At 44.2% G+C, this 251,874-nt stretch overlaps 7 protein-coding genes and 133 non-coding genes across 149 annotated transcripts in view; 47 read left to right on the forward strand and 93 right to left on the reverse strand.

The window, feature by feature from the left end:
- Positions 1 to 19,266: 19,266 nt before the first annotated feature.
- trnam-cau (transfer RNA methionine (anticodon CAU)) lies at positions 19,267 to 19,339 on the reverse strand. The gene has a single exon. It is a non-coding gene; the product is annotated as a tRNA-Met (tRNA).
- A 2,522-nt stretch (positions 19,340 to 21,861) lies between these two features.
- On the reverse strand, positions 21,862 to 21,932 carry trnag-gcc (transfer RNA glycine (anticodon GCC)). Its single transcript has one exon. It is a non-coding gene; the product is annotated as a tRNA-Gly (tRNA).
- Positions 21,933 to 22,054: 122 nt separating this feature from the next.
- Positions 22,055 to 22,126, forward strand: trnae-cuc (transfer RNA glutamic acid (anticodon CUC)). Its single transcript has one exon. It is a non-coding gene; the product is annotated as a tRNA-Glu (tRNA).
- Positions 22,127 to 23,311: 1,185 nt separating this feature from the next.
- Positions 23,312 to 23,384, reverse strand: trnam-cau (transfer RNA methionine (anticodon CAU)). Its single transcript has one exon. It is a non-coding gene; the product is annotated as a tRNA-Met (tRNA).
- Positions 23,385 to 25,906: 2,522 nt separating this feature from the next.
- trnag-gcc (transfer RNA glycine (anticodon GCC)) lies at positions 25,907 to 25,977 on the reverse strand. Its single transcript has one exon. It is a non-coding gene; the product is annotated as a tRNA-Gly (tRNA).
- A 122-nt stretch (positions 25,978 to 26,099) lies between these two features.
- trnae-cuc (transfer RNA glutamic acid (anticodon CUC)) lies at positions 26,100 to 26,171 on the forward strand. Its single transcript has one exon. It is a non-coding gene; the product is annotated as a tRNA-Glu (tRNA).
- Positions 26,172 to 27,356: 1,185 nt separating this feature from the next.
- On the reverse strand, positions 27,357 to 27,429 carry trnam-cau (transfer RNA methionine (anticodon CAU)). The gene has a single exon. It is a non-coding gene; the product is annotated as a tRNA-Met (tRNA).
- A 601-nt stretch (positions 27,430 to 28,030) lies between these two features.
- trnag-gcc (transfer RNA glycine (anticodon GCC)) lies at positions 28,031 to 28,101 on the reverse strand. Its single transcript has one exon. It is a non-coding gene; the product is annotated as a tRNA-Gly (tRNA).
- A 122-nt stretch (positions 28,102 to 28,223) lies between these two features.
- trnae-cuc (transfer RNA glutamic acid (anticodon CUC)) lies at positions 28,224 to 28,295 on the forward strand. Its single transcript has one exon. It is a non-coding gene; the product is annotated as a tRNA-Glu (tRNA).
- Positions 28,296 to 29,480: 1,185 nt separating this feature from the next.
- trnam-cau (transfer RNA methionine (anticodon CAU)) lies at positions 29,481 to 29,553 on the reverse strand. Its single transcript has one exon. It is a non-coding gene; the product is annotated as a tRNA-Met (tRNA).
- Positions 29,554 to 30,154: 601 nt separating this feature from the next.
- Positions 30,155 to 30,225, reverse strand: trnag-gcc (transfer RNA glycine (anticodon GCC)). The gene has a single exon. It is a non-coding gene; the product is annotated as a tRNA-Gly (tRNA).
- A 122-nt stretch (positions 30,226 to 30,347) lies between these two features.
- trnae-cuc (transfer RNA glutamic acid (anticodon CUC)) lies at positions 30,348 to 30,419 on the forward strand. The gene has a single exon. It is a non-coding gene; the product is annotated as a tRNA-Glu (tRNA).
- Positions 30,420 to 31,604: 1,185 nt separating this feature from the next.
- Positions 31,605 to 31,677, reverse strand: trnam-cau (transfer RNA methionine (anticodon CAU)). The gene has a single exon. It is a non-coding gene; the product is annotated as a tRNA-Met (tRNA).
- Positions 31,678 to 32,272: 595 nt separating this feature from the next.
- trnag-gcc (transfer RNA glycine (anticodon GCC)) lies at positions 32,273 to 32,343 on the reverse strand. Its single transcript has one exon. It is a non-coding gene; the product is annotated as a tRNA-Gly (tRNA).
- A 122-nt stretch (positions 32,344 to 32,465) lies between these two features.
- trnae-cuc (transfer RNA glutamic acid (anticodon CUC)) lies at positions 32,466 to 32,537 on the forward strand. Its single transcript has one exon. It is a non-coding gene; the product is annotated as a tRNA-Glu (tRNA).
- A 1,185-nt stretch (positions 32,538 to 33,722) lies between these two features.
- trnam-cau (transfer RNA methionine (anticodon CAU)) lies at positions 33,723 to 33,795 on the reverse strand. The gene has a single exon. It is a non-coding gene; the product is annotated as a tRNA-Met (tRNA).
- A 601-nt stretch (positions 33,796 to 34,396) lies between these two features.
- Positions 34,397 to 34,467, reverse strand: trnag-gcc (transfer RNA glycine (anticodon GCC)). The gene has a single exon. It is a non-coding gene; the product is annotated as a tRNA-Gly (tRNA).
- Positions 34,468 to 34,589: 122 nt separating this feature from the next.
- On the forward strand, positions 34,590 to 34,661 carry trnae-cuc (transfer RNA glutamic acid (anticodon CUC)). Its single transcript has one exon. It is a non-coding gene; the product is annotated as a tRNA-Glu (tRNA).
- Positions 34,662 to 35,846: 1,185 nt separating this feature from the next.
- Positions 35,847 to 35,919, reverse strand: trnam-cau (transfer RNA methionine (anticodon CAU)). The gene has a single exon. It is a non-coding gene; the product is annotated as a tRNA-Met (tRNA).
- A 595-nt stretch (positions 35,920 to 36,514) lies between these two features.
- Positions 36,515 to 36,585, reverse strand: trnag-gcc (transfer RNA glycine (anticodon GCC)). Its single transcript has one exon. It is a non-coding gene; the product is annotated as a tRNA-Gly (tRNA).
- Positions 36,586 to 36,707: 122 nt separating this feature from the next.
- trnae-cuc (transfer RNA glutamic acid (anticodon CUC)) lies at positions 36,708 to 36,779 on the forward strand. The gene has a single exon. It is a non-coding gene; the product is annotated as a tRNA-Glu (tRNA).
- Positions 36,780 to 37,964: 1,185 nt separating this feature from the next.
- On the reverse strand, positions 37,965 to 38,037 carry trnam-cau (transfer RNA methionine (anticodon CAU)). The gene has a single exon. It is a non-coding gene; the product is annotated as a tRNA-Met (tRNA).
- Positions 38,038 to 38,638: 601 nt separating this feature from the next.
- On the reverse strand, positions 38,639 to 38,709 carry trnag-gcc (transfer RNA glycine (anticodon GCC)). The gene has a single exon. It is a non-coding gene; the product is annotated as a tRNA-Gly (tRNA).
- Positions 38,710 to 38,831: 122 nt separating this feature from the next.
- Positions 38,832 to 38,903, forward strand: trnae-cuc (transfer RNA glutamic acid (anticodon CUC)). The gene has a single exon. It is a non-coding gene; the product is annotated as a tRNA-Glu (tRNA).
- A 1,185-nt stretch (positions 38,904 to 40,088) lies between these two features.
- Positions 40,089 to 40,161, reverse strand: trnam-cau (transfer RNA methionine (anticodon CAU)). The gene has a single exon. It is a non-coding gene; the product is annotated as a tRNA-Met (tRNA).
- Positions 40,162 to 40,762: 601 nt separating this feature from the next.
- On the reverse strand, positions 40,763 to 40,833 carry trnag-gcc (transfer RNA glycine (anticodon GCC)). The gene has a single exon. It is a non-coding gene; the product is annotated as a tRNA-Gly (tRNA).
- A 122-nt stretch (positions 40,834 to 40,955) lies between these two features.
- trnae-cuc (transfer RNA glutamic acid (anticodon CUC)) lies at positions 40,956 to 41,027 on the forward strand. The gene has a single exon. It is a non-coding gene; the product is annotated as a tRNA-Glu (tRNA).
- Positions 41,028 to 42,212: 1,185 nt separating this feature from the next.
- trnam-cau (transfer RNA methionine (anticodon CAU)) lies at positions 42,213 to 42,285 on the reverse strand. Its single transcript has one exon. It is a non-coding gene; the product is annotated as a tRNA-Met (tRNA).
- A 601-nt stretch (positions 42,286 to 42,886) lies between these two features.
- trnag-gcc (transfer RNA glycine (anticodon GCC)) lies at positions 42,887 to 42,957 on the reverse strand. The gene has a single exon. It is a non-coding gene; the product is annotated as a tRNA-Gly (tRNA).
- Positions 42,958 to 43,079: 122 nt separating this feature from the next.
- trnae-cuc (transfer RNA glutamic acid (anticodon CUC)) lies at positions 43,080 to 43,151 on the forward strand. The gene has a single exon. It is a non-coding gene; the product is annotated as a tRNA-Glu (tRNA).
- Positions 43,152 to 44,336: 1,185 nt separating this feature from the next.
- On the reverse strand, positions 44,337 to 44,409 carry trnam-cau (transfer RNA methionine (anticodon CAU)). The gene has a single exon. It is a non-coding gene; the product is annotated as a tRNA-Met (tRNA).
- Positions 44,410 to 45,010: 601 nt separating this feature from the next.
- On the reverse strand, positions 45,011 to 45,081 carry trnag-gcc (transfer RNA glycine (anticodon GCC)). Its single transcript has one exon. It is a non-coding gene; the product is annotated as a tRNA-Gly (tRNA).
- Positions 45,082 to 45,203: 122 nt separating this feature from the next.
- Positions 45,204 to 45,275, forward strand: trnae-cuc (transfer RNA glutamic acid (anticodon CUC)). Its single transcript has one exon. It is a non-coding gene; the product is annotated as a tRNA-Glu (tRNA).
- Positions 45,276 to 46,460: 1,185 nt separating this feature from the next.
- trnam-cau (transfer RNA methionine (anticodon CAU)) lies at positions 46,461 to 46,533 on the reverse strand. The gene has a single exon. It is a non-coding gene; the product is annotated as a tRNA-Met (tRNA).
- Positions 46,534 to 47,134: 601 nt separating this feature from the next.
- Positions 47,135 to 47,205, reverse strand: trnag-gcc (transfer RNA glycine (anticodon GCC)). The gene has a single exon. It is a non-coding gene; the product is annotated as a tRNA-Gly (tRNA).
- Positions 47,206 to 47,327: 122 nt separating this feature from the next.
- trnae-cuc (transfer RNA glutamic acid (anticodon CUC)) lies at positions 47,328 to 47,399 on the forward strand. Its single transcript has one exon. It is a non-coding gene; the product is annotated as a tRNA-Glu (tRNA).
- A 1,185-nt stretch (positions 47,400 to 48,584) lies between these two features.
- On the reverse strand, positions 48,585 to 48,657 carry trnam-cau (transfer RNA methionine (anticodon CAU)). The gene has a single exon. It is a non-coding gene; the product is annotated as a tRNA-Met (tRNA).
- A 601-nt stretch (positions 48,658 to 49,258) lies between these two features.
- On the reverse strand, positions 49,259 to 49,329 carry trnag-gcc (transfer RNA glycine (anticodon GCC)). Its single transcript has one exon. It is a non-coding gene; the product is annotated as a tRNA-Gly (tRNA).
- A 122-nt stretch (positions 49,330 to 49,451) lies between these two features.
- trnae-cuc (transfer RNA glutamic acid (anticodon CUC)) lies at positions 49,452 to 49,523 on the forward strand. Its single transcript has one exon. It is a non-coding gene; the product is annotated as a tRNA-Glu (tRNA).
- Positions 49,524 to 50,708: 1,185 nt separating this feature from the next.
- trnam-cau (transfer RNA methionine (anticodon CAU)) lies at positions 50,709 to 50,781 on the reverse strand. Its single transcript has one exon. It is a non-coding gene; the product is annotated as a tRNA-Met (tRNA).
- Positions 50,782 to 51,382: 601 nt separating this feature from the next.
- trnag-gcc (transfer RNA glycine (anticodon GCC)) lies at positions 51,383 to 51,453 on the reverse strand. The gene has a single exon. It is a non-coding gene; the product is annotated as a tRNA-Gly (tRNA).
- Positions 51,454 to 51,575: 122 nt separating this feature from the next.
- Positions 51,576 to 51,647, forward strand: trnae-cuc (transfer RNA glutamic acid (anticodon CUC)). The gene has a single exon. It is a non-coding gene; the product is annotated as a tRNA-Glu (tRNA).
- Positions 51,648 to 52,832: 1,185 nt separating this feature from the next.
- Positions 52,833 to 52,905, reverse strand: trnam-cau (transfer RNA methionine (anticodon CAU)). Its single transcript has one exon. It is a non-coding gene; the product is annotated as a tRNA-Met (tRNA).
- A 601-nt stretch (positions 52,906 to 53,506) lies between these two features.
- trnag-gcc (transfer RNA glycine (anticodon GCC)) lies at positions 53,507 to 53,577 on the reverse strand. The gene has a single exon. It is a non-coding gene; the product is annotated as a tRNA-Gly (tRNA).
- Positions 53,578 to 53,699: 122 nt separating this feature from the next.
- Positions 53,700 to 53,771, forward strand: trnae-cuc (transfer RNA glutamic acid (anticodon CUC)). The gene has a single exon. It is a non-coding gene; the product is annotated as a tRNA-Glu (tRNA).
- Positions 53,772 to 54,956: 1,185 nt separating this feature from the next.
- On the reverse strand, positions 54,957 to 55,029 carry trnam-cau (transfer RNA methionine (anticodon CAU)). Its single transcript has one exon. It is a non-coding gene; the product is annotated as a tRNA-Met (tRNA).
- A 601-nt stretch (positions 55,030 to 55,630) lies between these two features.
- On the reverse strand, positions 55,631 to 55,701 carry trnag-gcc (transfer RNA glycine (anticodon GCC)). The gene has a single exon. It is a non-coding gene; the product is annotated as a tRNA-Gly (tRNA).
- A 122-nt stretch (positions 55,702 to 55,823) lies between these two features.
- Positions 55,824 to 55,895, forward strand: trnae-cuc (transfer RNA glutamic acid (anticodon CUC)). Its single transcript has one exon. It is a non-coding gene; the product is annotated as a tRNA-Glu (tRNA).
- Positions 55,896 to 57,080: 1,185 nt separating this feature from the next.
- On the reverse strand, positions 57,081 to 57,153 carry trnam-cau (transfer RNA methionine (anticodon CAU)). Its single transcript has one exon. It is a non-coding gene; the product is annotated as a tRNA-Met (tRNA).
- A 601-nt stretch (positions 57,154 to 57,754) lies between these two features.
- Positions 57,755 to 57,825, reverse strand: trnag-gcc (transfer RNA glycine (anticodon GCC)). The gene has a single exon. It is a non-coding gene; the product is annotated as a tRNA-Gly (tRNA).
- Positions 57,826 to 57,947: 122 nt separating this feature from the next.
- Positions 57,948 to 58,019, forward strand: trnae-cuc (transfer RNA glutamic acid (anticodon CUC)). The gene has a single exon. It is a non-coding gene; the product is annotated as a tRNA-Glu (tRNA).
- A 1,185-nt stretch (positions 58,020 to 59,204) lies between these two features.
- trnam-cau (transfer RNA methionine (anticodon CAU)) lies at positions 59,205 to 59,277 on the reverse strand. Its single transcript has one exon. It is a non-coding gene; the product is annotated as a tRNA-Met (tRNA).
- A 601-nt stretch (positions 59,278 to 59,878) lies between these two features.
- trnag-gcc (transfer RNA glycine (anticodon GCC)) lies at positions 59,879 to 59,949 on the reverse strand. The gene has a single exon. It is a non-coding gene; the product is annotated as a tRNA-Gly (tRNA).
- A 122-nt stretch (positions 59,950 to 60,071) lies between these two features.
- On the forward strand, positions 60,072 to 60,143 carry trnae-cuc (transfer RNA glutamic acid (anticodon CUC)). The gene has a single exon. It is a non-coding gene; the product is annotated as a tRNA-Glu (tRNA).
- Positions 60,144 to 61,328: 1,185 nt separating this feature from the next.
- Positions 61,329 to 61,401, reverse strand: trnam-cau (transfer RNA methionine (anticodon CAU)). Its single transcript has one exon. It is a non-coding gene; the product is annotated as a tRNA-Met (tRNA).
- Positions 61,402 to 62,002: 601 nt separating this feature from the next.
- Positions 62,003 to 62,073, reverse strand: trnag-gcc (transfer RNA glycine (anticodon GCC)). Its single transcript has one exon. It is a non-coding gene; the product is annotated as a tRNA-Gly (tRNA).
- Positions 62,074 to 62,195: 122 nt separating this feature from the next.
- trnae-cuc (transfer RNA glutamic acid (anticodon CUC)) lies at positions 62,196 to 62,267 on the forward strand. The gene has a single exon. It is a non-coding gene; the product is annotated as a tRNA-Glu (tRNA).
- A 1,185-nt stretch (positions 62,268 to 63,452) lies between these two features.
- Positions 63,453 to 63,525, reverse strand: trnam-cau (transfer RNA methionine (anticodon CAU)). Its single transcript has one exon. It is a non-coding gene; the product is annotated as a tRNA-Met (tRNA).
- A 601-nt stretch (positions 63,526 to 64,126) lies between these two features.
- Positions 64,127 to 64,197, reverse strand: trnag-gcc (transfer RNA glycine (anticodon GCC)). The gene has a single exon. It is a non-coding gene; the product is annotated as a tRNA-Gly (tRNA).
- Positions 64,198 to 64,319: 122 nt separating this feature from the next.
- Positions 64,320 to 64,391, forward strand: trnae-cuc (transfer RNA glutamic acid (anticodon CUC)). The gene has a single exon. It is a non-coding gene; the product is annotated as a tRNA-Glu (tRNA).
- A 1,185-nt stretch (positions 64,392 to 65,576) lies between these two features.
- Positions 65,577 to 65,649, reverse strand: trnam-cau (transfer RNA methionine (anticodon CAU)). The gene has a single exon. It is a non-coding gene; the product is annotated as a tRNA-Met (tRNA).
- Positions 65,650 to 66,250: 601 nt separating this feature from the next.
- On the reverse strand, positions 66,251 to 66,321 carry trnag-gcc (transfer RNA glycine (anticodon GCC)). Its single transcript has one exon. It is a non-coding gene; the product is annotated as a tRNA-Gly (tRNA).
- Positions 66,322 to 66,443: 122 nt separating this feature from the next.
- Positions 66,444 to 66,515, forward strand: trnae-cuc (transfer RNA glutamic acid (anticodon CUC)). The gene has a single exon. It is a non-coding gene; the product is annotated as a tRNA-Glu (tRNA).
- A 1,185-nt stretch (positions 66,516 to 67,700) lies between these two features.
- On the reverse strand, positions 67,701 to 67,773 carry trnam-cau (transfer RNA methionine (anticodon CAU)). The gene has a single exon. It is a non-coding gene; the product is annotated as a tRNA-Met (tRNA).
- Positions 67,774 to 68,374: 601 nt separating this feature from the next.
- On the reverse strand, positions 68,375 to 68,445 carry trnag-gcc (transfer RNA glycine (anticodon GCC)). The gene has a single exon. It is a non-coding gene; the product is annotated as a tRNA-Gly (tRNA).
- Positions 68,446 to 68,567: 122 nt separating this feature from the next.
- Positions 68,568 to 68,639, forward strand: trnae-cuc (transfer RNA glutamic acid (anticodon CUC)). The gene has a single exon. It is a non-coding gene; the product is annotated as a tRNA-Glu (tRNA).
- Positions 68,640 to 69,824: 1,185 nt separating this feature from the next.
- Positions 69,825 to 69,897, reverse strand: trnam-cau (transfer RNA methionine (anticodon CAU)). The gene has a single exon. It is a non-coding gene; the product is annotated as a tRNA-Met (tRNA).
- A 601-nt stretch (positions 69,898 to 70,498) lies between these two features.
- Positions 70,499 to 70,569, reverse strand: trnag-gcc (transfer RNA glycine (anticodon GCC)). Its single transcript has one exon. It is a non-coding gene; the product is annotated as a tRNA-Gly (tRNA).
- Positions 70,570 to 70,691: 122 nt separating this feature from the next.
- trnae-cuc (transfer RNA glutamic acid (anticodon CUC)) lies at positions 70,692 to 70,764 on the forward strand. Its single transcript has one exon. It is a non-coding gene; the product is annotated as a tRNA-Glu (tRNA).
- A 1,184-nt stretch (positions 70,765 to 71,948) lies between these two features.
- Positions 71,949 to 72,021, reverse strand: trnam-cau (transfer RNA methionine (anticodon CAU)). The gene has a single exon. It is a non-coding gene; the product is annotated as a tRNA-Met (tRNA).
- Positions 72,022 to 72,622: 601 nt separating this feature from the next.
- Positions 72,623 to 72,693, reverse strand: trnag-gcc (transfer RNA glycine (anticodon GCC)). The gene has a single exon. It is a non-coding gene; the product is annotated as a tRNA-Gly (tRNA).
- Positions 72,694 to 72,815: 122 nt separating this feature from the next.
- On the forward strand, positions 72,816 to 72,887 carry trnae-cuc (transfer RNA glutamic acid (anticodon CUC)). The gene has a single exon. It is a non-coding gene; the product is annotated as a tRNA-Glu (tRNA).
- A 1,185-nt stretch (positions 72,888 to 74,072) lies between these two features.
- trnam-cau (transfer RNA methionine (anticodon CAU)) lies at positions 74,073 to 74,145 on the reverse strand. The gene has a single exon. It is a non-coding gene; the product is annotated as a tRNA-Met (tRNA).
- Positions 74,146 to 74,746: 601 nt separating this feature from the next.
- trnag-gcc (transfer RNA glycine (anticodon GCC)) lies at positions 74,747 to 74,817 on the reverse strand. Its single transcript has one exon. It is a non-coding gene; the product is annotated as a tRNA-Gly (tRNA).
- A 122-nt stretch (positions 74,818 to 74,939) lies between these two features.
- Positions 74,940 to 75,011, forward strand: trnae-cuc (transfer RNA glutamic acid (anticodon CUC)). The gene has a single exon. It is a non-coding gene; the product is annotated as a tRNA-Glu (tRNA).
- Positions 75,012 to 76,196: 1,185 nt separating this feature from the next.
- On the reverse strand, positions 76,197 to 76,269 carry trnam-cau (transfer RNA methionine (anticodon CAU)). The gene has a single exon. It is a non-coding gene; the product is annotated as a tRNA-Met (tRNA).
- Positions 76,270 to 76,870: 601 nt separating this feature from the next.
- Positions 76,871 to 76,941, reverse strand: trnag-gcc (transfer RNA glycine (anticodon GCC)). The gene has a single exon. It is a non-coding gene; the product is annotated as a tRNA-Gly (tRNA).
- A 122-nt stretch (positions 76,942 to 77,063) lies between these two features.
- trnae-cuc (transfer RNA glutamic acid (anticodon CUC)) lies at positions 77,064 to 77,135 on the forward strand. The gene has a single exon. It is a non-coding gene; the product is annotated as a tRNA-Glu (tRNA).
- A 1,185-nt stretch (positions 77,136 to 78,320) lies between these two features.
- trnam-cau (transfer RNA methionine (anticodon CAU)) lies at positions 78,321 to 78,393 on the reverse strand. The gene has a single exon. It is a non-coding gene; the product is annotated as a tRNA-Met (tRNA).
- A 601-nt stretch (positions 78,394 to 78,994) lies between these two features.
- On the reverse strand, positions 78,995 to 79,065 carry trnag-gcc (transfer RNA glycine (anticodon GCC)). The gene has a single exon. It is a non-coding gene; the product is annotated as a tRNA-Gly (tRNA).
- Positions 79,066 to 79,187: 122 nt separating this feature from the next.
- On the forward strand, positions 79,188 to 79,259 carry trnae-cuc (transfer RNA glutamic acid (anticodon CUC)). Its single transcript has one exon. It is a non-coding gene; the product is annotated as a tRNA-Glu (tRNA).
- Positions 79,260 to 80,444: 1,185 nt separating this feature from the next.
- Positions 80,445 to 80,517, reverse strand: trnam-cau (transfer RNA methionine (anticodon CAU)). Its single transcript has one exon. It is a non-coding gene; the product is annotated as a tRNA-Met (tRNA).
- A 601-nt stretch (positions 80,518 to 81,118) lies between these two features.
- Positions 81,119 to 81,189, reverse strand: trnag-gcc (transfer RNA glycine (anticodon GCC)). Its single transcript has one exon. It is a non-coding gene; the product is annotated as a tRNA-Gly (tRNA).
- Positions 81,190 to 81,311: 122 nt separating this feature from the next.
- On the forward strand, positions 81,312 to 81,383 carry trnae-cuc (transfer RNA glutamic acid (anticodon CUC)). Its single transcript has one exon. It is a non-coding gene; the product is annotated as a tRNA-Glu (tRNA).
- A 1,185-nt stretch (positions 81,384 to 82,568) lies between these two features.
- trnam-cau (transfer RNA methionine (anticodon CAU)) lies at positions 82,569 to 82,641 on the reverse strand. Its single transcript has one exon. It is a non-coding gene; the product is annotated as a tRNA-Met (tRNA).
- A 601-nt stretch (positions 82,642 to 83,242) lies between these two features.
- Positions 83,243 to 83,313, reverse strand: trnag-gcc (transfer RNA glycine (anticodon GCC)). Its single transcript has one exon. It is a non-coding gene; the product is annotated as a tRNA-Gly (tRNA).
- A 122-nt stretch (positions 83,314 to 83,435) lies between these two features.
- Positions 83,436 to 83,507, forward strand: trnae-cuc (transfer RNA glutamic acid (anticodon CUC)). Its single transcript has one exon. It is a non-coding gene; the product is annotated as a tRNA-Glu (tRNA).
- Positions 83,508 to 84,692: 1,185 nt separating this feature from the next.
- On the reverse strand, positions 84,693 to 84,765 carry trnam-cau (transfer RNA methionine (anticodon CAU)). Its single transcript has one exon. It is a non-coding gene; the product is annotated as a tRNA-Met (tRNA).
- Positions 84,766 to 85,366: 601 nt separating this feature from the next.
- On the reverse strand, positions 85,367 to 85,437 carry trnag-gcc (transfer RNA glycine (anticodon GCC)). The gene has a single exon. It is a non-coding gene; the product is annotated as a tRNA-Gly (tRNA).
- A 122-nt stretch (positions 85,438 to 85,559) lies between these two features.
- Positions 85,560 to 85,631, forward strand: trnae-cuc (transfer RNA glutamic acid (anticodon CUC)). The gene has a single exon. It is a non-coding gene; the product is annotated as a tRNA-Glu (tRNA).
- A 1,185-nt stretch (positions 85,632 to 86,816) lies between these two features.
- On the reverse strand, positions 86,817 to 86,889 carry trnam-cau (transfer RNA methionine (anticodon CAU)). The gene has a single exon. It is a non-coding gene; the product is annotated as a tRNA-Met (tRNA).
- A 601-nt stretch (positions 86,890 to 87,490) lies between these two features.
- On the reverse strand, positions 87,491 to 87,561 carry trnag-gcc (transfer RNA glycine (anticodon GCC)). Its single transcript has one exon. It is a non-coding gene; the product is annotated as a tRNA-Gly (tRNA).
- Positions 87,562 to 87,683: 122 nt separating this feature from the next.
- On the forward strand, positions 87,684 to 87,755 carry trnae-cuc (transfer RNA glutamic acid (anticodon CUC)). Its single transcript has one exon. It is a non-coding gene; the product is annotated as a tRNA-Glu (tRNA).
- A 1,185-nt stretch (positions 87,756 to 88,940) lies between these two features.
- On the reverse strand, positions 88,941 to 89,013 carry trnam-cau (transfer RNA methionine (anticodon CAU)). The gene has a single exon. It is a non-coding gene; the product is annotated as a tRNA-Met (tRNA).
- A 601-nt stretch (positions 89,014 to 89,614) lies between these two features.
- trnag-gcc (transfer RNA glycine (anticodon GCC)) lies at positions 89,615 to 89,685 on the reverse strand. The gene has a single exon. It is a non-coding gene; the product is annotated as a tRNA-Gly (tRNA).
- Positions 89,686 to 89,807: 122 nt separating this feature from the next.
- On the forward strand, positions 89,808 to 89,879 carry trnae-cuc (transfer RNA glutamic acid (anticodon CUC)). Its single transcript has one exon. It is a non-coding gene; the product is annotated as a tRNA-Glu (tRNA).
- Positions 89,880 to 91,064: 1,185 nt separating this feature from the next.
- trnam-cau (transfer RNA methionine (anticodon CAU)) lies at positions 91,065 to 91,137 on the reverse strand. The gene has a single exon. It is a non-coding gene; the product is annotated as a tRNA-Met (tRNA).
- Positions 91,138 to 91,738: 601 nt separating this feature from the next.
- Positions 91,739 to 91,809, reverse strand: trnag-gcc (transfer RNA glycine (anticodon GCC)). The gene has a single exon. It is a non-coding gene; the product is annotated as a tRNA-Gly (tRNA).
- Positions 91,810 to 91,931: 122 nt separating this feature from the next.
- On the forward strand, positions 91,932 to 92,003 carry trnae-cuc (transfer RNA glutamic acid (anticodon CUC)). The gene has a single exon. It is a non-coding gene; the product is annotated as a tRNA-Glu (tRNA).
- A 1,185-nt stretch (positions 92,004 to 93,188) lies between these two features.
- trnam-cau (transfer RNA methionine (anticodon CAU)) lies at positions 93,189 to 93,261 on the reverse strand. The gene has a single exon. It is a non-coding gene; the product is annotated as a tRNA-Met (tRNA).
- A 601-nt stretch (positions 93,262 to 93,862) lies between these two features.
- trnag-gcc (transfer RNA glycine (anticodon GCC)) lies at positions 93,863 to 93,933 on the reverse strand. The gene has a single exon. It is a non-coding gene; the product is annotated as a tRNA-Gly (tRNA).
- A 122-nt stretch (positions 93,934 to 94,055) lies between these two features.
- On the forward strand, positions 94,056 to 94,127 carry trnae-cuc (transfer RNA glutamic acid (anticodon CUC)). The gene has a single exon. It is a non-coding gene; the product is annotated as a tRNA-Glu (tRNA).
- A 1,185-nt stretch (positions 94,128 to 95,312) lies between these two features.
- trnam-cau (transfer RNA methionine (anticodon CAU)) lies at positions 95,313 to 95,385 on the reverse strand. The gene has a single exon. It is a non-coding gene; the product is annotated as a tRNA-Met (tRNA).
- Positions 95,386 to 95,986: 601 nt separating this feature from the next.
- Positions 95,987 to 96,057, reverse strand: trnag-gcc (transfer RNA glycine (anticodon GCC)). Its single transcript has one exon. It is a non-coding gene; the product is annotated as a tRNA-Gly (tRNA).
- A 122-nt stretch (positions 96,058 to 96,179) lies between these two features.
- On the forward strand, positions 96,180 to 96,251 carry trnae-cuc (transfer RNA glutamic acid (anticodon CUC)). The gene has a single exon. It is a non-coding gene; the product is annotated as a tRNA-Glu (tRNA).
- A 1,185-nt stretch (positions 96,252 to 97,436) lies between these two features.
- Positions 97,437 to 97,509, reverse strand: trnam-cau (transfer RNA methionine (anticodon CAU)). The gene has a single exon. It is a non-coding gene; the product is annotated as a tRNA-Met (tRNA).
- A 601-nt stretch (positions 97,510 to 98,110) lies between these two features.
- trnag-gcc (transfer RNA glycine (anticodon GCC)) lies at positions 98,111 to 98,181 on the reverse strand. The gene has a single exon. It is a non-coding gene; the product is annotated as a tRNA-Gly (tRNA).
- Positions 98,182 to 98,303: 122 nt separating this feature from the next.
- On the forward strand, positions 98,304 to 98,375 carry trnae-cuc (transfer RNA glutamic acid (anticodon CUC)). Its single transcript has one exon. It is a non-coding gene; the product is annotated as a tRNA-Glu (tRNA).
- Positions 98,376 to 99,560: 1,185 nt separating this feature from the next.
- On the reverse strand, positions 99,561 to 99,633 carry trnam-cau (transfer RNA methionine (anticodon CAU)). The gene has a single exon. It is a non-coding gene; the product is annotated as a tRNA-Met (tRNA).
- Positions 99,634 to 100,234: 601 nt separating this feature from the next.
- On the reverse strand, positions 100,235 to 100,305 carry trnag-gcc (transfer RNA glycine (anticodon GCC)). Its single transcript has one exon. It is a non-coding gene; the product is annotated as a tRNA-Gly (tRNA).
- A 122-nt stretch (positions 100,306 to 100,427) lies between these two features.
- trnae-cuc (transfer RNA glutamic acid (anticodon CUC)) lies at positions 100,428 to 100,499 on the forward strand. The gene has a single exon. It is a non-coding gene; the product is annotated as a tRNA-Glu (tRNA).
- A 1,185-nt stretch (positions 100,500 to 101,684) lies between these two features.
- On the reverse strand, positions 101,685 to 101,757 carry trnam-cau (transfer RNA methionine (anticodon CAU)). Its single transcript has one exon. It is a non-coding gene; the product is annotated as a tRNA-Met (tRNA).
- A 601-nt stretch (positions 101,758 to 102,358) lies between these two features.
- Positions 102,359 to 102,429, reverse strand: trnag-gcc (transfer RNA glycine (anticodon GCC)). Its single transcript has one exon. It is a non-coding gene; the product is annotated as a tRNA-Gly (tRNA).
- Positions 102,430 to 102,551: 122 nt separating this feature from the next.
- Positions 102,552 to 102,623, forward strand: trnae-cuc (transfer RNA glutamic acid (anticodon CUC)). Its single transcript has one exon. It is a non-coding gene; the product is annotated as a tRNA-Glu (tRNA).
- Positions 102,624 to 103,808: 1,185 nt separating this feature from the next.
- Positions 103,809 to 103,881, reverse strand: trnam-cau (transfer RNA methionine (anticodon CAU)). The gene has a single exon. It is a non-coding gene; the product is annotated as a tRNA-Met (tRNA).
- Positions 103,882 to 104,482: 601 nt separating this feature from the next.
- On the reverse strand, positions 104,483 to 104,553 carry trnag-gcc (transfer RNA glycine (anticodon GCC)). Its single transcript has one exon. It is a non-coding gene; the product is annotated as a tRNA-Gly (tRNA).
- A 122-nt stretch (positions 104,554 to 104,675) lies between these two features.
- On the forward strand, positions 104,676 to 104,747 carry trnae-cuc (transfer RNA glutamic acid (anticodon CUC)). The gene has a single exon. It is a non-coding gene; the product is annotated as a tRNA-Glu (tRNA).
- A 1,185-nt stretch (positions 104,748 to 105,932) lies between these two features.
- Positions 105,933 to 106,005, reverse strand: trnam-cau (transfer RNA methionine (anticodon CAU)). The gene has a single exon. It is a non-coding gene; the product is annotated as a tRNA-Met (tRNA).
- A 601-nt stretch (positions 106,006 to 106,606) lies between these two features.
- On the reverse strand, positions 106,607 to 106,677 carry trnag-gcc (transfer RNA glycine (anticodon GCC)). Its single transcript has one exon. It is a non-coding gene; the product is annotated as a tRNA-Gly (tRNA).
- Positions 106,678 to 106,799: 122 nt separating this feature from the next.
- trnae-cuc (transfer RNA glutamic acid (anticodon CUC)) lies at positions 106,800 to 106,871 on the forward strand. Its single transcript has one exon. It is a non-coding gene; the product is annotated as a tRNA-Glu (tRNA).
- A 1,185-nt stretch (positions 106,872 to 108,056) lies between these two features.
- Positions 108,057 to 108,129, reverse strand: trnam-cau (transfer RNA methionine (anticodon CAU)). Its single transcript has one exon. It is a non-coding gene; the product is annotated as a tRNA-Met (tRNA).
- Positions 108,130 to 108,730: 601 nt separating this feature from the next.
- On the reverse strand, positions 108,731 to 108,801 carry trnag-gcc (transfer RNA glycine (anticodon GCC)). Its single transcript has one exon. It is a non-coding gene; the product is annotated as a tRNA-Gly (tRNA).
- Positions 108,802 to 108,923: 122 nt separating this feature from the next.
- Positions 108,924 to 108,995, forward strand: trnae-cuc (transfer RNA glutamic acid (anticodon CUC)). The gene has a single exon. It is a non-coding gene; the product is annotated as a tRNA-Glu (tRNA).
- Positions 108,996 to 110,180: 1,185 nt separating this feature from the next.
- Positions 110,181 to 110,253, reverse strand: trnam-cau (transfer RNA methionine (anticodon CAU)). The gene has a single exon. It is a non-coding gene; the product is annotated as a tRNA-Met (tRNA).
- Positions 110,254 to 110,853: 600 nt separating this feature from the next.
- On the reverse strand, positions 110,854 to 110,924 carry trnag-gcc (transfer RNA glycine (anticodon GCC)). The gene has a single exon. It is a non-coding gene; the product is annotated as a tRNA-Gly (tRNA).
- Positions 110,925 to 111,046: 122 nt separating this feature from the next.
- Positions 111,047 to 111,118, forward strand: trnae-cuc (transfer RNA glutamic acid (anticodon CUC)). The gene has a single exon. It is a non-coding gene; the product is annotated as a tRNA-Glu (tRNA).
- Positions 111,119 to 111,853: 735 nt separating this feature from the next.
- Positions 111,854 to 111,924, reverse strand: trnag-gcc (transfer RNA glycine (anticodon GCC)). Its single transcript has one exon. It is a non-coding gene; the product is annotated as a tRNA-Gly (tRNA).
- A 2,380-nt stretch (positions 111,925 to 114,304) lies between these two features.
- Positions 114,305 to 114,376, forward strand: trnad-guc (transfer RNA aspartic acid (anticodon GUC)). Its single transcript has one exon. It is a non-coding gene; the product is annotated as a tRNA-Asp (tRNA).
- Positions 114,377 to 114,701: 325 nt separating this feature from the next.
- trnam-cau (transfer RNA methionine (anticodon CAU)) lies at positions 114,702 to 114,774 on the reverse strand. The gene has a single exon. It is a non-coding gene; the product is annotated as a tRNA-Met (tRNA).
- A 300-nt stretch (positions 114,775 to 115,074) lies between these two features.
- On the reverse strand, positions 115,075 to 115,145 carry trnag-gcc (transfer RNA glycine (anticodon GCC)). Its single transcript has one exon. It is a non-coding gene; the product is annotated as a tRNA-Gly (tRNA).
- Positions 115,146 to 115,321: 176 nt separating this feature from the next.
- On the reverse strand, positions 115,322 to 115,394 carry trnak-cuu (transfer RNA lysine (anticodon CUU)). Its single transcript has one exon. It is a non-coding gene; the product is annotated as a tRNA-Lys (tRNA).
- Positions 115,395 to 115,616: 222 nt separating this feature from the next.
- Positions 115,617 to 115,689, reverse strand: trnam-cau (transfer RNA methionine (anticodon CAU)). The gene has a single exon. It is a non-coding gene; the product is annotated as a tRNA-Met (tRNA).
- Positions 115,690 to 117,819: 2,130 nt separating this feature from the next.
- On the reverse strand, positions 117,820 to 146,900 carry LOC146547577 (N-chimaerin). 2 transcript variants are annotated; one of them, XM_085264755.1, is made up of 15 exons: positions 146,825 to 146,900; positions 146,396 to 146,487; positions 140,583 to 140,621; positions 140,401 to 140,456; positions 133,594 to 133,625; positions 133,324 to 133,437; positions 129,655 to 129,781; positions 128,105 to 128,266; positions 123,716 to 123,793; positions 122,964 to 123,048; positions 122,368 to 122,541; positions 121,667 to 121,744; positions 121,446 to 121,583; positions 120,372 to 120,477; positions 117,820 to 120,252 (listed from the first exon to the last, which is right to left on the reverse strand). In XM_085264755.1, the coding sequence occupies exons 2-15, from the start codon at positions 146,412 to 146,414 to the stop codon at positions 120,081 to 120,083; spliced, it is 1,380 nt and encodes a 459-aa protein (XP_085120881.1). In that variant the 5' UTR covers positions 146,415 to 146,487; positions 146,825 to 146,900; the 3' UTR covers positions 117,820 to 120,080. The 2 variants fall into 2 exon arrangements, with proteins under 2 accessions (XP_085120881.1, XP_085120882.1); XM_085264756.1 differs by lacking the exon at positions 146,825 to 146,900 and adding an exon at positions 146,637 to 146,792.
- A 285-nt stretch (positions 146,901 to 147,185) lies between these two features.
- On the forward strand, positions 147,186 to 147,259 carry trnai-aau (transfer RNA isoleucine (anticodon AAU)). Its single transcript has one exon. It is a non-coding gene; the product is annotated as a tRNA-Ile (tRNA).
- A 519-nt stretch (positions 147,260 to 147,778) lies between these two features.
- Positions 147,779 to 217,702, forward strand: LOC146547579 (FERM, ARHGEF and pleckstrin domain-containing protein 1-like). Of its 3 annotated transcripts, none has more exons than XM_085266148.1 (28): positions 147,779 to 148,025; positions 157,449 to 157,676; positions 182,992 to 183,096; positions 185,213 to 185,255; positions 185,461 to 185,539; positions 187,999 to 188,096; positions 190,011 to 190,125; positions 192,555 to 192,702; positions 193,349 to 193,444; positions 193,534 to 193,700; positions 193,802 to 193,870; positions 194,002 to 194,077; positions 195,595 to 195,805; positions 202,271 to 202,479; positions 204,047 to 204,136; positions 205,827 to 205,960; positions 207,826 to 207,907; positions 208,022 to 208,083; positions 208,172 to 208,347; positions 208,429 to 208,559; positions 208,678 to 208,746; positions 208,834 to 208,923; positions 211,175 to 211,257; positions 211,672 to 211,784; positions 212,721 to 212,878; positions 213,545 to 213,652; positions 215,625 to 215,776; positions 216,799 to 217,702. In XM_085266148.1, the coding sequence occupies exons 2-28, from the start codon at positions 157,503 to 157,505 to the stop codon at positions 216,872 to 216,874; spliced, it is 3,114 nt and encodes a 1,037-aa protein (XP_085122274.1). In that variant the 5' UTR covers positions 147,779 to 148,025; positions 157,449 to 157,502; the 3' UTR covers positions 216,875 to 217,702. The 3 variants fall into 3 exon arrangements, with proteins under 3 accessions (XP_085122274.1, XP_085122277.1, XP_085122275.1); XM_085266151.1 differs by having other exon boundaries at positions 204,050 to 204,136; XM_085266149.1 differs by having other exon boundaries at positions 193,537 to 193,700.
- Positions 217,703 to 220,406, reverse strand: LOC146547580 (gamma-glutamylaminecyclotransferase B-like). Of its 2 annotated transcripts, XM_085266152.1 has the most exons (3): positions 220,281 to 220,361; positions 219,279 to 219,384; positions 217,703 to 219,065 (listed from the first exon to the last, which is right to left on the reverse strand). In XM_085266152.1, the coding sequence occupies exons 2-3, from the start codon at positions 219,282 to 219,284 to the stop codon at positions 218,571 to 218,573; spliced, it is 501 nt and encodes a 166-aa protein (XP_085122278.1). In that variant the 5' UTR covers positions 219,285 to 219,384; positions 220,281 to 220,361; the 3' UTR covers positions 217,703 to 218,570. The 2 variants fall into 2 exon arrangements, with proteins under 2 accessions (XP_085122278.1, XP_085122279.1); XM_085266153.1 differs by lacking the exon at positions 219,279 to 219,384 and having other exon boundaries at positions 220,281 to 220,406.
- Positions 220,407 to 223,684: 3,278 nt separating this feature from the next.
- On the forward strand, positions 223,685 to 225,630 carry LOC146547581 (FERM, ARHGEF and pleckstrin domain-containing protein 1-like). Its single transcript, XM_085264996.1, has 3 exons — positions 223,685 to 223,717; positions 224,471 to 224,578; positions 225,421 to 225,630. The coding sequence occupies exons 1-3, from the start codon at positions 223,685 to 223,687 to the stop codon at positions 225,628 to 225,630; spliced, it is 351 nt and encodes a 116-aa protein (XP_085121122.1).
- A 4,586-nt stretch (positions 225,631 to 230,216) lies between these two features.
- On the reverse strand, positions 230,217 to 232,945 carry LOC146547582 (gamma-glutamylaminecyclotransferase B-like). 2 transcript variants are annotated; one of them, XM_085265692.1, is made up of 2 exons: positions 232,782 to 232,945; positions 230,217 to 232,163 (listed from the first exon to the last, which is right to left on the reverse strand). In XM_085265692.1, exon 2 carries the CDS (start codon positions 232,137 to 232,139, stop codon positions 231,672 to 231,674), a length of 468 nt encoding a protein of 155 aa, XP_085121818.1. In that variant the 5' UTR covers positions 232,140 to 232,163; positions 232,782 to 232,945; the 3' UTR covers positions 230,217 to 231,671. The 2 variants fall into 2 exon arrangements, with proteins under 2 accessions (XP_085121818.1, XP_085121817.1); XM_085265691.1 differs by having other exon boundaries at positions 232,639 to 232,945.
- Positions 232,946 to 238,484: 5,539 nt separating this feature from the next.
- On the reverse strand, positions 238,485 to 240,452 carry LOC146547583 (gamma-glutamylaminecyclotransferase B-like). Of its 2 annotated transcripts, none has more exons than XM_085264763.1 (2): positions 240,374 to 240,452; positions 238,485 to 239,774 (listed from the first exon to the last, which is right to left on the reverse strand). In XM_085264763.1, the coding sequence occupies exon 2, from the start codon at positions 239,748 to 239,750 to the stop codon at positions 239,337 to 239,339; it is 414 nt and encodes a 137-aa protein (XP_085120889.1). In that variant the 5' UTR covers positions 239,751 to 239,774; positions 240,374 to 240,452; the 3' UTR covers positions 238,485 to 239,336. The 2 variants fall into 2 exon arrangements, with proteins under 2 accessions (XP_085120889.1, XP_085120888.1); XM_085264762.1 differs by having other exon boundaries at positions 238,485 to 239,831.
- Positions 240,453 to 244,811: 4,359 nt separating this feature from the next.
- The window catches only part of arl13b (ADP-ribosylation factor-like 13b), a 19,015-nt gene continuing 11,952 nt past the window's right edge, over positions 244,812 to 251,874 (forward strand). For 2 of the 4 annotated variants that reach the window (XM_085264938.1, XM_085264939.1), the window contains exon 1: positions 244,812 to 245,368. In XM_085264938.1, coding sequence (XP_085121064.1) covers positions 245,310 to 245,368 — 59 coding nt within the window. In that variant the 5' untranslated portion in view covers positions 244,812 to 245,309. The remainder of the gene's footprint in view (positions 245,369 to 251,874) is intronic. The other 2 variants (XM_085264940.1, XM_085264944.1) reach the window with 2 other exon arrangements.

Consider the following 251,874-nt stretch of genomic DNA (forward strand, 5'->3'; position numbering starts at 1 on the left):
ACCTGCCTGCTGTGCCTGCCTTCTAGCAATAGATTCTCATGTTTAACATATTGAATCAGGACTGCAGGTAGAATTGGTGCCATTTAATTAAAAGGAGATAAAAAGAGAAATTAAAGATCTGAGCAGGGCCTGTCAAATCTTTTCCAGGATGTCAGTACTACAGAAATCAAACACGTCATGTACACCTGGAGGGGAGGGTGTGCTCTGGGAAAGTTCCACTGTGAAGTCCGTTTCCAAAGATTGCATAATATTGATGCCGCAGAAAGTAAACAGTGAGATGCAAGTCATGCTTTCTGTAAACGATCAACTGGATCATGAACACCGTTCCTGGACAGCCTCAGGAATTTACACTGTGTTTACATCGGACTGACACAGGCAATTTCAAATAACTAATTGAACTACACAAAACAATCAAGCTCATAAATACAGGGTGCTGTGATTTAACTCTTCAAATCATATTGTAACATAATATGACAAATAACAATCATCTAATGAGCTAACGTTAAAAAAGGTCAAAAGCACCATCCAAACCACAGGTGGTTAGATGAACATTTATATGCTAATTTGTTTTTAAGGTTTATTCGAAATCTTCGCCCGTGCAGAAATTATGTGATTGTGAAGCCAGAGTGTCTTCTTATTAACTACTACAGGCTAATGTTTCTTATATTTTTTTTGACAAACACGTTTAATAAAATAGCTCTAAAGTAAGTGCCACTGCAGCTTTCTAAACTTAAAGAGCATGAAGCAATGAAAGCATGTTATGACAGAAGTATTAGAGCACACCCTAGGAGAAAAAAATACTCAAGGTGGAATGATTTCAGTATAAAACCACCAACATTTATTTTTTGCACTTTATAAATACCTTTCGTTTTTAGTGCTATTTATAAAGCTGCAATAAAATATCATATAATTCTAATTCTAAGGAAAAGTAAAAAATTTACACTACCGGTCAACAGTTTTAGAACACCCCAATTTTTCCATTTATATTTTTTGCAGTTCAAGTCCAATAAATAGCTTGAAATGGTACAAAGGTAAGTGGTGAACTGCTTGACGTTAAAAAAAAAAGATAAGGTTACCCAAAACTGAAAAATAATGTAAACTTCAGAATTATGCAAAAAGGCCTTTTCCAGGAAACACAAAATGGGTTAACAGTTTAAAGCTGTTCTGCAGCAATGGAGGTTGATCAAGCCTTGAAAGCTGGTGCTACTAATTCATACAGGTGTTCCAATAAAAGCTGTCCATGCTGAAAGGAACATAAAATAAATACCCTTGGATTAATTGTAAACAAATCCAGTTTTTCCTCATTTTCATCACTTTTACAATATGTCTAGAACCTCCATCAACTTTGGCGTCTTCTCTCCTAATTGGGTTTCAGTAAAAGTACTGTTCAAGATTTATTAGGTTGCATGAGCTTCTCAAGTTCAGTCTTAATAGCAGAGCAGTGCACACACATCAGCACACGGGTATGAGGAGATTCAGCATAGTACTAAATGGTAAATGGCCTGTATTTGTATAGCGCTTTTACTAGTCCCCCCTAGGGACCCCAAAGCGCTTTACACACCCAGTCATCCACCCATTCACACACACATTCACACACTAAATGCTACTGTTCACTGTTCCTTTGGCTACCTGAACATGTCATTGCATCAGGGCAGAAAAACTGATTTTAAACCTGAAAAATAGGGAAGCAACCTGTTGTGGGGAACTTCTACACTGTTGTTTAGCTCTTCTGGACTCACACTGAAAGCAAAATATTAGTCTTAGTCTTCGTTCACAGGATCCCCTAGAACAGTGTTTCTCAAACTTTTCACAATAAGTACCACCTCATAAAATATATGGCTCTTGAAGTCCCACCCTTATGACTGACATTAAAGTACAGTAGTATAGGCCTATTTAACACCACATACAGTTTACACAAGACAATTTTATTTCTTATATGAATGTTCTTTATTGTAACTGTCATAAACAGGATGTGACAAGTGATAATAATAACAACTGTACTGCATTAAAACATTCACAGCAGGTGGGATATCCAATCTTTAGGTGATAACATGATGAACCCTGCTTCCAGGTCCAAACTACTCTGCATTTATTAAGGCTGTTGTGTTTTTACATGTTTTAATGTTTTTGTTCTATTTAATCTGAACAAGCCCCTAAAAAAGGCGGTGATCACTGTAGGCCTCTCTCGGTTTTCCTCATCACTATTCATTTGAAAGCTCAGTTTTTAAAACTTTTAAAATACAGCCAGCCCATGCAGCAGTATACTGACTACATTATATTGCAGTTGTTCTCCTCACTGAAGTTTGATCCGTTTACATCATCCCGACATGCGATTGCCTTTGTCCCTAACCTTCAGGAACCCTCACATTAACTTTGATTTTTATTTCCAGCTTGAGTGAACGCTGGCGCGTCTGGCTGCCGCTACTCACCGGTACATTTTTTGATTATTTGGATTTATTTGGATTAATTGGATTATTTGGATTCAGATTTGAATGAACAGGAACATTTTCACTCAGGACCAGATCGATCTCTGCCAGGGATTGATTTGCAACGCTTGTCCTCAACTTCTGTTATTTCAGCTGAATGTGTTCTCACGTCTTCTTCTCAGTGAGCTGCACTAGCTTAACTGTTTGAGCTATTTTTGCCTACCTGTTCGTTGCTCCGGCCGGCTCGGCTCCTTTTCCTCCACATAATCGAAGATGTGGACCAAGATGTTCCTGAGCTGGTCGACACTATTTTGGATTCTCCTAACGCTCGTCTACCATCCTACGGCTGGACTGCTCCGCTATACAGCCACTGAGCTCCTGCGCCTTCGCAGGCAGCTATCGCTCCCGTCGCTGGCGGAGCTCCACTACCACCCGCGCATCACTTTCCAGCCTCGCCGGAGATACATCCATCGCGGGTCCCGCAGGATTTTCCATAACTCCAATGGAACTAAATCGTTCTGGTCTGCTACTCGCCGCCCTCGCAGGAACCCTGATCGGGCTGTCAACCATCGATCTCTAGCCCACCTGCCCAGGGCGCCCACCGCGATTAGCAAAAAAGAAGATACTCCACTCAACTTCAGTCTTCTAAACATTCGTTCATTGACAAGTAAGGGACCTCTCATCCAAGACCTCCTATCTGACCGTAAGTTTGACTTTTTCTGCTTAACTGAAACCTGGCAACAACCTGATGACTTTTCTCAGCTAAACGAATCTGATCCTCTGGGGTTTGTTTACTTTTCTAAACCCCGCTGCTCAGGTCGTGGGGGTGGTCTCGCGATCCTTTTTCGCCAGCACTTGAAAGTCCTGCCAGTTAACGTTGATACCTTTAGTTCTCTAGAGGTCCTTGCATGTGAGCTGACTGGACCCATTCCCACCATCATAGCTACTGTATACCGTCCCCCCAAACCTAACCCTGTCTTCCTCAGTGACTTTGCTAATCTACTAACCCATCTTTCATCTCTCTCCCCAAATGTGATCTTGGTGGGAGATTTCAACATTCACATGGACAATAATGACCTTCTGCTCACCAGAGACTTTTCCTCCTGTCTCGAAGGCTCTGAATTTAAACAATTTATCGACTTTCCCACTCACTCTAAAGGACACACCCTGGACTTTGTCTGCTGTTCTGGTCGTACTCCCTCGAATCTTTCTGCTACTGAAATCCCCATAACTGACCACTTCCTCCTTTCATTTAACCTCACTCTCTGCTGCTCTTCTACCAAGCCAACCCGTCTCATCTCGTTCCGCAACATCAAGAACATCGATATGGACATTCTCACTACCAGTTTGGACAATGTTCAGATTCCGGACTTCTATTCTACTCCTGATGATTTGTTGTTATATTATAATAATTGTCTACACACTGTCCTTGATTCTCTGGCTCCTGTAAAAACCCACTCTGTTTCCTTTGCTCGCTCTGCTCCCTGGTTTACCTCTGACCTCCGAGCTCTGAAGGCCAAAGCTCGGCAGCTAGAGCGTAAATATAAGAAATCTGGTTTAACTGTTGATTCAGAAATCTATAAATACCACGTACTTCAGTATAAAGACTCCATCAACAAGGCCAAACAAAGCTTCTACTCTGGTATTATCAGTTCTTATGAGGGTAATGCAAGGACTCTGTTTTCAGTTCTCAACAAACTAATTCAACCCCCCGACGCTTTACCACCGCACTTCTATTCCTCTGAAACCTGCAACTCCTTGATCCTGTTCTGGACTACGAAAATCAATAACATCCACCAGCAACTCAGATCAAATGTTGTGTCTACGCCCTCTCCAGAACCTTTTCTCCTTTTTGAGCCGTTTTCCACTTTTCATCTTCCTGATTTATCTGATATTTCCGAGTTAATATGTAAATCAAAGCCTGCCACATGTCATCTTGACCCCATGCCCACGGGACTTGTGAAATCCTGCCTCTCTTCTTTACTCCCACTCATTTCTGCTATCATTCACTCTTCTCTCACCACCGGTATTGTTCCCTCCTTATTGAAGACTGCTCTAGTCACTCCTATACTGAAAAAACCTTTTTTAGATCCTAACAACTTTAACAACCTCCGTCCGATTTCCAATCTACCCTTCATTTCTAAGATACTCGAAGAAGTGGTTGCAGCTCAACTTCATTTACACCTGGTTAATAATAACATCTATGAGAGATTTCAATCTGGTTTTCGCTCATGTCACAGTACCGAAACTGCTCTACTTAAAGTCACTAACGATCTTCTAATCGGAGCTGACTCTGGTCTTCTCACCATTCTCGTCCTTTTAGATCTGAGCTCAGCCTTTGACACCATTTCTCACTCTGTCCTTCTAAGCAGACTTTCCTCTCTCGGCATCTCTGACACACCCCTCGCCTGGTTTCAATCATATCTCCTCGACCGTTCCCAGTTTATTCAACTAAGATCATTCCGCTCTCGTCTATTCCCCGTCACCTCTGGTGTTCCCCCAGGCTCAGTTTTAGGCCCTCTTCTCTTTATAATATACATCCTCCCTCTAGGTACCATCTTCCGCAAATTTGATCTTCAGTTTCACTGTTTTGCTGATGACACCTAGTTATATCTCTCTTGCAAACCTGATTCCTCCCTCCCACCTTCTTCCCTTACAGAATGTCTATCCGAGTTAAAATCCTGGTTTACCTCTAATTTTCTAAAGCTCAATAAGGATAAAACTGAGATCCTCCTTATTGGCACCAAATCCAACCTTTTGAAGGCAAACCATTTCTCACTCACCATCGATAACTCCACAGTTTTCCCCTCTCCTCAGGTTAAGAGCCTTGGTGTCATCCTAGACAGTTCACTTTCCTATAAATCTCACATCAATAATCTCACCCGTTCTGCCTACTTCCATCTACGTAACATTAACAGATTGCTTCCTTCTCTTTCCACCCAGTCTACGTCCATTCTTGTACATAGTCTTGTTACCTTCCGTATTGACTACTGCAATTCTCTTTTGCATGGTCTCCCCCAAAAATCCCTCCATAAGCTTCAACTGGTTCAGAACTCTGCTGCTCGCATTCTCACCAGAATCCCCTCTTACCAGCACATCACCCCTGTTCTTCAGGAACTTCACTGGCTCCCTGTGAAATTCCGGATAATTTTCAAACTTCTTCTGCTCACCTTCAAGGCCATTCATAACCTCGCTCCTTCTTACCTTTCTGACCTGTTAACCACCACTTGTTCTGCCCATTCACTTCGTTCTTCTTCTTCTATCCAGCTTACTGTACCTTCCTTTCGCCTCACCACCATGGGAAGCAGAGCTTTCAGCTGCTCTGCTCCCAGGCTGTGGAACTCTCTGCCCCCAGAAATAAGAAATATTGGTTCTCTCCCCCAGTTTAAATCCCAACTCAAAACGCATCTGTTCAAATCTGCATATTCACTGTGAATCCACTGTTTGTTCATTTTATCTTGTGCTTTTATTTTATTGTTCTTATTCTGCCATTGTTTTACTAAGTGTTTTATCTTATTGTAAAGTGTCCTTGGGTGACTTGAAAGGCGCTCATAAATAAAATTTATTATTATTATTATTATTATTATTATTATTATTTTATTGAGAGAAAAAGGTTAGCGTTCACTCTCCAGCTTCACTGTGTTTATGTTATGCTAACCATAGCTGTGTAGCTAGCCACCACACAGAACATCATTAAATATACCAGCTAGCCCAACTTCAGACAGTAACCCTACAAAAGCTACTGCTGAGCTTTAGTTTTCTGTCTTCATTTATATCAGAAGTGATAGCAGAGCTGTACATTTTAATCTTTGCTGTGGTGGTTAAGCTGCCGGATTTTTGGCTTCACTACCCTCCTTTATAGCTCATGTATGTCGAAGCTCGGTTTGCTCTTCGTGGCGTTTCAGCACACGAGCCGAAATGTGGTGGCCTTGCTGGATCTGCTGTCCACCCGCCATGTGATGACCCGCCTCCAGGATCCCCCCAGCCAAGGGAAATACACCGCTCTCAAAACACCGCTGCTGCAGCGGTACTCCCTCTCTCACATAAAGTGGGCCATGAAACTCCTCTCTCTCTCAGGCATGGGTGATGGTACCGCTCTCGAGCCCATGGAGAGCATGCTGTCCTTCCTAGGAATGGATGACAGTCGATTCCTCTTCACTCATGTCTTCCTCCAACAGTTGCCAGTGCGAGGTCGCCTCACCAACTCAATGCTGCTGGCCGCAAAGGATTACCGCCCTCTTGCAGAACAGCTGCTTGTTTCACTTAAACAAGCAGCTGTTTTTTATGTGCATTAAAGTTATATAAAAATTCAACAGTGCAAATGCAAGGACATATCCTCAGCATAACCATGTATAATATCCACAAAACGTAAAAAGAGGTTATACACACACAATATGGTAATATTATGTTGAAGCACAGTACATATCACTCCGCAAGGCTCCTGCCTACGATAGCCGTAATGCTCCGACAAATTATATTCACATAGAGTTCAACTTCTTTCTTAAAAAGTGAGGTTTCTTGCTCGAGAACTTACATTTATGGATATGATATTTGGCAAGGAGTAAAATCAGATTAATGAGGTAAAGAGCATTTGAGTCTTTCCAACTAAAGTCAGTATAACCAAATAACACATTTTGGTAAAAAAGCACAAAATTTGATAATATGTTCTTAGAGATAAAACTAGCGATGTCTTTCCACAAAATCTGTGTAAAGGCACAAGACCAGAATAGGTGCGAGCAGGTCTCCAAGATGATCTTACAGAAGGACCAAAAAGTATCTATATCCCTCTTACATTTTTGAAGTAATCATTTAACAGGGTAGAATCTATGAATTAGTTTAAATGAAATTTCCTTCACTTTGTTAGTAAGGAGGAATTTTTGTGGCAAAGACCAAACGTTTTTCCAGTCAGTGTCCTTGACAAAATTAGACCAGAAAGAAATGGAAGGAGGAATAGAGATATGTGACTCTTGGAAAAGAGACTTAATCTTTGCATTCACACCTTTACAAGAGGAGAAACAAATCTGACCTAAAGGAGTGTCTCTCAAGATAGGGCGGGACATGAACAGGTGTGGGGAGGCAGTGGTATTTCTAAACGACATGGACAGACCAGGTGGTATGGCATCAAAAACAATACAAAACTCCTTTGGGGATACTGGGATGTTATATCTGGATAGGAACTCTGAGTAATTGTATAATAAGCCTGCGTTATTGAATAGTTGACCTACCAGAAGTATACCATTATTAAACCAGTTTTCAAAGAACAGCGACTTGTTCTTGTAAAGAATGTTACAGTTGTTCCAAATATAATATCTTTGTGGAGAAAAGTTATGTTTATAGATCAAGGACCATGCCAAAAAAGCTTGTTGATGAAAGTTTGAGAGTTTAATTGGGATTTTCTGAATATTGTAGTTGCAGAGAAGAATAAAGTCCAAGCCACCCAAATGTGAAAAGATATGATGAGAGAGTTAAGGGTTTTTGAGATATTTTTTAATCCAATTTATTTTGAAAGTATAATTTAGGGAGCTGAAATCTATAAAATTTAAGCCACCATTGTTGTAATTGTTCATAACTACGGATTTGCAAATGTAGTGAATTTTGTTTTTCCATAGAAAATTACATAACAATTTATCAACAGATTTGCATGTAGAGTTATCGACATGTAAAGATTGAGCAGCATAGGTCAGGCGAGACAAACCCTCAGCCTTGGTGAGCAGCGTTCTACCCTTTAGGGACAAATCTTTTTGCAACCAATTGTTGAGGACATTTGAGTTTTATTGATGATAGGGTTAAAGTTTAGAGCGTTCCTAGAATTCTTATCCTTGGTAATAAGGATTCCCGAATATGTTACACAACTTTTCACTGGAATACCGTAACCACAGGACACAGTACACTTGTTCACTGGTAGCAGTTCACACTTATTGAGGTTAAGGGAGAGGCCAGATGCTCTGGAGAAAGTCTGTGAGTCTGTGTGAGGTTTTTAAGATAAAATTTGATATTAATTTTGTAAATTTGTATTTGGACCTGGTTGCTGGCTCGGTCTGGGGAGGGGACACAAAGCTCTTACAAGCGCTATTAGCGGCCAGCAAAAAATCAATAACCAGAAAGTGGCTAAATCCAACTCCGCCAACACTTGAGGATTGGTTTAATGTGGTTTTTGAAATATTTAAAATGGAAAAATTTACATTCTCCTGAAAAATTTGAAAAGACAAATTCTACAAAATATGGAATAAATGGATTAGCTTTGTGTGTCGTCCCCCCCCCCCCCCTGAATTTGGGTAAGAGCAGCCCTGACTTGGTGTATCTCCAATGTATTGTACAATGTCAGGTCGACCCTCTACTTATAATATGTATTGAATGTACTTTATGTAAATAAGTTGAACATGCTGCATTATGTATACACTGTCAAGCCACCGAGTTCACTTTTGTTATTTGAATGTAAAACGAAAGGACTAAGAAAAAGTCTTTTTTTTTTTGACTAAATAATATCTATGCACTTTATTGTAACAAGTCCTTTTTCAATAAAAATATAATATATAAAAACAAAACAAAACATCAGGACCTGGGGATTTATTACATTTTAGCTGACTTGCTGCATCTGAAACTTCTTTCAAAGAGACTGGTCTGTTACAGAAATCACTGTCCTCTTTGGACAGCTGGTTCACATTAGGGATGGAGTCAAAGAACTGAGAAGCCGACTTCTGACAAATGTGTAGAGATTACTGTAAAACTTTGAGCAGAAGTTGGCTATTTTCTTTGGCTCATCGGTGATTGAGCCATCAAATTTTAAATACTGAAGTGAACTGTTTTGACTGCTGCCTTCTTCAAGCCATCGCTTAGAGGCTTAGAGGCCTTGGTACCCTGTGAACCATGGGAGGGGGGACTGCAAACCTAACTTCACTTAACTTTAGGAACTTTAACATGGGATGGAACAAAGTACAGTTCTGAGAACAGATGGGCACAGAACAGTGCATTAAAATGAAAATAATTCTCTCTAAATTTTACCAGTAAGAGATAAAAAGGGTCAAAAAGAGAGTCAGAGTAAAATAGTTCTGAAGGTGATACGCATATTAAGGTGCATCTGGAGTGCATAAGAGGAACATAACTAGTGTCTACAGCCACAGTATCTTTCTTCTCTCTCTCAGCATAAATTCATTCATGAGGGGGAAATTACAGTGAGAACATGTGGAGGCTGTTAGAGGGATAACATAGTGAGTTCAGTGTATTGATGTGACATTGTCCTGAAGGATTTAGTTATTCTTTATGGTTAAAGAAATTGCAATAATTTATTCATATTTATTATAAATAATCCTAATTATACATCTTGCTTCCATGTTTGTATCCTGTGTCACTAAAAATACATTTTATTTTAGTTTTATACATTGATTAATGACCTGCAGAATCTCCTTATCATATTAAGTGATTCATAATTGTCACTTTATGCTTTCTCCATCTCTAAAGTGATGACATCCTTGCATTACATACTTTAGGTTCATTTTCTGCAGGCAGGTTTCTGAGAGATAACAGGCAGATGTAGAATATAATATGCAGCATTCTATAGATGGATGCATAAAAAATGAAAAATTATATGTATGTGCTAACTTTCTAAACACTTTGTTACATTTATGATAAAGTAGATAAAACACATTTATGTCTGCCTTGGCTCATAGTTCTTGTCTTTAAATGAACTTTGTGTGTGTTTCAGGTCCTGCACTCTTAAAGACTGACTGAACCAGCATTGCAGTCATGGGTCACTGCGCATCACAGGGAAGGTTGAAGCCGCCCACTGCACCTGTAAGGCTGGAGTCGTGGAGACCTGTCCCTGCTCTTCTGTTTAAAGTAGAAGCAGCAGTGCGGATCCGTGGCACAAGGACTGTTACAGATAAACCTGCATACTGGGTTTTGCTGGGTAATATGACCAAGATACAGCCAGAGGTTGGCCATAAGATAGACTTCTCCTCTTCAGCTGCCCAAAAAAAGGCTCTCAATCAAAACATAAACAGACCATCTGTATTGAAAGGTCAAAGTAGCCGTCCTCAAAAAAGAAAAATCCCACCTGCTACTGTGGAGGAGTTGTCACTGCTATTGGATACTTTGCTGGCACACAGTAAAGCTGTGGGTTGTGGGAATGACCCATAATGTTTTATCTAGGGGTCTAGATTTATGCCTGAAGTGCACTGCCATGTAAATAATTTGCATTTACTGAATATGTACTGAGTGAGTCCCACTCTGTTCAAAAATTGAATAAAGAAACAAACTAATTTTTGCCTCTTTTTTTAAAAAATTAAAACCACTTTATAGAACATCACATCAGTTACAATGTAGGATCCATGTCATTTATAGTTTACAAATGACAAAATGTTTACACAAAATCATGACAGTGTTTACATGATATCACCGACTACTAACATTACTTTATTTACTGTATCTTTTGAAAAAAATACCGCTATTTATACAGCACAAGACTAAAGAATATTTAACAGGAGCAAGTTTCATTTTCCCCTGGTTTTACTACCACACTGTTCACCAAACCTTCGCCATCTTATCCAGAAGGGTCACCTCTTCACCCTCACATGGAAGAAGTAATCTGATTGGCATGGTGGTATGTTTGAAGCAGGTCCCTTGTGTAGCGCTGGAACCCAGTCACGATGTGTTTCATCCATTTCATAGGCTGGTTTGCTGCAATAATGCCAAATAATTAGCAAGTCTATAAATAGAAGGTAGTTCTGCAAAATCACTCAGTAGGATGTTTGTTCTAATTTGCTATGACCTCAGAGCGCATCGAAAATAAAACTAACAGGCTATAAAGAGTGATATAAACATATTTAGCAGTTACCGGAATGAAAATGTCTGGAGCACCAACAGATATTTGGAGATGGAAGGGAACTGGATATCAGCTCGTCTCACAGCTGTTATCCAGGCTAGACACCTTCGTATGGTAACATCCGATACACGAGCTCCCTCATGTTGCTTCTAGGTGGGGAAAGAATGAAAAGATAAACCATTTTCAAGCTTATTCTCTTGCCGGTCGTGCAATCAAACATTGCAGCTGACCACACAGCAAATACGAACCATGGCTGTTGTGTGTGCCTTCGCTCCCTTTTCGCTTGCACTTTGTTTTGACCCCGAAAATGGCGGATCAGGCCAAAATCCTTTCTACGCCCACCCCCGTGATATCACGCTCCAAAGCCCTATAACATCTCTAATTTGATATATTTTGTCATATTTTCACAGAATGTTATTCCACGGTTTTCTAATGGGTATTTATGAAGACAGTTTTGTGTGACTGGTAAACTTACCTTTGTATGGACAACGGTCTTATGTTCTACTCTGAACATCTCAAGGTCCTGTACCCATGCGTCAGTAAACTGGACCTGGGCTTGTCGCAGGGATCTGAAGTTACTAAACCCTTCATGAGTGTATGTACTCAAACTTAGGACCATATAATTATAAATATGAGCATGATTTAAGTTGGGCAGCGCGCTAACGTCTTTAGTCCACTCTGTATGCTCGTATGGGTCTAACCCTTTCACTCCTTTGATTTTTTTTCCTCATACCTTTTCTTTTTGCCTTTTCGTCAAGTCTGTCTTTATACGGACCTGCCGTGTTCTCCCTCATTTTGTACATAACTGTTTTTGGGGCAAATAAAATGCAAGTAGGTATTAAAACCTCAGAATGACTGGTTACCGGTGCTGGAAATGACCGCGGTAAAGTGAGCCGTCATTTGTGAGCCGCGGTCAAGCCAGCCGCCTCTTATCCGCCGAATAAATTTCCTTGCGCTTTTACACCAGTCTTTACCGTAGCGCCTTTTCGCTTTATATCCTGATTGAAAGCCTATACTCGCGCACACGTGCGCGCGCGCGAACAGTCAAACGCACACGCGCGCACACAAATTACAATGGAACAGCCCAATACAGTCAATACAATTATGTCTATTTCAAAAATTCATTAAAAATCATCCTGAGTAGTTGAGGTACAACTTTCAACACATCCCTCTTCTAGGACACCTACTCTACCTGTGTGCCAAGTTTCATCCAGATTTACTGTAAAATTCCTCAAACATTAAAGGACATTTATATGCAATTCAATACAGCCAATACACTACAATTATGGAAATTTCAGAAATTCATTAAAAATCATCCTGAGTAGTTGAGGTCCAACTTTCAACACATCCCTCCTCCGGGACACCTACTCTACCTGTGTGCCAAGTTTCATCCAGATTTACTGTAAAATTCCTCAGAAATTAAAGGACATTTTTATTCCACGCAATACAGCCAATACAATAGAATTATGTCAATTTTCAAAAATTCATTAAAAATCATCCTGAGTAGTTGAGGTCCAACTTTCAACACATCCCTCCTCTGGGACACCTACTCTACCTGTGTGCCAAGTTTCAGCCAGATTCACTGTACAATTTCTCAGAAATTAATGGAAACTCCTATTCAATCCAATACAGTCAATACACTACAATTATGTCAATTTTCAAAAATTCATTAAAAATCAACCATAGTAGTTGAGGTCCAACTTTCAGCACATTCCTTCTCTGGGACACCTACTGTACCTGTGTGCCAAGTTTCATCCAGATTTACTGTAAAATTCCTCAGAAATTGATGGAAACTTCTATTCAATCCAATACAGTCAATACACTACAATTATGTCAATTTTCAAAAATTCATTAAAAATCAACCATAGTAGTTGAGGTCCAACTTTCAGCACATTCCGTCTCTGGGACACCTACTGTACCTGTGTGCCAAGTTTCATCCAGATTTACTGTAAAATTCCTCAGAAATTGATGGAAACTTCTATTCAATCCAATACAGTCAATACACTACAATTATGTCAATTTTCAAAAATTCATTAAAAATCATCCTAAGTAGTTGAGGTACAACTTTCAACACATTCCTCCTCAGGGACACCTACTGTACCTGTGTGCCAAGTTTCAGCCAGATTTACTGTAAAATTCCTCAGAAATTAAAGGACATTTTTATTCCACGCAATACAGCCAATACAATAGAATTATGTCAATTTTCAGAAATTCATTAAAAATCATCCTGAGTAGTTGAGGCCCAACTTTCAACACATTCCTCCTCTGGGACACCTACTCTACCTGTGTGCCAAGTTTCAGCCAGATTTAATTGGAAAATTCCAAAAAAAATTAAAGGACATTTAAATGAAATTCAATACAGCCAATACACTACAATTATGGAAATTACAAAAATTCATTAAAAATCATCCATAATAGTTGATGTCCAACTTTCAACACTTTCTTACTCTGGGCGTCCTACCGTACCTCTGGGCCAAGTTACATCTCAATTCACTGTAATCTTTATCAAAAATTGAAAGAACAATTATATGTCAATGCTGGATGTGTGTCCTTTCAAAGTGACACTAAATAACAGAACTCAGGCACATCAGGGAATAATCCAAAAGGCGGATTTATTAAACAAAAACAACATACAAAATATCTCTAACCCATACTACATAACCTAAAAAGAAACAAAGGGACACTTAGAAGCACAAGCAAACAATACTGAAAGGGCAAGAGACACAGTCCAAACATAATCCACAACTAAAACGCCAAAAGAACAAGTCATCCCACATAGCAGACGGGTCTTGCCTGGATCTGGTGTCAAGCCGGCACTGCTGGCTGACTTCTGGCATGGTAAGATGGCACTGTTTATGTGATGGCATGCCACATTTGGCCTGATTGGGTGAATGTGACATGTTGTATAGAGCACTTTGAGTAATATGGGTAAGTAAAAAAGCGCTGTATAAGAATCAGTCCATTCACTGTCTGAACAGTTTCGTCATGTTACTTTTGCACTATTATGTTCAAGCACATGTTGTTATTACATGGCTTACATGGCTAAGGTACACATTAGGCTGACATCTGGGGCCAGAGCTGAAACTGTTCTGGGCCAGCACAGGGCCAGCAGTGTGTCTGCAACTGGCCTTGTGCTGGCTCATGTGTGGGCCACCTCTGGTAAACCAGATCTGGGCCACCATAGGGCCGTCATTCTTTGCGGTACGCAGGCCATGTGTAAGCACATTGTGTGGGACAGATCCAGGCCATACCAATTTTGCTATGTGGGAGGAATTATGTAAAAATAGAAACATCATAAAAATGAAAATGAACATAAAGTAAAATGTACTGAAAAGAACATCAGTATAGCCATCATTATTTGCTTGGAAAGTCTAAAGTTCCATGGCTTTGAACAACCAGAGAACGCAATGCCCAGCTTAGAGTGACTAAAAGTAACTTCTTTTAACATTCTGTCATTCTGCTTCTATATCAAAAATCCACTAAAAATAGTCATTTGAAAAAAAATATTCACCACTTTTCATCAGTTTGGGTTCCTCTGTTTATAGCAATTTTTAGAAAAGAACCCAATACCTTTGTCACTATACAGTTGTACAGTGAGATACAGAGCATCTCCTACTCATTGCAAACATGCTGGGAGGGTGGCTCTATCCGCCTTAGTGCAGCTGCTGTACCATACTGTGATGCAGTAAGTTAGTAGGCTCTCAATGGGCGAGTGGTGGAAGGGTGAGCTGTAGTCCACAAAGAGCATTCTGGCGTTGCTCTGCCGCTGTTCTAGGTGACTCAGCACCGAGTGGAGGGTGATGGCATCTTCTGTGAATCTGTTTGCACGGTATGCAAACTGGTGGGGGTCGAATTCTGGGGGGGAGGTAATCCTTGGTGTGCTGAAGGACTAGTCTCTCAAAGCATTTCATGATTACCGGTGTGAGGGCCACAGGGCAATAATAGTTCAGGCTGGTGATGGGAGACTTCTTTGGCACTGGGATGATTGTGGCTGATTTTAGACAGGATGGGATGGCTGCTTCATCCAGTGAGAGGTTGAAGATTCTGGTGGAGATGAGGGTGAGCTGGTGGGCACATGGTCTTAGCACTTTACCACGTATTCCGTCTGGACCGGCCGCCTTCCTGGGGTTCACTGCTAGGAAAACACATCTGACATCGTGCTCCGTTACAGTGAATGGAGCGGTGCAGGAACCAGGTGAGGATGAGGATGGGAGCAGGGCTGAGGCAGATGAAGGGCGAAGAAGCTGTTTATTTCCTCTGCTAGCTGCACACTCAGGTTTTCTGTTTTCACAGTTCTGCCTCTGTGGTTTATGATGTCTATTATTCCATGCCACACCTCTCGTGTGTTGTTGCTGGACAGGTGGGACCCCTTTTCAGGTCAGCTCGAGCAGACCTGTACAGAGCTCTGTCAACAGACCTACAGGGAGTGCAGAATTATTAGGCAAGTTGTATTTTTGAGGAATAATTTTATTATTGAACAACAACCATGTTCTCAATGAACCCAAACAACTCATTAATATCAAAGCTGAATGTTTTTGGAAGTAGTTTTTAGTTTTAGCTATTTTAGGGGGATATCTGTGTGTGCAGGTGACTATTACTGTGCATAATTATTAGGCAACTTAACAAAAAACAAATATATACCCATTTCAATTATTTATTTTTACCAGTGAAACCAATATAACATCTCCACATTCACAAATATACATTTCTGACATTCAAAAACAAAAACAAATCAGCGACCAATATAGCCACCTTTCTTTGCAAGGACACTCAAAAGCCTGCCATCCATGGATTCTGTCAGTGTTTTGATCTGTTCACCATCAACATTGCGTGCAGCAGCAACCACAGCCTCCCAGACACTGTTCAGAGAGGTGTACTGTTTTCCCTCCTTGTAAATCTCACATTTGATGATGGACCACAGGTTCTCAATGGGGTTCAGATCAGGTGAACAAGGAGGCCATGTCATTAGTTTTTCTTCTTTTATACCCTTTCTTGCCAGCCACGCTGTGGAGTACTTGGACGCGTGTGATGGAGCATTGTCCTGCATGAAAATCATGTTTTTCTTGAAGGATGCAGACTTCTTCCTGTACCACTGCTTGAAGAAGGTGTCTTCCAGGAACTGGCAGTAGGACTGGGAGTTGAGCTTGACTCCATCCTCAACCCGAAAAGGCCCCACAAGCTCATCTTTGATGATACCAGCCCAAACCAGTACTCCACCTCCACCTTGCTGGCGTCTGAGTCGGACTGGAGCTCTCTGCCCTTTACCAATCCAGCCACGGGCCAATCCATCTGGCCCATCAAGACTCACTCTCATTTCATCAGTCCATAAAACCTTAGAAAAACCAGTCTTGAGATATTTCTTGGCCCAGTTTTGACGTTTCAGCTTGTGTGTCTTGTTCAGTGGTGGTCGTCTTTCAGCCTTTCTTACCTTGGCCATGTCTCTGAGTATTGCACACCTTGTGCTCTTGGGCACTCCAGTGATGTTGCAGCTCTGAAATATGGCCAAACTGGTGGCAAGTGGCATCTTGGCAGCTGCACGCTTGACTTTTCTCAGTTCATGGGCAGTTATTTTGCGCCTTGGTTTTTCCACACGCTTCTTGCGACCCTGTTGACTATTTTGAATGAAACGCTTGATTGTTCGATGATCATGCTTCAGAAGCTTTGCAATTTTGAGAAAGCTGCATCCCTCTGCAAGATATCTCACTATTTTTGACTTTTCTGAGCCTGTCAAGTCCTTCTTTTGACCCATTTTGCCAAAGGAAAGGAAGTTGCCTAATAATTATGCACACCTGATATAGGGTGTTGATGTCATTAGACCACACCCCTTCTCATTACAGAGATGCACATCACCTAATATGCTTAATTGGTAGTAGGCTTTCGAGCCTTTACAGCTTGGAGTAAGACAACATGCATGAAGAGGATGATGTGGACAAAATACTCATTTGCCTAATAATTCTGCACTCCCTGTAAAGTCAGCATTGTGGGGTTTGAGGAGTGTGCAGATGTCGCTGGTCATCCAGGGTTTTTGGTTTGGGAAAACCCGAATGCTTTTGTCCACAGTCACATTTGCAATACAGAACTTGATATAGTCCAGTACTGATCCTGTGAAAGTTTCTAATGCAATATATTATACTTTACCAATGTAACGCTGCATGCCAAATCAATTTTGAAAATATCTGTGAATTTTGTATTGAAAAATGCAGGTATCTTTCAGATTTATTTTTATGTTATCAAAAATGTATTAAAAGTATAAGCATGAAAAATTACAAGAGTGCAATAAAAAATATAACCAAACAAGCTTAATTTACAGTTTGAAATACAGAAGATAATGAAAATATATAAATAACTACCTATTAATCCCCATATCCAAGTATCAAGATGTGTAAAAACAAATTACATTCTTTCCTCAGTTTCTATTAATAAGACTTAAATTTACATGAAATTATTCAAAATTATATACATTATTCATATATACAACACTAGTAGGTTTTAGATGAAGTGTCTTGCCCAAGGACACAACGACCGAGACTGTGGGAGCCGGGGCTCAAACCGGCAACCTTCCAATTACAAGACGAACTGCCAACTCTCACTATGCAATGTACTGTTTAAAAGAACAAACCTTTTTTTGCCTTGACAACATACATTCATCTTCATTTCAAAAAAGTAGTTATTTTTCACACAGAGAGCAATACCATTCTCCAGCCTCTGCTGTCCAAAACTACTCTGTATTCATCTGGAGGCACTGTGTGTGAAACCACTTTAAATAGCTCTCATGCAGGAACAAAGCAATTGTATAAAATGAAGTCAGGGATTGGAGCTATAAATAGATTAATATAGATATATGAAAATAAACTTATATATAGACATAGGAGCACAAGTTTTAACATTAATGTTTCTGGGATATAATAAACAATATAAGCATACAGGTGTCTAAGCAAACATTGTGGCATACAAAGTGAGAGTGCAGTGAGTCATGTTTATTCCTGTTCAATATGTGTCTGACACAAGTGGATGAATTAAAAAGTCTGACAGCAGCAGCAACAACAGGCAATGCCTTCCTAATGACTTTCTATCTGTTTACATCTTTTTCTTTAATGCCTGTATCCCAGCTTGAAGAGTCTTGGACCCTTTTTCTAGTCAGTGGGTGTGTGGACAAAGAACTCTGGCTTGTCACCCAGTTGGATTTCCTGGTATTTGTAAGATGGCACTATCTACAAATCAGGACACATTAACTATGATATTAAAAAATGACATGATGACATAGTTCTTGGTCAGTTTACCAAGCATTTCTCAGTTTTGTTCTTTATAGTTATGTTCATCATATCATTGCTTGTGAGTCCTGGATTATTTGATGATATGTTTACATTATGTATTCTTTTGTTTTCAGTTCCATATTTATTTTAAGTGTAGTTCTTCTTCAGCGTTCCACAAGTGGATGGAACACTTGTGAAAACACTCTAGTGTTAAAGCCAGTCTTGTCTTCATGTCTGTTTATGCTTTTGTCTGTGTCAAGCTCGTGTGTCTTAGTCTGTGTTTTAGTTTGGTGGCCTCTTGTCTCTTTCTTGTGTTGAGTCTTACTTCCACTGTTTTCTTATTCCCTAACCCTAACCCATCCATAGGGGAGGATCGCCTGCCACGTGTGAGTCCAATGCAAAGACATTCCTAACCCTACCTGGACAAAGTGTCCTAGAAGAAATAACAGGTAGGAGTCATTTGGGAGCCAACGTGTGGTGCCCCGCAATTCTGACCTGAGAAAAGAAAGAGGAATTGTGGTGAAAGTTGGATGAAGTGGCACACATCCATAGGGGAGGATCGCCTGCCACGTGTGAGTCTTGAAATCAAACAGATGGGAAGGCTTTCCATGGTCAATGGCAGAATGATTTGGATTGATCCCTGTTCTAGATCTCGCATCGGAGGAGGCTGAAAATCCACTACAAAGGAGTGGTTCTAAGGCTCCAGCGTCCTCGAAATGGGTAGAAGAGGTACAAAATGGATGGACCAACTCTGTACCAAAACACCTGCCTCGTGTGAGGCTCGAACTCACGACCTTCAGATTATGAGACTGACGCGCTGCCTACTGCGCCAACGAGGCTGACAGGGAACCTGAAAATGGACGATTTCTCGAAGCTGCACAGAAATGAAATTCAGCTTGGACAAACAAAGGTGAGTCCCCAGGTATTTAAGCCCTGAACGGGTTTTGGAGGTGAAGAGTGCCACAGGAGATCCTAAAAACGGTGTTTTGACCCAGCTCCGGCTTACCTGAAAGGGACAAGCGGTAGACAATGGATGGGTTGCCTTTGCCACGTACTGTGTATCAAGCGAGGCTCAAGACACCATCTTCCCCCAAAACGGACCATTCTTCTTTTGTCTCGTAGTGCCGTCTTAAGTTAAATTCCTTAATTACAGCCACATTAGCTCCACTAATAAGACACACGGGTTTACCAGCAATGTCTGTAAACATATATTCAGTCACCCACTGGCGCTGGCAGGCGACAATTCTAAGTCTGCCAATTGTCCCGCCGAATTCGCGCCACTGTCCAAAGTCTCCTCTCAACAACATCTTGACTTAATGCAGATACGATGTCCAACCCAAGTTTGGTTTGCACAGGCTTCTTGTTCCAAATCTTGATGCCATCTGGCCGTGACCGAGAACAAACTTAATGCCCCCCAAGACCCTACCCTATTTGCTTACCCCTTACCCTGACCCTGAACCGGGCCCACAGCAGCGATATAATCTGGCTAATTGCAGGACAAGAGCCAGAATTGAAATGACTATCGGAATGCTTAAGGCCCGGTTCCAGTGCCTGCAAAGACTCAGGGTCACCCCAGAAAGGGCATGTGACATTATTGTGGCATGTGTGATTCTTCACAACATTGCCACAATTAGAGGAGAACACTGTCCTTCTGAACCAAACATCAGCAGTGATCCAAACCATGAACATCCTGACCCTCCCACGGACATACAAGATGGAAGCGCAGTCAGAGACACCATATGTCACAATCATTTCCTTTGACCCATCACCTCAACATGTTGAAAGAAGAATAAACAGATTTTTTGTTCAACTGGCTTTATTGGTCGCCTGTATTTCCTGTACACAAAGTATTAAAAGATGTAAACCTCATAAAGTGTCTCTGTTGCTTCCTCCTCTGCAACAGCTGTCAATGTTTCTTCATTATTTTCCTGTAGTAAAGAAATAGACAACATTGCTGTTCTACTGTAAACTCATATAATCTGTGGAGTATTACTCACAACTGCATGTTGGTCTGGCTCAACAGGAGGCTGCACCAGATGCAGTACACCACCACCATCAACTGATAGAATATGAGGTTTATACAGGTCACTTATAACTTACAAGGGACCAAATGGCAATTAACAAACATACCAAGCACCTTACACTTCATTGTCATTATGCTCTCAAAGACAACCAAGGCTGAGGGAAGGCAAAATCAGTCGGAAAATAACTTCACTACAAAATAATTCATTATGGTAAAGAGTTTATCAAATGAATGTGTCGCACTGCAAAGGTGACTGTGAAGAAAGGATGTATGCACATCATGTATTATTTTGAATTTACCCCTTATGTAGGCACTTGTGTCTTGCGGGGTTATTGACTCAGAGGATGTCCCCGCAGAGATGCCTTCAGCCACAGGGCGCCCACTGTTTTGGCTGAGGGCCAACTGCTCAGCCTCTGTGAGTGGTGGTGGTGGAGGACCCCCACCTGTTTTTCGGGCCTCTGCTTTTTTTCTGTTGGCTATAACGGGCCACATTTCAGCATACAGAGTAAGCAAATATGTACTTGTAATGTGCTCAGATAATTTCAATAAGTGCTTACAGAAAGAAAATTAATGTAGCCTCTAACTGCAATTAATTTACATGGGACAAACAGACCAAGCACTATGGCTCATAATACAATTACACCTTACCTGTTTGGACTATATTTTTATATTTCATTTTTACTTGCTGCCAGGCACGTTTGGGGCCTGTTGGGTTGCACCTGCGCTCACATCACATCACAAAATAAAATGTATAAAATAACAAATAAAATAACATATGATAAAATAACGTGTTAAATGGGTGGAAATCCCTAGATCAATGTTTATATTAACACTCATGCATTGACTCTGTCGGCTATGTTTTGCCATGCATGCTCCCTTTCTTTTGCAGCTGTGGCTGTGTTACTTTTTTCCGCGGAATTTGCATGTTATCGGCATATGCTGCCATCAGAATTTCGGCCTCAAGCGCAGTGAAATACATTGACCGCGCCTTCTTTCCCTCCGTCTCCATGGTGACTCGCTTAATCTGTGCTCCGCTTATCAGGGCTTTATGTATCCTCGTCCGTGCGCTTCACTTGGGGTTAAAGCAACTCCGCGTTGACTGAACTAATTGTTATCAGCCTTTCTGAAACGGAATATTCCGAGTTGGACAGTTCGGGGTTACTCAACCGTGAGTGTCGTTTTTCACTCTGAGTTTTCCAAACCGGCTTCCTGAAACAGGGCCACGATGTCCAACCCAAGTTTGGTTTGCACAGGCTTCTTGTTCCAAATCTTGATGCCGTCTGGCCGTGACCGAGAACAAACTTAATGCCCCCCAAGACCCCACGCATAAAGGAACCGTGCATTGGCCGGGAATCGAACCCGGGTCTCCCGCGTGGCAGGCGAGAATTCTACCACTGAACCACCAATGCTCACACACGTGGCAGTTTTCTCAACGAATTCGCGCCATTGCCCAAGCGCTCCTCTCGAGGCGCAGCGGAAAATGTAGCCCGATACACCCACGCGTCACTCATCAAGACACCACTGTGGCAGCTCCCTGATGGTCTAGTGGTCAGGATTCGGCGCTCTCACCGCCGCGGCCCGGGTTCGATTCCCGGTCAGGGAAACTGTGTTTTGCCCCACCTCCGCCTTACCCGAAAGGGACAAGCAGTAGACAATGGATGGGTTGCCTTTGCCACGTACTGTGTATCAAGAGAGCCTCAAGGCACCATCTCCCCCCAAAACGGACCATTCCTTGAAGCCGTCAACAAATGAAGCAGAGTTGCCAGTTCTTCAAGCCCAGGATGAGCTGCCGTCTTGGAGGTGAAGGGTGTGACAGGACATCCAAAAAATGTGTGGCCGAACTGCGCATCAAAACATGCCTCCCGTGAGGATAGAGCTCAACACCGCCAGTTTTCGAGACTTGCGCATGGCAGGCGACAATTCTACCGCTGAGCTAACAACCCTTGCATGTCCGCCAATTGTCCCGCTGAATTCGCGCTACTGTCCAAACTCTCCTCTCCAGACGCTTAAAATGGATGCACAAACTCTGCCACGTACTGCGCATCAAAGCACATCGCTTGCGTGAGGCTACAAGTCACTACCTTCTGATTTCGTGATTCACATGTGGCAGGCGACAGTTCTAACGCTCAGCCACCAGCCCTTACAAGTCTGCCAATTGTCTCGTCGAATTCGCGCCACTCTCCAAAGTCTACTCTCAACAACATCTTGACTTAATGCAGATACGATGTCCAACCCAAGTTTGGTTTGCATAGACTTCTTGTTCCAACTTAACAGTCAGGCAAGAATGACTTCAAATTATCCCTCTCCATGGACCCTGTTGGCAAAGGAACTCCAGGCAACCTCCAGAGACTCAGCTCGGGAGCTGCTGATAACCAATTATCAGCCCTTGTTCATCCGCTTCCAATGCAAAGACATTCCTAACCCTACCTGGACAAAGTGTCCTAGAAGAAATAACAGGTAGGAGTCATTTGGGCGCCAACGTGTGGTGCCCCGCAATTCTGACCTGAGAAAAGAAAGAGGAATTGTGGTGAAAGTTGGATGAAGTGGTTTCAGAGGGCCGGCACACATCCATAGGGGAGGATCGCCTGCCACGTGTGAGTCTTGAAATCAAACAGATGGGAAGGCTTTCCACGGTCAATGGCAGAATGATTTGGATTGATCCCTGTTCTAGATCTCGCATCGGAGGAGGCTGAAAATCCACTACAAAGGAGTGGTTCTAAGGCTCCAGCGTCCTCGAAATGGGTAGAAGAGGTACAAAATGGATGGACCAACTCTGTACCAAAACACCTGCCTCGTGTGAGGCTCGAACTCACGACCTTCAGATTATGAGACTGACGCGCTGCCTACTGCGCCAACGAGGCTGACAGGGAACCTGAAAATGGACGATTTCTCGAAGCTGCACAGAAATGAAATTCAGCTTGGACAAACAAAGGTGAGTCCCCAGGTATTTAAGCCCTGAACGGGTTTTGGAGGTGAAGAGTGCCACAGGAGATCCTAAAAACGGTGTTTTGACCCAGCTCCGGCTTACCTGAAAGGGACAAGCGGTAGACAATGGATGGGTTGCCTTTGCCACGTACTGTGTATCAAGCGAGGCTCAAGACACCATCTTCCCCCAAAACGGACCATTCTTCTTTTGTCTCGTAGTGCCGTCTTAAGTTAAATTCCTTAATTACAGCCACATTAGCTCCACTAATAAGACACACGGGTTTACCAGCAATGTCTGTAAACATATATTCAGTCACCCACTGGCGCTGGCAGGCGACAATTCTAAGTCTGCCAATTGTCCCGCCGAATTCGCGCCACTGTCCAAAGTCTCCTCTCAACAACATCTTGACTTAATGCAGATACGATGTCCAACCCAAGTTTGGTTTGCACAGGCTTCTTGTTCCAAATCTTGATGCCATCTGGCCGTGACCGAGAACAAACTTAATGCCCCCCAAGACCCTACCCTATTTGCTTACCCCTTACCCTGACCCTGAACCGGGCCCACAGCAGCGATATAATCTGGCTAATTGCAGGACAAGAGCCAGAATTGAAATGACTATCGGAATGCTTAAGGCCCGGTTCCAGTGCCTGCAAAGACTCAGGGTCACCCCAGAAAGGGCATGTGACATTATTGTGGCATGTGTGATTCTTCACAACATTGCCACAATTAGAGGAGAACACTGTCCTTCTGAACCAAACATCAGCAGTGATCCAAACCATGAACATCCTGACCCTCCCACGGACATACAAGATGGAAGCGCAGTCAGAGACACCATATGTCACAATCATTTCCTTTGACCCATCACCTCAACATGTTGAAAGAAGAATAAACAGATTTTTTGTTCAACTGGCTTTATTGGTCGCCTGTATTTCCTGTACACAAAGTATTAAAAGATGTAAACCTCATAAAGTGTCTCTGTTGCTTCCTCCTCTGCAACAGCTGTCAATGTTTCTTCATTATTTTCCTGTAGTAAAGAAATAGACAACATTGCTGTTCTACTGTAAACTCATATAATCTGTGGAGTATTACTCACAACTGCATGTTGGTCTGGCTCAACAGGAGGCTGCACCAGATGCAGTACACCACCACCATCAACTGATAGAATATGAGGTTTATACAGGTCACTTATAACTTACAAGGGACCAAATGGCAATTAACAAACATACCAAGCACCTTACACTTCATTGTCATTATGCTCTCAAAGACAACCAAGGCTGAGGGAAGGCAAAATCAGTCGGAAAATAACTTCACTACAAAATAATTCATTATGGTAAAGAGTTTATCAAATGAATGTGTCGCACTGCAAAGGTGACTGTGAAGAAAGGATGTATGCACATCATGTATTATTTTGAATTTACCCCTTATGTAGGCACTTGTGTCTTGCGGGGTTATTGACTCAGAGGATGTCCCCGCAGAGATGCCTTCAGCCACAGGGCGCCCACTGTTTTGGCTGAGGGCCAACTGCTCAGCCTCTGTGAGTGGTGGTGGTGGAGGACCCCCACCTGTTTTTCGGGCCTCTGCTTTTTTTCTGTTGGCTATAACGGGCCACATTTCAGCATACAGAGTAAGCAAATATGTACTTGTAATGTGCTCAGATAATTTCAATAAGTGCTTACAGAAAGAAAATTAATGTAGCCTCTAACTGCAATTAATTTACATGGGACAAACAGACCAAGCACTATGGCTCATAATACAATTACACCTTACCTGTTTGGACTATATTTTTATATTTCATTTTTACTTGCTGCCAGGCACGTTTGGGGCCTGTTGGGTTGCACCTGCGCTCACATCACATCACAAAATAAAATGTATAAAATAACAAATAAAATAACATATGATAAAATAACGTGTTAAATGGGTGGAAATCCCTAGATCAATGTTTATATTAACACTCATGCATTGACTCTGTCGGCTATGTTTTGCCATGCATGCTCCCTTTCTTTTGCAGCTGTGGCTGTGTTACTTTTTTCCGCGGAATTTGCATGTTATCGGCATATGCTGCCATCAGAATTTCGGCCTCAAGCGCAGTGAAATACATTGACCGCGCCTTCTTTCCCTCCGTCTCCATGGTGACTCGCTTAATCTGTGCTCCGCTTATCAGGGCTTTATGTATCCTCGTCCGTGCGCTTCACTTGGGGTTAAAGCAACTCCGCGTTGACTGAACTAATTGTTATCAGCCTTTCTGAAACGGAATATTCCGAGTTGGACAGTTCGGGGTTACTCAACCGTGAGTGTCGTTTTTCACTCTGAGTTTTCCAAACCGGCTTCCTGAAACAGGGCCACGATGTCCAACCCAAGTTTGGTTTGCACAGGCTTCTTGTTCCAAATCTTGATGCCATCTGGCCGTGACCGAGAACAAACTTAATGCCCCCCAAGACCCCACGCATAAAGGAACCGTGCATTGGCCGGGAATCGAACCCGGGTCTCCCGCGTGGCAGGCGAGAATTCTACCACTGAACCACCAATGCTCACACACGTGGCAGTTTTCGCAACGAATTCGCGCCATTGCCCAAGCGCTCCTCTCGAGGCGCAGCGGAAAATGTAGCCCGATACACCCACGCGTCACTCATCAAGACACCTCTGTGGCAGCTCCCTGATGGTCTAGTGGTCAGGATTCGGCGCTCTCACCGCCGCGGCCCGGGTTCGATTCCCGGTCAGGGAAACTGTGTTTTGCCCCACCTCCGCCTTACCCGAAAGGGACAAGCGGTAGACAATGGATGGGTTGCCTTTGCCACGTACTGTGTATCAAGAGAGCCTCAAGGCACCATCTCCCCCCAAAACGGACCATTCCTTGAAGCCGTCAACAAATGAAGCAGAGTTGCCAGTTCTTCAAGCCCAGGATGAGCTGCCGTCTTGGAGGTGAAGGGTGTGACAGGACATCCAAAAAATGTGTGGCCGAACTGCGCATCAAAACATGCCTCCCGTGAGGATAGAGCTCAACACCGCCAGTTTTCGAGACTTGCGCATGGCAGGCGACAATTCTACCGCTGAGCTAACAACCCTTGCATGTCCGCCAATTGTCCCGCTGAATTCGCGCTACTGTCCAAACTCTCCTCTCCAGACGCTTAAAATGGATGCACAAACTCTGCCACGTACTGCGCATCAAAGCACATCGCTTGCGTGAGGCTACAAGTCACTACCTTCTGATTTCGTGATTCACATGTGGCAGGCGACAGTTCTAACGCTCAGCCACCAGCCCTTACAAGTCTGCCAATTGTCTCGTCGAATTCGCGCCACTCTCCAAAGTCTACTCTCAACAACATCTTGACTTAATGCAGATACGATGTCCAACCCAAGTTTGGTTTGCATAGACTTCTTGTTCCAACTTAACAGTCAGGCAAGAATGACTTCAAATTATCCCTCTCCATGGACCCTGTTGGCAAAGGAACTCCAGGCAACCTCCAGAGACTCAGCTCGGGAGCTGCTGATAACCAATTATCAGCCCTTGTTCATCCGCTTCCAATGCAAAGACATTCCTAACCCTACCTGGACAAAGTGTCCTAGAAGAAATAACAGGTAGGAGTCATTTGGGAGCCAACGTGTGGTGCCCCGCAATTCTGACCTGAGAAAAGAAAGAGGAATTGTGGTGAAAGTTGGATGAAGTGGTTTCAGAGGGCCGGCACACATCCATAGGGGAGGATCGCCTGCCACGTGTGAGTCTTGAAATCAAACAGATGGGAAGGCTTTCCACGGTCAATGGCAGAATGATTTGGATTGATCCCTGTTCTAGATCTCGCATCGGAGGAGGCTGAAAATCCACTACAAAGGAGTGGTTCTAAGGCTCCAGCGTCCTCGAAATGGGTAGAAGAGGTACAAAATGGATGGACCAACTCTGTACCAAAACACCTGCCTCGTGTGAGGCTCGAACTCACGACCTTCAGATTATGAGACTGACGCGCTGCCTACTGCGCCAACGAGGCTGACAGGGAACCTGAAAATGGACGATTTCTCGAAGCTGCACAGAAATGAAATTCAGCTTGGACAAACAAAGGTGAGTCCCCAGGTATTTAAGCCCTGAACGGGTTTTGGAGGTGAAGAGTGCCACAGGAGATCCTAAAAACGGTGTTTTGACCCAGCTCCGGCTTACCTGAAAGGGACAAGCGGTAGACAATGGATGGGTTGCCTTTGCCACGTACTGTGTATCAAGCGAGGCTCAAGACACCATCTTCCCCCAAAACGGACCATTCTTCTTTTGTCTCGTAGTGCCGTCTTAAGTTAAATTCCTTAATTACAGCCACATTAGCTCCACTAATAAGACACACGGGTTTACCAGCAATGTCTGTAAACATATATTCAGTCACCCACTGGCGCTGGCAGGTGACAATTCTAAGTCTGCCAATTGTCCCGCCGAATTCGCGCCACTGTCCAAAGTCTCCTCTCAACAACATCTTGACTTAATGCAGATACGATGTCCAACCCAAGTTTGGTTTGCACAGGCTTCTTGTTCCAAATCTTGATGCCATCTGGCCGTGACCGAGAACAAACTTAATGCCCCCCAAGACCCCACGCATAAAGGAACCGTGCAATGGCCGGGAATCGAACCCGGGTCTCCCGCGTGGCAGGCGAGAATTCTACCACTGAACCACCAATGCTCACACACGTGGCAGTTTTCGCAACGAATTCGCGCCATTGCCCAAGCGCTCCTCTCGAGGCGCAGCGGAAAATGTAGCCCGATACACCCACGCGTCACTCATCAAGACACCTCTGTGGCAGCTCCCTGATGGTCTAGCGGTCAGGATTCGGCGCTCTCACCGCCGCGGCCCGGGTTCGATTCCCGGTCAGGGAAACTGTGTTTTGCCCCACCTCCGCCTTACCCGAAAGGGACAAGCGGTAGACAATGGATGGGTTGCCTTTGCCACGTACTGTGTATCAAGAGAGCCTCAAGGCACCATCTCCCCCCAAAACGGACCATTCCTTGAAGCCGTCAACAAATGAAGCAGAGTTGCCAGTTCTTCTAGCCCAGGATGAGCTGCCGTCTTGGAGGTGAAGGGTGTGACAGGACATCCAAAAAATGTGTGGCCGAACTGCGCATCAAAACATGCCTCCCGTGAGGATAGAGCTCAACACTGCCAGTTTTCGAGACTTGCGCATGGCAGGCGACAATTCTACCGCTGAGCTAACAACCCTTGCATGTCCGCCAATTGTCCCGCTGAATTCGCGCTACTGTCCAAACTCTCCTCTCCAGACGCTTAAAATGGATGCACAAACTCTGCCACGTACTGCGCATCAAAGCACATCGCTTGCGTGAGGCTACAAGTCACTACCTTCTGATTTCGTGATTCACATGTGGCAGGCGACAGTTCTAACGCTCAGCCACCAGCCCTTACAAGTCTGCCAATTGTCTCGTCGAATTCGCGCCACTCTCCAAAGTCTACTCTCAACAACATCTTGACTTAATGCAGATACGATGTCCAACCCAAGTTTGGTTTGCATAGACTTCTTGTTCCAACTTAACAGTCAGGCAAGAATGACTTCAAATTATCCCTCTCCATGGACCCTGTTGGCAAAGGAACTCCAGGCAACCTCCAGAGACTCAGCTCGGGAGCTGCTGATAACCAATTATCAGCCCTTGTTCATCCGCTTCCAATGCAAAGACATTCCTAACCCTACCTGGACAAAGTGTCCTAGAAGAAATAACAGGTAGGGGTCATTTGGGAGCCAACGTGTGGTTCCCCGCAATTCTGACCTGAGAAAAGAAAGAGGAATTGTGGTGAAAGTTGGATGAAGTGGTTTCAGAGGGCCGGCACACATCCATAGGGGAGGATCGCCTGCCACGTGTGAGTCTTGAAATCAAACAGATGGGAAGGCTTTCCACGGTCAATGGCAGAATGATTTGGATTGATCCCTGTTCTAGATCTCGCATCGGAGGAGGCTGAAAATCCACTACAAAGGAGTGGTTCTAAGGCTCCAGCGTCCTCGAAATGGGTAGAAGAGGTACAAAATGGATGGACCAACTCTGTACCAAAACACCTGCCTCGTGTGAGGCTCAAACTCACAACCTTCAGATTATGAGACTGACGCGCTGCCTACTGCGCCAACGAGGCTGACAGGGAACCTGAAAATGGACGATTTCTCGAAGCTGCACAGAAATGAAATTCAGCTTGGACAAACAAAGGTGAGTCCCCAGGTATTTAAGCCCTGAACGGGTTTTGGAGGTGAAGAGTGCCACAGGAGATCCTAAAAACGGTGTTTTGACCCAGCTCCGGCTTACCTGAAAGGGACAAGCGGTAGACAATGGATGGGTTGCCTTTGCCACGTACTGTGTATCAAGCGAGGCTCAAGACACCATCTTCCCCCAAAACGGACCATTCTTCTTTTGTCTCGTAGTGCCGTCTTAAGTTAAATTCCTTAATAACAGCCACATTAGCTCCACTAATAAGACACACGGGTTTACCAGCAATGTCTGTAAACATATATTCAGTCACCCACTGGCGCTGGCAGGTGACAATTCTAAGTCTGCCAATTGTCCCGCCGAATTCGCGCCACTGTCCAAAGTCTCCTCTCAACAACATCTTGACTTAATGCAGATACGATGTCCAACCCAAGTTTGGTTTGCACAGGCTTCTTGTTCCAAATCTTGATGCCGTCTGGCCGTGACCGAGAACAAACTTAATGCCCCCCAAGACCCCACGCATAAAGGAACCGTGCATTGGCCGGGAATCGAACCCGGTTCTCCCGCGTGGCAGGCGAGAATTCTACCACTGAACCACCAATGCTCACACACGTGGCAGTTTTCGCAACGAATTCGCGCCATTGCCCAAGCGCTCCTCTCGAGGCGCAGCGGAAAATGTAGCCCGATACACCCACGCGTCACTCATCAAGACACCTCTGTGGCAGCTCCCTGATGGTCTAGCGGTCAGGATTCGGCGCTCTCACCGCCGCGGCCCGGGTTCGATTCCCGGTCAGGGAAACTGTGTTTTGCCCCACCTCCGCCTTACCCGAAAGGGACAAGCGGTAGACAATGGATGGGTTGCCTTTGCCACGTACTGTGTATCAAGAGAGCCTCAAGGCACCATCTCCCCCCAAAACGGACCATTCCTTGAAGCCGTCAACAAATGAAGCAGAGTTGCCAGTTCTTCAAGCCCAGGATGAGCTGCCGTCTTGGAGGTGAAGGGTGTGACAGGACATCCAAAAAATGTGTGGCCGAACTGCGCATCAAAACATGCCTCCCGTGAGGATAGAGCTCAACACCGCCAGTTTTCGAGACTTGCGCATGGCAGGCGACAATTCTACCGCTGAGCTAACAACCCTTGCATGTCCGCCAATTGTCCCGCTGAATTCGCGCTACTGTCCAAACTCTCCTCTCCAGACGCTTAAAATGGATGCACAAACTCTGCCACGTACTGCGCATCAAAGCACATCGCTTGCGTGAGGCTACAAGTCACTACCTTCTGATTTCGTGATTCACATGTGGCAGGCGACAGTTCTAACGCTCAGCCACCAGCCCTTACAAGTCTGCCAATTGTCTCGTCGAATTCGCGCCACTCTCCAAAGTCTACTCTCAACAACATCTTGACTTAATGCAGATACGATGTCCAACCCAAGTTTGGTTTGCATAGACTTCTTGTTCCAACTTAACAGTCAGGCAAGAATGACTTCAAATTATCCCTCTCCATGGACCCTGTTGGCAAAGGAACTCCAGGCAACCTCCAGAGACTCAGCTCGGGAGCTGCTGATAACCAATTATCAGCCCTTGTTCATCCGCTTCCAATGCAAAGACATTCCTAACCCTACCTGGACAAAGTGTCCTAGAAGAAATAACAGGTAGGGGTCATTTGGGAGCCAACGTGTGGTTCCCCGCAATTCTGACCTGAGAAAAGAAAGAGGAATTGTGGTGAAAGTTGGATGAAGTGGTTTCAGAGGGCCGGCACACATCCATAGGGGAGGATCGCCTGCCACGTGTGAGTCTTGAAATCAAACAGATGGGAAGGCTTTCCACGGTCAATGGCAGAATGATTTGGATTGATCCCTGTTCTAGATCTCGCATCGGAGGAGGCTGAAAATCCACTACAAAGGAGTGGTTCTAAGGCTCCAGCGTCCTCGAAATGGGTAGAAGAGGTACAAAATGGATGGACCAACTCTGTACCAAAACACCTGCCTCGTGTGAGGCTCGAACTCACAACCTTCAGATTATGAGACTGACGCGCTGCCTACTGCGCCAACGAGGCTGACAGGGAACCTGAAAATGGACGATTTCTCGAAGCTGCACAGAAATCAAATTCAGCTTGGACAAACAAAGGTGAGTCCCCAGGTATTTAAGCCCTGAACGGGTTTTGGAGGTGAAGAGTGCCACAGGAGATCCTAAAAACGGTGTTTTGACCCAGCTCCGGCTTACCTGAAAGGGACAAGCGGTAGACAATGGATGGGTTGCCTTTGCCACGTACTGTGTATCAAGCGAGGCTCAAGACACCATCTTCCCCCAAAACGGACCATTCTTCTTTTGTCTCGTAGTGCCGTCTTAAGTTAAATTCCTTAATTACAGCCACATTAGCTCCACTAATAAGACACACGGGTTTACCAGCAATGTCTGTAAACATATATTCAGTCACCCACTGGCGCTGGCAGGTGACAATTCTAAGTCTGCCAATTGTCCCGCCGAATTCGCGCCACTGTCCAAAGTCTCCTCTCAACAACATCTTGACTTAATGCAGATACGATGTCCAACCCAAGTTTGGTTTGCACAGGCTTCTTGTTCCAAATCTTGATGCCGTCTGGCCGTGACCAAACTTAATGCCCCCCAAGACCCCACGCATAAAGGAACCGTGCATTGGCCGGGAATCGAACCCGGTTCTCCCGCGTGGCAGGCGAGAATTCTACCACTGAACCACCAATGCTCACACACGTGGCAGTTTTCGCAACGAATTCGCGCCATTGCCCAAGCGCTCCTCTCGAGGCGCAGCGGAAAATGTAGCCCGATACACCCACGCGTCACTCATCAAGACACCTCTGTGGCAGCTCCCTGATGGTCTAGTGGTCAGGATTCGGCGCTCTCACCGCCGCGGCCCGGGTTCGATTCCCGGTCAGGGAAACTGTGTTTTGCCCCACCTCCGCCTTACCCGAAAGGGACAAGCGGTAGACAATGGATGGGTTGCCTTTGCCACGTACTGTGTATCAAGAGAGCCTCAAGGCACCATCTCCCCCCAAAACGGACCATTCCTTGAAGCCGTCAACAAATGAAGCAGAGTTGCCAGTTCTTCAAGCCCAGGATGAGCTGCCGTCTTGGAGGTGAAGGGTGTGACAGGACATCCAAAAAATGTGTGGCCGAACTGCGCATCAAAACATGCCTCCCGTGAGGATAGAGCTCAACACCGCCAGTTTTCGAGACTTGCGCATGGCAGGCGACAATTCTACCGCTGAGCTAACAACCCTTGCATGTCCGCCAATTGTCCCGCTGAATTCGCGCTACTGTCCAAACTCTCCTCTCCAGACGCTTAAAATGGATGCACAAACTCTGCCACGTACTGCGCATCAAAGCACATCGCTTGCGTGAGGCTACAAGTCACTACCTTCTGATTTCGTGATTCACATGTGGCAGGCGACAGTTCTAACGCTCAGCCACCAGCCCTTACAAGTCTGCCAATTGTCTCGTCGAATTCGCGCCACTCTCCAAAGTCTACTCTCAACAACATCTTGACTTAATGCAGATACGATGTCCAACCCAAGTTTGGTTTGCATAGACTTCTTGTTCCAACTTAACAGTCAGGCAAGAATGACTTCAAATTATCCCTCTCCATGGACCCTGTTGGCAAAGGAACTCCAGGCAACCTCCAGAGACTCAGCTCGGGAGCTGCTGATAACCAATTATCAGCCCTTGTTCATCCGCTTCCAATGCAAAGACATTCCTAACCCTACCTGGACAAAGTGTCCTAGAAGAAATAACAGGTAGGAGTCATTTGGGAGCCAACGTGTGGTGCCCCGCAATTCTGACCTGAGAAAAGAAAGAGGAATTGTGGTGAAAGTTGGATGAAGTGGTTTCAGAGGGCCGGCACACATCCATAGGGGAGGATCGCCTGCCACGTGTGAGTCTTGAAATCAAACAGATGGGAAGGCTTTCCACGGTCAATGGCAGAATGATTTGGATTGATCCCTGTTCTAGATCTCGCATCGGAGGAGGCTGAAAATCCACTACAAAGGAGTGGTTCTAAGGCTCCAGCGTCCTCGAAATGGGTAGAAGAGGTACAAAATGGATGGACCAACTCTGTACCAAAACACCTGCCTCGTGTGAGGCTCGAACTCACGACCTTCAGATTATGAGACTGACGCGCTGCCTACTGCGCCAACGAGGCTGACAGGGAACCTGAAAATGGACGATTTCTCGAAGCTGCACAGAAATGAAATTCAGCTTGGACAAACAAAGGTGAGTCCCCAGGTATTTAAGCCCTGAACGGGTTTTGGAGGTGAAGAGTGCCACAGGAGATCCTAAAAACGGTGTTTTGACCCAGCTCCGGCTTACCTGAAAGGGACAAGCGGTAGACAATGGATGGGTTGCCTTTGCCACGTACTGTGTATCAAGCGAGGCTCAAGACACCATCTTCCCCCAAAACGGACCATTCTTCTTTTGTCTCGTAGTGCCGTCTTAAGTTAAATTCCTTAATTACAGCCACATTAGCTCCACTAATAAGACACACGGGTTTACCAGCAATGTCTGTAAACATATATTCAGTCACCCACTGGCGCTGGCAGGCGACAATTCTAAGTCTGCCAATTGTCCCGCCGAATTCGCGCCACTGTCCAAAGTCTCCTCTCAACAACATCTTGACTTAATGCAGATACGATGTCCAACCCAAGTTTGGTTTGCACAGGCTTCTTGTTCCAAATCTTGATGCCATCTGGCCGTGACCGAGAACAAACTTAATGCCCCCCAAGACCCCACGCATAAAGGAACCGTGCAATGGCCGGGAATCGAACCCGGGTCTCCCGCGTGGCAGGCGAGAATTCTACCACTGAACCACCAATGCTCACACACGTGGCAGTTTTCGCAACGAATTCGCGCCATTGCCCAAGCGCTCCTCTCGAGGCGCAGCGGAAAATGTAGCCCGATACACCCACGCGTCACTCATCAAGACACCTCTGTGGCAGCTCCCTGATGGTCTAGCGGTCAGGATTCGGCGCTCTCACCGCCGCGGCCCGGGTTCGATTCCCGGTCAGGGAAACTGTGTTTTGCCCCACCTCCGCCTTACCCGAAAGGGACAAGCGGTAGACAATGGATGGGTTGCCTTTGCCACGTACTGTGTATCAAGAGAGCCTCAAGGCACCATCTCCCCCCAAAACGGACCATTCCTTGAAGCCGTCAACAAATGAAGCAGAGTTGCCAGTTCTTCAAGCCCAGGATGAGCTGCCGTCTTGGAGGTGAAGGGTGTGACAGGACATCCAAAAAATGTGTGGCCGAACTGCGCATCAAAACATGCCTCCCGTGAGGATAGAGCTCAACACCGCCAGTTTTCGAGACTTGCGCATGGCAGGCGACAATTCTACCGCTGAGCTAACAACCCTTGCATGTCCGCCAATTGTCCCGCTGAATTCGCGCTACTGTCCAAACTCTCCTCTCCAGACGCTTAAAATGGATGCACAAACTCTGCCACGTACTGCGCATCAAAGCACATCGCTTGCGTGAGGCTACAAGTCACTACCTTCTGATTTCGTGATTCACATGTGGCAGGCGACAGTTCTAACGCTCAGCCACCAGCCCTTACAAGTCTGCCAATTGTCTCGTCGAATTCGCGCCACTCTCCAAAGTCTACTCTCAACAACATCTTGACTTAATGCAGATACGATGTCCAACCCAAGTTTGGTTTGCATAGACTTCTTGTTCCAACTTAACAGTCAGGCAAGAATGACTTCAAATTATCCCTCTCCATGGACCCTGTTGGCAAAGGAACTCCAGGCAACCTCCAGAGACTCAGCTCGGGAGCTGCTGATAACCAATTATCAGCCCTTGTTCATCCGCTTCCAATGCAAAGACATTCCTAACCCTACCTGGACAAAGTGTCCTAGAAGAAATAACAGGTAGGGGTCATTTGGGAGCCAACGTGTGGTTCCCCGCAATTCTGACCTGAGAAAAGAAAGAGGAATTGTGGTGAAAGTTGGATGAAGTGGTTTCAGAGGGCCGGCACACATCCATAGGGGAGGATCGCCTGCCACGTGTGAGTCTTGAAATCAAACAGATGGGAAGGCTTTCCACGGTCAATGGCAGAATGATTTGGATTGATCCCTGTTCTAGATCTCGCATCGGAGGAGGCTGAAAATCCACTACAAAGGAGTGGTTCTAAGGCTCCAGCGTCCTCGAAATGGGTAGAAGAGGTACAAAATGGATGGACCAACTCTGTACCAAAACACCTGCCTCGTGTGAGGCTCGAACTCACAACCTTCAGATTATGAGACTGACGCGCTGCCTACTGCGCCAACGAGGCTGACAGGGAACCTGAAAATGGACGATTTCTCGAAGCTGCACAGAAATCAAATTCAGCTTGGACAAACAAAGGTGAGTCCCCAGGTATTTAAGCCCTGAACGGGTTTTGGAGGTGAAGAGTGCCACAGGAGATCCTAAAAACGGTGTTTTGACCCAGCTCCGGCTTACCTGAAAGGGACAAGCGGTAGACAATGGATGGGTTGCCTTTGCCACGTACTGTGTATCAAGCGAGGCTCAAGACACCATCTTCCCCCAAAACGGACCATTCTTCTTTTGTCTCGTAGTGCCGTCTTAAGTTAAATTCCTTAATTACAGCCACATTAGCTCCACTAATAAGACACACGGGTTTACCAGCAATGTCTGTAAACATATATTCAGTCACCCACTGGCGCTGGCAGGTGACAATTCTAAGTCTGCCAATTGTCCCGCCGAATTCGCGCCACTGTCCAAAGTCTCCTCTCAACAACATCTTGACTTAATGCAGATACGATGTCCAACCCAAGTTTGGTTTGCACAGGCTTCTTGTTCCAAATCTTGATGCCGTCTGGCCGTGACCAAACTTAATGCCCCCCAAGACCCCACGCATAAAGGAACCGTGCATTGGCCGGGAATCGAACCCGGGTCTCCCGCGTGGCAGGCGAGAATTCTACCACTGAACCACCAATGCTCACACACGTGGCAGTTTTCGCAACGAATTCGCGCCATTGCCCAAGCGCTCCTCTCGAGGCGCAGCGGAAAATGTAGCCCGATACACCCACGCGTCACTCATCAAGACACCTCTGTGGCAGCTCCCTGATGGTCTAGTGGTCAGGATTCGGCGCTCTCACCGCCGCGGCCCGGGTTCGATTCCCGGTCAGGGAAACTGTGTTTTGCCCCACCTCCGCCTTACCCGAAAGGGACAAGCGGTAGACAATGGATGGGTTGCCTTTGCCACGTACTGTGTATCAAGAGAGCCTCAAGGCACCATCTCCCCCCAAAACGGACCATTCCTTGAAGCCGTCAACAAATGAAGCAGAGTTGCCAGTTCTTCAAGCCCAGGATGAGCTGCCGTCTTGGAGGTGAAGGGTGTGACAGGACATCCAAAAAATGTGTGGCCGAACTGCGCATCAAAACATGCCTCCCGTGAGGATAGAGCTCAACACCGCCAGTTTTCGAGACTTGCGCATGGCAGGCGACAATTCTACCGCTGAGCTAACAACCCTTGCATGTCCGCCAATTGTCCCGCTGAATTCGCGCTACTGTCCAAACTCTCCTCTCCAGACGCTTAAAATGGATGCACAAACTCTGCCACGTACTGCGCATCAAAGCACATCGCTTGCGTGAGGCTACAAGTCACTACCTTCTGATTTCGTGATTCACATGTGGCAGGCGACAGTTCTAACGCTCAGCCACCAGCCCTTACAAGTCTGCCAATTGTCTCGTCGAATTCGCGCCACTCTCCAAAGTCTACTCTCAACAACATCTTGACTTAATGCAGATACGATGTCCAACCCAAGTTTGGTTTGCATAGACTTCTTGTTCCAACTTAACAGTCAGGCAAGAATGACTTCAAATTATCCCTCTCCATGGACCCTGTTGGCAAAGGAACTCCAGGCAACCTCCAGAGACTCAGCTCGGGAGCTGCTGATAACCAATTATCAGCCCTTGTTCATCCGCTTCCAATGCAAAGACATTCCTAACCCTACCTGGACAAAGTGTCCTAGAAGAAATAAGAGGTAGGGGTCATTTGGGAGCCAACGTGTGGTGCCCCGCAATTCTGACCTGAGAAAAGAAAGAGGAATTGTGGTGAAAGTTGGATGAAGTGGTTTCAGAGGGCCGGCACACATCCATAGGGGAGGATCGCCTGCCACGTGTGAGTCTTGAAATCAAACAGATGGGAAGGCTTTCCACGGTCAATGGCAGAATGATTTGGATTGATCCCTGTTCTAGATCTCGCATCGGAGGAGGCTGAAAATCCACTACAAAGGAGTGGTTCTAAGGCTCCAGCGTCCTCGAAATGGGTAGAAGAGGTACAAAATGGATGGACCAACTCTGTACCAAAACACCTGCCTCGTGTGAGGCTCGAACTCACGACCTTCAGATTATGAGACTGACGCGCTGCCTACTGCGCCAACGAGGCTGACAGGGAACCTGAAAATGGACGATTTCTCGAAGCTGCACAGAAATGAAATTCAGCTTGGACAAACAAAGGTGAGTCCCCAGGTATTTAAGCCCTGAACGGGTTTTGGAGGTGAAGAGTGCCACAGGAGATCCTAAAAACGGTGTTTTGACCCAGCTCCGGCTTACCTGAAAGGGACAAGCGGTAGACAATGGATGGGTTGCCTTTGCCACGTACTGTGTATCAAGCGAGGCTCAAGACACCATCTTCCCCCAAAACGGACCATTCTTCTTTTGTCTCGTAGTGCCGTCTTAAGTTAAATTCCTTAATTACAGCCACATTAGCTCCACTAATAAGACACACGGGTTTACCAGCAATGTCTGTAAACATATATTCAGTCACCCACTGGCGCTGGCAGGCGACAATTCTAAGTCTGCCAATTGTCCCGCCGAATTCGCGCCACTGTCCAAAGTCTCCTCTCAACAACATCTTGACTTAATGCAGATACGATGTCCAACCCAAGTTTGGTTTGCACAGGCTTCTTGTTCCAAATCTTGATGCCGTCTGGCCGTGACCGAGAACAAACTTAATGCCCCCCAAGACCCCACGCATAAAGGAACCGTGCATTGGCCGGGAATCGAACCCGGGTCTCCCGCGTGGCAGGCGAGAATTCTACCACTGAACCACCAATGCTCACACACGTGGCAGTTTTCTCAACGAATTCGCGCCATTGCCCAAGCGCTCCTCTCGAGGCGCAGCGGAAAATGTAGCCCGATACACCCACGCGTCACTCATCAAGACACCTCTGTGGCAGCTCCCTGATGGTCTAGTGGTCAGGATTCGGCGCTCTCACCGCCGCTGCCCGGGTTCGATTCCCGGTCAGGGAAACTGTGTTTTGCCCCACCTCCGCCTTACCCGAAAGGGACAAGCGGTAGACAATGGATGGGTTGCCTTTGCCACATACTGTGTATCAAGAGAGCCTCAAGGCACCATCTCCCCCCAAAACGGACCATTCCTTGAAGCCGTCAACAAATGAAGCAGAGTTGCCAGTTCTTCAAGCCCAGGATGAGCTGCCATCTTGGAGGTGAAGGGTGTGACAGGACATCCAAAAAATGTGTGGCCGAACTGCGCATCAAAACATGCCTCCCGTGAGGATAGAGCTCAACACCGCCAGTTTTCGAGACTTGCGCATGGCAGGCGACAATTCTACCGCTGAGCTAACAACCCTTGCATGTCCGCCAATTGTCCCGCTGAATTCGCGCTACTGTCCAAACTCTCCTCTCCAGACGCTTAAAATGGATGCACAAACTCTGCCACGTACTGCGCATCAAAGCACATCGCTTGCGTGAGGCTACAAGTCACTACCTTCTGATTTCGTGATTCACATGTGGCAGGCGACAGTTCTAACGCTCAGCCACCAGCCCTTACAAGTCTGCCAATTGTCTCGTCGAATTCGCGCCACTCTCCAAAGTCTACTCTCAACAACATCTTGACTTAATGCAGATACGATGTCCAACCCAAGTTTGGTTTGCATAGACTTCTTGTTCCAACTTAACAGTCAGGCAAGAATGACTTCAAATTATCCCTCTCCATGGACCCTGTTGGCAAAGGAACTCCAGGCAACCTCCAGAGACTCAGCTCGGGAGCTGCTGATAACCAATTATCAGCCCTTGTTCATCCGCTTCCAATGCAAAGACATTCCTAACCCTACCTGGACAAAGTGTCCTAGAAGAAATAACAGGTAGGGGTCATTTGGGAGCCAACGTGTGGTGCCCCGCAATTCTGACCTGAGAAAAGAAAGAGGAATTGTGGTGAAAGTTGGATGAAGTGGTTTCAGAGGGCCGGCACACATCCATAGGGGAGGATCGCCTGCCACGTGTGAGTCTTGAAATCAAACAGATGGGAAGGCTTTCCACGGTCAATGGCAGAATGATTTGGATTGATCCCTGTTCTAGATCTCGCATCGGAGGAGGCTGAAAATCCACTACAAAGGAGTGGTTCTAAGGCTCCAGCGTCCTCGAAATGGGTAGAAGAGGTACAAAATGGATGGACCAACTCTGTACCAAAACACCTGCCTCGTGTGAGGCTCGAACTCACGACCTTCAGATTATGAGACTGACGCGCTGCCTACTGCGCCAACGAGGCTGACAGGGAACCTGAAAATGGACGATTTCTCGAAGCTGCACAGAAATGAAATTCAGCTTGGACAAACAAAGGTGAGTCCCCAGGTATTTAAGCCCTGAACGGGTTTTGGAGGTGAAGAGTGCCACAGGAGATCCTAAAAACGGTGTTTTGACCCAGCTCCGGCTTACCTGAAAGGGACAAGCGGTAGACAATGGATGGGTTGCCTTTGCCACGTACTGTGTATCAAGCGAGGCTCAAGACACCATCTTCCCCCAAAACGGACCATTCTTCTTTTGTCTCGTAGTGCCGTCTTAAGTTAAATTCCTTAATTACAGCCACATTAGCTCCACTAATAAGACACACGGGTTTACCAGCAATGTCTGTAAACATATATTCAGTCACCCACTGGCGCTGGCAGGCGACAATTCTAAGTCTGCCAATTGTCCCGCCGAATTCGCGCCACTGTCCAAAGTCTCCTCTCAACAACATCTTGACTTAATGCAGATACGATGTCCAACCCAAGTTTGGTTTGCACAGGCTTCTTGTTCCAAATCTTGATGCCGTCTGGCCGTGACCGAGAACAAACTTAATGCCCCCCAAGACCCCACGCATAAAGGAACCGTGCATTGGCCGGGAATCGAACCCGGGTCTCCGGCGTGGCAGGCGAGAATTCTACCACTGAACCACCAATGCTCACACACGTGGCAGTTTTCGCAACGAATTCGCGCCATTGCCCAAGCGCTCCTCTCGAGGCGCAGCGGAAAATGTAGCCCGATACACCCACGCGTCACTCATCAAGACACCTCTGTGGCAGCTCCCTGATGGTCTAGTGGTCAGGATTCGGCGCTCTCACCGCCACGGCCCGGGTTCGATTCCCGGTCAGGGAAACTGTGTTTTGCCCCACCTCCGCCTTACCCGAAAGGGACAAGCGGTAGACAATGGATGGGTTGCCTTTGCCACGTACTGTGTATCAAGAGAGCCTCAAGGCACCATCTCCCCCCAAAACGGACCATTCCTTGAAGCCGTCAACAAATGAAGCAGAGTTGCCAGTTCTTCAAGCCCAGGATGAGCTGCCGTCTTGGAGGTGAAGGGTGTGACAGGACATCCAAAAAATGTGTGGCCGAACTGCCCATCAAAACATGCCTCCCGTGAGGATACAGCTCAACACCGCCAGTTTTCGAGACTTGCGCATGGCAGGCGACAATTCTACCGCTGAGCTAACAACCCTTGCATGTCCGCCAATTGTCCCGCTGAATTCGCGCTACTGTCCAAACTCTCCTCTCCAGACGCTTAAAATGGATGCACAAACTCTGCCACGTACTGCGCATCAAAGCACATCGCTTGCGTGAGGCTACAAGTCACTACCTTCTGATTTCGTGATTCACATGTGGCAGGCGACAGTTCTAACGCTCAGCCACCAGCCCTTACAAGTCTGCCAATTGTCTCGTCGAATTCGCGCCACTCTCCAAAGTCTACTCTCAACAACATCTTGACTTAATGCAGATACGATGTCCAACCCAAGTTTGGTTTGCATAGACTTCTTGTTCCAACTTAACAGTCAGGCAAGAATGACTTCAAATTATCCCTCTCCATGGACCCTGTTGGCAAAGGAACTCCAGGCAACCTCCAGAGACTCAGCTCGGGAGCTGCTGATAAGCAATTATCAGCCCTTGTTCATCCGCTTCCAATGCAAAGACATTCCTAACCCTACCTGGACAAAGTGTCCTAGAAGAAATAACAGGTAGGGGTCATTTGGGAGCCAACGTGTGGTGCCCCGCAATTCTGACCTGAGAAAAGAAAGAGGAATTGTGGTGAAAGTTGGATGAAGTGGTTTCAGAGGGCCGGCACACATCCATAGGGGAGGATCGCCTGCCACGTGTGAGTCTTGAAATCAAACAGATGGGAAGGCTTTCCACGGTCAATGGCAGAATGATTTGGATTGATCCCTGTTCTAGATCTCGCATCGGAGGAGGCTGAAAATCCACTACAAAGGAGTGGTTCTAAGGCTCCAGCGTCCTCGAAATGGGTAGAAGAGGTACAAAATGGATGGACCAACTCTGTACCAAAACACCTGCCTCGTGTGAGGCTCGAACTCACGACCTTCAGATTATGAGACTGACGCGCTGCCTACTGCGCCAACGAGGCTGACAGGGAACCTGAAAATGGACGATTTCTCGAAGCTGCACAGAAATGAAATTCAGCTTGGACAAACAAAGGTGAGTCCCCAGGTATTTAAGCCCTGAACGGGTTTTGGAGGTGAAGAGTGCCACAGGAGATCCTAAAAACGGTGTTTTGACCCAGCTCCGGCTTACCTGAAAGGGACAAGCGGTAGACAATGGATGGGTTGCCTTTGCCACGTACTGTGTATCAAGCGAGGCTCAAGACACCATCTTCCCCCAAAACGGACCATTCTTCTTTTGTCTCGTAGTGCCGTCTTAAGTTAAATTCCTTAATTACAGCCACATTAGCTCCACTAATAAGACACACGGGTTTACCAGCAATGTCTGTAAACATATATTCAGTCACCCACTGGCGCTGGCAGGCGACAATTCTAAGTCTGCCAATTGTCCCGCCGAATTCGCGCCACTGTCCAAAGTCTCCTCTCAACAACATCTTGACTTAATGCAGATACGATGTCCAACCCAAGTTTGGTTTGCACAGGCTTCTTGTTCCAAATCTTGATGCCGTCTGGCCGTGACCGAGAACAAACTTAATGCCCCCCAAGACCCCACGCATAAAGGAACCGTGCATTGGCCGGGAATCGAACCCGGGTCTCCGGCGTGGCAGGCGAGAATTCTACCACTGAACCACCAATGCTCACACACGTGGCAGTTTTCGCAACGAATTCGCGCCATTGCCCAAGCGCTCCTCTCGAGGCGCAGCGGAAAATGTAGCCCGATACACCCACGCGTCACTCATCAAGACACCTCTGTGGCAGCTCCCTGATGGTCTAGTGGTCAGGATTCGGCGCTCTCACCGCCACGGCCCGGGTTCGATTCCCGGTCAGGGAAACTGTGTTTTGCCCCACCTCCGCCTTACCCGAAAGGGACAAGCGGTAGACAATGGATGGGTTGCCTTTGCCACGTACTGTGTATCAAGAGAGCCTCAAGGCACCATCTCCCCCCAAAACGGACCATTCCTTGAAGCCGTCAACAAATGAAGCAGAGTTGCCAGTTCTTCAAGCCCAGGATGAGCTGCCGTCTTGGAGGTGAAGGGTGTGACAGGACATCCAAAAAATGTGTGGCCGAACTGCCCATCAAAACATGCCTCCCGTGAGGATACAGCTCAACACCGCCAGTTTTCGAGACTTGCGCATGGCAGGCGACAATTCTACCGCTGAGCTAACAACCCTTGCATGTCCGCCAATTGTCCCGCTGAATTCGCGCTACTGTCCAAACTCTCCTCTCCAGACGCTTAAAATGGATGCACAAACTCTGCCACGTACTGCGCATCAAAGCACATCGCTTGCGTGAGGCTACAAGTCACTACCTTCTGATTTCGTGATTCACATGTGGCAGGCGACAGTTCTAACGCTCAGCCACCAGCCCTTACAAGTCTGCCAATTGTCTCGTCGAATTCGCGCCACTCTCCAAAGTCTACTCTCAACAACATCTTGACTTAATGCAGATACGATGTCCAACCCAAGTTTGGTTTGCATAGACTTCTTGTTCCAACTTAACAGTCAGGCAAGAATGACTTCAAATTATCCCTCTCCATGGACCCTGTTGGCAAAGGAACTCCAGGCAACCTCCAGAGACTCAGCTCGGGAGCTGCTGATAAGCAATTATCAGCCCTTGTTCATCCGCTTCCAATGCAAAGACATTCCTAACCCTACCTGGACAAAGTGTCCTAGAAGAAATAACAGGTAGGGGTCATTTGGGAGCCAACGTGTGGTGCCCCGCAATTCTGACCTGAGAAAAGAAAGAGGAATTGTGGTGAAAGTTGGATGAAGTGGTTTCAGAGGGCCGGCACACATCCATAGGGGAGGATCGCCTGCCACGTGTGAGTCTTGAAATCAAACAGATGGGAAGGCTTTCCACGGTCAATGGCAGAATGATTTGGATTGATCCCTGTTCTAGATCTCGCATCGGAGGAGGCTGAAAATCCACTACAAAGGAGTGGTTCTAAGGCTCCAGCGTCCTCGAAATGGGTAGAAGAGGTACAAAATGGATGGACCAACTCTGTACCAAAACACCTGCCTCGTGTGAGGCTCGAACTCACGACCTTCAGATTATGAGACTGACGCGCTGCCTACTGCGCCAACGAGGCTGACAGGGAACCTGAAAATGGACGATTTCTCGAAGCTGCACAGAAATGAAATTCAGCTTGGACAAACAAAGGTGAGTCCCCAGGTATTTAAGCCCTGAACGGGTTTTGGAGGTGAAGAGTGCCACAGGAGATCCTAAAAACGGTGTTTTGACCCAGCTCCGGCTTACCTGAAAGGGACAAGCGGTAGACAATGGATGGGTTGCCTTTGCCACGTACTGTGTATCAAGCGAGGCTCAAGACACCATCTTCCCCCAAAACGGACCATTCTTCTTTTGTCTCGTAGTGCCGTCTTAAGTTAAATTCCTTAATTACAGCCACATTAGCTCCACTAATAAGACACACGGGTTTACCAGCAATGTCTGTAAACATATATTCAGTCACCCACTGGCGCTGGCAGGCGACAATTCTAAGTCTGCCAATTGTCCCGCCGAATTCGCGCCACTGTCCAAAGTCTCCTCTCAACAACATCTTGACTTAATGCAGATACGATGTCCAACCCAAGTTTGGTTTGCACAGGCTTCTTGTTCCAAATCTTGATGCCGTCTGGCCGTGACCGAGAACAAACTTAATGCCCCCCAAGACCCCACGCATAAAGGAACCGTGCATTGGCCGGGAATCGAACCCGGGTCTCCGGCGTGGCAGGCGAGAATTCTACCACTGAACCACCAATGCTCACACACGTGGCAGTTTTCGCAACGAATTCGCGCCATTGCCCAAGCGCTCCTCTCGAGGCGCAGCGGAAAATGTAGCCCGATACACCCACGCGTCACTCATCAAGACACCTCTGTGGCAGCTCCCTGATGGTCTAGTGGTCAGGATTCGGCGCTCTCACCGCCACGGCCCGGGTTCGATTCCCGGTCAGGGAAACTGTGTTTTGCCCCACCTCCGCCTTACCCGAAAGGGACAAGCGGTAGACAATGGATGGGTTGCCTTTGCCACGTACTGTGTATCAAGAGAGCCTCAAGGCACCATCTCCCCCCAAAACGGACCATTCCTTGAAGCCGTCAACAAATGAAGCAGAGTTGCCAGTTCTTCAAGCCCAGGATGAGCTGCCGTCTTGGAGGTGAAGGGTGTGACAGGACATCCAAAAAATGTGTGGCCGAACTGCCCATCAAAACATGCCTCCCGTGAGGATAGAGCTCAACACCGCCAGTTTTCGAGACTTGCGCATGGCAGGCGACAATTCTACCGCTGAGCTAACAACCCTTGCATGTCCGCCAATTGTCCCGCTGAATTCGCGCTACTGTCCAAACTCTCCTCTCCAGACGCTTAAAATGGATGCACAAACTCTGCCACGTACTGCGCATCAAAGCACATCGCTTGCGTGAGGCTACAAGTCACTACCTTCTGATTTCGTGATTCACATGTGGCAGGCGACAGTTCTAACGCTCAGCCACCAGCCCTTACAAGTCTGCCAATTGTCTCGTCGAATTCGCGCCACTCTCCAAAGTCTACTCTCAACAACATCTTGACTTAATGCAGATACGATGTCCAACCCAAGTTTGGTTTGCATAGACTTCTTGTTCCAACTTAACAGTCAGGCAAGAATGACTTCAAATTATCCCTCTCCATGGACCCTGTTGGCAAAGGAACTCCAGGCAACCTCCAGAGACTCAGCTCGGGAGCTGCTGATAACCAATTATCAGCCCTTGTTCATCCGCTTCCAATGCAAAGACATTCCTAACCCTACCTGGACAAAGTGTCCTAGAAGAAATAACAGGTAGGAGTCATTTGGGAGCCAACGTGTGGTGCCCCGCAATTCTGACCTGAGAAAAGAAAGAGGAATTGTGGTGAAAGTTGGATGAAGTGGTTTCAGAGGGCCGGCACACATCCATAGGGGAGGATCGCCTGCCACGTGTGAGTCTTGAAATCAAACAGATGGGAAGGCTTTCCACGGTCAATGGCAGAATGATTTGGATTGATCCCTGTTCTAGATCTCGCATCGGAGGAGGCTGAAAATCCACTACAAAGGAGTGGTTCTAAGGCTCCAGCGTCCTCGAAATGGGTAGAAGAGGTACAAAATGGATGGACCAACTCTGTACCAAAACTCCTGCCTCGTGTGAGGCTCGAACTCACGACCTTCAGATTATGAGACTGACGCGCTGCCTACTGCGCCAACGAGGCTGACAGGGAACCTGAAAATGGACGATTTCTCGAAGCTGCACAGAAATGAAATTCAGCTTGGACAAACAAAGGTGAGTCCCCAGGTATTTAAGCCCTGAACGGGTTTTGGAGGTGAAGAGTGCCACAGGAGATCCTAAAAACGGTGTTTTGACCCAGCTCCGGCTTACCTGAAAGGGACAAGCGGTAGACAATGGATGGGTTGCCTTTGCCACGTACTGTGTATCAAGCGAGGCTCAAGACACCATCTTCCCCCAAAACGGACCATTCTTCTTTTGTCTCGTAGTGCCGTCTTAAGTTAAATTCCTTAATTACAGCCACATTAGCTCCACTAATAAGACACACGGGTTTACCAGCAATGTCTGTAAACATATATTCAGTCACCCACTGGCGCTGGCAGGCGACAATTCTAAGTCTGCCAATTGTCCCGCCGAATTCGCGCCACTGTCCAAAGTCTCCTCTCAACAACATCTTGACTTAATGCAGATACGATGTCCAACCCAAGTTTGGTTTGCACAGGCTTCTTGTTCCAAATCTTGATGCCGTCTGGCCGTGACCGAGAACAAACTTAATGCCCCCCAAGACCCCACGCATAAAGGAACCGTGCATTGGCCGGGAATCGAACCCGGGTCTCCCGCGTGGCAGGCGAGAATTCTACCACTGAACCACCAATGCTCACACACGTGGGAGTTTTCTCAACGAATTCGCGCCATTGCCCAAGCGCTCCTCTCGAGGCGCAGCGGAAAATGTAGCCCGATACACCCACGCGTCACTCATCAAGACACCTCTGTGGCAGCTCCCTGATGGTCTAGTGGTCAGGATTCGGCGCTCTCACCGCCGCGGCCCGGGTTCGATTCCCGGTCAGGGAAACTGTGTTTTGCCCCACCTCCGCCTTACCCGAAAGGGACAAGCGGTAGACAATGGATGGGTTGCCTTTGCCACGTACTGTGTATCAAGAGAGCCTCAAGGCACCATCTCCCCCCAAAACGGACCATTCCTTGAAGCCGTCAACAAATGAAGCAGAGTTGCCAGTTCTTCTAGCCCAGGATGAGCTGCCGTCTTGGAGGTGAAGGGTGTGACAGGACATCCAAAAAATGTGTGGCCGAACTGCCCATCAAAACATGCCTCCCGTGAGGATAGAGCTCAACACCGCCAGTTTTCGAGACTTGCGCATGGCAGGCGACAATTCTACCGCTGAGCTAACAACCCTTGCATGTCCGCCAATTGTCCCGCTGAATTCGCGCTACTGTCCAAACTCTCCTCTCCAGACGCTTAAAATGGATGCACAAACTCTGCCACGTACTGCGCATCAAAGCACATCGCTTGCATGAGGCTACAAGTCACTACCTTCTGATTTCGTGATTCACATGTGGCAGGCGACAGTTCTAACGCTCAGCCACCAGCCCTTACAAGTCTGCCAATTGTCTCGTCGAATTCGCGCCACTCTCCAAAGTCTACTCTCAACAACATCTTGACTTAATGCAGATACGATGTCCAACCCAAGTTTGGTTTGCATAGACTTCTTGTTCCAACTTAACAGTCAGGCAAGAATGACTTCAAATTATCCCTCTCCATGGACCCTGTTGGCAAAGGAACTCCAGGCAACCTCCAGAGACTCAGCTCGGGAGCTGCTGATAAGCAATTATCAGCCCTTGTTCATCCGCTTCCAATGCAAAGACATTCCTAACCCTACCTGGACAAAGTGTCCTAGAAGAAATAACAGGTAGGGGTCATTTGGGAGCCAACGTGTGGTGCCCCGCAATTCTGACCTGAGAAAAGAAAGAGGAATTGTGGTGAAAGTTGGATGAAGTGGTTTCAGAGGGCCGGCACACATCCATAGGGGAGGATCGCCTGCCACGTGTGAGTCTTGAAATCAAACAGATGGGAAGGCTTTCCACGGTCAATGGCAGAATGATTTGGATTGATCCCTGTTCTAGATCTCGCATCGGAGGAGGCTGAAAATCCACTACAAAGGAGTGGTTCTAAGGCTCCAGCGTCCTCGAAATGGGTAGAAGAGGTACAAAATGGATGGACCAACTCTGTACCAAAACACCTGCCTCGTGTGAGGCTCGAACTCACGACCTTCAGATTATGAGACTGACGTGCTGCCTACTGCGCCAACGAGGCTGACAGGGAACCTGAAAATGGACGATTTCTCGAAGCTGCACAGAAATGAAATTCAGCTTGGACAAACAAAGGTGAGTCCCCAGGTATTTAAGCCCTGAACGGGTTTTGGAGGTGAAGAGTGCCACAGGAGATCCTAAAAACGGTGTTTTGACCCAGCTCCGGCTTACCTGAAAGGGACAAGCGGTAGACAATGGATGGGTTGCCTTTGCCACGTACTGTGTATCAAGCGAGGCTCAAGACACCATCTTCCCCCAAAACGGACCATTCTTCTTTTGTCTCGTAGTGCCGTCTTAAGTTAAATTCCTTAATTACAGCCACATTAGCTCCACTAATAAGACACACGGGTTTACCAGCAATGTCTGTAAACATATATTCAGTCACCCACTGGCGCTGGCAGGCGACAATTCTAAGTCTGCCAATTGTCCCGCCGAATTCGCGCCACTGTCCAAAGTCTCCTCTCAACAACATCTTGACTTAATGCAGATACGATGTCCAACCCAAGTTTGGTTTGCACAGGCTTCTTGTTCCAAATCTTGATGCCGTCTGGCCGTGACCGAGAACAAACTTAATGCCCCCCAAGACCCCACGCATAAAGGAACCGTGCATTGGCCGGGAATCGAACCCGGGTCTCCGGCGTGGCAGGCGAGAATTCTACCACTGAACCACCAATGCTCACACACGTGGCAGTTTTCGCAACGAATTCGCGCCATTGCCCAAGCGCTCCTCTCGAGGCGCAGCGGAAAATGTAGCCCGATACACCCACGCGTCACTCATCAAGACACCTCTGTGGCAGCTCCCTGATGGTCTAGTGGTCAGGATTCGGCGCTCTCACCGCCACGGCCCGGGTTCGATTCCCGGTCAGGGAAACTGTGTTTTGCCCCACCTCCGCCTTACCCGAAAGGGACAAGCGGTAGACAATGGATGGGTTGCCTTTGCCACGTACTGTGTATCAAGAGAGCCTCAAGGCACCATCTCCCCCCAAAACGGACCATTCCTTGAAGCCGTCAACAAATGAAGCAGAGTTGCCAGTTCTTCAAGCCCAGGATGAGCTGCCGTCTTGGAGGTGAAGGGTGTGACAGGACATCCAAAAAATGTGTGGCCGAACTGCCCATCAAAACATGCCTCCCGTGAGGATAGAGCTCAACACCGCCAGTTTTCGAGACTTGCGCATGGCAGGCGACAATTCTACCGCTGAGCTAACAACCCTTGCATGTCCGCCAATTGTCCCGCTGAATTCGCGCTACTGTCCAAACTCTCCTCTCCAGACGCTTAAAATGGATGCACAAACTCTGCCACGTACTGCGCATCAAAGCACATCGCTTGCGTGAGGCTACAAGTCACTACCTTCTGATTTCGTGATTCACATGTGGCAGGCGACAGTTCTAACGCTCAGCCACCAGCCCTTACAAGTCTGCCAATTGTCTCGTCGAATTCGCGCCACTCTCCAAAGTCTACTCTCAACAACATCTTGACTTAATGCAGATACGATGTCCAACCCAAGTTTGGTTTGCATAGACTTCTTGTTCCAACTTAACAGTCAGGCAAGAATGACTTCAAATTATCCCTCTCCATGGACCCTGTTGGCAAAGGAACTCCAGGCAACCTCCAGAGACTCAGCTCGGGAGCTGCTGATAACCAATTATCAGCCCTTGTTCATCCGCTTCCAATGCAAAGACATTCCTAACCCTACCTGGACAAAGTGTCCTAGAAGAAATAACAGGTAGGAGTCATTTGGGAGCCAACGTGTGGTGCCCCGCAATTCTGACCTGAGAAAAGAAAGAGGAATTGTGGTGAAAGTTGGATGAAGTGGTTTCAGAGGGCCGGCACACATCCATAGGGGAGGATCGCCTGCCACGTGTGAGTCTTGAAATCAAACAGATGGGAAGGCTTTCCACGGTCAATGGCAGAATGATTTGGATTGATCCCTGTTCTAGATCTCGCATCGGAGGAGGCTGAAAATCCACTACAAAGGAGTGGTTCTAAGGCTCCAGCGTCCTCGAAATGGGTAGAAGAGGTACAAAATGGATGGACCAACTCTGTACCAAAACTCCTGCCTCGTGTGAGGCTCGAACTCACGACCTTCAGATTATGAGACTGACGCGCTGCCTACTGCGCCAACGAGGCTGACAGGGAACCTGAAAATGGACGATTTCTCGAAGCTGCACAGAAATGAAATTCAGCTTGGACAAACAAAGGTGAGTCCCCAGGTATTTAAGCCCTGAACGGGTTTTGGAGGTGAAGAGTGCCACAGGAGATCCTAAAAACGGTGTTTTGACCCAGCTCCGGCTTACCTGAAAGGGACAAGCGGTAGACAATGGATGGGTTGCCTTTGCCACGTACTGTGTATCAAGCGAGGCTCAAGACACCATCTTCCCCCAAAACGGACCATTCTTCTTTTGTCTCGTAGTGCCGTCTTAAGTTAAATTCCTTAATTACAGCCACATTAGCTCCACTAATAAGACACACGGGTTTACCAGCAATGTCTGTAAACATATATTCAGTCACCCACTGGCGCTGGCAGGCGACAATTCTAAGTCTGCCAATTGTCCCGCCGAATTCGCGCCACTGTCCAAAGTCTCCTCTCAACAACATCTTGACTTAATGCAGATACGATGTCCAACCCAAGTTTGGTTTGCACAGGCTTCTTGTTCCAAATCTTGATGCCGTCTGGCCGTGACCGAGAACAAACTTAATGCCCCCCAAGACCCCACGCATAAAGGAACCGTGCATTGGCCGGGAATCGAACCCGGGTCTCCCGCGTGGCAGGCGAGAATTCTACCACTGAACCACCAATGCTCACACACGTGGGAGTTTTCTCAACGAATTCGCGCCATTGCCCAAGCGCTCCTCTCGAGGCGCAGCGGAAAATGTAGCCCGATACACCCACGCGTCACTCATCAAGACACCTCTGTGGCAGCTCCCTGATGGTCTAGTGGTCAGGATTCGGCGCTCTCACCGCCGCGGCCCGGGTTCGATTCCCGGTCAGGGAAACTGTGTTTTGCCCCACCTCCGCCTTACCCGAAAGGGACAAGCGGTAGACAATGGATGGGTTGCCTTTGCCACGTACTGTGTATCAAGAGAGCCTCAAGGCACCATCTCCCCCCAAAACGGACCATTCCTTGAAGCCGTCAACAAATGAAGCAGAGTTGCCAGTTCTTCTAGCCCAGGATGAGCTGCCGTCTTGGAGGTGAAGGGTGTGACAGGACATCCAAAAAATGTGTGGCCGAACTGCCCATCAAAACATGCCTCCCGTGAGGATAGAGCTCAACACCGCCAGTTTTCGAGACTTGCGCATGGCAGGCGACAATTCTACCGCTGAGCTAACAACCCTTGCATGTCCGCCAATTGTCCCGCTGAATTCGCGCTACTGTCCAAACTCTCCTCTCCAGACGCTTAAAATGGATGCACAAACTCTGCCACGTACTGCGCATCAAAGCACATCGCTTGCATGAGGCTACAAGTCACTACCTTCTGATTTCGTGATTCACATGTGGCAGGCGACAGTTCTAACGCTCAGCCACCAGCCCTTACAAGTCTGCCAATTGTCTCGTCGAATTCGCGCCACTCTCCAAAGTCTACTCTCAACAACATCTTGACTTAATGCAGATACGATGTCCAACCCAAGTTTGGTTTGCATAGACTTCTTGTTCCAACTTAACAGTCAGGCAAGAATGACTTCAAATTATCCCTCTCCATGGACCCTGTTGGCAAAGGAACTCCAGGCAACCTCCAGAGACTCAGCTCGGGAGCTGCTGATAAGCAATTATCAGCCCTTGTTCATCCGCTTCCAATGCAAAGACATTCCTAACCCTACCTGGACAAAGTGTCCTAGAAGAAATAACAGGTAGGGGTCATTTGGGAGCCAACGTGTGGTGCCCCGCAATTCTGACCTGAGAAAAGAAAGAGGAATTGTGGTGAAAGTTGGATGAAGTGGTTTCAGAGGGCCGGCACACATCCATAGGGGAGGATCGCCTGCCACGTGTGAGTCTTGAAATCAAACAGATGGGAAGGCTTTCCACGGTCAATGGCAGAATGATTTGGATTGATCCCTGTTCTAGATCTCGCATCGGAGGAGGCTGAAAATCCACTACAAAGGAGTGGTTCTAAGGCTCCAGCGTCCTCGAAATGGGTAGAAGAGGTACAAAATGGATGGACCAACTCTGTACCAAAACACCTGCCTCGTGTGAGGCTCGAACTCACGACCTTCAGATTATGAGACTGACGTGCTGCCTACTGCGCCAACGAGGCTGACAGGGAACCTGAAAATGGACGATTTCTCGAAGCTGCACAGAAATGAAATTCAGCTTGGACAAACAAAGGTGAGTCCCCAGGTATTTAAGCCCTGAACGGGTTTTGGAGGTGAAGAGTGCCACAGGAGATCCTAAAAACGGTGTTTTGACCCAGCTCCGGCTTACCTGAAAGGGACAAGCGGTAGACAATGGATGGGTTGCCTTTGCCACGTACTGTGTATCAAGCGAGGCTCAAGACACCATCTTCCCCCAAAACGGACCATTCTTCTTTTGTCTCGTAGTGCCGTCTTAAGTTAAATTCCTTAATTACAGCCACATTAGCTCCACTAATAAGACACACGGGTTTACCAGCAATGTCTGTAAACATATATTCAGTCACCCACTGGCGCTGGCAGGCGACAATTCTAAGTCTGCCAATTGTCCCGCCGAATTCGCGCCACTGTCCAAAGTCTCCTCTCAACAACATCTTGACTTAATGCAGATACGATGTCCAACCCAAGTTTGGTTTGCACAGGCTTCTTGTTCCAAATCTTGATGCCGTCTGGCCGTGACCGAGAACAAACTTAATGCTCCCCAAGACCCCACGCATAAAGGAACCGTGTATTGGCCGGGAATCGAACCCGGGTCTCCGGCGTGGCAGGCGAGAATTCTACCACTGAACCACCAATGCTCACACACGTGGCAGTTTTCGCAACGAATTCGCGCCATTGCCCAAGCGCTCCTCTCGAGGCGCAGCGGAAAATGTAGCCCGATACACCCACGCGTCACTCATCAAGACACCTCTGTGGCAGCTCCCTGATGGTCTAGTGGTCAGGATTCGGCGCTCTCACCGCCGCGGCCCGGGTTCGATTCCCGGTCAGGGAAACTGTGTTTTGCCCCACCTCCGCCTTACCCGAAAGGGACAAGCGGTAGACAATGGATGGGTTGCCTTTGCCACGTACTGTGTATCAAGAGAGCCTCAAGGCACCATCTCCCCCCAAAACGGACCATTCCTTGAAGCCGTCAACAAATGAAGCAGAGTTGCCAGTTCTTCAAGCCCAGGATGAGCTGCCGTCTTGGAGGTGAAGGGTGTGACAGGACATCCAAAAAATGTGTGGCCGAACTGCCCATCAAAACATGCCTCCCGTGAGGATACAGCTCAACACCGCCAGTTTTCGAGACTTGCGCATGGCAGGCGACAATTCTACCGCTGAGCTAACAACCCTTGCATGTCCGCCAATTGTCCCGCTGAATTCGCGCTACTGTCCAAACTCTCCTCTCCAGACGCTTAAAATGGATGCACAAACTCTGCCACGTACTGCGCATCAAAGCACATCGCTTGCGTGAGGCTACAAGTCACTACCTTCTGATTTCGTGATTCACATGTGGCAGGCGACAGTTCTAACGCTCAGCCACCAGCCCTTACAAGTCTGCCAATTGTCTCGTCGAATTCGCGCCACTCTCCAAAGTCTACTCTCAACAACATCTTGACTTAATGCAGATACGATGTCCAACCCAAGTTTGGTTTGCATAGACTTCTTGTTCCAACTTAACAGTCAGGCAAGAATGACTTCAAATTATCCCTCTCCATGGACCCTGTTGGCAAAGGAACTCCAGGCAACCTCCAGAGACTCAGCTCGGGAGCTGCTGATAAGCAATTATCAGCCCTTGTTCATCCGCTTCCAATGCAAAGACATTCCTAACCCTACCTGGACAAAGTGTCCTAGAAGAAATAACAGGTAGGGGTCATTTGGGAGCCAACGTGTGGTGCCCCGCAATTCTGACCTGAGAAAAGAAAGAGGAATTGTGGTGAAAGTTGGATGAAGTGGTTTCAGAGGGCCGGCACACATCCATAGGGGAGGATCGCCTGCCACGTGTGAGTCTTGAAATCAAACAGATGGGAAGGCTTTCCACGGTCAATGGCAGAATGATTTGGATTGATCCCTGTTCTAGATCTCGCATCGGAGGAGGCTGAAAATCCACTACAAAGGAGTGGTTCTAAGGCTCCAGCGTCCTCGAAATGGGTAGAAGAGGTACAAAATGGATGGACCAACTCTGTACCAAAACACCTGCCTCGTGTGAGGCTCGAACTCACGACCTTCAGATTATGAGACTGACGCGCTGCCTACTGCGCCAACGAGGCTGACAGGGAACCTGAAAATGGACGATTTCTCGAAGCTGCACAGAAATGAAATTCAGCTTGGACAAACAAAGGTGAGTCCCCAGGTATTTAAGCCCTGAACGGGTTTTGGAGGTGAAGAGTGCCACAGGAGATCCTAAAAACGGTGTTTTGACCCAGCTCCGGCTTACCTGAAAGGGACAAGCGGTAGACAATGGATGGGTTGCCTTTGCCACGTACTGTGTATCAAGCGAGGCTCAAGACACCATCTTCCCCCAAAACGGACCATTCTTCTTTTGTCTCGTAGTGCCGTCTTAAGTTAAATTCCTTAATTACAGCCACATTAGCTCCACTAATAAGACACACGGGTTTACCAGCAATGTCTGTAAACATATATTCAGTCACCCACTGGCGCTGGCAGGCGACAATTCTAAGTCTGCCAATTGTCCCGCCGAATTCGCGCCACTGTCCAAAGTCTCCTCTCAACAACATCTTGACTTAATGCAGATACGATGTCCAACCCAAGTTTGGTTTGCACAGGCTTCTTGTTCCAAATCTTGATGCCGTCTGGCCGTGACCGAGAACAAACTTAATGCCCCCCAAGACCCCACGCATAAAGGAACCGTGCATTGGCCGGGAATCGAACCCGGGTCTCCCGCGTGGCAGGCGAGAATTCTACCACTGAACCACCAATGCTCACACACGTGGCAGTTTTCTCAACGAATTCGCGCCATTGCCCAAGCGCTCCTCTCGAGGCGCAGTGGAAAATGTAGCCCGATACACCCACGCGTCACTCATCAAGACACCTCTGTGGCAGCTCCCTGATGGTCTAGTGGTCAGGATTCGGCGCTCTCACCGCCGCGGCCCGGGTTCGATTCCCGGTCAGGGAAACTGTGTTTTGCCCCACCTCCGCCTTACCCGAAAGGGACAAGCGGTAGACAATGGATGGGTTGCCTTTGCCACGTACTGTGTATCAAGAGAGCCTCAAGGCACCATCTCCCCCCAAAACGGACCATTCCTTGAAGCCGTCAACAAATGAAGCAGAGTTGCCAGTTCTTCAAGCCCAGGATGAGCTGCCGTCTTGGAGGTGAAGGGTGTGACAGGACATCCAAAAAATGTGTGGCCGAACTGCCCATCAAAACATGCCTCCCGTGAGGATAGAGCTCAACACCGCCAGTTTTCGAGACTTGCGCATGGCAGGCGACAATTCTACCGCTGAGCTAACAACCCTTGCATGTCCGCCAATTGTCCCGCTGAATTCGCGCTACTGTCCAAACTCTCCTCTCCAGACGCTTAAAATGGATGCACAAACTCTGCCACGTACTGCGCATCAAAGCACATCGCTTGCGTGAGGCTACAAGTCACTACCTTCTGATTTCGTGATTCACATGTGGCAGGCGACAGTTCTAACGCTCAGCCACCAGCCCTTACAAGTCTGCCAATTGTCTCGTCGAATTCGCGCCACTCTCCAAAGTCTACTCTCAACAACATCTTGACTTAATGCAGATACGATGTCCAACCCAAGTTTGGTTTGCATAGACTTCTTGTTCCAACTTAACAGTCAGGCAAGAATGACTTCAAATTATCCCTCTCCATGGACCCTGTTGGCAAAGGAACTCCAGGCAACCTCCAGAGACTCAGCTCGGGAGCTGCTGATAACCAATTATCAGCCCTTGTTCATCCGCTTCCAATGCAAAGACATTCCTAACCCTACCTGGACAAAGTGTCCTAGAAGAAATAACAGGTAGGGGTCATTTGGGAGCCAACGTGTGGTGCCCCGCAATTCTGACCTGAGAAAAGAAAGAGGAATTGTGGTGAAAGTTGGATGAAGTGGTTTCAGAGGGCCGGCACACATCCATAGGGGAGGATCGCCTGCCACGTGTGAGTCTTGAAATCAAACAGATGGGAAGGCTTTCCACGGTCAATGGCAGAATGATTTGGATTGATCCCTGTTCTAGATCTCGCATCGGAGGAGGCTGAAAATCCACTACAAAGGAGTGGTTCTAAGGCTCCAGCGTCCTCGAAATGGGTAGAAGAGGTACAAAATGGATGGACCAACTCTGTACCAAAACACCTGCCTCGTGTGAGGCTCGAACTCACGACCTTCAGATTATGAGACTGACGCGCTGCCTACTGCGCCAACGAGGCTGACAGGGAACCTGAAAATGGACGATTTCTCGAAGCTGCACAGAAATGAAATTCAGCTTGGACAAACAAAGGTGAGTCCCCAGGTATTTAAGCCCTGAACGGGTTTTGGAGGTGAAGAGTGCCACAGGAGATCCTAAAAACGGTGTTTTGACCCAGCTCCGGCTTACCTGAAAGGGACAAGCGGTAGACAATGGATGGGTTGCCTTTGCCACGTACTGTGTATCAAGCGAGGCTCAAGACACCATCTTCCCCCAAAACGGACCATTCTTCTTTTGTCTCGTAGTGCCGTCTTAAGTTAAATTCCTTAATTACAGCCACATTAGCTCCACTAATAAGACACACGGGTTTACCAGCAATGTCTGTAAACATATATTCAGTCACCCACTGGCGCTGGCAGGCGACAATTCTAAGTCTGCCAATTGTCCCGCCGAATTCGCGCCACTGTCCAAAGTCTCCTCTCAACAACATCTTGACTTAATGCAGATACGATGTCCAACCCAAGTTTGGTTTGCACAGGCTTCTTGTTCCAAATCTTGATGCCGTCTGGCCGTGACCGAGAACAAACTTAATGCCCCCCAAGACCCCACGCATAAAGGAACCGTGCATTGGCCGGGAATCGAACCCGGGTCTCCCGCGTGGCAGGCGAGAATTCTACCACTGAACCACCAATGCTCACACACGTGGCAGTTTTCTCAACGAATTCGCGCCATTGCCCAAGCGCTCCTCTCGAGGCGCAGCGGAAAATGTAGCCCGATACACCCACGCGTCACTCATCAAGACACCTCTGTGGCAGCTCCCTGATGGTCTAGTGGTCAGGATTCGGCGCTCTCACCGCCGCGGCCCGGGTTCGATTCCCGGTCAGGGAAACTGTGTTTTGCCCCACCTCCGCCTTACCCGAAAGGGACAAGCGGTAGACAATGGATGGGTTGCCTTTGCCACGTACTGTGTATCAAGAGAGCCTCAAGGCACCATCTCCCCCCAAAACGGACCATTCCTTGAAGCCGTCAACAAATGAAGCAGAGTTGCCAGTTCTTCTAGCCCAGGATGAGCTGCCGTCTTGGAGGTGAAGGGTGTGACAGGACATCCAAAAAATGTGTGGCCGAACTGCCCATCAAAACATGCCTCCCGTGAGGATAGAGCTCAACACCGCCAGTTTTCGAGACTTGCGCATGGCAGGCGACAATTCTACCGCTGAGCTAACAACCCTTGCATGTCCGCCAATTGTCCCGCTGAATTCGCGCTACTGTCCAAACTCTCCTCTCCAGACGCTTAAAATGGATGCACAAACTCTGCCACGTACTGCGCATCAAAGCACATCGCTTGCGTGAGGCTACAAGTCACTACCTTCTGATTTCGTGATTCACATGTGGCAGGCGACAGTTCTAACGCTCAGCCACCAGCCCTTACAAGTCTGCCAATTGTCTCGTCGAATTCGCGCCACTCTCCAAAGTCTACTCTCAACAACATCTTGACTTAATGCAGATACGATGTCCAACCCAAGTTTGGTTTGCATAGACTTCTTGTTCCAACTTAACAGTCAGGCAAGAATGACTTCAAATTATCCCTCTCCATGGACCCTGTTGGCAAAGGAACTCCAGGCAACCTCCAGAGACTCAGCTCGGGAGCTGCTGATAACCAATTATCAGCCCTTGTTCATCCGCTTCCAATGCAAAGACATTCCTAACCCTACCTGGACAAAGTGTCCTAGAAGAAATAACAGGTAGGGGTCATTTGGGAGCCAACGTGTGGTGCCCCGCAATTCTGACCTGAGAAAAGAAAGAGGAATTGTGGTGAAAGTTGGATGAAGTGGTTTCAGAGGGCCGGCACACATCCATAGGGGAGGATCGCCTGCCACGTGTGAGTCTTGAAATCAAACAGATGGGAAGGCTTTCCACGGTCAATGGCAGAATGATTTGGATTGATCCCTGTTCTAGATCTCGCATCGGAGGAGGCTGAAAATCCACTACAAAGGAGTGGTTCTAAGGCTCCAGCGTCCTCGAAATGGGTAGAAGAGGTACAAAATGGATGGACCAACTCTGTACCAAAACACCTGCCTCGTGTGAGGCTCGAACTCACGACCTTCAGATTATGAGACTGACGCGCTGCCTACTGCGCCAACGAGGCTGACAGGGAACCTGAAAATGGACGATTTCTCGAAGCTGCACAGAAATGAAATTCAGCTTGGACAAACAAAGGTGAGTCCCCAGGTATTTAAGCCCTGAACGGGTTTTGGAGGTGAAGAGTGCCACAGGAGATCCTAAAAACGGTGTTTTGACCCAGCTCCGGCTTACCTGAAAGGGACAAGCGGTAGACAATGGATGGGTTGCCTTTGCCACGTACTGTGTATCAAGCGAGGCTCAAGACACCATCTTCCCCCAAAACGGACCATTCTTCTTTTGTCTCGTAGTGCCGTCTTAAGTTAAATTCCTTAATTACAGCCACATTAGCTCCACTAATAAGACACACGGGTTTACCAGCAATGTCTGTAAACATATATTCAGTCACCCACTGGCGCTGGCAGGCGACAATTCTAAGTCTGCCAATTGTCCCGCCGAATTCGCGCCACTGTCCAAAGTCTCCTCTCAACAACATCTTGACTTAATGCAGATACGATGTCCAACCCAAGTTTGGTTTGCACAGGCTTCTTGTTCCAAATCTTGATGCCGTCTGGCCGTGACCGAGAACAAACTTAATGCCCCCCAAGACCCCACGCATAAAGGAACCGTGCATTGGCCGGGAATCGAACCCGGGTCTCCCGCGTGGCAGGCGAGAATTCTACCACTGAACCACCAATGCTCACACACGTGGCAGTTTTCTCAACGAATTCGCGCCATTGCCCAAGCGCTCCTCTCGAGGCGCAGTGGAAAATGTAGCCCGATACACCCACGCGTCACTCATCAAGACACCTCTGTGGCAGCTCCCTGATGGTCTAGTGGTCAGGATTCGGCGCTCTCACCGCCGCGGCCCGGGTTCGATTCCCGGTCAGGGAAACTGTGTTTTGCCCCACCTCCGCCTTACCCGAAAGGGACAAGCGGTAGACAATGGATGGGTTGCCTTTGCCACGTACTGTGTATCAAGAGAGCCTCAAGGCACCATCTCCCCCCAAAACGGACCATTCCTTGAAGCCGTCAACAAATGAAGCAGAGTTGCCAGTTCTTCTAGCCCAGGATGAGCTGCCGTCTTGGAGGTGAAGGGTGTGACAGGACATCCAAAAAATGTGTGGCCGAACTGCCCATCAAAACATGCCTCCCGTGAGGATAGAGCTCAACACCGCCAGTTTTCGAGACTTGCGCATGGCAGGCGACAATTCTACCGCTGAGCTAACAACCCTTGCATGTCCGCCAATTGTCCCGCTGAATTCGCGCTACTGTCCAAACTCTCCTCTCCAGACGCTTAAAATGGATGCACAAACTCTGCCACGTACTGCGCATCAAAGCACATCGCTTGCGTGAGGCTACAAGTCACTACCTTCTGATTTCGTGATTCACATGTGGCAGGCGACAGTTCTAACGCTCAGCCACCAGCCCTTACAAGTCTGCCAATTGTCTCGTCGAATTCGCGCCACTCTCCAAAGTCTACTCTCAACAACATCTTGACTTAATGCAGATACGATGTCCAACCCAAGTTTGGTTTGCATAGACTTCTTGTTCCAACTTAACAGTCAGGCAAGAATGACTTCAAATTATCCCTCTCCATGGACCCTGTTGGCAAAGGAACTCCAGGCAACCTCCAGAGACTCAGCTCGGGAGCTGCTGATAAGCAATTATCAGCCCTTGTTCATCCGCTTCCAATGCAAAGACATTCCTAACCCTACCTGGACAAAGTGTCCTAGAAGAAATAACAGGTAGGGGTCATTTGGGAGCCAACGTGTGGTGCCCCGCAATTCTGACCTGAGAAAAGAAAGAGGAATTGTGGTGAAAGTTGGATGAAGTGGTTTCAGAGGGCCGGCACACATCCATAGGGGAGGATCGCCTGCCACGTGTGAGTCTTGAAATCAAACAGATGGGAAGGCTTTCCACGGTCAATGGCAGAATGATTTGGATTGATCCCTGTTCTAGATCTCGCATCGGAGGAGGCTGAAAATCCACTACAAAGGAGTGGTTCTAAGGCTCCAGCGTCCTCGAAATGGGTAGAAGAGGTACAAAATGGATGGACCAACTCTGTACCAAAACACCTGCCTCGTGTGAGGCTCGAACTCACGACCTTCAGATTATGAGACTGACGCGCTGCCTACTGCGCCAACGAGGCTGACAGGGAACCTGAAAATGGACGATTTCTCGAAGCTGCACAGAAATGAAATTCAGCTTGGACAAACAAAGGTGAGTCCCCAGGTATTTAAGCCCTGAACGGGTTTTGGAGGTGAAGAGTGCCACAGGAGATCCTAAAAACGGTGTTTTGACCCAGCTCCGGCTTACCTGAAAGGGACAAGCGGTAGACAATGGATGGGTTGCCTTTGCCACGTACTGTGTATCAAGCGAGGCTCAAGACACCATCTTCCCCCAAAACGGACCATTCTTCTTTTGTCTCGTAGTGCCGTCTTAAGTTAAATTCCTTAATTACAGCCACATTAGCTCCACTAATAAGACACACGGGTTTACCAGCAATGTCTGTAAACATATATTCAGTCACCCACTGGCGCTGGCAGGCGACAATTCTAAGTCTGCCAATTGTCCCGCCGAATTCGCGCCACTGTCCAAAGTCTCCTCTCAACAACATCTTGACTTAATGCAGATACGATGTCCAACCCAAGTTTGGTTTGCACAAGCTTCTTGTTCCAAATCTTGATGCCGTCTGGCCGTGACCGAGAACAAACTTAATGCCCCCCAAGACCCCACGCATAAAGGAACCGTGCATTGGCCGGGAATCGAACCCGGGTCTCCCGCGTGGCAGGCGAGAATTCTACCACTGAACCACCAATGCTCACACACGTGGCAGTTTTCTCAACGAATTCGCGCCATTGCCCAAGCGCTCCTCTCGAGGCGCAGCGGAAAATGTAGCCCGATACACCCACGCGTCACTCATCAAGACACCTCTGTGGCAGCTCCCTGATGGTCTAGTGGTCAGGATTCGGCGCTCTCACCGCCGCGGCCCGGGTTCGATTCCCGGTCAGGGAAACTGTGTTTTGCCCCACCTCCGCCTTACCCGAAAGGGACAAGCGGTAGACAATGGATGGGTTGCCTTTGCCACGTACTGTGTATCAAGAGAGCCTCAAGGCACCATCTCCCCCCAAAACGGACCATTCCTTGAAGCCGTCAACAAATGAAGCAGAGTTGCCAGTTCTTCTAGCCCAGGATGAGCTGCCGTCTTGGAGGTGAAGGGTGTGACAGGACATCCAAAAAATGTGTGGCCGAACTGCCCATCAAAACATGCCTCCCGTGAGGATAGAGCTCAACACCGCCAGTTTTCGAGACTTGCGCATGGCAGGCGACAATTCTACCGCTGAGCTAACAACCCTTGCATGTCCGCCAATTGTCCCGCTGAATTCGCGCTACTGTCCAAACTCTCCTCTCCAGACGCTTAAAATGGATGCACAAACTCTGCCACGTACTGCGCATCAAAGCACATCGCTTGCGTGAGGCTACAAGTCACTACCTTCTGATTTCGTGATTCACATGTGGCAGGCGACAGTTCTAACGCTCAGCCACCAGCCCTTACAAGTCTGCCAATTGTCTCGTCGAATTCGCGCCACTCTCCAAAGTCTACTCTCAACAACATCTTGACTTAATGCAGATACGATGTCCAACCCAAGTTTGGTTTGCATAGACTTCTTGTTCCAACTTAACAGTCAGGCAAGAATGACTTCAAATTATCCCTCTCCATGGACCCTGTTGGCAAAGGAACTCCAGGCAACCTCCAGAGACTCAGCTCGGGAGCTGCTGATAAGCAATTATCAGCCCTTGTTCATCCGCTTCCAATGCAAAGACATTCCTAACCCTACCTGGACAAAGTGTCCTAGAAGAAATAACAGGTAGGGGTCATTTGGGAGCCAACGTGTGGTGCCCCGCAATTCTGACCTGAGAAAAGAAAGAGGAATTGTGGTGAAAGTTGGATGAAGTGGTTTCAGAGGGCCGGCACACATCCATAGGGGAGGATCGCCTGCCACGTGTGAGTCTTGAAATCAAACAGATGGGAAGGCTTTCCACGGTCAATGGCAGAATGATTTGGATTGATCCCTGTTCTAGATCTCGCATCGGAGGAGGCTGAAAATCCACTACAAAGGAGTGGTTCTAAGGCTCCAGCGTCCTCGAAATGGGTAGAAGAGGTACAAAATGGATGGACCAACTCTGTACCAAAACACCTGCCTCGTGTGAGGCTCGAACTCACGACCTTCAGATTATGAGACTGACGCGCTGCCTACTGCGCCAACGAGGCTGACAGGGAACCTGAAAATGGACGATTTCTCGAAGCTGCACAGAAATGAAATTCAGCTTGGACAAACAAAGGTGAGTCCCCAGGTATTTAAGCCCTGAACGGGTTTTGGAGGTGAAGAGTGCCACAGGAGATCCTAAAAACGGTGTTTTGACCCAGCTCCGGCTTACCTGAAAGGGACAAGCGGTAGACAATGGATGGGTTGCCTTTGCCACGTACTGTGTATCAAGCGAGGCTCAAGACACCATCTTCCCCCAAAACGGACCATTCTTCTTTTGTCTCGTAGTGCCGTCTTAAGTTAAATTCCTTAATTACAGCCACATTAGCTCCACTAATAAGACACACGGGTTTACCAGCAATGTCTGTAAACATATATTCAGTCACCCACTGGCGCTGGCAGGCGACAATTCTAAGTCTGCCAATTGTCCCGCCGAATTCGCGCCACTGTCCAAAGTCTCCTCTCAACAACATCTTGACTTAATGCAGATACGATGTCCAACCCAAGTTTGGTTTGCACAGGCTTCTTGTTCCAAATCTTGATGCCGTCTGGCCGTGACCGAGAACAAACTTAATGCTCCCCAAGACCCCACGCATAAAGGAACCGTGCATTGGCCGGGAATCGAACCCGGGTCTCCCGCGTGGCAGGCGAGAATTCTACCACTGAACCACCAATGCTCACACACGTGGCAGTTTTCTCAACGAATTCGCGCCATTGCCCAAGCGCTCCTCTCGAGGCGCAGCGGAAAATGTAGCCCGATACACCCACGCGTCACTCATCAAGACACCTCTGTGGCAGCTCCCTGATGGTCTAGTGGTCAGGATTCGGCGCTCTCACCGCCGCGGCCCGGGTTCGATTCCCGGTCAGGGAAACTGTGTTTTGCCCCACCTCCGCCTTACCCGAAAGGGACAAGCGGTAGACAATGGATGGGTTGCCTTTGCCACGTACTGTGTATCAAGAGAGCCTCAAGGCACCATCTCCCCCCAAAACGGACCATTCCTTGAAGCCGTCAACAAATGAAGCAGAGTTGCCAGTTCTTCTAGCCCAGGATGAGCTGCCGTCTTGGAGGTGAAGGGTGTGACAGGACATCCAAAAAATGTGTGGCCGAACTGCCCATCAAAACATGCCTCCCGTGAGGATACAGCTCAACACCGCCAGTTTTCGAGACTTGCGCATGGCAGGCGACAATTCTACCGCTGAGCTAACAACCCTTGCATGTCCGCCAATTGTCCCGCTGAATTCGCGCTACTGTCCAAACTCTCCTCTCCAGACGCTTAAAATGGATGCACAAACTCTGCCACGTACTGCGCATCAAAGCACATCGCTTGCGTGAGGCTACAAGTCACTACCTTCTGATTTCGTGATTCACATGTGGCAGGCGACAGTTCTAACGCTCAGCCACCAGCCCTTACAAGTCTGCCAATTGTCTCGTCGAATTCGCGCCACTCTCCAAAGTCTACTCTCAACAACATCTTGACTTAATGCAGATACGATGTCCAACCCAAGTTTGGTTTGCATAGACTTCTTGTTCCAACTTAACAGTCAGGCAAGAATGACTTCAAATTATCCCTCTCCATGGACCCTGTTGGCAAAGGAACTCCAGGCAACCTCCAGAGACTCAGCTCGGGAGCTGCTGATAAGCAATTATCAGCCCTTGTTCATCCGCTTCCAATGCAAAGACATTCCTAACCCTACCTGGACAAAGTGTCCTAGAAGAAATAACAGGTAGGGGTCATTTGGGAGCCAACGTGTGGTGCCCCGCAATTCTGACCTGAGAAAAGAAAGAGGAATTGTGGTGAAAGTTGGATGAAGTGGTTTCAGAGGGCCGGCACACATCCATAGGGGAGGATCGCCTGCCACGTGTGAGTCTTGAAATCAAACAGATGGGAAGGCTTTCCACGGTCAATGGCAGAATGATTTGGATTGATCCCTGTTCTAGATCTCGCATCGGAGGAGGCTGAAAATCCACTACAAAGGAGTGGTTCTAAGGCTCCAGCGTCCTCGAAATGGGTAGAAGAGGTACAAAATGGATGGACCAACTCTGTACCAAAACACCTGCCTCGTGTGAGGCTCGAACTCACGACCTTCAGATTATGAGACTGACGCGCTGCCTACTGCGCCAACGAGGCTGACAGGGAACCTGAAAATGGACGATTTCTCGAAGCTGCACAGAAATGAAATTCAGCTTGGACAAACAAAGGTGAGTCCCCAGGTATTTAAGCCCTGAACGGGTTTTGGAGGTGAAGAGTGCCACAGGAGATCCTAAAAACGGTGTTTTGACCCAGCTCCGGCTTACCTGAAAGGGACAAGCGGTAGACAATGGATGGGTTGCCTTTGCCACGTACTGTGTATCAAGCGAGGCTCAAGACACCATCTTCCCCCAAAACGGACCATTCTTCTTTTGTCTCGTAGTGCCGTCTTAAGTTAAATTCCTTAATTACAGCCACATTAGCTCCACTAATAAGACACACGGGTTTACCAGCAATGTCTGTAAACATATATTCAGTCACCCACTGGCGCTGGCAGGCGACAATTCTAAGTCTGCCAATTGTCCCGCCGAATTCGCGCCACTGTCCAAAGTCTCCTCTCAACAACATCTTGACTTAATGCAGATACGATGTCCAACCCAAGTTTGGTTTGCACAGGCTTCTTGTTCCAAATCTTGATGCCGTCTGGCCGTGACCGAGAACAAACTTAATGCCCCCCAAGACCCCACGCATAAAGGAACCGTGCATTGGCCGGGAATCGAACCCGGGTCTCCCGCGTGGCAGGCGAGAATTCTACCACTGAACCACCAATGCTCACACACGTGGCAGTTTTCTCAACGAATTCGCGCCATTGCCCAAGCGCTCCTCTCGAGGCGCAGCGGAAAATGTAGCCCGATACACCCACGCGTCACTCATCAAGACACCTCTGTGGCAGCTCCCTGATGGTCTAGTGGTCAGGATTCGGCGCTCTCACCGCCGCGGCCCGGGTTCGATTCCCGGTCAGGGAAACTGTGTTTTGCCCCACCTCCGCCTTACCCGAAAGGGACAAGCGGTAGACAATGGATGGGTTGCCTTTGCCACGTACTGTGTATCAAGAGAGCCTCAAGGCACCATCTCCCCCCAAAACGGACCATTCCTTGAAGCCGTCAACAAATGAAGCAGAGTTGCCAGTTCTTCTAGCCCAGGATGAGCTGCCGTCTTGGAGGTGAAGGGTGTGACAGGACATCCAAAAAATGTGTGGCCGAACTGCCCATCAAAACATGCCTCCCGTGAGGATAGAGCTCAACACCGCCAGTTTTCGAGACTTGCGCATGGCAGGCGACAATTCTACCGCTGAGCTAACAACCCTTGCATGTCCGCCAATTGTCCCGCTGAATTCGCGCTACTGTCCAAACTCTCCTCTCCAGACGCTTAAAATGGATGCACAAACTCTGCCACGTACTGCGCATCAAAGCACATCGCTTGCGTGAGGCTACAAGTCACTACCTTCTGATTTCGTGATTCACATGTGGCAGGCGACAGTTCTAACGCTCAGCCACCAGCCCTTACAAGTCTGCCAATTGTCTCGTCGAATTCGCGCCACTCTCCAAAGTCTACTCTCAACAACATCTTGACTTAATGCAGATACGATGTCCAACCCAAGTTTGGTTTGCATAGACTTCTTGTTCCAACTTAACAGTCAGGCAAGAATGACTTCAAATTATCCCTCTCCATGGACCCTGTTGGCAAAGGAACTCCAGGCAACCTCCAGAGACTCAGCTCGGGAGCTGCTGATAAGCAATTTTCAGCCCTTGTTCATCCGCTTCCAATGCAAAGACATTCCTAACCCTACCTGGACAAAGTGTCCTAGAAGAAATAACAGGTAGGGGTCATTTGGGAGCCAACGTGTGGTGCCCCGCAATTCTGACCTGAGAAAAGAAAGAGGAATTGTGGTGAAAGTTGGATGAAGTGGTTTCAGAGGGCCGGCACACATCCATAGGGGAGGATCGCCTGCCACGTGTGAGTCTTGAAATCAAACAGATGGGAAGGCTTTCCACGGTCAATGGCAGAATGATTTGGATTGATCCCTGTTCTAGATCTCGCATCGGAGGAGGCTGAAAATCCACTACAAAGGAGTGGTTCTAAGGCTCCAGCGTCCTCGAAATGGGTAGAAGAGGTACAAAATGGATGGACCAACTCTGTACCAAAACACCTGCCTCGTGTGAGGCTCGAACTCACGACCTTCAGATTATGAGACTGACGCGCTGCCTACTGCGCCAACGAGGCTGACAGGGAACCTGAAAATGGACGATTTCTCGAAGCTGCACAGAAATGAAATTCAGCTTGGACAAACAAAGGTGAGTCCCCAGGTATTTAAGCCCTGAACGGGTTTTGGAGGTGAAGAGTGCCACAGGAGATCCTAAAAACGGTGTTTTGACCCAGCTCCGGCTTACCTGAAAGGGACAAGCGGTAGACAATGGATGGGTTGCCTTTGCCACGTACTGTGTATCAAGCGAGGCTCAAGACACCATCTTCCCCCAAAACGGACCATTCTTCTTTTGTCTCGTAGTGCCGTCTTAAGTTAAATTCCTTAATTACAGCCACATTAGCTCCACTAATAAGACACACGGGTTTACCAGCAATGTCTGTAAACATATATTCAGTCACCCACTGGCGCTGGCAGGCGACAATTCTAAGTCTGCCAATTGTCCCGCCGAATTCGCGCCACTGTCCAAAGTCTCCTCTCAACAACATCTTGACTTAATGCAGATACGATGTCCAACCCAAGTTTGGTTTGCACAGGCTTCTTGTTCCAAATCTTGATGCCGTCTGGCCGTGACCGAGAACAAACTTAATGCCCCCCAAGACCCCACGCATAAAGGAACCGTGCATTGGCCGGGAATCGAACCCGGGTCTCCCGCGTGGCAGGCGAGAATTCTACCACTGAACCACCAATGCTCACACACGTGGCAGTTTTCTCAACGAATTCGCGCCATTGCCCAAGCGCTCCTCTCGAGGCGCAGCGGAAAATGTAGCCCGATACACCCACGCGTCACTCATCAAGACACCTCTGTGGCAGCTCCCTGATGGTCTAGTGGTCAGGATTCGGCGCTCTCACCGCCGCGGCCCGGGTTCGATTCCCGGTCAGGGAAACTGTGTTTTGCCCCACCTCCGCCTTACCCGAAAGGGACAAGCAGTAGACAATGGATGGGTTGCCTTTGCCACGTACTGTGTATCAAGAGAGCCTCAAGGCACCATCTCCCCCCAAAACGGACCATTCCTTGAAGCCGTCAACAAATGAAGCAGAGTTGCCAGTTCTTCTAGCCCAGGATGAGCTGCCGTCTTGGAGGTGAAGGGTGTGACAGGACATCCAAAAAATGTGTGGCCGAACTGCCCATCAAAACATGCCTCCCGTGAGGATACAGCTCAACACCGCCAGTTTTCGAGACTTGCGCATGGCAGGCGACAATTCTACCGCTGAGCTAACAACCCTTGCATGTCCGCCAATTGTCCCGCTGAATTCGCGCTACTGTCCAAACTCTCCTCTCCAGACGCTTAAAATGGATGCACAAACTCTGCCACGTACTGCGCATCAAAGCACATCGCTTGCGTGAGGCTACAAGTCACTACCTTCTGATTTCGTGATTCACATGTGGCAGGCGACAGTTCTAACGCTCAGCCACCAGCCCTTACAAGTCTGCCAATTGTCTCGTCGAATTCGCGCCACTCTCCAAAGTCTACTCTCAACAACATCTTGACTTAATGCAGATACGATGTCCAACCCAAGTTTGGTTTGCATAGACTTCTTGTTCCAACTTAACAGTCAGGCAAGAATGACTTCAAATTATCCCTCTCCATGGACCCTGTTGGCAAAGGAACTCCAGGCAACCTCCAGAGACTCAGCTCGGGAGCTGCTGATAAGCAATTATCAGCCCTTGTTCATCCGCTTCCAATGCAAAGACATTCCTAACCCTACCTGGACAAAGTGTCCTAGAAGAAATAACAGGTAGGGGTCATTTGGGAGCCAACGTGTGGTGCCCCGCAATTCTGACCTGAGAAAAGAAAGAGGAATTGTGGTGAAAGTTGGATGAAGTGGTTTCAGAGGGCCGGCACACATCCATAGGGGAGGATCGCCTGCCACGTGTGAGTCTTGAAATCAAACAGATGGGAAGGCTTTCCACGGTCAATGGCAGAATGATTTGGATTGATCCCTGTTCTAGATCTCGCATCGGAGGAGGCTGAAAATCCACTACAAAGGAGTGGTTCTAAGGCTCCAGCGTCCTCGAAATGGGTAGAAGAGGTACAAAATGGATGGACCAACTCTGTACCAAAACACCTGCCTCGTGTGAGGCTCGAACTCACGACCTTCAGATTATGAGACTGACGCGCTGCCTACTGCGCCAACGAGGCTGACAGGGAACCTGAAAATGGACGATTTCTCGAAGCTGCACAGAAATGAAATTCAGCTTGGACAAACAAAGGTGAGTCCCCAGGTATTTAAGCCCTGAACGGGTTTTGGAGGTGAAGAGTGCCACAGGAGATCCTAAAAACGGTGTTTTGACCCAGCTCCGGCTTACCTGAAAGGGACAAGCGGTAGACAATGGATGGGTTGCCTTTGCCACGTACTGTGTATCAAGCGAGGCTCAAGACACCATCTTCCCCCAAAACGGACCATTCTTCTTTTGTCTCGTAGTGCCGTCTTAAGTTAAATTCCTTAATTACAGCCACATTAGCTCCACTAATAAGACACACGGGTTTACCAGCAATGTCTGTAAACATATATTCAGTCACCCACTGGCGCTGGCAGGCGACAATTCTAAGTCTGCCAATTGTCCCGCCGAATTCGCGCCACTGTCCAAAGTCTCCTCTCAACAACATCTTGACTTAATGCAGATACGATGTCCAACCCAAGTTTGGTTTGCACAGGCTTCTTGTTCCAAATCTTGATGCCGTCTGGCCGTGACCGAGAACAAACTTAATGCCCCCCAAGACCCCACGCATAAAGGAACCGTGCATTGGCCGGGAATCGAACCCGGGTCTCCCGCGTGGCAGGCGAGAATTCTACCACTGAACCACCAATGCTCACACACGTGGCAGTTTTCTCAACGAATTCGCGCCATTGCCCAAGCGCTCCTCTCGAGGCGCAGCGGAAAATGTAGCCCGATACACCCACGCGTCACTCATCAAGACACCTCTGTGGCAGCTCCCTGATGGTCTAGTGGTCAGGATTCGGCGCTCTCACCGCCGCGGCCCGGGTTCGATTCCCGGTCAGGGGAACTGTGTTTTGCCCCACCTCCGCCTTACCCGAAAGGGACAAGCGGTAGACAATGGATGGGTTGCCTTTGCCACGTACTGTGTATCAAGAGAGCCTCAAGGCACCATCTCCCCCCAAAACGGACCATTCCTTGAAGCCGTCAACAAATGAAGCAGAGTTGCCAGTTCTTCTAGCCCAGGATGAGCTGCCGTCTTGGAGGTGAAGGGTGTGACAGGACATCCAAAAAATGTGTGGCCGAACTGCCCATCAAAACATGCCTCCCGTGAGGATAGAGCTCAACACCGCCAGTTTTCGAGACTTGCGCATGGCAGGCGACAATTCTACCGCTGAGCTAACAACCCTTGCATGTCCGCCAATTGTCCCGCTGAATTCGCGCTACTGTCCAAACTCTCCTCTCCAGACGCTTAAAATGGATGCACAAACTCTGCCACGTACTGCGCATCAAAGCACATCGCTTGCGTGAGGCTACAAGTCACTACCTTCTGATTTCGTGATTCACATGTGGCAGGCGACAGTTCTAACGCTCAGCCACCAGCCCTTACAAGTCTGCCAATTGTCTCGTCGAATTCGCGCCACTCTCCAAAGTCTACTCTCAACAACATCTTGACTTAATGCAGATACGATGTCCAACCCAAGTTTGGTTTGCATAGACTTCTTGTTCCAACTTAACAGTCAGGCAAGAATGACTTCAAATTATCCCTCTCCATGGACCCTGTTGGCAAAGGAACTCCAGGCAACCTCCAGAGACTCAGCTCGGGAGCTGCTGATAAGCAATTATCAGCCCTTGTTCATCCGCTTCCAATGCAAAGACATTCCTAACCCTACCTGGACAAAGTGTCCTAGAAGAAATAACAGGTAGGGGTCATTTGGGAGCCAACGTGTGGTGCCCCGCAATTCTGACCTGAGAAAAGAAAGAGGAATTGTGGTGAAAGTTGGATGAAGTGGTTTCAGAGGGCCGGCACACATCCATAGGGGAGGATCGCCTGCCACGTGTGAGTCTTGAAATCAAACAGATGGGAAGGCTTTCCACGGTCAATGGCAGAATGATTTGGATTGATCCCTGTTCTAGATCTCGCATCGGAGGAGGCTGAAAATCCACTACAAAGGAGTGGTTCTAAGGCTCCAGCGTCCTCGAAATGGGTAGAAGAGGTACAAAATGGATGGACCAACTCTGTACCAAAACACCTGCCTCGTGTGAGGCTCGAACTCACGACCTTCAGATTATGAGACTGACGCGCTGCCTACTGCGCCAACGAGGCTGACAGGAAACCTGAAAATGGACGATTTCTCGAAGCTGCACAGAAATGAAATTCAGCTTGGACAAACAAAGGTGAGTCCCCAGGTATTTAAGCCCTGAACGGGTTTTGGAGGTGAAGAGTGCCACAGGAGATCCTAAAAACGGTGTTTTGACCCAGCTCCGGCTTACCTGAAAGGGACAAGCGGTAGACAATGGATGGGTTGCCTTTGCCACGTACTGTGTATCAAGCGAGGCTCAAGACACCATCTTCCCCCAAAACGGACCATTCTTCTTTTGTCTCGTAGTGCCGTCTTAAGTTAAATTCCTTAATTACAGCCACATTAGCTCCACTAATAAGACACACGGGTTTACCAGCAATGTCTGTAAACATATATTCAGTCACCCACTGGCGCTGGCAGGCGACAATTCTAAGTCTGCCAATTGTCCCGCCGAATTCGCGCCACTGTCCAAAGTCTCCTCTCAACAACATCTTGACTTAATGCAGATACGATGTCCAACCCAAGTTTGGTTTGCACAGGCTTCTTGTTCCAAATCTTGATGCCGTCTGGCCGTGACCGAGAACAAACTTAATGCCCCCCAAGACCCCACGCATAAAGGAACCGTGCATTGGCCGGGAATCGAACCCGGGTCTCCCGCGTGGCAGGCGAGAATTCTACCACTGAACCACCAATGCTCACACACGTGGCAGTTTTCTCAACGAATTCGCGCCATTGCCCAAGCGCTCCTCTCGAGGCGCAGCGGAAAATGTAGCCCGATACACCCACGCGTCACTCATCAAGACACCTCTGTGGCAGCTCCCTGATGGTCTAGTGGTCAGGATTCGGCGCTCTCACCGCCGCGGCCCGGGTTCGATTCCCGGTCAGGGAAACTGTGTTTTGCCCCACCTCCGCCTTACCCGAAAGGGACAAGCGGTAGACAATGGATGGGTTGCCTTTGCCACGTACTGTGTATCAAGAGAGCCTCAAGGCACCATCTCCCCCCAAAACGGACCATTCCTTGAAGCCGTCAACAAATGAAGCAGAGTTGCCAGTTCTTCTAGCCCAGGATGAGCTGCCGTCTTGGAGGTGAAGGGTGTGACAGGACATCCAAAAAATGTGTGGCCGAACTGCCCATCAAAACATGCCTCCCGTGAGGATACAGCTCAACACCGCCAGTTTTCGAGACTTGCGCATGGCAGGCGACAATTCTACCGCTGAGCTAACAACCCTTGCATGTCCGCCAATTGTCCCGCTGAATTCGCGCTACTGTCCAAACTCTCCTCTCCAGACGCTTAAAATGGATGCACAAACTCTGCCACGTACTGCGCATCAAAGCACATCGCTTGCGTGAGGCTACAAGTCACTACCTTCTGATTTCGTGATTCACATGTGGCAGGCGACAGTTCTAACGCTCAGCCACCAGCCCTTACAAGTCTGCCAATTGTCTCGTCGAATTCGCGCCACTCTCCAAAGTCTACTCTCAACAACATCTTGACTTAATGCAGATACGATGTCCAACCCAAGTTTGGTTTGCATAGACTTCTTGTTCCAACTTAACAGTCAGGCAAGAATGACTTCAAATTATCCCTCTCCATGGACCCTGTTGGCAAAGGAACTCCAGGCAACCTCCAGAGACTCAGCTCGGGAGCTGCTGATAAGCAATTATCAGCCCTTGTTCATCCGCTTCCAATGCAAAGACATTCCTAACCCTACCTGGACAAAGTGTCCTAGAAGAAATAACAGGTAGGGGTCATTTGGGAGCCAACGTGTGGTGCCCCGCAATTCTGACCTGAGAAAAGAAAGAGGAATTGTGGTGAAAGTTGGATGAAGTGGTTTCAGAGGGCCGGCACACATCCATAGGGGAGGATCGCCTGCCACGTGTGAGTCTTGAAATCAAACAGATGGGAAGGCTTTCCACGGTCAATGGCAGAATGATTTGGATTGATCCCTGTTCTAGATCTCGCATCGGAGGAGGCTGAAAATCCACTACAAAGGAGTGGTTCTAAGGCTCCAGCGTCCTCGAAATGGGTAGAAGAGGTACAAAATGGATGGACCAACTCTGTACCAAAACACCTGCCTCGTGTGAGGCTCGAACTCACGACCTTCAGATTATGAGACTGACGCGCTGCCTACTGCGCCAACGAGGCTGACAGGGAACCTGAAAATGGACGATTTCTCGAAGCTGCACAGAAATGAAATTCAGCTTGGACAAACAAAGGTGAGTCCCCAGGTATTTAAGCCCTGAACGGGTTTTGGAGGTGAAGAGTGCCACAGGAGATCCTAAAAACGGTGTTTTGACCCAGCTCCGGCTTACCTGAAAGGGACAAGCGGTAGACAATGGATGGGTTGCCTTTGCCACGTACTGTGTATCAAGCGAGGCTCAAGACACCATCTTCCCCCAAAACGGACCATTCTTCTTTTGTCTCGTAGTGCCGTCTTAAGTTAAATTCCTTAATTACAGCCACATTAGCTCCACTAATAAGACACACGGGTTTACCAGCAATGTCTGTAAACATATATTCAGTCACCCACTGGCGCTGGCAGGCGACAATTCTAAGTCTGCCAATTGTCCCGCCGAATTCGCGCCACTGTCCAAAGTCTCCTCTCAACAACATCTTGACTTAATGCAGATACGATGTCCAACCCAAGTTTGGTTTGCACAGGCTTCTTGTTCCAAATCTTGATGCCGTCTGGCCGTGACCGAGAACAAACTTAATGCCCCCCAAGACCCCACGCATAAAGGAACCGTGCATTGGCCGGGAATCGAACCCGGGTCTCCCGCGTGGCAGGCGAGAATTCTACCACTGAACCACCAATGCTCACACACGTGGCAGTTTTCTCAACGAATTCGCGCCATTGCCCAAGCGCTCCTCTCGAGGCGCAGCGGAAAATGTAGCCCGATACACCCACGCGTCACTCATCAAGACACCTCTGTGGCAGCTCCCTGATGGTCTAGTGGTCAGGATTCGGCGCTCTCACCGCCGCGGCCCGGGTTCGATTCCCGGTCAGGGAAACTGTGTTTTGCCCCACCTCCGCCTTACCCGAAAGGGACAAGCGGTAGACAATGGATGGGTTGCCTTTGCCACGTACTGTGTATCAAGAGAGCCTCAAGGCACCATCTCCCCCCAAAACGGACCATTCCTTGAAGCCGTCAACAAATGAAGCAGAGTTGCCAGTTCTTCTAGCCCAGGATGAGCTGCCGTCTTGGAGGTGAAGGGTGTGACAGGACATCCAAAAAATGTGTGGCCGAACTGCCCATCAAAACATGCCTCCCGTGAGGATACAGCTCAACACCGCCAGTTTTCGAGACTTGCGCATGGCAGGCGACAATTCTACCGCTGAGCTAACAACCCTTGCATGTCCGCCAATTGTCCCGCTGAATTCGCGCTACTGTCCAAACTCTCCTCTCCAGACGCTTAAAATGGATGCACAAACTCTGCCACGTACTGCGCATCAAAGCACATCGCTTGCGTGAGGCTACAAGTCACTACCTTCTGATTTCGTGATTCACATGTGGCAGGCGACAGTTCTAACGCTCAGCCACCAGCCCTTACAAGTCTGCCAATTGTCTCGTCGAATTCGCGCCACTCTCCAAAGTCTACTCTCAACAACATCTTGACTTAATGCAGATACGATGTCCAACCCAAGTTTGGTTTGCATAGACTTCTTGTTCCAACTTAACAGTCAGGCAAGAATGACTTCAAATTATCCCTCTCCATGGACCCTGTTGGCAAAGGAACTCCAGGCAACCTCCAGAGACTCAGCTCGGGAGCTGCTGATAAGCAATTATCAGCCCTTGTTCATCTGCTTCCAATGCAAAGACATTCCTAACCCTACCTGGACAAAGTGTCCTAGAAGAAATAACAGGTAGGGGTCATTTGGGAGCCAACGTGTGGTTCCCCGCAATTCTGACCTGAGAAAAGAAAGAGGAATTGTGGTGAAAGTTGGATGAAGTGGTTTCAGAGGGCCGGCACACATCCATAGGGGAGGATCGCCTGCCACGTGTGAGTCTTGAAATCAAACAGATGGGAAGGCTTTCCACGGTCAATGGCAGAATGATTTGGATTGATCCCTGTTCTAGATCTCGCATCGGAGGAGGCTGAAAATCCACTACAAAGGAGTGGTTCTAAGGCTCCAGCGTCCTCGAAATGGGTAGAAGAGGTACAAAATGGATGGACCAACTCTGTACCAAAACACCTGCCTCGTGTGAGGCTCGAACTCACGACCTTCAGATTATGAGACTGACGCGCTGCCTACTGCGCCAACGAGGCTGACAGGGAACCTGAAAATGGACGATTTCTCGAAGCTGCACAGAAATGAAATTCAGCTTGGACAAACAAAGGTGAGTCCCCAGGTATTTAAGCCCTGAACGGGTTTTGGAGGTGAAGAGTGCCACAGGAGATCCTAAAAACGGTGTTTTGACCCAGCTCCGGCTTACCTGAAAGGGACAAGCGGTAGACAATGGATGGGTTGCCTTTGCCACGTACTGTGTATCAAGCGAGGCTCAAGACACCATCTTCCCCCAAAACGGACCATTCTTCTTTTGTCTCGTAGTGCCGTCTTAAGTTAAATTCCTTAATTACAGCCACATTAGCTCCACTAATAAGACACACGGGTTTACCAGCAATGTCTGTAAACATATATTCAGTCACCCACTGGCGCTGGCAGGCGACAATTCTAAGTCTGCCAATTGTCCCGCCGAATTCGCGCCACTGTCCAAAGTCTCCTCTCAACAACATCTTGACTTAATGCAGATACGATGTCCAACCCAAGTTTGGTTTGCACAGGCTTCTTGTTCCAAATCTTGATGCCGTCTGGCCGTGACCGAGAACAAACTTAATGCCCCCCAAGACCCCACGCATAAAGGAACCGTGCATTGGCCGGGAATCGAACCCGGGTCTCCCGCGTGGCAGGCGAGAATTCTACCACTGAACCACCAATGCTCACACACGTGGCAGTTTTCTCAACGAATTCGCGCCATTGCCCAAGCGCTCCTCTCGAGGCGCAGCGGAAAATGTAGCCCGATACACCCACGCGTCACTCATCAAGACACCTCTGTGGCAGCTCCCTGATGGTCTAGTGGTCAGGATTCGGCGCTCTCACCGCCGCGGCCCGGGTTCGATTCCCGGTCAGGGAAACTGTGTTTTGCCCCACCTCCGCCTTACCCGAAAGGGACAAGCGGTAGACAATGGATGGGTTGCCTTTGCCACGTACTGTGTATCAAGAGAGCCTCAAGGCACCATCTCCCCCCAAAACGGACCATTCCTTGAAGCCGTCAACAAATGAAGCAGAGTTGCCAGTTCTTCTAGCCCAGGATGAGCTGCCGTCTTGGAGGTGAAGGGTGTGACAGGACATCCAAAAAATGTGTGGCCGAACTGCCCATCAAAACATGCCTCCCGTGAGGATACAGCTCAACACCGCCAGTTTTCGAGACTTGCGCATGGCAGGCGACAATTCTACCGCTGAGCTAACAACCCTTGCATGTCCGCCAATTGTCCCGCTGAATTCGCGCTACTGTCCAAACTCTCCTCTCCAGACGCTTAAAATGGATGCACAAACTCTGCCACGTACTGCGCATCAAAGCACATCGCTTGCGTGAGGCTACAAGTCACTACCTTCTGATTTCGTGATTCACATGTGGCAGGCGACAGTTCTAACGCTCAGCCACCAGCCCTTACAAGTCTGCCAATTGTCTCGTCGAATTCGCGCCACTCTCCAAAGTCTACTCTCAACAACATCTTGACTTAATACAGATACGATGTCCAACCCAAGTTTGGTTTGCATAGACTTCTTGTTCCAACTTAACAGTCAGGCAAGAATGACTTCAAATTATCCCTCTCCATGGACCCTGTTGGCAAAGGAACTCCAGGCAACCTCCAGAGACTCAGCTCGGGAGCTGCTGATAACCAATTATCAGCCCTTGTTCATCCGCTTCCAATGCAAAGACATTCCTAACCCTACCTGGACAAAGTGTCCTAGAAGAAATAACAGGTAGGGGTCATTTGGGAGCCAACGTGTGGTGGCCCGCAATTCTGACCTGAGAAAAGAAAGAGGAATTGTGGTGAAAGTTGGATGAAGTGGTTTCAGAGGGCCGGCACACATCCATAGGGGAGGATCGCCTGCCACGTGTGAGTCTTGAAATCAAACAGATGGGAAGGCTTTCCACGGTCAATGGCAGAATGATTTGGATTGATCCCTGTTCTAGATCTCGCATCGGAGGAGGCTGAAAATCCACTACAAAGGAGTGGTTCTAAGGCTCCAGCGTCCTCGAAATGGGTAGAAGAGGTACAAAATGGATGGACCAACTCTGTACCAAAACACCTGCCTCGTGTGAGGCTCGAACTCACGACCTTCAGATTATGAGACTGACGCGCTGCCTACTGCGCCAACGAGGCTGACAGGAAACCTGAAAATGGACGATTTCTCGAAGCTGCACAGAAATGAAATTCAGCTTGGACAAACAAAGGTGAGTCCCCAGGTATTTAAGCCCTGAACGGGTTTTGGAGGTGAAGAGTGCCACAGGAGATCCTAAAAACGGTGTTTTGACCCAGCTCCGGCTTACCTGAAAGGGACAAGCGGTAGACAATGGATGGGTTGCCTTTGCCACGTACTGTGTATCAAGCGAGGCTCAAGACACCATCTTCCCCCAAAACGGACCATTCTTCTTTTGTCTCGTAGTGCCGTCTTAAGTTAAATTCCTTAATTACAGCCACATTAGCTCCACTAATAAGACACACGGGTTTACCAGCAATGTCTGTAAACATATATTCAGTCACCCACTGGCGCTGGCAGGCGACAATTCTAAGTCTGCCAATTGTCCCGCCGAATTCGCGCCACTGTCCAAAGTCTCCTCTCAACAACATCTTGACTTAATGCAGATACGATGTCCAACCCAAGTTTGGTTTGCACAGGCTTCTTGTTCCAAATCTTGATGCCGTCTGGCCGTGACCGAGAACAAACTTAATGCCCCCCAAGACCCCACGCATAAAGGAACCGTGCATTGGCCGGGAATCGAACCCGGGTCTCCCGCGTGGCAGGCGAGAATTCTACCACTGAACCACCAATGCTCACACACGTGGCAGTTTTCTCAACGAATTCGCGCCATTGCCCAAGCGCTCCTCTCGAGGCGCAGCGGAAAATGTAGCCCGATACACCCACGCGTCACTCATCAAGACACCTCTGTGGCAGCTCCCTGATGGTCTAGTGGTCAGGATTCGGCGCTCTCACCGCCGCGGCCCGGGTTCGATTCCCGGTCAGGGAAACTGTGTTTTGCCCCACCTCCGCCTTACCCGAAAGGGACAAGCGGTAGACAATGGATGGGTTGCCTTTGCCACGTACTGTGTATCAAGAGAGCCTCAAGGCACCATCTCCCCCCAAAACGGACCATTCCTTGAAGCCGTCAACAAATGAAGCAGAGTTGCCAGTTCTTCTAGCCCAGGATGAGCTGCCGTCTTGGAGGTGAAGGGTGTGACAGGACATCCAAAAAATGTGTGGCCGAACTGCCCATCAAAACATGCCTCCCGTGAGGATACAGCTCAACACCGCCAGTTTTCGAGACTTGCGCATGGCAGGCGACAATTCTACCGCTGAGCTAACAACCCTTGCATGTCCGCCAATTGTCCCGCTGAATTCGCGCTACTGTCCAAACTCTCCTCTCCAGACGCTTAAAATGGATGCACAAACTCTGCCACGTACTGCGCATCAAAGCACATCGCTTGCGTGAGGCTACAAGTCACTACCTTCTGATTTCGTGATTCACATGTGGCAGGCGACAGTTCTAACGCTCAGCCACCAGCCCTTACAAGTCTGCCAATTGTCTCGTCGAATTCGCGCCACTCTCCAAAGTCTACTCTCAACAACATCTTGACTTAATGCAGATACGATGTCCAACCCAAGTTTGGTTTGCATAGACTTCTTGTTCCAACTTAACAGTCAGGCAAGAATGACTTCAAATTATCCCTCTCCATGGACCCTGTTGGCAAAGGAACTCCAGGCAACCTCCAGAGACTCAGCTCGGGAGCTGCTGATAAGCAATTATCAGCCCTTGTTCATCTGCTTCCAATGCAAAGACATTCCTAACCCTACCTGGACAAAGTGTCCTAGAAGAAATAACAGGTAGGGGTCATTTGGGAGCCAACGTGTGGTTCCCCGCAATTCTGACCTGAGAAAAGAAAGAGGAATTGTGGTGAAAGTTGGATGAAGTGGTTTCAGAGGGCCGGCACACATCCATAGGGGAGGATCGCCTGCCACGTGTGAGTCTTGAAATCAAACAGATGGGAAGGCTTTCCACGGTCAATGGCAGAATGATTTGGATTGATCCCTGTTCTAGATCTCGCATCGGAGGAGGCTGAAAATCCACTACAAAGGAGTGGTTCTAAGGCTCCAGCGTCCTCGAAATGGGTAGAAGAGGTACAAAATGGATGGACCAACTCTGTACCAAAACACCTGCCTCGTGTGAGGCTCGAACTCACGACCTTCAGATTATGAGACTGACGCGCTGCCTACTGCGCCAACGAGGCTGACAGGGAACCTGAAAATGGACGATTTCTCGAAGCTGCACAGAAATGAAATTCAGCTTGGACAAACAAAGGTGAGTCCCCAGGTATTTAAGCCCTGAACGGGTTTTGGAGGTGAAGAGTGCCACAGGAGATCCTAAAAACGGTGTTTTGACCCAGCTCCGGCTTACCTGAAAGGGACAAGCGGTAGACAATGGATGGGTTGCCTTTGCCACGTACTGTGTATCAAGCGAGGCTCAAGACACCATCTTCCCCCAAAACGGACCATTCTTCTTTTGTCTCGTAGTGCCGTCTTAAGTTAAATTCCTTAATTACAGCCACATTAGCTCCACTAATAAGACACACGGGTTTACCAGCAATGTCTGTAAACATATATTCAGTCACCCACTGGCGCTGGCAGGCGACAATTCTAAGTCTGCCAATTGTCCCGCCGAATTCGCGCCACTGTCCAAAGTCTCCTCTCAACAACATCTTGACTTAATGCAGATACGATGTCCAACCCAAGTTTGGTTTGCACAGGCTTCTTGTTCCAAATCTTGATGCCGTCTGGCCGTGACCGAGAACAAACTTAATGCCCCCCAAGACCCCACGCATAAAGGAACCGTGCATTGGCCGGGAATCGAACCCGGGTCTCCCGCGTGGCAGGCGAGAATTCTACCACTGAACCACCAATGCTCACACACGTGGCAGTTTTCTCAACGAATTCGCGCCATTGCCCAAGCGCTCCTCTCGAGGCGCAGCGGAAAATGTAGCCCGATACACCCACGCGTCACTCATCAAGACACCTCTGTGGCAGCTCCCTGATGGTCTAGTGGTCAGGATTCGGCGCTCTCACCGCCGCGGCCCGGGTTCGATTCCCGGTCAGGGAAACTGTGTTTTGCCCCACCTCCGCCTTACCCGAAAGGGACAAGCGGTAGACAATGGATGGGTTGCCTTTGCCACGTACTGTGTATCAAGAGAGCCTCAAGGCACCATCTCCCCCCAAAACGGACCATTCCTTGAAGCCGTCAACAAATGAAGCAGAGTTGCCAGTTCTTCTAGCCCAGGATGAGCTGCCGTCTTGGAGGTGAAGGGTGTGACAGGACATCCAAAAAATGTGTGGCCGAACTGCCCATCAAAACATGCCTCCCGTGAGGATACAGCTCAACACCGCCAGTTTTCGAGACTTGCGCATGGCAGGCGACAATTCTACCGCTGAGCTAACAACCCTTGCATGTCCGCCAATTGTCCCGCTGAATTCGCGCTACTGTCCAAACTCTCCTCTCCAGACGCTTAAAATGGATGCACAAACTCTGCCACGTACTGCGCATCAAAGCACATCGCTTGCGTGAGGCTACAAGTCACTACCTTCTGATTTCGTGATTCACATGTGGCAGGCGACAGTTCTAACGCTCAGCCACCAGCCCTTACAAGTCTGCCAATTGTCTCGTCGAATTCGCGCCACTCTCCAAAGTCTACTCTCAACAACATCTTGACTTAATGCAGATACGATGTCCAACCCAAGTTTGGTTTGCATAGACTTCTTGTTCCAACTTAACAGTCAGGCAAGAATGACTTCAAATTATCCCTCTCCATGGACCCTGTTGGCAAAGGAACTCCAGGCAACCTCCAGAGACTCAGCTCGGGAGCTGCTGATAAGCAATTATCAGCCCTTGTTCATCTGCTTCCAATGCAAAGACATTCCTAACCCTACCTGGACAAAGTGTCCTAGAAGAAATAACAGGTAGGGGTCATTTGGGAGCCAACGTGTGGTTCCCCGCAATTCTGACCTGAGAAAAGAAAGAGGAATTGTGGTGAAAGTTGGATGAAGTGGTTTCAGAGGGCCGGCACACATCCATAGGGGAGGATCGCCTGCCACGTGTGAGTCTTGAAATCAAACAGATGGGAAGGCTTTCCACGGTCAATGGCAGAATGATTTGGATTGATCCCTGTTCTAGATCTCGCATCGGAGGAGGCTGAAAATCCACTACAAAGGAGTGGTTCTAAGGCTCCAGCGTCCTCGAAATGGGTAGAAGAGGTACAAAATGGATGGACCAACTCTGTACCAAAACACCTGCCTCGTGTGAGGCTCGAACTCACGACCTTCAGATTATGAGACTGACGCGCTGCCTACTGCGCCAACGAGGCTGACAGGGAACCTGAAAATGGACGATTTCTCGAAGCTGCACAGAAATGAAATTCAGCTTGGACAAACAAAGGTGAGTCCCCAGGTATTTAAGCCCTGAACGGGTTTTGGAGGTGAAGAGTGCCACAGGAGATCCTAAAAACGGTGTTTTGACCCAGCTCCGGCTTACCTGAAAGGGACAAGCGGTAGACAATGGATGGGTTGCCTTTGCCACGTACTGTGTATCAAGCGAGGCTCAAGACACCATCTTCCCCCAAAACGGACCATTCTTCTTTTGTCTCGTAGTGCCGTCTTAAGTTAAATTCCTTAATTACAGCCACATTAGCTCCACTAATAAGACACACGGGTTTACCAGCAATGTCTGTAAACATATATTCAGTCACCCACTGGCGCTGGCAGGCGACAATTCTAAGTCTGCCAATTGTCCCGCCGAATTCGCGCCACTGTCCAAAGTCTCCTCTCAACAACATCTTGACTTAATGCAGATACGATGTCCAACCCAAGTTTGGTTTGCACAGGCTTCTTGTTCCAAATCTTGATGCCGTCTGGCCGTGACCGAGAACAAACTTAATGCCCCCCAAGACCCCACGCATAAAGGAACCGTGCATTGGCCGGGAATCGAACCCGGGTCTCCCGCGTGGCAGGCGAGAATTCTACCACTGAACCACCAATGCTCACACACGTGGCAGTTTTCTCAACGAATTCGCGCCATTGCCCAAGCGCTCCTCTCGAGGCGCAGCGGAAAATGTAGCCCGATACACCCACGCGTCACTCATCAAGACACCTCTGTGGCAGCTCCCTGATGGTCTAGTGGTCAGGATTCGGCGCTCTCACCGCCGCGGCCCGGGTTCGATTCCCGGTCAGGGAAACTGTGTTTTGCCCCACCTCCGCCTTACCCGAAAGGGACAAGCGGTAGACAATGGATGGGTTGCCTTTGCCACGTACTGTGTATCAAGAGAGCCTCAAGGCACCATCTCCCCCCAAAACGGACCATTCCTTGAAGCCGTCAACAAATGAAGCAGAGTTGCCAGTTCTTCTAGCCCAGGATGAGCTGCCGTCTTGGAGGTGAAGGGTGTGACAGGACATCCAAAAAATGTGTGGCCGAACTGCCCATCAAAACATGCCTCCCGTGAGGATACAGCTCAACACCGCCAGTTTTCGAGACTTGCGCATGGCAGGCGACAATTCTACCGCTGAGCTAACAACCCTTGCATGTCCGCCAATTGTCCCGCTGAATTCGCGCTACTGTCCAAACTCTCCTCTCCAGACGCTTAAAATGGATGCACAAACTCTGCCACGTACTGCGCATCAAAGCACATCGCTTGCGTGAGGCTACAAGTCACTACCTTCTGATTTCGTGATTCACATGTGGCAGGCGACAGTTCTAACGCTCAGCCACCAGCCCTTACAAGTCTGCCAATTGTCTCGTCGAATTCGCGCCACTCTCCAAAGTCTACTCTCAACAACATCTTGACTTAATACAGATACGATGTCCAACCCAAGTTTGGTTTGCATAGACTTCTTGTTCCAACTTAACAGTCAGGCAAGAATGACTTCAAATTATCCCTCTCCATGGACCCTGTTGGCAAAGGAACTCCAGGCAACCTCCAGAGACTCAGCTCGGGAGCTGCTGATAACCAATTATCAGCCCTTGTTCATCCGCTTCCAATGCAAAGACATTCCTAACCCTACCTGGACAAAGTGTCCTAGAAGAAATAACAGGTAGGGGTCATTTGGGAGCCAACGTGTGGTGGCCCGCAATTCTGACCTGAGAAAAGAAAGAGGAATTGTGGTGAAAGTTGGATGAAGTGGTTTCAGAGGGCCGGCACACATCCATAGGGGAGGATCGCCTGCCACGTGTGAGTCTTGAAATCAAACAGATGGGAAGGCTTTCCACGGTCAATGGCAGAATGATTTGGATTGATCCCTGTTCTAGATCTCGCATCGGAGGAGGCTGAAAATCCACTACAAAGGAGTGGTTCTAAGGCTCCAGCGTCCTCGAAATGGGTAGAAGAGGTACAAAATGGATGGACCAACTCTGTACCAAAACACCTGCCTCGTGTGAGGCTCGAACTCACGACCTTCAGATTATGAGACTGACGCGCTGCCTACTGCGCCAACGAGGCTGACAGGGAACCTGAAAATGGACGATTTCTCGAAGCTGCACAGAAATGAAATTCAGCTTGGACAAACAAAGGTGAGTCCCCAGGTATTTAAGCCCTGAACGGGTTTTGGAGGTGAAGAGTGCCACAGGAGATCCTAAAAACGGTGTTTTGACCCAGCTCCGGCTTACCTGAAAGGGACAAGCGGTAGACAATGGATGGGTTGCCTTTGCCACGTACTGTGTATCAAGCGAGGCTCAAGACACCATCTTCCCCCAAAACGGACCATTCTTCTTTTGTCTCGTAGTGCCGTCTTAAGTTAAATTCCTTAATTACAGCCACATTAGCTCCACTAATAAGACACACGGGTTTACCAGCAATGTCTGTAAACATATATTCAGTCACCCACTGGCGCTGGCAGGCGACAATTCTAAGTCTGCCAATTGTCCCGCCGAATTCGCGCCACTGTCCAAAGTCTCCTCTCAACAACATCTTGACTTAATGCAGATACGATGTCCAACCCAAGTTTGGTTTGCACAGGCTTCTTGTTCCAAATCTTGATGCCGTCTGGCCGTGACCGAGAACAAACTTAATGCCCCCCAAGACCCCACGCATAAAGGAACCGTGCATTGGCCGGGAATCGAACCCGGGTCTCCCGCGTGGCAGGCGAGAATTCTACCACTGAACCACCAATGCTCACACACGTGGCAGTTTTCTCAACGAATTCGCGCCATTGCCCAAGCGCTCCTCTCGAGGCGCAGCGGAAAATGTAGCCCGATACACCCACGCGTCACTCATCAAGACACCGCTGTGGCAGCTCCCTGATGGTCTAGTGGTCAGGATTCGGCGCTCTCACCGCCGCATCCCGGGTTCGATTCCCGGTCAGGGAAACTGTGTTTTGCCCCACCTCCGCCTTACCCGAAAGGGACAAGCGGTAGACAATGGATGGGTTGCCTTTGCCACGTACTGTGTATCAAGAGAGCCTCAAGGCACCATCTCCCCCCAAAACGGACCATTCCTTGAAGCCGTCAACAAATGAAGCAGAGTTGCCAGTTCTTCTAGCCCAGGATGAGCTGCCGTCTTGGAGGTGAAGGGTGTGACAGGACATCCAAAAAATGTGTGGCCGAACTGCCCATCAAAACATGCCTCCCGTGAGGATAGAGCTCAACACCGCCAGTTTTCGAGACTTGCGCATGGCAGGCGACAATTCTACCGCTGAGCTAACAACCCTTGCATGTCCGCCAATTGTCCCGCTGAATTCGCGCTACTGTCCAAACTCTCCTCTCCAGACGCTTAAAATGGATGCACAAACTCTGCCACGTACTGCGCATCAAAGCACATCGCTTGCGTGAGGCTACAAGTCACTACCTTCTGATTTCGTGATTCACATGTGGCAGGCGACAGTTCTAACGCTCAGCCACCAGCCCTTACAAGTCTGCCAATTGTCTCGTCGAATTCGCGCCACTCTCCAAAGTCTACTCTCAACAACATCTTGACTTAATACAGATACGATGTCCAACCCAAGTTTGGTTTGCATAGACTTCTTGTTCCAACTTAACAGTCAGGCAAGAATGACTTCAAATTATCCCTCTCCATGGACCCTGTTGGCAAAGGAACTCCAGGCAACCTCCAGAGACTCAGCTCGGGAGCTGCTGATAACCAATTATCAGCCCTTGTTCATCCGCTTCCAATGCAAAGACATTCCTAACCCTACCTGGACAAAGTGTCCTAGAAGAAATAACAGGTAGGGGTCATTTGGGAGCCAACGTGTGGTTCCCCGCAATTCTGACCTGAGAAAAGAAAGAGGAATTGTGGTGAAAGTTGGATGAAGTGGTTTCAGAGGGCCGGCACACATCCATAGGGGAGGATCGCCTGCCACGTGTGAGTCTTGAAATCAAACAGATGGGAAGGCTTTCCACGGTCAATGGCAGAATGATTTGGATTGATCCCTGTTCTAGATCTCGCATCGGAGGAGGCTGAAAATCCACTACAAAGGAGTGGTTCTAAGGCTCCAGCGTCCTCGAAATGGGTAGAAGAGGTACAAAATGGATGGACCAACTCTGTACCAAAACACCTGCCTCGTGTGAGGCTCGAACTCACGACCTTCAGATTATGAGACTGACGCGCTGCCTACTGCGCCAACGAGGCTGACAGGGAACCTGAAAATGGACGATTTCTCGAAGCTGCACAGAAATGAAATTCAGCTTGGACAAACAAAGGTGAGTCCCCAGGTATTTAAGCCCTGAACGGGTTTTGGAGGTGAAGAGTGCCACAGGAGATCCTAAAAACGGTGTTTTGACCCAGCTCCGGCTTACCTGAAAGGGACAAGCGGTAGACAATGGATGGGTTGCCTTTGCCACGTACTGTGTATCAAGCGAGGCTCAAGACACCATCTTCCCCCAAAACGGACCATTCTTCTTTTGTCTCGTAGTGCCGTCTTAAGTTAAATTCCTTAATTACAGCCACATTAGCTCCACTAATAAGACACACGGGTTTACCAGCAATGTCTGTAAACATATATTCAGTCACCCACTGGCGCTGGCAGGCGACAATTCTAAGTCTGCCAATTGTCCCGCCGAATTCGCGCCACTGTCCAAAGTCTCCTCTCAACAACATCTTGACTTAATGCAGATACGATGTCCAACCCAAGTTTGGTTTGCACAGGCTTCTTGTTCCAAATCTTGATGCCGTCTGGCCGTGACCGAGAACAAACTTAATGCCCCCCAAGACCCCACGCATAAAGGAACCGTGCATTGGCCGGGAATCGAACCCGGGTCTCCCGCGTGGCAGGCGAGAATTCTACCACTGAACCACCAATGCTCACACACGTGGCAGTTTTCTCAACGAATTCGCTCCATTGCCCAAGCGCTCCTCTCGAGGCGCAGCGGAAAATGTAGCCCGATACACCCACGCGTCACTCATCAAGACACCTCTGTGGCAGCTCCCTGGTGGTCTAGTGGTCAGGATTCGGCGCTCTCACCGCCGAGGCCCGGGTTCGATTCCCGGTCAGGGAAACTGTGTTTTGCCCCACCTCCGCCTTACCCGAAAGGGACAAGCGGTAGACAATGGATGGGTTGCCTTTGCCACGTACTGTGTATCAAGAGAGCCTCAAGGCACCATCTCCCCCCAAAACGGACCATTCCTTGAAGCCGTCAACAAATGAAGCAGAGTTGCCAGTTCTTCTAGCCCAGGATGAGCTGCCGTCTTGGAGGTGAAGGGTGTGACAGGACATCCAAAAAATGTGTGGCCGAACTGCCCATCAAAACATGCCTCCCGTGAGGATAGAGCTCAACACCGCCAGTTTTCGAGACTTGCGCATGGCAGGCGACAATTCTACCGCTGAGCTAACAACCCTTGCATGTCCGCCAATTGTCCCGCTGAATTCGCGCTACTGTCCAAACTCTCCTCTCCAGACGCTTAAAATGGATGCACAAACTCTGCCACGTACTGCGCATCAAAGCACATCGCTTGCGTGAGGCTACAAGTCACTACCTTCTGATTTCGTGATTCACATGTGGCAGGCGACAGTTCTAACGCTCAGCCACCAGCCCTTACAAGTCTGCCAATTGTCTCGTCGAATTCGCGCCACTCTCCAAAGTCTACTCTCAACAACATCTTGACTTAATACAGATACGATGTCCAACCCAAGTTTGGTTTGCATAGACTTCTTGTTCCAACTTAACAGTCAGGCAAGAATGACTTCAAATTATCCCTCTCCATGGACCCTGTTGGCAAAGGAACTCCAGGCAACCTCCAGAGACTCAGCTCGGGAGCTGCTGATAACCAATTATCAGCCCTTGTTCATCCGCTTCCAATGCAAAGACATTCCTAACCCTACCTGGACAAAGTGTCCTAGAAGAAATAACAGGTAGGGGTCATTTGGGAGCCAACGTGTGGTTCCCCGCAATTCTGACCTGAGAAAAGAAAGAGGAATTGTGGTGAAAGTTGGATGAAGTGGTTTCAGAGGGCCGGCACACATCCATAGGGGAGGATCGCCTGCCACGTGTGAGTCTTGAAATCAAACAGATGGGAAGGCTTTCCACGGTCAATGGCAGAATGATTTGGATTGATCCCTGTTCTAGATCTCGCATCGGAGGAGGCTGAAAATCCACTACAAAGGAGTGGTTCTAAGGCTCCAGCGTCCTCGAAATGGGTAGAAGAGGTACAAAATGGATGGACCAACTCTGTACCAAAACACCTGCCTCGTGTGAGGCTCGAACTCACGACCTTCAGATTATGAGACTGACGCGCTGCCTACTGCACCAACGAGGCTGACAGGGAACCTGAAAATGGACGATTTCTCGAAGCTGCACAGAAATGAAATTCAGCTTGGACAAACAAAGGTGAGTCCCCAGGTATTTAAGCCCTGAACGGGTTTTGGAGGTGAAGAGTGCCACAGGAGATCCTAAAAACGGTGTTTTGACCCAGCTCCGGCTTACCTGAAAGGGACAAGCGGTAGACAATGGATGGGTTGCCTTTGCCACGTACTGTGTATCAAGCGAGGCTCAAGACACCATCTTCCCCCAAAACGGACCATTCTTCTTTTGTCTCGTAGTGCCGTCTTAAGTTAAATTCCTTAATTACAGCCACATTAGCTCCACTAATAAGACACACGGGTTTACCAGCAATGTCTGTAAACATATATTCAGTCACCCACTGGCGCTGGCAGGCGACAATTCTAAGTCTGCCAATTGTCCCGCCGAATTCGCGCCACTGTCCAAAGTCTCCTCTCAACAACATCTTGACTTAATGCAGATACGATGTCCAACCCAAGTTTGGTTTGCACAGGCTTCTTGTTCCAAATCTTGATGCCGTCTGGCCGTGACCGAGAACAAACTTAATGCCCCCCAAGACCCCACGCATAAAGGAACCGTGCATTGGCCGGGAATCGAACCCGGGTCTCCCGCGTGGCAGGCGAGAATTCTACCACTGAACCACCAATGCTCACACACGTGGCAGTTTTCTCAACGAATTCGCGCCATTGCCCAAGCGCTCCTCTCGAGGCGCAGCGGAAAATGTAGCCCGATACACCCACGCGTCACTCATCAAGACACCTCTGTGGCAGCTCCCTGGTGGTCTAGTGGTCAGGATTCGGCGCTCTCACCGCCGAGGCCCAGGTTCGATTCCCGGTCAGGGAAACTGTGTTTTGCCCCACCTCCGCCTTACCCGAAAGGGACAAGCGGTAGACAATGGATGGGTTGCCTTTGCCACGTACTGTGTATCAAGAGAGCCTCAAGGCACCATCTCCCCCCAAAACGGACCATTCCTTGAAGCCGTCAACAAATGAAGCAGAGTTGCCAGTTCTTCTAGCCCAGGATGAGCTGCCGTCTTGGAGGTGAAGGGTGTGACAGGACATCCAAAAAATGTGTGGCCGAACTGCCCATCAAAACATGCCTCCCGTGAGGATAGAGCTCAACACCGCCAGTTTTCGAGACTTGCGCATGGCAGGCGACAATTCTACCGCTGAGCTAACAACCCTTGCATGTCCGCCAATTGTCCCGCTGAATTCGCGCTACTGTCCAAACTCTCCTCTCCAGACGCTTAAAATGGATGCACAAACTCTGCCACGTACTGCGCATCAAAGCACATCGCTTGCGTGAGGCTACAAGTCACTACCTTCTGATTTCGTGATTCACATGTGGCAGGCGACAGTTCTAACGCTCAGCCACCAGCCCTTACAAGTCTGCCAATTGTCTCGTCGAATTCGCGCCACTCTCCAAAGTCTACTCTCAACAACATCTTGACTTAATGCAGATACGATGTCCAACCCAAGTTTGGTTTGCATAGACTTCTTGTTCCAACTTAACAGTCAGGCAAGAATGACTTCAAATTATCCCTCTCCATGGACCCTGTTGGCAAAGGAACTCCAGGCAACCTCCAGAGACTCAGCTCGGGAGCTGCTGATAAGCAATTATCAGCCCTTGTTCATCCGCTTCCAATGCAAAGACATTCCTAACCCTACCTGGACAAAGTGTCCTAGAAGAAATAACAGGTAGGGGTCATTTGGGAGCCAACGTGTGGTGCCCCGCAATTCTGACCTGAGAAAAGAAAGAGGAATTGTGGTGAAAGTTGGATGAAGTGGTTTCAGAGGGCCGGCACACATCCATAGGGGAGGATCGCCTGCCACGTGTGAGTCTTGAAATCAAACAGATGGGAAGGCTTTCCACGGTCAATGGCAGAATGATTTGGATTGATCCCTGTTCTAGATCTCGCATCGGAGGAGGCTGAAAATCCACTACAAAGGAGTGGTTCTAAGGCTCCAGCGTCCTCGAAATGGGTAGAAGAGGTACAAAATGGATGGACCAACTCTGTACCAAAACACCTGCCTCGTGTGAGGCTCGAACTCACGACCTTCAGATTATGAGACTGACGCGCTGCCTACTGCGCCAACGAGGCTGACAGGAAACCTGAAAATGGACGATTTCTCGAAGCTGCACAGAAATGAAATTCAGCTTGGACAAACAAAGGTGAGTCCCCAGGTATTTAAGCCCTGAACGGGTTTTGGAGGTGAAGAGTGCCACAGGAGATCCTAAAAACGGTGTTTTGACCCAGCTCCGGCTTACCTGAAAGGGACAAGCGGTAGACAATGGATGGGTTGCCTTTGCCACGTACTGTGTATCAAGCGAGGCTCAAGACACCATCTTCCCCCAAAACGGACCATTCTTCTTTTGTCTCGTAGTGCCGTCTTAAGTTAAATTCCTTAATTACAGCCACATTAGCTCCACTAATAAGACACACGGGTTTACCAGCAATGTCTGTAAACATATATTCAGTCACCCACTGGCGCTGGCAGGCGACAATTCTAAGTCTGCCAATTGTCCCGCCGAATTCGCGCCACTGTCCAAAGTCTCCTCTCAACAACATCTTGACTTAATGCAGATACGATGTCCAACCCAAGTTTGGTTTGCACAGGCTTCTTGTTCCAAATCTTGATGCCGTCTGGCCGTGACCGAGAACAAACTTAATGCCCCCCAAGACCCCACGCATAAAGGAACCGTGCATTGGCCGGGAATCGAACCCGGGTCTCCCGCGTGGCAGGCGAGAATTCTACCACTGAACCACCAATGCTCACACACGTGGCAGTTTTCTCAACGAATTCGCGCCATTGCCCAAGCGCTCCTCTCGAGGCGCAGCGGAAAATGTAGCCCGATACACCCACGCGTCACTCATCAAGACACCTCTGTGGCAGCTCCCTGATGGTCTAGTGGTCAGGATTCGGCGCTCTCACCGCCGCGGCCCGGGTTCGATTCCCGGTCAGGGAAACTGTGTTTTGCCCCACCTCCGCCTTACCCGAAAGGGACAAGCGGTAGACAATGGATGGGTTGCCTTTGCCACGTACTGTGTATCAAGAGAGCCTCAAGGCACCATCTCCCCCCAAAACGGACCATTCCTTGAAGCCGTCAACAAATGAAGCAGAGTTGCCAGTTCTTCTAGCCCAGGATGAGCTGCCGTCTTGGAGGTGAAGGGTGTGACAGGACATCCAAAAAATGTGTGGCCGAACTGCCCATCAAAACATGCCTCCCGTGAGGATAGAGCTCAACACCGCCAGTTTTCGAGACTTGCGCATGGCAGGCGACAATTCTACCGCTGAGCTAACAACCCTTGCATGTCCGCCAATTGTCCCGCTGAATTCGCGCTACTGTCCAAACTCTCCTCTCCAGACGCTTAAAATGGATGCACAAACTCTGCCACGTACTGCGCATCAAAGCACATCGCTTGCGTGAGGCTACAAGTCACTACCTTCTGATTTCGTGATTCACATGTGGCAGGCGACAGTTCTAACGCTCAGCCACCAGCCCTTACAAGTCTGCCAATTGTCTCGTCGAATTCGCGCCACTCTCCAAAGTCTACTCTCAACAACATCTTGACTTAATGCAGATACGATGTCCAACCCAAGTTTGGTTTGCATAGACTTCTTGTTCCAACTTAACAGTCAGGCAAGAATGACTTCAAATTATCCCTCTCCATGGACCCTGTTGGCAAAGGAACTCCAGGCAACCTCCAGAGACTCAGCTCGGGAGCTGCTGATAAGCAATTATCAGCCCTTGTTCATCTGCTTCCAATGCAAAGACATTCCTAACCCTACCTGGACAAAGTGTCCTAGAAGAAATAACAGGTAGGGGTCATTTGGGAGCCAACGTGTGGTTCCCCGCAATTCTGACCTGAGAAAAGAAAGAGGAATTGTGGTGAAAGTTGGATGAAGTGGTTTCAGAGGGCCGGCACACATCCATAGGGGAGGATCGCCTGCCACGTGTGAGTCTTGAAATCAAACAGATGGGAAGGCTTTCCACGGTCAATGGCAGAATGATTTGGATTGATCCCTGTTCTAGATCTCGCATCGGAGGAGGCTGAAAATCCACTACAAAGGAGTGGTTCTAAGGCTCCAGCGTCCTCGAAATGGGTAGAAGAGGTACAAAATGGATGGACCAACTCTGTACCAAAACACCTGCCTCGTGTGAGGCTCGAACTCACGACCTTCAGATTATGAGACTGACGCGCTGCCTACTGCGCCAACGAGGCTGACAGGGAACCTGAAAATGGACGATTTCTCGAAGCTGCACAGAAATGAAATTCAGCTTGGACAAACAAAGGTGAGTCCCCAGGTATTTAAGCCCTGAACGGGTTTTGGAGGTGAAGAGTGCCACAGGAGATCCTAAAAACGGTGTTTTGACCCAGCTCCGGCTTACCTGAAAGGGACAAGCGGTAGACAATGGATGGGTTGCCTTTGCCACGTACTGTGTATCAAGCGAGGCTCAAGACACCATCTTCCCCCAAAACGGACCATTCTTCTTTTGTCTCGTAGTGCCGTCTTAAGTTAAATTCCTTAATTACAGCCACATTAGCTCCACTAATAAGACACACGGGTTTACCAGCAATGTCTGTAAACATATATTCAGTCACCCACTGGCGCTGGCAGGCGACAATTCTAAGTCTGCCAATTGTCCCGCCGAATTCGCGCCACTGTCCAAAGTCTCCTCTCAACAACATCTTGACTTAATGCAGATACGATGTCCAACCCAAGTTTGGTTTGCACAGGCTTCTTGTTCCAAATCTTGATGCCGTCTGGCCGTGACCGAGAACAAACTTAATGCCCCCCAAGACCCCACGCATAAAGGAACCGTGCATTGGCCGGGAATCGAACCCGGGTCTCCCGCGTGGCAGGCGAGAATTCTACCACTGAACCACCAATGCTCACACACGTGGCAGTTTTCTCAACGAATTCGCGCCATTGCCCAAGCGCTCCTCTCGAGGCGCAGCGGAAAATGTAGCCCGATACACCCACGCGTCACTCATCAAGACACCTCTGTGGCAGCTCCCTGATGGTCTAGTGGTCAGGATTCGGCGCTCTCACCGCCGCGGCCCGGGTTCGATTCCCGGTCAGGGAAACTGTGTTTTGCCCCACCTCCGCCTTACCCGAAAGGGACAAGCGGTAGACAATGGATGGGTTGCCTTTGCCACGTACTGTGTATCAAGAGAGCCTCAAGGCACCATCTCCCCCCAAAACGGACCATTCCTTGAAGCCGTCAACAAATGAAGCAGAGTTGCCAGTTCTTCTAGCCCAGGATGAGCTGCCGTCTTGGAGGTGAAGGGTGTGACAGGACATCCAAAAAATGTGTGGCCGAACTGCCCATCAAAACATGCCTCCCGTGAGGATAGAGCTCAACACCGCCAGTTTTCGAGACTTGCGCATGGCAGGCGACAATTCTACCGCTGAGCTAACAACCCTTGCATGTCCGCCAATTGTCCCGCTGAATTCGCGCTACTGTCCAAACTCTCCTCTCCAGACGCTTAAAATGGATGCACAAACTCTGCCACGTACTGCGCATCAAAGCACATCGCTTGCGTGAGGCTACAAGTCACTACCTTCTGATTTCGTGATTCACATGTGGCAGGCGACAGTTCTAACGCTCAGCCACCAGCCCTTACAAGTCTGCCAATTGTCTCGTCGAATTCGCGCCACTCTCCAAAGTCTACTCTCAACAACATCTTGACTTAATACAGATACGATGTCCAACCCAAGTTTGGTTTGCATAGACTTCTTGTTCCAACTTAACAGTCAGGCAAGAATGACTTCAAATTATCCCTCTCCATGGACCCTGTTGGCAAAGGAACTCCAGGCAACCTCCAGAGACTCAGCTCGGGAGCTGCTGATAACCAATTATCAGCCCTTGTTCATCCGCTTCCAATGCAAAGACATTCCTAACCCTACCTGGACAAAGTGTCCTAGAAGAAATAACAGGTAGGGGTCATTTGGGAGCCAACGTGTGGTTCCCCGCAATTCTGACCTGAGAAAAGAAAGAGGAATTGTGGTGAAAGTTGGATGAAGTGGTTTCAGAGGGCCGGCACACATCCATAGGGGAGGATCGCCTGCCACGTGTGAGTCTTGAAATCAAACAGATGGGAAGGCTTTCCACGGTCAATGGCAGAATGATTTGGATTGATCCCTGTTCTAGATCTCGCATCGGAGGAGGCTGAAAATCCACTACAAAGGAGTGGTTCTAAGGCTCCAGCGTCCTCGAAATGGGTAGAAGAGGTACAAAATGGATGGACCAACTCTGTACCAAAACACCTGCCTCGTGTGAGGCTCGAACTCACGACCTTCAGATTATGAGACTGACGCGCTGCCTACTGCGCCAACGAGGCTGACAGGGAACCTGAAAATGGACGATTTCTCGAAGCTGCACAGAAATGAAATTCAGCTTGGACAAACAAAGGTGAGTCCCCAGGTATTTAAGCCCTGAACGGGTTTTGGAGGTGAAGAGTGCCACAGGAGATCCTAAAAACGGTGTTTTGACCCAGCTCCGGCTTACCTGAAAGGGACAAGCGGTAGACAATGGATGGGTTGCCTTTGCCACGTACTGTGTATCAAGCGAGGCTCAAGACACCATCTTCCCCCAAAACGGACCATTCTTCTTTTGTCTCGTAGTGCCGTCTTAAGTTAAATTCCTTAATTACAGCCACATTAGCTCCACTAATAAGACACACGGGTTTACCAGCAATGTCTGTAAACATATATTCAGTCACCCACTGGCGCTGGCAGGCGACAATTCTAAGTCTGCCAATTGTCCCGCCGAATTCGCGCCACTGTCCAAAGTCTCCTCTCAACAACATCTTGACTTAATGCAGATACGATGTCCAACCCAAGTTTGGTTTGCACAGGCTTCTTGTTCCAAATCTTGATGCCGTCTGGCCGTGACCGAGAACAAACTTAATGCCCCCCAAGACCCCACGCATAAAGGAACCGTGCATTGGCCGGGAATCGAACCCGGGTCTCCCGCGTGGCAGGCGAGAATTCTACCACTGAACCACCAATGCTCACACACGTGGCAGTTTTCTCAACGAATTCGCGCCATTGCCCAAGCGCTCCTCTCGAGGCGCAGCGGAAAATGTAGCCCGATACACCCACGCGTCACTCATCAAGACACCTCTGTGGCAGCTCCCTGGTGGTCTAGTGGTCAGGATTCGGCGCTCTCACCGCCGAGGCCCGGGTTCGATTCCCGGTCAGGGAAACTGTGTTTTGCCCCACCTCCGCCTTACCCGAAAGGGACAAGCGGTAGACAATGGATGGGTTGCCTTTGCCACGTACTGTGTATCAAGAGAGCCTCAAGGCACCATCTCCCCCCAAAACGGACCATTCCTTGAAGCCGTCAACAAATGAAGCAGAGTTGCCAGTTCTTCTAGCCCAGGATGAGCTGCCGTCTTGGAGGTGAAGGGTGTGACAGGACATCCAAAAAATGTGTGGCCGAACTGCCCATCAAAACATGCCTCCCGTGAGGATAGAGCTCAACACCGCCAGTTTTCGAGACTTGCGCATGGCAGGCGACAATTCTACCGCTGAGCTAACAACCCTTGCATGTCCGCCAATTGTCCCGCTGAATTCGCGCTACTGTCCAAACTCTCCTCTCCAGACGCTTAAAATGGATGCACAAACTCTGCCACGTACTGCGCATCAAAGCACATCGCTTGCGTGAGGCTACAAGTCACTACCTTCTGATTTCGTGATTCACATGTGGCAGGCGACAGTTCTAACGCTCAGCCACCAGCCCTTACAAGTCTGCCAATTGTCTCGTCGAATTCGCGCCACTCTCCAAAGTCTACTCTCAACAACATCTTGACTTAATACAGATACGATGTCCAACCCAAGTTTGGTTTGCATAGACTTCTTGTTCCAACTTAACAGTCAGGCAAGAATGACTTCAAATTATCCCTCTCCATGGACCCTGTTGGCAAAGGAACTCCAGGCAACCTCCAGAGACTCAGCTCGGGAGCTGCTGATAACCAATTATCAGCCCTTGTTCATCCGCTTCCAATGCAAAGACATTCCTAACCCTACCTGGACAAAGTGTCCTAGAAGAAATAACAGGTAGGGGTCATTTGGGAGCCAACGTGTGGTGGCCCGCAATTCTGACCTGAGAAAAGAAAGAGGAATTGTGGTGAAAGTTGGATGAAGTGGTTTCAGAGGGCCGGCACACATCCATAGGGGAGGATCGCCTGCCACGTGTGAGTCTTGAAATCAAACAGATGGGAAGGCTTTCCACGGTCAATGGCAGAATGATTTGGATTGATCCCTGTTCTAGATCTCGCATCGGAGGAGGCTGAAAATCCACTACAAAGGAGTGGTTCTAAGGCTCCAGCGTCCTCGAAATGGGTAGAAGAGGTACAAAATGGATGGACCAACTCTGTACCAAAACACCTGCCTCGTGTGAGGCTCGAACTCACGACCTTCAGATTATGAGACTGACGCGCTGCCTACTGCGCCAACGAGGCTGACAGGGAACCTGAAAATGGACGATTTCTCGAAGCTGCACAGAAATGAAATTCAGCTTGGACAAACAAAGGTGAGTCCCCAGGTATTTAAGCCCTGAACGGGTTTTGGAGGTGAAGAGTGCCACAGGAGATCCTAAAAACGGTGTTTTGACCCAGCTCCGGCTTACCTGAAAGGGACAAGCGGTAGACAATGGATGGGTTGCCTTTGCCACGTACTGTGTATCAAGCGAGGCTCAAGACACCATCTTCCCCCAAAACGGACCATTCTTCTTTTGTCTCGTAGTGCCGTCTTAAGTTAAATTCCTTAATTACAGCCACATTAGCTCCACTAATAAGACACACGGGTTTACCAGCAATGTCTGTAAACATATATTCAGTCACCCACTGGCGCTGGCAGGCGACAATTCTAAGTCTGCCAATTGTCCCGCCGAATTCGCGCCACTGTCCAAAGTCTCCTCTCAACAACATCTTGACTTAATGCAGATACGATGTCCAACCCAAGTTTGGTTTGCACAGGCTTCTTGTTCCAAATCTTGATGCCGTCTGGCCGTGACCGAGAACAAACTTAATGCCCCCCAAGACCCCACGCATAAAGGAACCGTGCATTGGCCGGGAATCGAACCCGGGTCTCCCGCGTGGCAGGCGAGAATTCTACCACTGAACCACCAATGCTCACACACGTGGCAGTTTTCTCAACGAATTCGCGCCATTGCCCAAGCGCTCCTCTCGAGGCGCAGCGGAAAATGTAGCCCGATACACCCACGCGTCACTCATCAAGACACCTCTGTGGCAGCTCCCTGATGGTCTAGTGGTCAGGATTCGGCGCTCTCACCGCCGCGGCCCGGGTTCGATTCCCGGTCAGGGAAACTGTGTTTTGCCCCACCTCCGCCTTACCCGAAAGGGACAAGCGGTAGACAATGGATGGGTTGCCTTTGCCACGTACTGTGTATCAAGAGAGCCTCAAGGCACCATCTCCCCCCAAAACGGACCATTCCTTGAAGCCGTCAACAAATGAAGCAGAGTTGCCAGTTCTTCTAGCCCAGGATGAGCTGCCGTCTTGGAGGTGAAGGGTGTGACAGGACATCCAAAAAATGTGTGGCCGAACTGCCCATCAAAACATGCCTCCCGTGAGGATAGAGCTCAACACCGCCAGTTTTCGAGACTTGCGCATGGCAGGCGACAATTCTACCGCTGAGCTAACAACCCTTGCATGTCCGCCAATTGTCCCGCTGAATTCGCGCTACTGTCCAAACTCTCCTCTCCAGACGCTTAAAATGGATGCACAAACTCTGCCACGTACTGCGCATCAAAGCACATCGCTTGCGTGAGGCTACAAGTCACTACCTTCTGATTTCGTGATTCACATGTGGCAGGCGACAGTTCTAACGCTCAGCCACCAGCCCTTACAAGTCTGCCAATTGTCTCGTCGAATTCGCGCCACTCTCCAAAGTCTACTCTCAACAACATCTTGACTTAATGCAGATACGATGTCCAACCCAAGTTTGGTTTGCATAGACTTCTTGTTCCAACTTAACAGTCAGGCAAGAATGACTTCAAATTATCCCTCTCCATGGACCCTGTTGGCAAAGGAACTCCAGGCAACCTCCAGAGACTCAGCTCGGGAGCTGCTGATAACCAATTATCAGCCCTTGTTCATCTGCTTCCAATGCAAAGACATTCCTAACCCTACCTGGACAAAGTGTCCTAGAAGAAATAACAGGTAGGGGTCATTTGGGAGCCAACGTGTGGTTCCCCGCAATTCTGACCTGAGAAAAGAAAGAGGAATTGTGGTGAAAGTTGGATGAAGTGGTTTCAGAGGGCCGGCACACATCCATAGGGGAGGATCGCCTGCCACGTGTGAGTCTTGAAATCAAACAGATGGGAAGGCTTTCCACGGTCAATGGCAGAATGATTTGGATTGATCCCTGTTCTAGATCTCGCATCGGAGGAGGCTGAAAATCCACTACAAAGGAGTGGTTCTAAGGCTCCAGCGTCCTCGAAATGGGTAGAAGAGGTACAAAATGGATGGACCAACTCTGTACCAAAACACCTGCCTCGTGTGAGGCTCGAACTCACGACCTTCAGATTATGAGACTGACGCGCTGCCTACTGCGCCAACGAGGCTGACAGGGAACCTGAAAATGGACGATTTCTCGAAGCTGCACAGAAATGAAATTCAGCTTGGACAAACAAAGGTGAGTCCCCAGGTATTTAAGCCCTGAACGGGTTTTGGAGGTGAAGAGTGCCACAGGAGATCCTAAAAACGGTGTTTTGACCCAGCTCCGGCTTACCTGAAAGGGACAAGCGGTAGACAATGGATGGGTTGCCTTTGCCACGTACTGTGTATCAAGCGAGGCTCAAGACACCATCTTCCCCCAAAACGGACCATTCTTCTTTTGTCTCGTAGTGCCGTCTTAAGTTAAATTCCTTAATTACAGCCACATTAGCTCCACTAATAAGACACACGGGTTTACCAGCAATGTCTGTAAACATATATTCAGTCACCCACTGGCGCTGGCAGGCGACAATTCTAAGTCTGCCAATTGTCCCGCCGAATTCGCGCCACTGTCCAAAGTCTCCTCTCAACAACATCTTGACTTAATGCAGATACGATGTCCAACCCAAGTTTGGTTTGCGCAGGCTTCTTGTTCCAAATCTTGATGCCGTCTGGCCGTGACCGAGAACAAACTTAATGCCCCCCAAGACCCCACGCATAAAGGAACCGTGCATTGGCCGGGAATCGAACCCGGGTCTCCCGCGTGGCAGGCGAGAATTCTACCACTGAACCACCAATGCTCACACACGTGGCAGTTTTCTCAACGAATTCGCGCCATTGCCCAAGCGCTCCTCTCGAGGCGCAGCGGAAAATGTAGCCCGATACACCCACGCGTCACTCATCAAGACACCTCTGTGGCAGCTCCCTGATGGTCTAGTGGTCAGGATTCGGCGCTCTCACCGCCGCGGCCCGGGTTCGATTCCCGGTCAGGGAAACTGTGTTTTGCCCCACCTCCGCCTTACCCGAAAGGGACAAGCGGTAGACAATGGATGGGTTGCCTTTGCCACGTACTGTGTATCAAGAGAGCCTCAAGGCACCATCTCCCCCCAAAACGGACCATTCCTTGAAGCCGTCAACAAATGAAGCAGAGTTGCCAGTTCTTCTAGCCCAGGATGAGCTGCCGTCTTGGAGGTGAAGGGTGTGACAGGACATCCAAAAAATGTGTGGCCGAACTGCCCATCAAAACATGCCTCCCGTGAGGATAGAGCTCAACACCGCCAGTTTTCGAGACTTGCGCATGGCAGGCGACAATTCTACCGCTGAGCTAACAACCCTTGCATGTCCGCCAATTGTCCCGCTGAATTCGCGCTACTGTCCAAACTCTCCTCTCCAGACGCTTAAAATGGATGCACAAACTCTGCCACGTACTGCGCATCAAAGCACATCGCTTGCGTGAGGCTACAAGTCACTACCTTCTGATTTCGTGATTCACATGTGGCAGGCGACAGTTCTAACGCTCAGCCACCAGCCCTTACAAGTCTGCCAATTGTCTCGTCGAATTCGCGCCACTCTCCAAAGTCTACTCTCAACAACATCTTGACTTAATGCAGATACGATGTCCAACCCAAGTTTGGTTTGCATAGACTTCTTGTTCCAACTTAACAGTCAGGCAAGAATGACTTCAAATTATCCCTCTCCATGGACCCTGTTGGCAAAGGAACTCCAGGCAACCTCCAGAGACTCAGCTCGGGAGCTGCTGATAACCAATTATCAGCCCTTGTTCATCTGCTTCCAATGCAAAGACATTCCTAACCCTACCTGGACAAAGTGTCCTAGAAGAAATAACAGGTAGGAGTCATTTGGGAGCCAACGTGTGGTGCCCCGCAATTCTGACCTGAGAAAAGAAAGAGGAATTGTGGTGAAAGTTGGATGAAGTGGTTTCAGAGGGCCGGCACACATCCATAGGGGAGGATCGCCTGCCACGTGTGAGTCTTGAAATCAAACAGATGGGAAGGCTTTCCACGGTCAATGGCAGAATGATTTGGATTGATCCCTGTTCTAGATCTCGCATCGGAGGAGGCTGAAAATCCACTACAAAGGAGTGGTTCTAAGGCTCCAGCGTCCTCGAAATGGGTAGAAGAGGTACAAAATGGATGGACCAACTCTGTACCAAAACACCTGCCTCGTGTGAGGCTCGAACTCACGACCTTCAGATTATGAGACTGACGCGCTGCCTACTGCGCCAACGAGGCTGACAGGGAACCTGAAAATGGACGATTTCTCGAAGCTGCACAGAAATGAAATTCAGCTTGGACAAACAAAGGTGAGTCCCCAGGTATTTAAGCCCTGAACGGGTTTTGGAGGTGAAGAGTGCCACAGGAGATCCTAAAAACGGTGTTTTGACCCAGCTCCGGCTTACCTGAAAGGGACAAGCGGTAGACAATGGATGGGTTGCCTTTGCCACGTACTGTGTATCAAGCGAGGCTCAAGACACCATCTTCCCCCAAAACGGACCATTCTTCTTTTGTCTCGTAGTGCCGTCTTAAGTTAAATTCCTTAATTACAGCCACATTAGCTCCACTAATAAGACACACGGGTTTACCAGCAATGTCTGTAAACATATATTCAGTCACCCACTGGCGCTGGCAGGCGACAATTCTAAGTCTGCCAATTGTCCCGCCGAATTCGCGCCACTGTCCAAAGTCTCCTCTCAACAACATCTTGACTTAATGCAGATACGATGTCCAACCCAAGTTTGGTTTGCGCAGGCTTCTTGTTCCAAATCTTGATGCCGTCTGGCCGTGACCGAGAACAAACTTAATGCCCCCCAAGACCCCACGCATAAAGGAACCGTGCATTGGCCGGGAATCGAACCCGGGTCTCCCGCGTGGCAGGCGAGAATTCTACCACTGAACCACCAATGCTCACACACGTGGCAGTTTTCTCAACGAATTCGCGCCATTGCCCAAGCGCTCCTCTCGAGGCGCAGCGGAAAATGTAGCCCGATACACCCACGCGTCACTCATCAAGACACCTCTGTGGCAGCTCCCTGATGGTCTAGTGGTCAGGATTCGGCGCTCTCACCGCCGCGGCCCGGGTTCGATTCCCGGTCAGGGAAACTGTGTTTTGCCCCACCTCCGCCTTACCCGAAAGGGACAAGCGGTAGACAATGGATGGGTTGCCTTTGCCACGTACTGTGTATCAAGAGAGCCTCAAGGCACCATCTCCCCCCAAAACGGACCATTCCTTGAAGCCGTCAACAAATGAAGCAGAGTTGCCAGTTCTTCTAGCCCAGGATGAGCTGCCGTCTTGGAGGTGAAGGGTGTGACAGGACATCCAAAAAATGTGTGGCCGAACTGCCCATCAAAACATGCCTCCCGTGAGGATAGAGCTCAACACCGCCAGTTTTCGAGACTTGCGCATGGCAGGCGACAATTCTACCGCTGAGCTAACAACCCTTGCATGTCCGCCAATTGTCCCGCTGAATTCGCGCTACTGTCCAAACTCTCCTCTCCAGACGCTTAAAATGGATGCACAAACTCTGCCACGTACTGCGCATCAAAGCACATCGCTTGCGTGAGGCTACAAGTCACTACCTTCTGATTTCGTGATTCACATGTGGCAGGCGACAGTTCTAACGCTCAGCCACCAGCCCTTACAAGTCTGCCAATTGTCTCGTCGAATTCGCGCCACTCTCCAAAGTCTACTCTCAACAACATCTTGACTTAATGCAGATACGATGTCCAACCCAAGTTTGGTTTGCATAGACTTCTTGTTCCAACTTAACAGTCAGGCAAGAATGACTTCAAATTATCCCTCTCCATGGACCCTGTTGGCAAAGGAACTCCAGGCAACCTCCAGAGACTCAGCTCGGGAGCTGCTGATAACCAATTATCAGCCCTTGTTCATCTGCTTCCAATGCAAAGACATTCCTAACCCTACCTGGACAAAGTGTCCTAGAAGAAATAACAGGTAGGAGTCATTTGGGAGCCAACGTGTGGTGCCCCGCAATTCTGACCTGAGAAAAGAAAGAGGAATTGTGGTGAAAGTTGGATGAAGTGGTTTCAGAGGGCCGGCACACATCCATAGGGGAGGATCGCCTGCCACGTGTGAGTCTTGAAATCAAACAGATGGGAAGGCTTTCCACGGTCAATGGCAGAATGATTTGGATTGATCCCTGTTCTAGATCTCGCATCGGAGGAGGCTGAAAATCCACTACAAAGGAGTGGTTCTAAGGCTCCAGCGTCCTCGAAATGGGTAGAAGAGGTACAAAATGGATGGACCAACTCTGTACCAAAACACCTGCCTCGTGTGAGGCTCGAACTCACGACCTTCAGATTATGAGACTGACGCGCTGCCTACTGCGCCAACGAGGCTGACAGGGAACCTGAAAATGGACGATTTCTCGAAGCTGCACAGAAATGAAATTCAGCTTGGACAAACAAAGGTGAGTCCCCAGGTATTTAAGCCCTGAACGGGTTTTGGAGGTGAAGAGTGCCACAGGAGATCCTAAAAACGGTGTTTTGACCCAGCTCCGGCTTACCTGAAAGGGACAAGCGGTAGACAATGGATGGGTTGCCTTTGCCACGTACTGTGTATCAAGCGAGGCTCAAGACACCATCTTCCCCCAAAACGGACCATTCTTCTTTTGTCTCGTAGTGCCGTCTTAAGTTAAATTCCTTAATTACAGCCACATTAGCTCCACTAATAAGACACACGGGTTTACCAGCAATGTCTGTAAACATATATTCAGTCACCCACTGGCGCTGGCAGGCGACAATTCTAAGTCTGCCAATTGTCCCGCCGAATTCGCGCCACTGTCCAAAGTCTCCTCTCAACAACATCTTGACTTAATGCAGATACGATGTCCAACCCAAGTTTGGTTTGCACAGGCTTCTTGTTCCAAATCTTGATGCCGTCTGGCCGTGACCGAGAACAAACTTAATGCCCCCCAAGACCCCACGCATAAAGGAACCGTGCATTGGCCGGGAATCGAACCCGGGTCTCCCGCGTGGCAGGCGAGAATTCTACCACTGAACCACCAATGCTCACACACGTGGCAGTTTTCTCAACGAATTCGCGCCATTGCCCAAGCGCTCCTCTCGAGGCGCAGCGGAAAATGTAGCCCGATACACCCACGCGTCACTCATCAAGACACCTCTGTGGCAGCTCCCTGATGGTCTAGTGGTCAGGATTCGGCGCTCTCACCGCCGCGGCCCGGGTTCGATTCCCGGTCAGGGAAACTGTGTTTTGCCCCACCTCCGCCTTACCCGAAAGGGACAAGCGGTAGACAATGGATGGGTTGCCTTTGCCACGTACTGTGTATCAAGAGAGCCTCAAGGCACCATCTCCCCCCAAAACGGACCATTCCTTGAAGCCGTCAACAAATGAAGCAGAGTTGCCAGTTCTTCTAGCCCAGGATGAGCTGCCGTCTTGGAGGTGAAGGGTGTGACAGGACATCCAAAAAATGTGTGGCCGAACTGCCCATCAAAACATGCCTCCCGTGAGGATAGAGCTCAACACCGCCAGTTTTCGAGACTTGCGCATGGCAGGCGACAATTCTACCGCTGAGCTAACAACCCTTGCATGTCCGCCAATTGTCCCGCTGAATTCGCGCTACTGTCCAAACTCTCCTCTCCAGACGCTTAAAATGGATGCACAAACTCTGCCACGTACTGCGCATCAAAGCACATCGCTTGCGTGAGGCTACAAGTCACTACCTTCTGATTTCGTGATTCACATGTGGCAGGCGACAGTTCTAACGCTCAGCCACCAGCCCTTACAAGTCTGCCAATTGTCTCGTCGAATTCGCGCCACTCTCCAAAGTCTACTCTCAACAACATCTTGACTTAATGCAGATACGATGTCCAACCCAAGTTTGGTTTGCATAGACTTCTTGTTCCAACTTAACAGTCAGGCAAGAATGACTTCAAATTATCCCTCTCCATGGACCCTGTTGGCAAAGGAACTCCAGGCAACCTCCAGAGACTCAGCTCGGGAGCTGCTGATAACCAATTATCAGCCCTTGTTCATCTGCTTCCAATGCAAAGACATTCCTAACCCTACCTGGACAAAGTGTCCTAGAAGAAATAACAGGTAGGGGTCATTTGGGAGCCAACGTGTGGTTCCCCGCAATTCTGACCTGAGAAAAGAAAGAGGAATTGTGGTGAAAGTTGGATGAAGTGGTTTCAGAGGGCCGGCACACATCCATAGGGGAGGATCGCCTGCCACGTGTGAGTCTTGAAATCAAACAGATGGGAAGGCTTTCCACGGTCAATGGCAGAATGATTTGGATTGATCCCTGTTCTAGATCTCGCATCGGAGGAGGCTGAAAATCCACTACAAAGGAGTGGTTCTAAGGCTCCAGCGTCCTCGAAATGGGTAGAAGAGGTACAAAATGGATGGACCAACTCTGTACCAAAACACCTGCCTCGTGTGAGGCTCGAACTCACGACCTTCAGATTATGAGACTGACGCGCTGCCTACTGCGCCAACGAGGCTGACAGGGAACCTGAAAATGGACGATTTCTCGAAGCTGCACAGAAATGAAATTCAGCTTGGACAAACAAAGGTGAGTCCCCAGGTATTTAAGCCCTGAACGGGTTTTGGAGGTGAAGAGTGCCACAGGAGATCCTAAAAACGGTGTTTTGACCCAGCTCCGGCTTACCTGAAAGGGACAAGCGGTAGACAATGGATGGGTTGCCTTTGCCACGTACTGTGTATCAAGCGAGGCTCAAGACACCATCTTCCCCCAAAACGGACCATTCTTCTTTTGTCTCGTAGTGCCGTCTTAAGTTAAATTCCTTAATTACAGCCACATTAGCTCCACTAATAAGACACACGGGTTTACCAGCAATGTCTGTAAACATATATTCAGTCACCCACTGGCGCTGGCAGGCGACAATTCTAAGTCTGCCAATTGTCCCGCCGAATTCGCGCCACTGTCCAAAGTCTCCTCTCAACAACATCTTGACTTAATGCAGATACGATGTCCAACCCAAGTTTGGTTTGCACAGGCTTCTTGTTCCAAATCTTGATGCCGTCTGGCCGTGACCGAGAACAAACTTAATGCCCCCCAAGACCCCACGCATAAAGGAACCGTGCATTGGCCGGGAATCGAACCCGGGTCTCCCGCGTGGCAGGCGAGAATTCTACCACTGAACCACCAATGCTCACACACGTGGCAGTTTTCTCAACGAATTCGCGCCATTGCCCAAGCGCTCCTCTCGAGGCGCAGCGGAAAATGTAGCCCGATACACCCACGCGTCACTCATCAAGACACCTCTGTGGCAGCTCCCTGATGGTCTAGTGGTCAGGATTCGGCGCTCTCACCGCCGCGGCCCGGGTTCGATTCCCGGTCAGGGAAACTGTGTTTTGCCCCACCTCCGCCTTACCCGAAAGGGACAAGCGGTAGACAATGGATGGGTTGCCTTTGCCACGTACTGTGTATCAAGAGAGCCTCAAGGCACCATCTCCCCCCAAAACGGACCATTCCTTGAAGCCGTCAACAAATGAAGCACAGTTGCCAGTTCTTCTAGCCCAGGATGAGCTGCCGTCTTGGAGGTGAAGGGTGTGACAGGACATCCAAAAAATGTGTGGCCGAACTGCCCATCAAAACATGCCTCCCGTGAGGATAGAGCTCAACACCGCCAGTTTTCGAGACTTGCGCATGGCAGGCGACAATTCTACCGCTGAGCTAACAACCCTTGCATGTCCGCCAATTGTCCCGCTGAATTCGCGCTACTGTCCAAACTCTCCTCTCCAGACGCTTAAAATGGATGCACAAACTCTGCCACGTACTGCGCATCAAAGCACATCGCTTGCGTGAGGCTACAAGTCACTACCTTCTGATTTCGTGATTCACATGTGGCAGGCGACAGTTCTAACGCTCAGCCACCAGCCCTTACAAGTCTGCCAATTGTCTCGTCGAATTCGCGCCACTCTCCAAAGTCTACTCTCAACAACATCTTGACTTAATGCAGATACGATGTCCAACCCAAGTTTGGTTTGCATAGACTTCTTGTTCCAACTTAACAGTCAGGCAAGAATGACTTCAAATTATCCCTCTCCATGGACCCTGTTGGCAAAGGAACTCCAGGCAACCTCCAGAGACTCAGCTCGGGAGCTGCTGATAACCAATTATCAGCCCTTGTTCATCTGCTTCCAATGCAAAGACATTCCTAACCCTACCTGGACAAAGTGTCCTAGAAGAAATAACAGGTAGGAGTCATTTGGGAGCCAACGTGTGGTGCCCCGCAATTCTGACCTGAGAAAAGAAAGAGGAATTGTGGTGAAAGTTGGATGAAGTGGTTTCAGAGGGCCGGCACACATCCATAGGGGAGGATCGCCTGCCACGTGTGAGTCTTGAAATCAAACAGATGGGAAGGCTTTCCACGGTCAATGGCAGAATGATTTGGATTGATCCCTGTTCTAGATCTCGCATCGGAGGAGGCTGAAAATCCACTACAAAGGAGTGGTTCTAAGGCTCCAGCGTCCTCGAAATGGGTAGAAGAGGTACAAAATGGATGGACCAACTCTGTACCAAAACACCTGCCTCGTGTGAGGCTCGAACTCACGACCTTCAGATTATGAGACTGACGCGCTGCCTACTGCGCCAACGAGGCTGACAGGGAACCTGAAAATGGACGATTTCTCGAAGCTGCACAGAAATGAAATTCAGCTTGGACAAACAAAGGTGAGTCCCCAGGTATTTAAGCCCTGAACGGGTTTTGGAGGTGAAGAGTGCCACAGGAGATCCTAAAAACGGTGTTTTGACCCAGCTCCGGCTTACCTGAAAGGGACAAGCGGTAGACAATGGATGGGTTGCCTTTGCCACGTACTGTGTATCAAGCGAGGCTCAAGACACCATCTTCCCCCAAAACGGACCATTCTTCTTTTGTCTCGTAGTGCCGTCTTAAGTTAAATTCCTTAATTACAGCCACATTAGCTCCACTAATAAGACACACGGGTTTACCAGCAATGTCTGTAAACATATATTCAGTCACCCACTGGCGCTGGCAGGCGACAATTCTAAGTCTGCCAATTGTCCCGCCGAATTCGCGCCACTGTCCAAAGTCTCCTCTCAACAACATCTTGACTTAATGCAGATACGATGTCCAACCCAAGTTTGGTTTGCACAGGCTTCTTGTTCCAAATCTTGATGCCGTCTGGCCGTGACCGAGAACAAACTTAATGCCCCCCAAGACCCCACGCATAAAGGAACCGTGCATTGGCCGGGAATCGAACCCGGGTCTCCCGCGTGGCAGGCGAGAATTCTACCACTGAACCACCAATGCTCACACACGTGGCAGTTTTCTCAACGAATTCGCGCCATTGCCCAAGCGCTCCTCTCGAGGCGCAGCGGAAAATGTAGCCCGATACACCCACGCGTCACTCATCAAGACACCTCTGTGGCAGCTCCCTGATGGTCTAGTGGTCAGGATTCGGCGCTCTCACCGCCGCGGCCCGGGTTCGATTCCCGGTCAGGGAAACTGTGTTTTGCCCCACCTCCGCCTTACCCGAAAGGGACAAGCGGTAGACAATGGATGGGTTGCCTTTGCCACGTACTGTGTATCAAGAGAGCCTCAAGGCACCATCTCCCCCCAAAACGGACCATTCCTTGAAGCCGTCAACAAATGAAGCAGAGTTGCCAGTTCTTCTAGCCCAGGATGAGCTGCCGTCTTGGAGGTGAAGGGTGTGACAGGACATCCAAAAAATGTGTGGCCGAACTGCCCATCAAAACATGCCTCCCGTGAGGATAGAGCTCAACACCGCCAGTTTTCGAGACTTGCGCATGGCAGGCGACAATTCTACCGCTGAGCTAACAACCCTTGCATGTCCGCCAATTGTCCCGCTGAATTCGCGCTACTGTCCAAACTCTCCTCTCCAGACGCTTAAAATGGATGCACAAACTCTGCCACGTACTGCGCATCAAAGCACATCGCTTGCGTGAGGCTACAAGTCACTACCTTCTGATTTCGTGATTCACATGTGGCAGGCGACAGTTCTAACGCTCAGCCACCAGCCCTTACAAGTCTGCCAATTGTCTCGTCGAATTCGCGCCACTCTCCAAAGTCTACTCTCAACAACATCTTGACTTAATGCAGATACGATGTCCAACCCAAGTTTGGTTTGCATAGACTTCTTGTTCCAACTTAACAGTCAGGCAAGAATGACTTCAAATTATCCCTCTCCATGGACCCTGTTGGCAAAGGAACTCCAGGCAACCTCCAGAGACTCAGCTCGGGAGCTGCTGATAAGCAATTATCAGCCCTTGTTCATCTGCTTCCAATGCAAAGACATTCCTAACCCTACCTGGACAAAGTGTCCTAGAAGAAATAACAGGTAGGAGTCATTTGGGAGCCAACGTGTGGTGGCCCGCAATTCTGACCTGAGAAAAGAAAGAGGAATTGTGGTGAAAGTTGGATGAAGTGGTTTCAGAGGGCCGGCACACATCCATAGGGGAGGATCGCCTGCCACGTGTGAGTCTTGAAATCAAACAGATGGGAAGGCTTTCCACGGTCAATGGCAGAATGATTTGGATTGATCCCTGTTCTAGATCTCGCATCGGAGGAGGCTGAAAATCCACTACAAAGGAGTGGTTCTAAGGCTCCAGCGTCCTCGAAATGGGTAGAAGAGGTACAAAATGGATGGACCAACTCTGTACCAAAACACCTGCCTCGTGTGAGGCTCGAACTCACGACCTTCAGATTATGAGACTGACGCACTGCCTACTGCGCCAACGAGGCTGACAGGGAACCTGAAAATGGACGATTTCTCGAAGCTGCACAGAAATGAAATTCAGCTTGGACAAACAAAGGTGAGTCCCCAGGTATTTAAGCCCTGAACGGGTTTTGGAGGTGAAGAGTGCCACAGGAGATCCTAAAAACGGTGTTTTGACCCAGCTCCGGCTTACCTGAAAGGGACAAGCGGTAGCGGTAGATGGGTTGCCTTTGCCACGTACTGTGTATCAAGCGAGGCTCAAGACACCATCTTCCCCCAAAACGGACCATTCTTCTTTTGTCTCGTAGTGCCGTCTTAAGTTAAATTCCTTAATTACAGCCACATTAGCTCCACTAATAAGACACACGGGTTTACCAGCAATGTCTGTAAACATATATTCAGTCACCCACTGGCGCTGGCAGGCGACAATTCTAAGTCTGCCAATTGTCCCGCCGAATTCGCGCCACTGTCCAAAGTCTCCTCTCAACAACATCTTGACTTAATGCAGATACGATGTCCAACCCAAGTTTGGTTTGCACAAGCTTCTTGTTCCAAATCTTGATGCCGTCTGGCCGTGACCGAGAACAAACTTAATGCCCCCCAAGACCCCACGCATAAAGGAACCGTGCATTGGCCGGGAATCGAACCCGGGTCTCCCGCGTGGCAGGCGAGAATTCTACCACTGAACCACCAATGCTCACACACGTGGCAGTTTTCTCAACGAATTCGCGCCATTGCCCAAGCGCTCCTCTCGAGGCGCAGCGGAAAATGTAGCCCGATACACCCACGCGTCACTCATCAAGACACCTCTGTGGCAGCTCCCTGATGGTCTAGTGGTCAGGATTCGGCGCTCTCACCGCCGCGGCCCGGGTTCGATTCCCGGTCAGGGAAACTGTGTTTTGCCCCACCTCCGCCTTACCCGAAAGGGACAAGCGGTAGACAATGGATGGGTTGCCTTTGCCACGTACTGTGTATCAAGAGAGCCTCAAGGCACCATCTCCCCCCAAAACGGACCATTCCTTGAAGCCGTCAACAAATGAAGCAGAGTTGCCAGTTCTTCTAGCCCAGGATGAGCTGCCGTCTTGGAGGTGAAGGGTGTGACAGGACATCCAAAAAATGTGTGGCCGAACTGCCCATCAAAACATGCCTCCCGTGAGGATACAGCTCAACACCGCCAGTTTTCGAGACTTGCGCATGGCAGGCGACAATTCTACCGCTGAGCTAACAACCCTTGCATGTCCGCCAATTGTCTCGCTGAATTCGCGCTACTGTCCAAACTCTCCTCTCCAGACGCTTAAAATGGATGCACAAACTCTGCCACGTACTGCGCATCAAAGCACATCGCTTGCGTGAGGCTACAAGTCACTACCTTCTGATTTCGTGATTCACATGTGGCAGGCGACAGTTCTAACGCTCAGCCACCAGCCCTTAAAAGTCTGCCAATTGTCTCGTCAAATTCGCGCCACTCTCCAAAGTCTACTCTCAACAACATTCTTGACTTAATGCAGATACGATGTCCAACCCAAGTTTGGTTTGCGCAGGCTTCTTTTTCCAAATCTTGATGCCGTCTGGCCGTGACCGAGAACAAACTTAATGCCCCCCAAGACCCCACGCATAAAGGAACCGTGCATTGGCCGGGAATCGAACCCAGGTCTCCCGCGTGGCAGGCGAGAATTCTACCACTGAACCACCAATGCTCACACACGTGGCAGTTTTCTCAACGAATTCGCGCCATTGCCCAAGCGCTCCTCTCGAGGCGCAGCGGAAAATGTAGCCCGATACACCCACGCGTCACTCATCAAGACACCTCTGCGGCAGCTCCCTGATGGTCTAGTGGTCAGGATTCGGCGCATCAAAACATGCCTCCCGTGAGGATAGAGCTCAACATCGCCAGTTTTCGAGACTTGCGCATGGCAGGCGACAATTCTACCGCTGAGCTAACAACCCTTGCATGTCCGCCAATTGTCCCGCTGAATTCGCGCTACTGTCCAAACTCTCCTCTCCAGACGCTTAAAATGGATGCACAAACTCTGCCACGTACTGCGCATCAAAGCACATCGCTTGTGTGAGGCAAATTATCCCTCTCCATGGACCCTGTTGGCAAAGGAACTCCAGGCAACCTCCAGAGACTCAGCTCGGGAGCTGCTGATAACCAATTATCAGCCCTTGTTCATCCGCTTCCAATGCAAAGACATTCCTAACCCTACCTGGACAAAGTGTCCTAGAAGAAATAACAGGTAGGAGTCATTTGGGAGCCAACGTGTGGTGCCCCGCAATTCAACAGTGGCTGGGAAGTGCAAATCGCAACAAATTAAAAAACCACAACAAATTAAAACCCTGCAACAAATTTAAAAAACCCACAACAAATTACAAAAACCCGCAACAAATTACAAAACCCCACAATAAATTAAAAAACCCCACAACAAATTACAAAAACCCCCACAACAAATTACAAAACCTCACAACAAATTAAAAAACCCCACAACAAATTACAAAAACCCACAACAAATTTAAAAACCCCACAACAAATTACAAAAACACACAACAAATTTAAAAAAAAAACCCACAACAAATTACAAAAGCACACAACAAATTACAAAACCCCACAACAAATTAAAAATCCTTGACGGGAAGGGATTTTTAATTTGCTTTCTGAAACATCAGATATGTATCGGATTCAGTACCACATACGAAAGTGACCCAGATCGGATTTGAAAATATCGGAATTGTGCTGTTTTTACACTGTCATACCATGATTGGATATGGGTCGCATAGGGTAAAAATAAAAGTCGGATTTGATGCGCTTTCGCGTGCAGTGTGAACTTCGCCAGAGCCTCCACATGTTCTCACTGTAATTTGCCCCTCATGAATGAATTTATGATTGCACTAATTTGAATGTTCAAGAGAAAATCAAATGCATTTTACTCACAGTACCCTACAAACGTCACTGCTGTTTAGTTTTCTGTCTTCATTTATGTTGGAAGCGATAGCAGAGCTGTACGTTTGAATTTGTTTCCAAAATCCCTCATTTAGATGGAAGCTAGCGAGCTAACTTCCTGCTAATTTCTAACTCTGTTAAATGTCATAAATTCCGTTTCGTTTTCATGGTTGCCTGGATGATAAACTCAATTGTTACACATGGTAGAGCAGAACGCTGATCATTATTACAGATGAAAGACTTTAGATAGTTTTTCAACTCTCAGTGATTTATGGACCTGCAGCAGCGTTTGAGCCCAGACATGGCTAGTGACGTCAGACTTAAAGACCGGATAAAGAGTGATATGAACATATCTATAACTTACCGGAATGAAAATGTCTGGAGCACACCAACAGATATTTGGAGATGGAAGAGAACTGCATATCAGCTCGTCTCACAGCTGCTATCCAGACTAGACGCCTTCTTTTGGTAACATACGATACAAGAGCTGCCTCATGTTGCTTCCAGGTGGGGAAAGAATGAAAAGATAAACCATTTTCAACCTTATTGCCTTGCCGGTCGTGCGATCTAAGTTTACAACCAACCGCACAGCAAGTACGAACCATAGCTAGTGTTATCCGTGTACTTTCGCTCCTCTTTCGCTAGCGCTTTGTTTGGGCCAGAAACATGGCGCCTCAACCAAAAATCATGGCCACGCCCCCTCTCGTGACATCACACTCCAAAAGCCCCATTAGGCTAATCGTTGCGTCACTTCCGGTATTTCAGACAATCCCTTCCCGTCAAGGATTTTTAATTTGTTGTGGGGGTTTTTGTAATTTGTTGTGGGGTTTTTTTTAATTTGTTGCGGGTTTTTAATTTGTTGTGGTTTTTTAATTTGTTGCGATTTGCACTTCCCAGCCACCATACAATTCTGACCTGAGAAAAGAAAGAGGAATTGTGGTGAAAGTTGGATGAAGTGGTTCCAGAGGGCCGGCACGCATCCATAGGGGAGGATCACCTGTCACGTGTGAGTCTTGAAATCAAACAGATGGGAAGGCTTTCCATGGGCAATGGCAGAAACAAATGACATATCCCTCACTTTTAGTGCTGTTATTCCGATTGCTGGTATTTAAACAGTAAAGACAGTTGACAAAGATATCTCCTCGTTAGTATAGTGGTTAGTATCCCCGCCTGTCACGCGGGAGACCGGGGTTCGATTCCCCGACGGGGAGTATTCTAGTTTTTGTTTTTTTTGGGGTTTTTTTTCTTAATAAGATAAACCTTTATAACATACTATATGAAGGGTTCATAAACCTTTTTCACGGTCATATCCAAGCTTTTCAAGCACATTGCATTTGAGTGGACACTCTAATGACCATATGAAAATTAAAACAACTCATCCTAGGTTGACTTAAACGCAAAAGCTCAGAAATGAGCAGAGCTGTCTTAGCAGCCTGCCACGCATGGGGGGTGCTGGAAGTAATAGTTGATTATACAACAAAATAAGCATATGCATAACCATTTGCAAAAACAAGAAATGTGTGTGTCAAAAGATCCTGCCCCGTGTGAGGCTCGAACTCACGACCTTCAGATTATGAGACTGACGCGCTGCCTACTGCGCCAACGAGGCCTAGGATGCAACACACCAATGGACCCACAAAAGTCATATTACCAAGAAATTGTCGATATCTAAAACCGGGAAGCAAATTGGAAAGGTTAAGGATTTGAAAATGTAAGGCTGATAAGTATTTTTGTCTCTTTTATTTTATTGATGCCTTCAAACAAACAAGTACAATTAGGGTCAGTTATATTAACAGTTAAGCCAAAATAAAAGCAACATAAAAAATTAAAGAAAATGCTTCTGTGTACCCAAAGAACATAGGGAACATAGAAATTAATTTATCGACTAAAAAAAAATTAAAAAGATTGTTGCATTGGCCGGGAATCGAACCCGGGCCTCCCGCGTGGCAGGCGAGAATTCTACCACTGAACCACCAATGCTCACAGATGCCCCTTATCGAATTGCTGAATTAACATGCATACATCAACAATGTCTCTCATGTCTTTCAGTGGTTTCCCACTGAAAATGACATGTAAACTTTCTAGCGTCCAAACACTGGACATCAAAATTACAAAAGAAGACAAACAGGAAGAGGGGCAAATGAGGAAAAGATTAACGCCCAACGTGGGGCTCGAACCCACGACCCTGAGATTAAGAGTCTCATGCTCTACCGACTGAGCTAGCCGGGCTTACAGCTTTAACCTCAACCCCTAGTGTTTCAAAATTCACACTTACGCTTTAGCATAGTTTTAGATGATAGGAAGACTAATACTAAAACTGATATCCAATCCAAGCAAACTAAAATTTTTAAACTACAAGACACAGTAGCTGTGAAATTCATTTATCTATAAAACATATCTCTAAAGTGCCATAAAGTCGATTCTGTTCATATGGATGTAAACAAAATATTCTGCCCCGTGTGAGGCTCGAACTCACGACCTTCAGATTATGAGACTGACGCGCTGCCTACTGCGCCAACGAGGCTTGCCACTACAGTTAACAAGAAGGTTTTTTACACACAGCGGAGCTAAAGCTACTATGGCACTGTCATAAATAGGTAAAATTGGATACTGGAATTTCGTGAAGATCAATTGGCAACAAGTGTTGCCAATTATAAAACGTTGCCTTATAAAAATAAATAAACAAACAAAAATCCTTTATAAAACATTAACATTTTCAAAATTAGAATAGAGCACACCTGGCATTACTGTGAAGCACTTTCTGGTTTTTAAATGTGCTATATAAATAAAGTTGTACTGTATTGCATTATATTGTATTGCATTGGCACATGTAGTTCTTTTTATTTTCCAAAGGGGTGAAGTAGAACCTTCTTACTTCATAAAAGCATTATGCATAAACTGCATACCAACATTTTAGTGCATTTTTATTATAAAAATATGAACATGCAGTGCATATTTACCCAGCTGACTGTGCACTGTGCTTCTGGCACGCCACAGGGACGGTTAAGAAGTTGGCAACTACCTTCAAACTTAAAAAATGTTAAACCTGCTGACAGCTAGCACACCAAACAAAACCCTTTCACATATGTTTATTAAAACAGTCATATCCAGCAGCTTAAAAAGAAGCAAATTTGCACTGGTGTTAATAACCAAGTAACTGTAATTTAGGCGTCATGCTGATGCTAATGAGCAGGTAGTAGGTAGGCTAGTATTAGTGGCTAGTTGTTCGCTAGTCACCACCTCAAGCTAACAATATCTGCACAAAAACACGTTATTTTAAACTTAACAGAGGAAATTCACAAAAAACAATACAAGCGTCCTCATTCTAGCCCTACAGTGCCTCACCTTGTGTCATGTAGTTAACATCGTCTGCGCTTTTTTTCCTCGACGCACATGTCCGAAGTCCGTGCAGTCACCCGCTAGTAAACTCCTCTCCAGACTCTATTTCCACTGAGGTTTGCTTTAACAATATAAATAGAAATAACTAGTTTTTATGCTTCTCTAGGCAACCTAAATTCATGTGGTTATATAGTGGTAGTCTTGCTATGGTGTGTCCGAGTAAAAACCCGCATCACGACCAGTTCGAGCAGCAAATGGAGGACGCTCGAGCCAAGTCATGAGCACGTGGTGTGAAAAAGTACAAGGCGTGCCCGAACATGAAGTTTTGCTGCATAGCGCTTAAAAACAGAAGTAACTACCGTATCAAAGTCCATTATTTTATCTTACAAACTTAGTTATTTCACTTTTTTACTATTTATTTTTTATTGATTCATTTATCTTTTTTTAAAACACTGATGTCTAAAACTACCATGTATTATTTAATTTAGAAAATTATGGAGCAAAATTTAAAAAGAAAATGCTTTAAAATAGTTTAGGCATTTTGGAAGTCTTAAAAATGTTGTTTAGCCACAGTATACAATATTGTCTCAGTGTTAAAAAATGTTAATAAACATTTATTGGTTTTTGAAAATTAAAATTATACTAAAAGAAATATTGAACTTAAGAGGGAGGTTTTGTTTCCAGGTCTTGTCACTGCTCATAACACAGATACAGCAAACTGGTTACGTTCCAGGGAAATTCAAAAAGTCATCAGAAATACTGTATAAAGGGATCTGTTACATTAATTCAACAGCATTGTTACAGAATGTGGTATAACAATTATTACATTATTACAAACAACCGTTGTTGTCAAAGGTTTGTCAAAAGTAAGTCAGAGCTGCACTTGATTTAATTAATTATACTACAATTAGTAGTTTATTAGCCCAACTATGGATAAGGATTGAAAATGAAAAAAACAACAACTTTAAAATCTCTGTGCAGCAGTTTCATACTCTGTATCATTACCATGTTAAACTGCAATGCCCCCATTAAATCAAATGAATACTTGACTATTTTCTTTCTATCAGCTCAAAACAGTCTAGCTATTCCCCTATGACCGCTACCATCTGTCATCACCCAGAGAACTGCTAATCCCTGGATATTTTCTCTTTTTCAAACCACCGGTTGTGTGGGAAGATCACAGTAGATGAGCAGTTTGTGAAACACTCGGACCAATTTGGCCTTAAATCACCTTTCTTCCCCATTATGGTGCTCAGTTTGAACTTCAGCAGGTCTTCTTGGACACATCCATACTCAAATGAATTAAAACCCAAAATTCAGACGACCAACTTAAAGTCATATTTAATAATTTAACTTCACCATGCATAAACCATATAGAAAATACTTTACAGCAATGACAATAAAAAAAAACCCAAAACAAAACCAAAAAAACCCAACACATTTTAATCATGATGCTAAAAAAGCAGCTGTCACAGATCACTGAAGGGTCACAAGTTTTCATCAGGTTAGTCTGATAAGAGTTAGTCTATGGTTAGACAATGTAAATAAAGAAAACAGATAACATGAAAACATAATCCATTAGAAAAATGCTGATGCTATTTTTATGTTACATCAATTTGATTTACACCCAGCAACTGTCCTTGCTTTACAAAAAAAGAAACCAAACCAAAAAAAAGCCAAAAAGGTCTTCAAGCCGGGTGGGTCTTCACTACTCAGTGAACCCCCCGACAAAAATGGGGGGAGGAATGAGTAAAGGTGAGTAGTAGCAGGTGGGGGTACATGCAGAAAGCCTTCATTTTACACCTCCACCCTTTCAAATGGCACTAGTTTAACAACAAATAAAAAAGCATGGACAGATGATTTCTATCATGGACACTGCTTTTACGGCATCAAAACATTACAGCAAACTCAAAAACCTCTGTAATCTGTCACCTGCTCTAGTCAGGGACAAATCTCATCTTCACTGCAGAAGGCAGACGTTAAGATATGAAATACAGACTGGCCTTTGGGCTTGAAATTATCATCACTTCCTCCAGTTTCACAGTTAGATTAAGTGGCATCAACACAAGTGACAGATACATGACTTCCAAACATGTTTACAGAAGGAGAGGCAAAGCACCGATGCAAAGCAATTGGGATTCGACTTGATATTAAAACTTGCCCAATTATCCCACTCAGGCCAATAACAGAGATGGGCCTTGAAATTATCAGTGTGCTTCATTTTGTTGAATTGCAGTCGGGCGAGTGATGATGAATTTCAATTAGTATTTTCATTGCAAAAATCTCCTTCATAACAAAACACTGCTTAATTACAGCACCGCTTTATACAAATGACAAACCAAAACAAAAAACAGTACTGGCCTCACGTATTTGCGTTTCAAGTCAAACGAGAGTGTCCCTCCCCTCGGCATCTGCCACTACAGCAAAGTATGACGGCTAAAGCTGCCTGACAATTACTGGTAAATACTGTGTGTTCATGTCTGACAGATGGTCTGGCACAATACTTCTTGCTCTATGTTTGTAAGTTGTGTCAGAAGCAAAATTTTCACTTGGAAAGATGCTGTTTCAGGAACTGGAAAAACGCTTCCTTTAAATAGACTCTCACTGAATTTTAAGTGTCATTTCCTATCAGGTTTTCAACACGTGGCAAGTGGAGAAGTGAGAGAATTGAAGGATTGTTAATTTGCAGCTCCGCCCGCTTCATCGCCGGGCGCAATTACACATCATCACACCACAAAAAAAGAAAAAAAAAGAAGAAGAAGAAGAAGAAGGCGGTTTGAGGTTGCTGTGTGGTTATAATTCAGCGACGGGGCAAAAGGGAGAGCTATGAAGCAAAAGCAGAGCAAAAGAAGAGGAAGGAAAAAAGAAAGGCCATAGGTCCAAATCACTTTAGTTCCATTTGGAGGAATGAGTATGCGCCAAACGTGAGCAATACACTTTTTCCAGTCATTCATTCATTCATCCGGCTGTCTACTGTTAGGAAGCCAGTGCTGCTGCTGCTTCTCTTCAAGAGGATCAAACGGGACACACTGACACTAAGAAAACAACGAAAACTTACCAGGACTTTCAATGATAAACACTAACCAAGCTAACATTTTCAATACAGTTATGTTTTTCCACAATCCAAAATGTCAAGGCATCCTTGTAGGAAGAAATGACAAGAACTTAAAGATAGATGGTGCAGTGTTTCTACCACACATTGTTAATTCTCTCGCTGATACAGGGTGTTTCTAATACCAACTCATAGAGACAAAGTAGAGCTCGTTGACTTGATGTTTTGCTCCTATTTTCATTAAACTTTAGGGAAATGCTGGGTCCTTCCATCCACTTCTTCACTCAAAGTTGCTGTGTCTCAAGATAGATTTTGTTAAATTGCTTTCATGAAGACAGACACTTCCTTCATTTCTCGATTTATCCAACCATCACAAAAGCAGGTAGTATATTTTTTGAATCCTCTCTAGCGAGACACAAGTATCTTGCATGTTTCTCCTTCATTTTCTCATTAGAAGCCACCTTTTTATCTTTAAAAGCATTCAAGTGTCATCCCCAGTCTCTCTTTTTATCTCCTCTTGCACCTCAGAACAACACATCTTCATTGGTAATGAGACTTTCCACCACAAGTCTCTGATATCGGATATCGTTGAGTGCCGTCATGGCGTCCAGCTCGGGCGCCCTCATAAGTGTTGGGCCGAAGACGATGCCTAAATTCTCGCTAGTCATGAGATTCTCCTTCTCGTATTGTGTCACTCTGAATGAAGAAAGAGACCAATTTATATAATATGTAAAAACAACAGTCAAATAATAATGGAGATACCAAAGAAATAAGTATGTAACAAAGTAAAACAACTGCTCGTGTGTGTGTCTGACCTCTTGAGGTGACCCATGAGGTATCGCAGCGTCTCGCAGTGAGCTGGTGGCAGCAGCTTCAAGGCCTCATGGAGGGCCTCCAGTCGTTTCTCTGGGTCTGTTATTTCTACAACACACACACACGAAAATATTGAGATAGTGCATCTATACAAATGATAGGTTTAGCCTCCAGATCAATATTTTGAATAGATGTCTTTCAGAAATAAAAAACAAAAAACAAAAGACCTCAAGTCTCATTTGATTTAACAATATTTTCCTAATGAGTTTATGACCTTTGTCACAAGTTTTAAGTATTATTTTAATGAAATTCTATGGTAATTTACCACATTTGATCTAAAATAAAAAAATAAAGCAAGCTATGGCTTTAAGTATGTGTAATTTACAATTTTGTTTTAATTTTGGGGCCCACTATGTAGAGATTTTGGCCTTTAAAATAAAAATATTAAATAATAAATATCAGGTCTGTGATGAGAATATTTTTAGCCAGCATCATACAAGTGTGGTTTAATTTAGGTACCTTTAAAATAATTTCTGTTCAAGAAACAGCCCGAACAGACATAGACTTCTGTTAAGGAGGGTAATAGATACTCTTTGGGTAAAGTATAAGCAAACCAACCATACCACATTATCACTTCCCCAAAAACCAAGATGACATAGTTCCATAAACTTTAACAACCAATGGTGGCTACGTCCATCTTCTATTTAACAGTCTGTTTTCAGGAGTTCTAACTAAGGTTTTATTGAATCTGTTTAAATTTTTACAGTTATTTCAGAAACCTAAATTTCTCCAATAGGAAGCTTAGAAGTCTCATGAGAGTGAATACTGGCGTGTCTAAACCGCCTTCATTTGGCTAACATCGTTTAAAAATGTAACCATACAATTTTAACTGATGTTAACCAGGGGTATTCAATTAAAATTTAAAGAGGATCCAGACTGAGAGTTGCCTCTTGGTGACCTACAAAAGAGAGGGTTGTCTAGGACTCCTTTTGTTGCTTATTGCTTATTTCCCTATAACAAGTCATCTTTGAGTTTTAAGGTAAATTGTGGTTAAAAGCCTGAACGTTAAGACCTACTTGCAGCTTCTATGAAGCGTGGGTAGGCATCATACGTGATGAGGGGTATGGGCAGCTCTCTGAAGTACAGTTTGAGGGCTCCGGTGATGATGTTGATGTCCTCGTAAGCATTTGAGGATATGTCTGCTTTCTCTCCGTCTGTGGAGGAACAATCGTGCGCATGACATTTAATTGATTTGGCAAAAGAACCTGCTTATGGAACATTGGGGGGCGACACTTACCTCTATCAAAGGCCAGTTTAACGTCTTCAATCAGCTCGCTGAAGCCTGATATTCTGTATAAACCTTCTGACTGAAGACCTGGAAGGTTCAAATCATACCAATATTAATTTGATGACTACGATAAGCTTAAATTCTGCATAACCAACTAAAAAAAATTCAGTGTACAGCCTCTCAGATGAGAATGTTTTCTATTTATGTCTTAAAGAAATGATAAAATTTATGTTTCTTTCCTGCTATTAGCAAATACAACTGAAATGGATGCAAAAATGATTATTAAACACACACAAACACAACATATGTGAAGGCAGAAGAAAGAAATAAAGCGTGGGGTGAAGACTTCAACTGTCTCTCTCGCTCCAGTCAAGTTCAATCTTTTCAAGTCTTTATTGATTTCACGTATTAGTTTCACTCAAGTCATCAATAAAATGCTGTCTGCGGCAGCTGTCTTGAAGGGAAAACTGTCACTCTCCACACACGCACACACCTACATTCACAGATGAAGCTGCCTGCATAGATCTTTTTAGCATTGAGTGGGTGGGCTGACACACACAAAGGCAATCGCATCTTGCGTATGAACGCCAGCCTCGTGGGTGTTCTCCTTTCCTCCCCCTACTTCTCTTAACCTTGCTGCAAACAATACTTAAAAGCCTTTTTCTGTTATATAATCTCTGAGTCACACATACACGCTCTCTTTCTCTCACCTCTGGCCTCAATTTCCTGTATACACATGTCAACCACCATGGGCCTCTTGGTGTTGTGGGCCTTGACCAGCGTTGTCAGGTCACAGCTGTACACCTTCTTGACGTGCCGAAGGTCTGGCTGGCAGTCGTTGGGTACGACTTTGGAGCACTGCTTATGGACGTTCAACCCACAATCTGACAAAGAAACCCAGAATTTTGTTTTATGTCACTTTATGTCCATTTTTAGACATCTCTGTTTTTTTATTTTTTATTTTACTTGTGATGATCCTTAAGAGTCATTGTTAGACTGCATGATGAAAGTTGCTTTTAAATGTAGGCGTTGCAGAAGCCCAGTTCAATCACCCACACATGCAGTAGTGATCACACTGACAGCTTGTTCTTTGGCACCCAAGCCAGTCTTTTAACATTTTAAAATCCATGAAACGGCGCAGATGAGTCAACAACAGTGAAAGTGATTAACTTTAGCCTGCTCTCCTACTTTCGAGTCATGCTTTAAGACAGAAAGTACGAGTGAAAGAATTGGAAACTGAATCATGATTGGAAGAGAAAAATTACTTTATGGCGAGAAGGAATGTGCTTGTTTATTTGTGACTTACCTGCACATTTCACTCCCTGAGCAATGAGACCCCACATGAAGTTGGCACAGTACTCACACCAGTGGGGACCCCTGAATGTATGAACCTGGTTAAATAGGCATAAAAAAAGACAAACTCGATGTGTTTAAACGTTATATTTGCCACAATAATTATTAAACAGCAGCAGATTGGGTCAGAGAAAAAATAAAAAGAGTGAAACACATCAGTCAAAATAGCCAATAATTGTATATTTGAGAGAAAAGGGTGGGAAAATTATTCATATGATCCAGATTGGGTCAAGTAATACCTGAATACCAGCAGTAACCTTTATTAGAGACGGACAAAAGACTGATGGAGACACAACAGGAGTGCTGAAAGGGTGCTCAGAGACAATTTATAGTGAGAGCAGAGTTTTAATCTGCTCATTTATTGCACAAATTGGCTCTGTATAATGAAATGCTAATAACCTCCATCACATCGCAGTACTCTTTGTGTGTCTGTGTGTGTGTCTGTCCACATTTCTCTTGAGCTTGGGACACTGTGGCTCTGTTGTGCCTCTCACTAATAATACACAAAATCATTATACGGGAATCTAAAAGTAAACAAAGGCTGAAAACATGAAGATTGTGTGTGTCTGTGTGCGTTTGTGTGTGTTTCTTAACACTCTAAGCCTTCTATGGTGAATTTGAATAAGTCCCCATGAGCTGAATCAGCGATTCTGGCAGCACACTCACACACATAAATAGGATTTGGGGAGCAAAGGAGTGTCTCACCTTGAAGTTGTGGACCTTCTCGTACTTGGGCGCCAAGTCGCTCTCCCTCAGGGTGGCCCGCCGCACCAGTGATGTGAGCTGTGAAAGGGCAAAAGATCGGATTGGATGCCAGAAAGTGGAAGCAGGGGAGGTGGGTTTGGAGGGGGCTGTTGCCCGGTTGGCTGCAGCACTGGGGTCCGAGGAGCCCGCGGAGAGTGGCAAGGAGGGAATTGAACCAGCACTGGCATTCAAGGCGAGCGCGGCAGTAAACAAAGAGCCCTTCTGACTTATTTCCTTCTCGCCTCGCCTGCGTGACTTCTTTTTACCCCTCCTAACAACATACGACTCTTGGCTCGGCATTGTGGGATCAACAGAGAAAAAGAAAAAATAATATAAAAGAAAACAAAGTTCAAATCCCACTGATTAAAACAATAAACCAAACAGCCTGCTGAAAAATTTAATTATTCTTAAAGGCTGCTTTAAAATAAAATAAATAAATAACATAAGAAAAAAAAAATCCCAGAATAATTAATAAAGTAAAAAAAAAAATAGCAAAACAACTATACTAAATCATCTCACAGCTCCATCTGACAACAACAACCCAAACCGAGGAGCCAGCATGGGACCAATCCTGCTGTCTTAGAACCACAAAGATCAACCAATCAGATTAGCGCAGCATACTGATGGGGTTAAATGGTGCAATTCCAGTTCATTAAAAAACAAAAAACAAACAGAAAACAAACAAACAGAAAAAGCCAGGCAGGCAACAAGAAATCTGTCCTGAAAACTTCAGTGAATAAAACTCAATAAATCTCCACTCCTTGGAAGGTGTTTGTGAAATCCTGATGCGACAGAATTCCTGTGTCTCGCTCTCGTGTAGGTGAACGCGTCAACCCACATGGCTCTGTATATATGTGTGTGTGTGTGTGTGTGTTAATCCGCTTTCCCCATCCTCTACACCAGGCAGAAACAGCGCTTGGGAGGGAGGGAGGCGGAGAGAGCCAGAAGAGGAGGAGGAAGGTGGGGGGAGTAAGCTGAGCTATGGTGCAGCAATGGATGAATTTAACAGGTCACAATGAGAGGGGAAGGAGCCAATCAGGATGCTGCATTTTCTTGTTGTTCGTCACCAATTCTGCCACCTCGATGGTCCCAGGAGAGACGGCGAAAAGGAGGGAGAACGAGCTGAGAAACAATATGTTGTTTCATTCATTCCTTCACATTTTTTTCTTCCTCTTTGTTTCCCCCCGTTTTCCTTTGTCATTCCACCTGCAGCAGCTGGATGCTTTTCCACTAAAAGCTTCCAGTATTTATGACAACTAGGAGCTGCTGTATCTGCCTTATACACCCGGCGGTAACAGATAAACACAAACCTTGTGTCCTCGTGTTGCTCTTGGGTTGCATCCATTGTCTCATGCCACATAAGGAACATTATATAAGAGCAGTTTAGTCTGGACTTAAGTGCACTTTAGAAGACGTCCCTTGTCAAGTACTGCCTCTGGGAAGGGGGATGTTTTCTCTTTTTCGACTTGTTTTTGGGCAAAGAATATGTAAGATTTACAAGCTGTGTGTTTTCTATGGTCCCACAGATAGATATAACCAAAGAAACGTGTGGATTTTTTCATCACAAATCCAATTAAAACAAGCTGCCGCACATCCAACTTCATTCATTCTCAGCTTATACACACAACACAGTGAATATGTATGACTGATCATGGATATTTAATGACTGTTGTCACTGTGCTGAATGCAGCGGGGTGCAGGTTGGCGCACAAAAGAGCACTTTGATCACAGTCAGATGCAAAAAGGGCAAAAAAAAAAAAAAAGACAGAAAAGGAAGAACCATAACAGCTGTAGATAAAATCTGCAGAGCTAAAAGTCACCGGATATTACTGAGTTTTTCTATCATTTTCTCAGGTAGACCAAAAAGTGCAATCTTATTTTTCCGCCACATTTCACCTCACCGTCCAGTGATTTCAATCTGATAACAAGGCTTTAACAATTAATGTTTAAAAACGCACGTCTGAATCGCCCTCAAAGGCACAGTAAAACAGAGTTTAACCCCCGTAACTAAAGGTGATTAGCTGCATGAAAAAAAATACGAATTTCCTTCTCGTGTTTGTTGTTCCCACAGTGAGCTGCCTCTGGTCTCAATGTCACTGGCGTACTGCTTTGTCTGCAAATCCACCCAATTATGAAGGCACACACGTACACAGGACTACCCCCATCACACACACACACACACACACACAGTGATGTATGAGGTGCAGTGCAGGTGGTCATGCACTGCAGGTCACATAAGGCCTCATGATGCTGAGCAGTGGTTTAGCAGATAAACATACTGCACTGTGGGTGTTTGTGTGTGTGTGTGTGTGGAAACTGGATTATATTATTGTGTGTATGTGTTTGTGTGTGTATGCAGGGGTCTTGGGGGTTTTGTAGTATAAGCCTGAATGCAGCTGCATGCACTCATCAGCACAAACTCACAGTTGCAGAACTGAAATTTGCATTAGAAGTTGCTCAGTCATTAGCAAGATGACCAAGAAACCTCGCATCTTCCTATTTAAAAAAAAAAAAGAAAGAAAAAAAAAGAAAGAGAAAAAAACCTCGACCGACAGGAAAAAAGTTTCCCCTCAGTTCCTGCTTTAACACTAATTAATTCACATCTGAACGAAAATTAATGAGCCGACAACAAACTTGATTCCTGTATACTTCGTAGCTTTTGGGACATAGCAGGTTTCTGCAGGCAAACCGCTGTTATGTAATTTTACTGCAGAGCCCTTGGCTGGAGGCCATCTCTCCTCTGCATCCATCCTCCGCCTCCTTCTTCTTTTTCTTCACCTTCTTTCTCCATGTTCCTCAACTCTCATCCTTCTATCCTGCTGCTGCATTTACACCAACTTTCCTCTGCTCATTTGAATTCTCTACGTGGTCTCTTAACATTTAAAGACCTAATCTTTTTAGATATATGTGTTTATCATTTATACGTTTTGGTGGTATATACGCTCACATTAGGCATTATGAATGTTATAACCTCTAGTAACACAGGTAAGGTTCAGAGACTTTAAGAAATTACATAATACCTCATACTGCTCACAGTATAAATCCAGTATGAACTAAACTATCACTTGTTAAACTGAAACAGAAATGTAGAACTTTTTATTACCATGTTGTATACACTGTTACCAAAAATGGTTAAATAGCTAGGAAAAACACGCCCTATCAATGGTCTGCTGCACTTTTTCAAAGTCTTGAACAAAATTCTGTTGCAGATACAAATTTTGGCGACCATTATCTTGCGTTCAGGTGACGTACGCTGAACATGCAACTTGAAACGGACACAAATGGAGAACCTAACACTGCACATTGGCCGAACCTGATAAAGAGGTGATGGGATTCATACAGACATCTGAAAAGGTCTTTATCAACAGGAAAAACCTGTACAACTTATTAAAATACATTTACACACCCAAAATTTATGCTTTCCTTCACATTTTCCAAAGCTGTCAGGCAGGTCAGATTGAATTCTTTTGCAGGGCCGAATTTGCCCACTGTGCCCTATGTTTGACATCCATGTACTAGAGGATTGTTGCATTGCTTGGACCAGCCTAAAGTAACAGATTTACATTAATGCAGCGCTTTAGTGTAATTAACAGTAATTAATTAAGTCGTGTTATCTGAAACCAAAGTCTGTGATACTTTTCAAAAGTCTTAATTCAGTATTTAGAGGTGAGTGAAACGAAATTCTGTCACAAATACAAATTTTGGTGAATAAATGATAATCACTGCATGTATGACCATGCTTGTGAAAAGTTTAGTTCAGATTGGACGACCCGTTAACGAGGAGATAGGGTACATACAGTAATGTATACATTATGCTACTAAGCCAGCAAATAACCAAAATATATACATTTCTTTTTTTTCCATTTTTAATTATCCCACATGTCTGGACTTCACAGTGTAGACTCCAATGTCCTCATCCTTTGCCACTCCTCTGATTAAAATGAAAAAAAAAACTAGGACTCATCTCAGTGACTGTAAACTTCAGCCAATATTTCTTATTCAATCCCCCGCCAAGGCCTTCAGGTCAGTTGCCAGGAACATGTTTTTAAGAAGCATCTTCCAGAGTGTCTACACAAGATCCTTCTTAAAAACCCACATTTCGACATTTCTTGTAGGAAGTGATAAGCCCAGAAAATATTGACTTGTATTCATTGTGATTACAGATTAAGGTTTATCATTCTTATTATTCACCCTCTAAAGCTCTAAAGTATAGATCCTCTGAATGATCTATTCAAAGGTTTTGGACAAGTCTGAACAATAATTACGAAGTCAAACTTGGTGCATCTTACAGCAGATAAATGACATCACGCTCATAGGATATACGATATCTAGATCACTGATTGTCCTCACCCTTTCCTCTGTGTTGTGGTCATCTTTGGCTGGAGTCGGTCCGTCAGGTTCCTCCTGGCTGTGAGGGAGGTGTTTTTTCAGGGTGGGCTCCTGGTTCAGAGTGGTGTATCCCACATGCTCGTAGATAGGGTTTATGGTCATCTTAGCGATGTACTCTGCTGCCTGAGAAGAGAATTAAATCCCTGTAAATTCAATCTGGGAAACTGTTGCCTTGTCTTTGTATCTCTGAAGGCAGCAGAGAATTTTTTTGGCTTCCAGGGAATAAAATCTTGCCTCTTACCTATAGATTTGGCCCCGTTTTTAGATTTATAGACTTCTTCCAACTTATGTTTAGGTAGTCTATGGGAAGTTCAGTGTTTCTGTGTCCCCTAAAACCTTACATTTTTACTGTTAATTTTTCTTTAGCTGGCCCACAACTATAACTAATAATGTTCTTCATTATCCATGTTTTGTGTCCTGAGACACTTTTTTTATAGTTGAAATAAGCAAATAATAAATAATGGGACTTCTGTCTTCTGAAAGAGATTTGAATTCTGCTCATCTGGACGTAGAATTTTCTCTCTAAGTGATTCCTTCATGCTGACTGCAGGTTTCCTCAACCCTATAAAAAGTACATTTGCGCAATGACTGAAACTAGCGCTACTAACTAACAATGGCTCATCAGATCAGTTTCATGATCGTTGATATGCAAATTCTCATGATCACTGATCAATGACCATGAGTTCCATTCACAGAGAGTTGGGGAATGGCTGCAATCACAGCATTTTAAAATGATGAAAGATATACTTATAGGCCCCCTCCTTGATTCAGAGTAGGTGTTTCCCTTTTCACGGAAACGGCCTCCTTGACTCCCCACTCAAACTAACGTTTCTCCCTGTCCAGGATGTGTACAACTTCATCACTGAAAGACTGGCCACTGGTCTCTAGTTGGAAACAGACTGGAGACTCGTGGCCGAATGAGACAGCTCTTCTGGACTGTGCCATCTGCTTAGCTAGAGGTTGTTTGATTTAACTGTCAATGTGATCGTCATTACAATCTGCATATCAATGTATCAATGATCATAAAACTGATCTGACGGCCCATTGTTAGTCAGTGTTTACTAGTTGCTAATTTGGGTCATTATGCAAATATACCATTTATAAGGTTGGGTTGGTCAAGGTTGTTCAGTTGAGACTGAATAAGACAGTTGAATGAATAATGACGCGTTTTTCCCACTCACAATACATCCAGATGAACAGAGTCAGCTTTCTGGGATTTCTTTACCAGGATGACTGAGCATGCATCAAGGCATTTCAATTTTCCTTCTGTCTTTGTGACTTTTTAAGGAATTTAAGTGTTCACATGATCATGAAAGTGATTAAATATGTCTCAAACTGATGGATTTACACCTGTCAAAGACAGTAAAACTTTTTTGAGAAATGTTGCCATTCTGACAAATACCCATCCATAATTCATATTGAGGCATCACAGGCTTTTATGTCTCTCTGCTGAACAGGACTGCTATAAATAAGGAAAGCAGGAGGAAGGACAGATCAATGCAAAAACGCACCTTTGTCTCGATATAGAGTGTGATGAGGCCATCTGTGACGAGGTCATGGATGGACTCAAACCTTTTTTCCCCAACAAAGTGTTTCCCGTCATGGTAGAGACGGAAGTTTCTTGTCTGGTTCCCAAACCTGCAGATAAAAGAAATGAGCAAATTTTGTTATTCGGTATTTTGAAAGTCAAAATTTATGTTAAATCTTTTCCTTGAATTTTTTTTCAATTAATGCATCCTCAGGGTCTGACTCAAACCTTGACAAATTTTGATAAGAGAGGGCCTATAAAATAGCAATAACCTTGTATCTGCCAGTCTTTGTAAATAGAGGGTCAAAAACTGAGGTTATCAGCAAAACATGTCGTTACTCTCTCCAATTTAAAATCCTGTAGCTTTGCTTTCCGCTAACACGGAGCCAGAAAAGAGTGGCACAAACTCTAATCGACACACAGACTTTGAACTGGGCCACCACACGTGCGCTGTTATTTCTTCCTCAGCGGATCACAATGAGATTAAAGCAGCACTGTTAAATCATTAACCCAAAATCCAACCTTTCTTTTTTCTACCACTCAGACTGGGACTCAAGTTTATGAAAGGGTATTTATGGAAGGTAATTATAACCACAGGGGTAAGGAGGGACAGTAAATGACTGAGAACAGTTGCGCAGGTGGAAAAAAAAAAATGACACAGCTATGAATAGACCGAACTGACCCAAAACTAAATTCAAATTAAGCCATGCACCCATTTAAAAGTGTGACACCTACTCTGAGAAAATGATAGCTCACAGTCAAGTAAAACTAACAGCGAAGTGTGGGCAGCCAGGTAAACTGACAGAAAACAAGAAACAAGCCTTACTGTTAACAGGCTTACTCTCACTCTTTCACAAGCCTTGCTGTGAGGAAACATGTGCACGTAAAGTTGAGCTCCTCTGAGCTGTTTAAAGGTTGACTGCAGAGATAAATCCTCACACCTTACAGCACCTGAACACAATTAGACAAGCTTTAAAAAGCAGCATGCACTGTCACACAAATGTGTGCTTGTACAGACAGAAAGGTGTAGCCTTGGTAGTTAATATCATATTCTGTGTCTGTATTTCTTCTCACTCTGGCACTGGATACTGTATCAATATAGTTTACACTATGCTTTGAGATGGGAATAGGGCCGATAAGGGGGAAAGGCCTTGAAAACACTGTCACAACATATATCAAAATGTAAATATTTGATCATAATACTCTAGTTCTATCATGGATATCTGATAGCTATAAATATTGTAGAACTGCAGATGGCTAATAGCTAGTAGCTAAACTTTATATAAACACAGAGCTAAGGCAGTCAAATGATGGAAGTTTTGAGGTTACAGCTTTTCCTTTCAGTAAATTTGATCATGTAGAGATTCTGGTTGGTACTAGAGCTATGATTTATGTATCGCACTGCAATTGTGTCCCTTTGCATATCTGCGTACAGAGAGGGGTTTTTTTTCAACCAACAGAACTGTGCTCACATGCAGTCCATAAAATTAAACCATAAACCATAAAATATCTCCTTTATGGTTCAATTTATACTCCATCCATCCATTCTCTTCTATTATCCAATCCTCTCAACAGGAAATTTGAGTATTAAAAAAAATAACAAGACGGAACAGTCGACCGACATAAAGTATTCTGCACATTGTGCAAGAAGGAATTTTCTTTTCACCGAAGCACTTCCAGCTTAAAATATCACATTGACACGAAGCATACGTTAGTCGGGGATTCTGCTAGGACCTTGGCTAACGCGTCACCCAGCTTGCGACAAACCACTCACGGAGCATCGGGGACTCAGTAAGTCTACCTCGGAAATACTGACTGACACAATTGCCAAGTGGATTGCAACAAACTGCAGACCTATTAATATCGTTGAGAACAAGCGCTTTACATAGCTTTGGTTCCTCGTTTCAAGGACTTGAAGTGCCTCTCCAAGAGTGACAGAGAGAGTGGATAAATGTTTACAGAGTTTTTTGTTAACATGAATGTTTAAGATGTTCAATAAACATGTTAAGTGCATATATTTTCCCATTTTTCTGGGGTCTGTTTTTATCATGCAAAATGAAATGTGATTAATATTGAATAAAAATGAATGATATTTAATCATGATTAATCAAAATGAATCCACAGTAACCCTGTGGCGAATTAGATTAAACATTTTACTTGTTTGACAGCACTAATATATATTATATATTAGTGCAGTAGTTCCCAAACTCTTTTTGCTAGGCCCCCCCCTTTGCTTTACAAGAAAAATGTTTTTCACGTCGCGCTGTGCGCCACGTTATTGTTTACATGAGATGAATTGCAGAATGGCAGATAGAAACAAAATACTGTTAATCTGATTATCTTCAGGTTTTACACGCTTACATATACACACACAGTTACTGTCCCTCCATTTAGAAAGGCAGAGGCGTCACGGTGTGATTATTTTACCTGTAGTTTTTTTTTTTTTTTTTTTACTGTGTAATAATATTCAACATTGCTATCAGTACATTTTTCAAAAAATGCCTCTCTGTGCAAAATGGGTTTAAACACATAAACAGCTGTGGGATCCTGTTTGTCTGTGATTTGAACCGGGGGAACAAATCATGGCAGGATCAGCCTGATATTATTTGTATCCCACTGTAACTTTACTGTATAAAGAGCTAACATCTCCAAAATGTCAGGAGTAGTTAGTCATTACAACAAGTGTTTGTGAACTAAAAATCAAGAATGTGGGATACTGTTTGTCCTTGATTTGAAGGTTTTCCCTTCATGCTCCCATTCCATCCAGTATTTAAGTCTGATGTCATTAGCTATGTCTGGGCCCAAACTACGCTGCAGGTCCAAAAGTCAAGCGCTCACTGCACCATCACTGAGAGTTGAAAACTGTCTAAATTCTTTCATCTGTAATAAAATGATCAGTGTGGCTTAACGGAGTTAGAAGTTACCAGGGAGTTAGCTTGCTAGTTTCCATCTAAATATAATATAGCATGTTCTGACTGAGAGAAAAGGTAAAACTTACAGCTCTGCTATCACTTCCAACATAAATGGAGACAGAAAACTAAACAGCAGTGACTTTTGCAGGGTTACTGAAATTGGGATAGCTGGTATGTGTTAGCTAATGATGTGCTACGTAATCGCTACCGACACACCTATGTTAGCATAATATAAACAGTGAAGCTGGAGGACAAACGCTAACTTTTTTCCACTCAATAGAAGTTAATGTGAGGGTTCCCGATGGTTAGGGACAAATGCAATTGCATGGCAGGATGTTGTAAAAGGACCAAACTTCAGTCAGGAGAACAAGTGAGAAAATCCATCCATAATACAAGGTTAGTCATTAATATACTGCTGCATTGCCTGGGCTGTAGTTACATCATAAGGTTTTAAAAACTGAGCTTTAAAATTAGCGGTAATAAAAACCGAAAGAGGCTGACAGTGATCACTGACTGTTTTAGGTGCTTGTAGATTAAATAAAACAAGATGCAAAGCATTAAAACATGTTAAAAACACAACAGCCTTATTAAACGCATAGTAGTTTGGGCCCAGTAGCAGGATCCATCCCGTCATCACTTAAAGACAATGCTCTTACTCCAGAATGCTCTTCTCGGTTTTTTTGAAAAATCTAGTGTTGCCAATAAGCTCATGTTTGTTCTGTCTCCCCAAACTAGCATACCTTAGAGCCAGTGTGTAAGTGCCTGGCTGCCTCTGACTCTCTCTGATGAGGTAGCTGCCCTCTGCCTGACTCAGTAACTGGTCAGCCTCTTCTCTTGAGATCATCCCATGGAACCTGGATGCAAAAATAGCTAAATGTAAGCTTATTTGATAAACTGAAGAATCTAATGAAGAAAAATCCACATACCAATTGAAAATAATCCTCATTGTTTATAATGTAATGACACAACGTGCTTAACACAATCTACTACTACAGAGAAAGCCAACTTACTCTCTGCCATAGTATTTAGGTCGGTTTTCCACCTGTAGGGGAGAGAAATGGTGATTGTTAAATAAACAAAAAATTAAAATAATCTCACAATACAGTGTGTAAAATGCTTTAACACTACACAAGTTGTGTGCTCTTGCTCAAAGAGCATGTAACATTTTCAGCATTTGAATGTAAGCCTCACTTAACACTCAGCTGTGTGTGTGTATGAGTGAGAGTTTGTGAGTGTGTGGGCATCAAGAAAATTGCATGAGTCAGATAAAAAGCAGAGCATCGTGTTATTCTCAACAAAACTGCTGTTGAGCCAATAAATCAGCAAGGGCCTAACAAACAATGGTAAATAATAAGTTAAATGCCCTATGTCTGTGTGTGTGTGTGTGTGTGTGTGTGTGTGTGTGTGTGTGTGAGTGTGTGTGGGGGGGGGGGGGTCCTCAAACACCATAAGATGTAGATAAGGAGCAATCAGGGAATGGAAATCGAGCACTTGTACATGGAGTCACGATGGAAACAAGTTTTTATTTTTAGAAGAAATTGGAGCACAAACTAAATGCCTACTGACTCTAATGCAAAAGTGGTCAAGTTGGTAAAATCCCGAGGGGGGGCAGAATTAGTCTAGCTGTTGAGGAGAGAGGAGACATGCGATCTCTGCTGTCTGCCATGCACGTGCACCTCTGGACAGCGTCCAGATCTGCTCTGAGGCCTGTCAGTAAACCATGCATGCAATGGACATACTGTTGAGTGCAAGCTTGGGGGGGAAAGAAGCAAAAAGAAGCTTATCTTCAGTCTTTTCAAAGTTTTTGAATGAAATGATGAAATAAAAGGGCACAGAGGGAAATGGAAAGATTTTTTTCACAATGTGTCAGACAGGGCGTGGAAGCAAACACATGAAATTAAAAAAATAGTGGATCTGAATATATGTCGGTACCAGCATTTACAGAGGCCAATGAAAAAAGCTAAATAAAGATACTGCATGCTTGCTCACCAGAGGGCACTCTACAACTTACCGACATGTTTGGAACACCACAAACACAAAAACTAGCTGATCTGAACAGAGTCATGCAAAAATAAATAAAAAATAAATAACAAATGTTAGGGAAATATGTTGTGTGTGCCTGAAAGGAAACTTAAAAAAAAAATTCAGCCAAAATATCAGACTTTTCACTAAATATTGGTGTCGGTGTCAGTATCAGTCTTTATTGGTCAGCTCTACTTTGAGCTAGGCTAAGACTCACCTCTGTTAAAACTCTTCATGCAAATCTAACCAGAACATTTTGAGTATTTCTGCTAATAGGCAAACTGAACCAAGGTAGTAATGATGTCACTAAATGCAGCTAAAGGTATGTATTTGCAAGTTGTATGTAGTCCACTCTGTGAGCCAAAGGTTCAGACTTTGCTATACACTTTTCTACTCTTGGATATCTGTGTGGTATCACTAAAAAGGGGATGGGACTAATATGGTCAGCACAGGCACACATATTTGCCTGTGAGCACAGAAGTAACACCCACCAACCTTCTGTTTAAAAGGTGCAACCAATCAGAACAAAGCTGGCCAAAAGGGAGAAGGAAGGGTCTTAACCCTTTAAGACCTACCATAGAACCAAGCCCGCCAGAGCTTATATTATATTTTTACATGCTGTAGGGCCAATTTTGGAAGCATTTCAAGTTGATATACATCAATACAACCATTATATCCCAAATTTTAATAATATGTCTGCATTAAGTGCATAGTAATTATATAAATTGCAAAAAAGTGCAATAAAGTACAAAAAAATGTAAAATCGTTTTTGTTTTTTTAACATATATTTCTATTTAGAGAAATTTAAGAGGCTTATCCCTCAAAACTGTAAATACAAAAAATTTTCACAAAATAGTTTCCCACCACAGGAAATTTATTTTGAGTGTCTTCATAGTTTTATTTTTGAAATACACCAATTTTTATATACTGCAGGAAAAACGAAAATAAATATTATAATGCAAATTTGCAAAAAAAGCAGCATATGCATCAAAATAAACTATTTCCAGCAGTGCAATATGAGTCCTAAGCATCCCAGAAAAGACACAGAAAGTCATAAAGTCAAACATAACTTTTAAAAACACCAGTATAGGCTCATAAGGCCCTGATAGTAAAAAACTACATTTCCGCAAAATGACGTCACTTCCGGTTTTGGGCAGGAAATGGAGGACATGCGATAGTTCGCGCTGATGGACGTAGGAAGTGTTACAAACAGCTGATCGGATCGGCAAAGCGTGTTTCTGGAATATTATGTTTTTGTTGCTGCAAGTGCTTTTTATGGAGTTTTTGCAAAGATATATGTGGAAGGAAACCGTGACCGAGGACAAGCTGATAGCATAAGATGTAAGTACAACTCCTCTGGTTTCATATGCAAAAAAAATTATTGCGCTAGCTTACGTGGTTCCGGTTCTACAGGTATTTAAAAATAGTTACGCAAAACGGAGCGTGCTGCTCTGACCGGCTTTAAAGGGTTAAAACGGCTCATTTCTGAAAAATGTGAATTGAAGGTCACCAAGGCCCAATTTAAGATTCCAACAATAAAAATATGGAGATGGGAATTACCACAATAGATAACCTTTAAGGAAGAAAAGATAAAATATTACAGTAAAATTATACTTTATGGTCCCAATATGACATTTCTCTTCACAATTTATGTGGTCAAATCACCTTATAATATTTTTAATTTATGGCAAAAATAATTACCTTCCTCACACTCAGAATGTGAGGAAGGTAACTGGCAATACAATAATACAAGAGCAAAAAGAACAAGAGTAACTATGCTTCATGGAAAAGAAGTGATAAAAGACCAACAAGACCAAACATCATCGTCATCTGAAACAACTGCTAAATTAACCCTTCAGTTAATATCAACAGGAAAGCAGCTTTAACATGAAATCAATACTGAATGTTTAAAATATCAGTTATTGCACAGATGAGTACATTTTAAACTATTATGTGAACCAACTTGTCTAGAAAGTCTGAATCCGCTAAACCATGCCAGAAATTTTTAAACCATGATCACAGATTTACTGAAAATCTTTGAACTGTTCAGCCTATCCACATATTAAATTTCTGATACTATATTTCAGAAACATGTGGCTAGTAAATGTTTGTGATTATTATATGACCTTTTTCCTTCAGAGAGGTGTTGTTATGTTTTATCCACTCAAAAAACCTGGTCAAGAACAGAGTTTTTCATGGCACTACTCTTGCCTCTGTGCCCTTTAAAGCAAAGTCAAATCAATAAACCTACAAATGTTTTCAACACCAAGTCACTTAAATGCACTGCAGGCTGTGTTTGCTTCTTTAATGTTGTGTAATTGATTGTTTGATTGCACTGCTTTAAAAAATGTTATTGCCATAGCAGTAACACAGCGTAACCTCCGGTCCTCCAGCTAAAGGACACACACACTCTCTTTGTCTCCTTTGCACCACTGTTATGCACCACAAATTGTACCAAAAGTACCAGCAGCAGATAAGTGCTTATTGGTGCATCATTAAATCACATACGGCTGCACACCCAGGAGACAAAGTGGGGCTGCTGGTGGGGGGGGGGGGTTCTGCTTGCTTCAAATAGGTCAGCGGTGACTACCAAACCAAGGCCAGGGCATCAGACACAACAGCTGCTCATTTTGCATACGCACGCACGCACGCACGCACGCGCACGCACGCACGCACACACACACACACAGCCTACTATCCTCCCATCATACCCTAAGATGACTGTCTTTACACGCAAAAACCAGATGTACAACCCCCCCATCCATCTTTATTAATCCCCCTTGGATTTCTCCAACCCATGCTGAGCAGATGTGCTGCTGCGTGGCATTTAGTGGACATCCGCATCATGCCAAACCACCTGCGTGCCCTGGGCTAGGACAAAACCTCTTCTCAATAAACTACTCCACCACTAACTAAGACATAAACACACTTCAGTTTGCTGTAATAATTAAATAAAGCTGTTACAAGTGAATTCATTTGTGGGAATAACTGGATATTTCCTTAGTACTTTAACAAGTGAAGCACCAAGCCTGCATTTTCAGAGGATGAGGATCAGCTGGAACACGACGCTAAGAGGTTTTTTCATGTCCTTTGTGTAGCTCTGGATTAGTGTAGCGTGTGACCTTTAGCACAACATAATTTCTGATCTCTCCCATCTATCCTGTTATGCCTGTTCCTCTGCTAACGAAGCAGAACAGCTTTGAGTACGGCAGGGACAGAGTGTGAAAAATCCTGTTAGATTGCCTTAATAATACCAAAGCTAAACATAATAAGAGCATGATATAGTGCCGGCTGACAACTTTAGATTAAAGACAGCTTGACAAATGTCGCCCCTGAAAAAAACTGAGAGGTGAAGTGCAGCAGAAAAAACAATCAGCCTTGGTACAAGCTGAGTCAGCAGTCTCTTTGAGGAGACAAACATGCTTACTCCAGACTTGATCTACACCAATAAGGTTTCTGTTGTTGGTTATTATCACACTCAACTGTCATTAAAACCAAGAACAGAAACTATGCTGATGCTAGAGATTCAGGGTAAAGGGGTCTCAAACTTACAGCTGAAGTCCTTTGCACGATTTCAGTAGATTTCACTTGAAAAATCCATGATGACACATGCCCATACGCTCTAAAACTTTTAACAGAACAGCGGGTTCTTACCAAAGCATGGAAAGAAGCAGTTTTCTGAAGTAAGAGCAAGTACAACAAGTACACATGTAGACTTCATCACCTGCTTCACATGCTATATCATGCTATATACATGCAGAACCACAAGATGTCACGCTGGAGCTCAGCTGCTTCCAGTGGACTGCAGCCCAGCTCATTGCTAAATTCCCCCCAGGTGTCCTAAGAGCCAAAGCCTGGCCCCATAATTAAGCCCATGTAGTATGTCATTTATCGGAAGCCTGTTTCAGTTAAGTGCTATCGCATCAGCTGCACGAAGAACACCAATACAACTAGAGCAAGCTATATCCAACACTCACACTGTAGCATACACTGAACTTGACTAGATTTGTTGTGATAGCAGGTCAGAGGGCAAGCATGAAATGAAGTATGAGGCATGGACTGTAACTTTACCTGTCTACTGTCGTGGCACTGTTCAGCTTGCAGCAGGTCACTATTGCAAAACAATGATTACAGCAACCAGCTGCAGACCAGCATATTGGGGTCTGAGACAGTACGACTATGTGACAAAAGACTCAGGAGGCGCAGATAAACAATCATCAAGGAGCTCCACAAAAGCGAATCGGTCAAAGCGCTAGCAGAAAAATACAAGACAGGAAGGGATATGGATAGCACAAAGTACTGGGCTTTAATATACATGGATGGCCTGCCCAAGTAAAGTCTATGTGTAGGAAACACTGTCCCAACATCACGATATGGGTCTGTCCGCGCTCTGTTTCACCATGTTTGTGTATCTACTAGAGATGGCACGATACCACTTTTTTATGTCCAATACCGATACCGATATCATAAATTTGGATATCTGCCGATACCGATATGAATCCGATATAGTGTATTTTTTAATCAATAAAACAGTTTTTTTAATATCTTGCTGCTTTTTGTATAAGTTCATACTCAAGTTAAAAAAAAACAAACAAACAAAAAAACACTAAAGCTATTCTGTTATACCTGTATGCAAAAAATACACTGCACCAAAAATATTTCATAGTTCAGCAATACTGATCAATCTAATAAACTTAAACCTACTCCATCCTCCCTATTCTGGTATTTTAAAGAGTACTTAGCAGAAATATTAAGCAACCTAACTAACAACAGCTTATCAAGCTTAAATGTGCTGCTGTTGTTCAGCCGCTGGTTTCCTCTTTCTGGCGCGAAGTGAGCAATAAACAAACAAGAGAGACGGACTTGCAACAGAAAAGCCAATCAGCTGATCATTGATCAGTTTCATGATTGAAGTAGAAGCAGCAGAGGGAGAGATAGAGAAGCAGTCGCTCCATATATCGGTTGTTAAGCTTAACGCAGGAATGCTTTCCAAACATTCAGAGATGAACTTACACACTTGCTTTACTTCTCTCTGGGATAACTTCCTATTCTATTTAATGGATCAGATTACATTTTTTTTTTTCATTTCTCTCCGATATCCGATCCAGTAATTTACGTCAGTATCGGACCGATACCGATACGTAATATCAGATTGGTCCATCTCTAGTATCTACTCTGTGGCACTTAGAATATATGCACAGATATGCAGAAACAGACACACAAACGCAGAAAAGAATAAAGTTTTTTTTTTTCTTTTGGTGAACTGGCTGAACGTTTAGTTTAGAATTTAGTTAGTGCTCCTACCTGACTCACTTTTGTGTTCTTTATAAACTTTGGGGGCGACCAACATGCTAACATGGACACAATGCTGGACCACTTACCAAAACAAGCATAGGGAATAGATTTAAATAGTTAGCAGCAGAAAACTATTTGATAACATTCAAAATCTCACTTGCAGAAACCTTAACTTTTAAAGAAGCAAAGGTTTATCCAGATAAAGGGATTGAGAAACATCACCACAAAATACTGCAAGTGAAAAATGCAATAAAATTGACAACTATGCTCCAAGTGTGACTGTCTTGTTGAGCTGACCGTAGAAAACATGTTAGAGAAGAAAAACTACTTTTGCATTTGAAGACGAGTTCAATGAGGATAAGAATTTGAGCAAAGCCTCGTGTGTATCTAGCAGATCTATTGATGTTTTTTCACTGCAACATCACACAGATAAAAAGCGGATTTCAAAATATGAGACGTGCTAGAATGTGCTGGTTGATAATAAGGACATGTGCTCTCACCTCAGAGGTGCAGGTGACTCTGCGTGGGTGAGGTGCCTCCTGCTGGAGCTGATACACTGTGACGGGAAAGAGGCCATGTTATAAAATCATCAAACAATCATTGAAAACAAAGAAGACAAAATATTTAGGTATGTTTGAAAAAAACAAACAAACAAACAAACAAAAGGTATATTGATACTTACAGTAGGATTTCCACACTGGTGGCCTGTATTCATCATGATCTGAGGACACAGAAAGCTCTCATTTAATTCCTTTGATGCAGCACCCCCATGTGGAGAAAACATGACAGTGACGCAACAGCTCTGTGTCTAAATTTTAATTTTAATTCATTAAACATATAACTGCATCAGAATGCGGCTGTATTGATCAAGTCATTATCTCTTTGACATTAGACCAGCGTAAAGAAAGGGGAAGCTTAATGTACAGACAAAAATCAAATGTTTTACAATCACATCAGGGAAGAGCATTACGATTTTAGGGCACTCACATGAATTTCACAGCTAAGCCTTGAAATTGCTGAAGCAAACAAGCCAAACAAACACAGAAATCTACGCTCCAACACTGACAGCATGACTGCTTTATTTTCTAGTCTGTATGTAATTACCTTGGGACATCAGAGTGATGGATTAAGTTTTTTCCACAGCAGAAACCACACAGAGCATAATTGGCGACTAAGTGGCTTAATGAATAAATCTACTCCGTGAAGCATAAAATGCTGTGAAAGATTCATTTATACCGTGGTTGCTTTTAAATGAGCTGTGCAGTGTTTATCTTTGTTACCCTCACACTAGCTTTTACTGTCAGCTCCCCTCCCTTCCTCAGGCCGTGTGAAATTAATTGTAGATGGATATCAACATCATGGCAGTGTTCCCCTGTAGTTTTATTCGGTTGTAACACACCATAAACAACACTGACAGTAGTATTAGCGAATGTGATTAAAACTAGAGATGGACCGATCCGATATTACGTATCGGTCCGATACTGACGTAAATTACTGGATCGGATATCGGAGGGAAATATAAAATGTAATCTGATCCATTAAATATCAAAAAAGCACCTCACAAAACTTGCGACATGGCGTAACTCGGCTCATAACCGTAGCACGTAGCAGCAGTACGGGTCACGTGATAGAGCGGCTGTGTGTATTTGTAGCCTCGCTACCAAACCAGCATTTCATCTCCGAGGAAGTTATCCCAGAAAGAAGTAAAGCAAGTGTGTAAGTTCATCTCTGAATGTTTGTAAAGCATTCCAGAGTTAAGCTTAACAACCGATATATGGAGCGACTGCTTCTCTATCTCTCCCTCTGCTGCTGCTACTTCAATCATGAAACTGATCAATGATCAGCTGATCGGCTTTTCTGTCGCGAGTCCGTCTCTCTTGTTTGTTTATTGCTCACTTCGCGCCAGAAAGAGGAAACCAGCGGCTGAACAACAGCAGCACGTTTAAGCTTGATAAGCTGTTGTTAGAATTTATTTAATATTACTTTCTACACCAGGATCCTTTTCTACGTAGCTGACGGCTGGTAACTGTGCAGGGGCGGATCTAGCAAAGTTTAGCCAGGGGGGCCGATAGGGCACGAACAGGGAAAAGGGGGCACAAAGACATACTTTTCTTTCTTATTCTCATTTAAAATGTCTGGCTTTTAATAAATAATTATCCGAATCTTACACCGAAAGTTTTAATTTGATGTAAAATGAATAGAAGTCAATTACTGTATATAGTGACTATTAAGTCTAATATACCCTAGTAAGCTATAGTACTTCATCATCCGTGCAGTCTGCAATTTTGTTGAAGAAAGATGTTGAATCTATTTAATTATTCTTGAAAAATAACTGATTTCTGTGCATTTTTTTTTCACACTGCATCAAATTATAGTTTATTACGTCAATTAAGCATCATGAGGTGGAGGGTGGGTGGTCCTCTATTTTTTTTTTGCTGGGAGTTTTAGAATCCTATTAGTTAGGTTGCTTACTCTTTAAAATACCAGAATAGGGAGGATGGAGCAGGTTTAAGTTTATTAGATTGATCAGTTTTGCTGAACTATGAAATATTTTGGGTGCAGTGCATTTTTTGCATACAGGTATAACAGAATAGCTTTAGTGTTTTGTTTTGTTTGTTTTTTTTTAACTTGAGTATGAACTTATACAAAAAGCAGCAAGATATTAAAAAAACAGTTTTATTGATTAAAAAACACACTATATCGGATTCATATCTGTATCGGCAGATATCCAAATTTATGATATCGGTATCGGACATAAAAAAGTGGTATCGTGCCATCTCTAATTAAAACCGAAACACTTTTGGCCCCAGGCGCTGGTGTGGAGTCTGGGTGAACTCTTGCGGAGCTGCTGAGCACTTCTACTCAAAGACACCCATTGTGGCGCCTGTAAAATCCCAAGGTACACATTTAAATTATGCACTTTACATCTATTGCATGTGTTGTTACTGCAATGACCTCAATTCCCAACAGAAATGAGATTTAACACTTCCACTTGTACTGGGACAAAATGAGTCTTGTTACATAAGCATGACAAAGGCATCATCGGTCACTACGACATGCTGTTTACTTTATCCTTTATGTGCAGTAAAGCATAAAACAGGTTGTTAAAGAGGAATCAGTCACGTAGTTGCAATGAATGATGTCTTGCTTCTTTGTACTTCATTATACTGCAGTTTCTATTCGCTTTGTTTATATCTTATTCTGCTCTGAGTTTGGCATTTTGTGTATATTCACAGCACTGAGCAAAGGTTTTGAGTTACTCCTCATCTTTTCATCTGGTGTCCAGGATTTCTGAAGCTTTTTCAAAGTTTTCCTTTGGACACTGGCTGCTTCTTCACTCTTTTTTAGTCCTGTCCTTGTGTCTCACTTGAGTTAGCATATAAAAACATCCTCGCATACACCAAGGCGAAAAGATGCAGGAAGAAGAAAATCTTACGAACCTACACTTTCTACAAATAAATATTTTATAAGGTTATTTACAGTAGCAGAATGCCTATATGCATACATGTAAATGTACCTATACATTTACACATAACCACAAAAACATACAGACAACTCCAAAGCAAAACAAAAAAAAATAAGCATAGCAATTTTGAACTGAGTTACTGGCCATTGTATACAAACCATTAAAGATATAGCTTATCTGACTCATGCTGTGAAAAGTGAGATGTGATTTATAAAGTGTCATGTTCACAGTGCTATGTAAAGCTTGTTTTTGATGATTCCATAGTTAGTAATGCTTAAATTAGCTAGCTTTGTTTCAAAGCACTCTGAGAAAAGTAGTTTTCTCGTTTGCTCAGCAAAACTGTCTTATATCACATAACTTCTGCAGTATAGCAGGTAATATTTCACATATTGCTTTGAACAGTCAATTAGATTGTATGTACAAAAAGAGTGGAAATAAACATATCAAAAATATCGTTTGTGAAAATAATTAAGAAATCCTACACTGAACATCTAACAAAAACTAAATTAAAATACTTAAAGTGGACCCCTATTTTGTGTCACATATATAGGGTTACAGCTTCTACAGAGTTTCAAATTATGAGGTCAGTATGTGTACAGTAATCCCTGTGAGCCAAAGGCTCAGGGTTTGGACTGCTCTGAACACAGTGTTTGAGCTTTTCGGCTGATGTGTGATGTTAGTGAGAGGAGATACCTGCTGTTTTTGAACAACAGCCAATAGCAGAAAGTTAGCTTAAAGTGGAGAGTTTTAGATAGCTGTTCAGGTCCTGTGTGAAGGCAAATCATAAGATGAATTAAGCTTATTTTAAACATTAGGCCATGCAAAGCTACTTTAGCAGAATCCAAGACCAAAAATTTGAAACTGGAAATCAGTACAAAAGGTCCTCTTTAACCCAGGCCTCGAAAATATATTTTTGTCAGCATCTGGCCAATTCAGAAATGTATTCCGTCTTCCATCTTCTTTGCATGGGTAAAACTAACAGTCCGCTTCCTGTCCTTGTGTACAGAGGCCACTCTACAAGCCTTATCTATTCAACACTTGTCGTCTCGGTATCCTGTCTTCAAAATAACTCCAAATCCTCCCCGGGCAATCGTCTCAACCTCCTTTTCTTGAGGTAACACAGGCTCAAAGATACACAAACTAACAAGAACCCAGACAAAACACACGGACTGTTCACACTCCCGGCATCTGCAACAACAAATGGGCACTTTTCCTCCTTCATAACACATGTAAGAAACACTTGGCCCTTTGCTACATTCAGAAAATAAGGGTTACAGTAAATTGCCTCGTATATTTACATTAAAAAAGCAAACTTTAAAATACAACGGGTTGCTAAAGATTAAACGCTTATGACCTCTTAACAAAGTCACATTTCAAATACGAGCTGTTAGCGGATTGTCTGATGTCCTGAAAGGAATGAAAAATAAAATAAAATAAAGTGAAACCACTGATGGCTATGATATTATATATCATATCATTAAAATACTATCAATATGTAGAGCTAGTTGCAACACTGAGAGCTTGGCTGTTTATTACAGCTACCAGGGGCACATCAGCAATATAATATAATATAATATAACCAGCTCGCACTGGAACGGTTCGCAGCCGAGTGTGAAGCAGCGGGAATGAGGATCAGCACCTCCAAATCCGAGGCCATGGTTCTCAGGTGGAAAAGGGTGGAGTGCCCACTCCGGGTCGGGGATGAGTTCCTGCCCCAAGTGGAGGAGTTCAAGTATCTCGGGGTCTTGTTCGCGAGTGATGGGAGAAGGGAGCCGGAGATCGACAGACGGATTGGGGCTGTGGCTGCAGTAATGCGGACGTTGCACCGGTCCGTCGTGGTGAAGAGGGAGCTGAGTGTAAAAGCGAAGCTCTCAATTTACCGGTCGATCTACGTCCCTACCCTCACCTATGGCCTCGAGCTGTGGGTAGTGACCGAAAGAACGAGATCGCGGATACAAGCGGCAGAAATGAGCTTCCTCCGAAGGGTGGCTGGCCTCTCCCTTAGAGATAGGGTGAGAAGTTCGGCCATCCGGGAGGGGCTCAGAGTAGAGCAGCTGCTGCTCCACATCGAAAGGAGCCAGCTGAGGTGGTTCGGGCATCTGACAAGGGCGCCTCCTGGGTGAGGTGTTCCAGGCATGTCCCACCGGGAGGAGGCCCCGGGGCAGACCCAGGACACGCTGGAGAGATTATATCTCTCGGCTGGCCTGGGAACGCCTTGGTATTCCCCTGGACAAGCTGGAGGAGGTGGCTGGGGAGAGGGAGGTCTGGGCCTCTTTGCTTAGGCTGCTGCCCCCGCGACCCGACCCCGGACAAAGCGGATGACGATGGATGGATGGATGGATGGATAATATAATATAATATATATGTATATAAAAACCACTGAACGATGACTTTTACTTTTGAAGGAAATTTTACTTATAATGGGAATACTTATCTACACCGATTCAATTCAATTTTATTTATATAGCGCCAAATCACAACAACAGTCGCCTCAGATTTGACATATTTATATTGCACATATTATGTGAGTCATAATAAAAATGAATAAAGAAAAAGAAAAAAAGAAGATGAGAAAGACGAACATGAGGAGCCTGTAGAGAATTTACAGAGCTTGTCTTGGAAAAGCAAAATATATTTGGCACAACAGTGCATTCAGATCATACTTTTGATTGCAAAAGATGGTAGACAGTACATCTTGTTAAAAAAACAACAACCCAAAAACCAAACCATAATTAAAAACAAAGTGTCCTGGAGTCCATAAGAAATGCTATAAAGAATTATAACTGCAAACTGAACCACTTATGGCTATAATGCAATACTAGTTTTCCTTATTTAAAGGATCTGGATTTTTCTTCATTAAATCAAGTCTACTATTTGAAACTTCTGTGAATACGACCACTGACCACTTTTCATTTTTAAACAACATGTTTAAACAACAGATTGGAAGTTAATCATAAACAAATTAACACACCATTCTTAAATCCATAAGCCATTCCAGGGACAATCGTGTACTGTGAGATGCTGCTTACCAAAGACATTTAGGGCCATCTTGATTCTAAGATAATAATGATGATGAACAATTAGGCAGCAGATCCAAATTTCCACCCTCTCAGTTTAAATCCTGAAAGAGAAGAGGACACAAGCGGAACAAGGTGAGAGTGCAGCCGCAGCTGGAGGTGAGCTACCCGGGTCAGAGTAAAACCAGCTGAGTAATCAGCCACAATAACAGATAACCACGGTATATAAGAAAGCTAACGTTAGCGGATTCACTTTAGTTGGTAGGCTGTCCTGGAGGATAAGGCGGCGCTGGTGGACCCTTTTCTTTTAAAGTTACACTGTGAAGACAAAGCATTTGCTTCGTAGCAAAATAAAAGTGCAACAAACACGGCTCCCAACAATGTGAGAACACACGCTGGTTTTAGTAGCCCAAAGGTTAGCCAATAAGACGTGGTACTCACATCCCCATTCTACATTATAGTCGCCATCTTGCTGGGTCACGTGATCAGTCTCACCCTCTCTCCCTCTCGCTTTCTCTCTCTCTGTCGCTCTCTCGCTCTCTCGTAACTATGGCAACAGACCTGGCTGATGCTGCTTCGTGGCAAAGAAAGACGTCGTCGATGTGGGGCTGAGGTTTTCTTTTCGCCTCGTAGAATTAGTATTTGCTTTTATTGGTTGTCGTGGAATGCGACAAGTGCAATGAAAAAGTGAAAGAGAGAACCAACCACAAGAATATGAGCTTGTTCAACCAATTTATACCGCTTTCGTGAGCAGTACATATGGTACACATATAAAAACAGTTGTTCTGCCGGGAAGCCTCGTGGCCGGTTAGCTCAGTTGGTTAGAGCGTGGTGCTAATAACGCCAAGGTCGCGGGTTCGATCCCCGTACGGGCCATTTCCAGCTTTTGTTTTTTTTTTTTTTTCCCCAAAAAAACCCCCTTTGATTTTAATTATAACAAATCATTTTTTCAACCTAATAAAAAAAAGAATGTAAACCATCGCTGTTAGGTGAAATGATAGAAAAAACTCAAAAAATTCGACATTAAATTGTAAAAATTGTCAAATTAAAGTGAAAAATTTGTATGAAGTCTCCATTGTGTTGTAGTCCTTACTAGTAGTTGTGTAATTCTGTAATTTCCCATTACCCATTGTGTAATTTTGGATTATCTTCAATATTGATATAAAATTCAAATGTTTTAATCTAAGCAATGTTTACTTTACTCCTATTATATTCTGATATAGTCTGTTTTCTGGGGCCTGAATAATTTGAATCTCTATTAAGTTAAATAGGCTGTAAAGTGCTCATTGTGAGAAACAAACCAATGGCCAACACCTTACTCAGGCCGTGCGATGGCGCTGCTGAGCCGCCCAAGTTGCATTTTCTCTCCCTGACACCACCACCACCAGTGCCGGGGCGCACGGAGCGCTGGAGGCGGTGTGTGTTGCTCTTTATTGTTCCAGTAGAAAGCTCAGTGCGCGGCTTCCCACATTTGTCTGAATGGCTGCCGCGGACAAACCACGTCCCACCTGAGAGGGAGCGGTTCAGCTGCAAGCAAGAGGAGCACCGCGTTCAAAACTTACAGCGTGGATTTTACCATCTGCGGTGGACATAAAAAGCTCTCACGGACTCACATTCAGTGGATCCTGGAGGAAGAGGGGGGGTAAGGAAACCGTGCCATCCGGATTGTGAAGCGAGCTTAAACGCAGTGTTTCTGGTATTCCTCGCACAGTAGGTGCAGATTCAGACAGCTTTACTGCATTATGTAGACCAGTTTCTAGGAATAGGAGTCGTTGCTTTTTTAAAATGCAACAGTGGGTTAAGCGCGATGAGTCCGATATCTTAAGTCTAAGCTCGCTTCGATTGCAGCCACCAGTCTGTTCGTTTTCCTAATCGGCTGAGCTTTAGGAGGTCCAGCAGAGCTTCTGTTACTGTAAGCTTAAAGATAGACGAGGATATGCTCCTCCGATTACTGCTACATAAAACTTCAAGATTATTATAGTTTTAACACTTTAATCTTGAATATTTTCCACTTTATTAGTAATTCCAGTATTTTGTATTAATAATGCCACACACACATGCACACACCAGCTCAGTCCCTGGACTGTGAGCAGGTTGCCTTGGCCTACTGACATCTTTGCCCTGGGCTAAAGGATTACTCTGCTAACCCACATTGTAGGGTTCTCTCTGCCAACTGTACTCTGTACTGTATGAGTACGTCTCTAAATGTGGCTCGTCGAAGTGCGCGTGCGCGTGCACCTAACAAAGCTGCTAGTTGATCTTTGGTGTTCTCAGAGACAATCCCCCTTTCACAGTGTGCACCTTTTAGGTGTCACAATCAGCTGGTAAACAAATCCCCTCCCTTTATTGATTTCTGAGAGACACATACTCTTCTTGGACCCCCTCCATCTTTCAGCATGAGGTCACAGGGTCAGCATCCATGATCAACAATGGTTGGGTGCTCAGGTGGAAATGCTGCCTGTTTGGTTTTGCAATCAGTATGACATGGTATTGATTGCCACGTGGTGTTGATGTTGCACTCCATTTCTTGCCCACACATACACACACAATACAATCTCTCCTGAGGGCAGTAGAGCAGCTTAATGGCTCAGCAGGTGGATGGTGTCACCTTGGTGGAGTCAAGCCCAGCCACTGATCTGTCAAGGAGCGCAGGTGTAGCGGGCTCGCTGTGTCATAGCCTTGATCTCACCCTCGCCAATGCTTGTCGGCTTGGGTGTCATTTTTCACTCGACTCATGTAGAATACACAGAGTGAAAATGTACACAACAAACAACACTGTCAGGTAATGGATCCCCTTTAGTGTTCATTGGCTTAGTGCATGTATTAGTTTTATTGTGTGAGTTTCGGGGGTGGGGTTAGGGGTGGGTGTAAATATATGGGACATAATCTGGAAGCAAGATCCACTTGCTTAGCTGTTTCCACACCTTCCCACCATATGTCGCTACTCAGGATGCCCTCACCAGAACACACAGGGATTTTTTTTTTCTGCACAAAACAATGCTCAGTATGCACCTTCCGACTGACCTACTGACTGATAGTTGCGTGCATGTGTAGTCACCAAAAGATGGACATAGCAACATAACATCAGCCACTGTTTTTTAAGCCTTAAAAATGTTCCCAGTGCTAGTTATTTGGAGCTTTTTTTGGAACTGAATTAACAGCTAGCTCTAAATAGCTCTGTTATCAAGATGCATCTGTAGAGTTTAAGGGCATGTCATACAGACACAATATCTGTTAAGCATCAGCTCTAACCAACACTGATGCGCAGACTTCATGAACTAGGGGTAACACACAAAAAGCCATGTCATTTGTCAAATATTTGTCATTCATTAAAAAAAGAGCTTCTGACATGATGGAGAAGTATCAGTGATCAGTGACTCCAGTTCAGTTTCTTGGGCTTATTTTTTAACAATATATTCCTTACAGTTTTTGTGAAAGATTTATGTTGCTTGTAATTCTGTAAATTCAACAATTTTAACATTGAAGTTGGAGGTTCTGATCCAAGAAAATCCTGATACAGTGGTATGCGAACAGCTAAGTAGGGAATAATTCAAACATATTTACCACTAGAGCCTATGTCTCAAGTACTTGGAAAGAAGGCAAATAGAGTTCTTTTGGTATGTGACCATGTTTTCATGTTCACATACCAAAGTAAAGAAGCCTCTTGGAAGAAAGAGGCTTCTTTAGTTCTATAACAACCTATGGAGAGTCCCTGGTATATAACCCTTAGTTTTCACATCCAATGGTTCTTTTACTCTGATTCAAATCAGTTGATGAGTTTGTAAACTTGTAGCTTTTCCCTGTAATTTGACTTCTTTTTACACAGAGTAGAATCCAAGTGAACTAAAATGCATCACAGTCAAAGGAGCTTGCAAAGAAAAGCGTCTGGACTTCTTTAAGTTACTTGAAGACGTTTCACCTCTCATCCGAGAAGCTTCTTCAGTTCTAAGGTCAAATGGTGGAGAGTCCCAGATATAAACCTAGTGGGAGTAACCCCCCACAGAGGGACAAAAGGACCCCCTGATGATCCTCTAATCGCCTTAGCCAAGGTGTGAAACTGGGTGTGGGTCCCAATCAGCCAGAGTTTCGGGTGAGTTCATTGTGAAACCTGGCCCCACCTTATCATGCGAATTCCTGAGATGACCTGGATGACTGAGAACCTTCACAGACATAAAATGCATCACTACAAACCAGATGAGAATGTTATTGGCCATATGTGTCCGGAGAGGGGAGCAACAAAAGTAAATGCAGGGAAAGGGTCCTGTGTTGATCTCCTATTAGAGAACATGTAGAATTTACATTTTCATTTGACTGCGAGTTGCTAGCCTATACATACCTTTCCACTTCTATAGTACCTTGCTGCATCCCAGAATGCAAAGCATACGTGGCTATGGGAAATTTTTCTGTAGCTCAAACTTACAACGTATTAGAGATGGACCGATCCGATATTACGTATCGGTATCGGTCCGATACTGACCTAAATTACTGGATCGGATATCGGAGAAAAATAAAAAATGTAATCCGATCCATTAAATATCACGAAAGCACCTCACAAAGCTTGCAACATGCTGTAACTCACCTCAGAACATTAGCACGTCGGAGCAGTATGCATCACGTGGTCTGGATAGCATGTGGAGCTTCGCTAGCAACCCGGCATTTCATCTCCGACAAAGTTATCCCCGAGAGAAGTAAAGCAAGTGTGTAAGTCCATCTCTGAATGTTTGTAAAGCATTCCTGCGTTAAGCTTAACGAGCGACTGCCTCTTCTTGCTGCTACTTCAATCGTGAAACTGCTTAAATGATCAGCTGATCGGCTTTTCTGTCGCGAGTCCGTGTCTCTTGTTTGCTTTTGGCCCACTTTGCACCAGAAAGAGGAAACCAGCGGCTGAACAACAGCAGCACATTTAAGCTTGATAAGCTGTTGTTAGAATTTATTTATTATTACTTTCTACTCCAGGATCTTTTTCTACGTAGCTGACACTGGTAACTGTGCAGGGGCGGATCTAGCAAAGTTTAGCCAGGGGGGCCGATAGGGCATTAACAGGGAAAAGAGGGCACAAAGACATACTTTTCTTTCTTATTCTCATTTAAAATGTCTAGCTTTTAATTATTTAATATTTATCTGAATCTTACACCCAAAGTTTTAATCTGATGTAAAATGTATAGAAGTCCATTATTGTATATAGTAACTGTTAAGTCTAATATACCCTAGTAAGCTATAGTACTTTTTCCTTTGGGAAGGTACCGTCTGTGCAGTCTGCAATTTTGTGGAAGAAAGATGTTGAATCTATTTAATATTTCTTGAAAAATAATTGATTTCTGTGTATTTTTTTTCACACTGCATCAAATTAAGGTTGATTACGTCGATTAAGCATCATGAGGTGGAGTGTGAGGGGTGGTTCCCTATTTTTTATTTATTTATTTTTGTTGTTGCTGGGAGTTGGAACCCTATTAGTTAGGTTGCTTAATATTTATGCTAAGTACTCTTTAAAATACCAGAATAGGGAGGATGGTGTAGGTTTAAGTTTATTAGATTGATCAGTATTGCTGAACTATGAAATATTTTTTTTTGCATACAGGTATAACAGAATAGCTTTAGTGTAGTTGTTGTTTTAAACTTGAGTATGAACTTATACAAAATGCAGCAAGATATTTAAAAAACAGTTTTGTTGATTAAAAAACACTATATCGGATTCATATCGGTATCGGCAGATATCCAAATTTATGATATCGGTATCGGTATCGGACATAAAAAAGTGGTATCGTGCCATCTCTACAACGTATACCTGGTATTTGATTCTGATTGAGGTGTGATCACATTCACACCATAAATGAACCGCTTTGGAATGGGTTACAGTCTGAATTTGAATTTTGGAGACTTTAGCTATGTTCCAATAACCTTGGAAGTCAGAACTCTAGAATGACTTCACTTCCTAGCTAGTGTGTTCCAACAGTAAAGTCAGAAAAGCAAGAAAATCAGGATTTGTTTTGGTTTTTAGCATTGTAGAGCCATTCATGTATGACTAGCTATACAGCATATTTGTTTGTCGGAACTTAAAAACACGCCTGTGGCACACGCATGGATAGAGCCTAGTCAGTGCTCTGCATATGGCTTGTTTAGCGAGTCATGAATATACAACGGCGGCAGTCCAGATTAAAAATTTTACAGTTTTACTGCTTGTACATTAACTGCTGCCATCTTGTATTATTCATTCTTGATTGTTGGGGTTGCTTTGACTTTCTGAGTAGGAAATTCAAGTTAAGGGGGCATTCCAGATTAAACTGGGAACTCAGAAATTTTGATTTCTGACTTGATCTGGAACTCAGCATTAGTCCCACCCTACCATCATGTCTGCTATTCTGGTCATATGATTCAAGGTTTGAGTGGGGCTAAATCACCTGTGAAAGGGATCCCAGGACTGCACTGTAGCACGCTGATTGCTGGTGAGCTACCACAGAGGTGGTCAAAGTCAAAGTCCTTCTATGAGCAAGTCTGGTATCATGGGCATCTTAGTAACGCCTCTGGGCCATTATTTTGGCGGTTACTTTGAAGCACTATCTAAATGAGCTTTCATTTAAGTTACCACAGGAAATCAAAACTACTTGTGTAGTTTTGATTGCTGACGTTATCCACCAAATAAGGTTTTATAAATCCTTTCTCATGGATCTTTGAGGGCCATATCGCTCTCTTGCTATCTCTGGTATTGGACATATGTGTTATGCCACTAGCAGGATATCTGTAATATCCTGATATAACTGTGATAGGAAAAAGTAACTGAGGCCAGAGATTATGTGCTAGTTAGTCTTTTAAATTTGTGTGGGCAGTACTTCCATGAATATTTTCAGGTTTGGGACTGTTTGTCAAACAAAGACGTTTAAAGATTTCCACAGACATTTCAAGGAATGTGTAACACTTTTTTTCCCCGGCATGCATATTCTAATTTTTTTATAAATTACATTATGATCAAATGATTGTGTTATGACTATGCTGATCCAACCTTATGAGGTGAGGCAAGTGGGTCCTTACTATTTGTAAATGTTTGTATTATTCAGAGTTTTTCTGAGAATATTACCCCAGCTCTACCGTGTTACTTTCTCTCTACAGTGGCCCTGACACAGTGCTGTTTAAATATGACTGCAAAGCTCCCTTCATTAGCCTAGCAGTGCACCTGTGTTAGTTTCATCTTGTGATCAGTGATCCTTTTTCACAGCACAGTTTCTGCTGCTCCTTTTGTCAATAATTTAGCTTTTTTTTTAACCAGCACACTCATCAGTCTGTGTACAGACTTCCAGCTTCTTGCATCTCATTTGGCCTTGACATTTTAACCAAACTGCTGATTGCTAGACCTGTTTCACAGCCGACTGACTCTCCCCATTGTGCAAGCTTACACAGATTATGTAATGTCAGACTTCTCACTTCAAAAATGACAAAGCGTTATCTAATTTTTTAACAGATTGGGGTCAGAGTTGGTAATCCTTTGTATGAAAACGATCTGAATCAAATTGGTAACTTTTCTCCCTGTATGACATAAGGCTGTCTCTCATGCACTTGCAATCACATCCGATTCTCTTAGCTTGGCTTCCCTCTGGCAAACTCTTGGGAAACTTTCAGCTAGTTCAAAGCCTGGTTGAGAGGCCTAGGTCCCCCTGAGTTAAAGCCCCACTGCTGGAAGCTCCCACAGTAGCTTCCTTTGTGCCTGCATGAGCAGCTTGCTCTGTATTCCTCTCTTGCACAACAAAACTCCATGTATAATTCTCCCAGGCTCTAAAGAGGAGATGATGAAATCCCAGCTTCCAAATTCCCTCTTTCTAGATTTAATTGGTGGTGAATTTGATTGTCAGTTTAACATGTAGTGTGTTATTATCAAGGTTCCGATTTCTTTTATGATGGTGAAGTCATTGAAATCATTCATGGAAGAATCTGTATTATTTTTATTTTAGTTCCCAGTAGATTCCTTATGTGAGCTTTTCTTTAAAAGACTGAAGACATGCAGACAACAAATCAGCTCTGCTGCCTGCAGAATATCAGCTGGGCAATTGATACGTCATTGTCAGTGAATTATTAGAGCTATAAAACTGGTTTTTGACTTGGGTAATACAGGGAGCTTTAAGTTTGTAGTTTTAAAATATGTAACATTGTTTTGTCAAGCAGGACAGTGGCATGTAAGTTTTACTATAGCTTAAAGGAAGGTGTTGGTCACTGTCTCAGTGCTTCCAGCCGTTACAGCTACCAGTGAACAACTGCATGGCACTTTCATTTCATTGCAGAAGTGGTTGACAGAAACAAAGGAGTGTTCCCACTGGTGTAATGAGTAACTTGAATGTCAGATCCCTTTTTATTGTCAGGTCACTTCCTTGGTACGTCTCCAGTTTCAGGTTTTGTGACTGAGGTGTAGAGAAGCAGTAACCTGTGTGTTCATGTGAAGGGATTACTAAGGATGGTGCTGTTTTTTTGTTTTTCTTTTCTATTGCAGTGTGGTGTTATTAGCCTGGTTATTTCTGTGGGGAAAAAAAATCACCTCAACTGTTCTGGGGTCAATTTTGAAATAAAGGTTTGATAAGGTTTGAATGATCATGAAAGAAATAAGACAGATGTCGAAGTTTCTTTATTTTGACCAACAGTTCAAAATGTTAAGATGTGGCAGCCAAAGTAGGAAGTGCCACTAACTGTAGTTCCTCTAGTGCCCATTTGAGGCCGTTTCCAAAAGTGGGTCAATCCCCATAGGGTCCCATGTTAAAATACCGGCTTTACAGAATACAGCAACTAATACAGCCCTCTACAACCAACTTATCCCTTTGTTACATCTGTGCGAAGTCTAAGTTTTCTTATAACTCAGCTGTTGAAGCTTAAAGTTTGGGGCCTTTCTGCTTTGACTGACAGGAACCATAATAGCCCTATTCAGAGGACTAGTACTTATTCGAACTGAGTGTACTTGGTTTCAGTCGTTTTCCATTATGATTGAGTACACCCTAATGTGCATGGATGGGGTCATTATCGAACATGGCTGAAAGTCCATTTCAGTCAGTGTATGTGGCACAAACACAACACAACAATGTAGGACATCAATGTTATACCTGCTGCTCAGTGTATGGCTTTTTGTTGACTTGTTGACATCATATTTTTAGAGCATTTCAGATCGCTTGGAACCCCGGCAAAGTAGGTGCTAAAAACGGACCTGGTCCCAGGTACTACCACCTAATAGAAAACCCTAAAAGGCTAATCGAGTCCAGCCAAGTACTTAATAGTGGAAAAGGGTTATAATACCATTACAGACAGCTGCAACAGGTGTTGTTAGACTAACTCGATTCACTTACCTGGATTTCTCAACCACATCTGTGATGCTGGTGCCTTTTTGTAACATTTTTATTGTGGTTTATTGCAAAAACTATGACTGTGCTTTTGTGAATAACATTCAAGGATCTTGTCTGCATACCTTGCTTGCCTAAATATTTTGACATCTGGCTCAAAAAATTCACTCAACCTGTACTTTATCCCCAAACTAGATACTCGTCACAGTGGCTTCACCACAGTGTCCTGTCCTCGTAAAACCACAAATTATACATCAGTTTGATTCTCCAGATTTGGGCAAAGGAAAGCTGTATTTTTCAGGCACATTTATAGGAGTCTTTGGAACAGGACAGCTCCCATCAAGCCTATGACACACTGTATTTGCTCTTGAATTATGGGCCCGGCATTGGAAGTGGTGAATGAAGCTCACATAGTTGGGGTGGATGTTTGCCATGGTGGAGTCTCCCTGCTAACTGCACCACTCAAATATTTACAACAAACTGAGTTGTTGGTGAAAAGGAAACAACAGATTTGATTTGATTTTTTCCACTGCAGCTTAGTGGATGACTCATAGTTTACAGTCACACTACATCTGTTGTGTGATAATAATGATCAATTATGTTGACCTTGAACAAGAAGCTGTGTTTTCTAAATGATGTTTACTACTGGGTTAGAAGTGGACATTGATGTCATGATTTATTGACAAGAAATGCCTCTGTACATGAGCTCTCTCTTTTTTTTTTTAATATTTAATTTTTCTCCAGACACAAACCTCAAAGTCTGCTGAGCATTGCTGGAAACGCTGGATAATTGATCCTGTGTGTTAGTGTGTCAGGGCAGCGCAGCACTGTGTTACCCTCGTCCTTTGCCCCCCACCCTGACTGTCTTCTAAAACATTCCTCAGCTGTGATATCACCAGCAGTCCTGAGGGGTTATTTACTGTCTGAGGTTGAGGTTTATCAAGTGTGGGATGGAGGTGGGGGTGTTGTGTAATTGAATGAAAGCAAAGGGGGTGAGGGGCACAGATTGAGTGTCTTTGTGCGTTCTCAGACCGTATCTCATCTGCCCTACTTGTGACGCTTTATTCAAGTCTGAACTGGCCTTAAACAGAGCTCTGTGACTAGCTCATAGGAAATCCCAACTTCATGCTCTGCAGCTGGGATACATGAGTGTCTAGCTAGGTGTGAGCAAGTCTGTCTGATTCTGTCTGAAGTTTATGCTATGTATGCACTCATTTCATCACTATAGTCAATAAATAAATAAAGCTCATCACTAAAGAACTCAGATTAAATGTCTTTTGGTTTGTACATTGGGTAAGACCAATTTAAAGCAAAGATTGGATAAATATGGGAAGACATTTCACACATTTCTTGAAGTAATTAAACTTTGGAGTTTCTCTCCAAGCAAAGTGCCACAAAAGAACCTCTTACTCCCTTTCTTTTCTTTTCTTTTTAAATAAGGTGCACAGGTCCTTTATTTTCATGTTTCAAGAATAACCTCCAGTTATTCAAGAGATCTCTCAGGTTTGCATTAATGCAGTTTGGCCTGTGTTTCTTTAAATGCTAATGACGTTTTTAGTCCTTCAGACACCCACAAAAGGGATTTAGAATTCCTATAAAAGCAGTATCAGGATGCCTTTTAAGGAAATTGTGCATGCAGATTTACTAACACACAGGATGTGATGCAACTGTACTGTTTATAGTGAGGGCCCAAAGCATACAAAGAGACAAACTCCAATCCCACATTTTCAGAAAATTCTCTTTTCTTTCTCCACTAGACGTGAACAGAGGTCCCTGCAGCTCGATAGCCTCTTACTGTAAGGTCTGTCATCATGGTCGAACCAGCCGACAGGTCGTCCACAGCCGGGCAGAGGCTGGGTGCTCCTGAAAGCTTTGGAGTGTCCACCCTAGAGCCAGGTCTGCGCCCTCCTGCCCAGCCTCCAGGACGCCAAGTCTCCATGAGGGTGCAGATGCTTGATGACACACAGGAAGTCTTCCAAATATCGGTGAGTAACATAATGTTGGATTATTGCAGGCATACTTTAGTGATCCAGAGGGATTTAAAATAAACATGTGGGAAGTGAAGAGTGGATGTGTGAGGTTTGCACACATCTTACTGTCCATGAAAATATCCACAGCAGTGGTTGTGATGGGAGTAAAACAGGTGTTCAGCTTGGTAGAACCTTCTTGTGTGTTGTTATTGCAAATAAGCAGTGCATGAGTTTAGTTTCTTTCCATTAACCCATCAAATTTCCATATTTTTGTTTGTTTGTTTGTTTGTTTTTGTTGTTTTGCTTTTTAAAATATTTACATGCTTTCATTTCATTTGGTAAATGGACTGGCACTTACACTTTTCACTACAAGCAACATTCACTCATGGATGGATGACTTGAGAGCAAGTCTGGGTTCAATATCAAGATGAGGGATACTTCAGTTGTATTGGCCCTGTTGGTTGGCGATCCACTGGCATTTCACTATTGCATTTCACGATAACTGTGTAACTGTCTGTGCTGCTCTGTACTTGGTGGAGGATGTGCTTCCAAAGCGCCCCTTTAGTTTATTTATTACCTAAGAGCCTGTTATAAAACCATCGCTGCTCTTGGGTAGCACAAAAGCCTCAAAGAATAAACCTGTGCTTCTGTTCAGAATGTGCAAAATGACTTTCATAGTCTTTTTTAGATTTTTGGCATCACGAAAAGGAAGCATTTGCAGAGTGACATTATTGCCTTCAATGTTCAGATAAGATATTGGTTTGTTTCCTTAAGCCTCTCTCCATTTTCTCTTCATCTAAGCATGTGTTTGTCATTTATTTATTACCCTCTTGCTAAACTGTCACTTTATTAACTGATACAAGCAGAAAAGGAGGGTAAAATATTAAACTATTTTTCCACAGTCCCCATGGAATTCATCACCAGTTTTTGCTCCATAGAGATGGTTCATTTTGTTCCATCCACCTGGAGTCTTATCTTCAATCTCCACTTCCTTGTGATACACGGGAAGTGGGACAGAAGCCAGCTTCCTGTCCGAGCACACCACACCTACAGACTCCTGTTTTGGCTTTGCAGACAGAGGCAGACTTTATTCTGTTTTTTTTTTACTACTTCCCAGCAGCTTGTGTTTTTCTAAACACTAAGCCTGCTCCCCTTTTTATAAAAAGATTGCTGTTATGGCATGTGTATATGTAGTAAGCAGTCCTGCATTTGTCCTGTGTTCCTAAGTTTTCATTTTCTTCTTCTTTGCTTTTATTTAGCCTTAAGCCTCCCTCTTCTGTCATTTACTCCATCATAAACATACATAACTGTATATTACTGTAGCCAGTATTCACCCTGCTTCATAAATATTTGCATGTGTTTTGAATCTCCTTGTTAGCTTGAGTATGTCATGCGCGTCTACTTGTGCTCCCTGACTTCCTAATGTTTTGTTTTTTTTTCTTTTAAAGGCGTCCTTTGAGAGGCGGCACAGACAGCAGTTTTAATCACATTGCTGCTGCTGTGGTACTGTGGTATGTCATCTCAGGGTGGGCGTATCCTCGAATTTCAGAATTAATGTCTGCTGCAGGCTGACAGAGTTTGGTTTCAAGCCTTCCTTGGTGATTTGCATGTCTTTAAAAAAAAACAGCTGCTGTATTTTCAGCTTCAGATTTAGGGAGTCTTTGTGATGATAATCAAGAGAGAATCCAGAAAGAATCACTGTCTCAGCTGGCTTCTCGAACATTCAGAGCTGCTGGTCTGTGGGGCTGTAATTGGTCCTCATGAAATGGCCAAGAATGCATGCGGTTGTTGGAGTGAAAGTGCCTCAGGATGTGTTTGAGTGGATGATTGGACAGTTTGACAGTGGCCTGGGATCTGGTGTCTGTGAGGGGATGTCATCTGTGTGTGAATACTACTAAATTGATGTCTCCACAAACTGATGTTCTCCACAAAGCAGCAGCCCTCTTCATATCAGGGAGCTCTTTTCTCTATCTATTTCTGTCCTCAACTCCTTTCACAGCCTCTCACACACGTATGAGTTGGTCTGTCTCTCTGGACCCTGTTTCAGCTTCACTCTTTACACCACAGGAGAGCAGAAGTATCGGGTGAAAACAGCAGCATGAAACTAAAATAGTAATATTTTTTATGTATTTATTTATTTATTTTTATTTTTCGTTGCTGTTTTAAAAGCCAAATGTAATAAAAGATGAACTAGAAGGAGAGAAGCGAGAACAGAGCAGAGAAACATGGAACATGGGAAGTGAACCAACCAAATTAATGACAGTTGTTTTCAGTGCTTCTTACAAATTTGGTGAAATAATGGGGACATTGTCTATTGAGCCTGACTCACCTAATCTGTTTTTTCCTGTTACAATAGCCTCCAGTGTATTTGTGCAGTAGGTGCAGTCGAATGTGTGAATCAGGAGATAAGCCTGCAGCTTTCACTAGCATTGGCACTTGACTGGGCATTTTTTCACTGCAGTGGAGGTAAAGTAGAAGGGTAGCTCATTAACCACCTTGTTATCAGCAAACCTCAGGCTGCTGCAGGAGAGGGGCAATAAATATTAAAAATACATTTAATTTTAGTATTTTTTTTTTTTAGCACATGAAGAACAATGCAGACATACCATAGTGTTGTTGTAATGTTGACTAAAGCTTTTTGGGGTTGATTTCTTGAATTTGTTCTTTGTTTTAAACCACTTTTGAGACCAATTACAAGGAAATGAAGATATTTCTCCAAAATCAAGGGATAGTTAGGAGTGCACATTAATTCAGCCTGTTTAAACAAGTCTTCTGCAGGCTGAAATGCCAAACCTGCACTCAAAGCAAATCTGATTTTTGCATACTAAATGAAAATAGATCCTGTGCAGTGTTTTCATATAGATAAGTTTCAGCTAGGTTGTGTTTAGAGGACATAGTGCTTCTGTCTGTTTTCTGGGCTTCAAACGGCAGTTGCTCCAGTACTATGTTTACAATATAAAAATCACTATCTGCAGCACATGTAGCAGAGTAGCATCACAGCTGTGCTGATTGCAGTCACGCTCTATAATCAGTCTTCCTGAAGAAATATGGATTTGGTTAATGTGCAGTCTCAAGATTATCATAAAATGTGCATTTACAAGAACCACAATAATGATTATATTTTTAGCAGGTCTTGGCTAGCTATTAATTGGAAGGCTAACTGTATGGGCCTATCACTTTCTTCAGTTTGAAGCTGCACATATTGAGAAGCTTTGCACATGTTTTGATCAATATTAGCAGTAGCTTTTTGCATCAGTTAAAACAGTAGAGCACAAATTATTCATTTAACAGGGATCTGTCACATGAAGGTGACTCGAGGCATTTGGCTGTGTCGACCCTTTGTTCCCTTCACTTCCACTAAGATAAATGCCTGATTCATCCAGTTACATCAAAGCGGTTTAGTCGTTAACTATCTTGCTATCTACACAAATTGTGTGGCACAGAGAATTATGAGGAAAAACATGACCAGTTGCAGGAATGTTTCACTTTATTGCAATAGTAGACGTTGTAAGCAGTGTAGGAAACTTTCTGTTTGTATGAAATCTCAACAAAGCGCAAATATGTATCAGAGTTTTGATGCTGTTGCTTGTTATTGCGGCCAAGGCAAGCAAGAAAGAATGGCTGATGATGACCTCACTGCTCTATATTTCCTGCAGCATCCAAGGACAACTTCCCCTCTGAGTGGTTTTGCCATAGCAGTGTTGGCAAACCACAAATTCTGAGTTTTCCTTCTTTGTTGATTCTTACCTTAACATCAGTCTTAGGCTTGAGTTAGCCTTTTTGTAAGATGTATAATTCGTTTAGCTTTAATCAGTCTAACCCACATTAGAGTAATATAAGAACAAAATTCAGACTGGTTTAATCCCACAGGCCACATCTTTTTGTGAAGCCGACCCCAGAATTTTGTTCTACAGACCAGGACAAATAAATTGGTTTGTCATGGAAAATAAATTTAGGACTTCAGACATGGGGAAGATTTAGAGTGTATGTACAGCAGGGGTCAACAAAAAAACCCCACTGAAAATGGACTACTGTGACATCTTTATTTTATAAACACACATTTCTAAGATCAGAGCCACGTTCTTAATATGAGCCTCTGTCTTTCATGCTCAACTGTCTGTGATTTCTATGATATTTCTGGTGTTCATGAAGCTGTATCCTCAGGCTTTCAGTCTGGAGTCTGTTCAGGACCATGAACAGACTCTGTCTCTCAGATTTCCCGTGAGAGCTAATGTCGAATCCATTAGATCCAAAGAAGACCTTGCAGAGTTTTTAACTGCACTCTGCTGTTCAGAGGGAAAGAGATGAAATTTCATTAAAAACTTCTCCTGAAATCACGACAGACTGGGCAGATCATCTTGTGCGTTCAGCACTTTGTTTACTGATAGTTAACATTTTATTATTTATATCTATCAGCCTTTTTCTTTGAGCTGATCTTTGGAAATGTATATTATTTGAGTGTACACCACATTAATAAAACATCATGACATGACATGACGTAGGCACACACTGCATTAGTGACCACTGAGGCTACACACACACACGCACATACACAGAGGCACAGACACACTCAGTCTTCATTATTAATGTGTAAAAGAGGCAGAGATGGAGGTAGTGGTAGAGGTCACGCCCAGCTGGTTAATAATTAAAGGTAGACAGGATGTGTGTCTGTGTTTTTGTTTGCATACATGCTGAATGGAGCATAAACTAACAGCATAGCTTTCAACACAGACAATTTCAAGCATGCACAAAGGTTTAAACTTTTGACCTACTCCTCTGATTGTTTTCTTGCATGGCATTAACAGACTTTGCTGTGTGACTCACAAGTAAAACCGTTTCACATTCTCAACAGGCCACAGCATCCGTTATTAAGGGGAAGCAAAATAACCTACATACCAAAATCTGCAATAGCAACGATAATCAATAAGACCAGTGTATTACTCGTTATTTTGTGTTTTTCCTTTTTTCTTTTTTCTTTTAGTAAGGTCAGCTTTGACCTTGGGTGCTAACAACGAAGGTCAAGGTATTTAGCCAACCTAAGTACTCATGTCCCCCGAAGGTTAGTAAGTTGTTTTAAAGTCTGAAGACGATACAAAAAAAATTGTGGGTAATTGAAAGTTTTCACAGATTTTTCACATTTGGTGTGACCTGATTTTTCACCTAATTAAAACAGCTCGAGCTACCATCACACAAAATTTAAAAATGATATGTGGATGCTAGACTGCTAACAAACACATAAACAAACATAGTGGATTACATACTCCCTTCCTTCGGAGGGAGAAAATTTTATGAATTTTAAAGTATACTACCACCTTAAAGGATGCTATAGAAGCATTGCATTTATCTTACTAATGAGCTTTTCTTTTGAACAAAAATTCAGCCCGTCCATTCCTGTGCACCACAGGACTCTATTGTTGTCTGAAAAACACATTATTTTCATTTCTTTTTTTCACATTTCAGTCTCACCTACAACAGCCTGCTGATGGAAATGACCACCGGAACACCGTTATTAATCCATAGCTCAAAATAATCCCCAACAAATGCTCTGTTTGTTCTTCCTCACGTACCAGTTTCCTCCCAGTTTCCAAACCCCACAAAGGCCAGTTTAGCCGCATAGATTGAATTTATATCTCTGTTCATTATAAACAGCCAGGTTCGGGGAAACTCAGGTGTGCACTGTAATGGAAGATTAAGAGGGTGAGGTATGGTGATGATGGAACGGGTACAGCAGGCTTAACCTGAACAGGTTATTTTCAGAGTTAAAGATTAACACCAACTGTTAAAAGGTGCTTTTTTTTTTTTTCTTCCTGAAAATTTCTCCTGAGTTACAGATTATTGGTATTAATCAATAAAATTGTTTAGTAATGCTAAAAGGATTTCCACATATTCTTTTAGTAGGGGACAGTTTGAGTCCAGTTTTCTTAAAATCACATTTAAGGGCTCTAATGTCAGCTGTCACGTTAGACATAAACCATATTCAGAGTGGTAAGTAGGCACATTTACTTATAGATTTAAAAGACTAAATGGCCTGTAATTGTATAGCACTTTATTAGTCCCTAAGGACCCCAAAGCGCTTTGCACAACCAGTCATCCACCCATCCACACACACATTCAGTGTTTGTAGCCCTAACACTTTATGACCAGGTCTTCTAACATAGATGGTCCTTTCTCGGCTTGCCTTAGAGTCTGTGACTTTTATGTGACCGCACTTAGACGTATGAAGAAAACCTGGGTTAAAGAAAACTGCTGACCACTGATTGGTATGTTAGGCCGGTCCATACTATATACACACAGTTGTGTGTATATAGTATGCTTTTCTTTCTTTTTTTTCAGCCTATTGTTTTGTACATTTAGCTACAGTTTGGACATACCTTACTCCCTTGGGGTCCTCGATGATGGCACCTGCAGCTGGTCCCTTTATTTGCCAGACATCTGCAGTGCTTTCACACTTGAGCTCTCTGCATTATGTTGAAAAATATGAGGTCTATCTCTGTTATGCCTGTCCCCTGTGGACCCACCCTCACTAAGAAATATCATTGGCTCATATGATGCCTTTAATGCCTCAGGTGGTTTAGGCCTACACATATGGAGCCACATGTGGCCTCCTGGAGCTTTCACTCCTACATCCCATTTGAGTCCATCTCAGACGATTTAATAGGGAGTTTGCAAAAAATCCCTTTTACCTGTTGATTAGTGGTTTCTGTTTGCTTGTATTGTCTTGTCTAGCATGATGCTTGCTTGAACGTAATCCCTGTAAGTATTTCCAGTATAGCCACATTAAACCAGACTTTAGGTTTCTTTATTAACGATGGCATGAATGAGAGGATGGTGGAGTATTTTGAACGTGCTCTGTCGCAATATGCAGTCTATAAAGGTTTTTGTTGCATGATTGGATTGTGGCTTTATGATCTGTGTCAGCTCCTGACCTTATGTGAGTGTTTGTTTTTTGTCTAAAAAGAGAGCTGGGGAAAGATACAGGACTCTGGGGGGGATGGTTATGAGGATTAGGATGATGGAAGAATAGACCACATAATTTGATAGACTAGCAGTCCCCCAAGGCCTGTGATAAATGAGCTACAAGTCCCCCGCCAAATTATGCAGGAACGCACACAGACTCACTCCTTAGCTCCAGAGTTAAGCTGTTGACATTTCAAATGGATGGCCTTTGTTTTGTCGGTGTCCACTGTCTTGGAATTGAAAGAGTCATGTTAAAGGAACCAGTATAAAAGGACAGATCTTAAAAGGCAGAACGAACAAGAAAATTACTTAAAATGACAGTAACACTGTGGCAAGTTGAATTTTCCCTGTTACTGGTTTGGATGCATGTATCATAATCATTTTAAAGGGGGCCTATTATGCTGATTTCCAGCTCCATTATTTTATTATTGGACTCTAGTGGAGTCATTTTGCATCATTCACAGTTTAAATGATCCTTATTCATCTTGTGCTGGACCTTGGTGCAGCTCCTCAGTTCATCCACTGTCTGAAAGAAAGTTTCTTCTGATTGGCTGCCAGTCAGTAACAGAATTACTGACCAGCATGTGGGTGGGGCTTCTGTGCTTTAGTTGACCATATTAAGGATATCCTCTTTTTTTTTTGACATCATACATGTACAAGAGTAGAAAAAACTGCCTGTTACCAAGTGTTTAGAGCAGTCTGAGGCCTGAGCTTTAGACCCACAGGAATTATTGTTGCATTTCCTGATCTTAAAATGACATTCCACTACTGTAACAGGTCCACTTTAAGGACACTGCTTTGGTATCATGTGGCCAAAAACCTTAAAAATCCTGACCTTGCTACTCAGCTAAGAACATCTTTGTGGATTGATTGTGGTTCTTCCCTCCTCAATAACAGGAATGACTGCCTCATTGTTGCACTTCCAGCACGCAGACCTTGGCTATTTGGCCCTAAGAAGAGGAAATTAGTTTTAATGTAGCCTTCCTTTAGTGCATTACTATTCAGAGAACCAGACAGTTAAAATATTGTGCAGTGCCAGATATTTTTAAACTCTGGGTTGCCCAGCGGCATGGTTTTTTTTATTTTCTTTTTATTTCATTTTTAATTTAATTTTCTTTTATTTGTGTGGGTCTGTATGTCTTCTTCTGCACTGTTTTACCCCAAAGCACATTTTAACCCTGCTAAAATTCATTTAGAGGGAGAGAGTGATAAGAGATGAGAAAATGGGTTTTAGAATTTGGAGCCAAACTCTACTCATGTGTCTTTATGTCTTTTAAAGTTGGCAGATCTTCTGGCAGTAGTTTAAATGTGTAGGCGAAACCAAAGTAAGGTAATGGTTAAAGACGGTTCTTCTCTTCTCTTCTCTTCTCTTCTCTTCTCTTCTCTTCTCTTCTCTTCTCAATAATCTCTTTCTTTCTGGCTTTTTTGGAGCACTTACAGAAATAACTGTACCTTTGGCAGGTCTCATTCGTCATTATAGACAGAAACGTGTGCGTGGGTGTGTGCGCGCATGTGTGTGTGTGTCGCTAGTCCTTGCCTAATCTACCATTGTAACATATTAAATCTATAATGATACTGGTTTCCTGGGCCACCCTAAACCATGTTTTATGAACTTACTATTTGACTTCACGGGCATATGCGCACGTGTGCATGCTACCACCCACCCTGTGGTTCAGTCGCCTAAGATTGACAGTAAAATAATAAAAGTAAATATTTGATTAGATTTGGGGTTGTGATATCCTCCTTTTAATGACTATGGCACAGATGGGAGCAAGAAATGAATTTGATTAAATAATATCATGACCACAGTGGTACATGGATTAGCATTATGTGTGATGTGTAGCCCTGAAATTGACCATCGACTGCACTCTTTCTCTGCATCGTCTAGTTTCCAAAAACTGAAATAAATGCAATCAGATTTTGACGGGGCAATATGAAAGATGTTGTGGTAGTGCCTGTGAAAGCTACTGAAGCAACTTGCATCATGATGTACACATATCTATGTCAATACTGTCTCAAATGGTACTTGCCTGCAATATCATTAGCTATCTAACATGCCTGATAAGGTGTGCCAGCATGGCCTCCATCATCAAAATGTGAAGGTGTGGCAAGAGAGGGAGTCTAAAAAAGAAACCTGTAGCCTGCAGGCTTGTTTCATCTTGTTTGATAAGAAGAAATCAAGCAGAATCAAAGAGTGCACACAAGTAAAATATCCCTGGGCAGTACTTCTTCTCATATTGAGCTGACACTGCCATGACTCACAATCCCATCTCGAGGTACCAAGTGTTGTTTTAAGAGGATAAAGGCAGATGTCAGCTTGACAGCATGGTAACTTCTGAGACTGTGTAAGCCCCGGATAGCATGTTAAATTTCATTACAGCACAGTTAGAAATCAAGTGAAAAAGTATGTCTTGTTTGGAAGTGTTACCAAGAGAAAGCCTTTTCTCTCCACAAAGAACATGACAGGATGTGCGGTGGTGAAGGGGTGATGATTTGGGCTTGTTTGGCAATGACAGACACTGGGCACCTTGCAGCCATTAAGTTGACCATGAACTCCTCTGTATACTAAAGTATTCTAGAAGCAAATGTGAGGCCATTAGTCCAACACCTAAAAATTGGCCCAAACTGGGTCATGTACCAGCACAGTGATTCTAAATTAATCAACCAAATACATAGACATCTACAACAAGAGTTCCTTCACATTCTTTTTGTAATTTAGGTTAATTTGTAATATATTTTTAATTAAATTTTTTTACCAGGTGCTCATTTTTAAGGAGGTAAACTATTGCTGTCTTGAAATATTAGCATGCCATGACTTTTTTTCTACATCCAGTGCTCTGATGGTCTATGGCTAATTGTAGCAGAAAATGGCTCATATGATCTTCACTCAAGTTATTTAGAAAATGGTTTACACTTAATCATAATAAGCACCTGCGGACCACTTATGTGCACCTAAAAAGCTAACCAAAGCAGGGCTTAGCAGAAGGTTAGGATACATATAAAGTGTGAATCTAATACAAATGCATGAGTCTTTTCTGCAATCCACATGAAGTGACCCAAGCTGGGGGAAAATATGGATGCAGCATGCTAGCATGAGTCTCCAACCGAGGAACTGTGCTGTATTATGTAATGGCTGGCATTCACTGTCTCATTCCTGTGGTCAGAGATCTCAAAAAGGGACTTCTGACTGTGGACTGACTTTCCTTTCAGCTTCTTCTTTCTTTCTTTAGCTGTCCCCAGTGTTTAACCAGCTAGGAGAGCAAATGCAGAGAGAGGATCGGTGATGATTCATCTTTTTACAGATGTAAGAAGGTGATAAGATTGTATGTCGACAGTTCTCCCTCTGCTTTCCAGACATTCAGCTTCCGACTTGAGCAAGTAGCTTTGGTAGAACCATGCATTGTGTTATGTTGCTATTAAGGTGGGCTTGTGCACGTGGAGCCACGTGGAAGCATTTAAAACTGCTGAGTTCAAAGAGAGGCCCACAGACGAAGCTGCCCTTGAGCAATGAAGGAGGAAACGAGTGTGTGAGTATACTATTCTACAGTATAGACTCTTTCTGGTGCAGAGACGATCACTGAGAGCTTGTTTCTGAAAGGCAGCGAGATGGGGGTAGAAGGGAATTAAAAAGGGCCCCACTGGGGGACGGAAAGGAGACGTGGTGCTGCACTCACTGTGAGAGACTGCAGCACTGGGAGAGAGAAAGATGAATACAGGCCCACATCCGTCTCCCACAGAAGCCTTTCGCGTTACGCCGACAGCCTCTGAATGAGCAAACACTTTCCTGCACTGCTTGGCTGCAAACGATATCCCCTTTTTTTTTTGGTAATTGGAGTAAATGAAGTCCCCCCGTGATGCACTACTAAAGCCAGTGATGGAAGAGCTGGGCCCCATTTAGGGTAATCACTGCACCCCCCTGCTTCACTGCTGTACAAAACCACCAATTTAGTAGTTTTCCTGGATTGTTTGGAGCAGTGGCCACTGAGGTGGGCTTGTGGTGAAGTTTTCACTGCTGTTTTTACAAGTTCGTCTGGTCATTTTATGTTGCAAAATGGGAGATGAATTATATCCTGTATTTGACGGGGGTTGTGGCATTTTTGATGCTGTAAAAAGTAGCTCCAGTTTGGCATGGTAACACCAGCTGCTAGAAGAAGAAAACACTGGTAGGATTATTGCCAGCAGCTGGCTGACTGGAGGGATGCCAAAACCGATTTGTGGACCTTTTGTTTTATTTCGAAAAATGACTCTGGATGAGATTCTAGAAGGTGTTAAGGGTGACACGTGTTGTTGTTGGACACAGGAGTTTGCTTCAGGGTGAGGGGAGAACGGGTGTGCGGTGCACGGTGTGACGGTGACTGATGATCAACAAGTTTGTTTTTCAGCTCTTATTCAATTCAATTCAATTTTATTTATATAGCGCCAAATCACAACATAAGTCGCCTCAAGGCGCTTCATAGATACAGAGAAAAACCCAACAATCATATGACCCCCTATGAGCAAGCACTTTGGTGACAGTGGGAAGGAAAAACTCCCTTTTAACAGGAAGAAACCTCCGGCAGAACCAGGCTCAGGGAGGGGCGGGGCCATCTGCTGCGACCGGTTGGGGTGAGAGAAGGAAGACAGGATAAAAGACATGCTGTGGAAGAGAGACAGAGGTTAATAACAGATATGATTCAATGCAGAGAGGTCTGTTAATACATAGTGAGTGAGAAAGGTGACTGGAAAGGAAAGACTCAATGCATCATGGGAATCCCTGGCAGCCTACGTCTATTGCAGCATAACTAAGGGAGGATTCAGGGTCACCTGGTCCAGCCCTAACTATATGCTTTAGCAAAAAGGATCAGCCACCAGTCCTGTTTTTCCGAACACAGGAAAAATACAACCTCACATGATGAAGCACAAGTAAAAAAAGTCAGATGTAACTGAACTGAACAAGCTAGACAGGTTTATATGTGTAGACTTATTAGACTATGGGGCTTCTTGTTCTGGCTGTCTATGCTGCTGTAAATCATCACTCAATGATTGAGGGGAATAGTTAACTTGAGTTGAGGTGTCCCCTTGGTGTAGGTCATTAAAAAGTCACCAGTAAAGTAGATTGTGTTGGGGAAGGAGGTTCTGTATTTCAGAGAATAAAACAAGACCCCAGAAAGCAGATCTTGTGGCCAGTTGTCCATAATAAGGGAGCTAAAACCGACTCACAGTGTTTTTTACAGATAACTTCTCTGTTTGCAGAGTGAAATGTGTGCTGGAGCTAAGTGATTCCTCAGTATTACATTCTGGCATGCCGAGAGTTTAGCCTGGAGCTAAAACTCTTCAGTGTCAGCTTCAATATCCTAAATGAGACTTCTCCCCCCTTGCTAAGTGTTAACCATGGCTCCCTCATTATACCTTTCTAAGGCCACAAACCTGCCTCTCTCAATCTCTGTCACAGACCTGGACCAAACCCTGTAACTTCCAGTCCTGAGTCCTTGGACGTTATTGTGTGTGTGTGTGTGTGTGTGTGTGTGTGTGTGTGTGTGTGTGTGTGTGTGTGTGTGTGGGGACTGGGATGTCTTAAAGTGTTGTGAAGGGTTGCTTAATCTCTTTCCTTGCACCCTCCTCGTCTCTGTTGGGACGTTTTCCAGAAGCCTCTGAGGAATTCAATTGCGTCTCCCCTGCTGGGTCCCTGAGCTTCGAGACGTTTGTTTTCTCTGAGAAACTCTGAGAGGAATGCGGCTTGAAATGTGGGGATCGGAGAGTAAAATACGTAGTTGTGGTTTTTACCTCATGCCATCCTTGCTCGCCTTTTCTGTCACTGCTCTCAACCAAGCCATTTTGTCATGTCGAAGTCTCATCATTTGTGCTACGTTTTGTGCAACGTCTGTTATATTTAAACACAAAATTATGAAAGCACTGCTTTTTTCTCTTTTTTTTTTTTTTTTTTTTTTTTTTTTTTTACGCCTGTAGCCAGAGATATCAAACTTTGTATCCCTGGGCGATTCATCTCATTGGCTTTGACTGTGATGGATTTTTTGATTGAAGTGCTTTTTTTCCCTTTGTTTTCAAATGGATTTAGTGAGCTTTTTGGGGATTTTTATTATATTCATTGACTTTTTGTAATATTGCTTTGCTTTAATAGTGTTTGCAGTGTGGATGCTCATACCACTGCACAAATGTATTTACCACAGGCCTCCGTTAATTATTCTGGTGGGTTTCCACACCCTTTTATTCATTGTATATCAAATTTTTTAGCTATATATGCATGCAAGCGTATACACACACACACACACATAGGCACACACACACACTGGATGAAGATTGCAGAGAGCTCAACAACCCCAGTTGTAATGATGCTTTTGCCTTGAGAAAAAAATAATAGGATTGATTTATTTTTGCCATCTTTGCTTTTTGACTTTGTCTTCTGGGGTAATCAAACTTTGAGTTTTGAAGCTACTATTGATGTTAACAAGAAGAAAATGTACCCTTTTGTTTTCAAGCTTTAATTTATGTGCACACTGAAAGATGGCCACCATTACAAGTGTGCAAAAATGTGTATTTTAGTTAGTTCTTTTAGCAGTAGATCCATAGATTGAAAGGTTGGGCAGATTCCTCAGCAATAAGTGTTTTTATCCTGTGAGGTCTACCCCAGATTATGGTCTGGTTTTTTGTTTTTTTTTTTGGTTTTGTTTTCTGTTTCACAACATGGACATATTCACCATCATCTATTGTTGTGAAGTCTTGTGTCTTGATTATTTCCACGTGGGGTTTTCGGAGCTAGAAAGTGACCATATTTAGGACTGGTATGTGGAATGTAAATTTCTCTGGTAATATAAGCTAGCTTGGTTAGCAATGTACACCCACAGACGTCACAGATAAATGGCATGATGACTGGATATGTAAAGCGCTTTGGGGTCCTTAGGGACTAGTAGAGCGCTATATAAATACAGGCCATTTACCATTTACCATAAAATTCCATCCATGCAACTTTTTTTTTTTTTTTTGCCACCTATCTGGGTCCAGATCATAAGAAAAACAACCTAAGAAGAGACGTTCAGACCTGCCTCTACCCATCCACCTCATCCACCACTTCTGGGATGACTGAAGTGTTCCCAAGCCAGGCAAAAGATTTGATCTCTCCAGCTATTCTTCAGTCTACCCCAGGGCCTCCTCCCAGTCTGAAACGCCTCACGTAGGAGGTCAAAAGTGGGGTTTTTTGGGTTGTTTTTTTTTTTTTTTTCTCCACAAAGTTTTCAAACAGTTGCAACATCTCCCCTTTGTATATCTGTATATCTCTGAGTTTCTTTGCTAAAATATCATAAAGCCTCCATTAGCTCCTTTCAGTGTAGCGGACCAGCAGCTTTACTCTGAGCCCCTCCCAAATGACTGAGCTGGTAGCCACAGCAGATGGTAGCAAAGTAGACCAACTAGTAAATCAACATGTTTACTTTTACACTCAACTCAATGTTCTGGTATGTTGTGGGGAAAAATGTCCGCATTACTACAGGTGTTTCACCCTCCCCTCACATGTGAACTAGACAGCAACATACTTAAACTCCTCCACTGGGGGCAGCAAGTCGTTCTCAACCCAGTAGTGGACTCTGCCCATTTCACTCTGAGAACAATACCCTCAGACACAGAAGTGCTAATTTCCATTGACTGATTTACATTTACCAAAAAAATAAGTTTGTGCTTCTTGGGTTGTCTGTTAGAACACTTTGCATAACAACACAAACATGGTCGAGAAGTCTATTCACTTCGCCACAACCACTCATATAACAAGCTAGTTATATCAAATTTCTTGTATGAGGGACACAGGCTGTAAACCTGCTTACTTCCGCTCTACAATTGGAGTGTATGAGGACTGACTAATACACATTTGCAAATAGCATCATTTTCCAGGCCAATATCTGTATCATAACTGCTCTTTCCAGTTAAATTGTGTTATGACTGTGGGACTCTTTGAATAAAAACACAGTAATGTTAGTTAGCTTGTTTCTATGTTATCATTGAGTTTCTTTGTGGTGCTCCGGAGGATTTTAAGAAGCAGCCCCATTGCAAGATTTAAAGACCTCATTATTGCACAAGGCGTAACACAAATGAACCAACTGCCATACTACGCAAGAAACTAATTGCTTTTTCTTAATGGTACAGCATTGTGCATGTTATTTCCCTCTGCTGTTCAATTTAATTGTCTGCCTCAAGTGCCACACACACACACACACACACACACACACACACACACACACACACACACACACACACACACACACACACATATTAATAGTGCATAAAGAGACAAAGCCATGTCTTCCTAGTAGCCCTGTAGGTATTTTCATCAACCCCTCAGCAGGGTTGTTTCCAGTTTGATTTCCTGCAGTGCATTATTGTTACTAGTGACAATGCAGGCAGGTATTCAGCAACATGCTGTTTAATCAGCAGGCCTGCGTGTGTGTGTGTGTGTGTGTGTGTGTGTGTGTGTGTGTGGGTGCGTGCGTGCGTGCGTGCGTGCGTGCGTGCGTGCGTGCGTGCGTGGAACCCTTCTGGCCATGATGAAGAACTGGCTGTGACATCTTTCCAGTAGGTTAAGCTACTGATCGTGTGCTGTGGGCAGAGACTGTGCACAACTGGATGTGAAATATGATATATGGAAACTAAATGCTGATACCTGCCATGCAACTGAAAAATTAAACTGAGTACCTTCCAGGTGTAGCTAAAAGGGAGATTTACTTTAGGCATAGCAGTGTAGCAAGAGCTTTAGTGCATCATGTTAAAAATTGACTACCAAGCCTGTGCACTATATTACACATATGTGTCATTGAAGATAAAATAAGAAATTATGGTTCCAGGAACATTCTGAGGGAAAAAATCTGAGTTTCTAAGCTTAAAAATAAATTGAATGTGCTAAAATTATAAGAGAAAACTCTAAGTAGGAAAAAAAAAACTGTGGTTTTTGTCAAGGAACTACATCATTTCACTTTGCAAGGTTGGATCAACCTTGTCATACCACCTTATCAATTTGTGCTTCAATTTGCAATTTGCAAGAAGGACATGCTCAGGAAGACTAGAAAAACACAGCATATAACACTTTCTTTTACACCTCCACCCTTGCATCTTCAATTGTTATTCCTGCTTAATGGTGAGCACCAAGCCTCAGAGCATCAGGTTCTTGATTCAAGTCTCCCGATGGTCCCAGAACTTCCTATGTGACCAACCTCTCATCATTAAACAAAAATATGTACTGGTATGAGAGTGCTTCCTGGAAGTTGCTGACTGTCGCAGGCAAATGCTGGTTGCTCCCAAAACCTCCCTGCCATTGCCTTATTCACTATCAGACTGCATCAATGACAGTAACTTGTCATAAACGCACACCTTTTACTATCTGAGCTGTAGTAAAGAATACCCAATATGTTGGCATATTGTGCGAAGTAAATAGACACAAAAAGGGCGGTGGGCAGTATGACAACTCGTGTAACTATGTAATTATTGGAACCCTATTCTTTGTCCCTTCCCAAAATGTGCACAGGCCACTAAACATTACATTATCTGGAGCCTTGGGGAACAAACCCAGTCTCATTTGTAATGGTCCCAATAGCTGGTCGGGGAATGGGTTGGACAAAATGCTGGCATGCATACTGGTAGAGAAAGACAGTGTGCAAATAAACACTTTTGGATTCAAACTTCCCTTGAGCATTGGAGTAATTTCTGTGCATGTGCTGTGCTGCATGTTGCTGTAACTCGATCTCTGTTCTCTGTTGTTTCTTTCTTTCTTATTGGTCCACTGATGTGCAGTGAGCAGCATGCTCTGGTACGAAGCCTTTGGAGTTTCATGATAACACCATGAAGAAAAATAAAAAACATACACAGATCATTGCTCAAATATCTGCATGGTATTTGTACTCGGAGCCAGAAAGGAATGTTAGTTGAGGTTCAGGTAATTCTCTCGCACTCTCTATGGGATTTCTCCTTTTTTCCCCCCCTCCCTCTGTCATTTTTTTCTTTTCCCTAAAAAAGCTGCTTTTAGAGTAAATTTCACACGAGTACGAGCACAGTTTTTCTCGTTTACCTTTAAAAGCACATAGCTAGATAGATCCCTGCTGGTAATTCATAGCAGGGGCCTGAAGGAAGAAACTGAATAGCTTTGAGGTGTGTTTTGTTTTGTTTTTTCTTTTTTTCTTCCTGGTCTTTCCCCCTGCAAAGCTCTTATCATCACTCTCACCCATCTGGTTTTCATCCCTGTTAACATTAGTCAGACTGCTTCAGACCAGACTAAGACTACATAGAAGAGGAACTTTCAAACATTCCCGTAATTTATGACAGTTTGCCCTGAGTCTTTTTCATTAGTTTCGTGCATATGTGCAATTATGACCTGGATAATGGGAAATCTTCATTTTTAATTTCCGGAAAGCCTGATGAGTTATAAAATGCTATAAATTCCCTTGGCAAGTGTAAATTTAAACCTTCTAAGTAAAGCAGTTGTTCTGCAGCCATTACAATTTATCACAGCCAAACAAAACCTGTGTCCATACATTGTTTCTTTCTTTTTTTCCCCCCCTAGGTTTCATAGGTCATTTGCATCAATGGCGCTGTGGGATTCTCTGTAAACCCTCAGCACGCCATGGCAGATGGTGAGAATATTTGCCTTGGCCATGTGTTGCAGGGTATTTTGGGGGAAAAAAAGCTGAAAGAGAGAGTGAAGGGAAAACTGGAGGATAAATAATAAAATCAGCTGGTTTAATGTCTCATAGACTTTCTTTATTGTAAATGAAAGGCTAACTTTAGATTTTAGAGGATCGGGCAGAGAGATACGCATTGGACAGTTAGCTAAAGTCATATTTTAAGCCCTTGGTTATTGGTAACTGGCTGGAGTTGTTAAATTGAGTTGTTTGGGGTTTGGTTGTTTGTTTGCTTGGCTAATTTAGTGATCTGCATCCTTTCTTTGTTCTTTGACTTGCTCCAGGGAACAATAATTTATGCTTTCTTATTAACTTTTAACCTCTAACACAAAGAGAGCTTCAGCCAAGGAGAGACAGTAAAAATAAAAGGAGAGTAAAATTGCACAGAAAAAAAATCTGGTGAAATGTATAGAGGTTTTCTCAGCTATTGGCCTCAAGAGGCTAAAGGACGACTGGATAGGAGAAAAGCGAGCAATTACTTTGATATACCACAGCCCAGTTTAGCCAGACTCTGACCTTGTGGCATGAGAGGAGTCTTGGTTTAAATGCAGCGAGGGAGTAGGAGAGGAAGTGCATTTTAGCTGGCTGATGACTTTGCTGGGTTACAGTGAGGGTGTCTTTTTGGCTGGAAGGCGCACAGACAGGCCTGCTTATTGGCAAGTGTTCCTGATAGGCAGAGAGCCTAACTGAAGTCTGGACACTAGAGAAGCGCTGGAGCGACTCCAGAGGAAATCCAAAAGACACAGAAATAAGTTCCAAGTCCAAGCAACTTTTTTAAAGTTCAAACTACCAAGTTGTAAGTGCCTGCCTTTGGGTTTCAGGTACTTCTTGCTGACTCTAGCCTTGTTTATACTCCTTCACTGAATGGGATTCACCACAATCATCCTGCAAGCAGACCATAATGGATATTTTTATGCTCGGGTGTGACACGCAACCCCCTAACACACATCTTTTATTTTTTATATTTTCTAAGGGGCGGCTCTATAATTTGTGTGTAGTTTGCTGCACAAAAAAGAGCCTGAGTCATCTAAAGAAAGGTAAACAGAAAGAGGAAGCAGTCGGCACACAGCTGCAGACAGGCCTCTGTGTTTCATTGACCTTTTCTCGTGACACGCACTTGATGGAAAATCTTTTTCTTTCTTTTTTTTTTTTTTTACTTTCTTTTTTTTTTTGCTTCGCATAATTAAATTTTTTTCCCTCATTAGCTACATTTTAACACAGCAAGAAGGTGCATAGCAAACATTAGAGAGCTATTGTAATGACTTCTTGAGATTTTTTTTTTAAGCATTTTTTTTCTTTTCGCTTGGATGGTTGAATGATACCCGTCAGACTTGAAGCTAGAATCCAGCACCAGTGTACTGGTGGATGGGCACTTAGGTTGGTGGAGCATGCTGCTGGACCTCTAATTATCTTAAATGAGAAAAGCCATGTTGATGTATGGCCCTACAAGAGAGCTGAGTTTAAAAAAAAAAACAAAAACAAAAAAAACCTTAAGCAACATGACACTGGCCTCCACAGGTTGATTTTTGGTGTCTGGAGTTGGAGGATATTTATATTCATTAATACATCACATATTTCTGGGTTTACATCATTGTGTATCTGATTGTCTCATGGATCAGAGCAAAATTATAGCCCAGCATAAAGTATGATAAAAATGTGCTTCTTTGTGTGTTTCTGGCAGACAGAGAACGCCCCATTGATGGGAGAAGCTGAATGAACTGATTGTGATTTGAAGTGAAAGGATCTCAGTCTGAGCTCTGCAGTGGCCAGTCTGCTCTCTTCAGTTGGATGATTTCAACATACTTATTTTTAGACCCCGACCAAAAGAGAAAAAAAAATTATAAAAGAAAAAAGAAACAAACTACGAACTTGATTTGCCTTGAGGTCCTCTGTCGTTATCATCCTCACTATCTCGGTACATTGCTTTGTATGACACAAAGCCTATTTCTCTTCTCTTGCTGTATGTTTGACCTCAGCTGGATGACCATTTCCTCTGCTGAGACTGTTGCCAAGATCAGAGGAGGTCATGAGAACTGGCTGTACTATTCAATTTTTAAGTACCACTTTCTAGAGTTGAAGCCTCTTTAGAGAACTTGGATTATTTTAGTAATTCCAAGAACTAAGAGTAAAATTTTAATACTAAAATGGGATGTAATGCTAGACTTTATCATTTAACACTAGCTGAAGCTTTTATGGTGTTTTGACTGTTTAATCTAGAGTTTCTCCTTTTCCTGTATTTATGGATATTATTTTTAAACAGAAGATTTGCCTTGAAAAAAGCAGCACACTTTAGACCTCTTGGAAAAGTCAAGCCTCACGGACTACAATTTTTAGTCTCAGCTTTAGAGCAGAAATAAACATGTTTACAGCCTGGTGCAAAAGAAATTGGGACTCTCAGGGATTCTGGTTTTTGTGTTTTGTTTTTAACTTGGCTGTTAAAGTTGTATGCAGTAAAACAGTAACCACACTGACTAACATAATTTTTTGTCACGTTCAGTGTTTAGTTGTACTAAAGCCCAATCCAAGTTCGGTTTCTCTGTGGATGCGTTTATATTGTTTTAAGTCTGTTTCGGTTTGCTAGCCAAAATTAACATCCAATTTAATATTGAGGTTTTGTAGACATGTGACCATTAACCACATGTCTATAACCTATACACCATTTTGGACATGTAACAATCATGGGGACAGGGGAGGATTACTTGAATAAGGCTCCAGTAACTGGCAACCACCTAAATGAGGGAAAAATTAATGTTCCAACCTGCTGTGAGTGGTTCCACGAGGCCGATGGCAACTGTAAGGAAAATGATTGCCAAAGCCTCCGTCACACAGGCCTACAGACCTGCTGGGAACCCCCCATCACTTGAGAAAATTCACCAGCCAGTTGGCAAAAACCTCCTTGTGGTCGCTTTGGTTGTTAGAGTATTGCTGTGGTCATAATTTGAATCCTAGTGACGGACTTGTCTCCAAACAGCTTTCTGAGCTGGGGTTGCCTTCAAAGTTATACCTCTGCTCTGTAGCCAATTTTTTTTCAAAAGACATGAAACATGATAAACTGTAGGCAACTGTGACAATCCTCTAGCAACCATAGTGATAATTAAAAGAATTTTGGTGCAGCACCTTCTTTGAAATCTGTTTGACCCAGCGATGGCCAGAAACCACCTCCAAGAGTCACTACCGACAAGTCAGGGAATACACTTTTTATACAATTTTTCCATAGCAACCGGTGGTGGTGCTACGTTCAATGTGGCGAAAAACTCTTGAGTCACATGAGAAACATAAACACAGTGAAGTACAGATGCACCTTGTTATCAAAGTTGGCTAGTTTTGCAAACTTTGAAACTCCCCTTGTGTACAAATATGGTGGTCACATCCAGTTTCAGAAAGGCCAAGATGGCTGCAATCATCAAATCAGTGGCTATATTCGTCTTTTAAAAACCATTTGATCTCATGAAAATGCAGCAGTGCCTTTGTCAGGCTTCACACTGACAGTTGATTCCCTCAGAGTTTTGTTTTGCTTTATCCCACTTTCCACTTTTGCTTCCTACATCTGAAACAAGTGAATGAAAGTGAAACACCATGAAAATCTACAGTAAACAAGACAAGAAATTCTTGATAACCTTGGAACTGGATTTAACAGAGCTCTCAACGTTCCCCCCTTCTGCATACAACTTTGAAGTCTGAAACCGGCTTCTTTCAGTACTCTGTGGACCAGGTTTAGTGAAGTTTGCCTGCTACTGCATGTTGTTTTTAGAGGTTTGCTTCAGTGCCCAAAAAGAGCTGAGTCTGACCGCGCCTATCGGGTTTGGCATCCTGTTTTCCTCGATTCCCAGCGCTTTAGCGATCACCTTTTAATTCCAGCTCCTCTTTTTTTTTTACCGTTTAAGTTACATTGGGGATTTCTTTTGAGTGCCGGCTAACTGCCGGCTAACTGTTTTGACAGAAAACAGAATACAAACTGGTTAATGAAACTCGCTGCTTTGTTGAAACTGAAGATATGTAAGAAGAGACATGTGAGCCCTGTTATTATAACTGGTATTGATATATACGCATTTCACCTCTGCTCGATCACTGACATTCCCATCTGCATTCCAGTGTGTTGTATTACAGTGCATGTACACTGGCTTACAGTAGTTATTGGAGAGGAGTTTGCTGATATTGGAGGAAATTGCTTCTTTCCAAAACATACTTGGAATTTAGTCTTGATTTCACTTGGATAGTTTTGCCCTAAGAGGAGAGGCTGCACCCTGTTTCAAAAGGTTCAAAACCCTTGGTTAAGTCTAAATCTCCAACTCCATACTTACCAGTATGTGGTTCACTGTGCTGAGTGTTTCTTGGATCACATAATAAAACTCCTGCGTCTCCTCCAAACCCAACATTGCTCTGCACTGCAGAAAACTGGACCCCATATTTTTAAAATTTTGTGCAGGAGATTCCATGGATGTTTTTAGTTAATGGAGCGCATTAGAGAAAATAACACAAGAGAAAAAAGAGAAAATGGTCAAATTAAAAGCAAATAGCTGTTTCACAAATGCTGCTGCAGACAAACCAAACAGGCAGCGCTGAGTGGTTAAGATCAATCATAGGAGTGAAGAACAGAAACATATATCTGGCTACATGTTGAGAAGAAAGAAAGAGGAGGGTGGATTTTTCTCTCCAGACTTGTCCACCTCCTACCCCCCCTTTAAAACCAAGATTACCATTGAACATGCCTGAATCCTGTCCAAACTCCAGAAATCCATGAGCTGTGACATCTGTCACTCTCTCTGTGAAAACATACATACATTCACTACGAGTCCTCAATATCTAGCAGCAGACTGTGTCCATGTCTGGAACCGACATGTTCGGTGTAACTACAGTATGTGGGTGTGTCCCCACAGACTGGTCGGACACATGCGGTAGCCAGATGTTGACAGACTTGGCTCTCATATTGACCTTCAGAGCTCTGACTCCTCCTCTATATTTTCCTTTCCACCTACAGCATAATATATGTGTTTATATGTACTTTTAAAGTACAAAGCCTCTGCTGTGTCAGGAAGATTATTACTTCTAATACTCTGTCCTCCTTGTAAGCGCACATTATCTGTACAGAGGTCCAAAGAGTACAACACTAAGAAAAAAAATGCTTGACATAAATAAAAGCATTTAAATGGTTAAAAACACCACCACAACAAACTGATTGTGCCAGAAATGTTAATCCTGATTATTTTGTTTATTATTGAGGTCATGCTCATTTTTAGATGATTAATCATTAGTCAACTTTAGAAACATTCTGTTATTGAAGTGCCTTATACCACCACTAAATTTTAATTTTAGACCAAACTCCAACCAATCAAAAACCAAATATGTAGATGGGTGGTGGAGTGTTTTTGACCTTGAAGCTTACCTTGCAAGTGCACCTGCAGGGCACAGATGGAGGCCCAGGTGGCAGCAGGCTCACTTTCCTCACATGACCTCCACAGGAGCCACAGGGAGCACGACTAGGGTTTCCACTGGTTCACCTACAATGATTAGAGCTTTAGGGCCCTTAAATAAATCTGCTCATCAAAGGCTTTGTTTTTTCCCCAGAATGTCTTGGCTCAGTCTGAACTAAACGGTGAAGAAGTTTCAGCTTTCAAAGAGGGACAAAAGTGCACTGCTGAAACAAAACATTGCATAACCACTGAATGAATGCAGCAGAGTCATCCTTTTAGCTGTATTATCTTGTTTCCGTTATTGCTGGAAGCAAAAATCATAACAAACTAAATTGTATTAATTACTCAGCCCCCACTCGCCCGCAATTCAGTATTTAGAAGGAAGTCATGTGTAAATGCTTAAATGTCCTGGTAGAAGATGAGTTTACAAGTGTTTTGAGTGTCCTACAGAGAGCAGCACATGTGTAATACGAGGTCAAAGCCAAATTGGAATCAGAGTTTAAATTTTATAGGCGTGACTCTTTTGGATACAAGTCTGCAAATTGTAAAATGTGTCTAACGAGTTTCTTATAAGTGACAGTACATCTACCATATTTAGATCAGTCTGATGCATTATGCTATGATAACACTAGAGAACAGTAGTTGGAGGCCAAAATTACTGTGATTGTGTTCAAGATGTGGATCAGGTCTGCGATCGCTCAGGCAGTTGCCTTCCTCAAAGCTACTTTGGTTCATCGAGTTGGTAGAAAAACAGCAAAAAGATGGAGTCAGTTTGAAATCAGTTTGCACTTGAATTGGGTTCAGTTGGAAATATCTTTCAATCTGTTTGCAATAATACAGCAAATAACTGTTTATTTAGTGGTCAAACTGTTGCAACAAATTAACTCACATTAACAAGACAGAATCTCAAAGATTTGAAACAGAAAAATAGAAATTCCTCCACAAACTGTGATGTTGTTGCTGCAGGATGATGTTTTAACTGCAAAATGATGTAGGCGCTCAGCACTTAATAATGGTCGTGGCAGATGGCCCCGCCTCTCCCGGAGCCTGGTTCTGCTGGAGGTTTCTTCCTGTGAAAAGAGAGTTTTTCCTTCCCATTGTGTCCAAGTGCTCATTGACGGTCATTTGATTGTCTGGGTTTTCTTTGTATTATTGAAGGGTCTGTACCTTACATTATAAAGCTCCTTGAGGCGACTGGGGTTTTTTGTAATTTTTTGCTCTATAAATAAGGCTGAATTGAATTGAATTAATGGAAGGAAATTAAGTAAACTTTGAAAGTGTGTTGGGTGTAAATTTTGAGCCCATTTTTCAATTTTGCTCTTTTACTTTGGATTTTTCTTCTCGTCCTTCCCTTTTTTTTTTCTTATCTTTTAATTTGCTTGGGAATATTTGTTGCTGGTGTAGGAAAATGATCAAACCATCATTGCAGAGAGAAATGGACATCACACACACACACACACACACACACACACACACACACACACCACACACGCATACCCACTACCTTCTCCCGATTTTAAGAGCATCCACGCTCTATGTTTTGTCTCCTAGTGAAGCATTAAGTGTTGACTTAAAGTGCAGTTCTCATGATTTAGATGAATATGTGTCATTGGTTGTGTGTGTGCCTGTCAAAGTAAGGAATGTGTGCCTTTCTAACTGCATATTAACCTAACTAGAGCAACTTAAGAATGCATAATAGTACGCTGTAACTTTTCAACAGCTATGCAGAATGGCAGGGTAGTGAACTGCATAGAGAAAATGATTCTGGGCTAATTTTGGGTTTCTGTGCCTGACTATTTTAGCCTCACGTTTGGCTCTCATGTTTTTTGGTGGAATCCAGTGAATCTCAGATTCATGAGGCTTGTACTACTGATGAAGTAAACTAATTGAACAGTGCTTTCCCTCCTCTGCCAGTTCATCATTAAACAGAGCAAAGCTGATGGTGTTGTGTTGCTACTCACTTGCACACTTCTCCTGAGGCATTTTTCTTATTTCTCAATGCTTCCAGCTAATCTCCGACCTCAAACTGTTCATTAGACATCAGCCTGAGGCTTCACATCAGGTTAAAGGTCGGCTGTTTGTTGGTGAGATGAGAAGTTTTAGAAAACTGGAACCACTCACAATCTTTCGAGATATTCTATTGAAAGATAAAAGATAAATGTGGAGACTTCTGATATTAAGGCACTTTAAAGTTGAAAAATCAATTCCATTATCAGCACTCGCCTGATGTATGCACCTGACTTTCCTCCTCTGGCCAGCTGTGTTCTTCAGTTTCCTTTATTTGAATCTTTTTTTTTTTCTCTCTTCTAGCAACGTTCACCAGGCAAAGTGCTGTTTGACCTGGTTTGTGCCCATCTCAACCTGGTTGAGGGAGACTATTTTGGACTGGAGTACCAGGACCAGCGGAAGATGACAGTAAGATGCACACATATTGCACCATGGAGTACCTTTAAGTACTTTTAGCTCATTTCTGTTGTTTAAAACCATTTTTTATCTATGCTAACTAGGAAAATGTCTCAAATTAAAACTTCCTTCTCACTTGCCACAAGCTAACTTTAGCTTTAATCACATGGGTACACAGCGTGTGTGGTTGAGGTTGTGCTCAGTCATATAATAGAGGTGTTTGAGGTGCCTTAGGGAAACTCTGCAACAAACTTCGCATTCTGTGTTTCCCCCTTGGCGCTCTTTGGTTTGTCAAAGACAAATGTGGAAGAAAGTCATGCTCTTCATTTTTATGTTAACAAACACTTGGGAAAGCTTTATCACACTGGCGTGTGTGTGTGTGTGTGTGTGTGTGTGTGTGTGTGTGTGTGTGTGTGTGTGTGGAGGTAGGCTGAGGACAGGGGAGAGAAACTTCACAAATAAATAAAATATTTTTCTTTTTCTGTAACCACTCTTGTGTGAGAAGTGTTTCAGATATAAATGAGCCTGGATTTAGGTTTTCTATGCTCCAAAAAGCAGCAGCTCGCTGTATAGTGTTTTGTAGACTTGCTGTATGTTACTGGGGCTGTCTATAGTTTTAATCCTTTTGTTTACTTCACTTTCTATTAATGCAATTAATAAATTTAAAAAACTTGTAAAGAAGAATTTTGCTGCAAGACAACAGTAAGTCTGTAACTCAGAGATGGACTGATCCATTCTGTCGAAACACATGAACACAAGCTCTTTAATGTATCTAAACACAGGCAGTCGCTGTGCTTACCAGTGCCTCGGGCATGAGAGCTGTTGTTTTGAAGTGGATCAGTGGAACAAATGATGTAATGCTGAAGAAATGATTACAACTTTGTCAAGACAAATACTCAGAAAGCAGACCCACATGCACATAACAAATGAGGCTGTCCGTCAAGCAGATCGCCCGCATTGAAACATCGCTATATATCAAAGACATTCACACTGAATCTGCTTACAACGTAGCCATCATAACACTGCCATCATATTCAACGGTATCGTTTGTGCTAATACAGTTCTGAGCTTCAGCTACTGCTAAACCCCAAATAAGGACTTTTTTGGGTATTTTCACTTTCCTTTCTCTTGGCATTTGTTATAGAAATATAAAAGACTGGTTTCACCCAGTATCTGTGAGCTCCTCCTACACCATCGGGAGTTGAGCAGCCAAAACTGGCACACAGGTACATCTTAGACCCCTGAAAGTTCTTATCTATATCATTACATAATAACGTAATCTTGTTGCCTGGTAACCACCTATGATCAGGTCAAGATGACCCGTTTGTAGCATTTAGGCACCGTAACACCTTGGATAAGCATCACATTATTTTAATTTCACAACAGTGATATGTAAGTTATATCCCCCAAAAAATGCTTTGGTGACAATGTTTTGCTAAGTTTGTGCATTTGTAGCATTTCTGCAGGAGTATGTGCCTTGCAAAAGCATCATATCATTTCAGCAACATCTCAATTATTTCCACAAACCTTGAATTATGTATGATATATGATGACATGTCATGTTGCCTGGCAGCCACCTAACAGTGGACTAAAGTCAGAGACCAAACATTACTGTAGCATGAGCATGGACCAGTCATTTAGTAAATGCACATTAAAAAATGTCCAAAGCAAATGTGCAGTGCTTTTTTTAAACAGGAGAAGAATGAATATATGTTATTTTAATTGATATAATAGTTTTAACGTATTTTCTTTGAAAGAAATTCTGCTTTTCCTTCTATTAACAAATTATAGCTGAAAATAGCTCTCTTTTTAGTAAGTGTCCAGCAGATTTGGGAATTATTATGAACTGTGGACCCATGAACTGAACCATTTGAAGGAAAATAAATGAGATAAAATAAATAGATACAGGAGTTTTAAAGGTTAGTAATTATCAGGTGGTGTCTGCTACACGTAGGACCTCAGGTTTCACTAAAGTCTTTAATATTTCCAGTGAAATGATCTCTTTTCTCACAGCTGGAACAAACATGCACATTAGTTGAAAATGAATCATTTTTGTAGCTAGAGATGAAAATCAGGTATCCGTCTTTAAGGCACTAATGAAAGTAAAGCTGTTCCCTGATGCCCGCAGGTGTGGCTGGATCTTTTGAAGCCGACACTGAAGCAGATCAGACGTAAGTCACTCTCAGATCCCATCCCGTCTTTCATCCTTCAAACGCCTCTGTGCTTCAAACTAAAACACAAATCCAAACTCTTCTTAACTCAGACATTAGACACTCCCACTAATAGTAGTAAACGGATATTTCCTCTGCAGCCTTTCTGCATCTCTCCACTCTGTCTCGTTCTTCCTAACCACATCCCGTTATTTCCCTCCTCCAGGGCCTAAAAACACCATCCTTCGTTTTGTGGTGAAGTTCTTCCCTCCTGACCACACGCAGCTCTTGGAGGAGCTGACTCGGTAGGTCTTCCACGCACAGAAACCACACCTATCTGAAGAAGAAGCTCCCAAATTAAAAGACATGCTGTTCAGCATTTGGTTTCCTGTCTGGTCAGCGTGATTTCAGTCCTTCACCAGGAATTTTTAAGGACAATTTATGATTTACAGCTGCATCCAAACATGAGGCAGAAGTCTTGTATATTTCTTGTTGTCTGCCTGTTGTTGTTTTTGGTCAGACCCTTAGCATTTATAACACATTTATATGCCTGACATCAAATAAGCCGTTTTGTCTTTTCTGGACCCAAACATATTTTTGTCATCTGGGAACAAGGCTCAATAAACCTTCTGGTATTCCAAGCCAGCTGAAAGGAAGTCAAAGAAGATGAATGGTCTGACCACTTCTGGCCTTTTAATCATAGTTTAACCCTGGAAGATCCATTTTATCTGGAAAACCAATCTCTTTTTTTTGGTCCTGATTCCCACCTATTCCCTCTGTCCTTTGCTTAAAAAGTGTAGCGTTATCTGCAGACCATCAAGTCCACCTTCTTGTTTAGTTTAGTGTGACGGAGCCTAGCGGGACCCTTCTGGACTGTTTCTGTTTGTCGGAGCTGATTTAGGACACACGCAGAAATTCTCGGTCACTTGGCTAAAACATAAATAGGACAATTATCTGACCTTCCACATTTTTCCCATGGTGCTGACACTCCTACAGCCACCCAGCTGGGCTCAACCCTCTCGAGGCAGGCGTTGCCGATTTGCAACAGTTAAAAACTAACAACCTGATTACCCCACATACATATTTTATGAGGTTTTTTTACTCAGAAGTACCACTGCAGGACTTGGTTGTGCATTAGCAACAAAAAGTTTAATTTGAGCCTGAGCGGGTTAATTTGAGATGATGGCAAATCAGGAAGCACTAAAGTTACCTGTAGAAATAAAGTTATAGTTATACCCACTGTAGTGAAATCCTACATCTTACTATTGATTCCTGTCTCCAGCTCACTGTAGATAAAAGTAGGAGAGATTATTCCACTGACCTCATATCATCTCTGATTGTGTCAGTGGACGAACATGAAGTAGACACATAGTTGTTTCTTTTCCCCTTTTGTTTGGCTCCCACAGTGTTGCCGCTGTCAGTGTTTCCTTTGATGAGTAATGTAAGCACAGATGGAAGAAAGGCTTCCTTATGTGTATATCAAGCTGTTAACCTCCTATTAGCTGCTGATTACTGAATCTTCACCCCCAACCGGTTGTGTGACATTTATGTTTTTGGTGCTGTATAAACCAGAGCACTCGAGAGAGCATATCAACAACAACAAAAGCTTTGACCTTGGGTGCTAACAAAAAGGTCAAGGTCTAATGCTTAGTCAACCTTGGTCATCATGACCCCTGAAGCCTTGTGTATTCTTGTGAAGTTTGAAGACAATCCATGGAAAGATTGTGGGTAGTATAAAGTTTTTACTTATCCAGTAGTTACTAGTACCTACCATCACAAGTGATCTGCTCGTGATGGTAGGTACTAGTAAAACGTATGACGCCTTTTGTATGGCCTGTTTTAACAACGTGCTAACCTTATTTACAATCAATATTGTATGGATGTAATAATGGTGCTAAAGATACAGAGGGCTGTACCTTATGTACCTTCTCTTTTCAGGGGGTGAGAATAAAATTGAATTGAAATCAGAAATGGGATCTGCTCCCAATAACAGTGCTACTCCAGTATGGTCAAGGCCGCTGGATTGACCTGATGTTTTTCAGTCTAAATAAGTGCAGCTTTCTTGTGTAATAACATTCTGCACTGAAAGCCTCATTAACTTTGCTAGCGAGGTAATCACGCAGCAAAACAGTTGAATTGGATTTTACATTAAAAGGTGCCTCAGATCATTGATCACACTCTCACATGGATTCACTCTGAATGCAGTCAACTGTTTGCCCACATACAGTGAATAGAAAGGCAGCGAATCAGGTTTAAAGGTTGTGGGAGATGAACATGCGGACCTTGAATACTTTTTCCGGTGATGCCGTTTACATTGAATTCTGGCGTGCTCCTACAGGGTGATGTTGCCTACAGGCTTTTTTCCTTTTATTAAGCCTCCCACTGTCGTTGTTGGGCTTTCTTAATTAAAATGTGACATCACAGCCCGGCAGCATGTGCATACACGGGTGCACATGCTTGTGCCTGTGACTCTCATTAAGCCCTCATCATGGCGTAAGTAGCCGCCTGTATAATGATTAACAAAACCCGCAATTAGGGTCAGTTTAAAGGCAGTAGATGCAAAGCAGCGGGCATACACAGGGTTTCTCTCTAAATGCCATCACTTTAATGGTTATGAGATTGGCTCTAACATTGTAAGTTGCTGCGTTTATGGAGTGTGCATTAACCCCTGTAACCTTTCCCCAAACTTCTGTTTTTCATCTTCCTTTTCCTCCATCCCCACAATCTTTCTATTTTTTTGTTTGTTTGTTTATTTTTCCTCCAGGTATCTGTTTGCTCTACAGATTAAACGCGACCTGGCCTGTGGTCGTCTGATCTGCAACGACACGAGCGCCGCTCTCATGGTCTCCCACATTATTCAGTGTGAGTTTTAACACGAAAAGTATTCAAGAATCTGATGTTTGGAAGGCGCTGAAGCACACAAACGAGTCCCTTTTTAGATGATTTTGACATGCTGTGAATGTCATCAAATCATAACAGCAGTCGATGACTGGAAAACAATTAATTAAAATATGCAGAGGTTGTTGAGGTTCCTTTTTGCCTTCACAGTTCAGGGTAATCATTAATAATCACAGCAACTGTATTGATTCGTATAACTTTAATTTTTAATTTGCATCAGTGTAGGGGGGGGGGGGGAAGAAGAAATTAAAATCCATGCTTTGCAAAAAGCATGTATGCAAATTAAACGGGAATAAATTAAACTTGAGCCTGAACGTAATTTGATGTCTGAGAGCTGTCGGACCGAATAAAAAGGCAGAAATCTGCACACTGGTTACTTGGCGGCACGGTGGCACGGTGGTTAGCACTGTTGCTGCACAGCAAGAAGGTCCTGAGTTCAATTCCACCATCAGGCCGGGGTCTTTCTGTGTGGAGTTTGCATGTTCTCCCTGTGTTTGCGTGGGTTCCCTCCGGTTACTCCGGCTTCCTCCCACTGTCCAAAGACATGCAGCTTGTGGGGATAGGTTAATTGGATAATACAAATTGTCACTAGGTATGAATGTGAGTGCGAATGGTTGTCTGTCCCTGTGTGTTGGCCCTGCGACAGACTGGCGACCTGTCCAGGGTGTACCCTGCCTCTCGCCCTATGACAGCTGGGATAGGCTCCAGTGCCCCCCGCGACCCTGAAAAGGATAAGTGGAAGCGAATCGATGGATGGTTACTTGGGTTATTCATTAACGCTTTAGCAGCAAAGTGGGTGGAAGTGATGAAGCCTTTCAAGGCAGGAAAGAGCACTCTTGTTACTCACAGCTTCCTTTCGTTCATCACATGACAGATGCCAGGCTAAAGGCCATTGTGCCACCCAGTAAATGCCTTTCATGTTGAGAGGTGTTGGATTCTTCACCGTCTCTGAAGTCATCAGCTATCCTTTGGTGCCTCCAGGACAACTGCTGATATTTTGGGGCTTTCGCTGTCATCTGTCAATGAGTACACATTGACAGTCTGCTCATCATCAGACAGTAGCTGACTGCATTTCACCAGATATGGCCCCTCTTGCTTGCTTAAATCTGAGGGGTCAGTTGCCTGCAGATACTGCATATTCATATGCAGATAGCTTTTAATAGTTACTAAAATTTCCTTGTCTGAAAAGATCTTTGGCCTCTGTGAAGGTTCTATTATAATGTAAATGCTTTGCTTATGTAGATGACTGACTGTAAATCAACAGATTCATTACAGAGATTCCCTGTGGGGGTAATTTCAGCACCACTTACTGTGTTTTATACCAAGTAAATGACAACGAACATAAATACAAAACAGCCTCCTTCAACACTTACAGTAATACCAACGGGAACCACCATAGCATTACAATCTCAATCACCTCTCATTTATAATTGTAAGCGTTATAGTTGAATGAAGTGTGAGCATGTGGTCGTCTACAGGATGCAGACTTTATGGTCGCGATTCGTCACAACGACCATTGTACCTCAGCTCTGTAAATGGAGGATATAGGATCTTGACTCCGTCTTTCAGATGCTGCTAAGGTACAGCGCTGTATACTGAAGGATATTGCTCAGTTGTCATAGCAACTGTCAGTGCTCAGCCCGTATGTGCACCTGCAGGCAGTACAGTATATGGGGGTGCTGCTGGTATAAAACAGATGGGGACGCATGCATCAGCACACTTCATCTACAACAGAGTTGCCAAGGTTGGTTTGTGGATGAGGAAAAGGCCTTTTAACTCTTTTTTTTTCCTCAACACTCTGCATCTTTATTTTAATCAGCTCCTAACCTTCCTCGTCCTCACTTTAAATAAATATCCATTTTCTTTTCCCTCCACCAGCTGAGATCGGAGACTTCGATGAGACCCAGAGCTGGCAGCACCTCCTTCACAATAAGTATCTGCCCGACCAAGACGCCATTAGAGACGAGATCATAGACTGCCACCGCGAGCATGTGTGAGTTATCTCGTGTGCACGTCCACACATGGATTGCTTATTAGATGTGGGTTCCAGTGAATTCAGGGTTTTCTCTATGCTTTGTGGGAATCAGCATGGGTTTAATCTGCACAGTGTCAAAAAAATGGCAACCAATGTAGGTTTTCAGCCCCTCCCAGTAACTTGAATGGGATTCAAACCCCACTCTCCCATGTGGAAGTCGTGTACACACCCGGCTACTCTACCATGTCTTACTAACTTCATAGCCTTCATGCTCTCTTACTCTATACTTTGCCGGCCTGAGATGTGGGGCAGTAACAATAAAAGTGCCCAAGTTAAATAAGGAGACTAAGAAGAAAAAACAAAACAAAACAGTTATTATCAATAAAATGAAAGCAGGCAGAACACCTGCTGTTACCATCAAAAACAAGGAAATATGGGTTAAAACAACTAAAGAGTAACCCGATTGCTGATTGGAGTAGACTATTAGGAGTAGTATCTAAGTCAGGAGAGAGCGCATGAGGCTCAGACGGGGCCCTGCAAGTTCAGCATCCCCAGGGTATCTTCCTGTAATACATCTTCACTTATCAGCAATCAGGTTAAGCAGTCACACAGAAGTGGTTATCAGATGGATAAGCAGATAACACAGGGGTTCGTCATTTAAGCCGGTCACATTAAAGTGCATTGGCAGCATTTGACAAATTGCAAGCATGCGTCTGAGAGCAACCTAAGTTAAATACAATTTTAAAAAGCAAATTCAACCATATGTGTATAGACTGCACGCTAATTTGATATAGTGTCTATTACTACAAATACATGGCCTGTTTCAGGATCGGATATTAACACACTATTAGTATTAGACCCTAAAATTATTGTAAGTTGAAATTAAATAAAGTTGCATCAGGAAAACACAAACACATGGAAAAACCTTAGACCCTCCTACTGTCCTTTCACAGCTCTGAGAGATTTTCCAGGAAGTGATGCTGTTTTCCAGAGAATTGATTAGTGAGTAGGCAGTGATGTCATGCCTGATGAGCTCTTATCTGGAACATAACCTGTTTCTGAGCCGGTTAATTTTCAGGTTTGCCTTTAGGTCATCTAAAAAACAATCAAGTCTCCTTATGAATCAATTATTTTACTAGAAGATCAAACTACTTGAGTTACAAAATTCTGGCAAATAATGGTTATCATGATCCTTAATGTTTCTTCCTCTCTTCACGTTTCCCTTTCCCACCGGATCATGATTGACTTCCAACATAGCTGCATTTTCTGAAATTAATATAAAGGATTTAAAATCTGATCAGCTTTGGTGGATTAAGTGAACACAGTTCTGTGTATACATGATTCATGGGGGGAGGAAGCCTTTAGTAATCACAAACATAAACTCCACCAGTTTCACAGTATGTTAGCATGAATGTCAAGAGGTTATTAACAATCAGGTCATTCTAACAGTACCAAAGCAGCACTGTTTACCTGCAAACAGCAAGATTATCCTTGCTTAGAAAACAATACTGAGCTGAGGTACAGATCAGTTTCTAGGTGGCAAGCTCAGAGGTGTCAGGAGAGATATGTTTGTCATATATAAACACACACCAAGCTCGCATAATTCCAGTCTGCAATGCAAAGATATTTATCTGTTTATTCAAATATACACCCCCCAAACACACACCCATAAGTCTCCCTCCTGCAGAGAGGTTTATCTTCTAACCACAACAGCCAGCACACACTCACATTCACACACTTCTAAATCTCTCCCCTGCAGAGCTGGCTATCTGCAAACATACCACTTGGCACTCCTACTGTGCCCCTGGGACCACACACACAGACACACACACATCATGTATTTCATTTCCATGCTGCTGGCAGCAAATAAATAAATGAGATTCTTTTCTGGACATGCAAAACCCTCCCTTAACCACCAATAATGTATGAAGCGCCTTGAGGCGACTTTTGTTGTGATTTGGCGCTATATAAATAAAATTGAATTGAATTGAATAAGAGCTGAAAAACAAACTTGTTGATCATCAGTCACCGTCACACCGTGCACCGCACACCCGTTCTCCCCTCACCCTCCTCTCCGCCTTGCCTCCCTTCAATCCTTCACCCTCCCCTTAGCCGACACAGGAAGGAAATGGCCAATTCAGCCGCTTATACAGGAAACAGGAAGCTATTTTCAGATTTTGTGAGGAAACAAACTTTGTGTGGATTTTGTGGCTGATTTCTTCCTCCCCGCTGTGGGTGCCGCAGTGTATTTTAAGGCTGACCCATGTTTTTAAATTCTCAGTATACCCCCTGAGATGCACAGTTTAAGCTGTGACTCATTACCTCTTGGTTAGAGGAATTGATTTTCTTACACACTGAGAGCAAGTCTTGAACACTAACTAAGACGAATGGCTTAAATGAGCTGCTGATTGATCGCTGATAGTTTGATGCATCTCTCTTCTCCACAGCGGGCAGACGCCGGCAGAGTCGGACTATCAGCTGCTTGAAATCGCACGGCGGTTAGAGATGTATGGTGTTCGCTTACACCCGGCGAAGGACCGCGAGGGTACTAAACTCAGCCTGGCTGTAGCAAACAGTGGGGTACTGGTTTTCCAGGTAAAATCTTCAATAAGTAGGGGCCATAAAAGGTTTTTGGGGCTTGGGTGGGGCAGTTGGCTAAAAATTGATATTTTCTAGGTGAACACCAACGGTTTTTCGACACACATTAACAAGGCTGACAAATATGTTTTGTATGAGTTGTAAATGCTTTAGATATTTTATAGAAGAAAGAAGGAAGGGAGTCTTAGTCTTAGTATCATAGTATCCTCAACTCAAGGTGGAAGGTTTTCTCCACTGACAACACCGAGATATTTGGCACAGCAATTAACAGATGGTGGTTGCTGCTGCTCGGCTGCAGTTCAGGCAGTTTTTTTAATGGTGCTCTGACCTGACACTCTCAAACATAACACACAAAACATGCCATAGAACAGTGGATGCACTCTCTTTTGACCAGGCTGACCCCAATTAAGTCCAGTCTGCGCTGTTTCACTGCCCTGATTTTTTTTTTTTTTGCCACATCTTCAAAGAGTGCTGAGATCTTTTAAAATTTGGCTGATATGACAAATTGATTAATTGGTTCCTGACGTTTTGTGGTAAGCCTCCACCCAACTCATCTGGTAAGGAATGTACCGCCTGGTAGTTTTGGGTTTGTTTTCAATTTTGCTTGTGCTGTCTTAACTGATTCTGATTTTTCTGTATTCAGGGGAACACAAAAATTAACTCTTTCAACTGGTCCAAGATCCGTAAACTCAGCTTCAAACGTAAAAGGTTCCTAATCAAGCTTAGAGCCGACCCCACTGTAAGTTCATGCGACGTTTCCTTTCTTTTCTTGCCTCGCCTTTTCTCTTTCTGCTTTCTGTGCTTATATTTGTTGCTGTATCCTCCCAGCAGAATGCCCACCATGACACGCTGGAGTTTGCCATGGCCAGCAGGGACTGCTGTAAGGTTTTCTGGAAGATCTGTGTCGAGTACCATGCCTTCTTCAGACTCTTTGAGGAGCCCAAACCAAAACCCAAGCCCATCCTCTTCACCCGAGGATCCTCATTCCGGTTCAGGTAAGAAGAGGAAAGAAAAAAGAGACTGAAAGTGAACTCCTCTTTTTAAAATATTTTGGTTTCGTATCAACTGGTCTTCTTTCCGTGTCCTCTACCTGCAGTGGTCGAACCCAGAAGCAAATCATTGATTACGTTAAAGACTCCGAGCCCAAGAAAGTTCCATTTGAAAGGTGTAGTGTTCCTCCTTCGTTTTACCAAGACTGAGCCAAGCTACTGAAGTTAAATGTAATCAAATTTCTCGGTCGCTGATTAGTCGTATATGGTATAATCTCATCTGTTTCCCTGCTTTTTTTTTTTTCAGGAAGCACAGTAAGATCCTGTCCAACAGCAGCATATCCCCTCAGTCTGCCTCCACAAGATCACATGTGCCAAAAGAGGTAATGCGAGCTTAAAACTTTTCTAGAAACCCATTATTAATGACACCCACAACCATTAGCAGGTTAGTGTTTATGCAAAAAAGCATGAGCCAAAACTGCGCATACAAAACTACACTGCACTGTTATATTGTGCTATTGCATGCACAATATCTCCAGGATGTTTCGTCTGAGATCGGAGGTCAAAATTAGGCACGTATAGTTGAGGCAGTTAGTCTTTGTTGCATTACTTGAAAAACATGTTTGCGTTTTTATATCCATTTCTGGCCTTTGACAAAGTAGTGTATTCTATGCTTGAATTAGGTTGTTTTTTGTTTGTTTTTTAATTTGGCAGTCCTGGTATTTTTACTTTAGTGTAAGATCAGAAACTCTTTGGGAAACCAAGCTGAACAATACCCACATGCTTCCTGTTGGCTAACATTGCTTTACCTGGTAACAAAGCTATTTCCCAAAGCTTAGCTAGCGGGCTAACTTTAGCTTGCTTGGTGTTGGAGTTCTGTTTGTGTTAGGAGCTGGTCGTTACTGATGAGAAAGTAGCAGTATGTTATAAAAAGTATAAAATAACTGCTTACCGTTTTAGTTTAACAATAACTAAAGTAACTAAACCTTGTAACTCTTCAGGAACTGCACAATACTGTCACATAATTAAACTGACAAATATTTTATTTTCTGCCTGGGATGTTGTATCTTTGGCCAAGCTTTTTAATCAGCTGCTTAAAGCCCTGCTTTTCCAACACATAACCCCCACCGTAAAATCCATGGGTGCTTGGAGTTATTGGTTGGCATTACGTTCACACTTCATGCTGCTAGCATATCCTGCTATCTTTGCCTCAATGAGCAATATGAGTTTCTTTTACACTTTCAGCAGGAATAGTTTTCTTGCATATCAAAGTACTGTGTTTTGTGAGAGGTTGTTGAAGTAGCTCCGTATTTAGGTACTAAATCAACATTGGGGGCTGACATTGGCTCTCACTCTTAGACATGCTCAGGCTTGTCTTGTCTGAATTATCCTTCAGTCTATGCCATAACCTGATGGGCACCTCCTGAGAAATCTAACTACATGTCAGGTTAACTCAACCCACAAGTGTTTTGAATTAATCAGTGAGAAAGAATAATAGTCATAGCGTAAATGTATGGACTCAGAAATGTCAACTACCAAAATAGTGTGAGGGAAAGTACAGTAGAAAACCAGAGGGAGAAATATGTTTACCTTTACTTGGAACTGCATTAGAAAACGCCGAAACACAACCACACGATAATTAACAAGCTTTTTTTTTCTTCTTCTTTTTTTAAAAATCACTCCTCAGCATCTTTGTTTACATCTGGAGCTGTGATTACAAAGCTTGTGTACCCATGCCGTTCCAGGGAGTGAAAATGTGTAACTGAGTGCTTGCTCTAAGGCTGTCCCTGTAATAGAGCCCAAATAAATAACAGTTTTATCCTTTATTATTCCCCCCTTTTAACCTTTCATTCCATCTTCACTCCATGTTCTGTCTTTTCTCCCCTCTTGTTATTTGCAGAGTGCCACGTCGATCCCGTTAGCAGACCAGCCTGACTCAGACAGATTGAGCCATCTGGCTGTACCTAATGGTTCGGAGGAGCCACAGGCGGTCACGCCCCCCACCAACGGTCTTCATGGCCTAACGGCAGCGCCTGGCTCAGACCCGACTCAGCCCCGACAGAACCACCACGTTGCGGGATCAGTACTGGACCAGCAGCTCCTCAACCCAGGTCCATCCTGCAGGGCAAACAAAGGCAGCAGCTCTTCTATTCCTTACATAGACTGCAGCGACATAGACAGTGAATGTGATGTGACAAAGAACAACAGGGCTACCCGGGGTCACAGCAATGCAAATGACAGCAATGAGGATGAGCCTTGTGCTTATAGTAGGCACTTGGGTAGTCCTGGTCGAAATGGGGGGCAAGCTGGGAGGCTGTTTGGGGCTGTTAATGGGTTCTATCACACCAATCACCAAGGGCTGATGCAGCAGGGTATGGTGGGGAAGCAGCAGCAAAGCATGCAGGGTAACAGGAACACTGTAAATCAGTCTCCTGTGTGTAACAAGTTTAATGTGAGTCACGAGCTAACAGATGAGGACGTTTTGACAAATGGGCGTCTCCCGCTCCACAGCACGCTGTTAGATGAGATCTTTCAGGGGCGAGACAAGCGAGGTGCAGTGTTGGGTCGTCCATTAGGAACCGGGACACGCAGTCAGTGCTCCAGCCCGGTGATCAGCAGCTTCCATCACCGCACAAACTCACTCAGTCACTCAGAGATGACAAACGGTCACAGTCAGCCACGTTCAGCTTCGCGGTGGGATGACGGCGGGCATTATTTCAGTAAACGTCCTGGAGCGCTCCCTGTGGAGACTCCCACGGTCCCGCCATCATCCCATCCACAAAACCACTATGGCAGCTACTCCCCGATCGCCTCAAACCGCACTTCGCCAAATCTGGCTAAACCGTACTACAACAACAATAACATGAGGAACCGCTCTGACACTGACCCATTCATTCTCAGCCAGCTGACATCGACACCCATCAACCACCGCAATCGCTCTGGGCTGCACGCCAAAACTCCTGGCTCTGCCCCACTGGAGCGTAGAATGATGATGACCAACGGCAATGACAGGAACCTCCTGGTTCCTGGTCAGCCACGGTCCAATACGGTGCAGCGGATGTTCGGGCGTCAGGGAAAGCCCGGCAGCAGCCCGTCTAATAACAAATACAACACTCTAAACCAGCCGGTCCAAATGATCGACGGGTCTACTAGCAGCGGCACAGACACCAGCGACACAGAGTCAGACACGGGCAGCAGTGCGTACAGCCAGCCCTTAATGTACGGCAACCCGGCCGCCGTCAGCTCCATGATTTCGGTTAACTCAAACGGCACATCCCCGCTCTCTCACACCAAGTTCTCTTTCGGGAGTTTGCAGTTGGAGGAGGGTGGCGACGGTGTGGAGGAAGAGGAAGGGTGTTACCGCTTTAATGAGGAAGACATAGGCGGTCGGGTTTTTAGCTGTTGAGCGAGCATGAGTGGGCAAAAGGAAAAAAACAACGTGTTAATTTAGTGTGTTACAGATAAACAGATGTTTAAAGTAGTCTTTTTCTTCTTAGAGACAGCTTTGTCTTCCTGCTACACTGACGAGCACCGAAATAGAAGGAAAACACTATGGTTGATTGCGGTGCTTTTACACATTTTATAGTCAAGCACGCTTTACGCACAGGGTCTAACGTATTTTCTGGAGCGTAAACATAGGGCAAGATGTGTGTTTTCTAATGGCGAATTGAATCTTTAATAACATCTGTTTTTTCTAAACTCCTTTTTTAAAATTACGTATGCAGATTTCTTAGTAAGCTGCTAGCTGACACTTTTGTGAGCCAGCCAGCTCTTTGTATAAAAAGAAAGGTAAAATAATGAGCATACATTTGGTAAAAGCTTCCTCACAACGTGCCATAACTCAGAAACGTTTATATTCACTGTAGTTGAATGTGCAGAAGGAAATGTTTCATAGAAAGTTCGAGGAAAACCTTGACGTTTTCAAAAAATTCTTGTTCACTTCACACTTTACTTGTTAGCATTTGCCACATTGTTGAGAATTAAGACATTTTTTTCTTATTTGTGGGACATTAAGGTGTAGAAGTGTGTGAAGAGTTTTTTTCTTTTTGGTAGTAAATGTGATACTTGATTGGACTTTCTAAAAGCTGTCAAGCTCAGCAGATTTTCTGCCTTTCTGTGGCATTATACACCCATTTTGTAGTTATAGTGTAGCTTTTTTCTCTAAATCAGACTGTCTGGTGCAATAGATGGACTTTGAGGTAATAGCTGAAGTTCATAAATGGATTTGATAGGATGCTAGGAGGGGAGACTTCTGTACAGTTGGTCTGATCCCCTTTAACTGTACAGTGTATTTGATTTAGTTAGTAGATTGAATTGTACTTGGAGTGTTACACTTTGGGAAAAGTGTGTTTTCTATGTGAGTTACTGGGATCTGCCAGAGGAGGAAAATAGCCGACTGCTGTTGTTCCTGTCTTCTGAGCAATTTTTCATGCATTCAGTTCATTTGTCTGTCTGTCGTGGGTGATCTGCATGGTATTCTGGATATTTGCGGTCATGACTTTTTGTATTTAGACCAATTGAAGTAGTTTTGCATCAATTTTAGGGAAACCCTAATCTTTTATATCTGTGTTTTCTAGCTGAAGCTCCATTTGTCTCTACATTTCAACACTTATGCTACTTCAGCTGGCTGGTGATGGGTTTAGGGGGATTTCTTCAGCCTTTATTTCTTTCTATGGTTATGCTTTCTCTTTCTGTCACGGTTTATATGCACATAATCAGCGGTAATCAAACACACCGACCGCCATCCTCGTCCTGCTTTGCTCGGCTTGGCTCCAGGCATGCGCTGCAACCACAAACAGAGGTAACCCTGTTATCTTTCACCTCTCTGGATGCTGTTTTCTGCTGGTGAAGGCTTCCCATCTCCATCTCTGTCATTGGCTGCTCCACTACAGCACGCTGAATTGGATCAAACTGAAGTGAATTAAAGTGTGGGCTTCTCTTGAGACATGCAGGAAATGTTTGAATGTCCCATAAACTAAATCAGTACAAAAATAAGCCAACCTGTTGAGTATCAGTTGAAATTACTTTAAAGATCAACACAAGGAGCTTTTGTTTAGATGTCATGTTTCAGCACTGTCATCCAGATGGACTGAGTAAGCAAAAATTGCATTAAATGGTATTAAGTCAGTGTCTTAGCTTGCTCATTCTCATTCTGGTTTGGTTCTTCTTGCATATTACAGTCTTTTTGCACCTAAATTGTAGCACAACAAACGCAAACACAAACAGTACTGTTGGTAGATTCAGTTTCAGGAAGCTGAACTGTTTTGCTGATATCGGGGGTTCAAGTTACAAGGTGGCTTAATTTGGACTGAATGTCGTCAAGATTCTATCAGCTTCCAAGGTTGAATGACCTTTTGTTTCCTGCTGCCTCTACCTGAATCAAATGTTCATGATTCACTCTTTGTAAATGTTTGTTTTTAAGCATGTTCTCGCTTCTTTTTTTTTGTTGTTATTTCAAGGGGTTGAAAAAAAGTCTTTCAGCACTGTTTTCTCACCATTTCACTTTCTGTACTGTAAATGCATGTTAACCAGGTGAAGGATGTTGCTGCTCTCTGTCACTCAACTCTGTTTTTGCTCCCTGTGTCACGCTGTGTTTCTGTCGTGGGGCTTAAACTGGATCCAGATGTGTGAGGGTGCAGTTTAACACAATCCTAACAACAACCCTATAGCTTTGCAGGCTTCTAGACTCAGATACTTCTTACTGCAGTTTATAGCCCTTTTTTGTTGTTGTTATTGTTGTTGTTGTTGTTGCTCCTTGCTCATGATTTCTCAACTGCACTGTTTTGTTTTTAAATATTTAGAAACCATTCGTACCCATTGCGGTTTCCTCACCAAGCATGAGGACAAAACAAGGCTGACTCAACTCCAGTGCTCTTTTAACGGAGACTGAGAGGGCGAAGGTAGACAGACACAAGTAACGTTCAGCTTAAAGCATAATGCAAGTGCAAGTGCAAAAATAAAGATATCTTTGAGAGATATTGGCATTTTATTTTTTAAGGTATGAAAGTCAGAGTATTGTGAGAAGTTATTCACATGCATACACTGGAATACTGGGGTTGAGTCCAGCTTGTCTTTAGTCTCGCTGCCTGTCAACAAGTAGCACTTGAAGCCAGTCACTTCCACTGAAGCTTGTTTTTGTAGTTTTAATATAAAGTAGATGCAGTAAAAGACTGATTGATTGATATTTTGTTTATTTATGGAATTAATTGCAGCCAAATTTGGTTAATTTGACTGATTAATTTAAAATGAAAGGTAAACTACCTTGTAGCTTTTTTTGGCGATTATATATACATATATATACACACTGTGATGATATCAGGTTGCATCACGAAATAGTTTGAAACTTTTGGAAATATTTGATGTCTTTCTGAAAGCTAAAGATTTATATATGTTGAAAATATGAAGCTACAGCCAGTGGCAAGTTAGCTTAGCTTAGCAAAAAACATACCCCATATCTCTGTCTAAAAGTGACAAAGTCCACTTGTTAGCAACTGTAAAGTTTAGAAAATAACTTGACAGGTTGCGGTTTTGTAGGGATTTTCTCACTTGTTGCTAACTAAGCTAAGCTAACTTAAGCTGAGTTCATAGTCAGTCTTCTTATTTAAGTCTGAGCAAGAAAGCAACCATATTTTCAAAGTGTTTCTTAAATTTAGATTATTAAAATGGTATACAAGGGTACTGCTGCGTCACTTGATCCTTTAATCTTTTTCTTTTTACATGATTTTGTTTAAAAGGTGTAAACCACTTGTTTGCTGTTCTTTTAAAGTTAAAGTGGAGACCTTGGTGGCAGTTGGGGTTTGCATGTTTTCTATTTATTTGTTCATTTTAATGACTGTAGCATGCTTTGAAATTATAAATACTGAACATGCATCCATTCTAGTCAAAGATCTGCATAAGCATCTTTACAAATTAACATGCTGATTTTGAATGGACTAAAGCTGCATTGACTCACTGTTTTTTCTGTCTCTGCTGTAACACTTTGTATTCCTCCGCACCTGTCCTTTTTTTTTTTTTTTTAATTTTCATCACTAAGCACCTTCTGAATCTTTTTTTGGTGACTTCTCTGAGGCCCCCTTCCCCCATTTTCCCTTTAATCTCTCTTTTTAACACTGTAACTGATTATGTGAACTAGTGTCAATAAACAAAAAAATGATGACGTTTGTCAGAAGAAAAGGGACTTGGGAATTTCTTTAGAACAAACAGGTGCTGAACTGCCGTGCCCCTCACACACCCACCTATATACCCTCCGCCTGCTCGTCACATGGATCCCACCAGTGTTTTGTGTTGTGGTAGTTAGTCTGTAGCGTAGCCTGTTTGTCTTTTTCAGTGTTGTACTTGATTCCACTCCGTTTATTGTTTTGTAGCTTCAGTTTGTTTTTTTGTGGTAGTTTCTTAGTGGTCTTCTGTATGGTTGTCAGTGTTGTTATAGCATCCCCCCCACACACAGACTTGCACTCATTGGTTGCCATGGTTTTATCCATGATTCAGTTTGGTGTATAGAAGTGGACTCTGTGGAAACTTTGCACCTGGGCAAGTATACAGTCACGACTTAGTACCATGTAGTTACCATGTAGTTAACATCTGTAGTGTTTCTCACATTAGTGAGAAGTAGACTTATCTTTTTACCCTTTCCATCATTTTCATAAAGGGCTGCCAGAAGCAGATTTAAACTACTCAGAGCATATGCCTGTTATACGACAGCTCCATTTAAGGCATCATCAAAACTTTTTAGTAAAAAGTTAAAGTGGCTAACTTTTACTGCTTCCAGCATCTCAAAGTTTAGGTGATCTTTTTTTAAATCATAAATGGTTGTAAATTTAATGGCACTGATCAGTCTTGTACTGTCCTTCTGGTGTTTATGTAGGCAAATTGAAGCAAAAGATAGCTTGCTGATGAACTATGAAATATGCAGAAATGTTCAAAGCCCTCCACTATGCACACCATCATTCTTCCCCTTAATTTGCCTATGTAATGCCTTGATATAACCTTTATTAATGGTTGGCTCCTTACTAACAGTGTGTTTTTCTTCTCTCCATCTCTTCTAGCTATGCTTTAATCATATTCACATTCATATAAGTGAATGCAAATAGAATAGAGTCAGTGGACAGTAGCATTTGGTCAAGTGGCATTTGGTCCTAAAGTATGATCTAAATGAGAGGTGCTCATTTAGACCATACTTTAGAACTGATTGTGTAGAATTATCCAGTGTTGAAATTCATTGCCAATCATCTTGTTTTATGTTTAATTGAGTTATTTGGAGACAATATTATTGAACAATTCTTCTTCTTCTTGTTAAATATGTTTTTAGGTGCACAGTGCAGTGAGCCTGGAAACCTTTTGCTTCACTGCTGTGTCTGGCAGAATAAATAATTCTGTCATGATTAAAAGTTCTATTAAATGATAAGAAATACAAATACAAGTTGGCAGTGCATTTCATTGTAGAAGCTGAATTTCTCTTTGTATCAAATTTAACACTGTCCCTTATCTTCTCTTGTCATCTTCTCTTACTCTTTGTTCTATTCCTAACCTCCGCTTCTCCCCCCTTTCTATATTCTTCTTTTCTTCTCGCCCCTCAGGAAGTCCGGGTTCAGAGAAGTCTTCATTGGGAGGTCCTCATGTAGCAGTTAATGGGAACGGCTCTGTGAATGGGCAGAGAATGGGAAGGACTGGGGTCCTGGGTGCTGAACAGAGTGCTGAAATCCAGCCGTTATCCCCACTTACCAGCCCGCTGCTTACCGAAGCGGGATATGTTCGCAACGATGAGGAAGACGAGGCGAGGAGGAAGGTGGGTATACAGAGAGTAAGAAGGTGGATGGGGAAATTTCTTGTAGTCACTGAATTGGCCCCCAGAAGGACTTCAAAGGAATTTAGTCTGGACTAAGAAGTTGTGAACACCCAAGTCTTTCAGTACTTGGAAAAAACAATGCTGTGACTCAGACAAATGTGCAAAGCCTTTAGCCACTCCTCTTTTCTTTATATTTTGATTCAAGCAGCCAGAGATTCTTGTAATTTTTGTAAGTGTGCTTGAGCAATAGTTTCCCAGGCTTTCTTAAGTCCTTTCAAAAGTCTTGGTGACTTTTTCACTCATTTCAATCCAGTTCTTTCGCCTGACCATTTTCATAGGAATGATTTGTTTGTTAACACTGACCTATGAATCACTGAAGCATTAATATGGTCAAATCAAGTTATGACCCTGTGTTGTGTTTACACAAAACAGACAGGAAAAAAAACACGAAGTAACAAAGAACTTGTTTTGTTGGTACAGCCTGTCACATATACACATGGAGATATGAAGAAACTGGACAAGTAGTGGACAAAATAAGAAGTGGCATACCTGAAAAAAACAAAACAAGACCTTGTTGCAGATGAACTATATCTGAAAGTCTTGTCCTTAAGAAGCAGGAAAACTAAAGCAAAGACCTGACTCAGGACCTGAGAGATGCATCTGGACCCAAAGGTCGATTCATCGACTGTTCACTGAAACCTCATCAGAAATGGTCTCAGTGAAAGACTGGCTGTCAAGAAGCCAATCTTAAGGAAAGAAAGGGGTGGGGGTAGGAGTGCTGAGGTATTCCACATTACAGAAGAACTGGAATGAAAAACAGTGACATCAGGTCTGAAGGAGTGACAAATCCAAATGTGAAAGTTTTCATTCAAATCATTGTCGGTATGTATGGAGGAGGTCATTAGTGTGCTGTGAGTGTCCACAGCAGGGGTCTCAAACTTAAATGAGCTGTGGGCCACTGCTGGCACTGTCATCTCATTGGAGGGCCGCTTCAGTGTTCAAGTAATACAAATATTGTATAACAATACAAAACTGCAAATTTGTTTTCTCACTCTTAACTAACAGAAGTCTTTCATTGAACTACCAAATAAACAAATTGGTTCTCTCTTTCTGACCAGACATGTGGCAGCACTTCCGCTATAATTTTGTTTATATTAAAAAAAAATGCAGACGTAAGTGTGCACATTAGTTTTTGACTGCTAGTGAAAAATGTTTCACTAGCAGCATTTTTTTTGGCTTTTTAAAGAACTTATTTTAACATTGGACTCAACAACAAACAAATCCTCCCTAACAAAAAAGTAACTTCAAGGGCCAAATAAATGAATCAATGCAGCTATTTCCAATTTTTCTAGCAAAATGCAAAGAAATAAGGTTGGCTAAAGACTTTTGCACGTTACTGTAATTTGGTGAGACAAAGAAATTATTAATTGGGGGAATTCATCCAAATTAATAACAAGAACTGAACTGCTGGTCTTTCGCAACATAAAATGTGCAGACTTCTTTCTGTAGAAGATGAGATAAAAATATATATAAACAGATTGATTTGCTTCTTTTTGTTTCTGTCTAGAAGTTTCCCACAGACAAGGCTTACTTTATAGCCAAGGAACTATTGACCACAGAGCGGACCTACCTCAGTGACCTGCAGGTTATCACAGAGGTAAAGATAGTGGTGCCTCTTTGTCTCCATGTATTGTCCAGTCTCTTGTGTCCAATCTGTTATCTCTTCCCTTCACACTGTGAGGCCAATACCATCTGGATTAGACTGAAAGTGGCAGGACCAAGAGCCAGTGGGGTCCAAAAGCATACCGTGAGCCAAGGCTGGTTTCTTTAGAATAATACCGGAATAATGAGTCAAAACTGTTGGTTTAGAAGTCTAATTTTGGGACAGTGTACCAAAATTAATCTTTTTAAAAGCTCATGTGCTGGAACAGTGAGTCAGGGTTGGTTTGCACCGCACAACGTGCTGAATTCGAGATGCAAGCGTTGGTGTTTTTTACAGCTATATATTAGAAAAAGAGGCCCCAAAGGGAAAGTAAAGGCTCAAGTCTGAACCAAACTCACAAATCTCACAGTGTTTGTTCTCAGTAATGCAACATTAATATTACATTAGTTCCAGCACACAGTTCCAGTCTTCTCTTTTTTTATTCACATCCCAGAAAAAGGCTTTTATGTGCCTTTAGTTTGGCCCCCGACTGAAGGCTGAAGTTTATGAGCACTTTTCTCATGCAGGACAGAGATGAAAATGCATTCAGTGCAGTGCATATGCTACAACTCTCTTCCTTGTAAGTGAGCAGACTTGTATCTTTTTGCTGTTACATAGCTTGGACAGACTAATTAGCTTCAGGCTCTTTTAGTTTACAAGTAAAACCGCTGAAGTCAAGACAGAAAAAAACCCCACTCTGCATTTATAAAAACAGCGTCTGGGATGAAAGTGCAGCTTAATGTGGGTCAGACTCAGTCTTTGCTTTTATATGACTCACTTTTACTGTCTGTCGCAACTGCTTTCGAGAAAAGAAAAAAAAAGGAAATGTGATAGGCGGGGTTATGATGAGTAAAGACCACCAATGCAGAAACACAGGTTCAGCACCTGCTTGCTAAAGACCTGTCTCCTTAATACTGAGACACTGACGGTGACCTCTGACCTCGCTGTGGATTGGAAAACGCCTCTGTTCCTACTTTTTCCTTTCTCAGCTGTTTTTCTTCACAGTAGTAGTTTCCAGCCTCTTTGATGTGGAAAGAAGGCATGCGCGGGTGCTTTTTTAAAACCTCTTAAACATTTTCCTTTGCTGGTACAGCTCATGCCTGGGATCCCACACCCACCCATCGTTTTCTCTTCTTTTTTCTTTTTTAAATCTCGTGTCACTCGTGTTCTTTCCAGGCGAGTCTGTCTGTGAAACTGCTGGACTGCCGCCTGTCTGCTCGAGCTCTCAGATCCTGTGTGATTTACTACAGCGGGGAATATAACACCTCTGTGTCAGGGGTCGTGGTGCGCTCACACGGGGCCCTGAGCACATTTATGTGTGTCTGATGGATTTCTGTTATCATGTCCAATCCCTCATCCTGGATCCTACCAGTAATGTGTGGGACCTCATACTGGATGTGTCCCTTCCAATCTCTGCCAGTAATCTGGGGGAGTTGTGGATGAGTAGGAGTTACATTCTCATTATTTTTATTCCTTCTGAATGTTTTGTTCACTTACTTGTGAGGAGCAGAAAAGGCACTCATTATGTGCCGAAGTATCCGATATGGAAATACAATTTAAAAAATATATGTATATAGTAAAAGATAAAATGTGATCTGCATTTTCTTCTTTTTCCACATGTCCACATTGTTTGTCAATTTTCTAGTCCTTCCACAGCGCTGTGGGGAAAGACGAGGCTTTCCCAGACTCTGTTAAGAGCCTGATCTCTGCCAACTATGATCCGGTGTACAAGTTTCATCAGGGATTCCTCAAAGAGACAGAGCAGCGGCTGGCGCAGTGGTCAGTGTCCATCTGTTTCCATTCAGAAAAGTTTTTTTTGTTTTTCAGAAATTTACAGATGAGGTTTAAAATTATTTATTTTTACTGTATGTTTATTATGTTTAAAAAAGGGCTTGAATTAAAGTTGTATTTGTTTTTTTCATTTTCAGCTCTATAATTTTATTCAGCCTACTCTGGAAAAGTAGCTTTGCATGATCCACGGTTCAAAATAATCTGTATTTATCTTAACCTGGGGCTGGCTCTGACTGAAAGAAGGTGTTTTAACTCCTCTCCCCCTACTTTCATATGATTGGCTGCCCCTCTTAGACTGAACAGAGGAGGTGGGTGGGGCTTCTGTGCTCACAGACAGCGCATCCACACTGGAACTGATTCGCAGTGATGTGGTGACCACAGAAAGTGAATGAGTTTCTATTATTTCAGATGACTACATGTTTAATAACCGCTGGTGACGGGAAGCAGGCGAGACCTGAAACTAACTTTGTCAACTTCTACATGACTGACTGAAGCCACTACCAATCAGAGTGAAGAAGACTATTAAAAATGACATATGAATCTTATCGTAAAGGCAATCAGAGCCTGCAATGTCATCAAGCAACTGGCCTTCAGCTTCAAAATGATGCAAAACAAGCGAACCATCTCCGGTGCGAACACAGCTTCAGTCTTGGCTCTGTATGATATCATCTACATCCAAGAGTGGAAAAGGCTGTCTCAAACAGAGCATTGGGCTCATAGGGTTTAGTAATCCTTATTTAAACAACAGTATGTATACAACATTATATAAGGTAAAGAATAATAGGCCCCATTTTTAACAGAGGAAAAAGAATAAAAATAGAAAAATGTTACAAACTAAAAATGGTCACAAATTAATTCCTTCCTATTTTTATGTTTAACCCTTGTGTGGTGTTCGTATTTTTGTTACTCAGCCAGTGTTCATGGGTCTGGTGGACCCGCTAGAGTTTTGGCTTTCCAAATTAACACTATCAAACAATTTTATGTTAAATTACTCAACAGATGTTTACTTCATCCCAATTACAAGACATATGAACAGCAAACATGGTTAATTTTTTCCCTTTCCCTTTGTTAGATCACATTTATGAATTAATGTGCTTCTCGTTTTTCTTTTATATAAAATGTTATAAATAAATCAGTTATAATCAAGTGGAGTGAGTGGAAAGACACAACACATTTACACGTGAAAAAATAATTAATTGTTTAATTTTTCTTTTGAAAAAAACTGAACACGGGTCTCACAGACCCGAACACCATACAAGGGTTAATTCAAATGTGTAGAACATTTTCCACAGTGCAATTAAGCAGGATTAGTTCATGTAATCAAAACAAGTCCAAAAAAATGGGAAGCATTTTAACACCAGATTAATCTTGGTGCTGATGTAGGATCAGGAAAAATGAATCCCTTCTGCTGTAGTTCGTCTCTGTGTGCTGCTTTGTTTCCAAGCAGTTCTAGTCATGTTTCATAGTCATATTCAGCCTAGATTTTCTTTTAGTAACCCAAGGAATTATTTGAACTGATTACATTTTCATTTTCCTGAATCTGAGATGGCTAAATGGCTTTGTTGGAAATTTTTTCCTTCACTTGACATAATGTGGTATGAAAAAGTCTGTGTTCGTGCAAATACCTGAAATTCCTCACTTTCCCTGCTGTCAGAATCTGTTTTGTGTTATCTCTGTAATGACAGGCAGGAGCACACATACACACTCACACACACTTACACACACTGGTGAGATGAATGGGGCTGTGGGAGTTGAATGAAGACTTTTCCACACTTGTGTAAGATGTTTTGAGCTGACACCTACTGGTGAATCTGTGCTCCTGCACATTAACGCACGTCTTAATCTCTCTTCAGGGAGGGCCGATCTAACGCCCACATTAAAGGAGACTATCAGCGAATTGGTGACGTTTTACTCAAGAACATTCAGGGTCTCAGGGTAAATCTCCATACTTGACTCTGGATCATTAATTTCATAAAATAAGGTGCATTTTAATTTTTAACTTTTAATTTCTGTCTCTTATCTTGGTTTCATCTCTTTCCGCATCTGCAGCAGTTGACGATTCATCTCCAGAAACATTCAGAGTGCCTGGTAGAACTGGAGCGGGCCTGTCGGTGGGTGGCAAAACAGTGAGCATGCAGACAAGTTGTTCAAATCAAAACAGGATGTCCTAAAGAGAAACTTCATCCCTGTGACTATCAGGTCCAGTCGGAAGGTGGAGACTTTATGTCGAGACTTCGAGCAGCAACGGGTTTGCTACCTGCCCCTCAACATCTTCCTCCTCAGGCCTCTTCACCGCCTGCTGCACTACAAACTTATCCTGGAGAGGCTCTGCAAGCACTACCCGCCCACACATGATGACTTCAGGGACTGTAGAGGTACACAGTCCCCCACACCTACCCTTTCCGCTCATGTGTGTATTTTCTTTCTATATATGAAAATAAATCTGTCTCCTCCAGCTGCCCTGGCGGACATCTCGGAGATGGTGTTGCAGCTTCAGGGAATCATGATGAAGATGGAGAACTTCCAGAAGCTTATAGAACTGAAGAAGGATCTGACCGGCGTCGAAGACCTCATCAGCCCTGGAAGGGTGCGGCTCTTTAATAATTCAGCTAGTCTAGATTCATCCTGGACATTTGTAGAGTTTTCACTTCCTTGCTCTGCCGTCCTGTTGTCACATTGTCGGTGTGATTCTGTTTCACTTACAGGAGTTCATCAGGCTCGGTTGCCTCAGCAAACTCTCTGGAAAGGGCCTTCAGCAGAGGATGTTCTTCCTGGTGAGACTTTATGCTGGTTTCTACTAAAAAAACAAAGCATCTATAATACCTCTAAACAAAGCTCTTCACTCTTTTTTTTCTTTCCAGTTTAGTGATTGTTTGGTGTACACCAGTCGAGGCATGACTCCATCCAACCAGTTTAAGGTTCACGGCCAGCTGCCTCTCTATGGCATGACGGTACATAATCAAAACACACACACACACAAAACACACTTATCTTATCAAAGCAGTTTCTTTTCCTTACGAAAGGTTTTTCAGATTTTTAAATTGTTTTGTTTTCCATCTGGCTCGTTCTATGGAAATGTTACATTTTAGGGTTACAAGTTGTTTATCCCACTGACACGTCTTCCGAGGAGGAAGCAGAGTCTGGGGATGAGGGGACTGACCCGCCAATTTCCGGGGGCGAGGTCACTGAGGCAGTTAAACAACTCCTTGGTGGCAGAGCCCCTGGTGTTGATGAGGTCCGCCCCGAGTTCCTGAAGGCTCTGGACGTTGTAGGGCTGTCCTGGCTGACACGCCTCTACAATGTTGCGTGGAAATCAGGGGCAGTACCCCTGGACTGGCAGACCAGGGTGGTGGTCCCCAACTTTAAGAAGGGGGACCGGAGGGTGTGTTCCAACTACAGGGGGATCACACTCCTCAGCCTCCCTGGGAAAGTCTATGCCAGGGTGCTGGAAAGGAGAGTTCGTCTGCTAGTCGAACCTCGGATACAAGAGGAACAATGCGGTTTTCGTCCTGGTCACGGAACACTGGACCAGCTCTTTATCCTCTCCAGGATACTTGAGGGTGCATGGGAGTTTGCCCAACCAGTCTACATGTGTTTTGTGGACTTGGAGAAGGCATTCGACCGTGTCCCTCGGGGTGTCCTGTGGGAGGTGTTGCGGGAGTGTGGGGTGTCTGGCCCATTGCTACGGGCCATTCGATCCCTATACAACCGTTGCAAGAGCTTGGTTCGCATTGCCGGCAATAAGTCGGACTCGTTCCCGGTGGGTGATGGGCTCCGCCAGGGCTGCCCTTTGTCTCCGGTTCTGTTCATAATTTTTATGGGCAGGATTTCTAGGCGCAGCCAAGTGGCGGAGGGCTTTCGCTTTGGTGGCCTCAGAATCTCATCTCTGATTTTTGCGGATGATGTGGTTCTGTTGGCTTCATCGGGTGAAGGCCTCCAGCTCGCACTGGAACGGTTCGCAGCTGAGTGTGAAGCAGCGGGAATGAGGATCAGCACCTCCAAATCTGAGGCCATGGTTCTCAGGTGGAAAAGGGTGGAGTGCCCACTCCGGGTCGGGGATGAGTTCCTGCCCCAAGTGGAGGAGTTCAAGTATCTCGGGGTCTTGTTCGCGAGTGATGGGAGAAGGGAGCCGGAGATCGACAGACGGATTGGGGCTGCAGCTGCAGTAATGCGGACGCTGCACCGGTCCGTCGTGGTGAAGAGGGAGCTGAGTGTAAAAGCGAAGCTCTCAATTTACCGGTCGATCTACGTCCCTACCCTCACCTATGGCCACGAGCTGTGGGTAGTGACCGAAAGAACGAGATCGCGGATACAAGCGGCAGAAATGAGCTTCCTCGGAAGGGTGGCTGGCCTCTCCCTTAGAGATAGGGTGAGAAGTTCGGCCATCCGGGAGGGGCTCAGAGTAGAGCAGCTGCTGCTCCACATCGAAAGGAGCCAGCTGAGGTGGTTCGGGCATCTGACAAGGATGCCCCCTGGGCGCCTCCTGGGTGAGGTGTTCCAGGCATGTCCCACCGGGAGGAGGCCCCGGGGTGGATCCAGGACACGCTGGAGAGATTATATCTCTCGGCTGGCCTTGGAACGCCTTGGTATTCCCCCGGACAAGCTGGAGGAGGTGGCTGGGGAGAGGGAGGTCTGGGCCTCTTTGCTTAGGCTGCTGCCCCGCGACCCGGCCTCAGATAAAGCGGATGAAGATGGATGGATGGAAGTTGTTTATATCTTTAAAAAATATGTTATTTCAAAAGCACCTTCTTGAGCCTTCTGTTTAGGAATTAAATATTGTCAGTGAATTATATAATTTTATAAATGAGTAACTACAGACGTGCTCCCTACAGTCAAGTATAATTAGTATAGTGTGTGTTGTTTATGAGGTCAAAAAGATAAATGAACATCATATTATAAATACAATCTGTTCTTTCTATATAAACATATTTTTGTGTTTTTTAATTTATTTATTTTTACTCTGTCACATTAAATGTGCTTAAACATAATTTTGCATCCGCTAAATTTTTCTACAGAGAATAAATAATAATAATAATTATTATTATAATTATTATTATTATTATTGTTGTTATTGTTATTACTGACTGAGGAACTAATATTTCATAGAAACCTTTGAAATGGCCAAAGTACTAAAGCAGTAGTTAGGTAAACAGAAATTATGTTATTATGACATTAAATGATGACATTATGTTATTCCCGCAGATCAGAGAAAGCGAGGAGGAGTGGGGAGTCCCTCATTCGTTCACCTTGTTCGGGCAGCGGCAGTCTGTGGTGGTGGCAGCCAGGTATTCATTAACACACATGCAAAGATGCTTGTAGATATCTGAAAATGAAAGCAAAGAAATCGCAGACAGGAATAAAAGGGGAATAAAAATACAAACCGTGCATTGTGAATGGAAGAGGAAAAACAGCTGGTCTGTATTAAATTAATAGAGGGCAGCCTCGTTAAAGTTTGCTTATCCTCAAATTAAACTGGACTGCGTGACCTAGTTTCCAGTCACTTACTCAGTCACTGATTAAAAAGTTTTATCTGGCTGTAAAGTGGCAGTTTCATGTGAAGCAGACTTAATAATATGCATTTCCCTTCATGAAGGCTTCTCATTTTCTGCGTTTTTTCCAAACCGATATGCTCAGCTGTTGAAGTTAGAGATGCCCTATCACTTGTTTATTTTAACATGTCTACTTCCTGCTGTGTCCAGCTGTACATCAGAGATGGAGCGCTGGGTGGAGGACATCAGGATGGCCATCGACCTGGCAGAGCAGAGTAGCAGCTTAAACAATGACCTGCTCTCTACCAGCCTCTCTGACAACAGTAAGTCATCTACTGTTGGTTTAACGCTAAACGTTAAATTGATTCTTCTCCCTGCCCAAACACCACATCATCATCACATCTGTCAGGACTGTGGGAACCAGAAAATCAATAAGATCAATCATTAACCACATGTCTACACTTCTTTATGAGGCTTTTTTCTATAGGCCTTTTTAAAATAGATCAACCCTTACCTGTTAGACACTACTGCACAGTCCTCCTCCGCAGCTTTCAACACCCCATGAATATACTCAGGTCCAGGTGGTCGCTTCATCGTATTTTTAATGTTGCCTGATATATGTAGGTGCAGACCCGAGGTATCCCTGACTTTACTCATCCTGTTGTATCCGTCAAGCTATTCAATAAGGCCTCCTCCCGTTGACCTGTTTGGTTTGACACCCTGCATTGTTTGTCATTGGAGTCCACATGCCATGTTCATTTTTAACTCAAGCGGTTAAAGAGTATTGCCTTACAAGTGACAACAAAAGAGGGCTTCTTTCTCTTTCTCTTTTCCTTTTTTAAAAAAAATGAAACTTTATTGAAATTGTTTTGATGCTGAAAGATTCCCACGATAAAAGGGCTTTGTTCTCATGTTTTTTGAGCCCACTACCAAAGCCCATGGACATGGATGTTAGGTTAAAAGGTTATTCTAATCTATCCATAGATAGGAACGGGAGTGTGAATGACTGTCTGGCTCTGTGTCTTAGCTGGGATACGCTTCAACCCCTCTGTGACCCTGATTTGTACACAAATGAGTATATTTGTGGTAAAGTCCAATCTGAGCGTGGTTGCTCTAACAGGTGTTTTCACTTTGTAAAAATAATTTGATGGTTTATAATTGCATGGAGCATGAATGAATGAAGAACTCATAATGCATCTGTTCAGAGTGAAGTTCTCTCCTGCTAACCACCCTCGTTTTCATCTGCCTGTTTTTTGCAGAGCTCTCAGAGGACGGAGGCGAGCAGGAGTCTGAGGACGAGCTTGGCGGCTCGCGCTCGTCCCTGGAGCGCCAGGGTCATCGCGGTAACACCACCGTGCATGTCTGCTGGCATCGCAACACCAGCGTTTCCATGGTGGACTTTAGCATAGCTGTGGAGGTACCACTAATGCCCGTCTTCTCCTGCCACATTCCCTGTTTTTCCTTCCCACCTCTGTCTTTGGAGTCCAGCTGCCTGTTTGTGTCCCACTTGTTTACCGCTGTTCTGTCTTCTTCTTCTTGCTCAAAGAACCATTGCCCCGATGTCCTTTGTGTCTTTTCTTTCTGCTCATATCTGTGTTTTTGTCTTTCTCCATCGGTGTCCATCTGTATCTCTATTTCTGCATCTGTGTGCACTAACATTGGTAGAGGCCATCAGTAGTGCGGCCAGTGAGTTGATGAGGCCCCTCAGCAGACTTCATCTCTTGCTTTGCTGGTTTGCTGGTACAGAAAACACAGCCTGTCTTTTAGCGACACCTGCTGGATTAGAGAGGTACTGCAACAGCTGCAAACGTGTTTAGCTATACAAATCAGAAATAAATTAATAAATGACTCTTATAATAAATATTTTTTCCTAAAATTCGCAAATATTTATGCATTTTTTTTTGCACTACTGATGCTCACGCTAAATTTCAACATGAGTATATTACATTGACAGGACCTGATGGCTTTCTCTTTCCCATAATCTCCTCCGTTTTAACATCCAGTTAGACTAACACTGTGTTGCATCATTGATTGTTTTATCCATTTGCTTTTTGCTCTCTCCTTTCTTCTGTCGCCCTCACAGAACCAGCTCTCAGGTAACCTGCTAAGGAAGTTTAAGAACAGCAATGGCTGGCAGAAACTCTGGGTGGTTTTCACCAACTTCAGTCTGTTTTTCTACAAGTCACACCAGGTAAGACGAGAAGGAAAACACTGGCAGTTACAGTGCAAATACGCAGGAATGGTTTGACTTGATAATTCAAAGTGGGAAGCTGATAGTGTCTTTAAAATTTATTGAATTCAGTGTCGGGAAGGTTACTTTTAAAACCTCCAAAAGTTGATTCTGTTCATCTGGACGTAGCGTTTTGTGGGAGAAACATTTCATCACTCATCCAAGTGTCTCAGCTGACTGCAGGTTTCCCCAAATCTTATAAACAGTACATTTGCATAATGACTGAAAACCTGTCATTATGCAGCCCATCGTCCCCTCATATCCACTGAGGGAACGATGGGCTGGGAGGTCAGTTCCTTAATCATAATTATGCAAATTCTCATGACCATTGATCAACAACCACTGACCAAACCCACTGATCAAAGACCACTGATCAATGGCCATGAGTACCATTCACAGAGAGTTGGGGAATGGCTGCAATCACAGCATTGTAAGATGGCGAAAGATGTACCCTTAGGCCCCCTCCTTGATTCAGGAGGGGTCAGTGGTTGTTGATCAATGGTCATGAGAATTTGCATAATTATGATTGACTGACTGATTGACCTCCCAGCCCATTGTTCCTTCAGTGGGCTGGTTTCAGTCATTATGCAAATGTACTGTTTATAAGATTTGGGGAAACCTGCAGTCAGCTGAGACACTTGGATGAGTGATGAAACGTTTCTCCCACAAAACGCTACGTCCAGATGAACAGAATCAACTTTTGGAGATTTACTTTCCTGGATATTTGAGAATGCATCAAGACGTTACTTTTAAAATGTATTCCACTACAGATTACAGAATACATGCCCCAAAAATGTATTTTGTAACGTATTCCGTTACGTTACTCAATAATAATAAGGTATTCTGAATACTTGTGGTTACTTAATATATTATCATGTTTTTCACAACTACATGAATGTACTATTTCTGTGTGATTTATTACTTTTACTGAAGGTTATTCGCCATACTAAAACAAACTAGATGTTTAAATCTTAATATAAATGAGTAACAGTAGGTGGACATTAGGTAAGGCTGCACTCTTTGCAGCGATCTTGTATAGAAAACTATTCTGCGCGTATATAAAACAGGTCCGCGGCTCCAAACCGTAGTAAAGGGACCTCTGGCTTGTATGTCGGGCTTGTAGCTGAAAACTAGCTTTACTTTGTTGTCTGGGTCCACTTTGCTAGCGAGAGCCAGAGAGAGACGTTGAAAGGCTGCTCCAAAAGGAAACTTATTGTTTCGGAAACACGAATACAGTGTACAGTCGAGTCTTAATAACTTACTTACAACTGGGCTTGTCAGGCACTCTTTTTGGCTGCAGTGGTTATTATTATGTTTGCATGCTTCCAGTTCCCGTTTCTGCTCGGTGACAACTCGTACTTTTCAACTTTTTTTCTCCCTCCCTCGCGCTCACAGACACATAACAGGTATGGCAGCTCATTCTCCCTGCAGCACGGACTACACTGCCCATGAGGCTACATTCTTTAGGGCTGTGCCTGTAACACTCTCCCTATTGCCTTCATATTAAATCATTTTTGTGAATAATTTTTTAAAATATTTCTTCACGGCATTATGCGGGCCGCATGTAGAGGTGACATGGGCGGCAAGATTGAGACCCAGGCATTAGAAGCCTCATAATGTGTGTTTTGGTGGAAACCAAAAATAGAGAGGTGACAGAAACAGGAAAATACCACCGTGTAATCCATTCATTTCAACAAAGTAACTGTATTCTGAATACTACCTTTTTAAACAGTAACTGTAATGGAATACAGTTACTCATATTTTGTATTTTACATACGTAATGGTGGTACATGTATTCCGTTACTCCCCAACACTGATTGAATTAGATTGAATTTGTGCAGTCGCAGCCACAGAATGTAGTTTCGGTTACTCTGATCAGTTTAATAGTAGAGGTTGTATTAACAGATGTTTCCCTCTTCTGACTCATGTGCAGGATGACTACCCTCTGGCGAGCCTCCCTCTGCTGGGCTACTCTGTCACCGTCCCATCGGAGTCAGAAAACATCCACAAGGACTACGTCTTCAAACTCCACTTCAAGTCTCACGTCTACTACTTCAGATCAGAGAGCGAGTACACCTTTGAGAGGTGGGTGTACAGTAATAGAGGCAAATACAGAAATGCAATTAGTTACGTGCTTTAACTTAAACCATCCTTTTATTTTTTTAATCCGACTCTCTGAAGCTACATCCATCTTTTACAACGTTTGATAAATTCCTTAAATCTTTTTAATGTCCAGAACAACTCCACAGCTTGATGCTGACTTTTTAAATTGTCACCATTTTTACAGTAAAATAGAAAATAAAGCAAAATATGCCTTAGGATGTGGCTAAGCTGTGAGTGGCAACTCATATGGGTATGCAGTGGTCTCAGGCGTCATCTAAAGCCTTGAAAATTAAAATGAAAATTTTTTTTTTTTTTAGGAATATTTGGAAATGCATTTACTATATGTGTTCATACACTGAATATCATGTTCTAAATATAAAGCTCATCTTCTCTTCTTTCTGAAACATTTAGATTTTCTCTCTAGCACAGATGGTAAGAGAGTGACACTCATTTAAAGAGCACTTGTAAATAAAGGCTTAAAATTTAATCTGACACTTGAACAGCTGAAAGGCATTTCTACATGCTATGTGTGGGTCCAATAAACAGGTTTAGAAAAAACAATTACAAACTACAGGAAAGAGACTGCTTATAGTCTGGGCCCTCTTCTGAAATTCAGATAAATTGTTTCATTTTAAATGTAAAAGTCAATTTCTGTCTAGTTCAATTTACCAAGTTGTATTGCATTATATATTTAAATTATTTTAATAGAACGTTTTGTGAGCAAACCCAAGTAAGGAAAGCATTAAGTATTTTAAAAAGTGAATATTAACAGTAACACTATTCAAACAGTCTCCTTAGCCCTGTAACCGACTAGCAACCTTCCCAGGGTGCACCCCACCTCTCGCCCTATGATAGCTGGGATATGCTTCAGCCCCTCCCATGGCCATAAATTAGATAAGGTGGAGTAAACGGATGGACGGAGTATTCCAACAGAACTTCTGCGATGTTTGATATATTTCAATCAATGTTTGAAGCTACTGATATAAATCCTTTTTTCCCACCAGGTGGATGGAGGTGATCCGGAGCGCAACCTGCTCTACTAGCCGATCACTGCCGAGCACCAGGAAAGACCTTTACTGATGATTCCTCCACCTCATACTCTCTTGAGTGAAGATCTCGACTGCACAAACACCAGGAAAGACTCTTCCAGCTGCACAAGCTGACACTAATTATTACCTCTGACTCCTTACACAGACTCCACTCAGAGGTCTTCTCTCTTCACCTTATTATTACACTTTCCACACCATTAGTGTTTGATTAGCAAAAACTGTCTGCAGTCATCCACAATGTAATTCTATGTGTAATTTTTCCATTTGTCCTTGTCAGCCTGGAGCGCCACATTGTGTTATTTTTTTCTTCCACCAAAGCGAGAGAAAAGGCATACTCGAGCGCGGGCGAAGGATCTGAATCCCTTTGGCCTCACTTTCTCCGAGCGCTCCTCTGTTTCACTGATATTTGGCCGGTGCTTTATAATATTTTATATTTCTGAAATGGATGAAAAGTGTCTTAAGATTGGAAATAAACGTTATGTAGAAAGCTGTGTGCATGTGGACACAATAATTATGTTTTTAATTGTATGACAATCGGTCTGTATGTAATTTGATGACTTAAATGTAATGTAAGTTTGGACAATAAGAAATCCTGCAATGTTTTTTTTTATCATTATTATTATTATTAAGTCATCTTTTTTGTACAGTACTTTTGACACTGTGAAATATTCTTAATTCTTTTTTTTCTTTGTCTTGTTTCAAAACACCTGAAACCTTCTTCCAAAGCCAACAGAGATTTTGCTGGTTTATTGCCAATTACCTTCTCTTCAGTATTCCTCAAGTTTTATGGGTTTTACTATTTTAAAATAAAGATGAATAGATTGTGTTCATATGGAACAAAATGAAACTTATACAAAAATTTCTTTTTTCCTCTTTTTATTGAGTTTATCCCTTAGAGGGGATGAACACAGCACATGGAAGATCATACAAAAAAAATCAGGGTGAATTTTTATTTTTGAGGTAAACAAAGATGTGCAGAATGTAAATATTAAACACATTGTCTGCAGATTAGTGTAAAATCAGAGTTCATATCTGTGTAATATAAATGCTCTAAGCCTAGAGTGTCAAACTCAGTGAAAATCTCCTTTCTGTCAGTATAAACACATTTAACTACACATTTATAGTGCAAATCATTTTTTCTACCATAGTAAATGAAAAGAAATGTTAAAAATCTGAGATCTTTATCAGTGTGTAAAAATGCTATAAAAATTTCCAAAGCCCACCCAGTGGGTCAAATTGGCAGCCTTTGCTGGGCTGAATCTAGCACCCCGAGCTTATGTTTGACAGCACTGCTAAGAGCAGGTGTATCAAATGACACAATGTGTTTTGTTTAATGGCATTGACACCACACATTGATCAGCAGCTGGGTCATTTCCTCCCAGACTTCTATGCAATCACTTTTTATGAAGCACAGGCTGGCCATACATTACTCATAATGCTTCCCAGATGATTATAAATCATAAAAAGAAAACCAAATTTGTAAACAACATCACTAATGTGCAACTTTCAGTGGCACAGTGTGCCCTTTTCCTTCTCTACACTATCCTTACTTTGATTGTAAGCCTGCCTATCTGCTATTAAAATTAATTTCTCTTGTGATTTATTTCAATTCAACACACGACAGGAAACAGCACCCATGTCCAGGTGTTGTTTTCCTGAGAGCTCCTTCACCCGTTCTGCTAACACCACATAGAGGTCCATTTGTCAGTTGCATCAGCATGATGAGATCAGTCCCGCTCTTCTCTACGCCTAAATTTGAGCCCATGATCTCCCTCTGAGTCGTAGTTCTCGTAGCACGGCAGCGAGCGCCAGTCTGGCTCGTACGTTGTGGCGGTGTACACAAACACGTCCGTGATGCTCCCCGGTGACACCTTCTCCTCTCCTTCCGTCTTCCCCACCCACTCCTTCACCTCCAGCTGGACCACCGTCCGCTGGTACCACGTTGGGACGCTTTCAAAGTCATCCAGGAATTTCAGCATCTGGTCATCCACTTTGTAGATCTCCCCGTGCACTCGGTGACCCTGGCCAGGGATGTTGAGCAGGAAAGGGATGTTGTCCTTGGTGGTGATCACTAGCGGGTATTTCTGGATGGTGAACGCCGAACCCAGGTACTCGGCCTTTCCATTATTGCTTTCGAACATGCGGTAGTTGTTGGGCTGCCCCTTCTTCAGAGTGCCGTAAACGAAGACCCGAGTCATGAGGACAGAGGACCAAAGACGCACCTGTCGTGTAAAGAAAGGAGAAACATCTCTGTGAGCAAATTCCCAGCAGGTATTACTGGCAAAAATATATTTATACAATTTTATTATTACTCTGTATGTCAGTCACTTGTGCAGAAGTGCAAATTTGATCTCATTTAAAATGATCAGACCTTCAAAATAAAATAAAATCAAACTCAAATCTAGGAACACTGTTTGGAAATTTGAACTCCTTACACGCATTAATTAGGAAAGCTGTCACGGCCAGCGGAGGCAGACCTTGTGGAGAGTGTGTGGTGGACCCAGGCGCGAACACAGGCGAGGAGACGGGAGTGAACTTAAACTGATACACATACGACACGACAACGAACAAAGGAAGACTGAGGACTTAAATACACACATGAGGCAGAGACAGATGAGAACACAGCTGACTAGCTGATTATGAAACATAATGACAATACAGGGGAGAGTAACACTAACTACAATGAACAAAGAACGCCAGACTCTTCCAAAATAAAACAGGAAACACGGAGACATAGACTTAACATAACCACATAGACATGAAACATGACAGGTAGACGCATGAACCAGGGAGACTGAGTACAGGGGGAGATGACAGAAACAACTAAGAAATAAAGGACTAAACAGAAACCTAGAAATTAACTAGATCAAAAATGAATACAAAAATACATAAAACTCAAACACTGGGTCACACGACCCAGTACCGTGACAGAAAACAATCAGCAGATTAGCATTACATGCACAGATTAAACATGACTATAATAAAACACTTCCTACAACACCAACTGTCAGACTGGATCTGCACACATTCCTGTCATGCTGTGACTTGTGAACTTGGACCTGTCGTGACTGAATCTCTTTGGATTGGTTATTAATATAAAGTACAGTACGTGCTCAATGATTAACAGGCTGAGAGATAATCGGACAGATACTTTAGTGTTAGAGCTGGGAGAGGTCATTCAATGACAGTATATGAGTGAAAAACACTGTTTACACCATGTTATGCTTATGGGTAAGTTAACAGTCAGTTACAATTACCAGGCAAGCACATCATCACTGTGTAATGCAAAAGCATAAGCTAGGCTACCTCAGAGCTCCTCAAACCTGCTCGAGCTGTAAGAACAATACCGATACCGGAAGTGCAGCTTTAATACACACGCTGTGAAGTGACACACGTTTTTTCCGTCATAAATCTACCATAAAGAAGCGCAGACCCACCTTGAATAAGCAGTAGCTTTACTGGAAAGTAGTGATGGGACGTTCTGTATCGAGGCTTCGGAGCTTGTGTCGAGTAATGGAGGGGGCGTTTCCGCGAAGCGCGTATCGAGGCTTGCTTCATTTATGGGAGGAGCTGAAAATGATGACGTCCGAAGCCTCGCTGCCCGGCTGTACCACGTGACTGATTCATGAAGTGGTTCGAACTTTGCCGCGAGCTATGACAGCGATATAAACCCCTCAGACTTCATTCAAAAATGTGGGTGTTTGATGGAGAGTTGCGGTTAGTGAGAGTTTGGAGACCGTTTGGAGGTTTATGAGAGTGAGGAAAGTCAGGAGAGAATGGAGCCAGCTAAGAAGAGGAGGATGTCCTCCCCTGTGTGGGAACATTTTGATCTTATTCCTCCCAACAAGGTATGTAAATTTCTACAGAAGATGTATTTTCATAATACTGATGGTGCAATACAATTTATGTTAAGCTGTCTTTACTTTTGTACAAGGTGAAGTGTTTGCTATGTGCCAGGGAGCTGGGATATAACAACAACACCTCATCCATGCTTAGGCACTACAGAGCTTTGCATGAGAATAAGGGGGACACCGATTGTGGAGCAAGACCAGGTGAGCCATCAAATGCAATGATAATATAGGATGCAGTAATGTTACTAAATGATATAACAATATTATACAACTGTTATAAGTTACGTGTGTGATATTTATATTTGTGCTTTGTCTTTATTGTCTTTCCTCAGGAGAACAATCTCAAATAGATGAAGACCTGGTCAGCATGGTGATTGAGGACTCACAGCCATTTAGCATTGTGGAGGACAAAGGATTCAAAAGATTTGTTAAATCATTAAATCCTAGCTATGTTCTCCCCACTAAAAAGGTCGTAAAAGCAGTGAACATTTAGTTTTTACAGAATAAAATGTGAACAGGCAGGACTGAGTCTCAAAGCCTCAGTGTGTAGCTGTCCATACCTCAACGTTACAAAAGCACAACTACTGTCCACACCCCAACCACACCTCACCTCACAGTAAATGATCATTTCCATTTCAAGCATTTCCAAATAATCATTTCCCATACTGCCAGGATAAATATACACAGTATACTGTCATCACTACAATATACATGTTTTACACACTCCTTTTGTTGTTGACATTTACAGGCTGTGTGCAAAATGCCACACTCTTCAAATTCATGCAAGCTATTATTTTTACGTCCAGTAGGTGTCCTGCTAGAGCAAATGAAGCTTCATGAAGCTTCGCGTTGGGGTGAACCAATTGGATGAAAAGCTTCAGTGCTTCATGGGGCTTCATCTGCCCATCACTACTGGAAAGAGCCGTCACTACTGTCTCTGGATGGCGCATGCGTGGAAGCAATCCAAATAAAGGCGGAAACAACAGAGGGCGCTAAAGTGACAAACAAAACAAGGGCATCGTGGGAAAGGACCTAGAAAAAGGGTTTTTATACTATACTGAAGTCAAAATTAAGCAAAAAACAAACAAAGAAATAAACAATTAAACATTAAATACATCATTAAATATCAATATTTTTCACTAACTATGTTGGAAATAAGATTATTATTGAAAAATTAATTGTATGTATTAATTAATTGACTTTGTCATTAATTGCCCTCCTGTAGACTGGCGATCTGTAACCTTAACCTGCCTCTTGCCCTAGCCGGGCAGCTGATATAGGTTTCAGCCCGTGCACGTCTGCTGGCATTACAACACCACCGTGTCCATGGTGGACTTCAGCATAGCTGTGGAGATACCACTACTGTGTTTGTGCGCGTCTTTCTTCTCTTGCCACATTCCCCATTTTTCCTTACTACCTCTGACATTGGAGTCCAACTACTTGTATCCCACTTGTTTACCACTGTGTTTTCTTCTTCTTTGCTCAAAGAACGATTGCCCCAAATCAGAAATCAGAAAGAAATGAATAAATGACTTTTGTAATAAAGAAGATAAATACATATGTAAAAATCTGTGTAAGTAATTTGCAGGATGTTTATTCTGCTTATGACAAAGCAGAATAAAAGTTTATCCCCTGGAGGGGACAGACTCAGCACAGATCATACAAAAGAAATCAGGAATTAATTTTTATTTCAGAGGTAATCAAAGACAAGTGGACTGTAACAGTTAAACACATCAGAGTTCATATCTGTGTGGTATAAATGCTCTAAGACAGGGGTGTCAAACTCATTTTACATCATGAGCAACATACAATCAGCTTTGATCTTAAGTGGGACCAGTAAAACTCGCCTTTCTGTCAGTGTAAACTTGTTTAACTGCACATTTACAGTGCAAGTCCATTTTATATTGTAGTAAATGAAAAGAATTAAAAGGAATCTGAGATCTTTCTCAGTGTGAAAAGCTTTAAAAGTTTCCAAAGCCCACCTGCCGGGCAGAATCTGGCCCCTGGGTCTCTTCTAAGCCTTTCTTAACCTAGTTGCCATTAAATAAGACTTTCTTTGAGACCACACACTCATCGGAAAACTCTTTGGTGAGGTCATAAATCAAGTAAGCAGCTGGGTCATTTCCTCACAGACTTCTATGCAATCACATTTTTATGAAGCACAGGCTGGCCATTCAAAAGAATGCAGGTTGAAGGCACTTACACATTAGCTTCACCTGGAAGTTAACGGTAGTAAACTTTAAAAGGTCAGTGTTATGAAGCTGATCTGACAGTACATCTTCATTTTTCTGAGAAAGGTTTGCAGAGCATTCTTCTAGGTGCACAGCATCAGGCTGGAGTGATTTTCTCAGGCCCGAAGAGGGTGCATCTGGTGGCTGGGCCTTAGTCCATGGGGCACAGCCGGGCACAGCCCGAAAAGGGGACATGGGCCCATCCTCGAACTTGCTCGAGCTGTAAGAAAAATACAGATACTGGAAGTGTAGTTTTAAAGCATATGCTGTAAAGTGACACACGTTTTTTCCGCTTGGCGCTCAGTGATAAAACTACCACAAAGAAGCGCAGACCCACCTTGAATAAGCAGTAAGTAGCTCTTCTACTGTAAAAATGAACCACCGTAACAGTTTGAGGACGTGCCAAGGACGACGCATGCGTGGAAGTGCTTCAAATAAAGGCGGAAACAACAGAGGACGCTAAAGTGCGCTAAAGAAAAAAATTGCATTGTGGGAAAGGACCCAGAAAAAAGGGTTTTATACTATACTGAAATCTAAAATTAAGCAAACAAACAAATAAACCATTAAATATTGAATACATCATTAAACATTTAATGAAATGTGTCATTAATTACCTTAGAAATAAGTCATTTAGTATTGGCAACTTCGACATTAATTAGCTCTGCTGTAGCCTGTCAACCTGCAGCCTGCGTCTTCCCTCAGCTGGGCAGCTGATATAGGTTTCAGTCCATGCACATCTGATGGCATGGCAACACCAGCATGTCCATGGTGGACTTTAGCATAGCTGTGGAGGTACCATTGCCGTGTTTGTGTTCGTCTTTCTTCTCCTGCCACATTCCCTGTTTTTCCTTCCCACCTCTGACTTTGGAGTCCAACTGCTTGTTTGTGTCCCACTTGTTTACCGCTGTTCTGTCTTCTTCTTCTTGCTCAAAGAACCATTGCCCCGGTGTCCTTTGTGTCTTTTCTTTCTGCTCATATCTGTGTTTTTGTCTTTCTCCATCGGCGTTCATGTGTATCTCTATTTCTGCATCTGTGTGCACTAACATTGGTAGAGGCCATCAGTAGTGCGGCCAGTGAGTTGATGAGGCCCCTCAGCAGACTTCATCTCTTGCTTTGCTGGTTTGCTGGTACAGAAAACACAGCCTGTCTTTTAGCAACACCAGCTGGATTAGAGAGGTACTGCAACAGCTGCAAACGTGTTTAGCTATACAAATCAGAAATAAATTAATAAATGACTCTTATAATAAATAAGATAAATACATATATCTAAATCAATGTAAGTAGTTTGCAGGATGTTTAGTCTGCTTATGACAAATGAGTAAAACAATTTTTTCCTAAAATTCGCAAATATTTATGCATTTTTTTGCACTACTGATGCTCACGCTAAATTTCAACATGAGTATATTACATTGACAGGACCTGATGGCTTTCTCTTTCCCATAATCTCCTCCGTTTTAACATCCAGTTAGACTAACACTGTGTTGCATCATTGATTGTTTTATCCATTTGCTTTTTGCTCTCTCCTTTCTTCTGTCGCCCTCACAGAACCAGCTCTCAGGTAACCTGCTAAGGAAGTTTAAGAACAGCAATGGCTGGCAGAAACTCTGGGTGGTTTTCACCAACTTCAGTCTGTTTTTCTACAAGTCACACCAGGTAAGACGAGAAGGAAAACACTGGCAGTTACAGTGCAAATACGCAGGAATGGTTTGACTTGATAATTCAAAGTGGGAAGCTGATAGTGTCTTTAAAATTTATTGAATTCAGTGTTGGGAAGGTTACTTTTAAAATGTATTCCACTACAGATTACAGAATACAGGCCCAAAGTGTATTTTGTAACGTATTCCGTTACGTTACTCAATGAGAGTAACGTATTCTGAATACTTAATATATTATCATACTTTATACAACTACATGAATGCACTATTGCTGTGTGATTTATTACTTTTACTGAAGGTTACTCGCCATACTAAAACAAACTAGATGTTTAAATCTTAATATAAAATGAGTAACAGTAGGGTGGACAATAGGTAAGGCTGCACTTTTTGCAGCGATCTCATATAGAAAACTATTCCGCACGTATATATAATTCTTTAAAATATTTCTTCACGTCATTATGCGGGCCGCATGTAGAGGTGACATGGGCGGCAAGATTGAGACCCAGGCATTAGAAGCCTCATAATGTGTGTTTTGGTGGAAACCAAAAATAGAGAGGTGACAGAAACAGGAAAATACCACCGTGTAATCCATTCATTTCAACAAAGTAACTGTATTCTGAATACTACCTTTTTAAACAGTAACTGTAATGGAATACAGTTACTCATATTTTGTATTTTACATACGTAATGGTGGTACATGTATTCCGTTACTCCCCAACACTGATTGAATTAGATTGAATTTGTGCAGTCGCAGCCACAGAATGTAGTTTCGGTTACTCTGATCAGTTTAATAGTAGAGGTTGTATTAACAGATGTTTCCCTCTTCTGACTCATGTGAAGGATGACTACCCTCTGGCGAGCCTCCCTCTGCTGGGCTACTCTGTCACCGTCCCATCGGAGTCAGAAAACATCCACAAGGACTACGTCTTCAAACTCCACTTCAAGTCTCACGTCTACTACTTCAGATCAGAGAGCGAGTACACCTTTGAGAGGTGGGTGTACAGTAATAGAGGCAAATACAGAAATGCAATTAGTTACAACGTGCTTTAACTTAAACCATCCTTTTATTTTTTAAATCCGACTCTCTGAAGCGACATCCATCTTTTACAACGTTTGATAAATTCCTTAAATCTTTTTAATGTCCAGAACAACTCCACAGCTTGATGCTGACTTTTTAAATTGTCACCATTTTTACAGTAAAATAGAAAATAAAGCAAAATATGCCTTAGGATGTGGCTAAGCTGTGAGTGGCAACTCATATGGGTATGCAGTGGTCTCAGGTGTCATCTAAAGCCTGGAAAATTAAAATGAAAAAAAAATTTTTTTAGGAATATTTGGAAATGCATTTACTATATGTGTTCATACACTGAATATCATGTTCTAAATATAAAGCTCATCTTCTCTTCTTTCTGAAACATTTAGATTTTCTCTCTAGCACAGATGGTAAGAGAGTGACACTCATTTAAAGAGCACTTGTAAATAAAGGCTTAAAATTTAATCTTTCTTCCATTTGCACAACATCTCTAAAGTTAGAAATATCCTGTCTCTTAGTGACGCTGAAAAACTAGTTCATGCATTTATTACTTCCAGGCTGGACTACTGTAATTCATTATTATCAGGATGTCCAAAAAACTCACTGAAAAGCCTTCAGCTAATCCAAAATGCTGCAGCAAGAGTACTGACAGGGACTAGAAAGAGAGAGCATATTTCTCCTGTTTTGGCTTCCCTTCATTGGCTCCCTGTTAAATCCAGAATTGAATTCAAAATCCTGCTCCTCACATACAAGGTCTTAAATAATCAGGCCCCATCTTATCTTAATGACCTTGTAGTATCATATCACCCTATTAGAGCACTTCACTCTCGCTCTGCAGGCCTACTAGTTGTATTTAAAAGTAGAATGGGAGGGAGAGCCTTCAGTTTTCAGGCCCCTCTTCTGTGGAACCAGCTTCCAGTTTGGATTCAGGAGACAGACACTATCTCTACTTTTAAGATTAGGCTTAAAACTTTCCTTTTTGCTAAAGCATATAGTTAGGGCTGGACCAGGTGACCCTGAATCCTCCCTTAGTTATGCTGCAATGGGCTGCCGGGGATTCCCATGATGCATTGAGTTTTTCCTTTCCAGTCACCTTTCTCACTCAGTATGTGTTAATAGACCTCTCTGCATTGAATCATATCGGTTATTAATCTCTCTCTCTCTCTTCCACAGCATGTCTTTCATCCTGTTTTCCTTCTCTCACCCCAACCGGTCGCAGCAGATGGCCGCCCCTCCCTGAGCCTGGTTCTACTGGAGGTTTCTTCCTGTTAAAAGGGAGTTTTTTCTTCCCACTGTCGCCAAAGTGCTTGCTCATAGGGGGTCATATTTGTTGGGTTTTTCTCTGTACCTATGAAGCGCCTTGAGGCGACTTTTGTTGTGATTTGGCGCTATATAAATAAAATGGAATTGGATTGAATTGATTCCTCCACCTCATACTCTCTTGAGTGAAGATCTCGACTGCACAAACACCAGGAAAGACTCTTCCAGCTGCACAAGCAGACACTAATTATTACCTCTGACTCCTTACACAGACTCCACTCAGAGGTCTTCTCTCTTCACCTTATTATTACACTTTCCACACCATTAGTGTTTGATTAGCAAAAACGGTCTGCAGTCATCCAAAATGTAATTCTATGTGTAATTTTTCCATTTGTCCTTGTCAGCCTGGAGCGCCACATTGTGTTATTTTTTTCTTCCACCAAAGCGAGAGAAAAGGCGTACCCGAGCGCGGGCGAAGGATCTGAATCCCTTTGGCCTCACTTTCTCCGAGCACTCCTCTGTTTCACTGATATTTGGCCAGTGCTTTATAATATTTTATATTTCTGAAATGGATGAAAAGTGTCTTAAGATTGGAAATAAACTTTATGTAGAAAGCTGTGTGCATGTGGACTAGAGATGGCACGATACCACCTTTTCATGTCCTATACTGATATCATAAATTTGGATATCTGCTGAAAAACTATATGAATCCGATATAGTGTGTTTTTTAATCAATAAAACTTTTTTAAATATCTTGCTGCTTTTTGTATAAGTTCATACTCAAGTAAAAAAAAAACACTAAAGCTATTCTGTTATACCTGTATGCAAAAAATGCACTGCACCCAAAATATTTCATAGTTCAGCAAAACTGATCAATCTAATAAACTTAAACTTGCTCCATCCTCCCTATTCTGGTATTTTAAAGAGTAAGCAACCTAACTAATAGGATTCTAAAACTCCCAGCAAAAAAAAAATTAAAAAAAAAAAAAAATAGGGAACCACCCACCCTCCACCTCATGATGCTTAATTGACGTAATCAACTTTAATTTGATGCAGTGTGAAAAAAAATGCACAGAAATAAATTATTTTTCAAGAATAATTAAATAGATTCAACATCTTTCTTCAACAGAACTGCAGACTGCACAGATGGTATCTTCCCAAAGAAAAAAGTACTATAGCTTACTAGGGTATATTAGACTTAATAGTTACTACATACAGTAATGGACTTCTACACATTTTACATCAGATTGAAACTTTGGGTGTAAGATTCGGGTATTTTTTTATTAAAAGCTAGACATTTTAAATGAGAATAAGAAAGAAAAGTATGTCTTTGTGCCCCCTTTTCACTGTTAATGCCCTATCGGCCCCCCTGGCTAAACTTTGCTAGATCCGCCCCTGTACAGTTACCAGCCGTCAGCTACGTAGAAAAGAATCCTGGTGTAGAAAGTAATAATAAATAAATTCTAACAAGTGGGCGATAGACAAGTAAGAGAGATGGACTTGCGACAGAAAAGCCGATCAGCTGATCATTGATCAGTTTCATGATTGAAGTAGCAACAGGAGAGGGAGGGAGAGAGAAGAGGCAGTCGCTCCATATATCGGTTGTAAAGGTTAATGCAGGAATGCTTTACAAACAGTGGCGGTCCTAGCCTGTTTGGCGCCCTGGGCGAACACTCCCTCTGTTACTGTTACTATTTTTACCATTTCTTCTTGGAGCAACTGTAACCCACATAGGGATTAATAAAGTATTCTGATTCTGATTGTTTCAGGATGACCTGCCATTATCCAATGACACATCTGCTTACCTGTATCTTTTTCTCGTTTCGCCTCCTCTTCTTTTCTCTTTTTTCTAAACTGAGGACCTGATGGCTTTGAACTTTTCTTATCCATCTTCCACTGGTTTTAATTTTGCACTCCAGTATAAACACCCATCCTACAACCCAAGGATCATCACAACATAACCTAACACACCTCCACCTTAGTTCACAGATTCGCTTTGTCTAGGGTGCATTTCTGAGATTTCGCACAACCCAGGATTCAAATCATGAATACATAATGGGCTTGGATTTACAACATTATAAATGAAATGTGCTCTATTTGGAAGCAGCCCCCCCCCTTTCGACAGGTTGTGTGTGAGACTTTAAATCATCAAACTGTAAATTTTAAATTGTTATTGATCCCTTTACCCCTGGTCCTAAAGTGTATGTTTATTTTCTTACTCTTCTTATATATATTGTTTGTTTACTTGCACTGCTGTAACTGGAGCCTTGTCGTCTCGTCTCTCTATATACTGGACTGTATGTAGCGGAGATGACAATAAAGTTTACTTTGACTTCGGCAGCAAGCAGGCGCACTGAGGGCTCTCGCGCTCACTTTTCGTGTATAGAATTTCGAAAAAACATCGGTGCAAATTATAAGTCTGTATTATAATGTCTGGTGTTTTCGTGTTTGTTGGTTTGTTTTTATTTTGTTTTATTGCGAGTTGGTTATTAGATGCTGCTCCCCGGAGCCCCGCCCTCTCCTCTCTGCGCTGCAAGCAGCTCGCAAACGAAGGGCGCCCTTACTCCCAGCAAATGGGCGATAGAAAACCAATCGGTGCTTATGCCATTCCCAATATGCGCTGGCTGACGTCGGGGCAGCATGAGTACGAGCATTTTTTTTTTTTTTTTTTTGCCGATGCCCGTGATGCCGCCCCGGGCAACCGCCCGTATCTAAAACCGCTACTGTTTACAAACACTCAGAGATGAACTTACACACTTGCTTTACTGGGATAACTTCCTCGGAGATGAAATGCTGGATTGGTAGCGCGAGGCTACAAATACACACAGCCACTCTATCACGTGAGGCATACTGCTGTCACGTGCTACGGTTATGATCCGAGTTACGCCATGTCGCAAGTTTTGTGAGGTGCTTTTTTGATATTTAATGGATCGGATTACATTTTTTTTTATTTCTCTCCGATTTCCGATCCAGTAATTTACGTCAGTATTGGACCGATACCAATACATAATATTGGATCGGTCCATCTCTAATGTGGACACAATAATTGTGTTTTTAATTGTATGACAATCTGTCTGTATGTAATTTGATGACTTAAATGTAATGTAAGTTTGGACACAATAAGAAATCCTGCAATGTTTTTTTTTAAAATTATGTCATTCTTAATTCTTTTTTTTTTGTTTCGAAAAACACCTGAAACCTTCTTCCAACGCCAACAGAGATTTTGCTGGTTTATTGCTAATTACCTTCTCTTCAGTATTCCTCAGGTTTTATGGATTTTACTATTTTAAAATAAAGATTAATAGATTGTGTTCATATGGAACAAAATGAAACTTATACAAAATTTTCTTTTTTTCCTCTTTTTATTGAGTTTATCCCTTAGAGGGGATGAACACAGCACATGGAAGATCATACAAAAAAAATCAGGGTGAATTTTTATTTTTGAGGTAAACAAAGATGTGCAGAATGTAAATATTAAACACATTGTCTGCAGATTAGTGTAAAATCAGAGTTCATATCTGTGTAATATAAATGCTCTAAGCCTAGAGTGTCAAACTCAGTGAAAATCTCCTTTCTGTCAGTATAAACACATTTAACTACACATTTAAAGTGCAAATCATTTTTTCTACTGTAGTAAATGAAAAGAATTTTTAAAAAGGAATAGGAAAGGAATCTGAGCTCTTTCTCATTGTGGAAAGCTTTAAAACTTTCCAAAGCCCACATGCCGGGTTGAATCTGGCCCCTGGGCCTCATGTTTGACAACCCTCTTCTAAGCCTTTCTTAACCTAGATGCCATTAAATAAGACTTTCTTTGAGACCACACACTCATCAAAAAACTCTTTGGTGAGGTCATAAATCAAGTAAGCAGCTGGGTCATTTCCTCACAGACTTCTATGCAATCACATTTTTAAGAAGCACAGGCTGGCCATACAAAAGAATGCAGGTTGAAGGCACTTACATATTAGCTTCACCTGGAAGTTAACGGTAGTAAACTGTAAAAAGTCAGTGTTAATAAGCTTATCTGACAGTACATCTTCATTTTTCTGAGAAAGGTTTGGAGTATATTCTTCTAGGTGCACAGCATCAGGCTGGAGTGATTTTCTCAGGGACATGGAGGCTTGTCAGTTTCTAAAACTATGCTTTTATCCTGTAAGAGGAAGCTAGCTGCTGACAAATGGGTGCACGTGGTTCAGAGAACGTTGCCCATACAGTTTATATTTAGTATACATGTGCAATTACTGAACTGCAGATCAGCTTTTCTATTAATATTTTCACATTAGTGAGAAACTAGATGGCCAGTATCTGTGTTTACAGTGCAGCCATTCACAACATGTGAAAGGATGTGCATATACGGCTACTGTATGTTCTGTATCTTTGCATTATTAAAAGTGCATGTGTTTAGCATTTAAACCGGTAGTGTCATAGCAGACATCCAACCAAAATATTTAGCGTTAGAGATACAATTCATGTTACAGCAATACGCCAAAGTAAAAGCCTTCCAGTTTGATCATAATGCTTCCCAGATGATTATAAATCATAAAAAGAAAACCAAATTTGTAAACAACATCACTAATATGCAACTTTCAGTGGCACAGTGTGCCCTTTTCCTTCTCTACACTATCCTTACTTTGATTGTAAGCCTGCCTATCTGCTATTAAAATTAATTTCTCTTGAGATTTCTTTCAATTTGACACACGACAGGAAACAGCACCCATGTCCAGGTGTTGTTTTCCTGAGAGCTCCTTCACCACATAGAGGTCCATTTGTCAGTTGTGTCAGCACGGTGAGATCAGTCCCTTTATAGCTTTTCTTCCGTATTATATTTGAGCCCGTGATCTCCCTCTGAGTCGTAGTTCTCGTAGCACGGCAGCGAGCGCCAGTCTGGCTCGTACGTTGTGGCGGTGTACACAAACACGTCCATGATGCTCCCCGGTGACACCTTCTCCTCTCCTTCTATCTTCCCCACCCACTCCTTCACCTCCAGCTGGACCACCGTCTGCTGGTACAACGTTGGGACGCTTTCAAAATCGTCCAGGAATTTCAGCATCTGGTCATCCACTTTGTAGATCTCCCCGTGCACTCGGTGACCCTGGCCAGGGATGTTGAGCAGGAAAGGGATGTTGTCCTTGGTGGTGATCACTAACGGGTATTTCTGGGAGGTGAACGCCGAACCCAGGTACTCGGCCTTTCCATTGTTGCTGTCGAACATGCGGTAGTTGTTGGGCTGCCCCTTCTTCAGAGTGCCGTAAACGAAGATCCGAGTCATGAGGACAGAGGACCAAAGACGCACCTGCGGTGTAAAGAAGGAAGAAACATCTGTGTGAGCAAATTCCCAGCAGGTATTACTGGCAAAAATATTTATACAGTTTTAACTATTATTCTGTATTATATCAGTCACTTGTGCAGAGGTGTATATTTGATCTAATTTCAAATGATCAGACCTTCAAAATAAAAGAAAATCAAACTCAAATCTAGGTAACACTGTTTGGGAGTTTGTACTCCTTACACACATTAATTAGGAACACAATCAGCAGATTAACATTACATGCACAGATTACACATGACTATATCAATACACTTCCTACAACAGCAACTGTCAGACTAGATCTGCACACATTCCTGTCATGCTGTGACTGTGAGCTGGGAGAGGTCATTCAGTGAAAAACGCTGTTTACATGTTATGCTTATGGGTAAGTTAAACATCAGTTACAATTACCAAGCAACCACGTCATCACTGTGTAATGATAAAGCATAAGTTAGGCTACCTTAGAGTTCCTCACACCCCCCTCGAGCTGTCAAAAAAAATACCGATACCGGAAATGCAGTTTTAAAACACACGCTGTGAAGTGACACGCGTTTTTCCTGCTTATCTCTGTCATAAAACCACCATGAAGAAGCACAAGTCCACCTTGAATAAGCAGCAAGTAGCTCTTCTACTATAAAAATCTCCGTGCCACCGTGACAATTTGAGGTAGAACTCTGGATTAGGCGCGCTCCTTCTTCTTCTTCTTCTTCTTCTTCTTCTTTTTTCTGTTTAACGGCGGTTGGCAACCGCCTCTTACTGTTCCGGAGTATGTGTCAGACAGCGAGCTTACATTGCGCACGCGTGGAAACAATCCAAATAAAAGCGGAACAAAAACAGAGGGCGCTAAAGTGCCAAAGGAAAAAATATTTTATTTATTTTTTAATTGTTAATTAAACAAATGTAACAAGTACAACAAATACAGCCTGTAGGCTGTATTTAAAGACAAATAATGAAAATAAAATAGACATAAGTAATTAAAGAAATCAACATTTATGAATGCCTTTTTCTTACCATTTTTTGCACAAAGATTGATTTGTTTCTAACTTCTATGTAACGATAGTTCCACAAGGGAGTATTACGTGGGCTATAATTATGTTTGTATATTAATTTCCAATATAATAAAACTTGTAAATAAAAGATTAATTTCGCCTAGATCTGAAAATATTTTGTTTGGAAAAAATAAAACCATAGGCTATTTTGATTTGACATTTGAAAAATGACCTGAGCCAGTTTATTTTTAGGGTGCCATTTAAACTGTCAAATTCAATAGCTTGCAATCCTCCATCTTCAAATTGTTTGACTCAATTACCTTGCCTAATATAGAGGGGTTTTTTTTTTTGCTTCCATATAAAATCAAAGTTTAGCTGGTTAATAGATTTGATTGCTGATTTAGGTACACCTAATGTATATGCAGAGTATATTAGCCTGGAAATATTCTACCCAGAATCAATAAGTCTGTCTGTGCCCAGTTACTTCAATGAGTTCTACAATTTTGCATTTTCTTTCAAATATTAAGGTTTTCTAACTCAGTTCTGTTTTAAGTTATATACATACCAAATATTTGACATTGGATTTTTTTACAGGGATATTGAAAGTGTTAGATATAGTACAGTCTTTTAAAGGTATAAGATCTCACATTTGTCTGAGTTCAGTTTTAGGCCTGAAGCTTTTGAGAAATTTTCAATGATTTGTAGAATTTTGGGGATTTGATTCAAGTTATTTAAGAAAATGGCGGTGTCATCGGCTAACTGGCTGATAGAGAGCTCTTTACCTAGAACAGATTACTTACCAAATATAGTATTTTTAATCAGTATGGAAAGCATTTCTGTTGCTGTGATAAACAGCAATGGTGAGATTGGACATCCTTGTTTTATTCCTTTGCAGATCCTAAATCTCTGTGAGGTGCCATGTGGAAGACACACTGAACTGTTTGTGTCTCTATACAGTAATTATTAAAGCCACTTCCAAATCTAGGGCTTGAAACATAAACTCGTGCTCTATCATATCGAAGGATTTGTAAAAGTCTAAAACTAGGAAAAACCTTTGTTATTAATTAGGTAGTTATAGTCAATCAAGTCCAGAACAAGGCAGATATTATTATGGATTGAGTGGCCTTTTATAAATTTGGACTGAGTGTAAGAAATTATTTGAGTTATTCCTGATTTTAATCTGTTAGCAAAAATATGTTTTAGAAGATTATAATCATTATTTAAGAGTTTTATTGGTCTTAAATTATCAAGAAGTGTCGGATCTTTCCCAGGTTTGGGTATGAGTGTAACTACCCCTTGTTTCATAGTGTGTGTGAGAGAACCATTTTCTAAAATTTCTGTGAGCATCTCAAACACAAGGATTCTAGTATGATCCCAAAAATATATGTAAAAGTTACTCGTCAGGCCATCACATCCTGGGGCTTTATCGTTGGATAAAGCACCTAATGCTTTATCTAACTCTTCAAGGGTAATACCTGCATCACAGTACTGCTTAAAATTTTCATCAGTTTTAGGAATCAGGTGTTTAATAGGTTGATTCTATGCCATTGGCCTCAGCCAAATTGCTGTAAAAGGTAAAGATTTCTTTGGATATTAATTGAGGGTCAGTGCATAGCCATCCTCTATCCACTTGGCTTGGGATCTCAGATATGCACCTTTGGCCTTTTTAGTATAACTATTGTCTTTTTTTCATTTTTCATTTTCTTTGTTGTAAAGCACTTTGTGATTTTTATCTGCAAAAAGCGTTATATAAATACATTTTCCTTACTTACTAGGTTTTTATCATTTGAAATAAGTTCTAGTTGTTCAAGTATTTTGTTACTAAAATTTTCATTGGTAAGCAGGGTTGAGTTAAATTTCCAGTAACCTTTATTATGAGATTTTTGGGCGACCGTGGCTCAGGGGGTTGAGAAGCGTATCTATAATCGGAAGGTCGCCGGTTCGATACCCAGGCTCTCTGTCCTGGTCGTTGTGTCCTTGGGCAAGACACTTTACCCTACTGGTGTTGGCCAGAGGGGCCGATGGCGCGATATGGCAGCCTTGCTTCAGTGGCTAAAACCGTAGCTTGCCTCCACCAGTGTGTGAATGTGAGAGTGAATGAATAGTGGCATTGTAAAGCGCTCTGGGTGTCTTGAAAAGCGCTATATAAATCCAATCCATTATTATTTTTTAAGTTGAGGTGCGACATTAAGCTGTATCAAACAGTGATCGGTTAAAGGCGCAGCTGAGACACCCGCATCTACATTGTTCTGCATTATACTGTCTGAAATTAGCCAGAAATCAAAATGAGATTTAGCTGAGCGATCGAGCTTGAACCATAAAAAGGGCTGATGAAGTTGGTTCACTAATCTCCAAGGATCTATTAGGTTAAAATCTAAACAGAAGATGTGTAAAAATGAATTTATATGATGAGACTGGATTTTAGAGAGTGATCTATCAAGCCACTCGTCACAGACAATATTGAAATCTCCTCCCACTATAAAATTGTTTGTGGAGTACTTGTGAGATAGTTCTTTTAGGTGATTGGTTATGTCAGTTAATAAGAGTTCGTTCTGAGCAACACTGTTGTAGCCATAAACATTACATAGAAACAGAAATGTATTTTCCACTTTGAGTACACAGATTAGCCAATGGCCCAAATTGTCTTTCCTATGAGTTTCTATGTTATTACGGACGTTTTTAAATATATCAAATTTGATAAATAGAGGTTTTCTGAGTTTCCTACCCTCACCTGTGGTCACGAGCTGTGGGTAATGACCAAAAGAACGAGATTGTGGATACAAGTGGTGGAAATGGGCATCTCCCTTAGAGATAGGGTAAGAAGTTCAGCCATCCGGGAGGGACTCAGAGTAGAGCCGCTGCTCCTTCACATCAAAAGGAGCCAGTTGAGGTGGTTCGGCCATGTTACAAGGATGCCTCCTGGGCGCCTCATGGGCGAGGTGTTCTGGGCATTTCTACCGGGAGGAGGCCCCGGGGCAGACCCAGGATACGCTGGAGAGATTATATCTCTCAGGTGGCCTGGGAACGCCTTGGTGTTTTCACGGACAAGCTGGAGGAGGTGGCTGGCGAGAAGGAGGTCTGGGCTTCTCTGCTTGGGCTGCTGCCCCACGACCTGGCCCCGGATAAGCGGAAGAAGATTGATGGATGGATAGATGGATGGAGGTTTTCTGAGTTTTTGAGACTTCTACATCATCATCATTAGTGTGAATCCTCCAAAAAAACCTAAATTAATTGTACAATATTTTTTAAGCAATAAATAGCAAAAATATTGGTAGATGTATCAATTATGATACAAATTCAAACTCATTTATGCAAATTAATATTCATTCATTCATGTTCATATAATTTAAATAGTTAAAGTTAGTTGGTTTGAAACAACACAGGAAGTAAATATCATGGAGACACAAAGCACACGTGGATAAAGCAGTAGCAGTAAAAGTAAAGGAAGCACAGGAGTCACAAATGTGGACATCAAGAAACGTGAGAGAGTGAAACAACAGGAACCAAAACTCAACAAATATACAGCAGATTTGTTAGTATCATGACAAAGAATTATTTTTTCTCCCTACAGATTACACCAATTTTTTCATCTGCCTCAACAGAGTGTGTTTCTTGTAGCAATATACAGTTAGCATTTACATTTTTACAAAACAAAAATACTTTATTTTAAGAATATCTCTCAAGCCCCTACTATTTAAAGACACACAGTTAAAATTAGAAGTGAAAAATGACATAAAAAGGAAAATAAACAAGAGACTGGAACACTAAATCCTTTAAATTGAATTCACAAAATGCAAAAGAGCTCTAAAAAATATAATATATATAGTCGTTATGTATAGTCATTATAATACCGTACCAAATAGGTAATATGAACCTGCCTACTTAAACTTAACGGGCGTGCTCTCTGTAGTAAATGTTCTTCCCTTCAGCTCCGGCTTGCTCTATTTTGGCCAAACTGCAGCTCCTGCCTCCTGGTCTAGTTTGCAGAAATCTTGCTTGATGTAGATGCCTAGCTCCTTGCACACCTGGGAATCCTTGGTCAGCTGCCAGAAAGCATCTCGATGGTGTCTCACGGTGAACTGAACTATTATTTGTAAAGGTCAACCCGCTTCTTTTTTCCCTAGGCGATGGACGGTGTCCACAGCGTTGTCCAGTGAAGAAGCCCAATGTGGTGCGATCTTGGCTAAGATGTCGATGACCTCCTTGCAAGAATCCTTGTCGTTTGTTTCTTTCCATCCCTGAATTTTCAAGTTCCAGTGGCACATGTACCATTCTAGTTCCCACACTCTCTCCTTCAGCTCCATGTTTTCTTTGTTGAGAGGAGGCATGCCTTTTTTCCAAAACAAACAGTTTAGCTTTACACTCTTTTATAACGGCTGCGTTCATTTCAGCTAGCTTGGCAATATTAGCCACCATTATCATGTTGTTACTTAGCTGCACACTGAGGTGATCAATCTTGTTTGTTAGCTTGTTAATGGCTTCTACTATGGAGTTGTTGGTCTCCACACTTTGGGACACAATTCCCTTACAACGGTGCTTTGGTGGATGTAGATGGGGTTTTTCTTTTGGCTGACGACATTGAAATCACCATGGAGTATTCGTGGTCAGTGGCTGCGGAGCTTTTGGAGGCTACCACTTATTTGGCTGAAGCTTCTGCTTTTTCCTGCGTCAACTTCTTGTCTTTTAAACGGCAGATTGGGTTTGCTCAAAAAGGCTTTAGGTGATGTACTTTGTCTTCAAAAACTATAGGCAAAAACAGCAACCTATTTGGTGGTCAAAAGAAGAGGTCTAATTGGATTAGATTTTTTTCCTTCCCACCTCTGACTTTGAAGTCCAGCTGCCTGCTTGTGTCCCACTTACTTACCACTGTTTTGTCTTCTTCTTTGTGCTCAAAGAACCATTGCCCCGGTGTCCTTTGTGTCTTTTCTTTCTGCTCATATCTGTGTTTTTGTCTTTCTTCATCGGCCTCAGTCCTTATCTCTATTTCTGCATCTGTGTGCACTAACATTGGTAGAGACTATCAGTAGTGCAACCAGTGAGTTGATGAGGCCCCTCAGCAGACTTCAGGGGCCACATCTCTTGCTTTGCTGGTTTGCTGGTACAAAAACGCAGCCTGTCTTTTAGCGACACCTGCTGTATTAGAGAGGTTGTATCATGAATATGTGACTCTTGTAATAAAGAAGATAAATACATATGTCTAAATCCCTGTAAGTAGTTTGCAGGATATTTATTCTGCTTATGACAACGCAGAGTAAAAGCTTATCCCCTGGATGGAACAAACACAGCACAGATCAAACAAAAGAAATCAGGAATTAATTTTTATTTCAGAGGTAATCAAAGACAAGTGGAATGTAATGATTAAACACACCAGAGTTCATATCCGTGTGATATAAATGCTCTAAGACAGGGGTGTCAAACTCATTTTACATCATGGGCCACATACAATCAGCTTTGATTTAAATGATCCAGTAAAACTCGCCTTTCTGTCAGTGTAAACTTGTTTAATTGCATATTTACAGTACAAGTCCATTTTTTTATTGTAGTAAACAAAAAGAATTAAAAGGAATCTGAGATCTTTCTCAGTGTGAAAAGCTGTAAAAGTTTCCAAAGCCACCCAGTCGGCTAAATTTGAAGCCTTTGCTGGGCTGAATCTGGTTCCTGGGCTTCATGGTTGACACGCCTGCTCTAAGCCTGTCTTAACCTATGCCATTAAATAATAGTCTTATTTATGGCATTGAGACCACACAAGGAAACTCTTTGGTGAGGTCATAAATCAAGTAAGCAGCTGGGTCATTTCCTCACAGACTTCTATGCAATCACATTTTTGGAAGGACAGGCTGGCCATACAATGCAGGTTCAAAGCACTTGTGCATTAGCTTGACCTGGAAGCTACATGCAGGTTTTTTTTGTTTGTTTGTTTGTTTTTGTTTTTTACATACAATATATATGTAAAATTCTATTAGCTCACGATATTTGCCAGCAAGTAGTCAGCACTACACAATTACACATTGTTAACAGGTTGTTTTTTTTTAAAAGGGTTAGGGTTAGGGTCTGACATTACAGCTTCATTTTTTTGACAAAGGTTTACAGGGCATTGTTTTAGGTGCACAGCAATAAGATAAATTACAAAAATAAAAGCAACTTTGTCAGTTGCATCAGCATGATGAGATCAATCCCGCTCTTCTCTACACCTATATTTGAGCCCGTGATCTCCCTCTGAGTCGTAGCTCTCATAGCACGGCAGCGAGGGCCATTCTGGCTCGTACATCGTGGTGGTGTACACAAACGCATCTGTGATGCTCCCCGGTGACACCTTCTCCTCTCCTTCCGTCTTCCCCACCCACTCCTTCACTTCCAGCTGGACCACCGTCCGCTGGTACCACGTTGGGACGCTTTTAAAAGTGTCCAGGAATTTCAGCATCTGGTCATCCACTTTGTAGATCTCCCCGTGCACTCGGTGACCCTGGCCAGGGATGTTGAGCAGGAAAGGGATGTTGTCCTTGGTGGTGATCACTAACGGGTATTTCTGGATAGTGAATGCCAAGCCAAGGTACTCGGCCTTTCCATTGTTGTTGTCGAACATGCGGTAGTTGTTGGGCTGCCCCTTCTTCAGGATGCCGTACACAAAGACCCGAGTCATGAGGACAGAGGACCAAAGACACACCTGTGGTGTAAAGAGGGAGAAACACCTCTGGGAGCAGCAAGTATTACTGGCAAATATATTTATCCAATTTTAACTGTTACTCTGTATTATATCAGTCACTTGTCCAGAGGTGGAAATTTGATCTAATTTAAAATGATCAGACCTTCAAAATAAAAGAAAATGAAAGTCAAATCTATGTAACACTTTATTTTAGTAATCTGCTCTCCTTACACGCATTAATTAGGAAAACAATCAGCAGATTACCATTACATGCACAGATCAAACATTACTATAAAAAATATGTCCTACAACACCTGCACACCTCTCCAGAAGAAAGGTGTGGAGGCTCTCAAACATCAGCACCCCCAACTGCGTCACTGATCTATGCTCTTGTGACACCTCCACACTCCCCTCTACCACCCACCAGCCCCTGCACTCCACACCACACTCGAGCTGTTACAAAATACCATTACCGGAAGTGCAGTTTTAAAACACATGCTGTGAAGTGACATGTTTTTCTGCTTGGCTCTCAACTAAACTATCGTAAAGAAGCGCAAACCAACCTTGAATGAGCAGTAAGTAGATATTCCTTTCTAAAAAATCCGCCACCGTGACAGTTTAAGGAAGTGCGAAGGATGCCGCATACAGGGAAGCAATTTAAAGAATGGCGGAAACAATAGAGGGCGTTAAAGTGCCAAAGAAAAAAGGGCCTCGTGGGAAACGAGGCAGAGAAAAGGCTTTTATACTATACTGAAATCCAAATGAAACAAATAAACCATTATACATTTAACAAGATGTATCATTAATTATCTTGGATTAAGTATCATTTATTATCTTAAGTGGAAGATAATTGATGGGTGGATTTTATTTAAATACATATTTTATTATTTCACATTTAGTTTATTATTTTCATTGTTCTTGTGCTGCAGTGCATCATAAATTAATTTTGTTTGTCAAACTCACCCATCAAAGTTGGGAAAGGCATAAAAAGATATAAAATGATTTTGAAAGGGGATAAACACTGAACTGATTTGGAAAAAGGTGTTAAACAACTGTACATCATTATTTCAAATTAAATATTACAGATGAATCAACTGCTTAGTTCATCCTGAGCTGTCTTAAAAACATTATACAAGTAACTCCCATTGCTACCTGAAGAAAAAACACACAGCTCTTTCTTCTTCTTTTTTTTAAACTCCAGACTTCCAAAACTTATAGCAGACATCTGGTGTTTTGAATACAGTTGAATAAATATTAAGAAACAAACAATTGAATAATTTCTGGAGCAGGCTTGACATCACTCGTCAGGATATCCATGACCAGCATGAACAACATGCTGGTCCAGATGGTTCTGCTCCCAGTGAAAATGCTCTCACTTTCCTCCCTATGTATTACATTTTTTTTATGTTAGTTTTAATTGAAAACAAGCTGTTCTCAACAAAAAGTATGACCTGTGCACATCAGGAAATAAAGACGTGCAAATGATTCAATTCAATATATTCTGAGAGCATTCCTATATGGTTCACTAAAAATACACAGTTATGAAATTAAACAATAATCTCAGCTTAACTGATTTGCTTGGGAACGAATACAAAACTAAAATAAACCAAACATAACCTGTTAGATATCACCTATCACCCGTGTTTAACCTTCACTGAGAGGCGAGGATCAGGAAGGGGTACCATGGGCTCTGATCACCCGGTCAGCTGACAGAGGGTGAGGGAAGCTGTCTGTTATGCTAACAGGACCTGACAGCTATGAAAAAATGTAATTATTTTTGCAAACAGGCTCTCAATAAACCAGCCAGATATTCATTTTCGTTCAGACTATGCCATTACATTTTTACCTTAGAAAAACAACTAAAAAATGCATTTGGTGACAGAAAAATCATGTTCCAAAACTGTACTTACAGTTTGAGGGCACTTTCGCAGTGGTGGAGGAAACAGCTGATGTGATTTTATTCCAAATGCATTCTGGGAAACCTGCCAACCCCATGTCCACTGGATCAATCCATTTTCCAAAATCAGTCTGCCAGAGTAACCAGATGTTAGCAACTGTTGACAAGCTGCAATGATTGTTTATTTTATTTCATGGGGTGCACTGAAGCACAAGAACCAGGAAATAATAAATTAAATAGTGAAATAAATAGTTTTGTGTAAAGACTAATACGTTTTAAGTTTTTAAAACAATATTTTGAGGCAATTATTTAATTATATATTTTCATTTTAATTAATCAAAAACACATTTACATAATTAATAGATTTATTTATACATTTATATATAATTAATGATTAATTGCCAATTTTAATTATTTAAAACATGTCAGATTAATTATTTACTGACATTTTATATTATTTTGTTTTAGCATTCTTAAGACTCAGTTCTAGAAAACTGAGTGAAAGTTTAAAAAGTTTTATGAATGATAGTCAGTCAGTGGAGGTTTAGGTCAACTCAAATGCAATGAGCCGAAGGTACTCTTTCCATCTCTGTCCATATAAAACATGAAAAATATTTTCAGGTTCATTTTAAAACATAACACCTCTGTGGGGCATAATGTGCTGAGAGGAAGAAACTTTGATCATTCATAAATGAAATACATTTGCAACCCACCAAACTACTATAAGCATAGATGGAAGGTAAAGTTTTTTTATGGTGCTGGTGTTGTCTGTATACAATTCATGTTTTCTGCTTCAGTATCTGTTGCAACAACTGTTGTACTCCTGTATTTGGATTTCAGGAAACATGCATGGATGGATCATCTCTTCAAGTAAGACTTTTCTTAGGCAGCGTTCACTATTGTAAACCACAGCCAATCAAATTGCAGGACATTGCCTCCGTGTGTGGGAAGAGGGAAGGGTGGATAAAAATGCTTTGCAGTCTCAGACATCTGGTCACCCTACAGCAATGAACAGCATATTGTTTAAAACCCGATTCATCTGAGCCCAATCTTGCATTCATAAAAAATCAAAACAGATCTTATATATTAAACATTTTTTACATTTAAAACCAGGCAGGGAAAGGAACTTATATTAAAAGAATGCCAGATTTTTATGCCTTCCTTTTTAAATTTTTTTTTATTGCAAATATATTACTTTGAATAAAAAACTGGGTTCATTCAAAGTGCAGAAGAGGTGGGGGGCCTCCAATCTGGCCCACTACATGCTTTGGAATATATGAAGGACATAGATTTTGAACTGTTAAGTGTATTTTCACAAGTTTTACAGCTTTTCCTATGAATGTAGAATTACCCCATTACCACTGTCCTTCATATTACACCACAGTAATTAAGTAATAGATAAACAGCTAAATCATTTTAAATGACATTTTTTTCCACTATTGACTAAAGAAATGGGTTTTTTACACCGGGTCAATGGTAAAAATGAATGAATTAATAAAACATTTCTGTGAATTAATGATTTTTTTTTTTAACTGAAATTTTCACCAGTCGCTGCCTGGTTTTTCCATTTCAAAGCTCTTTGTCTGGAGCTGCACTGTATCCCAGTAAACAAATAAAAATGATTACTGTGGCTTTATGAGAGCAGCAGACACATCTCATAAAAATTAAGCTGAAGTTGTCTCGGAGGAGAGGGAGGGAGGGATGGATGGAGGGAGGGAGGGAGATGATGTTTCTTCAGACAGGCTCTCTAAAAGACGTGCTTTCCTCATTGTGTCTCACTCCTCCGACTGCAGAGTCACCAGCGAGTACTTGCCGAGATGAACTGGGGCAAATAACTCAGCCTCGGAATAAATAAAGTGCAATCCATCTTTCCTTAAAAGACACTTGACATTCAGTCTAACAGCAAAACAGCCCGCTAACTCAGCCCGGGAGAGCTGGAAAAATCTAATAAACTTTGTGCTTTGGCAGAATGAAGGGAATTGGTAACTGATGGAGCAATAGGAAATAATTTGTCTTTAAAAATACATCTCACCGTGTCTTGGTTTGTCTTTGTCTCCTTTTCTCACTCAGCTCAAGAGAGTCCATTCTGGTGATATGAAACAAAATTTTGGGGGGGAAAGCTCAGGTACAGTGGATGATATCAAAAAACTAATAAAGGGAGCCAGTAGAGGGAGGCAAGATGATATTAGAAGAAGTATTAGGAAGACATCTGATATTTCATGACAAATACAAACTGCTTAATTAATTTTGTGCTGTTTCACACCTTTTAGCTTGTGTGTTTATGGTGAAATGTGATTTTTAATACATATTTGCTGATGTAGAAATGTTTAATCTGGTTGATTGGAGGGACTTTGATGAATGAGGTCAAGACATTTGTTCTATTCGTTACCTATTGGTTCACCTCATCCTCATACGCATCACCTGTCTTCTTAACCTAGCTTCAGCAGCTCTTCTCATATCTTCATGGTTTGGCTCCTCAGCTTTATCCCTCTGTATGTGGTACAGCTCTGCATATCAAAATCAGTACCAGTATACCTCTTCTCCAGTCCTCAGGCATTCTCTCACTTTCCAAGACTGTGTTAAACAATCTGGTCAAAAAGTCCACTGCCCACCTCCTACACGTCTCCATACCTCCACAGGTATGCCACCAGGACCAACTGCTTTTCCAGTCTTCGAACTTTTCATAGCTGCCCTCAGCTCCTCCTTATAACCCCCTGAGCTTTTTGATTCACCAATGTTCCTCCATCCATCCCCTTCTCTTTCTCATTTTCTTCAGAGAGCATAACACAGAGCAATTATATTATTGTTAATAATAATAATAAGTAGTATTATTGCAGAGCAATGTAACTCATGGGCCTAATTTAAATGTACTAGCTGTGGTCAAAGGAGCTTGCAAAGAAAAGCGTCTGGACTTCTTTAATTAAGTTGCTTGAACTGTGGACACACTTTTCCAGCTAATTAAATACTAAAAAAATAACAACAAATTATTATTATTCCTCGGCATTATAGCTGTAGTAGGTTATTTGATTGGTCACAATTGTAACGAGTGCGCAGGCTCGGAATCTGCGCTGGCGCTGATTTGTTGATGACGGAAGATGACGAAGGCACGTCCGCAGCCTAGCAGCAGAAAAGACGGCGTAAACAAAGCAGACTGCTAGGAATCGGCTAACGCTAAGTAGCGAATATTTCAGTAGTAAAATACTCAGTATTTATGCGCTTGGTTACAAACGAGCACATTTTATTGGTGAGTAGGGCTCAGATGTAAGTGGTAAACGACTCACGTATTTGCGGACACTACAAACTAAACGATACTACAAATACCGTTATTGCTAACTACATTAGCTTTGGCTAGCCTCGTTTAACGGGATGTTCAGCTTCTGGAAAATAATGTCTTCCAGCCTAATATTTATCGAAAACACACGGTAACGACTAAATTATTCACCGACGTAAGTTGGGTGAGGCATTTAAAAGCTAAACGTTTACACTTTGATGGGTTAGTTCGCCATGTAGCTAGTTTAGGTTAAGAGTCGATGAGCAGGGCTGGATAGTGGAGTGTCGCTGCCCACCTGGACCACCACTCAGTCATTCGGACCCGGACTGCGATGTTTAGCCTGATGGCGAATTGTTGCAACTGGCTAAAACGCTGGCAGGAGCCTGCAAGGTAAGTTAGGTCACGATATGATGCCCCAAAATCAGTGCTTCACACTCCGAAATCACGGACAGCTTCAACCTGTTGAGGTGCTTCGAAAAGTGGAGCTGCTCGTTGTTATACATTCAGTTCGTTTTTCAGTGAAACAGTAAATGAGATACTATCACTGACACATCACACGCCATAAACCTTTTAATAAAGCTGAGACAGTTCTGTATTTGCAGTTTTGTTAGTTTATGACATAATCCATTAAAGTTAGCTTAAAAAAAATCCCCTCTAGCTTTTTATTTCTTGCAGAAGAAATGGCCTTTTTTATTTTTTAAAGGCCATTAGATCTTTTATCTTGTGATACTGAAGATGCAGTTTTTCTTCTAATAAATAAGTAACATAAAACAACTTTTAAAGTTAAAATAAACCAAAGAATTCATACAGTGTGGATTTCAGGCTTTGTTTTATAGTGTTATAGCATTTCTACCTAAGTATTACATATTTATTTTTTCTATCAACGTGTTACTCTATATCAGAAGATCACACCACATCATTTATTTTATTACCATGTAACATTTTTGTTTTATTATTGTAGTTCCTCATTTAACCTCCTATATCTATATATGTATGTATGTATGTATGTATGTATGTATGTATGTATTAGGGGTGCAATGATACACAAAATTCACGGTTCGGTTCGATACTTTGGTGTCACGGTTCGATATTTTTTCGATACAAAATAAAATGTTCATGCCTTTTTAATTTGTCATTTATTAAAATTATAAATATATATTTTAACTCAAAAGTACAGTTTTTAAATTTAACCCTAACCCTTGTGCGTGTTTTTTATTTTGACAGTGAATGCTCACCTGCGGACCACTTATGTGCACCCCTGGTTATTTAGCTCATCATATCGCAGCCACAAATTATTTTGTCCATGAAACCATAAAGCTGCACTTTCTTTTTGCCTTCTAGTCTGATTTGTCATAACTTTTCCGTTTTGCGGTAAGCTTTTCTTTGGCTGTCATTTCTTCACCCTGACCTGTCTTATTTGGCTCAGCAGAACTGAAATATATATCCTGCTGCTTTTACACACACACACACATAACGGTCAGCGATTCTCTGCGCAATCAACCTATCACATGTTTAAGCTTGCTGCGGGAGATTTCACTTGTCATGTTTGCGTAGTAAGCTAACGATTAATAAGACAATGTCGGAGGAATTGGTGCACAAATTATCATCACTCACCAATCAGTACTGTCGCTCTCTATACACAGTTCACGCGATTGCAAAGTGAATGCAAAAAAAACAAGCGCAAATTCAAACGCGATTTCAATATGTCACATATTGACAGTGGCTCACCGATGCCAATGACATAATTACCCAGCTACATTTCTGAAAGAATGCAAAAGCATTGACATATATTTTTCCTTCCTACAATAGCCGGACGGGCAGGGCAGAGATAGATTTTGGTAGCCCGACTGAAAAAAATCGCTGGCCCCGGGACGTCGGGCTAGCGATATTGCGAGCCCTGTATCTGATTGAGGAATCACTCATCTTTGGAAAAGAGAGTTTATTACAGAGAAATGGCTCTTTCCAAAATAAAAGCTATACTATCCGCTTCTTCTGGGCTATATTCTCAGCAGCATATTAAACATATCAGGTCCCCATAAGGAGGATCATGTGCTAACGGCTGTCTAAATGACTTGGCTAAAGTTTGTAGCATGCATGCTTGTTGTTTTTGTCTTTGCACTAGGATGATGTCGGCGTAAATGTGCAGTCATATTCGTTGTGTTCCCACTAGTGCTTTCAGGTTAACCTCGTTAAAATGACCTTAACGCCACAACACGGTAGGGCTGCTCGATTATGGCAAAAATGATAATCACGATTATTTTCACTGAAATTGAGATCACGATTATTTGACGATATTTATTTAACCCTTTAAGACCTACTATAGAACCAAGTCCACCAGAGCTTATATTATTTTTTTTACATGCTGTAGTGCCATTTGTGGGAGCATTTCAAGTTGCTATACATCAATACAACTGTTATAGCCCATATTTTAATAATATGTATGCATTAAGTCCATAGTAATTACATAAATTGCAAAAAAGTGCAATAAACTACAAAAAAAATTTAAAATCGCTTTTGTTTTGTTTACATATATTTCTACTTGGAGAAATTTAAGAGGTTTATCCCTCAAAACTTTAAATACAATAAAGTTGCAAAAAATAGTTTCCCACCACAGGAAATTTATTTTGAGTGTCTTCATAGTTTTATTTTGGAGATACAGCAATTTTTATATACTGCAGGAAAAACAAAAAACAATCCTATGATGCAAATTTGCAAAGAAAACAGCATGTGCATCATTTCACTGTGGGAAGTGTTACGAACAGCTGATAGGAACGGCAAAGCGTGTTTCTGGAATATTATGTTTTTGTTCCTGCAAGCGCTTTTTATGCAATTTTTGCAAAGCTATATGTGGAACGAAACCGTGACCGAGGACAAGCTGATGGCATAAGATGTAAGTACAACTCCTCCGGTTTCATATGCAAAACAAATTATTGCGCTAGCTTACACGGTTCAGGTTCTACAGGGATTTAAAAATAGTTACGCAAAATGGAGCGTGCTGCTCTGACCGGCTTTAAAGGGTTAACAATGACTTTTAAAAAATAATATAAAATGGTGTGCAACACCACTGAAGTTTTTTTTTTTTTTTTTTAAACTCTTTTCAACCAGCGGCAGTCACTCTCCTCTCCAAATAACTTCTGCTTAGCTTTCCGAGCTTCCCTCGGGTCCTCTTAATCAGCGGTCTCCAACCTTTTTTGCGCCACGGACCGGTTTATGCCCGACAATATTTTCACGGACCGGCCTTTAAGGTGTCGCGGATAAATGAGGGAGGGGCTAATAATCGGCTCAGTCATTTTTAATGATCGTTGAAAGCCCAGATCGTAATCGTGATTAAAATTCGATTAATTGAGCAGCCCTACAACACGGCAAATCTCCGTTAACGAGCTACCCCTGATAGCCCCGTGCATGGGGCTAGACGGCCAACATGTTAACGAGCTAACTGCGCTAACACACTAGCTCCCACCCATGTAATTGAGCATTGCGTGGCACATCCAACATACTGTTTTACTTTAGTCCATGACGCGCTTACCTTAAGGGTCATATGTCACATGAAAACCAAAATAATTCCAAACGCCAGATCTGAATGAGGGTGGGGGAGGTTCAATTTGCCATGTTGCAAGGAGAGCTTAACTTCTGTCTGGCTAGCTTGCCCTGCGCTCTTCCTTCTGACGATGCTGTCTGTGTGGAGCGCTCAGTGGATCTGCGCTCGACAGTGCAGCCTAGGCGGAGTAGTTGAACGCAGATTCACTGAGTGCTCCACACAGACAGCATCGTCAGAAGGAAAGTTGATAAAATAAATTGCAAATGTTGTATTGTTCGATACATATGCGTACCGAACCGAAAGCACTGTATCGAACGGTTCAATATCGATACGAATATCGTTGCACCCCTAATATGTATGTATATATGTGTGTGTGTGTATATATATATATATGTGTGTGTGTGTGTGTGTGTGTGTGTGTGTGTGTGTGTGTGTGTGTGTGTGTTAGGGCTGGGCGATATATCGAGTTTTTTAAAAATATCGATATATTTTCATACGAGATATAAGATGTGACAATATCGTTTATATCGATATAGTCTATGTTACGTTATAATTATACTTGTGGAGCCGCAGGTTTGCCTCTCTTTCGTCCACTTTTGTCTCTACGCAGTGTTACTCTGCCTCGCCTCTCCTTCACTGAACACAACTCCGCCTCCCCCATAGCTTCACCTGCAGGCAATGACAAGATGAAAGCGGAAAATCTCCGTTAGCGAGTTACCTCGGATGGCCCAGTGCGTGGGGCTGGACGGCGTCAACGTGTTAGCGAGCTAACCGCGCTAACGAGCTAACCGCGCTAACGACATGCAGCCCGGAGGAGCTGCACGGCCTAAAATCCTTTCATTTTCTCAAAACTCGACAGTGCGCCTTATGAATGAATTCTGGTTGTGCTTACTGACCACGAACCGATTTTATGTGGTACACAGCGCTCAGCAATCTGTCAAAAAATGTTTTAATATGACTTTGCTAAGCTACGGAGCTGCACGGCTTGATGTCGGAGGATTACGGCTACCGGGGAGGAGCCTCGCGGAGTGATACGTACTGTGTGTGTATAAGGACCACAAACGGCACCTGTTCAGAGACGTGGTGCAGCTGTGAAATCTGTCTCTTTGTTATTATGCTCAGCGTCTATTAGTTTACATTTTGACTGCACAATTGTGAGCTTTTTGTTATGCACAAAAACAACATTTTCTTTTATTTATGGACCATGATTATTTAATAAATGCTGATAATTTATTTTTGAGTAATTTCTTCATGTACATCTATGCTGTATGTAAATAAAAGTGCCCGTGTGACATCTGGGACACAGTGTGACTAAGAACTCTCTTTTTGTTCTTAACTTATGGCTTTAAAAAAAAAATCGAGATATATATCTTATATCGCCATCCAGCTAAAAAATATCGAGATATGAATTTTGGGTCATATCGCCCAGCCCTAGTGTGTGTGTGTGTGTGTGTATATATATGTGTATATATATATATATATATATATATATATATATATATATGTGTATGTGTATATGTATGTATATGTATGTGTATATGTATGTATATATATGTGTATATGTATGTATATATATGTGTATATGTATGTATATATATGTGTATATGTATGTATGTATATGTATATATATGTATATGTATATGTGTATGTATATATGTATGTATGTATATATATATATATATGTATATATATATATATATATATATATATATATGAGACAGATAAATATGAAGGCATCGGGACAGATAAATATGAAGGCATGCCGGCTCGGACGTCGCCCGGATCAACAAGGTCCGCGTCAGGTGTTGAGGAACCAGGGCACCCTGACGAAAAGTGGGCTACTGGAACAAGAAGGCATCGGTGGGCAAGAGACGAAAACAGGGTGTTGTTGGAATGCTACTATGCAAGTAACCCCGGCGGAAGGGGCTACATGAATAGGATGACGGACCTATGGATTCTTCGATACCCAACATCCACAATGACGGCGAAACAACTAGTAGCTCAGTGTTCCAACATTCGAAAGAAGGGACTGCTCTCACAGCTAGAGATTGACGAGGTACAACACAAATGCTACGGCAAGGAGGACCCGACCCCCACCCGAGATTGGGTACATAGCCCCAAGTGCGCTAACAAGCTGATCTACAATACGGCAGCAGTGATCAGTGAGATGCTTGGCTACAAGTTGAACAGCCACAAGGGGCAGTACCCTCCATGGAGAAGGAGGCTAGAGGGCAAGATCAAAGTAGCACGGAGGGAGGTTAGCCAACTAACGGAGTTGCAGAAAGGTGCGACAAAGAAGGTGCATAAGAAATACAGCAAGCTGTCCATACCTGAGGCCTTGGAAACTGCCAAGCAAAGACTCACAGCCTTGGCCAGCCGCTTGAGGAGGTACACCAGAGAAAAAGGTGTACTCTCAGTGGCAAAGGAACAATAATAAGAGAACAGCACCACCAAGGCTGGAGATGGAGCAATACTGGAAGAGCATATGGGAGAAGGACGCAACCCATAACGGCAATGCTCAGTGGCTAGTGGATCTGAGGGCAGACCACAGCGACCTCCCTGAACAGGGTCCAGTAACCATCACAGTGGCAGATATCCAAGAAAGGGTCTCCAGTATGAAGAGTTGGACAGCACCAGGGCCCGACATGGTTCACGCCTACTGGCTAAAGAAGCTGACTGCACTCCACGAGCGTCTGGCAGCACAAATGAACCAGCTGCTAGTTAACGAGAGACACCCGGAATGGCTAACCGAAGGTCGGACGGTCCTGATCCCCAAGGACCCCAAGAAGGGACCGGTCCCCTCCAACTACCGACCAATAACCTGCCTCAGTACTACATGGAAGCTCCTGTCAGGCATCATATCGGCTAAGATGAACAGGCACATGGGTCAATACATGAGTGGGACACAGAAAGGAATTGGCAAGAATACCAGAGGCGCAAAACACCAGCTACTGGTAGACAGAACAGTCAGCCGAGACTGCAAGACCAGACTGACCAACCTGTGCACTGCCTGGATTGATTACAAGAAGGCCTATGACTCAATGCCTCCAGATGGGGATGTGGCGTACAACACTAGAGGCCAACTCCAAGCCCATAGCACAAGTCACCATCAAGTGCGGGATCTACCAAGGAGATGCTCTGTCCCCACTGCTGTTCTGCATAGGCCTGAACCCCCTCAGTGAGATCATTAACAAGGCTGGCTACAGATACCGACTACGGAACGGAGCAGTTGTCAGCCACCTCCTGTACATGGATGACATCAAGCTGTATGCCAAGAGTGAACGAGACATCGATTCATTGATCCACACTACCTGGCTATACAGCAATGACATTGGAATGTCGTTCGGACTGGAGAAGT

The sequence above is a fragment of the Mchenga conophoros genome, linkage group LG23 (assembly GCF_057382185.1).
Source record: "Mchenga conophoros isolate Kocher_MC1m ecotype Shallow Benthic linkage group LG23, M_conophoros_male_GT1.1, whole genome shotgun sequence".
Classification (NCBI taxonomy): Eukaryota; Metazoa; Chordata; class Actinopteri; order Cichliformes; family Cichlidae; genus Mchenga; species Mchenga conophoros.

Excerpts from the sequence above, each read along its gene's own strand:
- LOC146547583 (XM_085264762.1), bottom strand. The coding sequence starts at position 239,807 with ATGACTCGGGTCTTTGTGTACGGCATCCTGAAGAAGGGGCAGCCCAAC.
- LOC146547582 (XM_085265692.1), bottom strand. The coding sequence starts at position 232,139 with ATGACTCGGATCTTCGTTTACGGCACTCTGAAGAAGGGGCAGCCCAAC.
- LOC146547577 (XM_085264755.1), bottom strand. Across the intron at positions 123,049-123,715 it reads AGAAGGTCCACAACTTCAAG|GTTCATACATTCAGGGGTCC; the intron begins GTGAGACACTCC and ends CTATTTAACCAG. Across the intron at positions 120,478-121,445 it reads ACGCTTCATAGAAGCTGCAA|AAATAACAGACCCAGAGAAA; the intron begins GTAGGTCTTAAC and ends TGTGTGTTGTAG.
- LOC146547581 (XM_085264996.1), top strand. The coding sequence starts at position 223,685 with ATGTCCATGGTGGACTTTAGCATAGCTGTGGAG. Across the intron at positions 223,718-224,470 it reads ACTTTAGCATAGCTGTGGAG|AACCAGCTCTCAGGTAACCT; the intron begins GTACCATTGCCG and ends TCGCCCTCACAG. Across the intron at positions 224,579-225,420 it reads TTTTCTACAAGTCACACCAG|GATGACTACCCTCTGGCGAG; the intron begins GTAAGACGAGAA and ends ACTCATGTGAAG.
- LOC146547579 (XM_085266148.1), top strand. The coding sequence starts at position 157,503 with ATGGTCGAACCAGCCGACAGGTCGTCCACAGCCGGGCAGAGGCTGGGT. Across the intron at positions 207,908-208,021 it reads AGAACATTCAGGGTCTCAGG|CAGTTGACGATTCATCTCCA; the intron begins GTAAATCTCCAT and ends CCGCATCTGCAG. Across the intron at positions 208,560-208,677 it reads ACCTCATCAGCCCTGGAAGG|GAGTTCATCAGGCTCGGTTG; the intron begins GTGCGGCTCTTT and ends TTTCACTTACAG.